Here is a 288,358-nt window from a genome sequence, read left to right on the forward strand (position 1 = left end):
CCAACCAGGAAAAATCCTTCATGTGCATACCCAGCAGCTTGGGTTTTAGTTGATTGCAGATGTAGTCATGCTGACAAGCAAAATTAGCCATCACAAGGGGGTTGTAAAACAATAACAAACAAACAAACAAACAAAAAAACCCCAAAAAACATAATCACTTTATTCAATATCATAGTTTTGGAAGTAGAGTATGTTTCCTTTAAGAAATAATAATAAAAAAAAAACTAGGAAGAAAATGCTGCTTAATGTAGTTGATGCTGTGATAATTGGTTATCAGGACAAGTGCTGTAATGAGCTCTGATACCAAGGAGTTCCAGTCTGTGCATCAATGTGTCTGCTCGGTTGTTGTTTGGTGCTGCTCTTACCCTGCTGTTCATCCTTTTCCACACTGTAAAAGATATGGTTCAGCCTTTAAAACTTTGTTAATAGGGGTAAATCCGGGATCCTCTGATTTCTTAAAAGCACTCACCCACCCAGCAACCTGGCAGTTTTACTGTGAATATTGTAGTTGTGAAGAAATTTGATAGGACACAGACAAAGCCAACAAAGAGAGGAAAAAACTTAAATTTTGGAATATTTGGTGCATTGGATCTGTCCTGGTTGAGGAGGCCCAAACCACCTATTGTCCTTTCATAATATAGAGTCTGGTGCTCATGTTTATCAGACACTGAGCCAGCACTTGGAGATTCAGTAACAATATCATAGATAATTCCTCTAGTGATGTGCAATAAAGACACTACTAGGGCATACACTATCATGGCCAGTGGCATGTGCACCCAACGTGGCTTCTTTAGCTTCAAGTTGGGGCATTGGAGCACTAAGAAGTGGATTTGGTACAGAGTCTCCATGTCTGTGGTGGCAGGGCTAGTGCTGTGGCCTCCAGCCTCACATAACTTTTGATAGTTTGTAGCATGAGTCTTAGTAATAAAAAATAGGAATCAGATATTATGGGGTAAAAGCTGAAAGACAAGCAGAACAGCCAGCCACCTCTTTGAAATCCTCAGACCAAATGGGGTATCCTGTCTCTACAAGTCCTCAGACTCAGTGCGTCTCTACAAAACCTCAGGCTGCATGCAATGAGCTCCTGTCTCCTCCCACCTTATATTCCTCTCTTCACCCAGCCATACTCCTGTCTCCACCTCCCTAGTACTGGGATTAAAGGTGTGTGATCCCAACTGCTGGGATCACCTTTGTGTGACCTCTGTTTCTCTTTTAGACAGATTCAATCTCGTGTAGCCCAGGGTGGCCTTGAACTCACAGAGATATGTCTATCTCTGTCTCCTGGGATTAGTAAAGGTGTGTGCCACCACTGCCTGGGCTCTATGACTAACTAGTGGTTTAGCCCTGCACTCTGATCTCCAGGCAAGCTTTATTGTTAGATTACAAACAAAATATCACTACATTCAGTCTGAGGATTTGTAGGGACAGGATTGCCCCCTTTGGTCTGAGGATTCAGTAGATGATAGAGGACTCTCTTGTGGCTGCTCCTTTACATCTCTGATCTTTCAGCATTTACCCCGTTATCTGACTCTGGGTTTTTATTACTAAGACCCATTAGAACTCATGCTACAATAGCTAATGATTTTTAAGTGTGTCTGTGTGCGATAACTCAGTTTTCTCTTTACTAAAAGCCAAGCCAGCATTTACTGCTCAGATTGTATACGTGGAATATAAGCTTTCCTGAACTAATGGTTGCTGAACACCAGAGAATGCTATAGAAATAACATTGGGCCTAGCCCCCCCCCCCCAGAATTTAATTGATTAGCCTAATTAATTACTTTTGAGAAAGGGTCTCACTGTTAGCTAGACAGGCCTGGAGCTCATGACCTTCCTGTTTCAGCACTCCCCCTCCCCAAAGGCTGAGTGGTTGTACTGGGTGCAAAGGGGAGGCTAATTGGTTAAGTGGTCTCAGATTGATTATTGCTGTTTTCTTGTGGGCTTATCAGTGAAGGAGAACTGACCTTCCTTCACATCGGTGCATATTTTGAAAGTTTTTCTCATCACTCACGTGTCTCTGAAATCCTTTCTCATTGTTCATATTTTAGAAAATGCATTTTCTTTTCTGGCAGTGTACTTTTCAACAGAAAGTTAGCTAATATTTCACTCAGATCTGGGCTTTAAGTTTATTCATAAATTATTTTTTAAATGTCACATTAATATTACTTGGCAAGTAATAAATGTTTAAACGTATGTGTTCTCAAACATGAAAAGGAACTTGTTTATATATCTTGTGGGGGAAATGCATAAAATAGCACTCTATACTTTTAAAATTTTTGCTTTCATTTTTATTTATGTGTGTGTGTGTATCTGTGTGGGGGACTGTGTTTGTGTGTACACTGCCCCATGCTGCCAGAATTCAGGATCCCCTAGAGCTGGAGTGACAGGCAGTTGTGAGCTGCTGGATGTGGGTGCTAGGAACCCATGTCAGGTCCTCTGTGAGAAGAAGTGTTTTTAACCACTGAGCACTCCCCAGCTGGTGAGGCTCCTAACAGCCTGTCTTTTTAGATGCATGTGTGTGCTTTGCCTTCAAGTGTTTCTCGGTGCACATGGATTGCACACTTACATTATGGTTTAAAAAAAATAGGCCTTCCTCTTTATCCTGTCACTCAGAAGTCTTTCTGCTTATACATTGTTTCCCAAGTGAATTGTTTTTCAGAGATCATAGTCATAGTCTAAAATACTTTTTCTTAAACGTGGAAACTTCACACAGATAGCCTCAGGGTTTTATTATTTTTGGGTGTGTTATATAAAAATACATGTGATGATGAAATTTACCTAAGTTTGGAACATTTCTATGACACTGCAAATAAACTTTATTCTTTAATTGCTTTATAAGAATTCAGAGTACAACATAGAATACATTCATACTTGAAAAGTTTCTTGATTGCTCTCAAGTTTGCTTGGTTTCTGTGCCTGCACAATGGATAAAGGCAGTTTCTCAAAACACATAGTCTGGTGGAAGGCCAGACACAAATAAGAGAGTAGGAAGTAGAGCTAGGCCATCTGCTGAAAGTAAAGATCAGGTTTTCTTGGTCAGGGAAGGCCTCTGTGGAGGTGACCCTCAGAGAACTGGATCACAGGAGTCATACATACATGGGTGGGGTGGGGTGTGGTGTGGCTCTAGGCAGACAAGACCTTTAGGTAGGTAGCAGCTTAATGTATGGGAGATAGATAGACAGGGAAGGAGGCAGGGGTGGTTGAATGTTAAAAAGCAAGGGCATAATATTCTTTTTGGGACAAAATGAACATTTGGATAATTTTTTTTTCTATTTTTGAGACAGGTTCTCAAACTTGCTATATAGAGCATGCTGGCCTCAAACTTGAGAGATCTGCTTGCCTCTGCCCCCAAATGCTGGTATTAAAGACGTGTCATTATGCCCAGATTACACTTTGGAAAGTTACTATTTGGGTGGGTGGGAACTATGGCTGTGGCACATAGCGTAAAGGTGACAGGACGACTTTATGGCTTTGACCTTCTACCATCATGTGAGTCCCTGGTGAAGAACTCAGGCTTCGTTCTCTGAATCATTTCTTCGGCCCTTGGATCACTCTGAATACACTGCGATGCCACTAGAGCACTGGGAGCTGAGAGATGATGAGTGGAGTAGTTGTCCCTGCCTCGAAATTGCAAGTGGTGCTGTTGTGAGCATTGTTGGGCACACCGCTATATGAATATTTCTCTAGAGTGTGTGTGGGAAGTCACTAGTGTGTAGGATTTGCACATTTAAATTTTTAATAGCTATTGATGAATTGTCCTATCAAATCTATATCTTTTCCCATCATTCACTAGGATATGAAAGTTCCTATTTTCCTAAATACAATGAAACCATATTTCAGCTTTTGCTGATCTGAGGGGACAAGTGTACCACTGCTTTATATTTTATCTTGTACTTCATATTATTTATATTCCTTAAAAGGTGTATTGTCCTGTTTTTGTTTTGTTTTATTTTGTTTTGTTTTTTCATTTTTCCCAGAATGAAGAGTTTCCCAGTGATCAGAGTCTTATTTCAACTGTACCTTCTGGAGAATTTGTACCTTGTTTCAGCTATTCTAAAGAGTCAGTTTTTGTTTGCTTTTTTCGTGATGCAGCAATAATGTGGGCCCCCAAAGGGGTCCTATAGATCGCCAAACATCACAGGCTATTGCAAATGCTATTGTTACTCTTCACAACTTGATGGTAAGCCCCTACTGCTGAAGACAGCCGTATTTTTTTTTTATTTAGAAACAATCTTATTTTACATATCAATCCCCCCATCCTCTCTTCCTCTCATCCTCCCATGGCCCCTACGGACTCCCCCTAACTCGCCCTTCACCACTCCCCTAAAGATAGGAAGGCACCCATATTTATGGTACAAACATAGAGAAATCAGGCTAGTACTTTCATCCCTACTGGCTGGCACTTAGAGTGCTGGAAGGTGCTGTGTGTGCTACCAAAGGAGAAAGATAATTGTTAGCTCCACCCAACTATGAATCCTGATTGCTGTAAGGACCTGCCTGCAAGATATACTGTGCAGTAGTGGCAAAAGATGTTATTGGAGACCTTTTTTTTAATTCAAGGCCCATTCCATGATTTGGAACCCATACTGTTAATGAGGCCAAGATAGGTCCTGTGACCGAGGGGGAAACCTGCTATTATTATTCTCCTAAAGGAACACAGCAGTAAAATTACTCCTAGTGTTATTTGCTATATGCATAGATCAGTATATTTCTCAACCATAATCGGAGAAGTTTCTCACAGTAGATGATAACTGACACATAATTAACATGAAGAACATGGAGAAAGAGACTTTGGAGTGCTCACCATAAATGGGGTGTTTATCACACTCCTTCCCTGGAGGACTAGAGATCTGTGCAGAAGAGGGGGCTTATTCTTAATAAACTGTCTATTCTTAATACACTAAGAAATTTGGTTACATATAAAAATATTAATGTGGGCAAGTGCAGGATACTCTGATGATGGTGATCAAGGTTTAAATATGGTTTACTTAAGACTTTATAGTTCACTGTGAGATATAGGACCAGAGACTACAGTTCACTGAGCCCCTGTCTCTCTATTTATAAAGTGGAAGTAATATGCAATTTTCTCTGGATTATCCCAACAATTAAATGTCAATTATACTGAATACAGGATCCCAGCAAATGTGAATTTCCATTTCCTAGCAAGGTTAGCTGTACAATTCAGCCTCTACATAATCTAAGCAGGCCTGTGGGAGCCCTTTTCAGTTTTAAATAAAAGGGGACAAGAAAATTGGTACCAACTTTAAGACAGTTGCAGAAGTGTCAGGACAGTTGCGGTGGCCAGACTAGAAGATTGATGGTCAGTTTGATAAACTTTGGAGCTTCATGCCTCTTGTTTCCCCTCTGAGAGTCTGTCTATGTATAATCTAGAACAGATCCTCTAAATTACTCATCTAAAAAGACTTCGGGGCTCCTAATTATCTTTCTTTCTTGGAAACCCAGATTTTTTTTTGTGGGCTTTTGCTGAATTATACAGATATATATATATATATATATATATATATATATATATATATATATATGATTATCTATTTAATGTATATTAAATATGTAACATTTGTATATTTCTATATTTTATTATATAATACTATATAATAGATTAACTGTAATACCAAGAATATGTATTTTATATTATATAACCCTATAATATATTAATATCTATATATCCAATAAGTATATAATATTTATAATGTACAGAACATATGCAATATATATACACTATACAAAGATTTTAAAATCTTTTTGGGTCTGAGGATATAACTCCATAGCAGAGTGTGTGCTTAGCATGCAGAAGGGGATCATTCTCCAGTGCTGGAAATTATTTGAACCAAAAATAAGAAATTTTATGAGTCTTTAATCCCTAGACTCAATTTTGAAGGTAATTATCAACAAAATAATAGCTTCTAAAGCAATGATGGCCAATGCTCTGTGATGGTATGGGTTTGGTGGCAATGTGTGAACTGGGTAATTATAAACTTTAGATTACTAGTCTAGGTAGAAAATTGTATATTTAGATTGCTTTGAAAAAATTTATCCATGTCTAGAAATGTCTTATATTTGTGAACATGGTGTTGAAAACAAGTGAATTCTGCCATAAAATGCTAAATTGTTTTTCTTACAGTGAGGCTTTTTAAAACTAGTATTTGTTCTGGAAAAATAATGACAGCAAAACTGTTTAGTCTTTGGAGAGTTCATCTCCAAGCACTGTTGAATTCCTGCTGTCTGGGGCTGGCTTCCCATGTCCAGAGCTAAGGAAAGGGAAGGAAAGGGAAGCTTAAGCATCATCAATGAGGTAGAACAGTGAGAATCCTTTCTTTTGTTCTTCAGAGTGAGGGACCACAAGGGACTTTCCCCAGGACATTCAACTTAGTTTTCATTCCTTTTATTCAATTTGTAACCCCATAGAGTTGACACTTTTACTAAAGTATACAGTCCACAGTAAGCTAACTAGTTCTGATATCTAATTATAGAACATTATAATTAACATCCAAAGAAGCCCTATGTTCATTAACAAGCACTTCCATGTTCCTTACACTAATCTCTGAAGAGCTGTGTATCCAAACTCCTTTAACTTAGCGTGATTCTTCAGGACCCATTTGAATTAATATGTATCAGTACTTCATTCCATATTGCTGAACAGTATTCCAGTGTATGGTTACATCATACATACTCTGTATGATGAGCTCACAGAGACTTGAGCTTTTGGGTCCTTCTGTTAATGATCACCCTCAGACCCTTGCATGATGGGGAACTGAATGTGGGAATTCATATGCCTGGGCAACACTGCCACTGAACTGTATCCTAGCTGTTCTAGTTTGCTGTTTTAAACCATTGACCAAAAGTGTCTTATGGTTCATTTCAACTTACTTTCCAGGTCATCAGTGAGTGAAGTCGGGGCAGGGAGGCAAGGCAGGGACTTGGAGCAGAAACCATGGAGGAACAATACTTGCTAGCTTATGCTTAGCTTGCTTTTTCTTGCATATTTATTCCTTTTCTATTGAATCCCATCCAGGATAGAACATTGCACTCAATAGTCTCCTTGGATTCCTGGAGACTATGACAGTGCCTTAGTTAGCCTTTTTTTTTTTTTTTTTTTTTTTTTTTTGGCCCTTGGCTCTTCAATTGGGACTTGTCCTTCATAAAGCTAGGCTTTGGGGGAAGGTCAGAGTGCCATTTTCATCACATCAATATGCTGCAAGGTAGTTGATGTTGGTCTTCCTTCTGGCTGAGGTTTGATTAGATTTCTCCACAAGAAAGGCTCCTCTTCCCCTCCTTCTATTGCACATTGGCAGCCCACACAGAGAGTGGCTGGGAATTAGGGTCCATCTTGAATAGCTCCAGAAGTTATTTGAAATTCTAAAAAAAAAAAAAAAAAAAAAAAAAAAAGGAGAGATTTCCTTTATTGGTTTAATCGTTTATTTTTTTATTAATGTGGACTCACATTGGGTTATAACCTAGCTGCTGTGTTTGGTGGCACAGATTGGTGACAGGGAGCTCTTTAGTTGGCTACCCCGTCATCTTTGAGAGCCACCCTAAATGTGGGTGTTTTGTTTTGACTTTGAGTGTACCCTTACACCCTTTCATTTGTAAATACCCAAATCTCCATAGAAGTTGACTTTAAGAAAACCAACAATACGCTTTCTCTCAGGTTATCAGAGATGGGGCACTACTTGCCTCTCCTCTTGGAGGTGAGAGCAGTCAGCTCAGCATCTGGGGCTTCAGATTGAATGAGACACCTGCCTGGCCCTCCCGCAGTTTAGAATCATGCAGAGTCCTTGGTCACTTTTGGATTCAAAAGCAAATCTGTTTGTTTGTCTTACCTCAAGCCTCACAAAATAGAAAGCCTTGGAGGGTAAAAACCTCCACAGAGAATAAAGCTTAACTCCAAGTCTTTCAAGGGAGCTGTTCTCCAAAGGGAATAACATCCCTTCGTGCTGTGTTTTATTAGGCTCCACCTCTCAGGGATTCCCCAGTATGTTCCATGCTGGGGGATTTTACCTTCAGTCTCTATGTAACAAACACATGCTACCATGTTGCTGCTTTAGTTGCTAAGTTAAGTACATGAAATCAATCTAAAAGCTTATGTCCTCCCTCCAAAGCCTTCAAGTGAGTCTTGGGTTGCCGTCCTGCCCTGCAGTGTGGACATTTCTCCATGGACCCCGGTGTATCTAGGATGCTGAAGCCCAGCTCATCCCCAGTTTAGTTTCAAGCTTCATTGTTGTGACAGTAAAAGTGCTTCCTGTTTCTGGATGGATGTTGGGGGTGGCGGTAGGGGTAAGGACAGGCAAGCAGACAGGCAGGCAGAACAATAAATACACTGGGGAAATTCCTTTATTTATAGGACTACTCTGGGGAAAAAGCATTTTTTTTTTTTTTTTTTTTTTTTTTTTGGTGAAGCCAATGTAGTTGGTCAAGACTATTAAGAAAAAGAAAATATCAGTTATCACTGGGGTGTAAGGATGGTTGTTGCTTTCCTACGCCTCTTCTAGGCACACCTGTTTGTGAAAGATAATACCTATCTTTGTTTCTCTGGCTAAATATTAAAAGAAGTTGGAGAATCAGGACTGTAAAGACACAAGGAAATACTCTTTTACTGGCCTTTTACAATTCACACTCAATTTCCACAGTTTAACGCTAGGGCGTTTTAATCATTAGAAAAATCGAGTTAGGGAGAACATTTGGTGACACTTGCATGGAGGCCAGGAGCCATTTCTCTTGAACATATAGCATTAAGTCGGTGAGCCATTCTGTTTGAGATACATTCCTTTACCCTCTCCTGCGCCAAAGCCAGTACTCAGAGGTCTATGGGTTTCATGTTTTCCTCCCCGATTTTTACTTGTGCAGTTTTAGAGCAAACTTAAGCAAGCCCAGACCATGCCAGAGCACGTCGGCTGGTTAAACCAAGACCAGAGCATCTTCCTTGGTAGTGGGTGGGCCGAAGTGGAAGAGCGGACCGAGGATCCTCATCATTGGACTGCGTCAGGAGGACGTGGTCCCACTCCAGAGGAACGGGAAGAAGGATATAAAGCGAGAAGTCTATCGCACAAGAAACTTAGAACACTAAGCACACCTTGCAACTTGGTGTTGAAAGAAGAAACAGAAGGAACAAGAAAGTCTAACCCAGGAGCTCTCCAGCTAACCCACCCACCCCAAACCAGGTGAGCTGCCACCACGTCCACCCCCTCCTCTCCCTCCCAGCCTCCATGAACTTGGCAAGAGCCAGGCAGCTTCTCTCCACTCCGCAGCTCAGCCCCGGAAGCTCCGACCGGGATGAGGTTGAAATCCACATGCTGGCAGAGGAGGAAGATGGAGACCAGACGGAGCACAACGAGAAGGCGGAGATGAGCCTTGAACCGCCGCTGCCGGGGCCCAGAGCAGGCACGCCTACCCGGAGGAACGCGGGGGACCGTGGCAGCCTGAGCAACTCCTCTGGGTTCGTCCACAAGTTCCGAGCGCCGCGCACAGCCGCGACCCCCGCCGCCGATGGCCCGCAGCCTGCCAAGCCCCCATACTCCTACATCGCGCTCATCACTATGGCTATCCTGCAGAGTCCGCACAAGCGCCTGACGCTCAGCGGCATCTGCGCCTTCATCAGCGGCCGCTTCCCGTACTACCGCCGCAAATTCCCCGCCTGGCAGAACAGCATCCGCCACAACCTGTCGCTTAACGACTGCTTCGTCAAGATTCCTCGCGAGCCAGGCCACCCCGGCAAAGGCAACTACTGGAGCCTGGACCCCGCCTCCCAGGACATGTTCGACAATGGCAGCTTCCTCAGGCGCAGGAAGCGCTTCAAGCGCCACCACCCGCCCTCGGGAGGCCACCTGCACTGTCCCTTCCCTCCACCGCCTGTGCCTGCCACCCTGCACGTCTCCCACCCCAGCCTCCTGCTCCGTTACTCTTCCCCGCCGCAGCCTGGCCTCCGAGTCCATCAAGCCGCTCCACCCGGGAGCCGCCCGTGCGCTCCGCTGCATCCGCATCCGCTCCGCTACCTGCTGCTTGCCGCCCCCGCCTATGCCGAAGCGCCTAGAAAAGCCGAAGATGCGGACCCGGCCACGTCCCGCGCCATCCCCGTAATGCAACCCGCACTGGGTTCCCAGCCTTGGGACGGAGCCGAGGGCTCGGGATCTCCGCCTGGACGCGGCTGTACCTCGTTCACCATCGAGAGTATCATGCAGGGGGTCAGAGGAGAAGGAACTGGGGATGCGCAGAGTCCGCCCTCCGCTTCGTGGAGCTACTGCCACCTGCTGCAGCACCCATCGCGCTTGCTGCACCCCCAGGCCCTTTCCCCGCTGCTGCAAGTGTCCGCCCGGACAATGTTGCAGCAGCAGCCTCAGCAAGAGGAGCACCACTGTGCCAGGAGCTGCGCTCCTTGTAAAGGCGCACGGTTGGGCAGGCACCTGACGGCCGGCCGTTGCGGCTTTGCTGAAGCATCAGCCTGCCACTGAGGACTGCAGGCTGACAGCTCTGGCTGCTCTTTCTAGCAGAGAAGAGACCTTGCCTGCATTTTAAACAACAGCCTCGCCCAGCCTCGGGGCTGATTCCCTCTGTCACACCTGGAGCCAAGTGGCAGGGTGGACCCTCTCCCTGTCTAGATTTGCACCACCTGCTTGTTCGAGGCTTGTGCGAGGAAAAGCAGCATGCACTCCCGCCAAACTGTTACTACTGTGTTCTGCTCTCTTGATGACAAAACGCGGGGGAATCTGGGGGCTTGAAGCGTGTCTAGTCCGCTTCAGTTGTAATTTCCACAGCTTTTCCGATTTGCATACTTCCCCGGAACCTATGAACTATGAACGTGAGTGAGACGTTTGGTTGTTAATAAGCAGAACAGCTGGCAACACAAAATCACGCCCCATTTCATCCCCTAGGGACTGCAAGTGTCCCCCAGTCACATGCAGAATGCCAACACGCTCTGATTCCCGAAATCCGTATGTAATAGAAATAAAATGTTTTCGGAACATTTATTTCTTGTATGTGTGATGTGCCCTGCTCAACCAGGGTTGTATTAAAATTAAGCCTAGTCATATAGATTGAATAAAATACTAAATCGGGATGCCATATTGCGTATTTCCTATTATGTCTCTTTATTCGCTTTCATAATTTTAGAGTTTCTTTTAGAATTTACATTATTATCTCACAATTCGTTTTTATGCTTTATATTCATTATAGATATCAGTAATTTTAAGTATGGGCTTTAAGAACTCCTAATATTTGTGGACCAAAGTTCATCTTATAAAATGGTTTTACTACTTACGAAACTTCTAGAAGGAAAAGAATTAGAGGAATTAATACAACCTCTATTCTTTCTCACCCATCACTCCTTCCTTCCTTCTTTCTTTAAAAGGGAGGTTTCCGCGGTGTAGCTCTTCGTGGCCTGTAATCAGCTATCTTCCTTTCCAGCTCCCAAAAGTCTTAGCATGTCCCATTATGCTGAGTTTATTTGTCATTTTTCTAAAGCCGGGCTATTAGGTACATTAAAATACTAGTATTGTCATGGCCTTTTCCTAAAAAAAAAAAAAATAATTTCGGAGAGGCCTTTGCAACAGTGATTCAGCTTCAGGGTGCAAGTAAAAGGAGAGTATGCCCATCGCCTACGACTGCTGGAAAAAAGAGGAATTTTAGAGGTTGTGTCAATGGTAAGCGGATTCTGCAATTCGTAACTTCGGGGAAGCCATGCTGGGTAAAGGAAATCGTCTGTGCTCCCCACCCTTTGCAACGAAGTCCACATTTCACTGCTTACACTCCATAGCCCAGAACTCCTACAGTTCCCTAAGTTCACCTTGGTAGCTTTGAGCATTCAAACAGTCAGCTCTCCTCCTCTTGGCCCCTGGCCTCTCGGTTCTCACAGTACCATCCCTTCTGTGGTCAGCGGCAATCTGAGAGTTCAGTGGCAATTAAAAACAATGCGAAGGCTCCTCTTTCCCACTCCTTCGCTGTTGCTCTTTGCTCTTTGTGCAAAGACGTCCCGAGCCTGGTCACCCTCAGCTAGTCAGTTAACACTCCCCCCACCTCCAGCTGACCCTGGAAGCGAATGATGCCTGGCTGGGCACCTGCGCACAGAACTCCTATTCCTACAGCTCTCAAACCCGGCCCAGCACGAGGAGGAGTGCCCAGAGCCTGGCGCAGGCCTGCCCCTAAATTGTAATGCGTCTCTGCTGAAATTGTAACAAGGCCACACTTTCCAAGACCATTGCTGATGAAGGGTAGGATGAAGGTCGTCCCAGGAGTTTATTGTGCAGAGTGCCCGGAGGACTGGGACAGCTCGGACCTCCTTTGAGTGCGATCTGCACCACTCACACCCAGGTGGCGGGAAGAGGGGGACGGGCTGCAGTGGCAGCGCCTGAACCTGGAGCGCCAGCAGCTGACCCCGCAGGCCAGGCGTCCCCACGATGTCAAGTCCTTGGATTACTCAGGGGCCAGTGGCTGGGATGCAGCGTGCTCAGCCTAGTCACCTGTACCGCCCCCTCCAGGGCCACGGAACACAAGCCCGCAGTTCTGCAATACACTTCACGCAGGTGAGCGTCTTTGGGCTGGGCTTTAAAAACTATGTGGCTTCTGAGACCCTGAAGGTTGGAGGGTCTCCCTGGGAACAGACTGACCGGATACGCCCAGAACAGAATCGAGTGCCGGCAGTTTCCACCAGCATCAGGGAGCTGGAGGGAACTGTCTCAGCCTCTGCCTTCTAGGAATGAACGACACACACCATTAGCTCTGGTACCCCTACTCCTGGTACACTAGGCACTGACACCATGGCTGTACCTAGAATATTCACTGTAGAACCCCACCGTTTGCAGAGGAGAACTTTCAACTAGGAGAAATTGTCTTCTAAGGACCCTCGGGCAGCAGTGTCAGGACCCATGTGGTTTCTAACCCACAAACTCTTGTAGGAAATCTTCACGCAGTACAGCCTCTTGTCCCAGTCTCCTGGAGGCCTCCAGGTCAAGACCAGGAGCCCACAGGGTCACTAGAACTGAAGTAGCTAGGAAGGAATCAGGAAAGAATTCAAGGAGTTCCTCTCTCCTGCTAGATTTTGTTCCATTCCGGTTCCTCCCAATGGTCCTAAGAACAAGGAACCCTTGAGTAGGAGAGATTTCCCCAACACCCAATCCGCATGCCCAGAGCCAGTTTGAAACTGGGCATCCGCGGACCAGCGAGTGAGAAGGTGGGATTTCTCAAGTGCCCAGTCCTTATCCCAAATGAACTACTGGACAGAATTTAGGATGCTGAAACCGCTTTCATCACCAGGCTGCAGATGTCAGCCACCAATATTCTTTTGGTTTAGATTCTGTGACAGATGATAGGCAGTCTAGGGCCGCATCAGAAACGAGGGGGAAAACACTGGCCTCAACAGTGAGATGCAATTAAAGGTATCTTCTAAAACAGGACCCGTGAGACTGCTGAGCGTTTACAGAGAATGTTCAGGAAAACTTTCCAACACTGACATTGATGGCAATCTAAAGGGAAATGCTGTTTGAATTTCCCTCCCCTCCCCCTACACCACCCTGAGATTATTTCAATGCCTTTTAAGCTTTAGTTGGCAAGCACTAACTAACTAACTAACTAACTAACTAACTAACTAACTAACTAACTAACTAACTAAAAGAATTCGTGCAGGTGACAGCTAATCGTACCAAATTGACTTCCCAACAAAAGAAAAACTTAGAGAAAAGAAAAGAGCAAGCATTTGAGACCACAGTGTGAAATTCACCTTGGTTCCCTCTGCTCGGGTCCCTGAACAAGCTGAGGGTACCTGAGTGTAAACCCCAGCCCAGCTCCTTTTCCATAGGGCACAGGCATGTGTCTACTGCAGTAACCAAGAAGGTGTTTGGACAGTTATGACTTCCTTACAGTGGAACGGTTTTTCTTCCCCAGCCAGGCAAAGGAAACAATGAGATTAAATGAAGCCTAAGAGGTATGCGTTTTCCTGTGCATAGCTGTGAGTCTATTAAACCCAGTACTTATAACCCACAGATTATAAATTATGGTGACTATTATTGATGTTTTCTTTCCTTCTCTCTTTTCTTCCTTTTCCTTTTTCTTTCATTCTTTCTTCTTTTCTTTTTTTCTTTCTTTTTCTTTTTTCTTTTGAGACGGGGTCTCACTATGTAGCTCTGGCTACAGAGCTTGATATGTAGGTCAGGTTAGCCTGGAACTCACAGAAATCCCACTGCCTTTGACTCCTGATTGCTGGGATTAAAGGTGTGTGCCTAGCAGGTGTGCCATTTTTCAAATGCTAATTAATTCCACTTAAAAAAGGAAACCATGACAATTATTTGTAACGTAATTTGTTGTAACTAACCCATTTCATCTTTACCATCTTACTGTTCTCTCCAGGTTATTTTGTGTCAAATCCAAAATTCTATCATTTCCTCCATAAAAAAGACAAGAATTTCATCAATGTAACCTAATTACTACAGTTATACCAAAACAATTCACTGACTATCAGTTTATCAAGGCAATAGTAAATATCCTCAATTGTCTGTAAAGAAAGTTTTTAAATATTTGTTAGTTTGAGCAGAGCACTGTGATGCAAGCATTAGGGAGACAGAGTGGGGAAGAACTCTGTAAGTTCCAGACCAGCCAAGGCTACAGTAGTGACACCCTGCATCACAAAATGAAAACAAATAAAAAACAAAGAGAAAAGCACAAAGTGTAACAAAAAAGCTTGCTAGTTTTCAATGGTGCTCACATCCCGTTAACTAGTTTCTGAGCTTCTTTAGATTGCCCCATCCTCTTTCACTGCTCCAGGGGACTCAGAGGCAGTCGAAGAAAGTAGCTGAGACATTTAACAGTCCAGATTTTTCTGCCCACAGATGATATTCTCGTGGCAAAATATACCCAGTGATAATGCTGTTCCTACAGACTTTACAGCAACAACACCACCAAACAAAATAAAATAAACCCAGAGTCTCACTGTATTCCCCTGTCTAACCTGGAACTCTGTGTAGATCCTGCTGGGCCTGAAATCACAGAGATGTGCTTATGACTGCTCTCTGAGTGCTGGGAGTGAAAATATGCACCAACACTCCCTGTCCTAGTCCCCTCCCCTGGTCATGCCCAACACCTGAACACCTGTCCTGAAGCCCCAATGGGCGTGGTCAATGCCACAGGTGCAGGTGGGGTGGATATCTCAATACAATTCTTAAATGTTTCTTATATTTTTAAAGATGGATTGTTATTTTGGGTGCATTTACAGGCACATAAAATTATGACTCAAACACATCATCTACAATTTAATGACCTGCCACCCAATTAAGTATTTTCCTTTATAAGAGTTGCCATGGTTATAGTGTCTCTTTTATTTGTGAGAATACAGACCTTTACTTCTTGAAATTTTTATGTTGTAGCATTTTATGTTTTATATTGTGTTGTGTTTTAGGATGCAAATGCTAAAATCTCAGTGATGTCATAATAAAGTAAGAACACAAATTCTGGGCTTGTAGAAAGATTCATTTTTAGGTAACCTCAAAAGAAACAGAATCAGGATACAAAAGAAATTAGACTGGACAGAAAAGGAATCACTTGCATCTAAGAGGCAAATTTAATAAAATCTGAAGGTAGCTAACTATTTGAGATTCTTATAAATGAGTGTACAAACTAAATCAAACTTTCTGTTTTCCTTCTTCAATGCACACTGGCTTCTGTGATTTCAGTTACCCACATTGTGTAGTTATTTGCACAAGTTTCTATACCTGCAGAGTCTCCTGGAATCAAATCATGTTTTACCTATCTCAAAAGAACCCTGGTGCTGACTAATTGAGATCTATTGTGTTTATAATACTGGCAAGTGTGTAAATGAGTGGTATAAAACTTAAATTTAGTTGGGTATAAGTAGTGTTCAAATGACCAAAATTTTTGCATAAAAAGTATCATTCACCTAGAACAAATGGGAAGGGCTAGTTTGGTAGGTCAAAAAATTGCACATTTTTTTTCAAGATGGAGTGTGGTAGTTTGAATGTAATTGGCCCCCATAAGCTCACTGGGAGTGGCACTATTAGGAGTTGTGGCTTTGTTGGAGAAGGTGTAGCCTTGCTAGAGGAAGTATGTCACTGTGGAGGCAGGCTTTGAGGTCTGGTATGCTCAAGCCACTTCCAATGACTCACTTCACTTCCTGTTGCCTTTGGGTCAAGATGTATTAACTCTCAGCTCCTCCAGCATCACATCTTCCTGCATGCCACCATGTCCTGCCACCCAATTAAGTATTTTCCTTTATAAGAGTTGCCATGGTTATAGTTCTCTTCACAGCAGTTGAAATCCTAGCTAAGACACAGGGTATCTCTGTGTAATAGCCCTGGTTTTCCTGGAACTTGCTCTGTAAACCAGGCTGGCCTTGAACTCAGATATCTGCCTGCCTCTGCCTCCTGAGTTCTGGAATTAAAGGCATGTGGGAGCACTTTAATTTTTAATAGTTCTAATTTCCTAATCATTTTATATGTACTTGGTAAGCAGCTGGTGTTTTATATAATGGTGACTGTTGTTTCGTTTTCTTATACTTTCTGATTCACTATATTTAGCAGTTAATGCCTTATTATACATCACATATATGTGCAAATAAAAATATTTGGCATTCAATAGTTTTAAAGCCTTAATCCTGAATAGAGAATAAAATTTAAATTAGGTTATTTAGAGGCTTACTGTAAGGCTATATCATTTGTTGAAGTCAAGCTTAGACTCTGATGTGTTCTTGGAAACTAATTTAGTTTCCAAGGCTAGACCCTGCAGAGGAGTTAAGTCATTGTGTGAAATCTGTATGTTTTGTGCTTTCTCTCCTGTTCTCCAATCTCTCTGTGACTTGAGGCAAGCAACTTAACCTCTCTGAGCATCAATTTCTCCAGCTATATAATGACAATAGTTTACATTTTGTGAAGTTACTGTGGGGATCACTTGTAATAACACAGGCCATGCTCAGTTTGGTGCCATGTACAAATGCTCTGGAAATGAAAGCAGTGAATTCATAATTATAATTATGATATAGGCCTCACTGTTGGTAGAGGCTTGCCTGATACCTTCACAGTCAGTCTTCACATGGTGGCTTCCTTAACTTACTGCCACAAAGGCTGGAGGACAGGGCATACTGTTTCTGTGAGAGATTCCACTGAAATGACAGACAAACCATGCACCCCATTCATTCCCAGGGTCAACAAGACCCATCAGAGACCTGGCCTCACCTTGCCCTGGAGCCTCACAGGATAGCAAACAACCACACTATGCCTACAGTTTAAATTAACACACGGGACAGCAGGGACATCCTCCCCTACTGTGAATCACTGGCTTCCGTTCTGTATAATGTCATTTTTACTGATGGGGAGAGTCACTTCCAATTTATTTTTTCCCCAGAAGAAATTGACTGAGCAACTACTTTGTGCTAGGCACTGTGCCAGGAGGAGCAAGGGATACGATGAGGAGCAAGACAAAGAAAGCCCTCACTTCTGGGGCTTGAAGTCCAGCCTGGACACAGTGTCAGAAGTCAACTGACACATGGCATGCCGGGCAAATCCACAACAGAGTCTTTTGTTTGTTTAGTTAGAATTTACGTTTTAAAGTTTTAGTTGTGTGCATCTCGGCATATAGATGTGTGCATATGTGCATAAACTCGTGGTGTTTTGAGAGCATATGTGGAAGAATTTCTTGACGGAGGAGGTGCTTATACACAGTCCTAAAGGTTGGGGAGGAGCTGCCAGGCAAAAGAGAGGATCTGTGAGCAGATGTGTGACCAGCCAGCTTACCTGTTGTGATATTACAGTTTTTGTAGGGATGTGTGAAAATTTCTCACAGACACTTAAGTAAGTTCCAGCAAGACAGCTAGCTGTGTGGTTTCACTTAAGTCTTGACCAAGAAAGCCACCTGAAAGTGCAAGGGGACCTCAAGAGAAGGGAGCTAAGGTGGCCTGTAGAAATTTCAGGGTTGTGGGTGGAGTGGTATAAGGCCAGCTGGGGTAGAAATTCATCTGCCCACTCTTGTGAGAACCACAGATTAGTCTTTACTGGAAACCAAAGAGCTTATTATAAATAGAGAAGTCACAGTTACATCTGAGGTGTGGGCTGGGGTGGCAGGGAGGGGAGGAAGAGAGAAGGGAGGAGAGGGGAATGGAAGGGAGGACAGTAGATGAGAGAAAGGAGAGATTCTGCTTTACCATGTACCAGATGCAGGAGCATGGATGCTAGAGCCATAGAGGGTAGGACCAGGGTGTCACTCACTATCCAGGGCTTACCTAGCATGCATGAAAACAAGATAGTTGGCCACCTTCTGAACTATCTCCTCTTATAAACCTAACTCTGGAAGACATTAGAACACCCTTTAGCAAGCTAGAGGAGAACGGGGAGCAGAAAAGGAAGCCCTGCACCCCAGGGCAGGTCTGGCTGCTGGATAAAGGGCAAAGTCTTGAGTATCACCCACACTGCCTTGCAAAAGAATGGGGGAAGTTTTCTTGTCTTACAGGAGTGGAGTTCTGTGTCCCTGTAGCAGCTTGTTTGTTCGCCTCAGCCTGAATCCTGACACAATGGCTAACATCAGTGGTCAACTCAAAGGCAAACCATTTGCATTCCTTCGCTGATGTTATGTAACAGCCACCCGCCTTCCCTCCCCAGCCCCCCCCCCAGACCTTAGCACAGCTGACTCCATGATAGAAGTATCACTTAGGCCACAAAACAACACGTGGACAGCACCAACTGCCAAATGAAAAAACAAAGCCCTGATCCATCAGATTCCATCATATGGGAAAGTCTCTAAATGCACTAATCTGGCTTTTGGCTTCTTTAGTTCTGCTTCTGGGTAACTAAGTATGTTAACCCTGAATATGTTTTTTTTTTTTTTTTTTTGCTTATCCTGAGAAAGGCTCTGGCCTATACTGGGGTTCCAAACACCCAGTGCAGTTGCCAGCTGGGTAATAAAGACTTTCTAGAGGTTTAAACCCACGTCTGAGCAGTCTTCACTGATAGCTACCCGGCAACATTAGGTCCCAGCTCTGGGCTTCCAGTGTGGACTGGAGATCTGTTGCTCTCTAGGAATTCCTTAGGCTTTCAGCACCAGATTGGGACTGCTGGAGCATCCAGCCTCTGGGCTGAGAAGCTATTGGGTTCTGTGGTGTTTTAGTACCTGGCATAGAGCTTGTCACATAGCAGGTGCTCCACACACACCTGTGATCTGTAACCTGAATGAATAGTTGTTTTTTTTCTTCCAGCTGTAACTATTTTACAGAAAGTATGTTTGTGATGAGTGAAAAGAAAGTTCTGGAAGAGAGAACTGGGATCAGTATAGCTCAAAGGCAACTGGACTGTGTGACAAGATGAGTTTTGAAGAGGGTGAAGCAGTGAGAAGAAAAACAGATTATGGTCCCTGCTCCTGGCTGCCCATCTTTCTGCCCTCCATGTCCTCCCCAGCATCTTTGACAAGGCAAGTCTCCCTCGCTTTCATCCTGTTTAACCCACTCTTGCCACTTAGGCACTTCCCTGCCCCCACCCTGAGGGCTAACTTGGCCTGCTGTCAATGTGCCTTCTCCTGTGTGTCCTGAGACTGGAATCACCCATTTCTGTGTGTGGTGGACCTCTGTCATACCAGTTCCTGCTACTGGTAATAACATTCTTGGTCACCTGTTGCTCTCCACTGCTCTGTTCCCATGGAGACTGGCTCCTTCCCTATGTCCTGTAGCTCCGAGTCTGCTGGGGTCTAGACCAAAGGGCACTCTTGTTGTTGTTGTTGTTGTTTTAAATTTCCCATATCCGCTGGAGGCTTCAAAACCAAAACCCCTATGCCACTATCTTTATCTCGAAACACACACACACACACACACACACACACACACACACACACACACCTGAGATACTTGGCTCTAGGTTGTCAGTAGCTACTCAAATTGCACATGCCCAAAGACCCTTCTACGAAATGGTGTCATATACATAAACTATGCTTATCATCCCACATGCTTTAAATGATCTCGGAACATCTGTCATACTGAATGCAGTATATAGTCTGTAACAATTGTTTTGTTTAGGGAATAACAACAACAGAAATCCCATGCGTTTATTACAGTGCACGCCAGCCCCCATCCGGAATAATCTACCTGGACTGAGCCAAATCCACACATTTGGATTGGTATGAAGAGCCAGCTGTGTTAATTTTTACCTTGTCCACATCAGGACACAGCCTCTTCCCTGCTTTGCTACAAGCGACCGGATGCCCTGCATTCATTGTCCTGACTTTGAGCACCGTGTGTTTCACAGAACAGCCTTTGCAGGGTTTCTGGCCAGGCCAGGCCTCTCACGGTGGCCCAGCACTGCCATACCAATCCCTTCCTCCAGTACCAAGTGCCAAACTATTCCATCTATGCCAAATCCTACACACCCTCTCCTAGCCCCGCTCGTATTTCATCAGACAGATTCCCACCCCCACCCACCCCTGCCTTCTTTTCCCCCAGAGTACTGTAGCCTCAAATGAGAACTCTCCAGCATGTCACTCGTGTTTTATTATTGTATTACTTTATTCCCGATTACTCACAGTTGCTAGCCTTTCCTCTCTCTGATGACTTGCTATTATCTCAACACAGCTAAGCAAGGACCACATTCCCCAGAATCTCTCTCCAGTTGACTCCAGGTTAAGCTTAGCCACAAAAGAAATCTGTGCAAGGATTGGAGAAAGAAACTGCAGACAGCCTCTGTGATGTCTAGATGTTGTGGGACAACACAGTGCACAGGTTGTTTTGGATGCTGCTTACAGATGTGCATTCCATGGCTGAGCCCATTGCTCCATCCAATGTCAGTCTTTGCTATTAAGCTCCAGCTGGGCATCCACGTTTGCACCTCTGTGTGGCTGGGTTCTGCTTTTCTGCATCTTTCATTGTCAGCATCTATGTAGCTGGTGATATTTACAGTCAGCATGGCTCCAGATCATTGCTTCCATCTCATCCATCTGAGATGCGAACAGGTTTTAGGTGTACTTTTCAGAAGACGTTGGGGGATTCAGAGCCAGGCTTTGGGAGTTTGGTGCACAGCTAGCAGTGGGTCTGATGGTGAGATGTGATCCCACCATAGCACCACAGCAAGAAAGAGCAGCGATGGATTGAGGACCATTGCACCTTAGAGGGAAGTGGGTGTTGTGAGAGTCAGGAAAAGTAGAGAGGTTGAGGAAGATGAGCATCCATGAGGGCTAAGTAAGGACCATTGACCTCTCCCCACTGGGCGCTGGTCAGCTATGAAGAAAGCATTGCTGAAATCCATTAAATGGGGCTGGATGGCTCAGTGGTTGAGGATGTTACTATGCTTGCGGAGAGCCTGAGTTTGGTTCCCAGCATCCACTGCTCATAGGTCACACCTGCTGTTACAGTTCCTGGGGATCCTGTGTCCTCTTCTGGCCTCTTCAGTCAACAGCAGATTGGACTGCTCTTATGCTACCACAGATGTCTTGAGAGAACTATGCCAAAATTACATGTAGCTCATTGTCCTGGCCCCCAGAGACACAGCATCAGCTAGGGTGGTTTAAAATTAGATCTTTGCCTATCACAAGCCCTCAGGAAACCATTTTACCTTTGCCAGAGTGGGATACTTCTTGTATCTAGTGGAGCACTGTTGTGTCTATTGCCCAGGTAAGGCCATGATTGGTCCAAAACATAAGACTCAATGGCTCTGATTGGTGCTAAGAGGCAATGTAATTGGCCCAGACAATTGGCTGTGAATCTGTCTATACAGCCCCTCTGTGGCTGTAAATGTGGATTGCTCATAAGTGAGGAGGTAGGAAACATTGTCCTGTCTGCCTGCCTTCCTGGTGGTAGAACTTGAGCTTTATTTTATTTTGTTTTATCTTGTGGGCTGAGCTTGGGGTGGGGAGAGGCAGGAGAGACAGCAGAGTGCTGGGGACAGAAGTCAGAAGTGGCAATGGTAGGTGTAGCAGAATGTAGCACAACCCTAAGCAATCGGGTTGTGAAAGCGGCGAGGTACTGGGCTTTTCTCAGCTGAACGGTTCTGGAGTGGTGAGCTAGGAGAAGGGAGGTGAAGGAGAGAGGTGATAAGGGAGGCTGGAGAGCTAGGGCTGAAGGATAAAATCTGTAAGCAGTCAGAGGAGAGCGCCTGTAAGCCCTGGTTACTAAACCAGAGCTTTCAAGTCCTCAGGGTTAAGGATCTCAGACGAATCACTGCCTGTGGCCTGTACTAGGATTGTAACACTAGAGGGCACCATTTCCACAGCTTCCTCTTGATAAAGCCCATGGTCCTGGCATCTTAACACAAAAGGGATGAGAGCCACCTGCATTTTAGGAGCTTCTCCTTGCCTACCCGTGAGACGACTCTCACACAGTTGATGAGAGACACTGTGTGACTCAGAAGGTCACACATAATGCTGCAGAGGTTTGTATGTACAGGAATCTTAAATCCAGAGGGAAGACTGTCGTGACCTATGGGGCGTATCCATTTCATAAATATGCCAAAACTAAGCACCAGAAACTGGATAGCTTTAAACAATGATAGTTCTGGAGGCTAGAACTCCAAGATGTTGGCAGCCCCACGCATTCTCTTAAGGCTGCAGGAAAGGACCTATCGCATGTCTCTTGGTGTTGCTTGTCAGGCTGGGCATGCTTCCATCACTCCATGCATGAATCACTCTATCTGAAAGCTTCCCCATGGCAATCTTCAGGTGTCATGGCTTCTGCTTTGATGTCACATCAAGGAGTTTTCCCTGTATGCAGGTCTGTGTCTCTTTTCTTCTTACAGCATTAGTCATAGCAGTTTAAGGGCATGTACTTACCTGGCTCTGTTTACAAATGAAGTCCCATTCTGGGCTTTCTAGGGAGGACTGGGATTTGTATGAGCAGGGGCACTGTTCAAACTGATACATGAGGTACATAACTAAGGGTAAGGGATATAGACCGAAGAATCTGCAAAGGAAGACAGGGTTAAAGGCAGTTTCTGTTTGTTTGTTTAAACATGGAAGAGGTGTGAACATACTTCGGTGCTGAATATGTTGATGAGCCCTAGGGATGGGGAAGCCAGAGAGAGTAATTGATGGTGCCAGCTCCCAAGGGACTGCGGTCTGGAGTGCAGGTGGGTGGGTCAATAGTAGACTTAGAAGTAGGGGGCAAGGGGAGGTGTGTAGTTGCAGATGTGGGTTGGGGAAGGAGGAAGCAAGTGGTATAGCTGGTTGGATCTCAGAGACCCAGTTTTAGGAATGCTGAAGTCACTCAGCAAGAAGATCAAGAGCAGTTGTCGGTGTGAGCACTGCAGCACCTGCTTGTGGAATGAGCTCTACTCTGTGGGTAGGAGCTTAGGTAAGGGTTCTGACCACGGGAACCAGGAGGGGGGCAACCTACTGGTGCTGACAGATGGCATCTTGGGGGCACCGTTTCATTAACCTGAAACTGTTCTGGGAGGCCAGAGGGAAGCCCCATATTCCCGGTCGTCTCCTTTCCCTGCCACCCCAGGACTTGGAATACAAGTACACCACCCCATCAGCATGTCACACCAGTTTTTTCCTGCATATGTGGGAGGCCAGAGGAGGATGTGAATGTCTCCTGTTGTTTTCCATCTTGAAGACAGGTTCTGTCACTGAGCTCAAAGCTTGCTGTTTCAGGTAGGCTGGCTGACCAGCAAATTTCTGGGACCCGCTTGTCTCCACTCCCCAGTGCTGGGGTTAGAGACACATGCAGCCATGTCCTAATTTTATGTGGGTGCCAGGGATTCAAACTCAGGTCCTTATGCATGAACAACAATCAGTTTTACCCACTAAGCACTCTGGAGGCAGAGACATGTAGAGCTCTTGAGTTCCAAGACCACACAGTGAGACACAGTCTCAAGCAAACCAAAACCAAACCAAAACAAGATAGGAGAAAGTTAAAAAAGGAGGAAAGAAGTATGCATGGGTGAATAAAATTGCTCCCAGAAACTATATGTTATTAAAAGAAAATCCCAGTGTTGTTCTTTTGTTACAGTTATAAGAATAAAAGCTGGAGAAGGGGTGGGTGAGTGGTCCAGGGTGAGGGTCCCAAGTGAGTGGGGTCCCAAGGTAAGGGATCACGTGGGAGAGCATAGCAGGTTCCATAGCAGGTGAGGGTGACCGAGGCAGAGGGAATAACACACTAGGCAGATAGAGCTTAAATGAGGTGTTTATTTAGAAAGGGGAATGAGGGAGAAGGGAAGAGACATAGAGGCTCCAGGAACAGAAGAGGAGGGAAGGGGGGGGGGAAGAGAAGAAGAGGGGGGTACCTGGTGGCCAACTGAAAGCAGGAGAGAGAGAGAGAGAGAGAGAGAGAGAGAGAGAGAGAGAGAGAGCACATAAATGGGCAGAGGTCTGACTCTTAAAGGGGTCCCAGTGTGTTAGGGGTGGGCTATAGGTTTGGTCAGGGAGACCCCCACAAACAATACAGTCATTTACCATTGCTAGTGATTGCTATCTTAGGGTTTCTATTGCTGGCATGAGACACTGTGACCATGGCAACTCTTATAAAGGAAAAACATTTAAGTGGTGTAGCTTACATTTTTAAAGGTTTAGTCCATTATCTTTATGGCAGGACATGGCAGCATGCAGGCAGACGTGGTTCTGGAGAAGGAACTTAGAATCCTACATCTTGATCCACAGACAATAGGAAGTAGACTGAGTCACTGGAAGTGGCTTGAGCATATATGAGACCTCAAAGCCCACCTCTACAGTGACACACTTCCTCCAACAAGGCCATACCTACATACCTATGACAAAGCTATACCTCCTGATAGTGCCACTCCCTATGAGTGGCAGTTGCTTTCAAACTACAACAATTGCCTACCAGAACTAGATAGTAAGAATCTGTTGCCGAAGAAATCACTTACTTCAGTAGCAAGACACAGAGAAATCAAGTTGCAACTCGTCTGGAAAGCTTCTACTCTTCTAACTAGCTCTCATAGTGCTGGGAAAGACGCAATGCTGAAGAGTTTTCATCACTAATGTGACTCAGCCATGGACCCTACTAACTGGCCAGGCATATGTACCTACTGATGCAATAGTGGCATATCTGTTATAAGGGTAACCAACCACTTCCATGTTGGATGTGAGGCCTGTGCCACAGGAGGAAATTATACTGTAAACCTGGTCAACAGCCCATGGCTAGGAAGGTCATAGGCTCTAGTGGGGAAGCCACTGCTATTTTTCTAAATGAACATGATGTCTTCATAAAGCCCCCTTGTAAATAAGCACATTTGTGCTCATATGTTAGTGTTGCTGTGTGCTTCTGTCAAAGATTCTTCTTTCAGTGAGCAGTGCTACTATGGGAACTTATAACTGATCAAAGACATGACAGTGACTATTGAATGCTCATTCATAAATAGATCATCTGCACCATCCTTTCTGTAGCTTGGAGAACATTGTAGAAGAAGTGGCTGGAAGAATGTAAGCACCAGAAGATGAGCAAGGAGTGATATGGGATGCTTACTTCTGGACATGCTATGGCTATTGCACTCTTGAACTCATAGAATCTGTAGGAGATGGCTGAGAATGGCCCCCATAAGGTTCATATAATTGATGGGACTGTTTGGGAAGGATTAGGAGGTGTGTTTTGTTGGAGGAGGCATGCCACTGGGGATGATAGGCTTTGAGGTTTCAAAGCCTACACCATTCCCAGTTAGCCCTCTCTCTCTCTCTCTCTGCCTAGTACTTATGGATCAGATCTGAGCTCTCAGCTACTGTACCACTGCCATGTCTGCCTGCCTACTGCCATGCTCCCTCCACTGTAATGATTATGGACTCCAGCCCTCTGGAACTGTGAACCCTAATAAACATTTTTCCTTTATAAGCTGCCTTGGTCATGGTGTCTGCACAGCAATAGAATAGTAACTAAGACAGCTTCTATGATTACCTTCATAAGATCTGCATAAGACTAGCTGCCAACACCTTGTCATGGAGGAGGGAAGGGCTCATGAGGCCCCAGCCATCCCTGAGGATTTATATGTAACTAATGATTAGTGGAAAGGAGGAAACATTTTCTTCTGTGTTGTAGCCACTGGTAGGATGCCCATGCAACTTCTCACTTGATTATTGTAAGCAACCCTAATGAAACACATTGAGTTCTTTAAAAATGACTTGAAAGTAGAACAGAGACTAGTTGAGAAGAGGATGGAACACAGGGGGTCCTGAAGAGGGACCAAAGAGAGTTACAGGAGATGAATATGACAAGATACATGATATACATATATAAAAATATAATGAGATCTAATACTATGTATATGATTAACACGTGCCAATAAAATATTTTTAAGAATGGAGAGAATGACACACCAAGAAAGGATGCTGTAGGTAAATGTTTTATAAAGAAGGACACTGAGGTTAGTTGATCCCATGCATCGAATTTTAGGAGGTTATCAGACAGGGTTTAAAGTGTGTGTGTGGGGGGGGGGCAGCCCAGGGCCTAGAGCCTTTACCACTTGGAGTTGGCTAAGGATGGAGGAAATGCTTTTCTACTTCACTGCCCTAAGACGGGGAGGGGCTGAGGGGAGAAGGGAGGAGAGGGGAAAGCAGGAGAGACTGCAGATAGAGCCCCACAGTTGTCTGAAGATCAACTAGGAAGGGAAGGGAAGTGAAGAGAAGGGAAGAGAAAGGAAGGGAAAGGAAGAGAAAAGAAGGGAAGGGAAAGGAAGGAAGGGAGAGGAAGAGAAAGGAAGGGAAGAGAAAGGAAGGGAAGGGAGAGGAAGAGAAGGGAAAGGAAGGGAAGAGAAAGGAAGGGAAGGGAAAGGAAGAGAAAGGAAGGGAAGGGAGAGGAAGAGAAGGGAAAGGAAGGGAAGGGAGAGGAAGAGAAGGGAAAGGAAGGGAAGAGAAAGGAAGGGAAGGGAGAGGAAGGGAAGGGAAGAGAAAGGAAGGGAAGGGAGAGGAAGAGAAGGGAAGAGAAAGGAAGGGAAGAGAACAGAAGGGAAGGGAGAGGAAGGGAAGGGAAGGAAGGGAAGAGAAAGGAAGAGAAGGGAAAGGAAGAGAAAGGAAGGGAAGAGAAAGGAAGGGAACGGGGGGGGGGGAGGGAAACAGCTGGAGGAGGGTGATGATGCAAGCCCCTTTGCTGTTTGGGGTAGGGAATGGGCTGATCTTAAAGAAAGGTTATGGTTGTCCCTTTTTCCTATTTCCTTTTTCTTTCTTCTTCTTCTTCTGCATTTCAAGACCTCATCTCTGAAACAGTGTTCCAGGCTTCTGAGGATTAAGTGGGAAAGCATCCCTGGTGAGAGTAGCCAGCGCCTGGCACACCTAGCGGCTGCTAATTATTCTAATGTCTTGTTACTGCAGATCTATGACGAACTCATCCTGAACCCCTAAGCCAAGGAAGGCATCATTTACATGTTGTCTCCTCCTGGTATCTTGTATTTAACATTGTATGTAAGAGTTCTTTTTACAAAAAGAATTGCCATTTAACATTTTTGAGAGATAGGCCCGGCAATGTGCTTGAAGACACATTCGTTTTATCTGTCATGTACATACGGACAGCATGCATTTCAATTAAGGATTACTAAGTGAGCCAAGCTCCTTCCTTGTGGGCTGTGCTCTGATTTATTACCCACATCTGTGCAGAAGGATTAAGAGCAGCATGCTCTCTGATTAGTGATTGAGCTATGTGTTCCCGGTTTTGTTAAGAAACCGCCTCTCGTCCGAGACGAAGATAACTCTGCATTTAAAAAAATTACTCTTCTGTGGGCCAAAATGATTTTAAGCAGCAGTATGTCATAGAAGAGACTCCCTGGGGGAATCTGACCTGGTTCTTTTGGTAAGAACTCCATGGAAAAATACAAAATCCAAAAAGAGGAGAGAAGGTGGGATGCTGAGTAAGGGAGGTGAGAAGGGGAGAGAGGCAAGGGGGAGAAGAGGAGGAGGAAGAGGCTGGGGGACAGCATCGTCTTCTTCTCAAAAGAAGATGCCCACACAGCAGAAAGGACCCAGTCACAGCCCTAAGAGGGACCCAGCACCTCATGGCAGACTAATTCCAGGCCTGAGTGCAGAAGTAGCTGATTTTAGCATGAGGGCCAGATGCTCACAGACAACTTCTGAGTTAGCAAACCACAGCAGTGAGCAGCTCAGTCCTAGAAACTTGATGCTGAGTGTAGGGGGAAGAGGGAAAGGTAACTAAGTGGGGCCAGAAACAGTGCCCACCTGAGATGGGTCCTGATCCCACTTGAGCTTTGTTTGAGCTCTACACTCCAGGTTATTTTTATAATTACTTCACCCCATGCAATCTTTCATTTTCAGCCTTCACAAACTGAGGTGTTATTATTTATTTATTTTGACCTATGCTCAGCCTAAACTCCAGATGCTTACCTCTTACTATGACGGGTGAGATCCGGGTATCAGGATCTAGAGAGTCCCCCTAGATGGTCTAGCCTGCTGCCAAGTCAGAGGTCATTCCTCTGGAGTAGGACTCGATAACCTTGTGCAAATGAATTAGTTGGATCTTGTTTAAATTAGGAAGGGCTGGAGAGCTGGCTCAGCAGTTAAACACACTGGGTATTCTTCCAGAGGACTTGGTTTCCAGCACCCACATGTTGACTCCCAACTATTTGTAACTCTAGTTCCAGAGGATCTGTCACTGTCTTCTGGCCTCTGAGGGAACTATACACATGTACACAGATATACATGCATATATAAAAATAAAGAAATAAATAAAAATTTAAAAAATGCAAAGGCAGATGGAGTGGGCCTGGATGGGGCCTAGGCAGCTGTGCTTTTTAGCAAACTTCTGGAATCAGCTACGGTGTCTGGACTTCCAGCCTCATTTGGAGACACTGACATGCTGGGAACAGGATCTCAGGGGTCAATAGGCCTGTCTCCCTAGTCAAGGTTTTTCTGGCTGCCATTTTGCTTAGTCTGCTACATTTGCTGTTTGCCCCAGCATGTATCCTGTTCAGGGATACTGAGAGGGGTGGAGTGGGCAATGCATGGCAGTTTCCTAAAGTGTGTGCACATACCCCATATGAATCTACATTTAGAAAATTTAATAGTAGCTGTGAGTTTATTGTGGTATTTAGAACAATGATACTGGCTTCCAGTATGTAGTGTTGTAGTGTCAGCTCTTTTAGAATGTGTGTGTGTGTGTGTGTGTGTGTGTTAGACTTTCCTTTGGACCACCAGCTCACTAAACAAACAAATGACACGGAGACTTATTATTAATTATGAAAACTCGGCCTTAGCTTAGGCTTGTTTCTAATGAGCTCTTACAGCTTACATTTAACCTATTTCCATTAATCTACATGTTACCATGTGACTAGTGGCTTTTACCTCTCCCCTTGCATGTCATGCTTCTCTGCATCTGGCTGGTGACTTTGCCTTTGCCTTTCTTCTTCCCCAAGATCCCTCTGTCCCCAGAAGTCCCACCTAACCTCTTCCTGCCTAGCTATTGGCCATTCAACTCTTTATTAAACCAATTACAATAGAACATCTTCACACAGTGTAAAGAAATATTCTGCAGCAGTGTGTGTTGTGTGTGATGCGTGCATGTGCCTGCCTGTGTGTGTATGACCATTTGGAGGCTGAAGGATGACATCAAGTGTCTTCCTGTAATTGCTTTCTGACTTTTTGCCTTGAGACAGGGTCTCTCTCTGAACTGGAAGCTTACAGTTTGGCCTGAGCTGGATGGCCAGAGAACCCTGGATCTGCTTGTTTCTGCCCCCACAACTACAGCAGTGCTCAACGTCTTATGTTAGTGCTGGGGATTCCCACTCAGGTTCTCACACTTGCGTATCAAATGCTCTTACCCACTGAGCCATCTCCAGGTACTTAAAACATTTCTATTTATTGTGTGTGTGTGTGTGTGTGTGTGTGTGTGTGTGTGTGTGTGTGTGTGTGCAGGTGTGCACGAGGAGGTCAGGGAACAACTTTTGCATCAGAATCTGTAATTCCATTCTCAGCTCACTGTAGTGATATATTATTTATGATTTGGTAAAGCCTGACTGAGGATTCAGAAAAATAGTCAGCCACAAGCTTTGGAAGTTAGGCACACACCTTTAATCCCAGCAGCCAGAAGCTAGGAGGTGGTGGTACACAACTCTAATCCTAGGACTCAGGATTAAGAGGTAGACAGATCTTTGTGAGTCCAAAGCTACCCAGACCTACACAAGATTGAATCGGTCTGAAAGAGAATTATAGCTCACACCTTTAATCCCAGGGCTCATGAGAGTATGTAAGTCAGTATCAGGATTGAGCAGGAGGCATTCATTCTCCAGCCACACTGAGGAGAGGTTATAGTCTGAGGCTTGGTGAGAGCTCCTGGAGACAGGATCAGCCCTTTCAGCCTGAGGGAGAAGTAAGAAGCTAGTGGCCAGCTGCTTTGCTTTTCTGACATTCAGCTTGAAGTTTGAACTCCAATATTAGTCTTTTTATTTGTTTTGTTACAGCTCACTAAGTTTATTCTCTGCCACAGGGCATCCTAGCATGTCAACCACTCAGGACTATTTTGCCAATTCCCGTTTCTTTGTTTTCCATCATGAGGTGGACAGGCCTTCTCTGCCACACGCTCCCACCATCGTAGACTGGCTTGCCACTGGGCCAAAAGCATGGGCTGAAACTTCTAGAATTGTGAGCTAAAATAAACATTCTCTCATGTTGGCTACCTTAGACATTTAGTTACAGTGGCAGAGAAGTAACTGACGTAGGCCCCCTCCAGTAGAGAACACACGAGAAGGGTGTAGGGCTACGGATGGTGCAACAAGGTTCTGAAGTCTAAGACCCGGATTTCATGACATTGTCTTTGCTTGGCCAGAACTTATGACTTTATTAGAAGATGGCACTTGGGATAATGATCATATTAGAATGAACAATAAAACCAACTTTATTTGAATGTAGCAAGAATGCCAGTTCTCTTTGATTTGAGCTGCACAAAGGGCTTCCTTCCAGGAAAAACGAAGCCAGAGTCAGTATGGGATTTCAACAAGGGACCTATTGAAGGAAAGATTTAAATTCCACCTCTCACACATCTACCAAAGGACTAGGACTTCTGTTGTTAATTGTCCAGGAACTGAAAGGTGATGGTGATTGTTTGAGCCTTCTTGCTTTGGCTGGCTTAGAGGCAGGTCTAAAGCAATGGCAGGAAGCTTAAAGGAACTGTGCCCTGAGCAAGGCTGCCATTGGCAGAGAGAGTGGAGGTGTTTAATGCTAACCACAGAGGGTCTAAAGAGGAGGTGTGAGGCCAGAGGCAGTGCTATCCCCTGTGGGAGAGATTCTTCGTGATGCTAAGGGGAAAGTTTCTTTCTGCTGTGCCCCTTGTAATCGGAAGACTTTGAAAAAAAAGCTAGTTATGAATTAAAAGAGGCAGCTCCTACTAAAGTCTGAGTTTGTTTTGAGTTTTGTGAGGAGCCTTATTAAAAAGCAGAAATGCTTCATTTCTTACTCCAGATATAAGGATCCCCTAGGTTATCATTTGAGAAATCTTGAATGGGAACAAAATTACTTTTCTCAACATAGAGTTTCTCCCCACTGTTTAGTAGAGACTGATCTAATATTTCCTCCTAATTTATGCAAGGATCTGTGTCCTTTAAAGTGATAACAAGCTAATCACACAGCCTTCCTGTCAACAGGAGTAAGGGGATGATGACACCAGCTGTTTTTTCTTTGGGGACATACAGTTCCATTGCACTTCTTGACATCTGCTTTAGGTGGCACTGTTTGACCACTTTTCTTCACTGGAGCCTCGGTGTGCATCCCAAAGAATGGTCTGATATTGACAGAATTCACTTTTTCACATAATGCTCTTTCTGCAGGGAGTACTGACGGCCGGTGCTCTTTCTGGGCTGCAAGCCTCAGACACCTCTCAGATGTAATACAAATAAAGACTTCCGAATGATGTCACGCTGCTTGTGGCATTGCTGATCTGTCTGAAGTTGGTGGGTCTGAGGATGCCCGGTGGCAGGGGCAGCCTTTAAAAGTATAAATGGATAGTAAAGGGGTAGAATGGGTGGGTTATTTGTGCACTGTGCGAAAAATGTATTACCATAAAAAGCTGAATGGCCAGTAGCTAGGCAGGAGGTGTAGTGCAGGCAGGACTTCCAAGCACAGAGAGGAAGCAGGAGGAGATAATCGAGGCACAGGGAGATGCCAACAAGACACGGAGGGAGTTGGACATACAGAATGAAAGAAAGGTTAAAGCCATGATTAGATAATTTATTAAAATTGGGTAAATTTAAGTTATAAGAGCTGGTGGTACAAGTCTAAGCTAAGGCCAAGCTTTCATAATTAATAAGTTTCTATGTACTTATTTGGGACCTGGCTGGTGGGACAGAGAATGACTCACTACAGTATGAGGAAATCACATAATGTGAACTTATCATTTACCTATAAAATAAGCCTGGCTTGGTATAGAAAAGAAGAAAAGAGAGGATTTGCCTTGAGGAGTTATCAGGAAAGATTATCATGGGCTGTTAAATGCACAATAGCCATAAACTTTCTAAATATGTGTGTTCGTATGTATATGTATGCATGTATGCATGCACACACAGTCCCATGTAGTTGTTTTTTCTTTTATAGTCAGCAAATCAATTTATTTCTTATTCTCATGATCTTCTTCCTAAAGTCACCAGCCTTGTGGAAAGGTTTCTTTCTTTCTTTTTTAAATTTATTTACTTATTATAACCATATTTGTGTGGATGATGGATTAAGATACACAGGACTAAATTTAATATAGGTTGTTATAATTTTATTCTGGGAGAAGTCACTTACACAAGAAACCAATGACCTGCAAGTTCCAGCTCCAAGGACCCACACCCATGCTGTTCTCCGTGACCCGACTGGAACCAAGAGAGCGAACTGGGGTCGGGACACCAGACCTAGTCCTATCCTTCATCACATCTGTACTTGGGCATGGCCTGTGATACAGCTGTGGGTAGGGTGGATATCTCACTACATACTTAATTCCAGAATACTAAAGGACAGTTAGACTTCAGGGCCCTGGATTTGGGTGGGTATGGTAGTTTGAATGTAATTGGTCTCCATAATCTCACAGGGGGTGGCACCATTAGGAAGTATGGCTTCCTAATGGAGTGTGCGTGGCCTTGCTGGAGGAAGTATGCCACTGTGAGGGTGGGCTTTGAGGTTTCCTATGCTCAAGATACTGCTGAGTATCTCAGTCGGCTTCCTGTTGTCTGCAAGATGTAGGACTCTCAGTGAACATTTGTCTGCATCCTGCCATGCTCCTACTATGATGATAACAGACTGAACTTCCAAAACTGTGAGTTACCCCAGTTAAATGTTTTCTTTATTAGAGTTGCCGTGGTCATGATGTCTCTTAACAGCAACAAAAACCCTACCTAAGACAGTGGGGTTGGCAACAGGAATACAGCACCTCTCAGGAGCTCATTGCTTAGGGAAGGGATGTCACTCTTGAAGCTGTGACTCCTGTCAGGCACGGTGACACATATCTGCAGTTCCGGCCCTTGGGAGGCTGGAGAAGAATTGATAGCCTAAGCCATAGTGACACCCTGTCTCAAAATAGCACAACACAACACTAAACTCAAGTGTGACTCTTTTTAATTTTGCACTGCCTATTTCAAAACAGTAGGTGACATTGGACTTGTTACTATCTTTCATAGAGAAATGAGCTGGACAATGTAACTGAAAACTTGCACCCCACCCACCCCTGGTGCCAGTGGCCACCATCCTGTGGCACTAGTGAGAGGATGTGTTGACCTGGAACCTTTGAACCATTACCTTTTCAGAATAAAAGTGCAATAGATTTTGTTTGACTGATCTGGAAGTGACCTGATCTATTCTTTTCCTCCCAGTCACATATTTGGTGAAGTGAATTAGACTTTTAAATCAGGAGATTTAGCAATTGGAGTTTGATGTTTTTTAACCCCCAGAGAAGAGGAAGATATTTGCAGCTGTTTCAAAGAATGATAGGAAAAAGTCTTGCTAAACCGGAGGATGGTGGCTCTCCCTGCATGCTTCCATTTCTCAGCAAGCAATCTGTGGGCTGCATAGAGAACCCAGTGGGCATCAGGACTCATGCTTACTGGGAGACCTGATAGTTCAAATGTTAGCCATTAGGACCTGGGTGTGGGATTTTTCTAGTTAACCTGAAGCAGCTCTGGGAAGGAAGGCCTCTGGATCCGTGCCTTCTGTCCCTGGATAGTTTTCTCTGGAACACCAGATTTTGGTAGAAGGTTTGTTAGCGGTGGACTTGGTGCAGCTGAAATCCTTTGGGAACTAATGGGAAATATGGTGGTAGGTGTGGATAGGACATGCACTTCAACCCAATTGAGAGGACTTCATAATTAGCCAAGACAAACAACATTCCTCCTATGCATTGAACATATTGCCTTCTCGTGTTAGATATCTAAGCTCCAGCACAGCCACAAGTTTTCTCCACTGGTGACAGATTTCTCTGGTTGTGTGTGTAATATCCAAACCAGTAGACAAGTCTTTGGCACAGGAACAGATACTGAATGCTGCATTGAGCTAATCACTATTCCTTTCCAAGGTAAGGCCTCACCTCTGCCTTCCCTCCAGACTGTCACTTTTTAATTTTTGCATACATATCCCACTGGCTCTCCATTTGGGCTCCAGGGAATGACACAGCATGTTTAGACAATGGCACAGTTTGGCTTGTAGTTCCTGAGTGAATTGTGTACAGGTTTTCCCTCGTCTGGATCCCTCTTGCCTCTGGGACATTCACGTGAAACAGCTGAATGCCATTATAGTAAAGGTTTTGTAGCCTGTAATTTTACTGAATCATTTGATCAGTTCTAACAGTGTGTGTGTGTGTGTGTGTGTGTGTGTACAGTTTCTTTTGTGTTTTCTATGTGTAACAAAGCCATGCCACTACTGGGGCTAGGAGAACCCCAGTTCAACTCCCAGCACCCTTATGATATTATGATAGTTTGTCATCCTCTTTAATGCTAGTCCTAGAGCATCGGATGCCCTCTTTTGGCTTCCTAGGACACTGCACAAATACGGTGCACAGACATTCATGCAAGTAAAACCCATAAGTTCTGCCGCCAGCAGAGACAATTCCATTTTTCCTATGTGGATACCTTTCCTTCCTTCCTTTCTTCCATCCATCCTTCCTTCTTTCCCCTCCCCACTTTTCTCTAATTGCTCTGGTGAAATTTCCTAGTATTCTGTTGAATAAAAATGGCAAGAGCAGGCATACTTGTCTTAATTAAATGAAGGCAAAACTCCCAGGTTTTTATCATTGAATATGATGTTTCCTATGTTTTTAATATCTTTTTTGTTGAGGTATATTTCTTTTATGCTTAATCCGTTGAGAGTTTTCAATACAGAGGGATATTAAATGCTTTTTTTACATGTGCCAAAGTGATCATATGGTTTTTATCTCTCATTTTATGAATGTGGTGTATCCAGTTTGTAGGTTTGTATATATTGAGCCGTCCTTGCATTCCAGGTTTAAATCCTACTTGATTACAGTGATTCTTTTTACATATTCTTAAACTGTATTTTTGGGTATTGGGTTAGGATTTTTTCATTTGTGACTGTCTTTAATGATGTCCTGTCATTTTCATTTGTGAGTGTCCTCATTTTACTTTGGTGTCAGGATAATGCTGACTATTTTTAGAAGTTTGAGAAAGATTACTTTAATGTTTGGTAGAATATAACCATGGAACTATCAGGTCCTGGTCTTTTCTTAGATGTGTGTGTGTGTGTGGGGGGCATTCCATTACTAAACCAATCTCCTCATATATTACTGGTCAGTTCAAACATGTTATTTCTGGAAGATTGGGTCAGAGAAAGAATAGAGGAGAACAAGAAAAGAGATACCATATTAGAGGGAGCCATTATAGGTTTAAAGAGAAATCTGGCATTAGGGAAATGTCCAGAAATCTACAAAGATGACCCCAACTAACTAAGCAATAGTGGAGAGGCTACCTTAAATGCCTTTCCCTGATAATGAGATTGATGACTACCTTATATGTTATCATAGAGCTTTCATCCAGTAGGTGATGGAAGCAGAAGCAGACACCCACATGAGCCAAACTTCTGGAATCCAGTTGCAGAGAGGGAGGAGTGATGAGCAAGGCTGGAGAAACCCACAGAAACAGCTGACTTGAACATGGGGGGGCTCATGGGCTCCAGTCTGATAGCTGGGAAACCAGCATAGGACCAACCCAGACCCCCTGAATGTGGGTGCTAGTTAGGAGGACTGGGCAGTCCATGGGACCTCTGGTAGTGGATCTGTAATATACAAATGGACTTTGGGGGCCCATTCCACACACAGGGATACTTCCTTAGCCTAGACACATGGGGGATGGCCTGGGTCCTGCTCCAAATGATATGACAGACTTTGAAGATCCCCCATGGAAGGCCTCACCCTTCCTAGGGAACATAAAGGAGATGGGGATGGGGATGGGTGGGGGGAACAGGGGAGGACAGGAGGGTGAGGGAACTGGGATTGATATGTAAAACAAGCTTGCTTCAAATTTAAATAAAAAGAAGAAATTAAAAAACAAAACAAAACATGTTATTTCTTAACAATGAAGTCTGTCTTTTTTTTAGATTAAAAATTTATGGGCATGGGTGTTTCACCTGCACATCTACATATGTGTACCACATGCATACAGTACTCCAGGAGGCCAGAAAAGGGCATGGGATCCTTTGGAACTGCTGTCACAGATGGTGGTGAGCCTCCATGTGGGTGCTAGAAATCAAATCCTGGTCCTTTGGAAGAGCCCTTAGTGCTCTTAACTGCTGAGTCATCGTTCCAGTCCCCTTGAGCGTGTGTGCGTGTGTGTGTGTGTGTGTGTGTGTGTGTGTGTGTGTCTCGCGCGCGCGCGTGCGCGCGCGCGCATGCGCATGCATGCTTCAGGTATATGTTCAATATCTAGGATAGCAAACGTAAACTAGGCTACACAGTCACCTAGAAATTAGATAGTGTTGTGACTGTTGAGTTTTCCCTGTGCCTCTTCCTGGGCCATGTTTCCTCTTCCCAGCAAGGCTCCACAATTTGGATAGGAATATTCATTATATTAAGACAACCATGGCAACCATACTCTTGATACATTCTCGGTGACTGCCATGTGTGTTCCTACATTTTTTTTTTTTTTTTTTTTTTTTTACATAAATGGTCTCACATGCCACTTCTAGAAACCAGGAAGGCATTTTCTGTTCTTTTGGAAAATGAAAGGAACCAGGGCCATGGGATAATTAGCATTAATTAGGGTTCTTTTGATTGAAAATGACAGAAAGTAATTCTGCTGGTTTAAACCAACAGATTCAGTGGAACATACATAAATGCTTCATGGCTAGAAAGGCAGCTGAGGGCTGCTCTGTGGACATGAGCAACAGGTAGCTGAGATTTCATTCTCTTGTCCTCATCACTGGCATGGAAAAACCACAATGGACCCAGCCTCTGGATGCCTGGGTCCCTGTCTTCAAATTCCTGAGACAGTGAGAAAATCCAGTTAAGCCAGGAATTCTTCCCTGAGTTATCCCCCTGTATATGGTCAGGAATGTAGGATGGTGTAGCAGGCTCACCCGTAATCAGAGTCTTTGCCAATGAACTGGGATGTTGCAGGGGAGGGGCCCGGGAGCTGGGTGCCTGAGCAGGTGACTATATGGGAATAGAGAAGAACTAGAGATGAGAAGGAAAGTTGGAATTTCTTTAAAAAAAAATAAATAAATAACAAAGGGAAAAGTGTTACTATTTGGGAGTTCCTCCCTGGCATTTCAATGCATTTGGGCTTCTGAATTTTGAGAAAAATCAACCAAGACAAAGAAAAATGACCCCTTAATGTTTGTGGGAATTAAGAAACACTCTATTTGGAGATATCCAATGACTTAGCATCCCTGACAGGTGGAGTTGAAGGTTGAGTTCCACATTAACTGGGGACCAGGATGGGTGCAGAAGTGTGACCAGGTCCTGAGGTCAGAATTTGGGTTTATCCCTGCCCACTGGGGATGGGGGGGGGGGGGAAGGAGTGACTAGCTGTGATCACAAAGCTAGCCTGACTCTTTCCCCAAGCAAACCAGATACATTTAGGCTAAACAAAGTGAAGCTGGTATCTTCTGCCTTGGGGTATAGTTCTATGGTAAGGTTTGCCTAGCAAAACTTATATGAGAGACCCTGGGTATGAACTAACTCAGACAGGGGTTGGGTGTGGTTGGGGTGGGGACGGAAGGGCATGAAACTGATTTCACAGATAGACCCTAAATACATATATACATACATACATGCACACATCAGACAAACATGTTTGAGATTTTAGATTCTTTTCTTCTTCCTCCCTTCTTGCTCCCCTGGCTTCAGGGAAGCCCGGATGTATTTGGCCTACGGTAGTTAAATATCCCGGCTGAGTCACTGTCCACTTTTGTGCACACAGGGAATGCTAAAAAACATGCTGCTGACGCACTGACTCCGAAAGCAGAGAAATGCCAAAAGTACGGGACAAGAGGAGACAGAAAAGCAAGTGGAAAACGTCACAGGGCAGTCCTCCAAGAAAGTTCCCGTTCCTTTTCTAGCCAGCCTGAACACTTTCTGGAGGGGGAATGTTAAGTATATATATTTTTTCAAGCAACACCTAAAATACCAGCTTCCATTAAACCTTAGCTTAGGGAGTTCCCAATGGAACTCACATCTTCCTTGAGTCCTTCATGAAGAGGTCACATACAACATGAATACTAAGAAATGAAAAGGTGAGCTTCATACATGTACCTTAAAACGTTGGTGTCTCTATGTTCTTACATTCCTGGCTTCATGTCTTCATCCACAACTACCCCTGAGACCTTGAAGAAGCCAGTCAGTCTCAGATGATCAGTTTCTGAGTTGATCACATACATACAGTGGTCCTACCTCTTAGGGTTGGTGGTCTTATTCAAATACCCTGCACAGTGCCTGGTTTGCTGTTCCTATTATTACAAACTATGTCGGATTACTATTGTGGTCTATCATTACTCAGTTATTATTACTAAAGTAATGGAGATCAACAGACCTTTTCCACTGCCATAAGAATGATTCTTTTTCTTTGTACCAAAGAGCCCTCGAGTGGATATCAGTTTGTTTCGCCTGATACCAAGCACAGTAACCTAAACTAGAGAATTAGTGCTAATGCTGAAAAAGCTTTTTTACTGACCCACATATGGTCTGTAAGTAAATATACACAGTATTAAAAGAAATTCAGGGGTTTAGCAAGATGGTTCAGCGGGTAGAGATGCTTGCTGCTAAGCCTGGACACCAAAGTTGATCTCAGAACACACATGGTGAAGAAGTGGCTAGATTCTAGCAAGTTGTCCTCTGGCTTCTACATGTGTGCTATGGCACACACATGCATGCACCACATGCACAATACAATAAATGAACATGTATTAAAAATCTTAAGGAGACCCAGTCTCTCACAGTTCATTTTGGGAGGTAGCCACAGATACGTGGAATATTGACGTGCTTTCATAAGAGCCCAGTACAAGAAGCCAATGGGGAAAATTAATGAAGATATGATTTCCTACTCCTGTCTGCACTTGGCCCAACATGAAAAGCCATTAGTGTTAATTAACAAAGTTGCAAAAATTATGGACTTTGGAAAGCAAATGGCTCCATTTTAATTCACTCATTCATGAAGAGATGAGGCTTTCATCCTCTCAAGGACAAAGATTGATTTCCCACCGTCCTGGATAGAAACATCAGCAGTACAGAGTTAGATGATTTTTAAAATTTCAGAAATAGTCTCATCAAATTCTACACACACAAGAGAATTCGTGTTCTAATCTAAGGGAATCTGTTCCTGCTGTGGAATTATCCTTCCGTACACTGTGAAGATGTGTTGCTCTTATTGTTAATAAAAGCTGATTGGCTGATATCTAGGCAGAATTTTCGGGACAGAACACTGGGAAGAAGAAAGGGCAGAGGCAGGGAATCCAGAAGCTGTAGAAGCAACATGGGAAGATCATAGATGAGGTAAATTTGTTTCAGGGCAGCATATAGATTAACAGAAAGGGTTAATTTAAGTTGTAAGAGCTGGCAGGAGACAAGCCTAAGCTATTGGCCGATCATTTATAATTAATAACAATAAGTCTCTTGTGTGACTCTTTGGGGAGCAGCTGGCAGGACAGAGCTAATAGGCAGTTGAGACTGAAAACTCAGCCTGCAGTTCTTCTTCCAACTGTTTTCTCACAGAGATCCTCCTGCCCCTGCCTCCTGAGTGCTGGGGTTAAAGGCATGTACCACCACGGCCAGCTTTCCCAAGGGCTTCCAAAGAACTGGAATCTCACTGGGCAGTGTTGTTCTTTTCTTTGAAGTCAGAAAGTGAGAGCTGTTTCCAAGGAAAGTAATTACTTTTTGTCACAGGACTGAGTCTTACAACTACCTGTGGGAAATTCTTAGCCATCCACAGGGAAATGCCTCGTGTATCGCAGATGCTTTCGGCAGCGGCGGGTTGCTTCTGTGGTCTTTGGTGAGAAGGGCTCAGGATTCACTGTGCTTCTTTGCTAACTCTGCCATCACCTGTCCAGCAGAAGATGTCCCCACTCCTAGACTTTCACCAGTGGGGCCTGGAGATGAAGAAACACTTTCAGAGAATTCTTGAGAATTTCTGAATTCGTCTGTTATTCTATGGTTTTTCTTTGTAATACATGTTCCTGAAAGGTAATAACTGATCAAAACAATCAACAATGAATCAACTTTCCTGTAAGAGGACTATATGAAAAGTCTCAGTATTTTGTTGTTATTGTCATTGTTGTTGTTTAAAAAGATATAATAACAAATATATAACTCACTATATTATCATCATATTGAATACATCACAAGGTATAAAATCCAATAACCTGTAAAAATATCCCCATGTAATCCAAACATAAGACAATAGAAAACATTGAAAGAGAAATGAAACACTTGTACAATGTAAGTGTTGAATGAACATTAAAGCTTGTCAGGGGCCTAGAGGAATGGCTCAGTGGTTAAGAGCACTGACTGTTCTTCCAGAGGACCCGGGTTTGATTCCCAGCACCCACATGGCAGCTCACAACTGTCTGTAACCACAGTTTCAGGGGATCTGGGACCTTTATCTAGTTTCTGCTGTCACCAGGCATGCAAGTGGTACACAGACATACATGGAGGCAAAACACCTATCACACACACACACACACACACACACACACACACACACACACACAGTTTTAAATATTTCTGCATGCTTCTTCTTAAGTTGACTTTATTTTCAGGAGTAAGACACTCTTAGCAGCCAACAGGGCATGAACACACAGCAACAGCTATCGCCTAGGAGTGAACCCCTGCCTCCTAATCCTCCTGCCTCTGTCTGTGATCACGAGCATGTAGAGCCACAGCCACGTTCTGTTTTTATCCTGGCAGCTGTACGTGCTGCCTTTCCTATAATCTGGCAAGTTCCTAACTGGAATACAGATAAGATTAATGTCTTTAACACTTCAGAAAAGAAGAAGAAAAAATGAAAAGAAAGAAAGAAAAACAGAGAACAGAATGTTATAATTGGAAGGGACCTGGAGATATAGTGTGGCACTATATAGATAGAGATATAGATGGGACACTCATCTTTGATCTGCTCATTGGTGTTTTAGAAAAGGACCTCATGGTTAAATAAAAGTTGGACATTGAAGCAGGCTCTTTTCTGCAGTTTCCCACGTCTTGGGCCCACTGCCATGCTCTGTGGACCTGTGAGGATGGGATTGATGGGATTGGGATGAAGGCTTTCATCACTCACTGGGGAAACGCAGGTCTTGCTGAGTTAGTGTGTGCTGTGTGTGAAGATGGTTGGTGCTGTCTTGACCACAAGGGGATACTGAGGAAGAAAGGGGACACCAAGGTGCTCCCGTTTCACACCAAGACTTCAGGGTGGTGCTAATCTTTTGGGACTCAGAGAAGGCTGGGAGACACCTCTATTCCAGGGAGCCTTGCATTCCTTGTGACTCACCTAGCAGTGAGGACGTGGGAGGAGGTGTCACCAGCTGTGGTCACAAAGCTGGCCTGGCTCCCTTTCCTTCCTCTCCCATGTGGGGCAGTGGGTCGTGGAAAACACATCAGTCCCATGTAGCTGAAGGTTTCTATGCTTTGACCTCTGTCTCTCCACCCACTCTAGAGTGGGCCCCATCCGTTGCTGTTAAGAAATGGGGAGAAGGTCTTTGCAGGTTTCAGTTGATAGCTCCGCTGCCTTCTCCATCACAGTTCAAGGATACTAATGAAAAGCAGAGGCAAGAGGAGAATCTGGGCTGGATGCAAGGGATGTCTTGGCCATTTCCTTGACTTCACAAAAGGTTCTTTTCCCCCTCATCCGTAAGATGGGCCAGTCATCCTACTCCCTTTGATTGGTTTTAGCCTTGGGGGTAGGGTGGAAGAGATACACAACCTTTAGGTTGTGTGTGAATTACTGCTTAACTATGTCACTAAAGTCGAACACTATACACCCCAGCACCAAGCCAACTGTTCTCCCAGAAGGTGGCTCTCCCAGAAGGAGAGCAGCGGCTGAGGCTAGCCTGTACTCTTTCATCCACCTCCCGTGTTCTGGGATTACAGCTGTGCTGCCAAGCTCAGTCTTTTTCTCCTTCTAATTCCTTCCTTCTTCACTCTTCTCTATACAAAGATCTTCCTGGTTTTGGATTTGAGGGAGATTTTATGGAGAGAAGGCAGACAACCCCTAGGTCCTGTGAAGGATTCAGGCAAAAATGCTGAGCACAGGAGCTTGCACCTCATTTTTGTTTCAGTTGGCTTTGTTCATTCATTTCTGGTGAATATTAAATGTGCTTAAATCTCCTATTGAAGGTGATTTATCCAGAGAAAAGTTCAATAGCGGGGACAGATGCCGTGTGAAGGGAGGCGGTTTCTAAACAGATGTGTGGGAAGGACAAACAAGACAAGAAAGAATAAGAAAACAGTGTGTTTGTTGCAATTACAACAATGAAAAGAAAAAAGTTCCCGTCCTGAGAGAAATGCTACCAAAATGGATGATGGGTAGGTCCTGGGGACTGAAGGGCCTGACAGAGTGTGATTCCTTACAACAAATGTTCCTGCTGAGTGTACACACACACACACACACACACACACACACACACACACAGACACACACACACACACACACAGTGCCCAGCCTCCAGTTTCACCTCTGGCAGAGCCTAACAATTCTCAGCTCTTCTTTCCAGGGTTATTTTTGGCGAGGACTGTTCTCTGATGGCAAAAGGTTTCAGCCCCCTCTCACCCCCCTCTCTGTCCTTACTAGGGAGAGAAACTTGTGTTTGAGCTAGGCTGTCTGTCAGGGTGTGAGGGGAGAGGCCAGCCAGCAGGAGAGGACCCGGGCTAGCACAGACTCCAGTCCTAGGCTGTCTTCTAGAGAGTGTGCATCAGAATCCGCTGGAAGGCTGAGTCCCTCAGCGGGACTGAAGGTGGAGTTGGGGACCCAGTAGCTGGCTTTTGGGACACTCGGAAAGTCAGGGCAGCTGGGGAAAGAAACCGAGGACAGCTGGGCGATCCTCTGGGAAGACGCTGGGCCACAGAAAACTTTTCTCTGAAGGCGGAGGGGACCCGCGGGGAGCAGCGGCAGGAGGGCGGGGAGGGGCGGGGAGGGCGCTAGGCGGAGCCGGGAGCGAGGCCAGGCGGCGGCGGGGGCCCGGGCGGGCGGCAGATCCCCGAGGCTCCCTCCCGCAGCCGCGGCAGGACCGGCCAGCGGCGCCATGGAGGGGAGCCCTATCCCGGTGCTGACGGTGCCCACGGCGCCCTACGAGGACCAGCGGCCGACCGGCGGTGGCGGGCTGCGGCGACCCACAGGACTCTTTGAGGGTCAGCGCAACTACCTGCCTAACTTCATCCAGAGTGTGCTGTCGTCCATCGACCTGCGCGACCGCCAGGGTTGTACCATGGTGGTGGGCAGCGACGGCAGGTACTTCAGCAGGACGGCCACTGAGATCGTGGTGCAGATGGCTGCGGCCAACGGGGTGAGTGATTCCCATGCCCTGTTTGCGGGTCCCGGCGCCCGGGCCACCTCCCTCAAGCTCTCGTCAGCTTCCTACACCTGCGCACTGGCGACCACTAGGCAAGCTGGAGCCGCTGGCCCGCAAGGGGGCTGTTCTCAAAGCCCTTGGTCTGGAACCTTAACTTCTTCCGCACCTGTTCCACTTTCTTCTGTGTTCCTTCCTCATCCATCTTTCGCGCCCTCCCAGTTTTGGGTTTCCCATATTCTCCCAAACCACCTCCCCACACAGACTTTTTTTCCCCCGAGTCTGCCAACATGATTTCCCACCCAGGTGTTCATCATCATCATCATTTTGCCGCCATCCTCTCCCAAGTCTTAGCTGTCAAACAACACGCATACACCAGTATTGAACCTGTGAGCTATTTCCCAAGAGCTGGCCCCTGTGAATCACTTTACCTCAGTGGTCATTTAGTGACTCCTTTGATTGGGACAGGGATGGGGTGGATGGCTTTGGGGGCATTGCAGCCCACCCTCTCAGTTCCCTAGATGCATATCTCCAAAGGGCATCACAATTCCCAACTTCTCTCCAAGGTGCTTTTGGCATTTGACAAGCCAGGCCTCTTCCTTCTCTCATCAACACATTCATTTCCTCTCCCCACTCCCAAGACCTCCGCAGTTTTCTTTTGCAACTTCGTTTCTCAGACTTTGAGGTTCTTGCCTTCTGCCCCCTCTTCCTTATTCCTCAGATAGAGCACGTTCTGGTAAATCCTCACTGCTCTCCCTAGTTTGCTTTCCCTTATCCCCCAAATCCAACTACCAAAACTTGCGACAACCCAAACTTTAGGGGTCTTTGAATTCTCTGTAGGAAACATGGTTTTAGAACACGAACAGATTCATTCCCTTGAGTGAAATCTCTTGCAGATGTACAGATGTAAACATCTTGAAAAGTGAAACTAGCTAATTACCTGGCATGTGGATTCTGGCCATCCCATACTTCTCTATGCTCTGATTTCTTCTTAGTGTTTCTCATTTAGAGATGACATGCTTCTTGTTTCCTACTGTGATTTTTTTTCTCTTCTCAGCATGTTAGGAATGGAATAGGGGGAAAAAGATGTTTTGTGAGATTTTTGTTGTTGCTTTTTTTTTTTTTTTAAATACACACAAAAAAATATTTTGGGTTTTGGGGAAATGGGGCCAGGGGTTTTAGAGTGGATTCCAGACTGGCATTTATCTTTGGCTCTTCACCTAGGATTGATGAATCTTGGCTGGAGCCTGGGGTTGGTGAGAGGTTGACAAATACTCTTTCCCTCTTGTCTGACTATTCCTGGGAATGATGGGAGGATAATGAGCCCTGAGAGAGCTATGACAGCATTCACCCTCCTCCATGCTCTAGTTTGTCAGGGGATGAGAAAAACACAGCCTGCCCAGCATTTATTGTGGGTCAGAATATTTGTTGAAGATAGCTGTTGCGCTGCATTTCAAGCACTGACTTGGACAAGTCTCCTCTTAATTTTTCTAATCTTCTGGGAAACTTATTCGAAAGTGAATAGTCAGATAGTTGGCTCTGGGAGAAACACAGTTTGGCAGGAGTAGAAAATAATAAGCAATATAGGTCTTTGTGTGATTGAATGTGGATGGGAACTCACTTCTAACCTGCATGATGTGTTAGGCTGAGGGGTGACCAACCTGGATTCCTAAAGTCTCTAAATAGATTCCTGACTAGATATACATAAACAGAATACAAAAAGAACAGAATGGGAAAACTCTGATCATCACGTGATCTGTCATTTCTCCATCTGAAAAAGTTTTGTTTGGATTGAAAAGTTAATATGGTGCTTTGAATAAGAATGACCCCTATAGGCTCATACATTTGAATGCTTAATCATCAGGAAGTGACACTATTGGAGAAGGATTAGAAGGGTGTGGCCTTGTTGGAGTAGGTGTGGTCTTATTGGAGGAAGTGTCACTGGGGATTGGCTTTAAAAGCCTATGCCAGGTCCAGTCTCTCCCTGTGGCCGGTGGATTAGGATATAGAACTCTTGCTGCTTCCCCAGCATCACATTTGCCCATACACCTCCAAGCCTCCTGCCATGCTGATAATAGACTAAGCCTCTGAAACTGTAAGCAAGCCTCCAATTCAATGCTTTCTTTATAAACGTTGCCACAGTCATGGCATCTCTTCAAGCGATAGGACATTAAATAAGACAGTTAATTTTATAAGGGAATTTTCTGAGAAAAGCTGTACTTGGTATTTGGTAATATAATCATCGAAGAAGAACAGAATTATGAAATTTCTAAATGGTGAACATATCACATATACTTTACTAGTTCATCAAGCTTCAAACTGATTTCATACTAGTAAGTGTATAATTTGGGATTTGAACATTTCTTGGATAAAATTATGGGTACGGAGTCAGAAAGGTGGCCCAGCAGCTAAAGGTTCTTGCCTCTAAAACTGATAACAGAGTTTGATTCCTGGAGTCCACGAGGCAGGAGAGAACTGACTCCTGAAAATTGTCCTCTGACTTCCACATGTGTGTTGTGATGTATGTGTACATTCATGCACACACACACACATATATATGATAAATAAGTATAACAAATTAAAAGTTATGGTTGGGATAGTGCATGCAGACACTCTGATACATCCACACCACACACCTACATACGTGTACACAAAAATTAAAAAAAAATTTAAAAATTTATGAAAATTTCCAGCTTTCAGAAAAGATAGGATTTAGCAATAGCCATAGGTCCATTATATGTTTGTGCTATTCTTTTTGGATTAAATGTTTACATTTTCCTCAAGAAAGCTAGCATTTGTATGGCTCTTCATTATGGCTCTCTTAAAAAATAAGGACCCTTCCCCACACAGTTATAACTCTACATCTGGGTTCAGTCGATTGTTTGAAAATTCTTTTATGGGTGATTTATTCACACCAAGTTCTCCTAACCAAGGAATAAACATTGCATTTGGTAATTTAGGTCAAATTTTCACCTACAAAATACTGTCTCCTGCTTGTCTGTCTGTGTGTGCATCTGTCTATGAAACTGATTTTTTGAGGAATCAGGACGGTTGCCCTGTAGACTGTTTCTTCTGGGCCTTCCAAGTGTATTTTTATTCACCATTTCACTTCTCATTCTACCCCTTGCTTTTCTTGTTGACTAGAAATTGGTTCTGAAGTCTGTCGTAGTTCATTTGCATTGCTGTAAGCAAACGCTGTGAACTGTAGCTTGTATGCAGCAGAAGCTCATTTCAAAGCACTTCTGGAGGCTGCCAGCCCAAGGTCAGGTTATTTTGGCGTCTGGTGAGGACCCAGTTTCTGGCTCACAGAATTGTGCTTTCTTACCGCGGCTTCATGCAAGCTTACCGTGGGAGGGCCTTGCTAATTCTCGAGGTCTCTTTTATTATGGGCACTAAATTCCAATCATGATGACTCCATCTTCACTTAAACTCTCCCCGAATGCCTTACCTCCAACTGTCACCTTGGGCTTAGGATTTCAATGTATGAATTTTGGGGAATATGAGCATTTAGTCCTTTTGCAAAGCTCAGTTGATTCAGTTTTAATTTATTTTTTAGTAAGAGTATTTCAGAGCCTGGTGTGCCAGTGTACACCTCTGATGCCATTACCAGGGTTGGTAGGGGGTTTATAGGAGAATTATGGGTTTGTTGTCCACTTGGGGAACAAAAAAATCATAGTTAATACAGTATATTAATTTTTCCAGACTTTAGAAATTTCTTCTGCCCCTTCTTCCCGGTCCTACAGATGGAATCACCTTTTGGTATACCCACTGAACCACTCCACTCTCTCCCTTACCCCGATCCAGCAGGACATCAAGTGTGGCAACCATCACTTTGGGAAGCTTTGAATTACCTGCACTGTGACATCAAGCTGTGTGGTCCCAGCAATAGTGACAGCAGAAGGACTGCATAGTCCTGGTGGTCACCGTTTCTGTGTTCCACTGTTCCTTCTCAGTTCTAGTCAGCTTGGGCTCCACTTTATACTATGTGAGCATCTGGTTTCTTATCGACATGTACTTAGTGGCTTAAAAGCCACAATGACCACCTCTTAACTAGTTCGTTGGAGGTTTCAAAGTAGTGTTAGCTGGGTGTGTGTGTGTGTGTGTGTGTGTGTGTGTGTGTGTGTGTGTGTGTGTGTGTGATGTATACCTCAGCATGTGAGGTCAGAGGGCATCTTTTGGGAGTTGATTCTCTCCTGCTATGCGGATCCTGGTGATGCAATTCAGGTTCTTAGGCTTGGCAGCAGATGACTTTACCTGTTCAGTCATTTCCTCAGCCTCATGCTTTGCTTTTTCCATGGGTATTGGAGACTGAACTCGGGTATCCATGTTCGCAATGCGAGCACTTGTATCATCTCTCCAGCCTTTAGGGCATTCTTTTATGAACTGGACATTGTCCTTACAACTGGGCTCCTTAGTTATTGCTCCTGAACAGGAGACACTCTGCTTCTTTCACATTGCCAGCTCTAGAGCAGGGATTTGGAAAAAACAAACAAACAAGCAAAACAAAACAAAATAAAAAACAGCCATCTCCACAACAGAACTTTATGACAACTGAATTTGTTTCACTTTTGGCTTTGGGGAATGATCCATGAATTCTTGGATTTTATGCATTCAATTTCAGTGCATTGGTGAATAAATAAGATACTTTTAGCTTTCCAGCCTCCATTTAATGCTTGGGAATGCTGGGCAAATGTTATACCTCTCACCAATAACAGAAGCTTTCACATTTTTATCGTTTCTATGTTGTTTGTATAAACTTACCTAAAATTCCCTGAGAAAAAAATTTTAATTGTTTTTAAAGACACAAACCATGCTGTCACCTAGAGTGAAAGAAAAACAGTGGCTATGTATAAAAAGTCAATAGGACTGAACTGAAAAGCAAATAGCATTTAATCTTATGAACAGTATTAGTTTGGGACTAATTGATATTTACCTGTTTCTATTTCCATCTCATTCATAACCTCTTCAATATCAACACACACACACACACACACACACACACACACACACACATACTTTAAAGAGTGTAAGAGCTAAATGCAGCATGGTTGCTATAAAAATGTCCTTGCCCCTTTTGGGTGGGTCCATGTGCAGTTATCACCAATCACATAATCTCTCTTCAGCTGGAATCTTCTCAGGTAGCTCTAACTGCCTTTAAATATTGGGCAATGTGTTTTCCTCGAGATATTTCCGGATTTTAAAAAAAAGTTTCTTTCTCTGCACCTGATCTTACTCAGCAGATCAAGAAGTGACTGAGGTCTTCCTTCTCTGCAGATGCTATTCTACAGCATAGTTCTCCAATGGTGGAAATGTTTAAGAATCAGCACGGCCCTGGGTTCTACCTATGACAGTTGAACAGGTGAAATGCTAGTGTGACCGATGAGCTATATAGTTTTAAATTTTTTCTTTCATTTTAATTAAGTAAAGTAGAGATAGAAATAGTTACGAGTAGTTAATGGGTAACCAGGCATCAGTCATTCCCTTCTCTTGAAGAACAAAAAAAAATCTGTCTGCTTAATAATTCTGGTTTTTCCATTGCTTTCTCAACTGGTTCCGCCAATGCTTTTCCTAAGCTGTGCCTCCTACATCATCAAATATTACAAACATACACTTGAAAAGTCTACACAGATTTCTGAATATGGTGAGGTATGAACTGTACTGGTAACATGGTAACCAGCAATAAGGGGAGGTAATGGGATGGAGAAACAGCCTTGGGTCAGCAGCTGGGAGGTGGGCCTTCTTTTCCTTGCTCTGCCACTCAAGCTGCACGGTAGACACATTAATTTGGCATGCCTAGAAGTCACTGTCCATATTCAAATTTGATGTGGTAATACCACTGAACTACTCTGGAAGTCCATTCAAGCCTTGTTCCGGAATGCACTTTGTAACATTTAAGCCATTGTGTCTGTAGGAAGAGTTTTCTGTACCACCAGTTAGTTCCCCAATAACCTCATAGACTTATCCATTATAAATCCCCAGCTGATAGCTTTGGCTTGTTTTTAACTAGCTCTTATAACTTAAATTAACCCATTTCTACTAGTTTATGTGATGCCCCGAGGCTCATTTACCTCACCTATGAAGTTCCCATGTTGCTGCTTCTGGCTCTGTCTCTATTCCCATAACTTCCTGACTCGGTCCCTTCTTCTTCCCATCATTGTCTCTGCCTGGAAAACCCGCCTAGTTATCAGCCAATCAGCTTTTTATTAACAACAAGAGCAACACATCTTCACAGTGTACAGAAGGATCATTCCACAGCACATGTTAGTCATTTTTCAGGGTTGAGACAAATGCCTACAGTGTTAAGGATAAAGATTTAATCTATCTCACCATTTCTGGGGTGTCAATCTGTGGTCAGTCTGCAACGAACCCATGATGAGGCAGAAGACCGTGGTGACAGGAACATGTGGCTAAGCAGAGTCATCCCCCAACATGATGGTCAGAAAAATCTAGTGATATAGGAGGGGGCCAGGGGCAAGCTATGTGTTTCCAGGGCTTGCCCACTTCCCCACTTCCCCCAAATAGTTTCTTCCTACCAATATTGCTGTTACGTTGTGACTCTGCCAGGACTTAATCCTGAGTAGGTGGAAACCCCCAGGATTCAATCACTTCTCCCAAAGACCATCAATCCATAACTCACTTTCTTAGCAACAAGACTTTGGGAAACATCTCAGCTTTAAACAAAATATATTTTAACAAAAATAAAGTATTGTTGTGGCCAGCTTAATGTAGATAATTATAGTTTAACCATAAGTATTGAACAAAGCTTGTCATGGGTCATCCCTTGACAAAAACCTACAGCTCTGTTGCACATTTTAGCCAGGAGAAAATTCGTTTGCTGGTGAGGTATGACTATCAATGATAAGCAAAGGGTATAGTGTATTCAAGAGATTACAAGCACTAGTCAGTGTCAATGAAACCTTTTGGTCGTGGAAGCTGAATTGTAGTCACCTGAAACAGGTTGAGTCAGCTGGGGATTTGAGACTGTCCCCCACACAGGTGCTCCCACAAGTTGCATGATCCCAACTGGTTGTTCCCCAAAATGAGAATGCACTTGTTTTGGCTTTTGTTACAACTATCTGGGGAGCAGATCTTGGTATGGTTCCAAAGAGAAATAACACAGATTAGAAGTTGAAGACTACAAGTTGAAAGAAAAAGGCTGTGCTGGTAGTGGATGGGTAGGCAGAGAGGAAGCAAGATCTTCTCCTGTGCTTCAGCACCTAGGACCTCTTTCCTGTGTTTGATATGAAAATCTAGGTTTGGGTGGTCTAGGATCCTGCCTGTAAGGGAAGAGTGATTGCTTCGTGTTTTCAGCTGGTGTTCATTACAGAACTGCTGGACAGAATAAGCTACATGTGAGACATTAGGAAAAGCAGGCTTGTGGTACACTCAGGAGAAACCCAAAGGGACTTGGGTTTCCATAACTTGGCCTCACTGCCCTTTCTGGATCTTCATACCTGAGTGTGGAACAAGTAAGTTTCCTGGGAGCAACAACACACTTCAGGAGCCAGTGGCTGCCTCCGTTTCCCCGTGTGACTAGTGTTTGGTTGACACTTTAAGCCTCCAGTCTTTATTCGCTCTTTTTATGGGGACATTAAAGGAATGGGAGAGTCTGAGAACAGCTGGGCCCTCCCAGCTGCTGGCTAGTTATTTTAAGCCTTTGTTAATGTGTCCAGAGACCCAGATGACATTCTGAACTAAGCTGCTTTGTTAAATCTTGTAATAAAATATAATGATGTTTATAGAAAAGGCAGACACACACCCACAACATTATGCGTAGAACTTGCCCTAAGAATAATTTTTGATGGACCTTTGTGAACTCTGGAAGTTTATTGGTTCCTTCACAGACTTGAGGATTAAGACATAGGATTCACCTTTGGAACAGTCCAAACCTAGGTACTGAATCTACCAATTTTAACTCTCATCTTAGGGTCCTGCCCATTATTAGGGAACAGCAATATAAATAAGCATTGAAACAGAACTTTAGCAAGATTTTTTGGGAATAATACACAGGAGAAAAAGGATTGGATTATCCAAGGAATATAAAAATGAAACTAGAGGGAGCTAGGGCTTCAGTGCGAGGCATGGGCCACTAGCTTTGCAGGTAGATCTGAAACACTCAAAACTGACCAGGGTACTTTCCCTGCTGTGCTAACACAGCCAAAGGGGCATTTAAATTCCTCTCCTCTCATCTGATTCCACTCTGTTAGTTATGAATAAATGCATATCTATAATACCCACAAGACTTTTAAAAGTGAAGACCCATGTTTTCTGAGTCCTTAAATATCATGTACCATGTATGGTTTTAGTGACATCAACTTTTGGAGAAATGTCTGTAATTGTATGAAGAGAAAATAATTCAGGGACACTAAAACCATCAGGGAAGAGCTTTTCTTTGGCCTGGAGTCATAGGAGTTTTTGACTTTTCTCATTCCAAGTCTTTACTGAGAACCATCTTGTACAAACATAATATTAAGTTATTACCTTTCTATTGCTTTCCTTTAATAAGATTCCTGGTTTCTAGCTAGTGCTATCTAGTTTTATATTTAGGATTTCCAAAGGTGGGGGGCAGGTAGGGAGACATGACTGAAATTAGAGTTAGAGTTTAGTTTATTCAATAATATTCAAAAAATGCTGACAGTTTTAAAACTAATGGGTCATATTCCAATACAGAACACACCCTTCCAAATAAGAAGAAAACCCAAACAATTTAATACCAAAGTTGTTGCTAACACACACACACACACACACACACACACACACACACACACACACAGAGTAATTAACCTCATTGTAACCAGATAAATCTAAATAAAAATAATGGGTATGTTAAAAAAATTAAAACTACTCAAGAGTAGATGTGGCTAAGGGAAAGTCATTGTGTTTACATTACAAATTGTTGCTAATATATATTAAATGTCACATAAAGTATGTTATGTTACAATATGTTATGTTGCATATTGTTAATAGACACAATTTTGGTTAGTCAGCTTTGTCAGTATATATCTTAACTAATAGAGTCTTTACACAACAGGCCAGGAAAGTGGGAATCTAAGAATCAGTTCTGTAGATATTTAACTACAAATGTGAAAGCTAAAAGCTTGCATTCAACAATGCTAAAAGCACATTAGAAAACAATATATATACTCTATGGTGGAGATGAGGAACATGGCTTATGGCATGGCTACACAATAATACTATTAAAACCTGAAAATGGAGGATGTGGAAATATGGTATGAGAAAGATGTGAGTGGCAGCTTGCTTGCTAACTGGAAAAGCAATCACTGGGAATGCATGATCCCCCCCCCTTTTTTTTGTATATAAAGTCAGCAAATAGGGTTGGACTTCCAACAGTTACAGTGGGCATATCTGTGTGTGTCTGTGGTGGGATGGAAGGACAATCTCTTTCCTTTCTACTTTATACACTTTTCTAATTAAAACAGGTATACATATATATATATATATTCATCGATTTAGTAATTAAAGACATTGATAGTGAGGTGCTGGGGAGTTGGGCTAGAGGATCATATAAGCTGACAGGGCCAGACTGGGCAATATAAACTGTCCTCTATCTTAATAACCAACCAACCAACCAACCAACCAACCAACCAACCAACCAACCAACCAACCAACCACACAAAAACTAACATGCCACAACAACAAATAGCATTTAAGAAACAAAGTAAAAATAGGAAAAGGAGTTTATCTCTGGTGCTGTTGCTTGCAACCTTCATGACTAGGGGAAACCACACAGACTTGGGGTTGGTTTATAAAAATGGAGAGAGCAGTGAGACTTCCCTCCACATTTTTCTAGATAGCTCAGTGGCTTAATGTAACAAATTATTAAGAATTATTTTTGTTCACACCACACTTGCTCAACTTCGTTCACAGCAACATTATTCGTAATTGCCAGATCTTAGAAACAACCTAGATGCTCCTCAATTGAGGAATGGAAAAAGAAAATGTGGTACATTTACACAATGGAGTCCTACTCAATGGTAAGAAACAATGGCACCCTAAAATTTGCAGGCAAATGGACAGAACTAGAAAAAAAAAAATCCTGAGTGAGGTAACTCAGACCCAGAAAGTCAAATATAGTATATACTCACTCATAAGTGGATGCCAGACAAAACAAAAGATACCCAGCCTACAATCCCCAACCATAGAGAAGCTAGAATCCTCTTCCAGAAACAGAAGCAGAAAACCACAACTAACCATTGGGCCAACCTTCTGGAATACAGTTGAAGTGAGGAAGGAGCAATAATAAGAACAAAAGAGTCATGGCCATGATGGGGAAACCCACAGAATCAGCTGACCCGAGCTAGTGAGAGATCACTGACTCAGGTCTGACAAATGGGGAACCTGCATAAGATCGAACTAGATTCCCGTAATATAGGTGACAATAATGTGAGTGGGACAATATATGAGGCCACTGGGTCCAAGATCTAACACTATTGCACAAACTGACTTAGTGGAGCCCATTCTATAAGGAGAGATACCTTGCTCAGCCTAGACACAGGGGTGTGGGGGTGGGGAGGTGCCTTAGCTCTGCCTCAGTGAGATGATGGGACAGATTTAGTAGACTTCCTAGGGGAGGCCTTATCCTCTCCGAGGAGCAGATGGGAGGTGGGGGAGGGGAAGCGGGAGAGCAGGAGGAGAGGAGGGAGGGAGAACTGGGATTATAATGTAAAAACAAATTAATAAAAATGTTAAAAAAAAGAAAAATAAAAGCAAAAAATTATTCTGTATACTCACATGACACAATTATTACAAAAATATCTCGCTTTGGTGAAAAGGTGGCAGAGTGTGTTTGTTAACGGTGGCCTTGTAAGCGGAGGCTCCTGTTGGTCTGGTGATCACAGTTGCTTCCTAGGGCTTCCTCTTGACTTTTGGCACGGCTCCATGCTGCTGGCAAGCTGGGTGGCAACTGCTGAAGACACACCATCCCCCACTCTTCCCAGCTGTGCCTGCACACACATGCATGCCTCTGAATGGTCCTTGAGGTGGCGGCAGTTGCTCCCACAAAGACTGACTCAAGGCAAAGGACTTCCCTGGAGCAGTCTTCCTGTTGTCTCCTGAAGGGAGCTAGCTGGGTCAGCACCATATTTTTCCATAGTTAATGTTTCTGCCCCTCAGTCTTTGGGGAGACACCAATCCCAGCTTCCAAGCTTGCCCCACCACCCTTTCCTGAAGCCAGTCCTTAATCTGCTCATTTCACGAAGCTTTTCTGACCTAACAGACTGGGCCATATAAGAGATCATTGAAAGGAACAGGCCCAGCAGAAGCTGGGAGACAGTGCGAATCTCACTAATCAGCCAGGGAGTCTGAAAAAGCACAGCTGGGGAGCTCACCTTGCTTTCAAGCACTTGGATAGGAGGTTTGTCAGGGGCTTGTGCCTGCAGCTCTGCTCAGTGTTTGGTTAGGAGGCATGCTATTTTTTGGGGGAGGATCTCTCAAATGTACAGTGACAGATGCAGACACAGAAGGCCTGCAATGGCTGTCATAAATAATAGTAAACTGTTTAATCTTCTTGAGTTGTAAATCTGATGGCAGAGGTCTTTAGTTTGCCGGTTCACTGGGACACAGAATAAAGGGTGGGACCACTTAGAAAATGGGTAGTTATTATTTCTCAGTCAAGCTGAAAATTGGTCTGAGGAGATTCACTTGAAAACATAAATAAATGAATTTTAAAGTTGATTGTGATAACTACTCAGAGAAAACATGTTACTTTAAAGATTATTAAGATCCTATGTGCAATCTTTAATGTAAAAGCTACTCCCTAAAATGTGTGTGGATATACATGTGTGCATTCCATCTATTTTACCAAGTAGCATATGCCCAGGGCCCCGTTTTCCTTACCCACCACAGAGCTGCATTTTTTCCCCTTGATTATGTTTAAGAGGAGTCCTCCTTTTTTTTTTTTTTTTCCTGTGTAAGCTGCCATGACTAAAACAATTTAAAGGAGAAAGGATTCATTGTATCTCAGAGTTCAAGGTCTGTCCATCATGGCAGGGAAGTCATGGCAGGAACTTGAAGTATCTGGTTATATTGAATTTTAAATCAGGCAATAGACAGGAATGAATGCATGCAAGGTAGTGCTCCGTGTCTCTCTCCTCTGTATAGGGGCCAGGATTCCCTGCCCAAGGAATGTCCTGATCCACAATTAAGATGGGTCTTATTGTAAACAAGACAATCTCTCCTCTCAGGTGAGCCCTCTCCAAATGATTCTAGAGTCTGTCATCTTGACAAGTAACATTATCAGAGGATAGGATCCCAAATGTCAGAAATGTTTGATGGCATCATAGAGCCAAAATAGATACCCAGACCTTCCTACTGACCTGTGTTTCTAGAACATTCAGTAGACCTGGTGATGGAATGAGAAAAGAATATAAAGTGTATGAATCTGATGGTTTTAGACAAGCGTCTCTCTCATAAGGATGGCTTTGTGAGCTGGGCTCAATGACACTGGTGACTGGAACATACAAGTAGACAGGGTCAGTGAGGCACTTAGACAGGACAATATAAGAAGATTTGGGTGATGTGGAGCTGTCATGCCCCCCATAGACTTTGGCAGCTTCTTAGTGGGAAGGTTTGGTGGCTAAAAAGACACTGTAGCTGTGGACACATTCTATGGACTTAAGTGCTTCTTAATTACTGGCAAATGATAACCAGTTTAAGTTACACCTCTAGATGGCTTCAGTCTTCAAACATGTAACTGCTTTACAAATAGAAACTTGAGGTAAGACACTATTATATTCTCCAGTCAATAGTAGTCCATTTAAATCATGGAAGATTATATATCCATGAAAGTCACACTGAGAAAATTATTCAGTGTCATGAAAAGACAGACTTCCCCGGAAAGACACGGGCCACATGTCCTCTCCTATATGAATGTCCTAGCTTTAGTCTTTAGATTGGAGGGGTTGACTTATTTATAGAAGTTGGGAAACTAAAATTGGTAAGGGAATGGGAGATAGATTGTAAGGAAGTGTTGGTATGGTATGAAGTGGGTAAAAAAAAAAATAATGGGTGGGAATTTAGTGAAGGAGGGGAAGATAGAAGAGCGGGGGGAGGGGTGGGGGGAGGGGGCTCATTAACCCTAAGGAGGTTTGACAAAACCATATGGAAACCAACTATTTTATGAGCTGTAAGCTTACACATACACACATATGAGAGAGAGAGAGAGAGAGAGAGAGAGAGAGAGAGAGAGAGAGAGGAGACAAAGTGAATAATGTCAATAATGTAGGCTAGACAACAATCTCTTTTGTCCAATGTGTAAAGACAATTGAAACAGAGACCAAGGCTGTGCCTGGGAATGTAGACAATAGTTGTTGTAGGTGGTTGGATTATAGATTTTAATTTTGTTATTATGTATATTGTAAATGTTGACAAAATAAATAGGAGAAAACTTTTTCAAGTTAGTACCTGATGACAGTGACACAGTCATTCATTGTTAAGCAATGTCACCAGCAGTGGGGTGTGCTGAAGGATTGCTGGGTGCTGGGCACCGTGACCTGAACTTTGTTATTTTGCTTCCTTGGCTCCTATCATATGATCTTTTAGATCCGTTAGATAACAAAGCTGAGATGCAGAGGGGCCAAGGATCTTGCCCAGAGCACAGAGACGGGGGAACATAGTCTCTTTTAATAGAATTGTATGTTGGTACCAGCTTGTCTTGGCTTGATGACACCTTCTGCCTTCTCCATTCAGGAAGACATAGCAGACATTGACAATTTTCTTGGACTACTGGGGGTGATTATACCTCTCAGAATCTTAGCAGTTTAGTGAGTCAGGCTCAAGGACAAGGCTCCAGAACATTCTCCAAGCCCTTAACTACCTGATTGGGAGGAGAAACATACCTTCCAGATTTTACTCCCTTTTGCAGCTAAAGGCAAGTACATTTCCTGATCTCAGTAAGATTTTCAGAATGGGCTGAACAATGCAACTTGGGTTAAACTTCTATATGCCTGTGAGCTTTCGTCGTATGTTCAGACACTAGGAATTGCATGAGAAATCTGTGCTAGCTTGTTTCAGATGCACCCATTCCTCCTTCCAGCTCCAGAGTGTATAAAATGCCTTCCAAGGGTCCAGGAAGCTGGGGATGTATCTGGTTTCCCATCTGGTTCCCATGAAAGAAAGCACATAGCTGACAATTATCCATGTGCAAATGGAGAAGTCCCTTGATGTTTGGGTAACCACATCCATGGCTTGCCTTGAGTCTATTATTTCTCTAAATTCCACTGAGCCATCCATCTCCTTACTCACGCAGCGCTCCTTAAGGGTTACCATCCCTCCTCTGACAGCTGGGACTTTAAAACCGAAGGTTTCCTGTTCATGGCAGCTTGGCTGCATGTGTGAACAACCCTAACTCTAACCTTAACCCTAACCCAACCCTAACTCTAACCCTAACCCCTAGCCCTAACCCTAACTCCTAGCCCCTAGCCCCTAACGCTAACCTCTAGTCCTAATGCTAACTCTAACCTCTAGTCCTAACCCTAACCCCTAACCTTAACCTGAACCCCTAACCCAACACCTAACCCTAACCCTTAACTCTAACCCATACATGTTCCTCTGTGTGTGTGTGTGTACAGAAACAGGTCTTTTATATATTACTAACCATAGCACTTCATAGGTGGACATGGTGGGATCTGTGTGGTCCTGGGCAACACTCTGTGAAACATGGAGGATGTTTCTGTCTACCGTTCTCTGTACTTTCCTTGATTCACTCTGGGATGTGATCCCATTAAATGTGGTTCCATTTTAGGGTCATGACTGAGGTTGTGGGAGACACTGAGGAGTGTCATACTTACCTTTCTTTTCTCTTTTAATGAATGACTTAGTTAAAACTAAAAGAGAATCAATGCAGGGCATTTTTCTTGAGAGAGTTCACACATGAGACCAATCTGCTTTTATTAGTGTTATGTTACTGGAGAACTCACCATCGAGGTCTGTATCTACTTTGGGATTTCAGCCTTAGGGTTGAAACTGTACATCTTTGCTCTCAAGGATTTTAATTGGAACTAAGTAGAAAGTAAACTCATACTAAATCTAATTTAGAGGAACAGTTGTTATCATCCTAAAAGAAAAAGAGAAAGCATGAGTAGAATAATAGGTTAGTTGTAGGCTCATGATGCAAAGAAATGCCAGTAATGAGGAGAAAGCCCGTGGAGGGGCATTTTATTCTATCAGCACTATCCATGTCCCTTGTTGAGTGAAGACAATATTGATACAAGCAGGTGAGGTTTAAGAGTTGGGGGGGGGCATGGCATCCTTAGGAGAACAGAGAGCAGCATAAGGAACTGCCACCATGTCCCTTTACTCCAGCATGTAGAGTTTCAGCTGAGGGAGAGCCAGTTGACCATCTCTCTACTTAGCTCTGAATCTGGGAAGGCATATGTCCCATTTACATACCTGCACAATCTTGCGTAATAATGTCTCTCCAGCATGGCATTGCCTTTGTCTGGCTGCCTCCTGTGCTGTGAAGTCTCAGGGAAATTAGGGTTTGTCCCACCTTCTTTCCAAGGACCCTCCAGAGGAGACTGGTTGCACAGTGCTGGGTGGGGTCACCTTTAGATCCAGCCAAAGCCGTGCAGCAGGAGGTTCAGAGTAGGGACTTCAGAATACCATAGTTTGCCCTCCTCAGGTGAACTGGGTTTTACTCAGAAACACAAGGCAGGAGTTTCTCTTCAGTGATGTGCTCAGAATCAAAGCCAGTTAGGTAAGCAGACTATGGTTCCTTTGTAAGGCAGCTGTCTTCTACTTTGGCAGAGGGTGTTGTTTTTAAGACTTTCCCAGAAAGTGAAACAATGGATTAAAGGAGAATCTTTATTTAGAAAACAAAACAATAACCAATTTTTAAGAAGTGCAACGATTGGGGAAGACATTGTTATTATAGTGGGTCATGTTGATTTTAAAAGAGTTCTTTAAAGAACCCTAAGTGAACACTTTTGGTTTTGCAGGTAAAGACATTAAGCTCATGGGTTATATGGTACATCCTTTCCACCTCTAACTTGACAGAAACTAGAAGTAACTAGGAAGTGGGACCTCAGTGGAGAAGATGGCTCCATCGAGTTTACTGCAGGTGCATCTGAGAGGGCCCACCCCTCTCTGGGGGTGCCTGCTCTAGGCAGGTGGTCCTGGGAGGTGTAACAAAGCAGGCTGAACAAGTCATGGGGAGAAAGATAGTAAGCAATGTTTCATTATGGCTTCTGCTTCAGCTCTTGCAACTGCAGAGGCATTTTCCTGATGCTAATTGGTGTAGGAGGGCTTAGTCTACTAAGGGCAGTGCCATCCCTTGGCAGGTGGGCCTGGGCCCTATAATAAAGGTAGTGGAGCAAGGGAAGGGGACAGTCAGTAAGCAGCACATCTCCAAGGCCTCTGCTTCAGACCCTGACTCCAGGTTCCTGCCTTGAGTCCCTGCCTTGACTTTACTCAATAATGGATCTACTATAAATTATAAGCTGACATAAATACCACCCACCAAGTTGCTTTTCTTCACGGGTGTTTTATCATAGCAGAACTAGGACATGGTGCAAGACTCATACATAGTTTCAAATTGGGTGCCTTCCTTTATTCAGTAAGCCTCAAATGTGCATTTATCTTAGCAATTGCTAGATGTTAAAAACGGTGGCTTTTCTGATGATGTTTGTCTTGGGCTAACTGGGAAAGGGAAGGTTAACAGAAGAGAGGACAATGTAGATTTGCAGAGGAGAAGAAGATGCAAGGATGGAGACCAGAGTAATGGGGTAGATACCAGAAACCAGGGCAGGGCTGGGGGCCCCTCTCCCGGGACCACCTGAAGATGTGCAGCCTTGCTGGCACCTTGGTTTTGTGCTTAGGTCTTGCACTACAAGAAGCCAACATGCTCTTGTTTTAGCCACTTCATTGTTGACAGTTTGTTGTGGCAGCCATAGCAAAGGGTACTGATTTTATATTAGCTTGCAGATTTTATATTAATTTGTTAAGTCTACCATAACAAATGACCCACTTAGCTTAAAACAACAGCAATTTATTTTTCTCACAGATCTGGAGCCCAGAAGTTGAAATGAAGGTGTTGGCAGGGCCATGCTCCCTGGAGACTCTCTGGAAGGATCTATTCCATGGCTCTTTTAGCTTCTGGTGGCATTTGGCATTCCTTGGCTTTCTGGGCATGTGGCCACATGGGTCAGCCACAGCCATCTTGGCCTCTGTCTTCATCTTCTGTCTGCATGTCTTCCCCTCTGTGTGTCCATGATGGAACAGGCTCAAATGAATCAGCCTGCTGTCTGGCTGACCACCCCAGGGGAATGCAGCCATATTGGAGCTTGGATTGATCTCTGATATTGGCAGATTGGACAGGCAGCAGGGGAGGAGGGCAGCCTAGCTGAACAGAAACCCATGTTTCTGAGCTCATCTATACATCTTTACCATGGTGGTCACTTGCCTTGTGTCGTCTTGGACAATGACAGGATTAGGTAGGGGAAGAGGCTAATGGGCACCCATAGAATGGGGCCCTCATACCTTGATTATTGTGTTGGCTAGTTTTGGTTAACTTGACACAATGTCAATAGAAGAATTGCCTCCATCAGATTGGCCTGTGGAGGTATCCATGGAGGCATTTCCCCATTGCTAATTGATGTAAGAGGTCCTAGCCTACTAAGGGCAATGCCATCCCTCGGCAGGTGGGCCTGGGCCCTGTAATAAAGGAAGTGGAGCAAGGGAAAGGGACAGTCAGTAAGCAGCTTCTGCTTCAGGCCCTGACTCCAGGTTCCTGCCTTGAGTGCGTGCCCTGACTTCCCCTAGTTAAGTAAACTTCCTGGGAGTTGTATGTTGAAATAAACCCTCTCCCCTTGGGTTGACTTTGGTCATGGTTTTATCCCAGCAACAGAAACCCAATTAGGACAGAAGCCCATTGCTTACTCTGCTCACTGCTAGTAATCACCACTCTCCTGTGGACCTCTACTGAATTTTTGTGGACTGCTAACTATGTTTGCCACACCTGGACAATTAAAAACTAATTGCTTTTAAACAGCCAAGTAGTAGTCCATAATTTTTTTTTTTTTTTTTTTTTTTTTTTTTTTTTTTTTGCTTTGCTTGGTCTAACTAGTTCTAGTTCTTCATTGCTGGATAAGACTGTTTTGAAAATTTCACTTTAAGTAAATGTACCACAAGACATTTCTACATGTATACACCTTTCCCAGTTTTAGTAACTTATTCATTAACTAGTTAATTTATTGTTCTAGGGATGGAATCCATGACTTCATGAGGCATGCTAGGCAAATGCTTGTTTCATAGTAGGAACTCAACATGAGTTGAATGACAGTGGGAATTTCAATGGAAGTGTATGGAAGATGCTTTGTTATGGCTCTGGATAATAATGGGATGCCTCTACCATACTCCATCCTCCTTATCTCTTGTGCTACTGTGCATTATTCCTGACTGCTTCCTCAGAGCTCCAGTCTTTCCTACTGGTTAAAAACTGAGCCTAGCCTGGTGGCTTATATGGCAGCATGCTTTGGTCAGACAGGAGATGGTCACTTCTGCCTGGAGAATCCTATGAGGTACCTGTGAGTATTGGTAGGGGTTCTGTCATTTGAAGAATTGATAGAGGCCTGAGGATCTGAGGCTGCCACATGGTCAGGCTATGGATGGGAGGTGCTGGTCCCTCCACAGAGAGGCCTCTCCATGGCGACCTGTGAAGGTCTTCAGAACATAGTGCTGCCAGACTCTTCATGAATAAGCAGTCCAGGAGAGCTGGGCAGAGAGTGTCAGCATCATTGTCAGCTTCACTGTGGAGGTTTTTGGTGGGATTGTGTTGATTGCCTTGATTGGCACTGCCCCATGGCACAGGGCCCCATGGCTAGAAGGCAAAACCCCCTGGGGGTTGTGTGGAGACTGGCTGCATCTCCCTTCCATACTTCATCCCAACTGCATGTTTTGTTCATTAGAAACAAATCACAAACTGAACATCTGTTTCTACAGTCCCTACCCAGTTTAGGAAACTATGACAGCTGTTCACCTGGTTTGTTCTTTCCTGGGGACTCAAGGATGTGCTTATCTGTCTCTTTAGTGTGTAAGATTCCTTCAAGTATCCCATTCTTCCCTGGATTCCCAGAGTGAGCACACAGGGATGGATTTTTGCCTGTAGAACTGCTTAGCTCTTGACTCAGTGGGGGTCTTTTAATTCTCATTTTCAAGTTGATTGGTATATATAAGTTACATATATATGTATATATATGTGTACATATATATACATACATACATATGTATTTAATTGTGCATTTCCACACATGTATATATTTTCACTATACGTGCCCCTTTCCATTACCCTCATAATGACTTCTTGCCACTGCTCTGGTCCAGTGCGGGGAAGAGAAGATTTCCTAACTGCTCTGCCAGTGCAGCTGCCTTGGGTGTGGCTTTTGTCGCCCATCCTCAATGTTCTGTTGCTGAAAATACAGTGTGAGTTTTATGAGACTCTCTCCTTGTCTTAAACTGCAATTCAAACCCTGCTCTTGCCCTCAGTAGCCCTGGGAGCATAGCGCACAGTTGGGGCTGAGTACTCTGAACACTTTCATCTTTTCTGCTTTCCTAAATTTTCTTTCTTTTTTGCTAAAGGCTATTGTTTTTCTTCTTGTATCCTTCTATTAGGATAGCTGATGTCCAAGTATCCCTGCCCAAGTGTCCCTGCCCCCTACCCACAATGGGACAGTCTAGCAGTGATAAAATATCCCAACAAAAGCAATGTACAATTCCAGGCTATAGTTCATCAGTGTGGGGAAGGCAAGCCAGAAACTTCAGATAGTCATGTCATACCCACAGTAGTCCAGAACAGAGAGGAATGAATGCATACATGCTTACTTGCTTCTGCTCATCTTGGTTTTTCTACTCATACACAGTTCACGATATTGCCTAGGGAATGGGGCTGCCCACAGTGGGCTGAGCCTTGTCATATCCATTAATTAAGACAGTCCCCCACAGGCATGTACACAGGTCAATTCAATGTACATAACACCCTGTTGAGACTTTCTAGGTGGTTTTAAGTTGACAAAGGTAACCATCATGGGTATCATCTGCCATTCTTGTTCATGAGTTTTAATACTAACCAATTTACAGATATTTACTACACAGTTACTGCCTGGCAGTTTGTTCTAGGTTATTTAGAAACAGTGAAATAAATAGTTCTTGGGGGTTATATACACTGGGTGAATAAATAATATGGAAAGTATTAGGTGATAAGATATGAGACAGGAAACATCAGGGTATATAGAAAACAAATCAAGGTAGGGACTGTGAGTATTGCATTTCATAGGGCCGTCATGATTTCTGTCACATTGGAGTAGAAACCCAAAGGTGTGGCCTCAACAGTGGTTATTGCAGTTAAATAAGGATCAGGATAAACAAATAGGCCGAATAGATGTTTATTCAGGGAGAAATAACTTACAACCTAGACAGATGAACACCAGCAAGTTCCACCGGATGCTCTCCTCTCCGCAACCCGCCAGCAAGAGATCGTACCCCATCTCATCCCCAGGCTCCTCCTCAGACTTCCTTCCACAGGTCACTTCCGCCCCTGGCTCCACCCCAATGGGCGTGGTCAGTGCCACAGAAGGAGACAAAGTGAATATCCCACTACAACTGGTCATATTGAACGTGCAGTTAGGAAGCAGAGAGTTATGTATGCTGCCATGGTTGGCTTTCTTCTTTTTATCTGGTCCATGACCACGGCCCATAGAATGATAACAGACATTTAAGGCAAGTCTTCTTCCTCCCTCCCTCAGTTAACCTGATCTAGATCATCCCTTGAGATGTGCCTGGAGATTTGTTTCCATGGTGATTCTAAATCTCTTCAATGCAGCAATCAAATTAAGCATCACACAGAAGCAAGAGAAGTAGGAATCAGTCTTCTTCTTTTTCTTTTGTCATTTCTAACACCTCAATCATTACAGTTTCTGAGTCAGAGCCGAACTAAGAATTTATGTGGGCTCAGCAAACGTGTAGGCCATCAAAAGTAGATATTACAAACTACCAGAGATCAGTGGTCCTTTAGTAATTTACCAGTTACTAGTGGGAAACTAGATATGAGCAATCCAAGTGGGCTTGGAGACTTTGTGTAGGGCAAACAATGCTGGAATGCCTTTTATTCAGCTCTCCTAACATAACATCTGCTCAATCCCTTTGGAGAGTGCCCCACCCACACAGCCAGAGTATTGAGCTTGGCGGAAGGTGGGATTGAAACACTTAACAGACCACCACGAGAAGTGAAGCAGAAGCTGCTGCCCTTTATTACAGAGAGTACTGGGCTTATATACACAAGCCAGGGGATGGGCTAAGCATAGGAGGAAATCATGCACCACCCATACCTGGAGTCAAGGTACCGGCACTGCATACCAAAAAGTTTTAAGAACAACCTTGTTTGATCAACCTTGAGAGCGCGGGAGTTCTACAGCTGGGTGGGGAGCTGTAAGGGACAAGTACTTAAATTTCCCAACAGAGAGGAGTTTGGTTTCCTGTTGAGTTCCATAATTGAATTTTGAACTTTTATTTTTTCTGGATGGTTTAGATTGGACGACTGATTATTGGGCAGAATGGCATCTTGTCAACACCTGCAGTCTCCTGCATTATCAGGAAGATCAAGGCAGCTGGTGGAATCATCCTCACAGCCAGCCACTGTCCTGGAGGACCAGGGGGAGAGTTTGGAGTGAAGTTTAATGTTGCAAATGGAGGTATGTAGTTCTGACTATGGCTTACCTGATTTATTGCCTCAAATATTATCATACTCTATGATGGTAAGGAGGCAAAGTGGCTCAGAAAAATTCAGTGAGGTGCCCAAGGTGATGTGATCCCAAGGAAGTAACATTTGGTCCCTCAGTTGCTCAGGGCTGATCTTCTCTGTGCTTCAGCTAAGTGGAAGACTAGACAGTTGATACGTAACCGATACAGGAGGACTCTGGGTTTTAAAGTTAAAACATACCCCGAAGGCCATTTAAAATATCTTTCTCATTTTGCGAAGAAACAAATGGAAGCTCCAGGAGACTGAGTTACTTTGGAAGATCACAAGGCTGCTTAGAGACAGACCAATGACTTTTAGCCTAAGTCTCCATCTCAGTGTAGACTTTCTCTCACTACATATGTATAGAGTTATTTCATTTGTTCATAAATTTATACATATGTACAGTCTGGAGCTTTAGTGAGCTATGAGATGAATTTCTTTAAAATAAAAAACAGAATGTATAAAAGAGAAGGGAGAGTGATAAGTGGACTCTAGGCATCCATTACCGCGCTTTTCTCATTTTGGTAAGTAATCATTTGAACCCCTGGGGTACTTTAAGGCGAAATTCAGTTGAAGACTGTACTTAAATATTTTTTTTTGTTTTTTGTTTTTGTTTTTTTTTTTTAAATAAAAGAAAGACACAATCCCACAGAATTATAGTAACATGCTGGGCTACTCTGGGAGCCTGTCTTTGTGGGGTTACCATTGGAATCCAGCCAACTTGCCCACGGTTCTTACCTGAGAGAGGGAGTGTGGATTAAGAAGAGCTAGCTAAAGACATTAAAGTAAAAGACGAAGACACAGGATAGATGTCAGGAGCGCAATTCAGTCCATCCTGGATGTGCCGAGTTTATTTTTCACCATTCTTAAACACCTTAACCAAAAAGGGGAACATGGTATCATGCATATGGAATAAACAGACTTTTCTTGCTCAGTTCTCCAAGGATTCAGTAACCACGCCTTCGATTCAATTTTCTGTTACCTGGCCTTGATGGTCAGGAGTAACCGTACCTCAGACCAGGTCTGTTGTCATTTAGATACGACATCCAAGGCCAAGATCAAACATTCTACTGTAGCCACGTCTTTGACCTTTAGGTCTTATGGCTTACTAAGGACAGTTTTGAACTCTCTGACCTTGAGCCAAGATGGAGTGGAGCCATCTTTATGGGCCCTGACAGGCTACTTGCTTTTCTTGTTGTTATTTCAAATTCCTGGATATGAAGCAACTTGAGGAAAGAGGGTTTGTTTTGGCTCACAGGCTGAGAAAATACAGTCCACTGTGGAAGGGAAGGTGTGCAGGGTGGGAAAGTAAAGTGAGGCTGCTGATATAGGATGGAGAAGTGGGGGGGGGGAGGGAGAAAAAGCTGGTTCAGTTGACCTCTTTCTATTTCCCCTTTTATTCAGTGTGAGGCCTCAGCCCATGGAGCGGTGCCACCCACACCTTCCCTCCTCAATTAAAACCTCTGTAGAAACAGCCTCAAGAGGTGTGTCTCCTAGATAACTCCAAAGCCAGTCAAGTTGACAAAGAAGATTAATCATCACAAATACCTAACAAAAATAACACTAACCCTCTAACATCACATGGAACCAAATCTCTAGTCACCTTCCCCCCCCCAGTGATTATCAAAGTGTTATCTACAGCTATTTCGTTTTAAAAAGAGAGGTGCACCTCAGAACTGTACAGTTACTTACTAAGACTATTCATTCTCTTTTAATCTAGACCATCAAGTATGTTTGCTTATGAGAACATAAGCCGAACTTTAATGAAAACCAGTTATTATTGTGAATTATTCCTGGCCCCAGGCAAAACAGCACAATAGTACATTGTGAAGAAGAATTTATTATTGTTCTTTCTGTAGCTATTTTGCACATTATTAAAAAAATAAACTATTCATAAACAATTCATGTTGAATGTGAAACACACACATACACTAGCCAATTACAAGGAAAAGCTAGAGCACGTCTATACCTGAGTAAGTAATTAAAATTAATTAATTAATTAATACTATAGGAAATCACAAAGCCCCAAAAGTAGTCACAAAAAGTGGAAGACAGTAACAAAGAGCTCATGAGTAATGCTCCAGGATGTAAATGGATTTACATCTTCAACTGAAATACGTAGAGTGGCTGAATGAATACTGAAAAGTGTTGCCTCCTTGCTGCCTATAATTGACTCTTTGAGGCTTTCCAAGCACACATGAATGGAAAGGGAAGAAGGGGCAGGAGGAGATATTTCTGGAAGATACACAGCAAAGGAAATCAAGACTGGCAACACTTAGGTAACACACAACTGCAGTCAAATAAGTATTGCAAGGTAAAAAGAAGGCCATCATATAATGATAAAGGGATCCATTCACTAAGAGGCCATAAGAAGTATTAATCTGCACGTGCTCCATGCTGAGGTTCCTGAACATGTAAAACAAATCTTAATGGATATGAAGGAAGAACTGGGCATCAGGAGAACAATAGCAAGGAACTTCAATATCCCTTTTCCAACAATGGGTAGATCAACAAGACAGGAAAATTTTCAAGAAAATCTGGGATTTGGACTGTACTTTGCACCAAATGAACCTTGCAGGTATGAATAGAATTTGCTCTCTCATAGCACCAGGGTATATGTTCTCCCCAAGGACATGTGGAACTTTGTTTAGGCAGAACACGTTAGACAATAAAATAACAAACTGAAGAATTATATGGACTATTACCTTATGATTGCTAGAATGGCTACTATGATACAGTAAGAGATGAATGTTTGAGAGGATACAGAGAAAGAGAAGCCCAGCACAGCTGGCTAGAACATAGATCGGTACAACCATTAACGAAAACAGTATGGAGGAAAAGTGGAAATTCCTATGAGCAAGCCACGCCTCTTCTGCCTCTAAATACAATGTTGGAGCACTATTTTGCAAAGAAAACTACACTTCCATTTTCTTGGTAGCATTGTCCACAATAGCTAAGATATAGAAAAAACCCAACTATCTGTTAGTAGATATTAGTGGATGAAGAATGTGATACACACACAATGGGATATTATTTCACTTTAGAAAGGGTTGCCATTTGTCACAACATGGATGGACCTGAAGGACATCCTGCCAAGTTAAATAAGTGTGAATTTGCTTACAGGTGGAACCAACTATAGGCAACTATACAGAGATGAATAATAAAACACTTGTCAATGTTGGTGAGAGCATGGGGGAGGGGAAATGGGGAAATAGAGGTCAGAGGTCACAAAGCGACAGACATGTTGGATGAACAACTCTAGGGATATAATGTACAGGATGAGTGTTGTGGATGACTGAATTGAAGTATAGTCATGATTTTGTTCAGTTTTATTTTGCTTGCTTTGCTATAAAAAACTGCTTGTATGATGATAAATAAAAAGTTGATTTGCTCTATCATAGTAACCATTTTATTCCATGTGTGTGTGTCTGTGTGTACACATGTATATGAATGTATATAGAAGCCAGAGATCTACTTTCAGTGTAATTCCTTAGTGTGTGTATATGTGGATGCAAGGAGAGACCAGAGGTCAACCTTTAGGGTCATTCCATATTTTTAGAGACAAGATGTTTTAGTGACCTGGAGCTTGCTAGAATTACTCTTTTTTATAGCAACATTCCTCTCTGAGGAACTTACCAGGGTCCCATAAGAACAACATTAATCTTATCTAATGATGGTACTTCCATTGACTTAACCACTTTTCACTAGGCCAAAGGTCCTGCAACATCAGCACCAACACAGAATACACCAATGTGAACCATTGGTGGGCATTAGTTATAGCCTAGCCAAAGCAATTTACATACCCACTTTGTAGATGACAATGCAGGAGGTTATGCTTTAATGGGAGGGTTTGGGGTGACCTTATACTTAAGTTGAATATTCTTTTACCATTCTAATGTCTAACTAACTTCAAACATGTTCACATGTCTTACCAGTGAAATGAACATTCCTAACGGCATGGGGAGACTCAGTTTCTTCCTCCTTAGAGTGAGTGTATTTTATCATGACATTTGTCTTCTAAAGTTACAGCATCTATCTCTCCTGACCGTGTACTAAACTGATGTTCCTTGAGGACAGAACTTACCTATAGACTTAGTCGGCTTGGGGAAGTAGGGGCATATTTGAAATCAAGTTGCTTTTTAAGTATGTTTTGAGGACAAGGAGACCAATAAAAATGTTGATGTTCAGTTCTCACTCAAAGTTGGTAACCTACTCAGCCCCCTCCATAAGTTATCTGTTGAATTCTTATAGATGTATGTGTATTTTAAAATTCCCTTTAATATGGCAAACCTAAAGACACAATCACAAAACAAGATTTTTCTTTTTAAAAAAGTTTTCCTGAAGGGTAAAAAGTGGTTAAGGAGGGGCTAGGAAGGTAGTCCAATGGTTAAGGACATGCATTGCCCTTCCATAGGATCCAAGTTTGATTCCCAGAACCTACATCGCATGATTCACAATTACCTGTAACTCCAGCTCCAGTAGATCCAACACCCCCAGCCTCTGTGGACACACACACACACACACACACACACACACACACACACACACCATGCATACACAATTAAAAATAATAAGAATAAGTAATTTTAAAACTTTTTTTAAATTGCAAAGTGCAAAGAAAAAAGGTTTTGTCCATTTCTCTCTCTCTGTCCCTGTACATATGTACCTATATGCGTATGTATATGTAGTTATGTGCCTACGTGAAGGCCAGATGTTGACATCAGGTAGCTTCTGCTGTCATTGTTCACCTTGTCTTTTGAGACAAGGTCTCTCTCACTGAAGTAGGAGTTCACTGATTGGCTAGACTAACTGACCAGTGAGCTCCAAGAATACTATTTTCCTACCCCTGTCCCCTAGCACTGAGGTGACAGGCATGAATTGTCATGCCTGGCTTTTTACATTATGTGAATGCTGAGGATCCAAGCTCAGGTCCTCATGGTTTTATGGCAAATCACATTACTCACTCACTGATCCATCTCCCAGGCCCTTCTGTGTGTGTTTGAGAATTTCACTAATCCTATGTAAGGTAACTGTTGATGTAACCAATGAGGCTGTCTTCTGCCTTTTCTGCTACAGTAGGGCTATTGCCATTCCTTTTTATAGACATTGCTTCTTATTCTAAGAAAGTAGCTTTGTTCAATGCAAATGTATTATGAACCATATATAGTATTTAAAATTTTTATAATAGTTGTACTAAAATGCAATGAGAATGTCTAGATAATATAATTTACTTAACATACTATATCCAAATATTTCAATATATAAACATAAAATGTTAATATAACCTGTTACATGGTTGTTTGTGCTAACTTAAACTTTTGATGTGCATTTTATAATTGTAGCAGTTTGTAATTTCAGTTTGACTACTGACATTTCAGGTGCTCAGTAGCTAAATGTGGCGGATGGTCATTGTATTGGATAGTACAGCTCTATGGAGTAGGAAATGAGATGTATCTAGATGCAATTTCTGTTCAGTAGGAAGTTATAACGTAGTCAGCAACTATGAGTCACACTCAAGACTATATAGATGTCTTTTATATTTAAGGCCATTCAGTATACTTATTTATCTAACCCCTAACATTCTCCACGAGCAAACAAAACCTAATGAAGCCTTGGGTGAAGATATATGTTTTTAAATGGAGGAGGAAACCAACTACTGATTTCATACTCAACTCACTTAAAATCTCTCTCTCTGTCACTGTAGCCAACTTGACCTTCTGAGGAAATCTATCACGTATTTTTAGTTATCCCTCATTTTACAACTAGCTATGCTGGAAAGTGTGAACTGGAAAAAAAATAATCACCTGGAAAAGCTCACATATCAATGAGACAGTAGTGAGAAGAAGAGACCATTGTTTAAGAGCAGTGGTTTAAATCTGGAAGCCCTCATTTCTGTCAAATGCACATCCTGTTTGCATGTCATAGCCCAAATAAAGCTAATTACATAACCGGGTCTTCCCAGCAGGTGCAAAACTATTTTTAGAGTATATATATCATTGCTTAGAAGTAGATTAAAACACACATGTGAGTTGTTGGTCTACACAGAGCTGATCGAATATCCTCTACAGTGAATGAATACAACCTGGTCTAATTGAACTGCGGATCTTTGCTCGTTGTGAAGAGGCCAGATGAATCCCTCCTCTCTAGTGCCCAAGGCAGGTAATGTTTCTCTGATTGATATTCTGAAGACTTTAAAATAAACACATTTTGGGTGTCACATTTTAGGTCCTGCACCAGATGTTGTCTCAGACAAAATCTACCAGATCAGCAAAACAATTGAGGAATACGCCATATGTCCTGATCTTCGAATCGACCTATCTCGACTAGGGAGACAAGAATTTGACCTGGAGAACAAGTTCAAACCATTCAGAGGTAACACATAGTTTGAAGAAATCAAAAAAATTCCATGCATGGGGCAGCTTTCCAAGGGGGGTGCATATGGTGGAGTCCAAGTATGCATGAGGTTGCAGCAGCCCTTGTTGGTGATCGGTGGTTTCTGTAGGCAAGGATTTTCATGAGAAATACTGAATTAGTCATCTGAGGAGAGGCTCAAGGTAAGGCTATAATTAAAGTATATGCAGTGCAGAAAGAAACTGGAAGAATCTCTATTTAGATCCTGGCACTTTCAGAAGCCATTATCCAAACTGCATCATTTTCAACATGGGGAAAGGTTTTGGTTGACTCCATGATGACATACATGCAGTATACTGTGGATGACCCAAAATTGCCTTTGAATAATTTCTAAGCAGTTGAGGATACGAGAAAATCTAAGTTAAGAGAGATAAAAGCCAATGGCTTGTTAAACTTCCCATAAGAGGTAGGAGTTTCTTTTCCAGGCCAGAGCCATTCGGTTCTGCTTAACTTTACACATAAAGGTTGACTACCTGCTCTATACCAAGTGCTGTGTCCAGAGATTCTACAAAGGAATTCAGTAATTACGGAGTGTGTTTAGGCAAGTGGTTCAAGAATTGAACTGCCAAGCCTGGCATAGTGGCACACATATAACAACAGAACTTGGGAGATTGAGGAAGCAGGGTGATAAATTGGAAGTCAGCCAGGACTGCGGAGAAAGACCTTGTTTAAAAAAGAAGGAGAAGAAGACGACAACCAGGATGAGTTTGACAAATATTATTGTACAGGGTTGAGTGAATAAACTTTCGAAGAACCAAGAGCACAATTTGTTATTTTATAGATTCATGTCATGAATATGCACCTTATCCATTGTAATCAATTAAAACTTACAGAAGGCATGTAGGTAGCAATAGAACTACCATATCTTATGCTAGTGCCTCTACAAGATTGGGTACAGTTTGTGTCACAATGGTGTCTTAATTTCACAAATAATTAAACTAGATTAAAATGATGAACTATGTTGGGCATGTAATTTAAAAATATTGTTATTAATTCATACAATGTACTTTGATCACATTCATATCCCCACTCCTCATAACTTCTCACAGATTCACCCTGCCAACCTGAGCACATGATTTTTAAAGACAGAGAAAGCTTAAAATAGACTGTGTGATGGTGATAACACTGGGCTACTGATACCAAGTCTTTCTTAAATAGTTTTGGGTTGATCATTTGCTCAGGTAGTGAGAATTTACTGAAAGCTGTGTGATATTCACTAGAAGCAACAGTGACCACCTTTAAAAAAATACAGTATCATTTATTTATTCCTCAGTATTTTCATACATGGAAACAATGTATCTTGATTGTATCACCTATAACCACTCCCCCACACTCCACCCTTTATCCCAACGTATCTGTCCCCTTCTTGTCCTTATGTTCTCTTCTTTTAGGTTTTGTTTTGTTAGTCTCATTTATTTTTAATCCACTAAGTCTAATTGGTGCTCCTCCATTGGAACACAGATTGCTCTTGTTTGATTGATCTTGTGTGGGTAACCATAGTTACAGTGAGCTCCTGGGACTGATTGATCTTGTTTGATTGATCTTGTGTGGGTAACCATAGTTACAGTGAGCTCCTGGGTATACTGGCAATGCCACATATGGAAGACAGTATTAACAATGCTCTTTTCCATCCTCTAGCTCTTATATTCTTTATGTCCCCTCTTCTGTGGTGTTCTCTGTACCTTGAGAGGGGAGAGGATTGATAAAGATGTCTTATTTAGGGCTGAGCACTCAATAATCACTTATTAGCACTTGGACCAGTTATGAGTTCTATATTAACACTAACTTCTCTCCTTGCAGAAGGAGCTTCTGGGGCCAGTAATAAAAGCACCACTAATCTGTGGGTATAAACATAACATAAATATTTGTTTGGTAACATTTCAATTTACCAGGGTAAGAGCAGTAGATTTCCCCCTGGACCTTGTGATCTCTTGGATTATAGGCTTTTGGCCAGGTTTATAGTACAGAAGGCCTCAAATCCAATGCAAAAGCAATTGGTTACCTCTATAACCTTCATGCCGCTATTGCACCAGTGAGAAGTTTCTACTTTTTTCCAAGACAGTGTTTCTGTGAAACAGCCCTGGCCATCCTGGAACTCACTCTGCAGACCAGGCTGGCCTGGAACACACAGAGATCTGCCTGCTTCTGCCTCCCGAGAGCTGGGATTAAATGTGTACACTACCACCTGGCTGAAAAGTGTCTACCTTTATTGATCTAGTTAGAAGTGCACACACACAAAAATGTGCTCATGTGGATTATCTAGGCAACTGCAACTGTGTTATATCTAACAAAATAAACATTTCTGAATATATATGAGTAAAAGGTCTATAAGAGGGATAAGAGCTATGAGGCATTACCATCTGGAAGAAGTCATATGTGTTTTAGTTGTTTTGGGCACATTTATGATTTTAGAGCTTCTGAGAGACTTGAGTCTTTGGGGAACTCATTGCTACACCTACACTGTTCTTCGGGTGACTTCTCTACAATGATGGTGTTAGTCTGGAAGTAGATAGAAGTTTTTCTGGTTCCCCAAAATAACTTGGAGATAATCCTTTGAGGTAATTTATGTGCTATATTCCTGCTGTTTTAAGTGACGAGCAATGCTTGAATTAACTGAAAATAAGTAGTCCCTGGTGCGTCATCTTAAGGTGTCAAGAACATGTATAAGATAATGGGAGTGGTCAATTTTCCTGAATGACTTGCTTCCTTGAACTGTCCCTGGTGAATATCAAATATTTTAGGCAAATGATTCAAGAGCTGAAGAACCAGAATGAAATTTCCAAAAATATCTTATGTTATTAAGTAAGTAAAGCGTCTAAAGCATTCGCAGCATAAAAGCAAGAATTTCAGATGTATAGTTCACAGACAGTGGTTTTTAATTATTTTTCTGAATTAATATTCTCCATATGTCAGAAGATGATTAAGCATAGCCTGTGCTCCTTAAAAAGTAATTAAATTTGAATGGATATTCATATGTCAATTTAAATGTAAGGGGAATATTTTGAGACCGGTATTTGGCCAGGTGAAGGGTAATTTATACAACCTATTAAATATTGTACCTGGATGTACTGAAAATTAGTGATTGATATCTTTAACATAGGCCTAAGTGTTTCAGCTCTGAAGTAGTATGACATTGAAAAGTAATAGATGTATAACTTTAAAAAATTTAATTATAGAGGGCTGAAAAAAAAGTCTTTCCTAGTTAAGAGCACTTACTGCTCCTCCAGAGTACAAAGTTTGATTTCCAGCAGCTCTAGGCAGCTCATAACTTCCCACAACTCCAGCTTCAGGAGATTTAATACCTCTGGCATTTGCAGGCACCTGCACTCATGTGCACATACTTAAATGTGTGTATACACTCACACACTTTCATGTTTGTGCATGCATGCATGTGCACACACACACACACACACACACACACACACACACACACACACAATTAAAGAGATAAAATAGAGGTAACTGCAAATTTAAAAAGACTGCTCTCCTAGACAAGATTTTAGTTCCCCCAACTCAAAAATTTACTTCTAGGAAAAATGCTTTCTAAGCACTGGTTATGTACAGGTAGATGTTTGAAAATGGTGCCATGTTCTGTGTGCTGGTTTTCATAAATTAAATAAAAAGGTTAGTTTGGGATTCTCAGTGACACACTGGAAAGCTTTTGTGCTTACTGGGGAGCTGCAGATGTTAGGCATTACCCTGGAGATTAGGTAGTAGGCTGGGTGTGGAAGAGGGTTTATGTGAAATCAGAATTCAACCCTACATCGCAGTTCTGTGCTTGGATCCAGTGTGTATAGTAGCATTTTTTGGGGGAAAAAAAAGGCCATAGCTGAGGTCACTCCTTTATATGTTTCCCACCAGCTGAGTCATTCTTTGGCTAACCCACAGGAAGGCTTCTGCATACGTGGGATGCTTGTTAGCATTGGTGTGTGTACAGCTGGGGGAGGCAGGTGTGAGCCGGGATGGCAGTGTATTTGTATCCTAAACTCTTCTAGTGGTTAGTTTTGCCTTGCAAGAAGAATGTAGAATATTCTTTGTACCATTATTTATCTGGAGTTGGTCACATTTTGATTGTGCTGTAATTTGAGTTTTTGTTTTCAAATGGACCCTTCCCTGCCCATATAGTGTGCGTGTTAGATGGGATTTTGATCAGAAGTTTGAATTTTTTGTGCTTCTGAAGATGATTTTTGGGTATGCTCATTGACATCCCCCACCTCTGTTTTCCCATCTTCAGTGGAAATTGTGGACCCCGTTGACATCTATCTCAACCTTCTTCGGACCATCTTTGACTTTAATGCTATCAAGAGTTTGCTGACTGGGCCTAGCCAGCTGAAGATCAGAGTTGATGCCATGCATGGAGGTGAGCTTGTGTTTTTCTAAAAGCAGTGGCTGAAAACAGTTAAGGAGATCTCTACATGTTCAGATATATAGAATGTTCTAGAAAATTTCAGGACTCTTGTTACTTTTTTTTTTTTTTTAATGTAAATGAAAACAAAAATTGAACAAGTAAATTTGGGACTGTACCATGTGAGTGTAAAGTAGATCAAGGCTACCTTATTTATTGACTTAAAAAAGTCTTGTTACTTTCTATAATTTAAACAGCTGAATAAAATTATGAAAAACATGAATGCCCAATCCCTTTTGGCAGTCAATGTCCTATTTTCTGGTGTCAACCCTTTTCAACCCCTCTAGTGATTTTTAAGTATTTATTGCCTTTTTATGAATACCACAAGTATATAATTCTTTATTAACTTTTCATTTTTAAGAATATGGGCTTTTCACTGGACTTTTATGGTCAACTCTCCACGCCTTCCAGCAGCTGCTGGCAGAGACTTATCTTTATTTTGCCTTCATTGTTTTGCCTTTTCTAGAAGGTCATATAAACTCAGTAGTCCTTTGCTTCACATTTCATTGAGCATACTATTTTTTCAAAAATGATGATGTTCATGGCATGTGTGTCAGAATCTTCTTGTTCTTTGTTACTGTTGAGTAATAGTTTTCCACTGTGCTGATGTACTACAGTTTATCTATTTGCTAGTTGATAAAATTAGCCTTCCCCATCCCAAGTATTTGGCTACTACAATTAAAGGTGCTATGAATATTCACAAACAAGTCTTTATGGAAATGTATGTTTCCATTTGTTTTGGGTAAATTTCTAGACACAGGATTGTGGAGTCTAATGGTGCACTACATAAGAACTCAGCCGTTGTCCAAAGGAGCTGTCTCTCTGAAAACACATGAGCAATGTTGAGGGCTTCAGTGTCTGCATTCCTACCGGCACTCACTAGTGTTATCCTTTCTGTTTCCACCATTGTGCCCCATCTTCTTCATCTCTTTTAAGGCATTCTCCCTGTGTGAATAGGTTCCTCTTTGCTGTTTGTTTCAGACTCATATTTAGAGTGTTCCTCAAGATCTTGGTGACCTTTAGTTTCCTGGCATGCTGAGCATCTGTTGGGACCTCTGAGTGCACTTGGGTCTCACCTTGCTGGAATTTGGTCTTAGGGTTTGTGGTTGTGTTGTTTTGTTCCCTTTTTCTTGGGCTGGTGCTATTCTCCAGGAAGAGGTCTTCTGAGTTCTTGGCCTGATCTGGCCCAGGGAAAAGACAGCTGAATTTCTGTGTTTGCGGCTTATTGCTTGGCTTGTACTGTATGTCCATCTTCAATTCAGGCACCCTGGTTAAGGATTGGAGGACAAAGTGGCCAGATGTAGGTCACTTCCCTACCCAAGGGGGCAATGTTTTAGCCATACCCTACTTGTGTATGTTGATTTGGAGAAAGATGTGATTTTCCGAAAGAAACCCGATGCTTTCTCTAGAGAAGGGGACATGGGTACTGGGTCACAAGCAAGAGATGCTCATGGTGTGAGAACAGTAATGTGTTGAGAGAAAACACAGGAAAGTGATCTAATGAACATGTCAGCTGACAGGACTGCATGGTGGCTCTATTACAGGCTCTCTTCCTTTGCTTTAATGATTTCCACTTGTGTGGTCCCTTCAAGTTCTACTCAAAATACTGCTTTCTCTGGGAAGTCTCACCTATCAGCATTGTTTTTATAAGTCATGGTGTTCCAATAGACATCTCCCTTTTTGTCTCGCCTTTTTCTCCACTTTTCTCACTATTAGATAAGAGTTCAGGAATGTCAGGAATCTCACCCCCTTTGATCTAATCCTTTCAGTTCTTAACATAGGGGTTCAACATTAGGTCTTCTGGTCCATATAACTGCGATTATTGCATCACATTCATTGTTTTGAAAGAGGCGCTTTATTTTATATGGGATTTGGATGCTTAACTTGTCAATGTTACAACAATTGTGCAAAGAGAATAAGAGAATTACTAGTGCCCGTTAGTGCTTTTGATATACTCAGTTGAAGTGCTTAATACACAAAAACCAGCACGTAATAAATTGTTATTATAGAGTTGATTTCCATAAGGCAGTATTTTAGGAAACCACAAGGAAAAGAATTTCATCTCGCTGAATGATTGACATATCTTACCTGCTTAACAGAGACCCTGATACTTGGTAGATGTTCAAAGAGTAGTAATTGATATTATTATTTTATGTTGTACCTTAAAAAAAATGACGGTATAATTTCTTTTCTTTTCTGGGCTCTTAATTGAGCTGTTTTTGTCTTTTTTCTAACCAGAAGAAAACACCTTTGGAAGAGTATTTTTCAAGTGTTTTTCTGTTCTCATCTATCATTTTTAGTTATGGGACCCTATGTGAGAAAAGTTCTGTGTGATGAACTGGGGGCTCCAGCCAACTCTGCTATCAACTGTGTCCCACTCGAAGACTTTGGAGGGCAGCACCCAGACCCAAACCTGACATATGCAACCACCCTTCTGGAAGCCATGAAAGGGGGAGAGTATGGATTTGGAGCTGCGTTTGATGCTGATGGGGTAAGTGTGAGGATTCCCCCTTTGTGTCCTGCTCCCCATGTGATGGGCGAAGTACTAGAAGCCAGGAAACCTGGAGTACACACACATGGGGCATGCCTCTGCTCTGCTGTTCAGTGCTAGATAGCACCACGAAGCAGCCACTGCTTTCCTTAGTTTCAGATCGATGTATGTTCTTGAGAAATCATTTCTTTAAGAATACAGTCAGACAATCAAATTTCATTTGTGGCTGGCTTTGTTGAAAGCAACACATAAAGGAACTGGCTATTTACCAGCTATTAACAGCTCTCCAGTCTGTGCGGGGGAGGAAGGGGTTGAGTCTGTGGAGGCCACGGATACATGAAGTAGCTGCGCACAAAACCCAACAGGTGGAACACATTGCAGCTGTATCAAGATTCTGGGCCCCTGAAAAATTTATGTCATTTCCCATGGTTCCTTTGCCCTATTCAAATCAGGCTGTTTAAATGGTAGGAAAGTGACTTGTGCTGGTATTGGGAACTGGGTATGAAGACCAGATGCCTCTCCCTGATAATTTTCACACGTTTCTTCTCATAGGACCGTTATATGATCCTTGGCCAAAATGGCTTCTTTGTGAGTCCCTCGGACTCCCTTGCCATCATTGCCGCCAACCTCTCTTGCATTCCGTATTTCCGTCAGATGGGGGTTCGAGGGTTCGGGAGGAGTATGCCAACCAGCATGGCTCTGGACAGGTAAGCAAGGATGTTACTGTGACTCACAGTAGACCTCTGATGCCAAGGTCCTTCTGTTGGTAACTGGCTCTCATTCTCCCTACTCCACTGCAAGCTGGGTGACAGCTTGGAGACTTGAGGATATAGTGTGGTGTAGCAGTGTAGCAGGAGTCAGGTGGCCTGAGCTGGAGTCTTCTTTCTTATTCGATCTCTTGCTTTTCTTATCTGTATTATGGAGATGCTGACAGTACTATCCTTACATACATTGTGGTGAGGTATGAATGAGGTCATGCTTTCTGTCCCTACAGGTACTTGCTTGTTCCAAAAGTCATATAAGTAGAATCCTCTACTACTGGCTTCTTTGTTGTTGGTTTGTTTCATTTAATATTTTTTTGTTCATCAATATGCATTCAATGGGAACATAGTAAATATCTCATAAATATGTCATCTTCCCGAATCCGAGGGTATATGTAAGTAAAAAGAAAAGAGCATGGAGTTTGAGGTCAGATTATATTATGTATAAGACTGTGCTTTTGTTTTCATCAAGTGAATAAAAACACGATGCTACATCACAGGTTGTTGTAAGACTGGAATGATGATGTGCAGAGAGCACCCAACAGGAGGTTCAGTCTGGAGGTCCTTAATAGTGGGGCCTGGGTTTGATAAAATCCAGAGCCTTGGACATGCTAGGGATGCACTCTGCCACTGAGTTTCATTGCTATTCTTGCGCCTGATGCTTTCCAACAGTGTTCAATATTACAGAAGCAGAGCAGATCCTTTGCCGTATCATCCTCCCCCCTTTTTAAATTTGTCCTTATCATTGCATATGTCAGAAGCTCATCTCTCCTTGTTATACAGTATATTATTAATATATGAGAATATCACCATTTGTTTCTCATGGATAGACATCTGGGCTGTCTGCAGCCAGTATCTATTTAAAGGTTTTGTTGTTGACACACTTCAATTAGTCCTGGGTAGATATCTAAGAATAAATGTTGATTTTTAGGATAGTTGTACATCCAAGAAGCTGACAAACTACTTTCTATCTTATGTGTTTTTCAGCAATGTGGGGGTTTGTGGTTGCTTCATATCCTCATCAATATTTGGGGGGTTGGAACACTTTAAACCGTACTATTGTGTGCTAGACAGCATTTTATCATTGTTTAAATTTTTCACCATCCAACAACTGATGATTTTGAATTATTTCTTGTGTTTATCAGCTCCTTATTACCTTCTTTCATTATACATTCATCCAAAAGGTATTTACATGAATATAAAATTGGGTTACTTTGTTTTTTGTTAATGATTTTTGAAGGTTTATTATATTTATTGGATCAGTCTTTTGTCAAACATAGTATTGTCTGTATTTTCCCTCTCTGTATCTTGCCTCTATCCTCTCTCTTTCTCTCCTCCTGTGTGTGTGTGTGTGTGTGTGTGTGTGTGTGTGTGTGCGCGCGCGCACGCATGTGCATGCGTGCATATGAAGGCCAAAAGTCAACCTCACATATCACACTGGTCTAGAAATCATTACATAGGCTAGGGATCCTCAGGTCTCTGCCTTCCTAGGGATCACCCATCTGCCACCATATCCAGCTTTCTAACATGGATTTTGGGCATTAAATTCAAGGCAAGCACTTTCCTGACTGCAATATCTCTACTTTTCATTTTCTGATTAGTGACTTTTGATGGGCAGAGATTCTAAATTTTTATGGAATCCAGTTTACGATTTTTTTTCGTATGCCCCGCTAAGTATTGTTACTATAAATGCTTTTGACTTCTATGAGAAATATTTGTTTACTCCTGTTGTGTGATACTATTCCTGGGAGACAGGAGCAAGCATCTACTCACCCCAGATAAGGAACTGAAGACAGAGCAAATTAAGGATACCACTAAAGTCCAACATGGTGGACCAAGTTTTACTGGAGTTTGGGGGAGGGGTTGCTTCCAGGAGAAGTGCCTCAAAGACAACTGCATCACCAAGAGCTCACCTCAGCATGGGTGACAGCTCATGAAAGCTGGAACTCTGGAACTCACCGCACAGCCTGCAGGCTGCTCAGTAGGTTGGAAAGTGCCCCTTCTAGCTGCTTAGGTGGCTTGAGCTCTCTCCTTGAGTACCTGGTTGATTTGGCTTGGCTGGCCTGAACTTTTCCTTAGGAGCCCAGTTTATCTGAGGGTCTCTTAACAGCCCTTACAGTTTATATATGCGTGGGGAAGAGGGACCTAGTGTATCTGCCCAGTTTCAGGGACTTCCTGAAGCCATTCAGTCGTTTACTTCCTGAATCTTAATGGGATTTCCTCTAAGATGGATGGTTCTGGAAGGAAATGGCTATGTAACACTCTTTAGAACAGAAGGATATTTCCCCTGTCGTTTTTTTTTTTTTTTTTTTTTTTTTTTTGGTGAATAATTGCAGTCATAACATTTATACTTGTGCTTTCAATTTTCAGTTGATTTTAATGTGTGGTGTGAGGTAACAGTTGAAGATCATTTTTTTCAGTTGCTCCAACTCTACTGATTGGAGGAATTTTTCTTTCCACTGAATAGTACTGATTTCTTTGTCAAAAATTGGCTCATCATACATTTATGTGGATCTCCTTGGACTCTTTATCCTATTCCATTTAACTTACTGGTTTTTTACAAAGACATTACACTGAAATCAGGAGGTGAACCACCCAGGCATTTTCGTTCTTTGTCTAGTTAGCCTTTCTCTGTTACTACAGACATTTTAGAATTGGTATGTTAGTTCATGTCAGAGCTGATCCGGACCTTGACAGAGATTCTGTTGAATTTGTGAAGCCATCTGAGGAGGATTAGATTTTACTAATAGTGGCTCTTCCAATTCATGGGTGTATTTGTAAATAGGTTTTCTTCAATTTCTCTTACATATAAACTTAGAATTTTTAGTACAGATGTCTCACAGGTTTTGTTAAATTTATTCCTGTTTCCATATTTTGAGCCCATTGTAAGTGGAGTAGTTTTTTTTTTTTTCTTTTTTAAGAATTTTATTTTTGTTTATGTGTCCACGTACGTCTGTGTGAGTGACTGCCATATGGTGCACTTGCCCAAGGAAAGGACCCTGGGCATTGTGCAGCTTATTTGATATTCCAGGACACTGCTTAAACCCAATTTTATAATTTAGACAGACTTTGCATATATCCTACTTAAACTGGCAATAGTTTTGTGAGGACATTCTGTCCATCATTCCTCTCATCATATTAACAAACTTAAGAGCCTTGTACTGGGTCCCACAGCTAACTGGAAACTGGCAGGATCTGACCCTTTGTCTTCTGAGACAGGTTACTATTGAAGCTTCTCAGGGATTGGGAGAGGCCCCGCCGACACTGTTGAAAACATTGCCCAGTTCTCCAGTGAGGTAGCCAACAGCTTTTCAAGCCATGGCCAGCAGTGGGAAGTTTCATTTTAACAACAGAAACCATTTGTCCTCTTCTCTTGTGGAAATGTCCCAGTATTTCTTGATTTCCCTTCATCCATTTTTCTTATGACAACGTCCGTTCAGTCAGAGGCCAGGGGCCTTGCCTAGAGACTTACAAAGGGCCTGTTCTGATACGTGAGTGACCGTTTAAAAGGATTATTCATGCTTGCTGGTTGGGATTCAGAATTCTGTGGGGCTCTGACCTGCTGATTTGTTTTGGGTATTTGATCTGCTGGGTCGTTCCCCTGTGGATTCTCTTGATGGACACTTTATAAGCTCTTTCTTCCTGGTGAACAAATGCAGCTTCAAAAGTCTGTTTTCTTGTGGTTTTCCAAATTACTTATTATTATTATTATTATTTTAAATGAACAGAACCCTAGGATTGTATCCATAAATACCAGGGTAGCAATTGAATGCTTGAGATATATCTAAAGGCCCACTTAATTCAGAATGGGTGGGTACCTTTGAAGCTGATGAATTATCTAAACTTTCATTATTCACAGATAAAACTGGTGTTTCCCCAAAAGAGACTTTCATTCTCTTTAATTTCTATTCTCAGAGTGTCACTAAAACAAAGGTTGCATTTATCCCCGGATAATAAAGTTTCTGCCTTTGAAAATGGCATTCTTTGGGGACTCTGTCATCTGAATGTGACTGATTTGTAGCACACATGAGCTGCGTTGTTGAAAACATTCTGGTACAGATGATTTGGGAAGCAATGCACATTCAAAGTATATTTGTGGCCCAAGGTCTGTCTCCACCCACATGGAGGTATTAAATAACCCTTGGTGTCATCATTGTTCAGTAATATTTATGAAGCTCCCATCTGTGCTTGGGGCTGTGCCGAATGCCGTACAAAGCAAGTCAAACATGCAGCCTCAAGCTCTACTCACTAGAGTGGAACTCTCCTTGGAGGCATCTAAAGGACCCAGCTATGAGAAGTATGCTTTGACTACAAACAAGGCCACAAAATCTGTATGTGTAAACAGGATAGTGACACATTAGTGACCTTCAACCTTTACTTTTGGTGCCACCTGTGTATTTAGTATTTATTCACTAGAAAATATTTTCTAAGCACTTTCTATGCCCTAGACATGGTCCCCTGCTATGGCAGAACTCACTATCTGATAGGAAATAACATGTAAAGAAGAAATATAGACACACAAATTGTAATTTAAGGTATGGGGATGTGAACTTGGGACAGTAAAACTTGGTGAGGAGGGGGCATCTTTCTTAGAAAGGGTAATTACAGAAAGACCCTCTAGGAGGTCACAGATAGGTCAGGGGCCATCAGAAACATGCAAGCTGGGCCCGACTGGGAGACTGGGATGAGAAGGCCCATATAACACATATGAAAACACTTACCCCAGAATCTGTGGTTTGCAGTGGTTTGCTGCCAATCCTCAGTCTAAAATACGGACTGTAGCTTATCTTGATCATGCTCAGCTGGTTCCTGGAATTCAGACAGTGTTAATCCTGCAAGTATGCAAGTTTCTACTGATGTATGGTGACCTTGACCCTTGCCACATCCACAGCTCTGTGCTGTTTCATCTCCTGCATCAGGCATGATGTATAATGTGAGTTAATGGCTGATCACTTAGCTCCCATAGGTTGCTTTTGCAACAGAATGATGGCAACATTTTGCCTCGGCAGATAAATGTGGTTGGGTCTCCTATACTGACACAGCAGAGAGAAAAATTGGGAAAGCCTTTATCATAGGTTGCCAGGACACTCTTCTCACCAATTAGGATTAAGGCAGGAAAGACAGATTGTCTGCCGCAAGTCTTATTTCTTTACTATTCCTGCTGTTGGGAACAACAAAAATTCTGCCTGTACCATAAACGGGTGTCACTTGTGTTAGTTGGCCTGCAGACCACTATGGCAGGAGAGACATGTTGCCCAAATGGTGGTGGGTGACACCAGATGCACACAGATACTTTTAACTTGTTTGTTTGCTGTGTTTTGAGCATGCCCCTGTGATTAGTTAGCTTGGGAGGAAGCGGTTCTTGGCTTTAGCTTGAGATTTCCAGGAAAATATTGACAGGAGTTCAAGGTAAAATTCGAATTTACTCCCTCACCCCACTGTAATACCAGTGTGAGTGGTTGCACTGAGGGTGTTGGTCTGGTTTCAGTAGCGTCGCCAGGCTGCCTTCTGTGCAAGTGTGGTAAGCAGATTCGATTTCTTATCTCTGAGAGTTTTAAATCCAAGACAGGCAACACCACTGAACCAAGACATAAGTGGTATTGATTGTGATGAATTTCTTCAGTAGGGGACATGCTAGCAGTTCCATTTTAGAAACCCAGTGCCTTAAAAAAAAAAGACTCTAGACATTCTCTGCCTGTATACTCTGCACAGGCAAGGGTGTAGGCCAGGCCCGAGCATCCTCCATTGCATCTCAGATCTGGTGTCTACCTGAGATGTGACTGTGTCATTTGGATTTACAATTCTAGAGTCCCCTGTCTGTTAGTCTGATTGCGTCAGTGGTTTCTATCCCAGCATTGAGGACAACTCTTTGGTGACTTCAGGCCTGCATTTGAGACAGCAAGATCTCTATCCAGGACGCAGACCGTATCTGTCAGGGACTTTATATAGAACAGGAGAGAAACTAGATGAACTGGGACCCAAATAGTTAAGCAGTGTTTGGCCAGCACAAAGCAGAGGCTGGCCTCAGGTCAACCTTGACCCAGCAGGTCGTTTGACCTGATTATTCTGCTTTCTGCTCTCCCTTGGCAGGTGTCTTTCACATCTTCAGGCTCCAAGCTCTGTCTCTCCAGGGCAGAGTTGATGTAGCAAATGTCTGCAGGATTTCTAAAACTCATACCCCATAGCACTCTGCTTGTGAAGCTGAGAGACAAAGAAACTAAACACATTTCCTTGAGTCTTGACCCTGGCTGGAGTTTTCACCAGGGCCTTAGCTAGTGGGAGGGGTGGACAGCCGGACAGCCTTAAGTATCTCCCCCTCCTTACGTAGAGCCAGGATACAGGTCATTCCTTCTCAGAACAAGTGATGAATAATGAATGCATTTGTTTGTCTGTTTTCTTTTTTTCCCAGTGAAAGTAGTAATTGCAGAAACTTTGGGGTATGAAGTACCTGAGTGTATAATAGGGGTATAGTCTCAGAAGGGAATTCAGGGTCCCCTTCTTTTTATCTCTTTGTGACCCTGCAAATCCTCTGTTGCGCTACTCACTGATAATATTCGTGCTTGCCTATGACTTTGTCTTTTTTTTGGGGGGGTTGGATTTTGGTTTTGTCAAGTCAGGGTTCTTCTGTGCAGTCATCCATGACCTTTACATATTCACGGTCACATAGTCCTGTCCTCTCCTATCCATGCCTCCTTGACTCCTGTTGTCCTCCCTCCCTTGTCCCTTTCTCTCCCTCCTTCCTCCATTTCTCCATTATTTCCTTTACTGTTATATTCTTTTTTCCTTACCTACCTTCATTTTTTTCCACTTCTCAAAGCAAACAAACAAAAACAAAAACAGAAACATTTTCAGCCTTTCTTGCATTCCCGGTCCACTGTTTAGTTCAGCATGTGACTTATTACACTGATCTTCACCTCTACATTCTGTCTTCAAGCAAACTTCACAATCCAAATTAATGAATGTTTCATTATGTATTTGACCAGATCTGAGATGTCTGGTCTAGCCACCTGAAGCTCAAGGACAGACAAGGGAAGTGTTCTGAAACAGCATCCTACAGATCTTTTATCTTTGAAGAGCTTCCCTAGAGGTGGGAAGAGGGAGGAGAAAGCCCTCCCTCTTGAGAAGAGTAAGCATTTAGAGCTGCTGGGATAGTAAGGCTTCTGCAGAAACTGGGGTGTGGTCATCTCTGAGCTACCCTGAAATCTGTATGCAGACCACCTGGGTTTGAACTCTGACCTTATTCTTCTGGTCATCTTTCCTAAATGAGAATGAGAAGTATATGGAGAAATACACGGACTTGCTTAGAACAGTGTTGTCCATGATAGGAGCTCGGAGCTCAGGGAAGATGGGCAGTTACTATCAGATGGTGTTTTACAGACTTCAAACTGAGGGATGGTGGGCTAGTCTCTCTCTCTCTTTTTTTTAAAGATATACTTATTTATTATGTATACGGAGTTCTGACTGCATATATGCCTGCATGTAGGAAGAGAGCACCAAATCTCATTATGGATGGCTATGAGCTATCATGTGGTTGCTGGGAATTGAACTCAGGACCTCTGGAAGAACAGTCAGTGCTCTTAACCTCTGATCCATCTCCTCAGCCCCAAGGCCTAGTCTCTTGATAGGTCTTCAACTCGATATTGTTCGTTACTTTTCTCATTGCTTTGAGCAAATATCTGACAAGAAGCAACTGAAGAGAAGGGTTTATCCTGGCTTACAGTTCAAGGGGATCATTCCATCACATCACGGAAGTCTTGGTAAAAAAGAGCAGGAGGCCAGAAGGTCACAATATATCTGTAGTCAGGAAGCAGAGTGAGAACTGAAACATGACTGGTCAACAGAACCTCAACCCTCACCCCGGTGACCCACATTCTCTGGAGGGGGGGTCTCCACCTTCTATAGGTGTCACAACCTGCCCAAATAGCTCCATCAGAAGGAGGCCAAGTGTTCAAGCACATGAAATTATGGGAAACATTTTACATGCTATAGTGGTGCATACCTCCCAGCACTTGTGAGGCAGAGGCAGGAGTATCTTTGTAAGTTCAAAACTAGCCTGATCTACAGAGTGAGTTCCAGGACAGCCAGGACTTAGCCTGTAAAGCCCAATGGCTTGACTCAGCCTCTGTACTTCCATGTTGGTTGTCAGGCTCCTTGCTGTGTGCCTTGTACATGTCACAACACAGCAAGGCTTTCGGAAGACTGCCATGTGAGCTTCCCATATCCACAGATTTCCTGCTTACCTGGTAATTAATGATTGCTGAGTTTCTTTATCTCTTCTCTGCATGTATATCAAGCTTTTAGTTAGTGACCCAGGACTAAGTCTATTGACCTTTGACCCATCTTTTAATTAACATTTTATAAAATTGTGACAAACGAGAAATCCTGTGTTCTTTGTTCCTTCTATCAGGCACTTTCATAGAAACATGTTGCACGCCACACTCCTATCTCTTTGGAAAATTTGGTTGGTGGGAGGACTTTTGTTGTTGTTTTGTTTTTCTTGTAAGACACATCTGTGTCTGCCTGTGTGCCGGCCAAAATCCATTAAATCCCTTGAACATTTATCTCTCCCATAAACTGTGATGATAGGGTTTTGACTGTATTTCACAGACATCCCACTAAAACATATGTGGACTGTGTACATATTGAAAGCATTTGCCCATTTCCTGATCTGGTCAGTAGTTCAGCCAAAAGCTACAAAAGTAAAATACGAGGAACACTGTAATGAACTATTCTGTGATAAACTTGTTCAATGGATTTCTAAACACCAGCCAACCTCAGTGTATTGCTATAATATGTTTGTTTGTTTTATAACTTTACCCCTTTCTCTGCTAAGCTACTGGTCGCATCTTCTGATGCATTGCAGACAGATGGAAGAGCAAGTATCCAACCTCTCAGATGAGATTCCTTCAAATGTATCTTACCAAAAAGTTAGGGCCAGGAGCACTAGAAACTTAAGAGCAATGAGTGATTCAGACAAGGCCTTAGAGATTTCTAGAAAGAACTCTCATCTAATGACATTCTTGGAGCTGGGGGCTGGGTTGTAGCTCTGATTGGACATGACTAAATTGGGGTCACTGCATTATTATGACAACAAAATGCCTGAGGCCTCTAATGTTATAAAGAGAAAAAGTTGATGAGAGTCATAGTTTTGGAGGTTCAAGGGCATGGCATGGCTTCAGTTCTGGTGAAGACCCTCCCAGCTACAGTCACATCATGGCAGAGGCACATGCATGAAAGTACTTCATGTTGGCAGACAGGATGCTAGAAAGACAGAGATACCGGTAGCCTATACCACTTCATGGGATACCCTAAATAGCCCAGATGCCCGCTCCTAGGCTCTACATCCCATTGGTTCTAGCATCTTGGAGTTCAACCTTTTCATCACACAGAACTTCAAGGGACACAGTTCAACAATCAAGCTACATGCACACTGTGCCAGGGGGGATAGCTACCCCTTCTTCCATTCTCAGGGCTCAAGACAATAGGAACTTCGAGTAGCATATTCATGTCTTAGCTGGGAGCAGGGGAGGTTAAAGAAGGGCCAAGAATACACGGTTTTAAGATGGCTCACAGACATGGACCAACATCTGTTCAAAGCCCAGTATTGAGGACTATGGGGGCAGAGGAATGTAGTCATTATACTGAGTACACACACACACACACACACACACACACACACACACACAGAGAGAGAGAGAGAGAGAGAGAGAGAGAGAGAGAGAGCTGAAATTGGGTGTTCTTATGAAGAAAGCAGGGGAAATGGTCAGAGGAGTCACAGAGAAGTCTCTGCTGTAGTTTTCAACAGTGCCTTCAACATACTCTATAGAAATGTGTGCTTGGTGGAGATGTAATATACCTGGGTTTTGCTCAAAAGTTCCCTTTAAAGAACTCCAGAGGATGACTCAAATCATGATGCTGGCAGACACTGATAAAGACACTGATGGGAAGAAGAGGGAGGAGGGAAATCTTCCAGAGAAAAGATGTCAGGCTGTTAAATGTAGTAACTCAGAGAGTAGTGAATAAAGAGATAAATTCCTTCTTTCAAAAGTAAGTAAGTTGCTTCACACAGGAAAGCACACCGAGAGCAAACCAGCCTGGTGGTGTCACGGCCTCAGGAGTTGAAGGCTTTCAGCCCTATGCATCAGACACTCCATCCTAGCGGGGGTGAAGGGGGGGGGGGAGAAAGTTGCATTCTGTCTATTCCAACATCTAGAAGGGGGCAGCCCCAGAGGGGCAGTTGATTCTCTGCCAGTACAACGTCTTGGTGGAACCTGCTCTGTCATGCTTAGGTGTGGTCTTTTCTAGGCGAGTTATTCCTACAATGAACCGCCTAAGGCATCCAGTCTTAGAAAGAGAAAAGGCCTATGTAACACAGTTTTGGAGATTCAAAGGCAAGACAGAGGCCCCGGCAGTGCTGGCCATTGCTCTGATACAGGAAGGGTCTTAGGAAAAGAAGGGTGACTGCTTTTCACTTACATCACCCCCAACCCCAACTGGTACATCTGCAGTGGACCCCTACATCTAAGGCTCAGGGAAATCACAGAAGAGAGAGTGGAAAGATGAAAAGAACCAGAGGATCAGGGTGATTTCTGTGAGACAGCGTTCGCTATATACTACAGGGAAGTTGTACTCAAGAAATCTCAGCCATGTGGCTACCTGCATAAGATTAGCATAAAGACAATACCAGCTGATGTGCCAATATGGACAGGGAAAATTCCTTATTGTCCCACCACCACTAGATAAGAGCTACGGGAAGTCAGTGCCTGGGAGAGAAGGAGAATCTGATTCCTTCAGGAAGAAGCTACCACATAGGTTGTCCAACCCCAAATGGTCAGGCCTTGGACATATGTACCTACAAGCAAAGCTAAATGAACTCGTAGGTTATATATACATATGTGCATTCATACACACATGTGCATATGTATGCACATGTAATAATAATTTAAAAAAGAGAACATGAAGTTTGGAGGGGGGTTGGGGAAAAGAGGGAGTAGTAGGAATGAGGAAGATGCAATACTTATGTATGAAGTTCTAAAAATATATGGAACAAACGAACAAAAAGAGTAAAAACAGAAATCACAAAAAAATACATTCCATGAAATTCTCAAAAAAATTAATAAAAATGTTAAAGAAAAATTCAAGGAAAACAAAAAACATCTCTGAAGGTTCCTTCCCCCACAGGAGGAAATGCTGACTCTGCTTTTCCCTGGGAAGTGACACCTTGTTAAAGTCCCCATTCTGCCAGTAAGAAAATCCATTTAAATCATCGGCCTACCATTAAAGAATATTCTAGAATATTGGATGCTTTCCAACAAATGCCATCACTTTTGGTGTCTCTTGCTTATTCTGACTAATTCATTTGCTCATCAACAAGTATTTCTTCCTTTCTCTGTGTGTCCTGGTTTGCTCTGTGTTGCTGTGATAAACATCCATGACCAATAGCAACTTGGGGAGGAAAGGGTTTATCTCAGCTTACAATTTCCAGGTCACACTCCATTCCTGTGAATTTAGGAACTCAGGACAGGAAACTGGAAGAAGGAGCTGGATCAGGGTCCATGGAGAAACACTGCTTACTGGCTTGCTCAGCTGCTCTTCTCAAGATAGCCCGGGCACACCTGCCAAGGGGTGCACTGCCGTTAATGGGCTGGGCCCTCCCACATCAATTATCAATCAAGAAAATGCTCAGGTGTGTCAAATTGACAAGATCAATCACGCTTGGTCCCGGGGTGTAGCAAATAGGCTCATATTTATGAGTTAGTGAGAGAGCCAGGCATTCGTGGCAACACATAGCATACAATATAAGGAATTCCTTTTATACAGGCCATTAAGAAGTGGATAAAGGGGAGAAGAGGAGGGAGAGGTGGGCATGAGGGAACAGGAAGTCTGAGGCAGGGAAAGAATACAGAACAAGAAAAGAGATACCATAATAGAGGGAACCATTATAGATTTAAGGAGAAATCTGCCACTGGGGAAATGCCCAGAGATCTACAAGGATGAACCCAACTAACAATCTAAGCAATAGTAGAAAGGCTACCTTTAATGCCCTTCACGATAATGAGATTGATGACTACTTTATATGCCAACCTGGAGCCTTCATCTAGTAGCTGATGGAAGCAGAAGCAGACACCCACAGCTAAACACTGAGCCGAACTCCTGGGTTGCAGAGAGGGAGGAGTGATGAGGAAAGGGGTCAAGACCAGGCTGGAGAAACCACAGAAACAGCTGACCTGAACAGGGGGGAGCTCATGCACCCCAGTATGATAGCTGGGAAACCAGCATAGGACCAAACCAGGCCTCCTGAATGTGGGTGTTAGTTAGAGGACTGGGCAGTTTATGGGGCCTCTAGTAATGCATCAGTATTTATCCCTAGTATAGGAATGGATGTTGGGAACCCATTTCACATAGAGGGATACTCTCTCAGCCTAGACACATAGGTGAGGGCCTAGGCCCTGCCCCAAATGATATGACAGACTTTGAAGACTCCCCATGGAAGGCCTCACCCTCCCTGGGGAGCAGAAAGGGGATGGGCTGGCGTTTGGTGGGAGTTATAGGGGAGGGGGGGGGAGTGTGAGGGAAAGGGGATTGACATGTTAAAAAAAAAAACCTTTTTTTAAATTTAAAAAAGGAGGAAGAAAAAAAAAAGTGGACAAAAGTCCTGCTGTTGGGCCAAAAGGATCTGAACCTGATGTAACAGTTCTTCCTTCTTTTACATTACAAATGCTGTTCATGGGAACCCTTAGTGAGCACTGTAAGAATGACCACATCTTTGCTTTTTATTTCCATTTGAGTAGAGTCCTCTGATTGTAGCAGTGACCCATGTGGCAAACTGGGGGATGACCTAGATCAGAAAGAGAGTGTGCATTCTGGAACAAACCACCCATTGGAGTCACAAAGTGCTACAGTGTATTGGCAAAAGCCTAGACCTGAGCTTCACAGTGGTCCAAAGTTGAGCCTGAGACCCACATTGCTAGCCATCATGTAGATGCATCATTAGCTAACCTTTCACCCTTACCTAACCTTTCACCCCTACCTAACCCTTCCTCCCACATAACCTTTCACCCCTACCTAATAATTTACCCCTAACCCACCCTTACCTAATCGTTCACCTTTCCCTAACCTTTCCCCCCTACCTAACCTTTCACCACTATCTGACCTTTCTGTACTTATTTCCTCATATGTCAAGTGGAAGTCAACTTCGTTGGGTTGTCATGAACTCAAGTGGGATTATTAATGTAGGTGCTTGCCTGCTGTGCAGGAGGCCCTGAATTTATCCCCATCACTTGGAGAGGAAAGTAGTAAAGTAATGAAGTCCATATGGAATAAAAACTCAGTGAATACTATCTGTTTTTTTTTAATCATTAATAACATCCTCTGCCTTGTTATTTTCTCCCTCAGTTAAGAATTTTGCATTATTGAGCTGTTTATTGAAGACAATCCTGTCTCTAAATCACATCATAACATTATGACAACTGGAAGCTAACCTAAATGTGATGCGTTTCATGGCTCCTGAGCTGAGAGCCATGGTGTTTACATTTCTGGTCTGGTTCCAATCACTACCATATATTACATTCCCTACCTTCTCCTTCTTCTGTTTGATACTCTGAAAGATGAAAGAGTCAAGGGTCAAACATTGCTGAATTCTCCCCCTTGGGCTTGATGGACCCACCCTTTGTCAACAGGTCAATTTCCACCAGAATTTCTAGATCTTGGGTATAAGGCTCAAACCCCAGCCCTCCTCCACCAAAACTGTTCAGTGTTTTTGAGCTACCATGCACAGCTGGCCATGCAGCCCCTCCCATGAGATTGCAGGACACTTATCTTAATAGAGTTCTTCTTTGTTGAACTATGAACCATCTTCCATTGTAAGGGGAGGATATCAGAGTGTGGAGCTTCTGGGTGTGGGGTTGGGGGACAGGATGGGGGATGCCATGATGAGATTTGCATATAGAATAGTGAAGGTGGGGAAATCCAGTGGCTTGAGGCTGTGGCCCAGACAGAGGATGCTGCTGTGCTTGGGGAAGAGAGTCACAGTCCGACAGGAAACATCTGTTTTAATCTACTCCAACATAAACAGAATCGATGTGGTAGGAACCTGTTGTTACTGCACAGGTTCCATTTCTCCAGCCAGGGCTTGGCTGAGATCAGCACTGTTTGGACAGGCAGCACCATGTGGTCTCCTTTGTCAAAATGTGAACGTAGCGAGCAGCGGTATTTGGGAATATCCTGTGGCCATTTTTCTATTTAAAGGGGCTGTTTTCTTCTAAACCTGGCCGGCTATCTTTGTTTCCATGTCTTTCCTTTTATGTTTTCTCTTTTTCCCCTTCTCAGCATATTTCCATCCTGGGTTTCAAATAAGTCTATGCTGGGTTCTGCCACCACAGGAGCGACAAAGGCTTCCTCTGGTATAGCATGTTTGTGCCCAAGAGTATCAAAACATCTGGAATCATTGTGTGAACTCACAGGCACGCTCACACAGCCACAAAACCATAGAGGATGTCAACTGCGCTTAGGGTACTTCTGCCTCCTTTTGCCCTAAGAATCACTTACTGTGCTGGGGAGACGCTCATAGGGAACAGTGGCTGCCAACAAGCCTGGAGACCTGAGTTTGAGCCATACAATGGAATGAGAAGACCAACTCCTGTCCTGCAAGTTGTCCTTTGACTTTGTGTGCCCCACCCTTACACACGTACACAGAAGAAATCAAATATAATTAAAGAAACGCAAACGAGCTGGTGAGATGGCTAAGTAGGCAGAGTTGCTTGGCCTGTAACCTCCTTACATGAGTTGATCCTAAAACTCATGTAAAGGTGAAAGGAGAAACTGAGCTCCCCAAAGTTGTTCTCTGATCCCCACCAACAGAGAGAGAGGGAGAGAGAGAGAGAGGGAGAGGGAGAGAGAGAGGTGCTGTACCCATAAATGCATATCATGTACATACAGTCACATACAATAATAATTGGGGGAAAACAGAATCACTTATCTGGAATCAACTAATGTTGTTACTTTTGGGAAAACTACTTTATTTCTCACTATTTGAAAAAGTAGTGTTGGTGCCTTATGCTTAATTTTTGACCCTAAAAAGAATTCTAAGCCTTCCTTTTGTGTGTATTTTATATGTACGTGTGTGTGTGTTCTGTATGTATGTGTATGTATATATGTGTGAGTGTATATGTATATATGCATGTATGTATATTTGTATGTATGTGTATATATGTATGCATATGTGTGTATATGTGTATATGTATGTGTGTATGTATATATGTATGCATGTGTGTATACATGTATGTGTGTGGAGGTCAGAGGTTGGTGTCAGGTGTCTTTGGTCATTCTCTATTAGAAAAATTCCATTTTCTGGGACCTAGAAATGATTGCAGAAGAAACCCATATTGTTGTTGAGATGTTAGCAATATCATTTCCAGCATGGCTGGTACGTATTGAAGGTTGTCCAAGTCCTGTGAGGGTGTAGTGCATTTGCTAAAGACCTGAGAGACAAGTTAGCCGTGCACAGGAAGATGGAGGAGTAGAAGGGCTCCTCCCATGAGTGTTCTGCCTGGTTACTGGGTAAGCAATGACTTTATACTATTTATGAGAATCTGGAAGAGTAAGAGAAAAGCAGATATTGGGTGAAGTACCTTTACTCCAAAGGAGTCCATCCTAGAAGTCATGTGTGGTTCTGATGGCATGCCTGTACCAGCATATGATGAGAGCTGCTGTATAAGCATTCCAATCCCTTTGCCCCCTGTAAGGGGGACTGTTTTGTAGTTCCCAAAGAGCCCATGTCGGGTTAAGTTCTTGTTACCTGGGGAGATAACTGGCAAGATCCTAATTTGTATTATTTTTTCTTCACGTGTTCATCTGTGTCTTCGTTGCTTTCCTCCCCATCAAAACAAGCCAAGTGTAGTTGAATCTTTGCAGGATTCAAGTCTTTCCCCAGAGATGCAAACAAAGTCCCAAGTGCTTTCCTTCTTTTTCTCATTTGCTATTGAGATGTTTTACAACCTGCCAGGTTTCACTCTACACACAGATGCAAGCTTGGCTTTTGAAAGGTAGGCAATGAAAAAGTTCATGCCTGCAGACATTCCACAATTACAATAGGTAACTTAGAAAGTGCCCAGCTCTGGGGAATTGTCTCAGGCCCCTTTGAATAGCAATCCCAAAGGGGCTTGTCTGCCTTTGATGATTATCTATAGTTTCATTATTTTATGAGATTAGCTGCTGCGGAACTCTTTTATGGAAAGAGATTTAAGAAAGTCAACTAGATATACATCTGCCACACATGGAATCTTATCTTAAAAGTGGGATTTTCCCTTCAGCTCAGAATGCTGACAGATTTTTTTTCTTCTCTAATAGGGTTCAACAGGTTGACAAGGAAGCCAGGATGAAAGACAGATGGAAGTGGGAAGACTGGCTAGATCAGGTCCCATGAGTCCCCATCCTTTGCTCAGCTCTTCTCCTACTAAAATCATCTCCTTCCAGGCAGACACAGGCCTGTCGCTCTTGGCCTGTCATCAGCATAGCCAGGAGAAACCGGCATGGTTTCTAAGCTGAGTTAGCAGAAATTCTCATGGAATGGGAATTTTCTTTCTTATCCTGGTTTGGTTCTGGGCTCTCTTGAACTTGTGACTCTGATAATGGGAAATGTTGACATCACCTTGTATGATCCACTTCATGAAATGCTGTTCTTTTCTTCCCTCCATTCAGGTCAATATCTAAGTATAGGAGATGCATTTTTAGCTTTCAGATTGGCCTGAGATGCAAAATTAGTGCTGGAAATTAGTTTGTTACACACCTAACCAAGTCAGGAAAGGCTAGGGAACTACAAATGATGCTGGGTTCTGGATCAACACCTGCCTTGTAATGAGTCCTGACCAAGTTCTCAACCTGTGGGTCACGATCCCTTTGGGGGTCAAATACCCTTCCACAGGGGTTGTCTAAGACCACCAGAAAGCACAAATGCTTTCATCATGATTCATAACAGTAGCAATGTTATAGTTATGAAGTAGCAACGAAAATCATTTAATGGTTGGGGGGGTCACTACAACATGAGGAACTGTGTTAAAGGGTCACGGTGTTAGGAAGGTTCAGAATGATGGCTGTATACACTCTTTTCCCCCTCCCAGCTGCCATCCTCTTATATTGCAACCCAAATTTCCTGGAAGTTGATGGTATAAACCAGAACTTAGGGAGGGCCAAAGAAGACCTCTTAGCTCTGCCTCATGTGGACTGTATCTGCATTGTCACTGGCTTTTGAGTGGCTTTAATTGCACCTTTTGTGGCATTGGACCTTGTGATAGTATCTGTTCTCAGCTCGGCCTCACTTCTCAGGAGACAAACAGTTGCCAAAGCCCTCCCTCAGGCCTCCAGGGAGCAGGGAACCTAACTCTCTGCCTTTGGTCTCTCTCTTCTGCTCTGTTTCAGTCTTGACAAAAGCCAGAGTTGTTTTTGAAGGCTCACCTAAGGTCTTTCTCAGGTTTACAGTGTGCTGCTTGCCTGGTTCCAGTTGAGTTTGAGCAAAGGGTCTCAAGTTTATTTGAACTACAGGGGCATACCTGCTCGCCAACCCAGCACACCCCTATTTCCCAGGGCAGGTCAGCAGTGGCGTTTTCATTTCCAGGAGGCAAACTGACCCTTTGCACTTTCTGACATCTCCTACTGTTTTGGCTTAAGTGAAGGCACCCTGTGTTGTAGAATATTTGTACACTGTGTGAAGATGTGTTGCTGTGATTGGTGTAATATAATGCTGAATGGCCAGTTGCTAGGCAGAAGAGATAGGTGGGACTTCCGGGCAAAGAGAGGAAGAGGAGATAATCGAGGCATGTGGGAGACTCCAATGGGACCAATCAGATACGGGACAGAGGAAAGATAACCAAGCCACATGATAGAATGTAGGTTAATAGAAACAGGTTAATTACGTTATAAGAAAGAGCTAGTTAGAAACAAGCCTAAGCTAGGGCCAAGTTTTCCTAATTAACAAGTCTCTGTGTCATTATTGGGAGCCGGTGGCCCAAAAGACAGTCTGACAACACCCTTGGGCTTAGACTGCCTTGTACTGCTCAGCTTTACAAACAAGTGTTATTTTTAGCCCAGACCGTATAGCTGACATCTTTGCAGTGTTGAGGGTGTGAGAGAGAAGTCCCTGGGGAATTACACTCTGTCACTGATAGCTTGTCCTCCACTGAAAAGGATGGGAGAAAGGATGGCTGTGTTCAAGAGTGAAGATCCAGGCTCTGTTTCTAAGGCAGCTTCTGCCTCTCTTGCCTTGCTCTGCCGGCTGCTTGGCAGAATGGCTCCTTGCTCTTGGCTGATCGGCCGTGTGAAGCCTCCAGGCCTACTACCCTGCATGATCTGTAGCTCTACCTCACTGGAGCTTGGTGTAGCAGGAGTAGGTCTTGCTGGTTGGCTGAGATAGCACTGTAGTTGGGTCTCTCTTTTTCCCGCAGGACTCCTGCCTTCTTGCCAAAACTATCCAGGTAGCCCATCTCCAGTTTCTAGTTTTGGGTATCAGAGCTGGAGGGAAGGAGGAGGTGTTGGGAAATTAAAGTTTGAGGGTAAAATGATACCCTGTGAGGAACGTGGCAGGATCAGGAAGCCTGTTTCACAGCGATAGTCACTTCAACAAGTGTCCTGCCCCTGTGCCAGTGTAAACACAGAAGTAAACGACCACCTTAAGTCTGTTTAGCTAAATGTGGACAGATTCGCTCCGTTCAGTCTAACACAATTGACTGCAATTCCTTAGCTTCCTGTTTGAGGTTAATTAGGAGTTAGGTATAAGCTTTGGCTTATACTCAGTAGACACTGAGTTGCCTGTGGTAGAACAGAAGGTGAAATGTCTTTAGATAGGGTACCACAAGTCTAACAATCACTTTATAGGTGTGGCAATGTGGAGTCCGTATTGCTATTGGCACATAGCAAAACACAAATAGCTGGAATGGTTAGCACCCAGCCCAGCTTGCTTCACCTTGTTTCTGCTTCCAGGCATGTAGGACTGGAGGGATAGCCTGCCCTGCGCAGGAAGATTTGCTTGTGTGGGAAGATTTGGTTAGAGCAGGCATCATGTCAGGTACACTGGGGCATTTGGAAGCTGCAGTGGAAGAAGCCCTCCTTGAGGGAGGCAGGAGCAGAGAGCAGGGTGGGGCGAGCGGCCCCACAGCTTCTCTGAAGATCAGCCAGGTAATTTGTTTTGCACAGAAGCTTTCTACAGACCTAGTGTTCCGTGCTCTTTTTATGTAACATTTATGTCTTAGCCTGGCAGTCAGTCAACTGACTGCCTTGTCTTGCTCTTTCTCTGTGTTCTCAGTCTCAGACAGAACATCTCCTATGGAAACAAAGAATGTAGGGCAGGTTCAAGTCTCTTTTATTTAAAGTGTGTGTGTGTGTGTGTGTGTGTGTGTGTATCAGTCACAATAGTGCTAAGTTTCAAACCCGGGTCAAATGGCTGAGGTGCCTATTTAACCTATCAAAGTAAACCTGGCCACCAGGTTCTCCCAGCATCCCTCAGTCCCTACCTGTTGCAGAGTATGGCTAGCATATCCTGCCCTCTACCCTGAACTCTCCAGCCCAGGTCCTCTGCTCTCTTCTGTCTGCTCAGCAGTTCTTCCTAAATCCTGCCTGCCACAGTTCCGCTCTCAGGTGGCCTGATGTTGTGATAGGGACCTGATGTTGCTGATGCCTGGTGGGATCATTCTCTTCTGTTTAGCGCTTTGTTCTTCCATCTCCATGGTAACAGATTCTCCATATTAAACTCCTTCATAGATGGATGTTAGATTAAGACACAGTGTCACCAAGTTGTGCAGGATTTAGTTTTACCCTATCTATAAATGGTGCAGCAAAAGCAAAATAATTAAAAAAATTGAAATGGTAGGAAGCAAAAAGTTAGGGGATATATATATATATATATATATATACATACATACATATATATATGCATATAAATATATAAAATCATGAACAAATAATGCAAGAATCAAGGTAATAAAATATTAAATAGAGCAAAGGTGATCATCTATTTTTGTTTAATAGCTAATCATGAAAATTTAAAATTAAACATCAAAACATGTAAAGAAATGATTATCTAATGTTTAATAATTAAATAATTATTTAATGTTTAAAAAGTCAGAACTCTGTTCAAGTTAGAAAACTCACTGCAATTCTAACTTTTGACAGGCCAAGAGAATGGTGGAGGCTGGGGGTCAGGGGGACCCCAGCAACAATAAATGACTTGGCCTGAAAAAAAAAATATTTACTAGAGTTCGTTGACTCTAGAGTGTGTCTGTAGGAGGAAGTAGGCGGTATGGTTTGGCTAGAAGCTGCCAGTTCTGAAAAAAAGTTGTTTTTATTCAGGGAGGGGAGTGTCTTTCAGGGGCTGGGCTGAAGTCAGGATCCCAGTGTCAGGACTCCCCAGCGTGGATCTCCCCGCCCCTCACCTAGTCTGTTGCAAAAGCGAAAGGGTAAACACAGTGATGAGATAAAGGAAATGAATTAGCACACCACCAGGAAAACAAGTAATGTGAGAATACCGGTCTGCAGGGACAGATCTGAATTTGAAAGGCCTGCTGTGGGTGGGAGGCACGAGGTGGGGGTGGACGGGGCAGCGTGTGGAGCTGGACAGAAAGGTTTTGTTCAGTCAAGGTTTCTATCCAGGGCAGTAGCTTTCTGTGGGACTGGGGGTGGAGTGGTAGTTATTCAGAAAGGTAATTTCTTTTCCCACGTGGAGGAAATCCTTGTGAAATAACAACAGAAAGAACATAACCACTCTTTCCTCTCTCTTCCTCCCCCCTCTTCCTCCCTTTCTCTGTCTTTCATCCTTTATGGGCTGAGCACCTTGAAAACTCTTGGCTAATCTACGAATAATGAGAGCTATCCCTTGAATGTTAGACCACATTATCCCACGTGCAGCAGCGAGGCTTACCGACGTCCACCTCCACTGCCTTCCTCTCAGTCTGTCCTTGCCATGGGAAGAGAAAGGAGTCCACAGGGCAACGACTGGGAGGCAGGACCTAGCTAGATGAGGAAGCCTGCACTGAGTTTGTAAGTCTTCTGGATCCATTTTGGGGTCACGACTACTGTCTCTTAGGAAAGTAAGATGCAGACATCCCTGTGGCCATGTCTCTTCCAATAGCAGTTTCACAACTCTCTTTCCTTCTTCTGACCTGCGCCTGCCCTGCAAACACCTCAGGTGGAGTGTCTGGCAAGTTTCCCTAGAACAAGCTAAGGATAAAACCTGAGAGGTTTACTGTAGGAGAGAGATTCCACATGCTCCTTGTCTCAGTCCATTTGGGCTGCTGTAAACACAGACTCATAAACAACAGAAATGTATTTCTTAGGCTGTGGGAGTAGCTCAGTGGGCAAAAGTGCTTGCCATACAAGTTTAGGGACCTGAGTTCAAACCCCCAGAACCCCTGTAAATGCTTTAAACGTGGCTTAAACCTCTGTAATCCCAGCATTCTTAGGGAGTAGGCAGGAGGGTGGAGACAGGAAATCCTCAGAAACCTCATGAGCAGGCTGTCCTGGTGTATGCAATGGGAGAATGACAAGGAGAGACTGTCTCTATGTAGGCCGTGTGTGAAGACCAGCCCCTGAGGCTGTTCCCTGGCGTCTGCATGTATATTCACATTCACACACATGAGCACATGGGTACATATACATACTGCCCCCCCCCCCAAACCTTCGAAAAAAGAAATAGATTTTTCACATTTCTGGAGGATGGGAGGTCTGTGTGGTCAAGGAACTGGGAGACTCAAGGGCCTACTTCCTGGTTCACATATGGCTCTGTCTTGCTGGATCCTTGCATGAAAGAACTTCAGGCTGTTTTCTGCTGCATCTTTTGTTTCTGGAGGGCCTGCATCATACAACCTTCCCATTATTGATTTGACCTCAATATGCAGATGGGGAAAGGGTCCCATGGCAGGCGAGGGACAAATAGACCATCAGGCAGAACTTACATGGGAAGGAAGTTTTATTAGGGAAGGGAAGGGAGTAGGGGAAGGGAGAGAGAGGGGAGGGAGAGAAGAAAGAGAGAGAGAGACAGAGAGACAGACAGAGATCTGTCAGAGAAATGGCAGAAAGGTTGAGTGGAGTGGGTGAAGCTTGTCTCTTTTTTTCTCTTTTTTATATTAATTTATTTTTACATTCCAATCCTGGTTCCCCTTTCCTCTTCTCCCACTACTCCTGCTTCCCTCCCTCCCTCCTCCCATCTGCTCCTCAGAGAGGGTAAGGCCTCCCCTAGGAAGTCTACTACATCTGTCCCACCTAGTTGAGGTGGGACCAACGCATCTCTCTCCACCCCCACACCCCTGTGTCCAGGCTGGGCAAGGTGTCTCTCCATATAGAATGGGCTCCACTAAGTCAGTTTGTGCATTAGAGTTAGAGCTTGTCTCTTAAAGGGACCTTTGTACCTGTATATAGAGCCAGAGTACTGCCTGCCATGCCTGCAGGGGTGGACACTCCGCCAGGTCCCTTGGCCCCCCAAGGGGTGGGGCCAAAGTGTACCTGGATGCTTTCAGGGGTTATAAGCATCCAGATCCTACCACTGCTCCTGAGCATGGTTAGTGGTTGTTTTAAAGCAGCACAGAGGACCTCCATGTACAGAGCAAGTCTAGAAAGCCATGAAAAAAGGTGGGGCATGTCTCGATACCTTCATTTTCCACAGCTTTCGAGATCTCTTATGATTTTCCAGCAGGGCATAACAGAATGCATGCTATTCCCCGTGCTTATTTGGACAAGACTCCTCCCCCAACTCATGCTAGGCACAGCCTTTGTGAGCCACTGGGGCACTTCTATGTAAGTCAGTAACAGAAAAGCTTTGGATTCTGTGCTGCTGATGTTATGTCAACTTGACACAAGCTAGCGTTTACTGAGAGAAAGGGGCCTCAACTGAGAAATTGCCCCCCCCATACGATCAGATTGCAGGCCTGTGGAGCATTTTCTTAATTAGTGATTGATATGGCAGGGCCCAGCCCATTGTGGGTGGGTTCTATAAGAAAGCAGGCTGAGCAAGCCAGCCATAAAGTATAAGTCAGGAAGCAGCTCCCCTCCATGGTCTCTGCATTAGTGACTGCAGTGATACAAGTCTTTGCACACTTAGGTATTTCTCTTTCCATGTATTACTCTTCATTTATTTTGGGGACTAGTTTCTCTGGGGTGGGGCTCTGGAGGCAGTGTGAACGAGCATTTTTTTTTTTTTTAAATCTATTCTATCTTTTTCTTCATCCAAATGTGCTTCCCTTTGAGAGCTGTCCTAGGATGTGACTGTTTCAATGCCTGTTTGAGGACAGCCAGAGAGCTGTGGAATCAACATTTGGTGGCCATATTTCCATCTTTAGGCTCTCTTAGAAACACACAGCTGTGAGGCTTTCTATGAGTGTAAGTTTCCCTGGGCAAAATTGTAGCTTAATCATCCTTGGACCCTAACCTGTCCAGGCTGACCTTCTGAGCTCAGTGACTGATGATAAAAGGGCAATAGATTCAGCAGATGGCTAGCATGTAGTAGGTTCTCTGCTGACACCCAACTTGCCAAGTTGTTCATTCGTTGAAAAGTTATTGAAGATGCCATGCTGGGCACAGCTGCTAGGAACTGACAGGGGCAAATGTGACACATGTGTGTGGCCTCATCACTCTAGCAAGTCCGCCCCCACCCCCAACCTCGAGACAGAAGATCTTGGTCTCAGTTCTATGAATGCCTTGAGAAGGGGTTTTGGATAAAGCTGACCTGACCCATGTACTGTGATTAATCACTGCCTGCCTCCCTGATGTCTCATTCTGTGGTACAGCAGATCTTGTTTCGGAGTCGAAGATGACAGATCAAACCCTTGCCATGCTGTTAGATAACCATATCCCGTGTCAAAGAATCCCAAGCTAGGTTGTGAAAGCCTAGATGGGAGGACAATTCTTTGACTCAACAAGATGGGGAGGGTTTCCAATTCCCCCCAGAGCAGAAAATCCCCATCTGGTCCTATTGAGGATCATAAAGTCACCTGCTGGGGGGCAGGGTACTGGGCAGATTCCGGCAAGATCTAGCTCTGAGCTTTCAACTTGTGTCTGAGAAAATGTTTCTAAACATCCTGTGTTCCCCACTTGGCTGTTGCTGGAAAATTTGATAGAGGGAATAGAAACTGGGCAAATAATTCTGAAAGGGGTGTAGAAAGGTTTTTGTTTTTTGGCTTCAGACTTTGGATTATCTGTGTAATTTATTGAAAGCAGGCTGAAAACAATGGCAGGTCTACCATGAAACGCCCTGTTATGCTGGCTTAGCTTGTATTCCTCCAAGGGCGAAGACTGTTAACATAGCCTTCCCATGACTATGTTGTGTGAAAACTTTTAAAACACACTCAGGTTTCTGAGACCCCACACTAAACACCTGAGCAATGACTCAAGGCTCTTTGTAAGAGTGCTGTGGCTTTCCTTTCCCAGTGTTGCTGTGAGCTCTCCAAATCTGGTTGAACAAGTAGACACTTCTTTTATTGTGCATCCTGGTACAGTCGTATGTCCAGTTCAATCAGAACAACTGCACTTGAATTTGTGAACAGATTGCAATCTGGAAATATTGATTACAGGGTTTCTTTTAATTTGACCAGAAAGACATTATCTGTCTCAGACCCTCAATCAATGATCATCCTGGGTCTAAGGACTCTTTCTGTGTTTCAGAGAATGCTAATTATCTGTAATTATTAAGCATCACTTGGGAAATGGGGCCACATGGGATGTTGTCTATCGTTTTACATGTACACATATGTTAGTTTGGGACACATTTATTTCAGTCGCTCAAAGATGGCTGGCTTCCTTATCTTAATTTTATACTAATGAGAAAATTGTTTCAAACATTTACTTTTCATCTTCTATTTCAAATGTGGCTTTATCTTTTCCTTTGCCTCTGTTGACTGTCTTTCAGGCAGGCATGCTAATGTCTGTTTCCCCTGAGCCAAGGTCACATATCGTGTTTCAGCTGCAAGCTAACAGCCTGTCAGGAGGAATACAGAAATCTGTATCTGGGGTTTGTGACTGGGCATGGAATCAGGATAGTGAGGGGGCCCTGCTAGAGGAATCTCTGCTTTGAGTGTCTCCTGTCTTAATGTTAATTCAGAGCAGCTGCAGGAGTCTGGGGTGTCTTGGAAGCTTCTGTCTCCATCCTTCACACCCTGCAATTTTATATGCACATATATTCAAGGATACTTAGGGAATTCTGTATTTATGTTTTATTGAATGTTCCCCATAACTCAGATTTCATGCACAGAATCATTCCACACATAACTGGGAATGGCTTCTTTTTGTGCTGGCTTAGAAACACAGCCACATATGAGCTTGGCATGGGGCAGAGTTAAAGCTAGTGTGATGCTGGATTGAATGCTGTTTTCGTCTGTAACTTATGAGGTAGAACAAACTCATTAATCTTTTAGTCCTTCACTTTCTTCACCTACAAAATTGAGGGGGAACATCCTAGCTTCGGTGTCTTCCAATAGGAGGTATGTCAATAGAATACCCAGTGTCTACTTCAGTAAATGCACCAAGTTAGAAGGATTGCAACAGTATTGCTATAAAGACTAGATAAAGTAGTACCTGAAAGCAGTTAGAGCAGCCCCAACACAGACTGAGCTATGAGTCATCACTAGAACCATCATTACCACAGAGACTAAAAAAAAGGATGTATTTATTTTATACCATGTGATGTGTGTTTTGCTTGCATGTATGCATGTGCAATACATACGTTTCTGGTGCCTGTGGAGGCCAGAAAAGGCTATCATATCCCGTGGGACTGGAGTTACAGATGATTGTGAGTCACCATGTGGGTTCTGGGAATAGAACTTGGGTCCTCTGGGAGAATGGCCACTGCTCTTAACCTCAGAGCCATTCAGTCCCTACTACAGAGATTTTGGGAAAAGATCGATTCCCCATTCCTGACGTGGGTCAGAGTTCAAGTTAAACCAGAGGGATGCCTAATGTGGGAGCTTAAATTTTGGGGAATGGCTTCCGAACTGTAAGCATATTCATTCCTTTGCTGCACTTCCTAGTATGTGTACATCAGTTCTAAATACCACATCTTTTATAATCAAAAGTGTCACCCAGCAGACGCTGAAAACTTCCATGTGATCAGTCCTGTCTAGTCTGGAGGTTCTTTTCTTTGAATGGAAGTTGTCTTCTGAGGTTAGAGTCATCCTCGTGATAGGCATCAGTTCTTCACACTTTTCAGGAAAGAGCCTCCGGCAACCGGCAACCAGGCCTCTTTCAAAAGCACCAGCCTCAACTTCCCCCTAACCAGAGTGAATCCTGTGTAAGGAGTAGGTTTTTCCTCCCGCCGCCGGTCTTGTCCCACTGCGGCACCAGCCCCAATTAACACACTGAGACTCTGTATTTGATATAATGCTGTTGGCCAGGTACTAGTTTCTTATCGGCTAGCTCTGTCTTAATTATTAACCCATTTCTGTTGATCTAATATTTCCACGTGCTTTCTTCTTACTGGGGAATGAGGCAGGCATCTTGTCTCCCCAGTCTCTCCATCTTGACTCCTCCTTCCTCCTTCCTCTTTCCTCCTTGTCTCCTAGTCCCTCCTATCTTGCTTTCCTATTGGCCAACAGCGCTTTATTCATTAAACAGTATGAGAAACATATTTACAGAATGACATCTCCCATCATCTCTTCTTTTTCTGTCTAAATAAAAAGAAGGGCTTTAACCTTAACATAGCAAAATATATAACACAGTTATCAAGTAAGAATCACAGTTAACAATGTTTAGTCTATTAACAGCAAGATTAAAAGAAATTATGTTATCATCTATCCTATATTTGTGAGTCTAAAGTCCTATATGTAACTTATTTTTAAGCTTAACTAAGAAAAACTATAACCATAACTATTTGTCTTCAACTCCTTCAAAGACCACAGAAAGATAATATATATATAATGTCTAGGCTGAATAGATGTTTATTCAGGGAGAAATAACTTACAACCTAGACAGATGAACACCAGCAAGTTCCACCCAAGAGTGTCCCTGGCTCCTCCTCAGACCTCCTTCCACAGGTCACTTCCACCCCTGGCTCCACCCCCAGTGGGCGTGGTCAGTGCCACAGAAGCAGACAAAGTGAATATCCCACTACACTTCTTCGAGTGGCTAATGAGGCGGTTGGTAAGAAGGGCATTGGTGGGGAAAAGTGCAGCTTGGGTTTGATCAATGCTCCATGCAGAGTGCAGTATTTTCCACACCAGAGATGAGACTGATCGAGGCCAGTGCCAGACTAAAACCTGCCCTGTGTACTCCATAGCTTGGTGCAGCCAGAGTTGCTTGCAGGTCATGCAGTATGCCTCGGGAAACATAGCTTATTTTATCACCTGTGGAGTTTTTACTGTGTTGCCCTTTGCTTTAAAAATTCCCCTGTTGACAGAGGAATGTGGCTTTTCTGACATTGCACATGACATCTGTGTGAACATGTGTATATACACTTAGGCACATGTATGGAGTTTTAATTTGTTTTCTAAACAAACAAGAATGAGGTCATATTCACTCTTTGATCTGAAGCTCGCCGTTTACCCTTTGCAGACTGTCAAGAAGGTGTGTGTCAGGACATGAAAATATAACAGCTGTTTGATTGCACTGCACTGGGATGGTATCCTGTACTCAATGATTCCTTTATTTTTGGACATGGAAGCAGCTCCCAGTGTTTTCATCCACAATAGTGCAGTGATTATTTGGGTTTCTATACATTATTTTTACACATGTACTATTTGATTTCTAAGATTGTCATTTCTGGATCAAAGAGTGCTTTTGAGTTTTAACTGCTGCTGTTATATCTGTGAATTCTAAAAACAAAAAACAAAAACACAAAAGGTGAATCCTAATCGAATTTAGTTGCCACCCCCATTGCTCTTTGGACAAGTTACTTTATTGGGATGAATTCTCAACTCCAACTTCCCCGGAATCTTACTACATACAAATGCTGCCCAGTTTCCAGACTTATTTAGGGCTGTTCCAAACAAGATTGCTGGAAGAGAGCTGATTTAAGCTCCTCCTAGTGTCGCTTTGATTAGTAAACAGATCCATTAACCTCCCTGGAAGGTTCTTTTGAGACATTCAAGCTGTGAATTTTTCTTTCAGACCCTTTCAAAGCTGAGAACCACTGCTGAGCAAAGCTCCATCTAGGCCAGATTGTGTTTATTTTGTCCGATTCAAATCAATTTGATGACTGTGTGTTTATGCATACTCTTAAGTGCTCTGCAGAGCTTGGATGGGGCATGTTTGACCTGTTGGTTGGGGAACAGATTTGGTTTTAATCAAGTTCCAAGTCAGATGGGACATCACTCACGTGGGACCCATCTTTCAGAAGAAGTCCATGTTTTGCTCACTGATCCCTGTAAAAACCAGGTCCATAAATAAAATGAAGAGTCTGGGAAAGATGCTGGATTGGTTTATTTCAGCCCTCTGCTTATTGAGGGAATCAGGGCCCAACAAAGGGGGAAGTAGAGGTCATAGGTGTTTACTTACTGTACTCAACAGGGCAAGGATGCAGACAGGCTCTGTCCTCATGCAAAAAGCCAAGATCCTAAGTGGATGCTTGAAACTGCAGAGGGTGCAGACCCCTAAATGAACTTTTTTCCCTCTATGCACATACACCTATTATAAAGTTTAGCTTGCAAATTTGGCACAGTGAGAGATTAATAATCCAACATAATAGTGGAATACAATAATGCAAGCAAACAGCATCACTCAAGCACTTGAGGGTCATTATTAAATAAGTATCAGGCACTTGCTCTGAGGTACTGCAGCAGACAGGCTGAAGCCAACAGGGCTGTACGGTAGCGATGAGTAGGTAGTGAGTACAGTGTGGATACACTAGGGAAGGGGATGGGTCACGTTCTGGATGGGGTGTAAGGGGAACAGCCCAAGACTGCATGCTACTTGAAGTGTCATACAATTGAAAACATCTGAATTGCTTCATGAATTTTCTGCATCATGTCTATGGATGGTGGCTGATCCTGGATCCCTAAAACTGTGAGGAAGAGTTCAGGGCAACTACATACTACTCAGGGGTCTATTGTGGTTAAATAAGGAACAGGATAAACAAATAGGCCGAATAGATGTTTATTCAGGGAGAAATAACTTACAACCTAGACAGATAAACACCAGCAAGTTCCACCTGATGCTCTCTCCAGCAAGAGAGCGTTCCCAGGCTCCTCCTCAGACCTCCTTGCACACTTCACTTTCGCCCCTGGCTCCACCCCCAATGGGCGTGGTCAGTGCCACAGAAGGAGACAAAGTGAATATCCCACTACAGGGGTCCCTAAGACCTGTGGGTCAGGACCCCTTTGGCAAACCTCTAGTTTCAAAAGTATTCACATTATGGTTCATAACAGTGGCAAAAGTATAGTTATGAAGTAGCAACGAAAATAATTGTATGGTTGGGAGAGTCACCACAACATGAGGAACTGTATTAAAGGGTCACAGCATTAGGAAGGTTGAGAACCTTAAGAAAACATTCCTCATTTAGCCCAGCTGTCAAAGAACACATCTGAAATCTACTTAAAGCCAACACAGGTAAGATTTGGGGTTTTGCATGAAAAATAGTTTCCTTCAGGCCCAGGACACGAGATCCAGTAAATAATCCCTATGTGCATATTCACTGAAAAGTTGTGAAGTCTGCTTTTAGAATTTGTACATCCCTGACAAGTTGACTGTACCTTTCACATGAATTCTCTTAGTACTTATAGTTAAGGTGCCAGAGTGTGGGATTGATACGGTTTTAAAAACAATCCGGAACTAATAGAAAATGGTCTCTGCAGGGTGCGGGGGCATAAGCAGCTCCTGTGAGACTTAGGCAGGAGGGTCATGAGAGCGAAGCCATCTTGGGGTCCACAGCGACTCATCTCAGAGAAGAAGAGGATGAGTCCCTTTGTCTTGGCATCCCTCTTAGTGATCTCAAGTGGGAGAGGAGGATGGTCCCCATCCCTCTGAGTCCTTTTCTGCTTCTGGCCTCTGGGTGGGCTGTCCCCTCTCCCTGAGCTGCACCTCTGGAAAGCTGCTCTGTGTCAACATGCCTGCCACCTCCTTAGAGTGGCCTCCCTTGACCACTCTCCCTGAGAGTGCCTCTAAGTGCAACTCTTTATCTCAGTCTCTTGAAGATCCTAAAGTAATTTTAATGGCTTATAATATCACTCACACACGATAGATTTATACATGTGAAGTTCTTTGTTCACATTCACAGACCTGAGCAGCCATTGCCATTATTTTAGGCATCATGATTTTGCAAAGCCATCCTGTTCTCTTTGGCTATCATTGTCCCAGGGCCCATTACTTCTCCATTCCTGGGAGCTATGTATACACTCATCTGTATCAACAAAATTCTTCACAAAAATAAGAAAATAATTTGCATTTACGTAGAGCCAGATTTTACTTAGTGACAGTAATAAGATCTGCATTGTAGACAAGTATCTGCAGGACATACCTAGCCTCCTTGTTCCCTCTTTTCTGTGACTTGCAAATTAATATCCCTCTGCACAATAAGTTAATTGAGACTCATTTTTCTACTTTTACCAATTTTCTCCTCTTGTTTCATTTCCTCTGGGTTTATACTAAAGGAAGAGGCTCTGATAAAGGGCATTGTTAGTGGACAAAAGGAAGCTGAGGAACTTCCATGAAATGATACACCTTAAAGAGAAAGGGTTTTACAACAATGCACAGAGAATTCAATGCAAGTGCAACAATCTGCAGAGTTGCTGAATTTCTTTCTAAATGTGTTATTTTCTCTCTTTTTCTTCCTTCCTTCCTTCCTTCCTTTCTTTCTTTCTTTCTTTCTTTCTTTCTTCCTTCCTTCCTTCCTTTCTTTCTTTCTTTTGGGGGGGGGGTTTGAGACAGGGTTTCTTCTCTGTAGCTTTGGAGTCTATCCTGGCATTCTCTCTGTAGACCAGGCTGGCCAAGAACTCACAGGACTCACAGGGATCTGCCTGCCTCTGCCTCCTGAGTGCTGGGATTAAAAGTATTCACCACCACTGCCTGGCCCTGAATGTGTTAGTCTTATATTTTTGGTTGTGAGCCTAGCCTTTAATGGCTGAGCTATCTCTCCAGCCCTGCCCTAGATGCGTTATTCTTGACACACATTACTTCATCACTGAATTTCTGATTTTCTAATTTTCTTAATCTATATGAGAGATCCCAGACATCTCAATGCTAGAGATGTTTTTTAAAGGAATGTAATTCAGCAATATTTGTCTGAACCCTTTAGCCTCTGAAAGAATAATTGCAAATTATTCTTCAGAATTATTCTTCAGAAAGAGTATTGCAAATAATTCTTCAGAAAAAAATTTCAACAACTTAGATGAGATGGGCCAATTCCTTGAAGACCATAAGTTGCCAACACTAACCCAAGGTGAGATTGGTAATTTGGATAGTTCTAAGACTATTAATGACTGTCTTGATTGAGAAAGAATAGGATTGAGGATGGGACTCTGTGTTAGTGTGCTGGGTTAGCATGGATGAGGGAGGGCCTGAGTTTGGTCCTCATAAAGGAAAAAACAAAACAAAAATGAAGAACAAGAAGGAGAGAAGGGAGCGAAAGGCAAGGAAGAGGAAGATCAACCCTTAGTGGAGGAGGCAAGAGAAGGGAGAGGGAAGTTGCTAGAAGAAGCATGTTTTTTGACGGCTAAAAAGCATTATGGTGATGGTGAAAGGACTACTCAACAAAATAGGACAGAGATCCAGGATAAACCTAAATAAACATGACTAGTTGATTTTTGTAATTCATAGGACAAAGCACAGTGTTTCCAGGAGAATGGAGGCTTAACACGGCTATTCAAATAGAAATTCCGTGGATAATTTGAACAGACTCTTCACTAGAGAGGCTACATGGATCTCAGATAAGTACATAGAAAGATTCAACTCTGTTAGCTTGCAGGGGACACCAGTTAAAACTATGACAGAACAATTAGAATATCAAAAAATAAAATAAAAATTAGTGCTGGCACTAAGCCAAGTCCTGATGAATCCTCACATCATTGGGACTTGTAGGCAGTGCGGCACTTGTGGGAGTGCACATAGAATGGAAAGCCACTCTGGGAAATGCACATGAAGTTAAACAGATGTTTACCATATGACCCTGTAATCCTACTCCCGTGTATATATCCCAGAGAATTAAATCGTATATCCACATAAAACCTGTATACAAATATTTATAATAGCTCGTCCATAATAGCTCTGAACTGTAAAGAGCCAAAAGCCATTTAATAGGTGGAGGAGTAAACACACCGATACGTCCATACAATGTTCCACAATAGCACTGAACTAAGGCCCAAGTTGGATGAGTCTTAAGGGACTTTGCTCAGCAAAGAGGGCCTGACTCAAATGTTACATACCGTATGAGTCCCTTTATCTTGCGTTCAGACAGACAAAACTATAAGGCGAACAGAGCAGTGCTGTGACTTCTCAAAGGCTTTTCTTGGGAGTCCCCGATTGTGGTGCCGGGTAGGTGAATCTACTAATGTCTAAAACTGATAAGCAGAGAACCCACCCAAAAGGCAACTTCACTGTGGTTAAGAAAAACAAACAATAAACTCAAACACGGGACCGGCTAAATGACTTAGTAGAGAAAGGTGCTTGCTGCCAATTCTGAAGACTACGTGTGCCATGCCATGTGCATGTGTGCACACACACACTTTCTTTCTCTTTCTAAATAATTGTAAAAATATATTAAAAAGTGCAATATATTTTAAAACCCTTGCTCAGAATGCTAGTGTGCTATCCAGGTTGTATCCTTGCTTCTCTGGGCAAATACCAAAGATGATCCTCTTTAACAGCAGAGTTTCAGGAAATTTCTTAAAAGTCGAACCTATTCTGAGGAATCACAGTCTACAGCAAGAGACCTGCAGCAAGAGACAGGCAGTTGTTTCAAAGCAAGAGCAGTAGGGAATCTGACAGTGCACCATGCTGCCAAGTTAAACAGAAAACACAAATATTTGTATAGCTTTGTAACAAAAGAGAAATATGGGTTTTGGCAGAAAGGCCTTAATGGTACTTGTGGCTTTAAAATAACCAAGGCTTGCTCCCAATATGTGGAAATCACATGCAGATGTAGGTATGTCAGAGGCACGGTGCTGTCCTGGGGAGAAAAGCCCAGAGACCAACAATCCATCTCTTTGTGAAGATGTGGCAAAGGCCGATGGCCTCTTGACATTGGCTCTTGCAGGACTGTGTGCACTGCTTAGCAGAGTTGGGTGGATCACATTGCTGTGTGGGTTCCTGATGGTTTGCTTCCAGCTACAGAGATAGAGTCTTAAGATTTTAGTTTGGAGACGATGTGTTTGGATATCAAAGGCAGAAGTACTGGAGAATTTGGGGTGACTGTGGGTATAATCGAGGGGATGGTGGTTTCCTGTGCCCCTCTCATCCAAATGCAAACCCCTAGCCATCCTCTGTACTTCCCAAAGGGAGCCATCTAACACCAAACTCCCTTTGCAGTGGATGGAATACTTAGATGTTTATGGCTATTGGGTCAGGAAGAAGAGTTCAGGTAGGGTTCTTTGGATGCAAGTAATAAGATCAGTTTTAGGTGACTTAAAAAGGAATGTGATGAAAGGATAAAAAGGCATCATCAATGGAATGAACTTAAAAAAAAAAAAAAAAGCATGACCATGGCTGGCAGCCTTCCAGACTAGGGAAGGGAGATTATCCATTGACCCCACTTCCCCCTCAATACAGCATCTTCTTGGAGTAGGTCTTGCCACATGTCTACTCTTTTTGCATGGGAAAGGAGATTGTGTTGAGTGACAGGTAGTGGTCAAGGGAAATTCTACAGAAGTGACCTAGGTATTTCATTTCTCAGTTGGGATTGGTCAGGGAGAAACCTGACTTCCAGGGAGAAATAGCTTCCAGGCATCATTGTGGGGTTTAGACATTCCTATGGAATGTTTGGATAGATATGGGTTGGGAACACAGAGGTGTGATGAGAGTATTAGGTGTCAGGGGAGGAAAAAGCATTGGCCTAGGAACTATAGGCAGATGAGCTCTCCCTGCTGGAAGCTGATAGAAGATTTCAAGGGAAGTTGCTCTTTCCCGACCTTTCTGTTTTTCTCATTAAATGATAGAAGGAGCTAAGTAAGACCTTGCTCTGCTTTGGATATGGCTTGAGCGTGTTGCCCAGAGTTTCATGTGTTGGAAGCTTGGTCCTCATTGTGACAGTACTGAGGTGGTCTAGCCTTTGAGAACTGAGGCCTGGCGAAATATAATTACCCCACTAGGTCACCAGCCTTGGAAGGGATATTTAAAGATCTTGTGGACAGCAATAGTTCTTATGGGAGTGAGTCACTGTAGGGAAAATGGCACGTCCCCTGAACCTCTCTTGTACTACATTTGCACAATAATTTGCTCATGTGGCCCTAAGTGTACATCAATCAGACCAAGTCAGAGTCATAATCAACTAAAAGTGAATGATCGCAATGGGGAAGGTAGGTTAAATGAGAACATAATTCATATTGTCAATGTAACCCTCTGAGAGAGTTACAATTTGAAGCATTCCCATGCCTTTGTATTGTATCTATACCCCCATCTTTATTAGTCCCAATTTTAGGACAGAGTTTAAATAGAAAATGTTGGTTCCTAACTTCTAACACAGCGAAGGCGTTTTAGATATAAAGAATTCTTTGTAGTGTCTTGGTCCTTTTCCCCATTTCTGTATTGCTTAAGATGAAATTATCCCTTTGTCAGATGCTTAATTGGCTCTGTCTGTAATAACATGTCTACATTCATGTGCCTGTGTTTCTGTGTAAGCCTGTATGTGTCTGTGTGTCTGCATGTCTCTGTGCATGTGTGTCTGTAAGTGCATTTCTGTGTGTGTGTTCAAGAGAGAAACAAAACATGGGTAGGAGAAAAGCTCTCTTATGAAGGCCAACGCCTAGAAACGTTTGTTCTTGCTTTACTTTTCTCTTTCCCAGTATGTGGGAGGAGTTCTGCATAGTCTTTGGCTTGATGAAACTTTGATATTCAGGAGAAGAACGGATGTGTTTATTCTTCAGAGTTAAAAGGAATCAACTGAGGAAGATGTGTTCTGTTCCACTTGGCCTTGTGAGTCCTTTGCCAGCAGGATGAACTTTCTACCTTCCCTGGTGAACCATCCCCATAGCTCCTGAGCAGCATTCCTCTGTCCCTTCTCTTCATAAGTGAGAAGGAGAGTGGCATTGTGATACTTGACCATATAAGGGGGGGAGAGAGGCCCAGCTATGATTCAGTTCTTCCCTCGTGTCAACTGTACATACACTGGAGGCCTTTTAAGGAAACATGGTGCGTGCAGGAAAATCATCCCAAGGCAGTCCATCCATTTTCTATGCTACTGCAGAATTGGTGCCTGCAGGCTCTATGTGACTCTGAAGTATAAATCACAGAGGCCTGTTGGCTCCAGGCTTTCGGAGGACAATTCAAAGATTGTGCTCTCTCCTGAATGTAATCAGCATTGTGCTTTCTACTAATGGTCCAACTCACAGTTGAATTTCTGACTTTTAATGAAAATTTTACCAGTGCCACATCCTGATCTTTACTGTGGTGCTCCCTGTCTGTTATGAATGATTATGATGTCCACAATGACACAGTCCCTCCTTCCTACCTCTTTTAGGCTTCTGATTGGTTGTATCTGTGCTATTGTGTTCACTTCTGGAGAAGGATGGAGATAAATAGAGGTAGAGATAGGTAGATGATTGACAGACAGAAAGATAGATAAGATAGATGATAAATAAGTGATAGACAGATAGATATAGATATAGGTAGGTAATAAATAGATGCTAGATAGATAAATAGATGGATAAATGGATGGATGGATGGGTGAATGGATGGATAGAATTGCTTTAAGCCATAGACAGTTCCCATAGTGGCTCCAAGATCTTAGATAAGTCATGTAACTCTCTAAGACTCAATGTTCTCAACTAAAAATAGAGTAAGTGAATGTGATAAAATGCAAAGTGTTTATCACAGAGCTGGAAACTTAATGAAAGCTTGACGAATGGTAGCTGTTGTTTTTTATTATTGGCATTACTGTCTTAGTTGGATGAGAGCTATAGATTTGGTGTCTGTGGGTAGTATTTCCTGAAACCCTGCTGTTCTGATCTAGCATCATTTTGACTAAGTAATTTTCTTTAAGTGCCAAGCACATTCATAAATAGTCTCAGGATCCCTGAAGAATGTCTTGGCAGGGCCCTGCATAGCGAACGAGGTGAGGTGGGCCAGGGCCTGGCTCTCTACCCGGGCATCCCTCAGTTTATGGAGTTGGACAAACTATCTAATCTTCTGGCACCTTAGTTTTGTAGTCTGTGGTCTGGTGATGAGAGTTTTTTAAATCCATGTATTTTGGTTGCCAGGGGTAGAAACAAATCAAATCAGAACAAGGGGAAAAAGAAATGATTTATGCAAAACTGTAGGGATTTCTCTGCAATAAACTATGTCTTATTTCATAAGATGGGGAAGATGAAAGACAAAGAGGCATTTCAGAAGGTAGAGATCCTTCTTGTAGGCAAATAAATGACCTACCCCTACCCCACCCTGCCAAGTTGCATCTAGTCCTAGACTTATTTCTGTCTTGAAATCCACCTTCTTGAGTTCTATTCTGCGGTTAACAAGAGGTCAGGTTGGTAGGACAGGCCTAAAGGACAGTGTCTTAGGGTTTCTATTGCTGTGAAGAGACATCATGATCATGACAACTCCTTACATCTTGACTCGCAGGCAACAGGAAGTGGTCCGAAATACTGGGTGTAGCTTGAGCATATATGAGATCTCAAAGCCTGCTTCCACAGTGACACACTTCCTCCAACAAGCCACACCTACTTAGAAAAGCCACATCTCCTAATAGTGCCAGGGGTCATTTTCTTTCAAAACACCCCAGTCAGAAAGATGATAGTGTATGTTTTAAGTGCCCATGTTTCCCCATTCTGGGACAAGCACACTGGTCATGATGTTGCCCTCAGAGCAACCAGTAGCAAAGTCCAGGGATCCATGCAGAAGCCTGTCCTATCATACCAGAGGCTTCCACCTGGCACCTGACAGCCCCATGGAAACTTCCTAAACAATGGCACTGCTCCGCTGAGACCCTTTCTGCTTAAATGTAATAGAGATGCACAGAGACATCTTTCATAAGTGAGTGCTATGATTGAGCTAAAGGGGTAACTGTGGCAGGGTTGTCTTGGGGGTGATTTTCCATTCTGGATGTCTTAGTTACTTGTCTATGCTAACAAAGTTTCATGGACTGGGCATCCTATAGACAATTCATTGCTTAGCTTCTTTAAAGACTGTAGAGTCTAAGATTAAGGTGCCAGCAGATTCAATGCACAATGAGGGCCTCGTTCCTGCCTCTCAGGTGGCATCTTTTTTTCCTGTATTATGTATGGAGAAGGAACAAAGCAGCTTTCTAGCCCCTTTAATGAGCAAGAGTCCCCTCCACAAGGGCTGTAGTACTGCTCTATCACCTCCCAAAGACCCCACCTCCATCACTTGAGGGTGGGATTTAACTATGAATTTTAGTTGAAGCATAATTGACTCCAAAACCCTTAGATTCCGGAGGAGTGTCCCAGAAGTGGGAGTTGAAGGGTAGTTAAGAATCAGCTGGCTGAAATGAGGGGAGTGGCATCACCAAGTCATAGAGGATCAAGGCTTGGGGACTTGACGGTCCAGTTGAAATTGTGTTTTGCCAGGGAGGACACTGTTTACATCAATTGCAAGCACAGTAAAGGTACCCTCTGCTTGGGCTCTACTATCGCAACCCTGAGGCTCCTGTGCAGCATCTCTGGGAAGCAATGGGGCCCAGTACCATGGCTGGTGAGGATAGGATGGAGCCCAGTCCTGAGCCCACACAGTCGTTTCTTACATGCCCTCCTGTCACCAAAGTGTGGACACTTCTTTGATGCCCTCCAGAGTGCACGTTCCCCGATGAAAGTCTTACTTGCATTGGTGGAATTGTGACTTCATATCACAACCATGATCCATCTTGAGAAGCTGGGACTACAGATGTCTGCCACCGCGCCTGGCTCTACTTTATTCTTATAATTGAATACTTCACATTGGTTGTTTAATATTAGTTGTTATTAGTTAATGTTGCCAGTCTCTTATTGTGTCTAATTTAGACATTAAACCATCACAGGTGTATATTTGTAAGAAAACCACAATCTCTGAAATTTCCCACAACCTCTGGACACCCAGGGACATACCCTCTAGATAAGGGAAAGGCAATGATTTCCCTCAACTCAATGTTTTATACCTTTAGTAGGAGAATCTATAAGAATAAAAACAAAAACAAAAACAAAAAACCACTGTTAGAAGCACAGACTTCTGGGACCTACCAAAGCTAAGTAATCCAGAATTATTCAGGACAGGGGTCTTGAAATTTGCATTTTAATGAGTTTCTTGGGTGACTCCAGGAAGTGTGAAGCATATGCTTCCGAGAAGCCAGGTGGTTAAGCACAAACTCCACCCCTCCACCCCCTACCCTAACAGTGTTTTCCAGCTGGCCAATGGTGAGGGACACCTTGTCTTTGCTGGTGGTCTGGGTTGGACCTGAAAGACCACCATCTGAGGCACTATACATGCAATTTGCCTTAAAGTTTAACACGGCGTTTAGATTATGTGATGCTAGCTCCCAGCCTTGTTTGGTTTGGATATACACATTTGGTTTCATGATCAGAACTGAAAGCCAACTGTCCTGTTTAATTTCTCTGGAAAAGCCATTACAAATCAATTAGTTGCTTTTGTTACTGTGTCAAAAGTACTGGGGAAAAGCAACTGCAAGAAGCAAGGGCTTCTTTTGGCTCACAGTTTGAAGGTACAGTCCTTCATGGTGGGGAAGTGTTGGCTGCAGGGGTGGGAGACATCCCATCTACAGTCAGGAAGCAGAGAGAGAGAGAGAGAGAGAGAGAGAGAGAGAGAGAGAGAGAGAGAGAGAGAGAGAGAGAGAGAGAGATGCACACTGGTGCTCAGCCCACTTTCTCCTTTTTATTCAATCTGGACCTCTAGCCCAGGGCATCATAATCCCCTCTGTTAATCCACTCTAGAAAAGCCAGAAGTGATTCTGTCATATGAGCCATCATAGGGGATGAACAATATGTTTTATTCTATTTGTTTAACTTCGTTTTGGAGGTGTGTTTGGTGTGTGTGTGTGTGTGTGTGTGTGTGTGTGTGTGTGTGTGTGTGTGTGTGTCTATGCACATGTATACCAGGCATATACATGCAGAGGCCAGAGGAAGATCACTCCCCCCTTTTCTTTGAGATAGGGTTTCTCACAAAGCCTGGAGCTGTGCTGGCAGCTCTTGAGCTGGCTGGTGTGTCCTAAGGACTTGAAGTTGGTTCTTTTTCTTGCACAGAAAACATTCATACTCATTGGAAACTCTTCCTACTCACAGGTCTGACCACCTTTTGTTTCAACTGTTTTGAACTTTTCAAGAAATTTGGTTAACATTTCAGCAGTAGACTAAAGTTCTGGGAACGCTTGCATGTGGGTCTAGTATTCCTAATGGGCATGTTTAATTGCACTGGATATTGACAAAGGCTGAGAGGATTGTAGAATGCAATACTCAGAAATAAGGTTTTAGGACATTCTGAAAACAAGTATAGTGTGTAGTATTGCAGTAGATGGGAAACAGTCTTGTCCTTCAAGCTTTATCAAGGAGATAACCCAAGGTTTTGGTGAGGGTTACACCCTTCTCTGTTACCCACACTCTGTACCTTGAATATGCCAGGGTCACTAATTTATTCCTCATTGCCATATTTAGTCTCTTGCCTTGGGCTTTTGCTATCCATAAGCCTGTAAGTGACCTAAATCCCACTAAGAGCTCTAAAATGAAGAAAACTGCAACTCTCCCATGATTAGCTGCCTAACTGAATATGAGAAAAATGCAACATGTCATTTTATTATTAAATTTAGTACTCAGGAACTCATTATAACACTTGAGAATAATTTATAGACTGCATTTTCTCATTCTGAAAGGATTCTCGAGTGTGCACAAGGGATGAGAGAGCATTGCCAATAGTTAATTAAATGAGTGACTTGGAGGTTCATCATTTCGAATGCAAAATTACAGAAATCCTTTCAAGATGCTTTTGGAGCAAAGAGTACAGATTTATGTGAAATGTGGATTTATTTTAATATGTTGACATGAAATGGGGTGGGGCCACACACACACACACACACACACACACACACACACACACACACACACACACACAATTAAAGCCATACTCACAGAGTTTATCATAATGCAATGCTATTGAACCAGCCACAGGGTTGTAGGAAAATGAAATAAATGCTTTGTCCTTAATGGTTTTTAAGATGGTGAAAGACCTTTAGGGACACCTTCAGTGATGTGAACGTCTTAGGAGAGTAGGCGCCCCTCTTTCTATTTTAAATATGTCCTTAAGGGACTGGAACACAGGTGAACCAGTGAAGAGCCTACTGAATGCAGTTGCATTGGATGTATCCTTTATAAGGTTACTACAAAAGAAAGAGGCCATCTCGTGGACAGCCTCCTATATTTGAATGCTAACTATTGTGATATTTTAGCACATGATTTTCATGTGTTCTGGTGTAAGGGTATAAGGGATAGCTGGAAATGAGGTTTAGAAGAAAGGCATGCTATTCATCTTTCACTGTAATGTGTGCCTGAAATGTGGGGAGGATCACGTTGTCTCTGTTTCTCGTACATGGTCAGTTGGCCTTCTTGCTGTGGGCCTGTGGCGGCGCAGTGTATCATGGTTGCAGTACATAGTGGAGGTGACCTGTTCACTTCATGGTAGTTGGAGAGCAAGAACGAGGGGCTTGGGGTGGGGGGAGGAAAAGGAGGCAGAGAACCCGAGGTCTCAGTACTCCCTTAAGGGTATGACCACAGTGACCTAGCTTCCTTCTCCAAGGTCCCATCTCTCAGAGCTCCATCACTTACCAGTGGGGCGTGGCCTGCAGACCAAGCCTTCAGCTCATAGGTGACTGTTTGGGCACCAGTACTGAAGCTGTAACAGAGGGGTCTGCAGGTACTGTCTACGCTCTAGCTCTGGCCTGCTGGAGTACTGCCTGCCAAGATAAAGGCTCTCAGTAACTGCCTACCCCTTCTGCATTCTCAGTCTCTCCTCTAGGTGTGGGGTCTTGACTGGCAGGGAGTGATTCATCCCTGTACATAGTTGTTCTCAAAGTCAGAGGCCCCGATATTTCTACAGGCTTTCCCACCTGCCCCTGGCTTTCTTCCACCAGCAGCCTGGCTGGCTTGCTTCCTGGCAGTAAGTTCTTGAAGTAACAGCTCTCTGCTCCTGCCCTGTTCTGGCATTTTCCCTAAGCTCCCAGTGGGCTCCACCTGGAATGAAGCCTCACCGATACAAACTGTCCCATTAGGTCCCCAGGGAAGGACAACAGGGCAGTGGATGGCCTTCTGCTTCCTCCACCAATGTCAGGAATTTTTGCTAACCTATTTTGGTTCCTGTCCCTCAGTGACAGCTAGGGCCACCTAGAAGATCTGTCTCAGCTGTAGCGAGCACAGTCACCCTGTCTAGGAGCAGCTGCTTTTCCAAACTTCTTCCTCAACCTACCCCCACCTCCCTAGGGATTTCAACTCAGGGCCAGACCACTCAGATACCAGAGAGCCATGCGTTGGCCATGGGTGTCCCCACTGGCTAGGTCAAGGGGGGGGGGACTTGCCCTTTGTTTTCTCTGCTGAGCTCAGAGTTTCTTGAAGCTCAGGATTAAAAGGGGTAGGCTCTCTGCTTCCTGGAATTCTCTTCAAACTTTTCTCCTAAGTCTCTTTGGAAAAAGCAATTGCTCACGACCTGATCCCTGGGGTGAATGAATAGAATCTGATGTGTTCTTAGTGTTCAGTGGGAGTGAAACCCTTTGAACCACACCAGTGTTATATCTGAATACAGGGTAGCTGCTTTGTTCATTTGAGCCAGTGTTTTCTAACATGTGCCGAATGCAACTGTCAACCCCAGAGGGTGCTCTCTGAGAAGTGTATGCTGTTCCTCTAAGTGGTCTAGGGAGACGAGTTTTGGTTCTTACACTGTACAGGGAGAGTGGCTTCAGCAGACTTCTGAGCCGTTTCACACCGAACTACAGTGCTGGCTTTGGTTAACTGACAGACATACTGTACATAATAGTAGTGTGATTGTTAACATTTTCAGCCAAATGTTGTGTTCTTTCAGAAAGTTATCCACTAGGCCTTGGGTTGACTCTCAGCTTCTAGTCTCATTCTGTGTATCTCTTCATGCTTATATTTTAAGGAGTTTGGGATGTAAACCATGTTTACACCTATGACTGTGTTCTGATAGCTCCTGTGACCTCTGCATTTTCCAGCCAGAGCAATTGCGCTGTAAGTCCTCCTAGATGTGGGAGGGGACCAGGTGTCCAGACATTCAGGGCAATACTCCTTTCAGTTCCTAGCTGAGCTCACAGGGCAGCACAAGAGACTGGCCAGTTTAAGCTGGAAAGTGAGGAAACAGCCAGCCAATAGTGGGAAGAACTTGTCACCAGTGGTCATTGGGGTCCTGGCAGGATGTTTCCAGGTTCTTGACTTCTTATTTAAGAAACTGAAATAAAAGCTCAAACAGATTTGCCAAGTAGCAAGAAAACTATTTAAAAAGGGAGCAATATTATATATCAGAAAGAAATACACTATTAATAACAACAGTAGGTCACATGAGGGACAGTACTGGAGGGGCCTGGGTATTGGTTGGGGCTTTTGTAGACTTCAGGAGAAGTAGAGACATAGCACAAGTTCTTCTCCTCTTTTTCCCAAGCTAAATAATTTTAATTAATTGTGTGTGTGTGTGTGTGTGTGTGTGTGTGTGTGTGTGTGTGTGTGTGTGTGTGTGTATGGGTATGGGAGGGTATGTACCTTATAGGACAACTTCTCCTTCCACTGAGTGGGACCTGGAGACAGAACTTGGTTCTTTAGGTTGATGACATGCTCCATCTGGCTGGCTTGTTCTCTATTTTGATGGTCAGGGTTAGATTGTATAAAAATGTGCATTTTTTATTTCATGATACATCTGATTTTAATCACATTCATGCTCAGTTATGTGTAAGATGGTAAATAGGTTTTTTTTTTTTTCCATAAAAGATCACTCAGAGGACAACATTAGTCTTACTGAGCATGTGTCCCAAACCAGTCTAGGCTGTACTGACCCCTTACATTCATGGATGTATTCTGAAGTTTATTTAAATAGAAACTGTCCATGAAAAAGGAGGGTTTGATAGTTGTTAAGGGAAAGAGAAGCTTATTCCACTATTCAGTGAGGAGTGTGTACAGCTCAATGTGGGTGGGGATTCTAGGTCACTAACAGGTTGCTAGGTAGAGAAGTATGGGTAAGACCCTTACATACAGTAAGAGTCTTAAGCTGCCAAGCACATTATTAAATGAGGGGTTATGCGCATAGCTCAACCCAAGTAGAGTTTTAGGTTCCTAAACTATTCCCTCTGCTTTCCTGTCTCAAGCTGGTGTCTTCCATTTTCCCCAAGTCCCTTTCTTCCCTTCCTCTGGCCTGAAGGTTGGCCCCTATATAATATCTATGGACTCCTCTTTTTTTTCAGACTTACACTGTAGATGTCTGACAGAAGAGAATGTGGTCAGGCATTTATTTCTCTCCTGACAGGTTTCCATCAACTGGCAACATGTCTTTCCAAAAGTCCTGGCTCATAGATGGTGTGACTCAAGGGCAAAAGAGTTCAGAGAAGAAATTGTATAGAGTGTTTCTTAGCATTATCGCAGACTTCTATCTTCCAGTTACTGTTTCCACTCAACAGTCCGAGCAGAGAGCCTAGGGGGATAGCACCACTACTCTCTAGTAATGGGTTTCAGATATTTGCAACTCTAAAGAATCAATTTTTAAAAAGAACTATGCAACTACAGAAAGAGATCCAACAACAAACATTATCTGGCTGACCATCCTCTGGCTCAGAGGAGCAAGCAGGACTTCCCAGTACCACCATGGACGCACAGGCACTTGGAAGATTTACCTAACACATAGCTGTGTCTCCCTGGCCAAAGGCAAGTCCAAGTGTGCTCCATGTGGCTAGCTGTAGATAATCAGCCTGGGTGTTTCCTGAGAGTTCTTGTGCCTTTCACTTGCATGGATGGAATGCAAGCCCCTTCCTACTTTAAATCAAAAGGCTTTTTGTTTTTGTTTTTGTGGGGGTTTTCCCCCCTGTGTACTTGTACTAGAAGCAAGCTGCTTCTAGTACAAGATCCCTTCTGCTGATCAGCCCAATAATCCCATGAAAGAAATGCACCATGTTTGTATCTGGTCCCTAACTGAGGCACATGTTCAGCTCTCTGTCAGAGGGTCCTGATCCTTAGACATGAAGACCAAATATCCATAAAGGCCCAAACTCTCCAATTTCTATGAGTTGATTCTCTGAGCAGGGCCATTTGCACACCATCAGGGATCTAAACCTTCAGGGAGGTCCCTCTGGGCATGAGAGACAGCTGCCATGCTAAGTTTGGAAAGTCATGGATTGAACAACACTTCCTACCCGAAACCTTCATTCCATCACATGACTCTGACCCGTGTCTTATCAGGTGACTCAAGCTGATGTTTCTCCTGAAGCCAGACCAAGTTACCAGGCAACCATCTCCACATGGGCTCTGGGAAAATAAATGTCCATCGAGGGACTGTTTGAGGCTGTGCCTACCTTTCATGGTTCCTTCTGTCCCTTGGGATTGGTTTTAGTTTTGCCAGCAAGTATCAGGAAAGGTCAGCCCGCATTAGTTCTGCTCTAATATTATTTTTTTTTAAAGATTTTATTTAATGAGTCAGCATTATGAGGAAAGCAACTGATGGAAAAGCAATGACTTTTTGTGGAAAATAGAGCTAGACATTAAAACGTACTGATGCGTGGGCAGAAGAGCCAGCAAACACTGTGCACTCAGTCACGTCCAAATGCCTTGATCTGGGTAGGAAGGACTCCTAGTCCTCTTTTAACTCCACCCCTTCCTGGCTCTGTGAACTTGGCTAAGATACTTGTACTCAGTACATTCAGCTTTTCTACCTGTGAAACAGAATGACAAGACATCCCTCCCTCAGAGAGAACCGAATGGAATGAGTTCTGGGAAGCCCTGGGTTCTAGGACCATCAGCAGTAGTGAAGAGCCCCTCTGCCTCCCTCCTCCTCCACCGGTTCCAACCTCAGACTCTCTCCTCTGATGGAGAAAACTGTTCTTCTGATGGGGCTTCCTTCAATCCTGTAACTTCAGATTCTTGTACATGTCACTTATGCTTTGTCTCTGTGAAGGTCCCATGGGGAAGAGAGAAGACACTCCAGTGGAGTAATGTTAAGAGAGCTCTGTACAGGAACTGTCTACACAGGCATGCAAGGTGAAGAGAAGTACAGTGGACAGTCCATGTCCCCTGGGCAGGTAGCGGATAGGCTATATCCTCTCACTCTAGTGCCCTGGAGTCACACCGTCTAGGAGCTGTGGTATGAATTAAATATAGTTTGCCGAGTTCCTGTTTGATGGATGGTAAGGTTGCTTCTGATTTGGCTTTATTTCACTGAAGGAGAGTCCTGGAATAGACACCTTTGACCATGCACCCAAGTTTTTCTAGAGAATTTCCCAGGGGTGGGTTTGCTGGATGGTAGAGCATGATCGATCCTATTCAAAACGCTCAGATAACTGTATATCAATTTTGTGGACAGTGTTTGGGATTCTGCTTGTCCATGAACTCCAACACTTGGTATTCACTCTCTCTCCTCTCCGTCCTCTCCCTCCTCCCTTCTCTCCACTCTCAACTCTCCCCTCTTTTCTCTCCCACATATACTGTCTCTCTCCCCGTCTCTTTCCTCTCTCTGTCTCCTTTATGTGCACGCGCGCGCGCGCGCGCACACACATACACACACACACACGTGTGCAGACACAGTCTCCCTTGCCCTCTCTCCCTTCTCTCTCTCTCCCTTCCCCTCTGTCCATCCTCTCTCCCACCCCTTTATTTTGGTGTTTCGTGGCTGTGAAATGTTATCTGACCACTGTCCTATGATTTACTGTATGCTTTCAGATTGGCCAATCAGTCTCTTTTCTGTGAACTGCATGGGTCATTTCAGAGGTTCTTACTGATTTGCAGCGTTTTATTGAGGTTGATGAATCCTTCCGTACACATCGAAAGTATCTTTTCTAAACCTACAGCTCTTTCCACATACCTTTGGCAGAAAAGGAAATGTTTGTAATTTTAATGCAACTAAATTTATCACATATCCTTTACATTTAGATAGACACATACCTGGACCCTCAAAGTTTCACTATAGTCATCCATGGAAGTCAGTTACTAATGCTATTCTGTAAGATTAGGCTTTAAATGAGTGAGGTCGGTAGGACGTGGGTTCACAGGACACGAGGGGCAGACACTGAGGTCTCTGTGGCCCTAATGAAGCTGAGTCCAATATGAAACATGAGAACCAGGTGCAGATGTTTGCTGTGGGAAACCTGAAGAGCCATGACATTTCAGTGTAGACTGCTGCCAGGGTCACTCTGTTCTGCCCTCACAGAGTGATGGCACAGCCTTATACAGATGCTAATTTTCTCTGGTCTCGGTGAGCACTGTGTACAGCCTCTTTGTGTTCATTCTACCCAGCGTCTAGGTGTCTCTTATGTTACCTTCATAGGTCTCTAGGGTACCATTTAGGAAAAGATCCTAATAGTATCCAGAAGAGGAGAAAAGCCACTTTTCTATAAACTCAGGAGGCTTTGTTGTACTGAAATGTTCTTTGTCCCAGGTTAGAGCTGTCTTGTCAGTTCTCAACACTCTTGGACTCTAGAAGCAAATAAGTTGGTTCTAAGTCTCCTGAAGGCATTAAATATGCTTTTTAATAGCTTCAATCAGAAGTCCCTATGAGTCAGAAAACAAAGCAAAATGAAACCAAATAAGATGATTTATTTTCCTCTGTTTTTAGTACACTCTTACAGAAGTGGGACAGAGGACAACTATCTTGGCCACTCCTTGCTGTGCTTGAGAACTCAGACATTAAGTCCTTTAGTTTCATCTCCTAGGCATCTTTTTGAAGTTATTATTTGAAGACAATCAGAACCACGCTGCACTGGAGCTGTCAACACGAGCTTGGTTTCCTACACAGGGGCATCGTGATCTCTTACTAGTCAAAGAGAATAAAGCCATGGTTGGTTCAGTTCTGCAGATATATTATCTTGGATCTTTGGTCAGTTTTCTGAAGCCAAGATTATTTTATTTTTTTCTTTCAAGTTAAGTCAGGATTTTCGGAAATCTGTGTGCCTTAAGCTGCCAGATGCTTGAAAATGTGACAGAGAAGGATTCTCTACTTTCACCGACAGCACAAACATAAAATGAGTATGCAGAAGTGTCAAGATGAAACATCAAAGGTTCCTAGGCTGGGAATTCTCCATTGCTTTATAGTTGGCCAACACCTACAAGTATCGAGGGACAAGCCACATTCAGTTGTCTTAATCTTTGCTTTTTAAATATTCTCAGGTGATAAACCTGACTCCTTTGGGCTAACTGAAGATCCCATACTGAGAAGAGAGATAACGTTGTAACTCAGGAGGCCTTTCTGTAGCCGTGAGAGTGTGGCCTGTCACATCTGATCCTTATAGCCTGTCTGATAAGACAAGCAGAAAGGTGTCATTTCACATGAGGGTTTTGAGGTTTAGAAAATGCTGAGATGATGTAGGCCCCAGGTCACACAATACTGCTTATATTTTGTATATGCTTGAAAAACAAAACAAAACAACAACAACAACCAAAAAAAACTTTTGCAATCATCTTGGTGTAATTGCTCAGTAGTTTGTGTGTATTTTACCTGGGAGTGTAAGTCATTCCATTAAAACAAAAATGGCTTAAGAATAGACTTAAGATTACAGTTAGAAGGCTTCAGAGATTAGCTCAGTGCTGGAATTCAAGCTTTATCACTGGAAGAGAAAAGGGGAAAAGGTCAGGGGGGACTGCTATTAGAAAACCAGGTTTGGATGAGCTCTGTCTCATTCATATTTATGATCTGGGCAGGCTTCCTTTAAAAAGGGATTTTAAAGTACAAGTTCATATAAGCCTTTTATTAGAGAACACCTGCAGACAGCACAGCCAGACATCAAAGGGCTCTGTGAGTGAACACGAACACATAAGGATGCTGAAGAGCTAACCCAAAGACTGCTACATGCCTGCTGGACATTAGCAACAGATGGGGGCTCGCCTGTTTCCTAGGAGTACGAAAATGTTGCTAATTCAAACATGCATTTAATCTTAAATACTCCAGAGGGATTTCTCAAGCAAATAAACTTTTAAAAGTAGTTAAATAATTGTGGTTTCCCCCCTACACCCGCTCTCCGACCTCCTCCCCACCCCCCAATAAGATCTTATTCTTTGAAGTCAGACTGGCTGACTCCACATTCCTGGTCTTTCTACTTCAGCCTCCTGAGCACTGTGTCTTCATGCCTAGCTCTAAAATAAACTTTTAATTGAAGTATAATGTGTGTGTAAAAAAGGCTCAGTAAACAAGTGTACATATTCTAAGCAATTTCCCCATAATACACATAACACATGCAATGAAGAACCACACTTCCTTGTCACTGTTTACCATCCATCCCCAGACGCCCTGCACCCTGATTGCTGCCACCACTGATTTCTTTTGCCTTGTTTGCACCGTGTCTAAGTGGAACGCTGCAGTATCCATTTGTCTGCCTTCTTTACTCCATGTTACCAATCCCTGCTTACCTTACATGGTTCTACGCTGTGGAGACCTACTCAGTTTTGTCATCCTATGGTATGGCACTGTTCTGTGTTGAACAAGTATACTGTAGTCAGTGTGAGTCTGCATCCCTCCATGCCTCCATGGTGAGATTCCATATCTTCTCCAGCACTGGTAACGCCATTCTTTTCCTCTAGGATTGTGGGTAGTGACACTTCCCTGTGGTTTTAGTGTGCAATTCCAGGTAGTTTTCATATGCTAATTGGCCATTGGATATCATCTTGTATAAAGTGTACCTCCTACATTTTGTATTTTGTTTCTTTGTGGACTTTTAATTTTTAAAAATGATTATAGGAATTTAAAATATGGAGAGTGCTTGAGGACTTTGTTGGATATGGGCAATACAGATATATCTCTTCCAGAGTGTGAAGGTGAAGGGTTTTATAGGAAGGTTAAGAATTCAGATACTCCCTTAGCTTAAAGACACGAGGGAGGGCATAGGCCCTATACCCCAAATGACTTGATAGATTTTGATGATCCTTCCTGGAAGACCTCACCCTCCATGGGGAGTGGATGGGAACTAGGTTGGGAGGGGTGGGGGGGAGCATGGGAGGATGGAAGGGAGAGGGAACTGGGATCAATATGTAAAATAAGAAAAAAAAAAAAAAAAGAATTCAGAACCCAGAATATGGCTTGGTGCTTAACAAAGGTGACATTTGGATATATGCAAAGGAACCCAGATCTTGTCATCTTTAAATCTGTTACAACTTTGTTGTTGTAGGGTTATACAATCAACTGGGAGTGCCAGAGAAACTTTGATCCCTTGCAGAATTTATGTTGAAAGTTAATCCCCTCCAGAGCCTAGGTGTTGAAAGAATCAAAATGGGGAGGGGGCTTTGAAGAGACAATGAGGCCAGCAGGGTTCCTTCCTTGTTACTGGAATTACAGCCCTCAAGGACGATGTTACATGGAGCAGGTAGCAAGTTACTTTCCGTATTTTGCTTTGTGAGGACATAGCAAATTCCTCACCGGGCCAAATATGGGCACTGTACTCTTGGGCATCCCTCCAGGACTATGAGAAATAACTTTCTGTTCTCTATAAATCAGTCTCAGGCATTTTGTTTTTAGCAGGACAAAATGTATCTAGGCAGACTTTCAGATGGCAGATCATTCAAGATAGGTTTGTCAAACCGATGGTTGATCTGAGTTAAATGAATGGCATAGAAGGACTAGCACTACCCAGCAGCATCAGAAGGCAGGCAGGAACATCTGATTTGGGAAATAGAGAAGATTTTAGGAGCACAGAATACCAGGAGGAGTAGGGGAAGCTGTTGCAGAGTGAGGCTAAGACATCACTTTTGAGAAGGTCTGAAAACCCTGGCTGAAGAGATAACTTACTGCAGCCTATTCTGTTAGCCACCAGCAGGGCTCATTCCCCCTGGCAGGAGGGTGCAGCCTCCACAGTCTCCCTATGCTCCCCTTCCTTGGCAGGGCTTTCCATTTGCTCCTGACTTGCTTGGGGAAAGGCTGTGTGAACTGTTTCACTTTCAGCTTTTGTATTCAGGGGTTGTGGACACCAGGGGCTTCTTGCCAACAGGAGGTCTAACCCAGAGTGTCTGCTGAGTGCTGTGCTTGGGACAAGTCCCAAGTTCAGGGTAGGGACGGGAATTCCTTTCTGACCCCAGGGCACAATCAGTTTACACTCAGGGTCCTGGAATTTAATTACCCATCTTATCTCAGCTTGCATAGCTGCAACTATGTCTCATAGTTCCACAAGTATCTGGTTCTTTACAATCCAGCCTGGTGCCCTCCTGACAGTGATGGATTGGGAAGGGTGGGACCTGGGGAAATCCTTTCCCCTCCCTTCAGTCCTGCCAACTTGGCTTTGAACCCACAAGAATATTTTGGACAAAGACCAGGTGTCCTCACGCCTGTCCCCCACCCCACCCCCTTCTCCCCGTGTTACATTCTATTTGGCACTCTTGCGAGTTTACATTTGTTACGTTAACTATGACCCACATTTTCCTGTGTGCTCCATTTGTTTCTGTGTGATTTCTTCTTCCTTCTTCGAGTTCTTGATGAAGTCAGCAGCTCTGAACATCCTCCTTTGTTCTAAGGTTTGTGGAGAGGCTGTTCCATTGTTCCTCCCAGGACATAAGTGCAATTGCTGTGGAGAAGGGGATGAGCTAGAACCTTTGAGCTGAATGAACATATAAGTAGCTAAGTATTACAAAACAGTATTGCACACATTCCTTTGGTTGGGCTTTCATTCATTCAGGCTGGTGCCTAATGAATGGCATCTATATATCCACATTAGTAAGCTTTTCATTACCATGACAAAATGCCAGAGAAAGTAATTTGAACTAAGGAAATACTGATTTTAGGTCAAAGCTTCAAGTTTTGGTTTGAGTTACCTAGAGCCATTGTTATATGCCTGAGATGCGGAAGAGTATCATGGTTTCAGGAATATATGGCAGTGGCTGCTCACCACACAAGGTGGCCAGGAAGCAGACTGATGATATGGTCCTCAAGGGCACCTACTTCCTCCAGCTAGGATTGATATCCCACAGTTGTGCTCCCTCTGAGCAGTCTACTGTAATGTGACTCCCATCAGTGCATTGAACCATTAGGTCACAACCCTATGACATCGTTATCTTTGGAAACACCCCCACAACCTACCCAAAGGCACGCTTCATTAATCTTCTAGATGTCTCTTAATCAAATTAAGTAGACAATTAAGATTAACCACCTCAATATCATAAGTTATTTGTCCATTCTCCTAGGACATGTATTTTATGTTGTCTCAGTTATTATAAATAGTGATCGATCGGTCTTGTCAAATTTCAACTTCGTTGAGTCACATCACACACTGGGGCTCCAGGAAATGGCTTTAAGAGAAATTTGCCTGTAGAGAGTTTATTCTTTTCTACCTTAAAGATGTAAGTTGCCTCTATGATCAACACTTAGTAGTCAGGTTTCTGTTCCTGTAACAAAATGCCTGTGACAGTCAATGTAAAAAGAAGAGATGTTTGTTCTGGTTTTAGAGGTTTCATTCCACTATCACTGGACCATGTTTCCTTTGTGACTACCATGATGCAGCCTACATTAGTGGGAGCACATGGTTCAGGAAACTGATTACTTCATGAGAAGTAAAAGAAAAAGGAAGGAAGGAAGGAAGAAAGAAAGGAAGGAAGAAAGGAAGAAAGAAAGAAAGAAAGCCCTTTGGAGGTCATGCTCCCAAAGATCCCAAACATTTCATAATTTTTAATAGTGCTGAGCTGAGGACCAAGTCCTAATATATGGGCATTTAGGGAACATGTCATATCCAAATTATAGGAAAGGGACAGTGAATATGACCAGACAGATAGACACCTAACTACTGAAGACACAGCAAAGGCTTCAGCCAACACACAAGGAGCCCTGGAATTGAAATAGATTCACAAAGTTGTACCAAAATGAGGACAAATGACAGATTTTTGACTAGTCTACATGGATCAGTCACTAATCAGGTTGACCGAGTGGTGGCTTTCTGACTTTGAGTGTAACATCTTTTTTAAAATTATTTATTTATGTATCTTTTTAGGTATGAGTGCTCTGTCCATACATATGTCTCTGTTTCAGAAGAGGGCATCAGATCCCATTATAGATGGCTGTGAGCCACTGTGTAGTTTCTGGGAATTGAATTTAGGACCTCTATTAGAGCAGCCACTCTTAACCACTAAGCCATCTCTTCAGCCGGAGTGAGACATCTTTTATGAAAGAAAAGTATATTTGTTAGCTGGAAGCCATCAGCATTCCTAGATATTACCAAATTTATAGGAACACTGATATTAGAATCATTCATGCATTGACTTAGTATATATTGTATTATAGAGGAAGCAGAGTTCAGAGCATTGAAGGATGCTACTTACTCTGTAACTCACAGCTTCAAAATTAGCTGTGAACAACTATTCAAGTTGTTCTGAAATGTACTTATGGACCAAATAGATCATAAGACTTCCTACTGAATTGAGAAAATAAAGGAAATTAGGCATGTGAATTGATGGTTGCCTCAAATTTCATTTTTCAGAGTGGCTAAATCAATGAAGGTCCCTGTGTATGAGACCCCTGCTGGATGGAGATTCTTCTCAAATCTGATGGATTCCGGACGATGTTCTCTATGTGGAGAAGAGAGCTTTGGCACTGGTAGGCACTGGGCTGATGTTACTGCCTGCAGGTTACTGGCTGCACTTCTTCAAATCCATTGAAGACTTGTATATCTTTCTGTGCATCAAAGGCTGGAGGAAGAATTACTTAGAGGCAAAAAAAAAAAAAAAAAAAAAAAAAAAAAAAAAAAAATCAGAGAAATCCATTAGGATGTCATGAACGCATTCACCTCTTTTGGATATCTCTAAAGCAGTTCCTTCCTTTATAAAAGAAATTCTGTTATGAGAATTGAAAAATGTTAAGTGTAGACAGTATATCATATTAATTGTACCACTCAATTTCCAGTCTCTTAGTCATCTGTTTTTGAGATAGTTTCTTTGTGTAGCCCTGGCTGTCTAAGAATTAGCTCTGTAGACCTGGCTGGCCTTGAACTCTCAGAGATCTGCCTGTTTCTGCCTCCCAGATGCTGGGATTAAAGTTGTGTGCCACCACTGCCTGACTATGGTCAGTCTTTTTTTTTTTTTTTTTTTAAATCATTATTTGATAGTAATTTTATTTTCATTTGCTAGATGAGTGCTCTGCTGCTAAATTACATCTTCAGGTCTTTTAAGTTTAGAGTTAGGGCCTCACTATGCAAACTAGCTTTGAACGTGAGATCTTGAACTCCAGAGTAGACTGTGGGGGTGCTTCACTATGTTGCATGTTGTTGTTGTTTTTTTTTAAGACAAGATCTTTCTATGTATCCGAGGCTAGTCTAGAGTTCACTATATAGCTCAGACTGGCCTCAGACTTGAACTTTCCATCTTCCTGTCCTTATCTCCTGAATGTTTGGCAGGTGCTACAATTTCCCCCTCTCTCTTTAATAAATTATCATCAACATGGCTTTCTCTGCTCTCTCCACAAAGAAAGTTACCTTTCCTGGTTGTTGTGAAGCAACCTCCTGTCCCAAAGCTCATCTTGTTATTCATAAATATTTCAGTGGGAATTTAAATATAAAGCCATGTTGGGAAAAGCAAATAACCAAGGCACCACTGTCACAGTTAAAATGTTTAAAATCACTTTTTAATAACTTAAAGATGTCACTGCACTGCTTTGCATATTTCCATGAATTCTGTTATAATTTGTATCTTTATTCTTCTATATAAAGTGCCTTCTCCAAGTCATATATCCTCTGGCTGCTTTCAATTTGATATGTCTAGGTGTGTGTGTGTGTGTGTGTGTGTGTGTGTGTGTGTGTGTGTGTGTGTGATGTTTCTGGGTCTATATTTGTTGTTAACTTTGGAAAATAGTCACAACTTTTTCAAACATTTATCTTTCATATTTCCTCTTTCTTATGAGACTCTAGTTACATTATATGTTAGATCACCCATGACCAAAGATGTTGACTTGAATTTGGTTTATTCTTGTGTGTGTGTGTGTGTGTGTGTGTGCGCGCTTAAGTTTAGATGATCCTCATTGACATATGTGTTTGGTTTCTGTCACTTTGATAAAGACCATGACAAAAAGCAATTGGGGAGAGAAGTTTATTTCATCTTACAGCTTATAGTACTTCATGAATGAAGTCAAGCAGGCACTCAAGGCAGGAAGCTGGAGGCAGGAACTACAGTAGAAGTTGAGGAATGCTGCTTACTAACTTGCTCCCCATAGCTTGCCCAACCTACTTTTTTAACAGCCTATGACCCCCTTCCCAGGAGTGATACCACCCCTTGTTGGTTGGACCCTCTTATGTCAATCATTAAATCAAGAAAATGCCCACACACTTGTTTGCAGGCAATTTGATGAAGATATTTCTCCCTCCCCCCAAAAAACTCTAGCTTGTGTCAGCACAACTTATCTTTCTATTTATCTATTCTTTCCTTAGTTTTCAATGTACTGATAAGTCTATTGAAGGAATTCTGTTGTTGTCAGATGTTTTGTTTGTAGGCAAATCTGTGGGAGCATTTTCTTAAGTAATGACTGATGCTGGAAGGCCCAGACCACTGTAGGCAGTGTTTCCCTGGGCAAGTGGTTTGCAGAACACAAGCTGAGCAGGCCATGAACACTAAGTTAGTAATCAGCTTTCCTCTACAGCCTCCATTTCATTCCTGCCTCCCTGTTCCTGCCCTGAGTGTCTGCCCTGATTCCCTCAGTGATGGATTATGACATTGGGTAATTTGTTGAATACAAAGTGGTAAGAATAATGTATCTACAAAACAGAAACTTGGAAGAACCACAATGAGGCATAGAGAATGTACTTTAGGAGATGAGGGGAAAATGCACTGGGACTAGAACATGTGTGCCAGAAGGGATAGTGTCAGAAAGCCAATGGAGGTGAAGGGCAGGGACTTGTGTTTTAGGTAGTCAATGGCTTACTTTTTCTGGAGTGGTATTTTTCAAATATGGATCATGAGATTAATATGATAATATCAGTTGCTTTAAGGAATAGGAGCTGTGGGAGGGCATTGCAGTTCAGATGTTGCTTACCAAAACTCCTGTGTATATGGAAGTAAACACATGCCCACATATGTGTGTAGTAGTTTTCCTGGTAAAATGCACTTACTGTAGATCATGGCAAAAATATCTATAAGCATCTCTGGCCAGAATCACAAAACTTTTCATAAAAGGCAAGATAGTAAATATTTCAGGCTTTACTAGCCTCAGGGGGTCTCTGTCAAAATTGCTCAGCTCTGACTATGGCACAAAGCTCTCACAGATGATGAATAAACAAACCAGTATAACTGTCCTCCAATAAAGTATTAGTTCCTGGCACAAGTGTGAGTTCAGCGTTTGCCCAAAGGCTGTCATTTGCTACCTCTGAACACGGGGCTAGGTAGAGGGGAGAGTTTGAAGAGAAAGAATGGGAAATATCACCAGAGGGGAGTTTCTGAAGCCTATTGCCTTAGATATTGGGCTCCAACAAGACATAGCTTCGACTCTCAGCTAGCTGGCGGTGGGAACGCCACATCCCACGTGTGTGTGTGGGGGGTCAGCCTGCAGGCTCCTTCAGCAAGTTCTGCTTTGAGATAGATATGCTGATTGCAACAAGAAGGCTGGACTGGATGGGGATTTAAAAAACTTTCACTTTTGGAGTTGTCTGTCATTTTCCTTTCAAGGAACATAGGAGATCCCCCCCCCCCACATCAAGGGCTTTAAAATTGTTGCATCCTTTGCCATTTTGGCAGGCTAAAAATGTTGGCCTACTTTGATGGTTGGAGCCTCTGAGCTCAATAGTGGAATGGTTCTCCCAGGGTGCTGGAGCCTGGAAGAAGTCTGTACTTTCATTAAATCTAGCGGAACTAAAAGACAGTTCTCTGTCTCTTTGGTGTGTACTGCTTCTACCATGCTTTTCAGTCCTCCTAGGAAAACAATGACTCCTTCTGCCTCTCAATCAGCTGAAAGTATTTGACCACTTTAGTGCCTACAGGAACACCGTACTAATCTAGAAAAGTGGCTTCCTTAATGCTATGTCTTAGAAAGGTTCTAAACTGGCTGTATCGGAACCACAGGGCAGATTGGTTTTGTGTGCGTGTGTGCGTGCGTGCGTGCATGCCTGTGTGTTGTGTGTGTGTGTATGTGTTTCTACCCTATACCAACTTTGAATCCCTGAGAGTGATTCAAAATGGTGCCATGGGTCTTTGCATTTTTTAAAGTAATTTATTTATTTTTATTTTATGTGCATTGGTGTTTTGTCTGCAAGCATGTCTGTGTGAGAGTGTTGGATCTCCAGGAACAGGCAGTACAGACAGTTGTGAGCTACCATATGTAGCTCTGTCCTCTGGAATAGCAGCTGGTGCTCTTAGTCACTAAGCCATCTCTCCACCCTGAGTCTTTGCATTTTAAAGAAACATGTTTAAGTAGTTCTGGTGTATATCCAGGAACAGGGATGAGATATCAGTGGTTTTGCTTTGCATCAGGGCTGGGAGAAAGAGTGTTTGAGCTTCCATACTGAGTTGAACTAAGCAGGACAAGGACAAAGGGACAGAAGGCTTGTGACTCACATCCAGGACCCTTGTTTGACACTGAAGGTCAGCTGAGTGGCTTCTATGCCCCTCATTTTCAACTTGTAGTGTTTGAATCATTATAAGAGCTATCTGTTTTAGAACATGGCTTTCAGAGTCAATGCTAATTATAGGAAGAGAAATGGAGAGGTAGACTCAGAGAAGCTTCTAGAATGTACTTCAGCTTTCCAAAGTAGAGGCCTCTGCCAGTGTCCCTGGGGCATGGAACTGTGTACCAACCAAGAATGTACAGTGTAGTGCCAAGAAAGCTTGGAAATAAGACTCAGTCTCAGCTCAAGGATGCCAAGACATTGCCCAGGGTTAGGTCCACAAGGAGCAAGCTACATCCTGAATAGAAATGTCACTGCTGGCACCTCTGGTTCACAGGGTGTGCCAAAGTAGCAGGCTGGTGGACAGAGCCATGTTCAAGTTTCTCTTGTGTGAGACGATCCAGGCAGTAGGAACCTGCATTCATTGCTCTGTCAAAGAAACTGGACAATAGAGGCCAAAGCATCTCTTGTGCTAGGATCAGGTGTCCACCCATGGCCCAGGAAAGATCTGGAAAGCTGATTTACTGGGGGTAGGGGACATTTTGTACATGCTCAGTCAAACAGAAGATTATTCATCTAAATGGCATTTGGGCTTCTTCTTCCAATTTTAAAGGAAATCTGGGCTTATTCCAAACACAAAGAGAATGTACTAATGTACTAAAATTAGGATTTTTTTTTAAAGCCAAAACTTAGGGGAATTTTTTTTTTCATTGTTGAAAACGTTCCTCCGCTTTTCATCATCATCATCAGTTTTCAGGGCATATGGATGGTGCTAGCCCAGAGTTTGGGAGGTTGGCCCATTGCAGGTAATGCTGAAGAACTACCTTCTGTTTTGGAGGTCTCTGAGCTTGACCACCAGGGTTAGTGCTGTCAACTGCATGGTAGCAAAGGCTCTCCTACCTGCCAAAGGAAACCATGCACTACAATAATATTGGTTGTTTCCAAGCAAGTATGCTACGTTGTTTCCTAGAATAACAGTCTCGTTTGATTTTTGTTTGTTTGTTTGTTAAGTGAGTCAGGGCATTCCTAAGTTATTTATACATCCATTTCTTTATGGAAATTTGGAATGACATACAGAATTCCTGACAAGAATACACTTAATCCAAATTGTCCCACCTGATTTTTTGTCCTGTGAATTCTTGAGTACAGCACCATGGCCTTGAATTAGCACTTTTCACATCTTGGATTTTAGCATAACAGAAAGAGGACTGTGGCTTGCCTTGCCACAGAGTCATCAGTACCCTTCCAGTCTTCTGAGTTCTGCTAGATTTCTCTGCTTGTCATGTGGGTACTGGAAATGTGCTGATGTTAGGGCCATGCCTGTCTTCTCCAAACCTCATTCTTTGGTATAAAGGAGGTCTCGAGCAAATGCTTACAGGACCCATAGAAGAGCAGAAAGACAGACAGAGGGAAGGAGGGAGGATTTCAACTTTGCTGTTTCTTCCTCTTATCAGTTATTGTTTTTATCATTCTTAAGTGGATGTGTTTCCTGATATCTGGAAACACAAGTACCCCAACATTTTGGAGGACTCATGGGAACAATTCAAATATACACACAAACCACACAAGGATAGCCCCAGTTGATAGAGGATGTGACAAAGAATGATAAAAACAAAATTATATGAATTATAAAACTATTGTAATTTTTTGGTTGTCTTATCATTGATAGCACAAATTCATAGCTAATAAAACATGTCTAGAAAGGTCTTCTTTTCCAAAATCCATACTAATGGTCAGATTTTAAAGTGTTGGTAGTTTGTACCATTAACTTGTGCATTTCTCACAGGGGTGATGACATTCACTTGTATGTGGCTATGCTTGACAGTGGGCTGGTCCCAGCTTTTGTTTTGATGTCCCTAAATCGTAGTGTCTTTATCACAGTCATTTTGTGATCTACTGTTTTGTGTTCTGCATTATTGACTTATTCCCCAGTGCCTTTGTGAAAGGAAATTTTATTTCCCCCAGTAGTTGTACAGTTTATAGCGCTCTCTGGCCACTCTCCTCCATTTCCACTCTCTCTACATATGAGCTACACACATCGTGACCAGGTTCGCAGCGGTGCTGTGGCACAGACATTGAGAAGGCCTAAGTCTCCCAAGTTTGTCCAATTATTTTATCTTTCTCCAAGTCAAATGAGGGAAAGCTTATGTTTGCTTTCTTCCAAGGGGTCTTAACTTCACATTTGTCTGTTTTCAATTCTGCCCAGTCAGCAGGAGGAAGAAAGAGGACAACCTATCTCCGAGTTTCAGATGGTTAAGTACAGTGATTTTTCTTCTTTGAGGCCAGCACTTCTAAACTTGGCTAGATTGCAGAAGGGGTGAGCAGTCGTGCTGACAACATTATCAGGGCCCGGAGAAAGTTTCTCTGTAGGACTGTTAGAAATGGGCTGTGTGCAATTCAATCTAGGTTAGGCAGAGTGTAGAGGCACTGTGATTGACATCCCCAAGAGCCTCCTTGTAACATTGGAAAATTGAAACTATTTTTTAGATTCTCCGAAAGCTATCACCCACGGTGTTGGAAACAAAACCCCCATTAGCGTGGGAAGGATGTCTCCATCACATGACCCCTTTCCATGAGATTTTTTTTTTTTCATGGGACAGGTTCCATTGACCACTCAGTTAATACTGCATGTTGACGATGCAAAGTGGCGAGAGTATTGTGTAAATGGAAACATAGGATTGGTGCCTTTGAGCTACATCTATACATTTTAGTGCCTCCTGGGACCTAGAGCCTAGTCTCTGGCCATTGGTCACAGGCTTAGGACTTCCAATTAGAATGAGAATTACTTTGCACAGTGTCTATCTATTAAGGGGCTTTTAAAGAAGGTGTCTTGTCCTTTGAAAGGATTTAGATGTATGTAACGAGTAAGGTTTTTCCGCCCACCGCCTGGTCTTGTCCCGCCGCCGTGCCAGCCCCAATTAACACACTGAGACTCTGTATTTGATATAATGCTGTTGGCCAGGTGCTAATTTCTTATTGGCTAGCTCTGTCTTAATTATTAACCCATTTCTATGTATTTCCACGTGGTCTGTTCTCTCCCGTCTCTCCATGCTGACTCCTCCTTACTCCTTCCTCTTTCCTCCTTGTCTCCTAGTCCCTCCTATCTTCCTTTCCTATTGGCCAACAATGCTTTATTCATTAACCAGTATGAGAAACATTTACAGAATGGCATCCCCCTCAGATGTAATCCCTGAAATTGTACTTTGAGCATCCCTAATGGGTTTTGGGGGTGGAATTATTAGTTACTTAGAGGCTTTACTGAGGAGGGAGTGCAATGACTGAGTGAAAGGTCTTTAGCCTGAAAACCACTAGGGATATTCCTTTTAGTATATGACTTTGGAAAGAATTCCTACAGAGTTCTGTTGCTCCTGTGAGCCTTGGTAACACAGGGATAATATGGGACACATACACAAAGAGATCTCTATTCTAGGGTTAGTGTGTTACTGTGAAGGAAGTGCATCCCCTGGCTGTTATGAAACTGCTAACATGCTCCATCCTCTGGCCTGGGGAGTCAATTGACTAGGAATGAATAAATAAAATAATGCTAATATATGTTACTTATGGAAGCCTCCTAAGCAATAGACACAATGCCTAGCACAGCCCCCACCCCATGCTTTGTTCTCCACCCTGAAATGAAGAAGGGACCAGAAATGACCCCTGTTTTATAGATGAAGTCACTGTGGCTTGGGGAGGCTCAAGCTCCTGGCTAAAGTCATCTTGACTAAGCAAGGATTCACTCTTGCCGGTTCTCCATCACCTGCTGCTGATGTTTCAGTGAGGCTAGCAAGTCATTTTCCAAGGCCCTTGTTATCCCTTTGCATGGAGATGGAGTCAATTCCATGCAACTTCAGGATGGTGTCTTGTAAATGACACAGCACCAGGACCTGGCAGAACTAGCTCTACTCCCGACTCTGTGGTTCTGTTGGCTCGGATGGACTGCACCTCCATCTTCTCACCTGTGGGAAGATCTTCTTAGAGAGATGGCCTGTGGAGTTTTCTCCCATTGTAATAGGTTGCTCTGGCTAGCCCCACTTTTAGGAAGGAGCCACAGGTTCATGCTGTCACTCATTTATTCACTCAGCAAACATTTCCTTCATACCTTTCAGAAGCCAGGCCAGGGATACAGTGAAGAGAAGTTTTAGATGTAAATTCTTCCCCTGAAGAGTTTGTAAGGTGGTGCTAAAAGGACCATTAGCCCAATCATGTTGTATGAAATATCATTAGTAGCACTGTCTTTTTTTCATACGGTCCATCTATTACAACTCTTACTTGTCAAGACCCATGGAGCCTACAATGCAAAGGACATGAGGGCAGTGGTTGCTGCCACATTGTCCTTTCTGAACTCAACAAGGCTTTGACCCTGTTCAGGCAGGTAAGCTTTGCTCTCCCACTGAAAAGCATCTGTGTGCTTGAGAACATTTATCTTTTAGCATAGAAAGCAGACTGGTTTAGTGAGCCTTCCTTTCTACCAGATATGAGAGAGTTGAATATAATTAGCTTGAGAAATGGACAAAACAAATTGTGTCACGATTCTTTAGCACTTTCTACAGTCTATCTGGAAGGATGTTGATCCCCTGGTTTTACTGCATTGTCCTGCTCTCTAACAAAAATAAATCCCTGCCTTGGGCAGATGACATGAAGATGGAGAGAGTTTCACAATCAAATGAGAGTTACAAGTAAGCATATAGGAGCTCCTGCGGTGTGGAGTATAAAAAAGAGAATTGCAAGTCCATTCCCCAGATCCTTGGATGGATGGCCTCAGCTTTTCTCTTGCCACATGGTCACTTCACCTGCTTTCTTCTGGGATCGCTGTCATCACTGTGCTGTCCTAGTAGTCAGGAAGTCTATAAGCATTTGGAGCCAAGCTGCCCAGATTCAAATCTTCTTTTTGTTACTTAAGAGCTGTGTGATCTCATGTGGATGAAACTTGACTCCATCCCTTGTCCGTAAGGAAGGATTGTCACATTGTAAACCTTAGGAAAAAAATGTATGAAGTAGCTGAGAATGGTACCCGGGCCTCACTGTTATCATAGAAGGGAATTTATGCCACTTAATAATTCTGCTTTCACGGTCGGTCAGTGTGATGTTTAAATAATTCTGCTCTCACAGTCAGTGTGATGTTTACACACACACACACACACACACACACACGTGTGTGTGTGTATGGGTGCATATGCTGTGCCTCATTTCAGGTTCCAGGGAATGTATGTGCAGAGGCACACGCTAAATGTTCATGTTTCCTGAAAAGTACCCAGAAAGGAAAAGTGGTCCTTTCTATTGGATGGCCAATGTTCTGTTTTGTCAAGGACTTCAAAGTTTCTTGGGAGATGGCACTTCTCACACCCAAACTGGGAAAGTTCTGGAATGAATTGGTCACTCCAAAACTGGCCAAGTCCTTACATTTCCAGATGCAAATGACAGAAAGAAGCTATAACACTGGAGTGAGGAGCGCCCACATGACAAAGTCCAGGGGTATCTTGAGCTGGAAAGTAGTAACTATTATCTTTATCCAAACATGAGCAAGAAGAGGCAGATGTGAACCCCTAGGCCGAACATAGACCTCATAGGCCAGCATGAGATTGCACTTCCTTCCCAAGGAGCCTCTCCCAGTCCTGGCTGCCTGTGACACTCACCCAGGGAGCTATGAAAGGATTCCCAATGCCTGGATGACAGGCCCTACAGGGTCCTGAATGTGGGTGTTTGTAAAAGTTTTCCAGTAACTGTAACTTGCCATCCAGGCTTGGGAACTACTAGCCTGAGCTAGAGTTCAGTTATAGTCTTGACAGCCGTGCTGTGCCAAATTCAAGTGCAGGATGCCCTGGATCTTGCAACTGTTCCAGGTGTGAGTGCAGGATGCCCTGGATTTCTTAACTGACAGATTCAGGACTCCTGAGATTTAGTTGCACTGATTTGACCTGGTAGCAATATATATGTGTGATGTTTTATTGATTTGCTCATTTCAAGAAATTCCTTCTACTTTTCCTTGATTGCTCTCTTTTATTTATTTGTTTTTTCTTGCCTGCTCTTCTCTCTGGTGAGTACAGTATGTGATTGGTGACTGTTGACCCTAAGGAACTGATGATGACGATGACAATAATGATGGTGATGATGATGACGGTGTGTGCATGTATAATGTGTGAGCATGTGTGTGGAGGTCAAAAGACAACTTCTGGACATTGGTTCTCTCCTTCCACTGTGGGTTCTTGGGATCACATTCAGGTCACCAGGCGGTAGATACTTTTACCCACTAAGACATCACATTAGGCCCAAGGAATGTGGTTTTGAAGCTTGAAAATGTTCCAGTTCTGGTTTGAGTGGAGAGGGACCAGTGATATTTCTCACAAGAAAATAGAAACCTTTTTGTGCTGCCTTTATTGTAGTCTAGGGGCAAAGAACTGTGCCCCATCCAGCCCTGTGGGCTCTGGCCCGATGGCTGTGGTGCAGGCTGGACAGATGAAGGTGAGGTGGGCTTGGGTCAGGCTGACTTGGATTGAGGAGAGAAAGCTGAATGGTTCTTCTAGACTTTTGAAACTGGGGCTAAATTCTCCTTGCTTTGTCCCAGCTGGATGGCAGGCTTTGGCTGCATGGTCAGCCAGAAGCTAGAGGACCCACATTTCAAGAACTGTACTGGTGTTACTCAGTACCCCAGAGGGGAGACCCCCACCAGCCATGAAAGACACAGACAAGCATATCACAGAGTGAAAGAAGTCCACCTCAAAAGGCTTCATACTGGCTGAATCCAACCATGCAGCATTCTAGAACACACGCGTTCCACATCTAAATATCTGTGTATCATTGACAAATCTAAAAATGAAGTTTTATCTTGAAAGTAATATGCACATGCTTATTGTAGAAATAAAACAGGAGGCAGAAAAGAAAAGCAGCCAGAGTCCTGCCATTTCAGAGCTAGGTAACCACTGTTAGTAGATCTGTTACCTCCCTGATAGGGCATTGGAGTTCACTTGCAGTAAAGATGTGTTAAAGGACTCCACCCCATCCAATGGCAACATCTAAATACTTGTAGCATCATTTGTCATCTTTCTCACTTCCTCAGTGAACTAGAAAGCACAGCTCACTTCACTTGATCATCAGCCCCTTATGATTCTTGGCAAATGTTACCCCTGTTGGCAAAGATATCCAGGCCAGCTCACAATTTACTATGTGTTATCTATAGATGACCCATGGTGGGTTTTATTCATCTAAAAGAACTCTGGTCTCCATGCCACTAAATTCTGACATCTCTCTTAAGGACTTAACAGCATCTAATGGTTCTATCTCTGGTAATGTGATCCAGCTGGAGAGCCAAGGTATGCAAAGCCCTTGTTTTAGACAAAGGGGTATTTTTTCCTCCAGCCAGTAAGTAAAAGTGACTTTTTTTCCTCAGCTATAAAAGGACAAGAGGGTTTGAGATGATTGCACTGGGCAGGGTTTCCTAGGCTTGTTATTTTGGCAGTGGGCCATATTGCTATGCCTGAGTCGTCCAAATTTCTTCCATTTCTTGTAGCAGCATGAAGAGCTCACTGGCTGGGATAAATTTCTTTATGGCGTGATGATTAATGCCCAGGGTTATCTTAACCCAGAGCCAACCACAGTGGGATATCCTACGGTGTCATTGGCAGACCATCGAATCACCGTGTGTTAAGAACTAAAGACTCTTTCCTATTAATTTAAGTTACTTCGCTGCCCTTTCTGGTTACATGTTTTTCTCCTTAAGAGAAAATATTTAACATTTAGTACTATATGCAGAATAATGATGGTAAACAGCCTGCAGTTCCAGCCTTAGTCCTTGTAGATGTTTGCCTTGTCCCATTTTCAAGGTTTTAAGAGCTCCACGTCATGAGTCTGCTATGTTGATTTGCTATGTCTATTTCATCACCTTAAAACCAAGAGTGAGCTTGTCCATTCTCACTGCCTGATTGCAATAGGAAATGGTCCACTTCCGGACCCAGTCTCATTTCCTAAGATGGTTCTATTGCTAAAGGAAGGAGAAAGAGTAGGAGTAGGAGGAAGAGGAGGAGGAGGAGGAGAAGAAGGAAGAAGAAAGTGGCTTATGTTATGACAGAATGATTTGTGTGACCTTTCAGTCAGTCACTTCTAAATAATTATGGATATTTAGTTGATTAATCCCTGAAGAAGCCACAGGGTAGAGGCTGTTAATATTCTTATAGTATAAACAAATATAGCAAACAGAAGTAGATGGTTAAGACAGGATCTGAACACACAAAATTGGTCACTAGAATGTGCCTCCCTTTGCTGCCTTTTAAAGGACATGGCCTTATTATGTTACCCAGGCTGACTTTGAACTTCTACCACTGCCTCACCTTATTGAGCAGCTAGAAATATAGGGAAGCATCACCATTGTAGTGCCTGTTTGAACTTAATTCAATTGTTACAGGATCACAAGATTGGTAATAGTATCATTGTATTACAGATGAGAAATTGAGGCTTGCAAGGGTTAGCAACTTTGTTGTTATTGTTTGTTTGTTTTTGTTTTTTGAGACAGGGTTTCTCTGTGTAGCCCTGGCCATCCTGGAACTCACTCTGTAGACCAGGCTGGCCTCAAACTCAGAGATTCATTTGCTTCTGCCTCCCGAGTGCTGAGATTAAAGGCATTCACCACCACTGCCCAACATGGGCTAGTAAATTCTCAATGATGTTTCACACCTGGCAAGTGGCAGAGGTTTGTTGGGCTCCTCATTCCAAAGCCTTCCTCGTGCTTTAGTCACACTGCAACATGTTCCTTTCAGTTCAGCGCTTTGTCACTTCAGAGAAAGCCTGTAGCTGGCCAAGAGATGTGTGTTAAGTACATCTGCAACAAAACTCCTGGGTCCACATGGCACAGTGAACTCATTCAGGTTGTATGAGATATTTGTTGTATTTCTATATAAATAGCTGCAGGATGCAGTTCCTCAGCTTTGGGATTTTGGGTTTGCTATCCTTTGGCTTTGATGCCTTCTTCTCTAGATGCCTGTGTCTCTTTCATCATCCTGATGTCTCATTGTGATCAACTTACTGGACCCGACTCTTAGAGCTGCATTAATCTCTAGGGTGGCTATGATGGTTCAGCACAAGCTGGATGGTTTGAATGGTATAAGTGGACTCTCTTCAGTTCCGGAGAACTGAGGCATCTGGAGGGGAGGTGTTGCCAGGGCCGGGCTTCCCTGTGGACTGTGATGCAGTATCAATTCTAGCTTCTTCAGTTTCAGGTGCCTCTGTGTACTTCTTAGCTCACAGCAGTGTGAGTCCAGGCTCAGGGTCGATGCACCTTGTAGCTCTATTTCTCCTTTTCTATGTCTCTGGTCATAAGTGTCAGTAGATTTAGGACCCAACTGGATAATCCAGGATGACTTTATTTCAAGATCCCTAGCTTAATTACACCTACAAAGACACCCCTCAACCCATCCACATGCATAGGTTACAAAAGAATGTGTCTTTTGTGGTAACCACAGCTTTTATTGCTGACCTCTGATGCCAGCCTCTCCTCTAATTTCTTCAAAGCATTTGTCCTTATTGGATGCTTCATATTCTTCTGTCTGCTTTGCTTGCCTGCCTCCATATACTTGAACTCAGACTTCAAGTGAAGAACTTTATTGCTCACTCCTTTTGTTTGTTTGTTTGTTTGTTTTTGGCCAGGATATAAAAAAATGCTGAGATGATTGGAGGAGTTGTCAAAGATTTATTGAGGAAAAGGATGCATATGTAATGGCATTATATCATTTTGAGTCTTCAACGCTTTCAACAATTTTTAGGACTTTATTATATTTTTGTTGTTATTTTATATTATTTGAATTTCATTTACATATTTTAAAGAAAAAACAAGTGTATTATAACATATCAACTCTGTAGAGTGGGTAAAAATATACAGCCTTTTTGATACAATTCCAAATTGCTAAATGGTCTTGTTACCTTTGTTTTTCCCCAGGTGAGACCACTCATTAGAATCTCTCTTTTTGCCTTAGGCTCTGATCACCTCCGAGAGAAAGATGGCCTCTGGGCTGTCTTGGTCTGGCTGTCCATTATTGCTGCCCGGAAGCAGAGTGTGGAGGAAATTGTTAGAGATCATTGGGCCAAATATGGCCGCCACTACTACTGCAGGTGAGGATGGGCAGGGTCTCTCTGCATGTGTCTTAAGAATTACTCTTAGAGATGTTTCCTAAAACTGATGGTTTAGAATTGAAGAAGAAAGCATCTTTTAGAAACATCTGAGACTGGAAGTCTGGGGTTGGCTGTTAGGGAGTAGTGTCAGGGGTTACTAAAGTGAAAGGACAGATTTTACTTGCCCTTGTGGCTTTCCTCCCTAATCTTTTCATTGAAACTATAAAGCAAATGGGTGGTCATGCCAAGAGGGCATCAAAATGCAGATCCTTGGTTGCTGTGGGTCTTGTAGTCAAAGCAGACACATTTCTTGTTTGTTCTATGTGGCTCTCTTAAAGGAGTGGGCAGACACAAAAACCTACACTTTGGTGTTTTTGAAGTCTTCTCCCACCCTGGGTTTAATGTCCACACTAATGGTAAGAAGGCTTCTGATGCGGCTGAGCCAGGATAATTTGCATGGCCCACATGGCTCAGCAACCCCAGAGTTTTACTAGAGGCTTACCCTGATTTAAAAAAAAAAAAAATAGAGACACAGAGAAGGGAAATATTATCTCTGCAGGAGGCAGAGGAGAGTGGTGGGCCAGAACTCAGGGTAGATGGTCTATCCCTTTCTTGTTGTTGAAGTAAGAAAGAACATTCCAAGGTTATGCCACCTAGGTGTGTCCCAAGCCATGCTTCAGGGAAAGAGTAGTAGAAAAATGGTTGACTCTGGGCAATTGTGTGTGGAAAGGGGACTTCTGGGATCCTCAGTGTTAGAGACAGAGGTTGTGACTCATTCAGTTCTTCTTATGAGTGGTTATCAGACTTGGGTGTTCAGTTGGGTTTCAAGAGCTTGAGGGGCAAAGGGCTTTTGACTTTTCCCTTATGTGGTGATGTTTCTTCTTTTAAAAAGCATCTACTTAGATAAATATCAGAGAATAAGGAGGACCTCAAGGGTGCTTATTAAACTCTAAGGGACTGCAGTGTTCTGGAAAATAGAGACAATAGCCATAATAGCTTTGATTCCTGGTTAGTTAAGAAGACTTGGAATGTGAAAATAAATAAACCAGCATATTATACATTGAGCCATAAAAAAAATTCTCAAGGCCAGTGGGATCTTGGATTTTTTTTTCAATATCTCTAACATGGGTCACACACCCCTGGTTCTTGGAAAGTTTGATTTATTTATTTGCTTAATTTACATCCAAAGATTAATTGGCACATGAATTTCCTCTGTTGTATGAAGATCTTATAAAGATTCCAACCTGACAAAAATATTTTGTGCTTGCTAGCTAGCTGGGCGATTACTCTGAGTCAGAGATATGTGCCTTATAATTTGTGGAATGACTGTTTAGGTTCCTGCCAGTGTTTTGAAGAAATGGTGTGATGATAAGTGTATTTATAACATACTTCATGTTTTGTGGCCAAGAGCTTGTAATGTTAATTGCTTCTTTCATAACAATACCATATTAGAGAATACTATGCAGTGGAGATTTAATTTCGTGCAGGACATTCAACTGTATTACAAATTTCTATCCAGAAAATTCACAGAGATTAAGAAGAAGGGAATAGAGCATAGGTACAGTGAAGGACAGAACCCCCCCCCCTCCAATCCCAGCAAATAGCAAGCCAAGGGGGAGGGATTTTTGAAATAAGTGATCTCTAGCTGACAGTTCTCTTGGCAGGGAGGAAATAATAAAACAATTTCAGTGTCACTAATCGTGAGGCTAAGGTTGCAGCTGGGCACAGTCTCCTCATTTTCTTTGTCTGGGTGAATTCCAGAAGCAATTCTCCACTCAGAGGTTACATCCCTTGAAAATGTGGTGCTGGCGGTGGCAGCTGGAGGGACCATCAGGCTATAGGGGAAGAGAGGAGAAGAGAGGGTTGGGCAGGCTATGGGAAGAGAGGGTTGGGCGCTTGTGTGAGAGGATGAACCACCAGGTCTGGTGCTTGGACATGATCTCAGCTTTATACAGCATGGTCTTTAGTAAACAAACGTTCTCAAGTTTTGAATTTTTTCCTCCAACGTTCTCCTGCCTTGTCCATCTTCCTGCCCCTTTCTGCTCATCTTGGTCTTACCATTATTTATTCATAGAATTTTTCTATTTACTTATCGATTGGTAGACTCTTACTTTGGTGCTAGGCCTTGAACTTACTTTACTTCTCTTGCCTGAGTCTCCTGAGTGCTGGGATTACAAATAAGTGCCTCCATGTCTGGCTCTTAGAAGGATCTCCTCCCCACACCCCACCCAGAGTGTCTATCTCTAATAAAAATCCCATGTCTGAACCCATTTCCCAACAGTGTCCTCAGGACTTTCCTGTTACTTTGTTTGTGAAGCCGAGGAAGGAGTACCCTGGCGTAGGAGGAAGAAAATATGTGCTAGACGTGGTGTCATTCCACGGCCCCCATTTCAGCAAGTGCCCTGATATTTGCGGACCGTCTTTAAATGTCTCCAGTTGATAAAAAGTAGGAGCAACGGTCCAGGGCTTCCATCTTGCAGCTCGCCCAGAGCCTTCTCTAGTTCTCTGTCCAGGTGTGAAGCCCTCCTGAAGCCACTAGGCCCAGAGCTCCCCCTCCTCTCCCTTTGTAAATAACCATCCTCTCCATGCTGTGCCAGCCAGATTTGGAGATGATTATCTGATGTTTGGAGAGACAATTTCTTTATGGTAGTGACTAAGGAAAAAAAAAAAAGAAAGAAAGAAAGAAAAAAGAAAAGAAAAGAAACAAACAAACCAATGAACAGATTTGTGTTTTAAAAGCTCTGATTCCTGGCATTGTGCCAACTGTGGTATGCATCATCATATTTTAAACTCCAAAACAAACAGGGCAGGGAGAATTTTTAGTCTTTTCTCTTTCCCTTTTGATCACCCCCTTCCCCCCAGCCCTGCTATTACATTTGATGCTTGTGCATAGGAAGACTTTTTGAATGGAACAATTGTGACATCTCTTTCAAGTTCTCCAGGGATTTTTATAGTATGCTTAATTTCCTTTCTTCCTTTCTCTTTGCTCTTGCCTCCCCACCCCCCAAATTGCTTCCTCATCCCAGACTAATTGCATAGAATCCACTGTGCTCCAGAAACAGCAGAGAATAGGAGAACTAAAGTCTATGCCCTTTTGGACTCACATTCTGAAGGGCAAGGGCAGATTCGAAGTAAGCAAATACAAAACAAGCAGGGGGGGATCCATAGGCCAATGCAAAAGAAAATGTAGAGGGTGTGGCAGGCAAGGGGAGAAAGGAAAGCTACTTAGATGGATGGATGCTCAAGAATCACTTTCAGGAGACCTGAAGACTGGAAGGAAAGGACAAGCCAGTGCTTTGAGTGTGCCAGGCACAAGAAATCTAAGAATGTACAAGATGGAGGGGACAAACACCAAGAAAAGAGTGGCAGGAATGGTTGAGGTATCACCAGGGACTGAAGTGGAGGCCATGGTGGCTCCTGCAAAGAGGGACAAAGTCAGTTCTGATCAAGCTAAGTAGGGCAGGGTTGGTTTCCATAGTACTTGATAGTCTGTGCTTGGGGTTTTGTTCTCAACATGACAGGAGTTTGGGGAGGGGCTTATAAGAAAGGAACAACATAATTTGAGTTTATAAGGCCCCCATGTGGAGACTGCTTTGTAGAGGCCATGAGGAGAACCCGAGGCTTCTCTTTATCTCCTTTCCCGGAAGCAGGACCATGAGGGGTCCTTCCAACGGCCAGTTCTCTGATTGGGTTTTGTTTTTCTCGTGTCCTGCCTTCCCCCAACAGGTTTGACTATGAGGGACTGGAGCCCAAGGCAACATACTACATCATGAGGGACCTGGAGGCCCTGGTTACAGACAAGTCCTTCATTGGCCAGCAGTTTGCGGTGGGGAGCCACATTTACAGCGTTGCAAAGACAGACAGCTTTGAATATGTGGACCCTGTGGATGGCACTGTAACCAAGAAACAGGTACTGTCGGGGGAATCACAGAAATAGTTGTATTAGGCAAAGTGGGTGGACAAAGTATGTAGGGCTAGAGAAATCTTTAGGGGTCGTCTTCTGTGTGCTCTTCACTTTGAACAGCAGAGTTCTCCATCTACGAAGAGGAAGCCCTCAATGACATTACCTCATCACTGGTGGAGAGTGGACCTCTCCTCCAGTGAGGACCTGGGCCTCTGGGTCTCATATTGCTTATACCGGCTAACTGATGGATGAAGACCTCAAATAGGAATAGGCCCCGTATTTCCTTCTTTAATGGTAGCAGCCTACAAGTGCTTTTATGTGGTGGCTATTTGTGGTGATAAATTCAGAGAAGTTCCTGGAGCTAACTATCCCTGTGGTTGGGATCTCCCAGTGTATGGTCCTTCATCTTCTGTTACCTTATGTCGTCAAGGAACCACAAGGGCTTAGATGAGTTCAGCGTCTTGGGAGGGAAAGAATAGTTGGAAAGTTTGCCCAGAAATCCCAAGTGGAGATTTCATGGGTGAATGTTAATCTCAGGCAAATAGCAAAGCCAACCACAGCTGCAATTATGCTCTTGTTTTTTGAGAATTGTGTGAGAAAAGTTGATGTCTCTATAATGATTTTTTCCCCTCTCAGTCTTATGTATTTATTGGTTATGGCAAGTACTGACCCCTCTGGGAACACATCACAGACATTAACATTTACAGTGTATGTAATACAACCTGAGTAATGTTAAGAGCAGTTCAGTCCATAAATCCCCAAGTTCTTATCTTTTTATATATCCTTCTAAGTGAAGACAGTAACAGAAGGCAGGCGCTGCAGGTGTTTGGGACTAGATATGTACTGCTACCCTAATTTAAGTAGCATGTCCCCTGTCATCTTTGCTTTGAAAGCCCCAGCACTGTGGGTACTACAAATCCCAGTGCATTCTTTTTTGTTCTCTTGGTACTGCCTCCAGTTGGCTTAGTTTTATAGTTATTTTTAAAATCTCCATCAATATATCAGTGCTTTGGCTTAGCAGTTAAGAACGTTTGCTATTACAGAGGGCCAGGTTCAGTTACCAGCACCCATGTGGCTGCTCACAACCATCCAAAACTCTAGTTTCAGTGCCTATGATGCCCTCTTCCGGTTTCTATGGGCACCAGACATACACGTGATGAACAGGCTTACATTTAGCCAAAACGCTCATCGATGCTCGATGCATTAAAAATGAAAACAAGCACCAGGCGATGGTGGCACACACCTTTAATCCTAGCACTTTGGAGAGAGAGGCAGGTGGATCTCCCTGAGTTTGAGGCCAGCCTGATCTACAGAGTGAGTTCCAGGAGAACTGGGGCTACACAGAGAAACCCTGTCGCTAAAGAAAGAAAGAAAGAAAGAAAACAAGCAGCCCTTCATTGTAGAAGCCCTTGAAGTCAGCTGAGAAAGACACAAGTAGTAAAGGAAAAGCCAGGATCTGAAAGACAGAATGGAATCATGTCACCTGCTGTGTGGACTTCTGGGAAATTCCTTGATTTCTTAGGTCCATACTTTCTTCTCCATCCATGCACACAACTTTTCAGAAATGGAATGAAATAAGATAGAAAAAAGTGTAAGCTTTCCTTTCTAAGACAGACAAAAGCCCGATTTTCCTTTGCTAGGGAGCAACCCACAAACTTCTGTGGCCCCTCATTTCACCAAGGATAGTTCTTGCTTGCTCTGAAATAACAGCAGTGATTCAGCCATCAGCAGCAATGGAAAACAGGTGCTCACATGACATCATTGAGTCCCTATGTCCTGAATACGTATTTTTCCAGTTTTGTTTCACTTTCTCTCCAGACCAGCCTGCCCCATGCCCAAGGCCCACTTTGCTTTTGTTGCTATAAGATTTGAGAGACTTGAAATACATATACTTTCTAAAGTATGTTTCTAGGTCTACAGCTCTAACTACCCGAGTTTCCCCCATCTTGTCTAAAGTATCCCTGTGAGGTTTCTAATCTCTGGAGAAAGATTGGGACCCTGTTTTGGGGTTACTGGTCTAGATACAACTAGATTAATGATGTTATCTAGCCATGGGAAGCCTAGCTGTTGAGCTAATTTATTTGTTGTTTGGTCCAACATTTCTCTAACTTAACTTCTTTCCTGGAGCATTAAGTATTCAGAAGGGATCATTTTTGATGCTCTTTAATCAGTTACATCAGGCCACTTCTTCAGCTGGATGCGTTTATTCCATTCCTCTTCCCTCCTAAGCACAGATGCTAGTTTTCATTTGAACTTTGGATATATTAATGTTTTCCTTTCTACACTGTTCCACCTGAGCTCAAATGTACTTATAAATGGATCAGTGTTGCCAGGACCTGCTCTTGGGAATTTCCTTGTAAAGAAGAAAAAAGACTGTTGTAACATGGAAAGTAATTGACCCAGGGACTGATACTGGGGTTCAAACTTCAAGCTGAAGTTCAGAAAAGCAAAGCAGCTGGCCACTAGCTTCTTACTTCTCCCTCAGGCTGAATGGGCTGATCCTGTCTCCATGAGCCCTCACCTCCATGAGCCTCAGACTGTAACCTCTCCTAAGTGTGGCTGGAGAATGAATGCCTCCTACTCAATCCTGATACCGACTTATATACCTCTCATGTGTCCTGGGATTAAAGGTGTGAGCTATAATTCTATTTTAGACTGATTCAATCTTGTGTAAGTCTGGGTGGCCTTGGGCTCACAGAGATGTGTGTACCTCTTAATCCTGAGTCCTAGGATTAAAAGTGTGTACTACCACCTCCTGGCTTCTGGCTGCTGAGATTAAAGGTGTGTATCATCAGTGCCTGATCTCTATAGTTTGAGGATGACTTTGCTTTTCTGAATTCTCAGTCAAGCTTGAATAAATCCTAACTGTCACTACAGACTGTCTTTTTCTCTCCTATCAGGGCCCTGTGAGTGTCAGCTTCATGGAATGGTGGCTCTGATCCCCACTGCAGCTCTTCTGCAGGCTTGGTTTGGTTTAGTGAGGGTGATGAGGGACCAGGTAATGAGCTCATGCTCTGCCACAAATCAAAAGTGGCTCTTTTGACACAGTTTGTTTTGTTGGGTTCTGTGTAGAGGGACTCAGCACAGTAGGGCTGTGCAGTCTTTGGGGTTATCAGCAGACACCAATGTTCAGCTCAAGGATAGTTGAGTCTAAGGCACACTTCAGGCAATATCATGCAAAATCAGCACACTTTCTGAGTGACAGACACTTAAAAGACACACTTGAGTTTAAATGAGCTGGTATGACTTCTAAAATACTCATGAAGAGCTTGGGCACACTCACTAAGTTAATAATTACTGAGAGTCTACAAAACACATGCTTTTGTGTTTTGTGCATTTATTCATTGTGCAGCTTTCTAAACAAATACATGTAGTGACTTTATAGTCATATAATCTACACATTATACAATTCACTCATTTAAAGTGCAGATTTCAGTGATTTTTTACATTGACAAAGTGATGCAGTCACCACCTCATTAAAGTTTAAAACATTTCATCACTCTGCAATGTGACCTTGCTCATTCTAGCTGCCCTCTCCCTTCCAACACCCCTCCAGCCTCCAGGTCCTGGCAATCAATGGCGTGCTTCTGTATCTTCGGATTTGTCTCTTTTGGGCATTGCCTCTGAATGGAATCGCATGTCGGCTTTGTGACTTGACTGTCTATTCTCACTTTGTGTACTATTTCCCTGGCCTTCCATACACAGAATACAAACACCTCATTCCTTTTTAAAACTGAATTGCACTCTATTGTATGGATGCTACATTTTGTTTCCCATGTGTCCATCGATAGGTTTCCACTTATTAGTGCAGTTTCCATTTTTGACTATTATAATGAATCTGGTGTGAGTGTTCACATGCAGTTGTACAGACAGAGGTTGCAGCACCCTTGATATACAACTGGATTGAAGTTGTTCAGCTAAACCTTAAAGGAGCTGCCATCCAGTCCACAAACTCACTTCTACCACCTTATATTGTGCCAGCAGTATGTGAGGGTCCAGCTTCCCATACCTTTGCTAAAATTTGTGACTACATCTTTTCGATTTTCAAACGCTGTTGTTTTAAAACAACATACTATACTGCGGATTCTTTTAAAATTAAGATAGAAGCAGAGCCAAGCATAGTCTTTCTCTCTGTCTCTCATGTACACACACACACACACACACACACACACACACACATACACACACACTCAATCCCCCCAACACTCAGGAAGCTGAGGGTCATGATCCTGAGATCAAGCAAGCTAAGGCCATGCCAAAAAAAAAAAAAAAAAAAAAAAAAAAAAAAAAAAAAAAAAAAAGAAAGAAAGAAAGAAAGAAATTTTATCACCATAGGGAATAACAGCAGTATCCAAAGCACAAAGACAACCCGGCCACTGTGCATGTGTATAGAAGGCAGCTCACCATCCTCTTCACATCTTCTTCCTCCTCAGTACTATGTTGTCCTCTCTGGCATCCTAATCCTCTATTGTTTGAAATCAGGCAGACACAGATATAATGGCTGTCTTTGACACAATGCAAATCTTTGCTTTTGGGTTCAAGCTCAGCTTGAGAGGCAGTGGTGATGGTACTCAGCATTTGTGGTAAGAGAGGATATTTGAGGGGATAATTCTCCAAATCTCTGGTGCAGGGGCTGCTGGCTAATCTACACTCAAGAAATGTTAGTTCTTTCTCTCTATCCTCAATTCTTAATGTGACTATCAGAGTGAGCAAAGGATACATTATTTCCCCTTCCTTCTGTCTTTTCTTCCCTATTATGTCCAGAGGTGTGTGCACCTACACACACACACACACACCCACACACACACACACACACACACACACGCATATACATGAACAAGTATGTGGTTTGAAAATAATATATGGCATGTACTAGCACTAGAAAGCATTGTGCAGTCTGTGTTCTATCCTAGCCTTAGATATTTTGCAGTGAAGTTTGAGGCCCAGTTGAGTGATCCCAGGGTAGTAGGTGTTTGTAGTTACCTCTCATTTGGTCTAAGTTCAACTTATTAGAGGAAGGAATTAGATAATGTACATGGATTTCAACAAAACCTGTTAAACAAAAGTTTTGCTCGTTGTTTCATATAAAAATTATCTGCTAGTTGTTGTTATTTGCTTGTTTGTTTATTTTGTTTATTGTAAAGACAGAGTTTTTCTGTAATAGCCCTGGAACTCATTCTGTAGACCAGGCTGACCTTGAACTCCCAGAGATCTACCTGCTTCTGCCTCCTGAGTGCTGGGATTAAAGGTGCTCTGAAGTAACCAGTGCCTCATGAGACTGCTGGGAATTCCACCGGCAACTTTGAAGTATGTGGTCAGGAAGTCGTGGTCAGGAAGTATAAGGACTGGCATAATTCTTCCATCTTTAAAAAAGTCAAAATTTTAAATTCTAATTTCTGACTTTATTTCCCTTCTAGTTGCTGTGACAAAAAGCACTGATAACAATGACTTAGGGGAGCAAGGATTCATTTGATTCACAGTTCCAGGGTGTAGCAGAGGTGTCATAGCCCAAACAGTCCTTTCTTCTGTTTTATAACACATGTATTCCATTATTCTCTCTTGTTCCCTCCCCCTTTAGATTTCTTCCTCCCCTCATAGATCTCTTTCAAATTCTCTTACACACATAAATTTTAATCTAGACTTCACATATAAAAGGAACCATGGGTACCTTGTCTAAATCTGGCTTATTTCACTTAACATAATGATCTCCAGTTCTATTCATTCTCCTGCAGATGTAATAATTTCATTTTTATTTGCAGTTGAATGAAATTTCATTTTGTATACATACAAAATTTTATTTATCCATTTATCTGTGAATGGACATCTAGGGTAGTTTCATATCTAGCCTGATATATGTAGTACAGCAATATATTTGGATGTAAAAGTATCTCTGGAGTATGATGATTTAGAATCCTTTTGGTATATACCTAGAATTGCAGAACTGACTACAAGGTAGTTCTGATTTTAGTTTTTTGGGGAAATTTCCATGCTATTTTCATAGTGGATGTTCTAGTTTACACTCTTACCAGTAATGGATGAGGTGTCTTCTTTCTCTACATTCTCACCAAAATCAATCAATAAAAAATATTTTTTGAGACCAGTTCTCACATTGTAGCTCAGGCTGTCTTGGGATTCACAATATATTCTAGGCTGGCCTTGAACTTGCCGAGTCAACTGCCTAGCTTTCTGCCCCCCTTTTTCTTTAACCATTTCTTTTTTTAGAATTTCATACTTGACTATTGTACTTATATCATTTCTCACTCTTTCCCCTCTGCAACTCCTCCCATGTCTCAGGCCTCCCCATTCCCCAAATTCCAAATTCATGACTTCCTTTTCTTTAAATATTATTGTTACACATAGTGTGTGTGTGTGTGTGTGTGTGTGTGTGTGTGTGTGTGTGTGTGATATAATAAACACGATGAGTCCACTTAGTTTTGCTCATATGTACATCATTTAGGGCTAACCACTTGGGATTGGATAACCTAACAGGGTCTGGTCCTGGGAGAAGATTGATTATCCTCTTAATAGCCATTAGTGAACTATAACTGTTCATCCAAAGATGGGACCCTGTAGGATTTCCCCATCTACTTTGGGAAGTTGGCTGGAGTTGTCATTGTACAGGTCTTGTTGAGGTGACCACATTGTGAAGATTTCATGGGTACAATTCTTTGTGACATACAGAAGACACATGTTGGTCCTTACATGTTGATCTCATAGTCTTTCCGCACCTTTTCATGGCATTTCCTGAGCCGTAGGTGTAGGGGTTGTGCTATAGAGGCATCAATTGTGATGGGTATCCCACAGTCAGTTGTTCTCTTTGTTTCAACAAGTTGTGGATTTCTGTATTGGCTACTGTCTACTGCAAAAAGAAGTACCTTTAATGTGGGGTGAAAGCTATGCTTACTTGTGGGTATAAGGCTAAGTATTTAGAATGCAGTTGGGAATTATACTGGTTTAGGAAAGTGGCAGTAGTAGGTTCTCCTCTAAAGTCCATGACCTCACGTGTCACAGTTAGTTGGCTAGGTTTACACAGCCAGGCATGAACTCCCTTGTATTGAGGGGACCTTAAATTCGATTAGGTGATCTTCCACCTTCTTGATGAATTTCTTATTTGCTCTCCCTATGGTACCCTATCTGAGAAAATAAAAATAACAAATGACTACATCACATAGTTACTGGGAAAATTAAATACTACCTGTGAATTCTTGCCATAAAAGGAACATTGGTAAATAATTAATTAAGCTTATTAAGGAACCCTGAGAACACCGGGGATATAATGGTGGTTGAACATTGTACTGCCTTGACCTCCCCCTCCCCCCCAACACTGTAACAAAGGAAACAGAAAGAACACCCTGTGATGGAGAGATCTGGGCATTTGATGAGCCACATAAAATAAGAAAAGCAAAGGAAAGGTAGACTTGTCAGGGTGTTCTGTGAAGATAGGAGCAGGCCTCTGGTGTCTGAGTCATCTCTCAGTGATTCAACTCACATACTCCCTCCCCTCCATCGCCCCTCCCCCACCAACACATAGGTCTGACTCAGAAAGGGAATGGTTCTTATGAGGCAGCTTGGTCCTCCCTTTTTGTCCTTAATTTAAGGTCAGAGTCAGGAAACAGATAACAGGGAAAAGCCATTCCACATGCATCTCTAGAGATAAAATTGAAATGCTTTCCCAACCAAATTGAAGCTAAAATCCTGTTGTGGTGATAAGTCCCTGGACAGCCCAAAGGCTGTGGAAATATCTAGGGATGTTTGTCCTGCCTGAAACCCTGCAAGGGTCATGCCAGAGGCAAGAAGGAAGCCCTGAAGCACTCCACCCCATCTTGAATTCCAAGGGCATCCTCTACCCTGAGTGGCTTTCCAGACATCATGGGATTTGCTATGACTGATTTTAAGATGCCCGGTGTTTATTCAGAACCAAGAGTCTATTGGATTTAGACATCACAATTTAATAAGGTATGGTGCCACTACTGATCTTCTGTATTGTTTTTGGGGGATCTGTCACTGTTTATTCTCAGGTAAAATCGAGTCACAAGAGTGTGACTAATGCTGCTTTCTTCAAATATGAGTGGGAAAAAAATAAGCAAATAGTTACAATGTGAGTAGGGGAGCAGTTTGATCAAATTACTGAGTAGTTTAAGATGTTTCCAGTGTATGCCCTGTAACAAGATGAGGGAAAGTTTGGCAAGCCCTGGGGGTATGAATCTTGCTTCAAGGGTGAATTTGTTGTGCAGATATCTGGGGCACCATTGGTACTGGGTCTCTCTCCCATTTACCACCAACATCCCAGGGAACTTTTTAGTATCAAGAGAGTCTCCTACCATTGCCTCATCCCATCTACCTGTAGCCTCAGTCCTATACCCTTGGTGCCTACAACTATGAGACTCTCCAGTGCTAACAGTATGAAAATTTTAGTCTTAGTCCTATAAATGAAGGGCAGTTAGGAAAAATGATAACACACCAAGAGCTGGCACATTGCCACCATGGTGGCCCCAAGTCAGAACTATAACCTATATCAAGAAAATTTGTTCTTAAATGAAAAAACTTGATAATTCAGGAACACAACTTAAGCAGCAGGGACTTTTTTTTTCTCCCTATCCATCCAAATCTTCTGTATTTCCATTTAGCAGGCTCAAAAAATCAGAAAATCCTATTGGTAGTGAATAACAGTTCAGCTGATATTTAAAGCTTGGTGTAAATAACTGTGTACCAGCTAGCTAATCAAATCCAGTTTGCTTACGTGTAACTCCAGGCTAATTCTAGGCACATTAATACTTCATGTTATGTAGGCTGCATGGAAACAGTTAGATGTTCTCCTCAGCCTGAAGAGGAAGAAATTCATTCAGAGGAACATTTGTTTCCAGCCTTGTTATTTTAACACTTAGGAACCAGGTCTGTCCTTTTTAATGTCAGTATTTAGGAACAATAAAGAACATACACTGGGAGTCTGGAGATCACACTACAGTTATGGGACATGGTGCTGGACTTTGTCCTTAGGTACCACCATCCTCTCTACCCCCCATCCAGAGATGTTTACTGAGCTACCAGCGTCTATTACATTATGCAAAGGCCACTGAATGATGTTAGCTGAGGATACTGGAGCCCCAAAGCCAAGGGCTTCTCTTTCTAGGGATAACTGATCCATTATCAGCATCACCTGCCAATTTCAGTCACATTATTATTGATGGTGAATCACCTGAGAGACTCTAACAGTGGCATCCAACCATCATTCTATCACGTGCCATTTAGTGGAGTATGGTTTGTGCATCTAGAAGCAGAATGTTGGAAGTGATTCAGTTGGAATGGTGAGCCACCAATAAAACTTATTTAAGTCTGAAAGTTGGCACTTAGACCCTTCTGTGTGGAGTAACAGAAGTGTGTAGTTACCATACTAGGTATAGTGTGGTGTTGAAAAACAATCCCTGTGATAAATATGAATTCCTGTCCTAACTTAGGAAAATATGGAGAAGGTAGTTAAAGTCATGATTTCATGCTCTTACCCATTGGAAGTGTATTTACCACACAGTTGCTGTATGCCACCCAGCCCTCAAGGTAACTTAATGTTGAACTTGTAATTATTCTAGAATTTATTGAACAGTGATATTGAGAAAGAGCTTAGTTGGGCATGCATATTGGAGGAAATAATGTTGACCAGGATTCAAGAAAGCTCTTCAGAGGGAGATAATGGTTAAGCCATGCCCAGGAGATCAAGCAGGAGCTGGCCCAGGTGAGATTACTGCATCATATTCTATGACTAAATAGGCTTCTTAGTGGGACATCTTAGAAACTATTGAAAAAATATTTTCTATTATACAGTTTCCCTGAAATTTTCCTATTTGCCCTTCAAGGATGAAACACATAGTCAGTTCTTTATAATTACCTACTTGTTACTGCTATGAGCATAGAGCGATGGGAACATGGTTTCTTATTAGTTGGGAGCCCCCTCCATTTCTACTTCTAGAGAATTCAGTTAAAATAAATGAACCTCTCCTGGAAAAGACTGGGAGGTTTAGAGCTGTCTTTTAAACTGTGAGGAACATTTAAGTGTTCTTCACCACAGGAACTTCCTACTGAAATGCTAATGTCTCTTTATGCTCAGCAAGAAACAGTGCAGAAGGCAAGGCCACATAGCTCCACAGGAACTAAGGAAGGAAGTGTTGCTGTGACTGGAGTGGAAAGCATTTCTGAATCCAGAGTCTCCCAGACCCATGGCCAGTGTGGTGTGGAGGGAACAGGGATGAGCAATAATTCTAGTCAAGAAATGGACGCATGTGTGTGATCTGTTTCTACTGGCTTGCATTGATGGTTAGGATTTTGATGAGGAAAACCCAAGCAAGCTTCTCATCGCTTAAGGTAGCATTTGCTAGCTTGGTGCTTTGAAAGAATATCTAAGGGTGGTCCCTTTGGCTTTGATTTTACCCAGATAATGCTTTTGTTTTATTTATTTTTTATTTTACATGTCCATCCCAGTTCCCTCTCCCTCCCTCCCTCTTACCCTCTCTGCCCCCTTGCATGCACCCTGACCACCCTCCCCTCCCATCCCTCCACCCCAATTTTACATGTAGGGCAATGCCATCCAGGTGGGGTCATGTAAATCTGTCAAGTTATTTGAAGTAGGGACTAGGACTTCTCTCCTGTCTCTAGGTTAAGGAGTATCCCTCCATGGGGAATGTGTCCACAAGGTCCTTTTGTGCACCAGGAATACATCCTGGTTCCACTGTCTGAGGTCCCTTAGACTGCTCAGTCCTTCTAGCTGAGACCCATTATTCAGGGGGGCCTGAGTCAGTCCCATGCTGGATTCCCAGCTATCAGTCTGGGGGCCTGTTAGCTCCTCCTTGTTCGGGTCAGCTGTCTCTATGTGTTTCTGCAACCTGGTCTTGTCCTCTCCCTCCGCATCTGGATTCTAGTTTGACTCAGTGTTTAGTTATGGGTGTTTGCTTCTGTTTCCAACACGTCTAGATGGGAGCTCCATGATGGTGGATAAGTTAGTTGTTGATCTCACTATCCGGGAAGGACATTTTTGGTAGCCTTTCCACGGTTGCTCAAATTGTTAGTTGGCGGCAGTGTTGTAGGTCTCTAGACCTTTCTTTAGGTTCAGTTTTCTCTTCAAACCAATAATGGATTCCTCTTTTATGTTTGTTCTCTCTCTCTCTCTCTCTCTCTCTCTCTCTCTCTGTCTCTGTCTCTGTCTCTCTCTCTCTTGTCTTCTATTCCTACCCTGACTCAATCTTCCTAGTTGCATGTTCTTTCTTTCATTCTTTCTAATTGTTGGCCCCACAAGGACTTGTTGGTTATTTAAAAATAAAAAAATAAAAATCCTGAATGAGAATGGTCCCCATAGGCTCATACATTTGAATGGTTTGTCTGTAGTAGTGGAACTGTTTGGGAAGGACTAGGAGGTGTGGCTATGAAGGGGGTAGGTCACTGGAGATGGACTTGGAGGTTTCATAAGTCCACATTATCCCCTGTTCCCTGTTACTAAGCAGCTCTCTTCTCTCTCTCTCTCTCTCTCTCTCTCTCTCTCTCTCTCTCTCTCTCTCTCTCTGCCTCATGCTTCTGGATCAGGTATAAGCACTTAGGTCCTGTTCCAGTTCCATGCCTTCTTGCCTGCTGCTATGATCCCTGCCATGATGGTCACATACTTTAACCCTCTGGAACCCTAAGTCCCTGATCTATATGCTCTCTTTTATAAGTTGCCTTGGTCATGGTGTTTTGTCACAGCAGTAGAAAAGTACTAAAATAAAGCCTAAATGAGAATGTGTCTCTGGGCATAAGTGTGCAGTCAAAGCACTGGACAAAGAACCCTAGCCTAATGGGAAAGGTGAAGCCAAAGTCCACAGCTAGGCAAGAAGGAGAGATGTTTTTGTGTCCCTTTCCCACCTGGGGGGGGGTGTCTCGTTTTGTAATTCATACAAAGGCCCTGTACGGACTAGCTGCTGCCTTACTCAATTATTTTTGAATTCATGTTTCCAATTAAGTCTATGACTTAAATAAAGGAAACTAGGCAACTCCGTGTTTGTTGTGTGTGTTCCATCTAAATCCCCTGCTCTATGGACTGCATGCTTTCTTCTACAAAATATGGTTCAGATATTACATGGCGATGTTTTCACCTTGACGCTTTCCAGATAAATGGCTGGGATTTCCTGTGGGAGATAACATCCACATTAGGCCTAGACTATCTTCCAAGGTTGTCCTGCCTCCAGCTCACATGCCTCATGTGGCCAACTGACTGCACATGTGACGTTGTACCAGATTTCAGGGCCATATGCTGTTTTCCCCTGGAATTCATCCTACATCAGCATTTGAGTAAGTCAGAGGCTGCCAATAGTTGTTGGTAACACACAGTTCCTCCTCCTGCCTGGCTGCAACATGTCCTATAGTCTCCAAGCTAACATCTGGAGGCTATGCATGGATTTAGCAACTAGCAGATCTCTCTGCCTTGATTTACATGTGGGTTTTAAAAAAAGAAAAAACACCCAAACAACAACCCCTCCAACATTCGTTTATCAAACATTTGTCAGACGCTTACTCTGCATAAGGCTCTGAGCCAGCTTTGAGGCACACCAAGCAGGAGAAATTGGTCAGATGTTTGCATGAGAAGTGATGCATGAGCGTGAGTTCTTTCATGTGGGGTAGCGTCCTCCCATGTCAAAAGCACCCCCCCCCTAGTCAGAAGACCTAGAGGCTCTTACTCACTGTGTTACTACACTGAGCCAGTTTTTGACAATTTCCTTTCTTCTCTATAAGCAGAAGAAATGGCCAGGAACACACCTGAAGGTCCTCAGGTCTTTAAGTGTCCAATGACTATTAACAAATGAGCATTTTATTGCTGAAGAAGCCATTTCAGCGGCAGACATGGGGAATATAATTGGAAGGACACTGAAAAAAACCAACAGTGATTTTCAACATTCTGAAAACTAATCTTAATTCTGCCTAATTTTTAAGCTCAGCAGGAAAAGGCACTTGCCAACATTTCTGATGATCTAAGTTCAATCCCCAGGACCCACATGATAGAACCAACTTCCAAAAGTTGTCCTCTGGCCTCCACTTAGGCACTATGGCTCATGCACATAGCCCCCCCCCCAACGGCAGCACAATAATCATAAATATAATACAAATAAACAAGCATGCACTATTATAGCATGAAGGTTTTATTTGGTAATCCTATTCAGAATCATTCAACTCTCTGTTATGATGACTGATACTTTACCAAGCACTTTTCAAACACAGTTTCTGATATGATGCTCGGATCCACTCGGTACCCAAGGCCGGGCTATTTTTCATCCAAGTTAGGAAACTAAGGCTTAGAGAGCTTAAATTACGTACTCAAGACCACTAGCTAGCAAGTGGCCAAGCCAAAATTCTAGCTAGTTGCAATTCCTGAACCTTCTCCAAACTGCATGTGCACAGTAAATCAAAGAGGGGCAAATCTGAGAAATTAAAAAAAAAAAAAAAAGAAAGAAAGAAAGAAAAAGAAACAGAAACAGAATGTAGCAGTGGTGTCTGGATGCTGATGGGGTATTTGTGTAGAGAGAGCTGTGTGCAGTAGGTGATATTGCAACAGATCTAGGGTGGATCCAACTTTGCTCTCAGCAATGAGGTGTGCACGACAGGCAAATGTAAGGCAGGGACTTTATACCACCCAGCTCCATAATTTATCCTATCTGCTAAGGGAGACAAGCACCCTCTTCTGTGTGGGCGTGTGCATGCATGTGTGCGTGCGTGCGTGTGTGCCTGTGTTTGTGTGTGTGTGTGTGTGTGTGTGTGTGTGTGTGTATCATAGCTGTGTGTCATTGTGACATTTTAGCTACTGCAGCTACAGAGGAGTCATCCACTTCTTCATGGCTATTCTAGGAATTCCTTAGAATATTATGCTAAAATCTAAAAACCGACATGTAACATAACCCAGGCATCTGCAGCATGAGGCAAGGGAAATCACAGAAAAGACATTATTGCAGTGGTCTTGATTGCAACATCCAATTCACCCAGAGAGTCACTAAATCCCAGTCAGTGCCCAAGGGACTCCCTATACAAATTCAATCACTGTGTCTGGGCCAAGGCCCAGTTCCCCACCCAGATAACTCCAGCATGCAGCGAAGTTTGCAGTCTGTCCACAATTGCACAGCCAGGAAGCCATGATGGTTCAACTTCCATCACTTTAGACAAACTTGCTTTGTTTTTAGCATGTTGTAGCAATAAAGGATGGGTCAATAAGTGTAGGATGCTGACTTATTTGTAATGTGCTGGTGGTTTCTATCTGTATTAACAGCTACCTTCTCAGGTGGAGCCATCAGCCTCAGTTCATCATAAAGAATGCACATTTTCCTAAAGCTAAAGGTCAAAGACCCTTCCAGGACTGCCTGGTAATGTCCCTAGCATTGCTCACTCTTGACCATGTAGTGACATTAACTAACAAGTGTTTATGGAGGGCCTGCTCTGTGGCTAGCATTGTCCTGACTCTAGCTAAAGTGCAGGTGAACAGGGTGTGTGCCTGTCTTCCTGTCAGAGTTAATGAACGATCTGAAGGCAAAACACAGTAGGGCAAACACTTTAGTGTCAAGTTGCCATAGGACCTTGTTTTATCCCTTTGCTCTGGGCCCTTGTCTGACCAAGAGGATTTATGGCATCAGAAACACATAATAAAGCTGTTAGACTATAAACAAGAAACAGAAATAAAGACTGGGGAATGTATAAGTTAGAATGCCAAGAACAGAAGAAGAAAAACTCATAGCTTCACGAGTTATGGAGATCCACTTGGACTCAACTTCAAGTTTAGTGTTAAGTGTCCTGGCAGCCATATTGAGAAGGGAAATATGGTTAGTTACAAAGTGTTTATTGTCAGAAAGCAAAAGACGACCAGTTCCTCAGGGAAGGAAAGGCTTTCAAAACATTTGGCTTGTGAGAGAATGTCTCATATCTAGTTTCATACCGTCTTTGACAATATTCCTACAGGACTGGGAAAGTGGACATTATTTATTTATTTATTTATTTATTTATTTATTTATTTTTCTTATTTTATGTGTTGATCCCAGTTCCCTCTTCCTTCCTCTCTCCCTCCCTTTTTCCCTCCCTCCCATGCCCCCTCACCCTCCCATCCCATTCTCCCCTCCCCCACTCCACAGGGAGGGTGGTGCCTTCCAGGAGGGGTCAACAAAATCTGTCAAGTCATTTGGAGTAGGGACTAGGACTTCTCTCCTGTCTCTAGGTTAAGGGAGTATCCCTCCATGGGGGGATGTGTCCCCAAAGTCCTTTCGTGCACCAGGGATGCTTCCTGGTTCCACTGTCAGAGGTCCCTTAGACTGCTCAGGCTTTCTAACTGAGACCCACAATTAGGGGATCTGAATCAGTCCAATGTTGGATTCCCAGCTATCAGTCTGGGGGGCCCATTAGCTTCTCCTTGTTCAGGTAAGCTGTCTCTATGTGTTTCTGCAGCCTGGTCTTGTCCTCCCCTCTCTGCATCTGGATTCCAGTTCAGCTCAGTGTTTACTAGTGGGTGTTTGCTTCTGCTTCCATCAGCTACTAGATGAGGGCTCTATGATGGTAGATAAGTTAGTCATCAATCTCATTTTCAGGGAAAGGCATTTATGGTAGCCTTTCCACTGTTGCTCAGATTGTTAGTTGGGGTCAGTCTTGTAGGTCTCTGGACATTTCTCTAGAGTCAGTTTTCTCTTCAAACCTATAATGGCTCCCTCTTTTATGGTATTGCTCTCTCTTTTTTCTCTCATCTATTCCTCCCCTGACTCAATCTTCCTAGTCCCACGTGCTTTCTTCTCCTCCCCTTCTCTTTCTCCTAGCTCCCTCTCCACTCACTGCCCTCCACCCTCTCTTGCTCTGAGGATCTTATTCCTTTCCCCTCCTGTGAGGGACCTTGTATGAATCTCTTAGATTCCTCCTTGTATCCTAGTTTCCCTGGCAGTGTGAACTATAGGCTGGTGATCCTTTCTCTTTGTCTAAAATCCATATATGAGTTGAGTACATACCATGTTCCTCTTTTTGTGACCGGGTTACCTCATTCAGGGTGGTTTTCTTCAAGTTCCATCCATTTGCCTGCTAATTTCAAGATTCTATTATAAGACGGTGTGGTATAACAGCTTGCACTAAGAGTGAGAATGGCAAATTAAAATTCCATTCATTAAATGGTGGTCAGAAGTCAACAGTTTTGGGTCAGATATAGTCCAGATGCATCTATAGCTAGAATTTGAACACCTGGGAAATGAATGGGTTGAATCCCCTGATGACAATCTTCATCACCATCATTTCTCCCTACTGAAATTTTGATGTGGCAGGTGGCCGCATTTTCTATGCTCTACTATAAGGCTGAAGGGTAAATATTCCAGGCTGTGCATGATGTAACTGTTTATACCCAAGGCCAGCAAACGCTTTTGTAGAGAACTGTATAATACATATTTTAGGCCTTATGCACTAGAAGATCTCTGCCACAATTATTAGTCTCTAAAACTATACTAGGAAAATAGCTATAGGCTGCCCCTAACTGAATGGACATAGTTGTGTCCCAATAAAACTTGATTTAAAACAAAACAAACAGAGGGTGTGACAAGTTTCACCAACCTTTGAAATAACCTGAACAACAACAAACGAAGGAAAAGCATATTGTCATTGTTGTTGTAGTGAAATTAAGGAATGATAAGAAGCTTGACAACTCTTGTTTAATAGTGACTTTGGCTTTACTGTTTAGTTCATAGTAATGGTGGATTCATGCTAGAAAAAAAAAACATGGTTCATGTATGGACTGCAAAGTCATTACGCTCATTGAAGAAACATGCAGATCTCAAAGAAATCAATCTAACTCTTCACATGTAGAAGTGGTACTCACCAGACATGGTATATTAGTTCTGTTGCTTGTCCCCAAGACCAAATACCTGAGAAGAAGTGACTGAAGAGGGGGATGGTTAATTTTGTATCACAATTGCTATAGATACAATTCATCCTGGAGGAGAAAGCCTGGCAGCAGGAATATAAGGCTACATTCTGGGTAATGCTGATGCTTCGATGTCTTTTCTCATTTTAACTCATTGGGGTTAAAGCCAAAAGATGGTGTTCCCCACATGCAGAGTGGGTCTTTCCTCCTCAGAGGATCATTTCTGGAAACAATCTTACAGATGCACCCTCAGAAATGTGTCTCTTAGGTAATTCTAAGTGAAGTCAACTACAGATATTAACCTTACACATAGATACAACATTGCAATGTAGAGGTAGGGTTGGTCTGAAAAGTCATGCATTCCATGCAGAGAACTGTGATGTTGATTGCCTGTAAGGGCAAACAGCCCTAATTCTCAATTAAGCTCTTACAGTTGGTGTTCTAGAAGGAGAGATGATGGTAAGTTATTCTCAGTAGGCAGATACACACCATTCACTCAGATATCATTTCTTCAAACTATCTTCTTTTCTGCTAATTACTAGTGATCTTCTACGTGTATAGCATTCAGTATAAACAGTGGAGGTGTGATTTCTTTTCTAAAGGCTTAGTTATGAACTTACTACAAATTGATGATTCAACATGACTTGAAATCCTGTATACTTTCCACTGGCCATAAACAAACCCAGGAGATTCATTGTGTGACGGGATCTGTCTCAAAGACTTGAGTCTGGGAAAGGACCAGAAAAGGTGGCTCCCAAGTTCTTTGACACTTGCAAATACAGGTGTGTTAAGTACCTCAGTCTTACAACTGCTTTAATCAACTTATAAACAAGCCATGCATAATCCTGGGAGTGATGAAGTGTGTACTGGTGTGGCCCATATTGGGACAATGAGAATGTATGCTTCAACATCATTAACAGTTTTGAAAGCATTGGTGAAAACTTAACTGTGAGCACATCTGTGGGACTTCCAGGGGCTTGTGATGGGTTTGACCATCATTTGCAGCAGGCATTTTTGGATTCTCCATGTTCACTGTTCATTTTGTGTGCTCCATTTGGGATTTGTTGACCATTCACCTCTTTGGTGAAAAAAAGGTAGCTAGCTAAGAAATGAGATTTCGATGATTGTGATGGATGACTCCAGGCTTATGAAGGACAAACATTGTGTCTTTACCTTCATATACCTAGGACATAGCCTCACACTTATTCCATGGGGCCACTTTCATATGTTAACCCAATGAGTAAAAACTAGTACTTGGTTGCCAACACAGGAGCTGATTCCATTGGTTTGTGTTTAACAACTCTAAACAAAACAAAAGCTTTGTGTTTGGGCATTGGGACAAACCTTTAAAAAGCAGAAAACCCTGCAGGTACCCTCCTGTATCAAATGTGGTCAGGTCTGGAGTGGGGTACGGAACTGGCATTCAGATTCACACAGCAGGAATGGTATGATTTTAGTAATACTGGTTCGTAGCCAGCAGGACTGGAGGCCAGGGACATTTCCATGATAAATTACTTAGGGAAAATGTCTGATATCGAGGTCATCTAAGACATCTACTTTTTTTTTTTTTGACATCTACTTTTTATGAGTGGTGACTGGTAGATAATCTGTGGCTTCCTCTTCCTTTCTCTGGTCTCTCTAATGCTTTACTGATCAGACTTGCTTTGTTAGCTGCCTCAGAATGTGTTTTCATCAGTAGTCTGAATTATGATTTTATGGTCATAAAACTATGGCCATATTTTAATTATTCCTGTCATGAATGAGGAAAAAAATACATAGAGTAGGGATGTTCTAAGCCAAAAACAAATGTAATATTTGGTAGCACTTAATTCACCTGGCCACAGCTCTGTCTTGACTCCAACCTGGTGCAAAGCATTTCTAGGTAAGAAAGAAAAGGGCATCTAAGATGATGAGTTTGTTCTCAGCAACACTCACAGTCCAGAGGAGGGGGCAGCTCTGAGCACTTCATTGTGGGGTTCTAAGCCTACCAGTATATGGGGTAGTCTGAACCTTAGAATGAGAAACAGTTACTTAGCATGTTGGTGCACACATGTAATACCAGCTCTTGTAAGGTAGGGACAGTGTCTTGAGTTCAAGGCCCACTTGGGTGACATGACAAGACTCAATATAAAAAAAGGGGGAATGGGTGGGGAGGGAAGGAACAGAATGTTTCTTATTGCAATTGATAATTTGCTTAATGCCTATTGCATTCAGATTTATAAGGGTTACCCCATGGAGTTGAGAACATTTATTAAATGCTATCCTTTCCCAGTTGTCTCCACTGTTTTTTGCACTAGACCAACAAAATCTGAGCATGTGGTCATCGTTTGGCTCTTCAACATCTGCCAACATTAGCCACAAAGCAACAGAAATAGAACCAAGAAACAAATGGGTAACCTCAAATAGCTTTGGGGTTTACCGCAATGTTGTGCTTGAGTGAGCATCCAGAGCCAACTAGAAATTGGCATGGCCGTGGTGGGCTTTGGTGTGTAGAACTGCTCTGATTTCTGCAACATGTATTGATTATCACTGCCCGTGTATTTACTTGTTCACTGAGCCATTTGGGATGTTCTTGGTCTCAGGGCCTGAGGATCATTTTCTCCGATGCATCACGGCTCATATTCCGGCTCAGTTCCTCCAGCGGTGTGCGGGCCACCATCAGACTGTATGCAGAGAGCTACGAGAGGGATCCCAGCGGTCACGACCAGGAACCACAGGTACACGAGCACAGTTCTGCTCTTGGCATTTTGTGTCTTCCCCTAAAGCTCCCATGGACCTTCAATGAAAAGACCTGTTGATAGCTTCAGTGGGAGGTGAGCTGTGTGTGACCTCACATTTAATTCACTTAGCAAAGTGCTTGAGGCAGAAGAACTCTCCAGGATCTAGGATGATTTCAGGCAAGGATTTCCCAAATAATTCACCTCTCTTCAGGGTCCTGAGGCTTAATGTGAATTCCAATAAGAAAAGGTGGATGCGGATTGTATAATAAGAGAGTCAATTTTTTCAGATCCTTTATTGTGTTCATGTAAATTACTAATCTTTAGGTGTTAGGAAAACCCTGGATTGGACCATGACATTGAGGTAACCATACAAATACCACTCTGGGCTTCCTCTCTCAGACTGAGGAAACACAAATATTTTAGCCATAGACCACTGTACTTCTACAATTACTAACACAGCAGATAGACTACAAAAGAACCCACTCCACCATTGGGTGCATCTTGCTGCATTGCTGGGTGCTCTGGTCTCCTTGGTCTCTCTTCTCATATGGTTTTGCAGGTGCTTCCCTAGGTTAAAATGTTAGCTGTGCCTCTTTCTGGAAAGGCGGAGGGGCAGAAATCCATTTCTCATTGCACAGCTGTCCAGGATTTCCAGGTCCATTCTGTCTCCCTGGAGCAATCCCTTTCTCTTTCAGTAATGTAGCTTGGTTGTGCTGGTTTCTTTGGAGAATCTCAAAGAACTTGGTCATCACTGTATTGTGGATTCTTCTACCTGCTCTCATAACTCAAAAACCCATGGAAACAATATCATTCTACACGGGGAAGTAGACGCCTGAGAGTCTTTCTTTGGGTCACCAGGGCATGAGTAGACAGTGCCCGTGATCAGCATTTAGTCCTAGTCTTTCCTCTCAGGAGCTGTCCATGCAGGCATGGGTCATCCTCTGCCAAAATAAATTGTTAGTGAGTACATTTCACCCAAGATAGTACCAAGCCATGCAAGAACTAGATGGAGACTTACTTTCTCTTTCCGAATAAAACTGTCTTCTATAGCTCATGGTGAGAGCCGAGATGAAAGGCAGGAGCTCTGCGCCGGGTGAGGAATGACATCTCTGGCCTCCCCAGCTCTGAGTCACTCTGACTTGAGACTATTTTTTTCTTAGCATTCTTTCCCCAATTTGCACAGCACAAGTGGTTAAGACACTTGCTTATTTTTATTTACCTCCCTGGCTGGACTTCACCCAGGCCATTAGGCCTTCTATACACAAATGCATCTCTGAAGTGGTCCATGAAAGCAAATGTCACTTTTGAAAAAAGGTTTTCTTGAAGCCAAAAATTCTCCACAGGCCTGCTTTTAGATGGTTGTGTGGGCAAATAAAACATGAACAGTGCTTGTTTTAGTTCCCATTACTGCATATTTTCCACCCTGTTGGTGTACTAGTTTGCCAGTCTGAATGGCAGAGGAATCCCTTCCTTAATGATCATAGTCATTTTCTTCTTCTCTAATACAAGAGTCTTTCCCTAGACCCAACTAGACGGGACTCAGTACATTCATTTTAGCTCATGATCTAGCTAAAAAGTTCTGTATTAAAATAGAATTCCTGATTAAAATAGCCTGTATCGTCAACCCACTCACTGAAGCCCTAGTGCATAATACATTGGGATCATGATATAATAGTCAACATTTAGAAGAATTCTAACCCCATAGGGAAAAATGGATGGAGGAGGGAGTTGGGAGGGAGGAGAGGAAAAGGGGGAAGGAGAGAAGGGAGGGAGGCATGGCTGGCTTACCCACATTAATCACTGTTCAGTTTCATCTAGGCCCTTCCATTGGAGATTTTAAGTCTTTTGGGAACTGTTGCTTTGTGGCACAAACGGCTTTTTCTTCTAAGAACCCAGAGAGGATGAAGTTTGGGTTAGCCATTAATAGAGATAAGGCATGCCTCTGAAGCTGCTGGGTCACTACTGACAAGCAGCTTAACATGCAAGGACTGGATTGTACTTTCTTAGATCCTAATTCAGCTTTGTTGCCTAGATTACAGAGAACACACTACTGTGCGTGTGAGCACACACACACACACACACACACACACGTTAAAGAACTCTCTAATCTATAACTCTGTTAAGTAATTGTGTATGTTTTATCCACCTCAATGCAGTAGTCATTTACATTCTAGTTATTTTGTGTGAGGACAGAGTTCCCCTTCAAATGCCGTGCTGGTGTCTGGCTATTTCACTTTGCACGTGGATTGTTTCTTTCTCAGACATTTAAAGCACACGAGGGAGGCAGCTTTAAACATTTACACTTGTTACCTTGAGGAGGAAGTGTTCAAGTTAGCCTCATGACCTAACAAGGAAACCCTATGACTTACATGGGTACTACTCTCGACCCCTACAGCTAGAGTTTTGGCTGTGTCCTTTTGTAGAGGTGATCATGCCATTTAAGTTGATGTCAAGTAACCACTTTGCTGACACAGACTGTTTTAAAATATTCTCTCCATACTTCCCTCTGAGTTGGTGGTGAATGGAGGAAAGGCATGGGCAAGGCCCCAGGAAGGCTTGTGTTTGCACAGCTTTGGATGAAGAGAGAAAACCTCCCCAACAGCAGATGCTGAAAATTCTCACCATTTTCAAATACAGTTACTTTAATTTTTATTGCCGTCAGGCCCCCAATGAGCTCTCCAGCCAGCTGGTGGAAATTTGTAAAAAGGGTCAAGCCAGGATGGATTAAATTCATTGGTAACTAGAAATGGGAGGTGGTTTCCATATTCTTTCCATCCCACTTCCCAGCAGGGTTGCTAAATTAACATTGTGTTCACTCTATTCCCCTGTCCACAGGAGCCCATGGGTGGAGCAGCCAACACACAACACACAGTCAAAGGGAAAAGGAAGGTTTTATTAAGGGCTAGGTTATCAGAGAATGAAGGTCAGCTTGGGACTAAGATGGAACCACACCCCAGCCCACTCCAGTCTTGGGAAGGAGCCATTTCTCTTGAACCTTCCTTGAAACTGATGAATTGATGGATTTTTGATAAGCTGCATCTAGCAGATATGTGTCTAAAACACCAGGGATCTTTTTATGTTTAATTCATATGTCACCCAAACCCATCTGCCATTTTGTTTTAATAGTTCTTATAATAATTTATAGTTCAAAAATAGACAATATAGAGTCATTTTGTTGTCTGTGGAGAGAATGGACTGGCCAGGGCACTTCTGAGAGTGAAGGTATCTATTAATACTTCTTTTGCGATTGGATCCTACCAACTGGCCATGTGGTTATTCTAGCAACATGCTTTCATCCTAATGTGAAACTGTGTGGCTTCTTAGATGGGGACTTCTGAGGAAGAGGGAAGTAGTGAAGAGTTAGATCAGAGAGGTTTAGCCTAGACTGCCATCAGAACTACTTGAATGTTTCTACAGAAACATCCATAGCAGGTCCCTGTTCAGAGATTCAGTGGCCCCATGTAAGACTTGTGATTTGTCGAGATGCTTCTAATGTTGATTTTTAATGTATCTGCAATGTGCCAGGCTCAGTTACAGGTATTCATATACACTGTTATTTATCCCTCACTTCACTGCTCACAGGGTAGGATTATCATTAGTTTTGCAAAAGAGAAAACTGAGATAGGGAGTTGTTCTGATCCATGGGGCAAGTTGTTTCTGGAGTGGTTTTGTTTTAAGAAAAACTTCCAACCAGATTAATGGTTAAGTCCAAAGGGCGGAGGATTTCTCACCTGAGCTAGAATTCAGTGCTGCCTCTGGAAGTTTAGTTTGGTTTTGTTATCAAGAGGGCTGCCTTCAAGGGCTGGAGGGACATCGGCTCAGCAGTGAAGAGGTTTATCATTCCGCACTTATCAGTACTTTGTGCCTCTAAGCATCATTCTGTCCCAAGAACTTAGTGAAATTCAGTTTGATTCCTTTTACCTGACCTCAGGAAATGGCTCCACTTGACTGTTACTGGTCTGTCCCAGAAGGTTCAGCTCAGGGATGACTAAGGAAGAAATATTTAGGGCCAGGTATGGGGGATGAGTAAGGAATTTCTGTAACCCTCTAACACCCAATCCCCTCCTCTCCCGTTCCCCATGCAATACTTCTATGTTTTCCCCTTCCCATAAGTTTTCCCAGCCCTTTTCAGGGCGTTTTATAGAGGCTTCATTTCTCAAATTTGATTGATAAAGCCATTGTCTTTGGCTGTTGAACTTACATTAGGGGTCAGGGAGTCATCACACGTTCAAACTATCTAACCACGTGCATGTATCCTTGTCAGACAGCACCCAACCTGAAGACACCTTGTAAGTATGAAGTTGGGTGTGGTTGCAATATAATCAGCACAGACACTTATCTCCCAGGAAGACCCAATAGAGTTAGCTCTAGGCCAGGAACCAGGAACAAAACCAAATCCGGTTTTTTCCACTTCAGACATACGAACATGGGTAAATGGTGAATATTCTCCCCCTTAAGTTTTTTTTTATTAGCAATGAGTATTGTTTTACAACGTTATTGAAAGGATAATGTTCTCAGTACATACTGGTTATGTTTTATAGCTAATAAAGAGCCTGGAATTATTAGTCAAAAGCTTGAAGAATAGAATTAGAAATGGAGGTATTTATGATGTGAGAGTTGGAAACATAGCAGACTTCAAAGTGACAGAAATAGGCATTACTTAGCCAGTCCATTTTCATGACACAATGAAAGCATGTGTGGATATGAATGTGTATGCATGTGTGCTTGTATGTCTGTGAGAGAGAAAGCATGATTTTCAAGTCATATGATAAACATATAATAAAACACCATTTTGTTATCTGGAAAGAAAATCTGCACAGGAATGTCTTAACAGCCACATGTTTGAAGAAACCCACGAGGAAATACTTCATTTTCCTTTTTGCCTCGGAATTTAGTATGTGTTGCTGTAATATGGTTCCAAGTGGGAGGGGGGGAGTGATACAGAGTGAGCAAGAGAGAAGAAACACGTGGCGAAAGAGTTGGGTTATAAACTATGGCTGAGTTCAGGAGCTGGCTCCTTTCCGTGGAAGCCATGGATGACCCAGACATCTTCAGAAATTTAAAAACAATATGAGGTGTCGAAAGATGACCAGCTGTTCACCATAGCTAATGAATATGTAATTTGAGGAAATAAACTCAAACTGAAGGAGGAGAGATTCTGTTAGGACCGTTTCCCAACAGTGATGTTTCCACTAGCCTGACTAGGGTGGCTGGTTTGTGCTTTTCCAGAAGTCTCTATAATCATGAAGATTCAAATAATAATTTTTAAATATGGGCAAGAATACAGAGGATTGAATAAGATAATGTCTCAAAGTAGTTTTTCAGCCTTAAAATGCCAATTCTTTTGAGAGATTGAGAGAACATGTTCTAGTGGGTGGGTTAGATTTCCCTCTAGTGGTGCAGAAAGAAATTGTCTTTCACAAATCTGCTACTTGGAGCAGAATTGATTTCTTATTTTTATTTTGCTGTCAATCTTTTATTTTTTTTAATTAAAAAATCAGGACAATCTTTTTTTAATTTTACATTCCAATCCCAGTTCCTCTCCCTTCCCTCCTCCTGCTCACCCCTCCCTCCACCCTCCCCCCACCCCCACTCCCCATCCATTCCTTAGAGAGGATGAGGCCTCCCATAGGGAGTCAGCAAAGCCCGACACAACACATTGAGGCAGGTCCAAAGCCCTCCTGGGCTGAGCAAGGTATCCCTCCATGCACTAGGGATGAATCCTGGTCCTACTGCTAGTGGCGCCATAAACAGTCGCCCACATTTGGAGGGTCTAGTCAGGAATCCACAAGACTCCTTAAGCATTAGTGGAGATGGTGCATGAGCTGGCCTTCCCCTGTAATCAGATTGATGACTACCTTAATTGTCATCATAGAGCCTTCATCCACTAACTGATGGAAGCAGATGCAGAGATCCGCAGCTAAGCACTGGGCTGAGCTCCCAGAGCCCAGGTGAGGAGAGGGAGGAGTGATAATATGAGCAAAGGGGCAAGACCATGGTGGGGTAACCCACAGCAACGAGCTAGTGAGAGCTCACTGACTGTGGACTGACAGCTGGGGGACCTGCATAGAGTTAATCTTTTAACAAAGAAAAAGTTATATAGGTTTTATTGTTTTTCGTAATGTCTTGCTTTTATCTCCCTCCTTCACTCCCTCCCTCCCTTCCTGTTTCTTTCCCTGTGTGTGTGTGTGTGTGTGTGTGTGTGTGTGTGTGTGTGTGTGTGTATGTATGTACGAGAATGTATGTATGTATGTATGCATGCATGCATACCCCCATGTGTGTGTGGCTGATATGGGTGGAAAGTAATGGAGATCTGAACTTCGGTTCTTGCATTTGCACCTCAAGCACTTAACCCACAGGGCCATTGCCTTGGCCCTGTTGCACAGGTTTTCTTGTATTTCTATTGGCTTAGTTGAATTATGTCCCAAGGAAAACCAAAACAAAAGCAAATCAAAAGAACCACCAGACCCACAGTCCTCCCTTTTCTGGCCTTGGTATTGAAATCTGGACCCGAACTCAGCCATCTGTGTGTTATTTCCCTGGAGCTGGGAGTTTGATGACATGTGAAAACTTCCTTCAGGCTGGGAGTTTGGATGACATTTCCCAGGGTGTCACACGCCAGTGCTGTTTAGTTTTGATGACAGTGGACCTTTTCCTCAACCACTCTTCAAGGTCCTGAGTATGTGGTGGCCCTGTCCACCACACTGTTCCCTGCCTGGAACTTGTGAGAAATAGACAACTACCTATGCTTATCTCTCATGTCAGTCCTACAGACAGTACCCCTGTCTCGTCTCCTTTAGAGCTCCATAAACAGAAGAGACTTTCCAAATCTCATGACACTTTCTCAAGTTGACAGCCCTGTCCAAAAAACCTCGTGGCCTTAAGAACAGAGCACGGAGGAGCAGACCACTGAACCTTGACCTTGGCTCCAGGTTGGGTTTAACTTACGGTTTGGAAATCCTGACGGTTAAAAATGTGCCATTCTCACTTGATACACATAGGTCAAAACAAAAACAAAACTAGCTTTTAAACAAGTGTTAGGAAGCATGGCATTTACGTTCTGTTCCTTCTGATCTCTAAAATTAAGATAAAATTTCAACTCTTACCAGGGTTATGTTGAGCCTCACTCAGCCTTGCTGTGTCCAAAGCACTTGTGTGTTAACCAGCTATTGGTTAGCCCTGAACTGTTTATGTCTACAAATCATCAAGTCTTGCTGGGCCTTGTTTACTCAGCCTCAGAAGAAAGCATGAATGAATTTCTGCCGGTCATACAAGTACAGAGGTCACTAGTCACAGCTCCTCTTGCCAGATGAATGGGTTTGACAAGCTGTGCTCAGTGCAATCTGGCTTTTCTGCCGTCATGTTTGTTCCAGTCCTGATACACAACATAACACATCAGCAGCTTTTCATTGAAAGCTGCACAAGTCTCATGGCTGGTGGTGATTTGGGATTTCTTTGAACTAGTACCTTTTGGTGTGGCTAGTAAATCATTGTCTTTACTCATAAATAGGAGTGTATCACAGCCCATGAATGCCAACAGGGAACGTGGTCAGTGGCTGAGAACTTTGACAGAAATCCCTTGGACTCAGTGTATTCAGCTGGTACCTGGAGAGGGCATGGGCAGACTTCACCACAGCCACACACCGGCATGGGAGATGGCATCCCTGTCAGAGAGGAGGTCAGCTGGATCACCTCTCCTTAGACTCTTGGCTTGTTTTAAGCTTGCCATCCTAGTGCCATATTGAGCAATCCTGTACACAACACTCAATAGGGGAATCCCTTGTCCTTGTTTTTGCCTCCCAGTAATTCTGGGATCCAAGGGGATCTTGGGATAGGGATATTTTGATGGTAGAATTCTAGGTCTTGGGAAGGAGGAAAACGCAAAGAGAGTAATAAAGTTCTGGTTTTAAACAGCTTGCAGGGAGGGGGCTCATTTCTGTGCACATCTCATGGTAGAAACTGTCACATGAGGTGTTGTTTGGTTGGCTGGGACCTGTGTACTCCAGTTTAGAAATAAAAGTTAGATGAGACGGTAAGAGTGGTTTGAAGTAATGGCTCCATTATTGTCAGATATGAATGGGCCAGCAAATCGGAAGATAACTGCCAGGGACCAAATGATGTATTACACACAGTCCTGAAGAGGAGGGTGCACACATGCCCCACTAGATCACACAGATGTGCAAGGGGCAGCTGGGAGGCAGAAGAGGCAAGGGGAAACCTTGGGCTGATGCCTCTGTTATTTCTCTGTGATAAAAGTAGGGTAGGCCAGGCAAGCAAGCTTAGGACTTATTACTTTAAATAATTCTAGGAGACTCTGTTCCAGAGCACAGAGCCTGCCCCTAACTGCCTTGTACATGGCTTTGGGAGGTGAAGGACGGGAAAATAGTGGCTTAAGTATGAACCTAGGGAAGGGTGCCACTGGTCTGCAGGTGGCAGGCAGCTGTTGGTTACCTCTGAGAATTAGCCAGCTCTGGGAGGGCAGTCTCCCCTACACCAGTGAGGCACCCAGATGTCAAAGTATCAGATTAAACAGATGGGCTGAATACAGAGATAAAATAGTAAATAAAGCCAGCCAATTCTTCGGGTAGCTAAAATTTGGGAAGATGCTCCAACAAGGGTCTGATTTTTGTTTGTTTGTTTGTTTGTATTTTATATATAGTTAGTGTCAGATTGATGATTTCTGGGTCAGAAGTCAAGCTTGAGAGCCAGGAGTGTGCTTTTCAATCCTGTTTCTTCCAGTTCCCATGAGACTGCACAGCCGAGCTTGTTTGAATATCAGTCATTTTATCACAGCATTCTAAACAAAACATCCAGGTGCCTTTTATTTTATGGGATTTTTAAATAATAATCTGTTATTATTCACCTGGCCTATGTGCAGCTTCTTGACCACTACAAAAACAAGCACAGGTCTATAGGCACAAATCATTGAGGCTGGCATTCCGATAGAACTACATTTATGAACACCAAAATTTGAACTTCAAATGTTAATATGTTGTGACATCTTTCGATAAATGAAAAGAGCATCAGTTAGTAGCATAAAAACCATCTTTAATCCATAGGTTATACCAGAACTGAGAGAAGGCCAGGTTTAGACCAAGGACTGTACCATGTGAGCCTTTGCCTTATAGCTTCTGAACATGACAGCTGCACACAGCTTCAGGGTACATTAGTGATGCACGTATCTAAATGTTTTAGTTTAAAGATTTTATTTTATAAAAGGTAGAATTACAGGGCTGGAAAGATGGCCGCATTGTTAAGAACACTGGCTGCTCTTTTAGGGGACCCATGTTTAATTCTTATCCTTTGTGTGACAATTCAGAGCCACATGTGACTCTAGTCCCAGGGGATCCTATCCCCTCTTCTGGCATCTGTGGGCACTGCATATATGTGGTCCATGGACATACATTCAGGCACATATTAATACATATAAAATAAAAATAAAATAGTTTAAAAAGCAAAATCATACTAGCACTTATGTTTATTTGTGGATCTGGATGAATTTCAGGATTTTGTAAAAATCTGCAAATTAACCTAATGAGATTGAACATCTTAGCTTTTGATTATAACCAAACATAGAGTCTAATTTTTTCAGGTGTTTTGTTTCCTACTAGACAGTTGTTTCTCCTCCTTCTCCTCCTCTTCCTCCTCCTTCTTCCTCTTCGTCCTCCTCCTCCTTTTTCCTCCTCCTCCTCCTTTTCTTCTTCTCCTCCTCACTTTAAGTAGTTGCTTCAACATGATTTGCAGATGAATAACATTGTTCCTGTGCTGGAAGAGAAGGGTTAAATGGGATGGAGAAAGAAAAGTCTGAATGTTAACTGTGCCAACAATTACAACACAGGTCCCTTCAGCATCGGCCCGAGGTACACTAGTGTGAACCAGCTTCCCTTGGAAGGTCACCAAGGACAGATGCCTTAATGGTAACTCCCAGATACACTTCCAAAAGTCAGCCTCCCAGACAAGCAATGAGTCTGTCCTTGCTTCATGGTCCTTGCTTTTAGGCACATCTTCAAGAGCTACAGTCAAAATGGCCAGTGTAGTGTTCCCAAAATGCTAACACACTCTGATCCTGGGGTTCCACAGCTGTATGTGTCACTCTGTCCCTGACTCTGTGGGTATTTGTCAATTGATGAATCAAGCTGATCACTCCCACTTGTATGAACATTGTCTAATTAGCACTAACAGGGTTCAGTAACAATTGATAAGGAATTACAAAACAAGTATATTTTTATGTTTATCAAACTTCTTGGAACCTTCACTGCTTAATGGAGCCTTGATTCATGGCATCAGGCTGCTTTAGAGTTGCAGGCTCAGGCCTACCTAGCAGATTCTGCACTGTCACAGGCTTGAGGGTGGTGCACGCGTACTTTCAAGTCAGAGAAGCCTTCTGTAGATGACCTTTGAGATCCTTATTTCTGCCTCTGCTTAGCAGATAAATCTTCTTAAGTGCCAACCCAACTACCATGTACTTACGAGGGTAATTGGCCTCTGCCATTCCTTCCTACACTTGGAAAATTACCAAGTGTTGAAGACAACCCAAGGGGGGGGGGAAATTCTGAAGGTCTGGGAAGATTTCTTCCTGCTTTTCAGGTCAATTCACAAAAAGGGAAACAAGATCAGTTTCATTTTGTGTCTCCATGGAAACCTTACCTCCGTGTCAATCCACAAGTGAGCTTGTTTTCTTTGCACGGTTGTCTTAGCTAAGCTGAGAGATCCAAAATAAGCCCTGGATGAAGTGAAGAAACTTCTCATTTGATATTTTTCCAAGACACGGAAGTCTTGCTAAATTTGTTGGTAGACAGTCTAGCACAGCTCGAATTACTCAGAAAAAGGCAATTATTTAAAACACTTTGGGTTTGTATGACATCTGAGTCTTAAAGGCACAGTATGTTAAAAGAAAAACCATGTTCCTATGACTAAGTATGCTCATAAAATGTATAGTGGCCATCCATGAACCCCTCTAATGGCTTTGCATGGAAGACTCCTTTGCTGTGGTGGGTTCCTTTCTATCCTTGGTCTGTGACATGAATGAGTGTCCTGATGAGCTGCCTGCTTCATGAGACTCAAGCAGCCTTCATAGAATACTTTCTCCTTTCTCTATACTTCGGTGGCTCAACCAGCATTAAGCTACTTAATATTCAACAAAGCTGTCCTTGGTGTTGCTATAGCAAACTGATATGCCCGTAAGGAATTCGTTGCTAACCATTGTTACCATAAGTTTCCACTTTTCACCATTGTCTTTTCAAATCTGATGGGATTCCCTCTGGCCAGCCACAGGGATCAGTGCAGGGAGCAGAAGGCAGGCTGGGCCCCTCCTGGCCTAGGCGTGCAGCAGGGTTAAGGGTTAAGTGGCTTTTGTTCAAACAACTGAGAGCTCTCGCACATTCTTGGTTTCTCCTTTAATCTCATCTTTCATTAGAAAAGATAAACTTCGTTCTGTTGATAAAGGGAGATGAAGGAAGAGGTTTGCTGACTCAATTCTAAAGGTCAGCCTGTCGGGGTAGATGAAACGTGTTCTGGGTCCTACCTACTCTTTTGGCATGTATACTTCCTTCTTCAAGAAGAATAAAAATAGTGTTCATCAGTATATAGCATGTGTGTGCTTCATAGAATAGTATGGGTTTCTGCATGCCATCTCTTTGTCCTACCACATGCCAATGCCATTAGTAGCTAAGCTATACATGAACTGTCCATGTTTTACATCTGAGAAAACTTTGGCTCTGAAAATCCAAATTACCTATGGTTTAAAATAGCACAACTGGTATTTGAACCTAGATTCTGCCCCCAATGCCCATGATCTTAACTATGATGCTGTCCTACATACCACCCAAAAATATGGGGATGCTGCCCCACCCCTGAAAAATGCCATGGAGTACCCAGAGCACCCTTCAATCTGGCATAGAATGACTGAAAACTAACCCATCCTCTAGGAGGGTTCCCAGGTCTTATTCTCAAATAGCTCAGTCCCAGACTGTCAGACAATAGGCCTTTTCTCTTCCAGTGGACCAGCCTTCTAGGCACTGGGGATGAACACACCAGCTGTGTAAAGCAGGCTGCTGAAGAGCAGCTGTACAGAGAGCCTCTCAATTCTTCCCCCAGAGAAGCAGTATTACCCATCCAGGATGGCCTCACCAAGGGTTGGCATGAAAGGGCACGGTGGTGCTAGGCCTCCAGCACCAAAGCAGTGGAGGTCCTTATCTAGGCCTTGGCAGTTCCTAGGGTGTGAGGAGAAAAGAGCTGGCATTCCCAGGGCTCCGCTCAGTGGGAACTCTTCTTGCTAACATAAACCCAGGGCCTGGGTATCTCTGTTCCCATTCCTCTCCTGTCTGTCTGCCTGTCTGTCTGTCTGTCTGTCTGTCTGTCTGTCTATGCATCCGTCCTTCCTTCTTTCTCTCTCTCTCTTTCTTTCTTTTTCTCCCTCCCTCCCTTCCTTTCTTTCTTCCTTTCTCTCCTTTGCTTACATATGTTTACCTAGCAAAATAATACATACATGTTTTCTGTCTTGGTTGACTTTGTCTCCTAACTTAAGTATCAGTAATAAATTAAAATATATGTGTTCCAGAGGAAATGATTGACCTACCCAGTAATATCCAAACACCACTTTGTGGTCTAATCACTCTTTATTTTGACCTATCCCTATATTTCTCCACTTACCTTTCACCATTTCCTCTTCCCTATTCTATGATCTCTCCAAACTAAATACCTGTCTTCTAATATTACTATGCCCAGATGTTTAGAACCTTCATAGTGTGACGTTTTGATTTATAAGGAACTTTTCTATTACTTTGTAACTTTTGAGTTGTCTACCCTTGGAAATGGAGTGTTTGACAGGCAAGTAAATATACTTTCTTTATTACAAAATTCTCAAAGAATAAATAAAAATATTATTTCTAAGAGAAGAATCAAAAACTGTCTCACTGTGCTTTATCAGGCTGCTGTGTACCCTGGGGGAGGATCAGGCACACAGGGACAGTTGTGGATTACAGATCTGTGCCCAAGTCACAGTTGGTTCAGAGCAGTCCATGCTAAGAGTTTGTGTCATTGGGAACAGTGAGGGGATCTCAGTTTCTTCCTCCCTCTACAGGTTTCTGGGCTCCATGTATAATCTGTCAGCTTTCTCTAGTGGTCTCCACGTTCATAGTGAGAATCTGTATTGGAGAAAGAGAAAAAAATTAAATCAGACTGTCCTAGATCTTTGGATTTGTAATTATTCGGGTATAATCCATACTCGATCACTCACTCACACTAGCATTATTTTATTGCCCCTGTTCCATTATTGCTTTTCATGGAAACAAACTCAGGAGCCCACCAGTACAGGCCCTGTGTGTAGACTGGGGTTTGTTTACGACAGTAGAGCAGGGCAGGAGTTTGGGGAACACCAGTCTCAAAAGGCGAGGAGGAGGCACTGGGATACAGGCAAAACCTGGAAAGGTAGTGCAATGGAACTAGGTGGCAAAACAGATGATATAATTGATGATTAATTCATATCTAGACACACCAGACTGAAATCACAGAAAAGTTAAGTCAAAAAAGAAATCGTTTTATTGACAACCAATTTTTAGCAGCAACACTGAAGATCAAAGGGATGAAATCAATCCACTTAGAGGCTAGAGTTCCCAATGTAGTAAAACTCTGCTTGTAAAATGAAAGCAAATGGGAGAGCTTTTTCAACATCTGACACAGAAGGGTAATGTACCAGCTGGCCACACATGAAGAAGTCCCGTAAGATAGTAGTGGGAGCAGGGGGACATTATCCCAGATGGATTTTGGAACGAAGTGCAACAAGGAATAAAGACCAAAGTGCGGTGCCCTGCATAGTTTGGTTCTGGAAGCCTGGCTGAAGATAGGACGACCACACAGACAGAAAAGCTGAAAATGGGTGGAGCATGCTCACTGTGATAGCTGGTACCAACTGCAGTAGCAGCCAGAACCTCAGCATGTTTGTTTTATACAGCTGAATCAAGAAGGCAGCTTTGCTGTATACAGATGAGTAAGTGGGTAGGTTTATGGTACTCAGACGGACAAGGAGGCAGGGTTAGCTAATCTGGGTAGGGAGGGCTCTGTAGTGAGCAGTCTCAGGCTGCAGTAATCTCTGAAGAGGAAGCTGTGATTGACAGTTTCTGCATATACCATCACCATTCACACTTGGACCAGAGGAGGGGCTCTGCCATCCCTCTGCATCTCACCTGGAAAGGCTTTGTCATTTCCTTGGGTCTCAGGCATTGGGGTCCTTAGCAATGGCTGTGTCCTTGTAAGATAATAAACATCCATCTAAGGTTCCCTACATTCCCCACAAAAGAGACTTTAAAAGGATGAAATATTAAAGCCATGTCAAACAAAAAAACAGAATCAGAATTTGAGGGATTTTAAACTACAAAGTGCATGTGTATGTGTACATTCACACAACTAATAACAAAAACAGCACGAGTCATTTCAGATAAGGTAGACTTTAAGGTCAAAGTCATTGCTAAAGATAAAGAGGGATTTGTCAAAATGAAAGCCAGGTTTAATTTCTCCTAGGAAATATAAATGAAAATCCCTGTGTCAAAAGACTGGAGAAAGTATAAGAAAAAAGAAGAAGAAGAAGAAAAAAAAAAAGACTAAAGAAATCCTTACTAATCCTAGGATATTCTTACCCCCACTTCAGTAATTATTAGACCAAGTAAATAATCTATTAGTGCTAATATAGATTAGTTTACACACCCAACTTAATGGACATATATAGATACTTCACCAAGTGACATAAACATAAACTTCTTTTCATGACACAGAGACTTGTGTAAAAATTAACTATGGGTAGGGGGTGAAAGGGTTCTGCCACCATCACAAAGGCAATTAAATTAGAAAACAAAGAAAAGAAATAAGCACAGAATGAGTTTGATAAAATGTGGCACTCATGTATGCTCAACATTCTTCTGAGAGGAACCAGAGAAGCCTTTGTCCTCACAGAATGGTGCTGCTGGGACCTCTGGGGTGCAGGCAGTATGTGTGGCTGGCTGTACTGTGTGAGAGCCCAGTGACAGGCTTACATACAACTCCAGCTCTTCTCGGAGCGCAAGCATTGTGCATATACCTCAAGGAGATTCAATTCAGTCAACTTCTCTGTGGTTATAACAGTTTACAGTTCTTTTTAATGTGTGTGGGTGCTCTGCCTGCATGTGTGTCTGTGTACCTCATGTGTGCAGTGCCTGCGGAGGTCAGAAGGGAATGGTGGCTTTCCCTGGAACTAAAGTTACAGCCATTCACATTTTTTAAAGGGCAGATTTCAAATGCCATACCTGAAACGGAATCCTTTTACAGCACAGGCATTCAGACAACTCTAAAAATAATAACAGCAACAGCAACAGCAAAAAAAAAAAAAAAAAAAAAAAAAAAACAAACAAACCAAACACCAGACAGTAACAACAACAAACCACACACACACACACACACACACACACACACACACACACACACACACACACACACACACGCATGCGCGCACTCGAGTGTGTGTGCGATTTTTCAGGAAAGGGAAACTTCTCTTTGGATGAGGGGTTATCTCTGATAATGATAGCCCAGTTTGGAGGCTCAGCTCAGAGCACTAGCAAGGTCTTTGACTTTCAGCATGTTAACACAATGCCTCGGTACCTCAGTTTCCTCATCTAGAGAGTGACATCATACCATCCTCTTAGAGGCCATTAAGATCAGCGTGGTATCATCCAGTAGCTGACGCAAGCAGAAGCAGAGATGTACAACTAAGTACTGAGCTGAACTCCTGGAATCCAGTTGTAGAGAGGGGAGGAGTGGTGAGCAAAGGGGTCAAGACCAGGCTGGAGAAACCTACAGCTGACCTGAACAAGTGGGAGCTCACAGACCCAGCCAGACAGCTGGGGAACCAGCATAAGATGGAAACAGGCCCCCTGAACTTAGGTGACAGTTAGGAGGCCTAGGCAACCTATGGGGCCTCTGGTGGAGCTAGTATTTATCCCTAGTGCAGGAATGGACTTTGAGAGCCCATTCCCTAATGAAGGGCTACTCTCTCAGCCTAGATACATGGGGGAAGGCCTAGACCCTTCCCCACATGATGTGACAGACTTTGATAATTCCCCCATGGAAGGCCCCACTCTCCCTGGGGAGTAGACAGGAAGTGGGATGGGGTGGAGGAGCTTGGTGGGGGACATGGGAGGATGGCAGGGAGAGGGAACTGGGATTGGTATGTAAAATAAGATTGTTTCTAATTTAGATTTAAGAAAAAGATCACCGTAGTGCATGGATTGAGTGTGGAGTCATAGTGGGTACTTGGTTTCCACTACTAAAAACTGTTGAAGAAGAAAACAAAGCTAATATTTCAGTCCCCTGCCTTGCTGGGAGCTGTTGTGTTGCCTATGAGCTAAGTGCAGCCTACTCAAGAGTTAGAAGGTACTGTGTGTGTGGAGTCCCTACTCAGAATCTACTTACATCCTTGGGTGATGCCTCCTGGCCACCTATTGACAGCCCTGATTACAGGGTAGGGTGCTGACGAGGATGCAGCTGTGTATACATCTGCCTGCCTGGTAACCTCTGTGCTAGCCTGTTTTATATTGCTGTTGTCAGCTATGGAACATGTTGACCAAGAAGACTCCTGCCATGTGACCAGTTGAGGAAAAGATCTCTTCATCCATGCTCATTAGCATTAATTCTCTAGAACAGCTCTGAAATGTGGCTTGGTGTCAGTTCAAAGGCAGACAGGGGACAGCTTTCAGATGTGGATTTTCATTGCTGGTCCATAGAGAAAAGAGTCAGCCAAATGTTCTGTATTTGAGAGTCACTTGATACTTGCATGACTTAAACCTGCCTGGGAGCGTTTGATAATGATATTACTAATGCATGAATATCTACAATTAATTGAATGTTTACTATGTGACAGGCACTTTGCTAAGTACTGCCATACATCATTCTGTTCTGTGCTTATGACTCTGTGTGGTAGGAATTATTATTAGATTCCAGTTTGGAAAGTAAGGCACAAGAGATTAAATGCCTTGTCTAGTTTGTGCTAGAAGTGGAAATGAAGCTAGCCGCCACCCCCATACAGGCATCAACCACTTAAGTTAGGGTCTGCTGTATCAGTCTGCCCTTAACTCTTTCCTCACCTAAGGAAGCACTGTGACATTGGCTGCCATCATCAGCTAGTGTTACTTGATAAACTTCCTTACAACTTAGCTGCACTGCAATGCCATATTCTGTGTGTCCATGGACACAGGTATTTGAACATGGCTCTGGGATAGCTTGCCCTAGCCACCTCTGTGATGTCAGTGTCTGGTGGGCAAACTGATGGTGATGTTCTGGAGGAATCTTTGTATTCATGTTTTAGGCATGTGTCAGATTTCTTGATATAACTACTAAGGGCTTAGTGGGATGTTTCAGGGCATCCTGGAACCCAGTCTGAGAAGTCACATACTATCATTTCTGAACTCTATAGCTGGAATGCAAAAGCTTGCTACATGTCAAGGCTGAGTAATGAAAGCCTGTCTCTTTAGTGTTTATTTTGTGTGTATGAGTGTTTTTCCTGTATACATAGATGAACAGCTCTTGAATGCTTGGTGCCTGTGGAGGTCAGAAGAGGCCATTAAATCTCCAGGAACTGGAGTTATGGTAGTTGTAAACCACCATATGGGTGCTGGGAACCAAACTCATGTCCTCTGAAAGAACAGGAAGGACCCTTAACTGTTAAGCCATCTCTCCAGCTCTAAACCCACCGTTTAGTGTGGGAAGTGCCAATGATTTTGAAGCCGTGTAAACTACTGTATTCATATCCTTTATGTAGTGTATCAGTCAACTTTGTGCCATTATGATGAAATTTCCCAGATAAGGAGACATGGTTTATTTTAGCTCATGGTTTTAGAGGGGCCCACCGCCCATCTCCCAACATCACCACCCAAGGATAGGCCTTTAGCACATGACTCCTCAGGGCAAACCCAAACCATATCTAAACCATAGCTCAGCTTGGGAGCTTTCAAGGACATGTTTACTATGCAGCTGCATTCAGGAATAGCACAATGTGTGTACGTGCCACACTACCGACACACCCACCATATCACTGCAGAGGCCAACTGGAACCATGGTGAATTCAGGGCATGGTCCTCTTGGCAGTCCCTGGGGTCAGAGATCCAGACAGCAGGCTGGTAACTCATCAGAGCAAAAACAGGACAGTAAGACCTGACTAAACAAAGTTGCTGCTTTGAACCAGGGTGCGTACCAGAGGCAGATATTCATTTGACATTTGAGAGAGCATGAGTTGATATTCTAATAAAAGATCACAGAGTACCAAGCAGCCATTTGACAGCCAGCTTGCATGCTACAGTCCCTTTTCTAGTTTTTAATGATAACACTTACGTATCTGTCCTGCATGCTTGGGACTGTCCCATTTCCTACTTACGTAGGCTCCCGTAGCCTCTCATCTCTGTGAGGAAGGTGCTGTTAGCCCCAATGAAAATTAATGTCCAATGAAGTTAAGTGACTTACCCAGATCACACAGCTCATAAAGGGTGGAGCCAGTTGATCCAGGGAGGTTTGTCTTCAGAGTCATTTCACCACTGTCCTGTTCTGCCTGTCCTAGGATGAGGAACACGATGCGAAAAGCTGGGTCCCAGACCTGGGTATGCACCAGGATCATTTCGGAAGCTTGTCAGAGCTACATATTTCAGGATTTGTAGGAACACAAATACTCCATCTCTGACTAGAACTCTCAGCAGTATCGTTGGGTAATTCTTGGCTGTTCCTTGGGTAGCAAGCTACTAGTAGACCTGTGGGGGCTTCAACTTCGTTACTAAGAAACATCTATAAGCAGCGCACCAAGCTGAACCATGTCAGTGTTGCAACCACAGGAACTCAGGTTGCAATATATGACAGAATAACCTTTACCTCAGGTTCTGCAGCCTTAGGGAGGAGAAAGAAGGCTCAGAGCATCAAACTCTATAGATGCCAGTCTTGTTTAAAGTTCTGGTCTCAGTCTTTAGATCTATTTCTGCTAAGAATTTTAGCACGAGGTAGGAGGTAATTTTCCATCAGACTAGCAAGTATATTCCACACAAAGGGAAATTTTTGAAGGGTGTTGTGGACATGCCCAGTGAATAGCAACATGAGGTCATAGTGGAGATCTCTGGGAGGGCATGCAGGCATACAGGCCTCCCTTTGAATATTCTTGGCTGCATGGGAGATGAGGTGGGTACAGGCAGAGGAGAGAGGAAAGGGGAAGTTGTGAGCAAGGGAGTCCTAAGAGGTTTAAGATGGGAATTTTGCAAGCTAGTTTGTATCTACACAGCAAGATTCCAAGGGCAGAAGCATAGCGTACTCCAGCCGCTAGCGGGACCCACAGAGCTGGCCAACCTACTCATTTAGTCCCCAAAGGTTTCAATGTGTGAAGCCAAATGGAGCTCACATTTGACTAAATAGGACAGTTGTCGCCATGATTGTCACACTTTTGTTAGGTTGTAATATAAATGCCACCAGTTATCTAAAGGCCCAACTCGAAGGCAGAAGTGAGCAGCGTGGTAGAGAAGGAGGCTGACCTCACCTGCCTATGTGGCTTTTGTGGCTAGCGCATTGATCCCAGAGACTGGCTTGGTTTTGCCTTGGTGACTCTCTTTGGAAGGATTTCCTCTACTTCAATCTGGAGGGGGATTTTCCCCTCAGAAGATTTTTTTTTTTTTAATGGAGGCCTGTTTTGTTATCTGGGGAAGATAAATTCTCTCCGACTTGAGCTCTGAATCCTGATTTATCTGTAGGCCTTGTTTACTTTGATTGAATTTGGGGACATTAAAATAAAGATAGATTATATGGCATGGAGTGGGAGGAGGTGCTAAGGATTGACAGCACATCAGGAACCCAGCAGCCATACTGGGAATGGCTGATGACAGGGCTTGAGACTTGTCCATCAGAAGATCGATTTCAGAAAGAAGCTCGGCATGGTAAGGTTGGGAGCAGCTGACTGGCACCTATGAGCCATGAATGCTAGCAAACCGTGTTAGGGAAAAACCTGGGAGGAGGGGAATATTGGTGAGGAGCTACTGTTTGAATAAAGACAGAGGGTTTGATGACTTCCAGTGGGATGGGAAGGAAGAAAGCTCCAACAAAAAGTATTCTAGCCACGGCAGTGGAGAGCATGGTATATGCGTAACACATCGAAGCCCAAATCCAAATGCCTAAAGTGCTCCCAATTTTGATTCTGAGCCTGATGTGTTAGAAATGGGAAATTTTAGATCTTGACTGATGTGATATGGTCACAGTCAAAATGAAGATGTGTTAAGAATATCATATAAACTTACCTGGGTAATGTGTGAAAAAAAGCATATATGAGAAACAAAAATGAATTTTGCCTTTAGACTTGTGTTCCACCCCAAGATGTTTCATTATTTATGCATACATTCCCAAATAACTAGAAAAGAAAAAAATCAGAACCATGATTCCAAATACTTGGAGCAAGAGCTGCCCAGTTACTACGTGTAAGGTAAAGGGGGCATACACCCTGCTCTGACTTCTGTGAGTTGGCCTAATTGCCACTGGTGACTTCATGCTGGATGTGACCAGACCAAGAGACAAACACTTAGAGAAGTTACCAGATGCATACATAGCTGTGTCTTTCCAATCACACAATCATTTGTTTTGGGTCGGGACATTTTTAGGCATTGTTTAGGATTGTGGTTCTATTTCATCCTATATAATGTCCAACTTTTATTCTTATTTAGTTAGTGCCATAGGAACCTAAATGTGACTGTGAAGCAAGCTGAAGAATTCTTTTACATTTTTTGATTCCTCACCAATATTTTATAATATCTCGTGCATATCTAATTTGATAGGTAAACTAATCATCATTCTCTATTGTCTCTAAAATACTAATTTTTTTTTTTTTTAGAAAAACCCCTCTATATGTGTACTCACATCTTACTGTTTATTTGGGTAACTGTATTGAAGTAATTTCAGTATAATTATTTGAATGACATGAAATTATTTTGTGGCTATTCATGATTGAGGTTGTGCAATTTAGTGATACGAAATAGCCCCTAAAGTAATACCTTACCAAACATGCCCTTAGATTAATGTTTCCACTGTTCTGATAATACAGCCTTTGGCTCCTAGGATGGCAGCATCTCTCACTGTATATTGGATTAAATAGGTTCACTCCACCATAGGTTCACCCCTCACATCATATCTTTCAGGGTTCTCTCTATACTCAAGGCATACCTGAAGGCCTGAGCTATCTGTGCCCTATGCATGTGCTTCTGTTTGACTGCAATTCTTGAACACCCTTCATCCTTTCATCTGCTAGGAACAGGTTAGGTTGCCAGGTACAGAATGCTGCCTCCCTCTGCACAGGCTTCATTTTCCAGAACTATGGGATCTTTATTTATTCTTTTACTTCACTGTTGCCCAATACTTCTCTATCAATATCTTTGTTTTGAATTTTATCTTTAAATGAACTCATTTTATACTTATATATAAGTTTGCATCAGTACTCCACATGGAAAAGCAATCTTACTTGGTGAATGTGAGTCGTGCAGACACATAAATTATAGTCAAATATAATTCTTAGCACTGTATAATTCTCTGGCAAGAATTGTTTTCTTTAAAGTGCTGATGGTCAGCAGTAAACACGGTTTCTTGTTTGTGGCAGTGTCTGCATTGAAGAGTGCAGACAGACCAACTTTCTCAGTGTTTTATAATTTATGTCTTAGGAGTGTGTTTGGGATATGTGCTCCACTCTTCAAAAACTGGACAAGTGATTAAAGGGAAGAAGTGATCCTTAGTCTTTTGCTGAACTGGGTTCCAAAGTTCTCTAAGCCATCCCCACCTCCCTGGGAATTCTGAAGAAGCCAGGATGGTATAGGATAGGAATATGGATCCTTTAGCATTAGTGTGGCCATCTTCTCTAAAGTGTCAGAACTGTGGGTTCTTTTGATCTGTGGTCTCAAGATGAGAAACGAGCTTTGTCCTCACACTAAATGTGGGGAGGTGTTTGGTTGGGGCTATAACTTGGAAGGGATTAGTGAATCAGAGGAAGAATGGAAGTTTCCAGCCTTCCTGAGTTCATGGTTTTGTTTTGCGGTAGTCTTATACTTGTCCCTATCATGAGTTAATTTCTCTGTGGTTGAGTGAACCTCACAGAGCAGTTTTCTGTTCCTCGTCTGTGTCCTGTCCACTCCAGTCACTGCCTGTGGGCTGTAAAAGGCAACCTGAGTCCATGTCTCTGAGGTAGAAACCCATCCTCAAGCCTGTACTGGAGCTGACTTCAAGTTGATGGTTGTCCCTTTCTTTTCCAGGCGGTGCTGAGCCCTCTCATAGCCATCGCGTTGAAAATATCCCAGATTCATGAGAGAACTGGCCGGAGGGGACCCACTGTCATCACCTGAGCACGGGGCAGCAGAGCACACAGAGAGACACTCCACCACCGTGCCTTCTTGCTTCCTGTTTGTGCCTCTTAGGACTTTGGGGGGGGGAAGCTATTTTGCTGTTGAGGGTGGGGGGTGGGGGTGAGGTGGGTAGTAAAATGAAATGAGGGTGGGAAGGGGGATAAGCACCCCTTTTGTTTTGATTTGTTCAGTTCCTTCAAATGCAGCAGGGTCTTTAGTTGTCTGTCAGATCTTCACTCTTGTTTGATATCTATATTTCATCACACCAATGAGCTCCCCCTTTGGAGATAGATAGGTGTGCTAGGAAACTATTGATCACAGCCCCTGTGGATTTCTGGTGTCCTATGAGAAAAGATTCTGAGACAGAGAGAGAGAGAGAAAGACAGAGAGAGAGAGAGAGAGAGAGAGATCCAGAATTAGACTCACTCTAACTGACTCTTAAGTTCTAAGGCCTTTGGACAGGCAGAAGACCTCTTCAACATGGAGGAGGAACTCATCTTTGCAACTTAGCACAAGGTGGAAGTTTCAGAACTCCTAGGATGCACTCCCCTCCCACCAGCCATCCAATGGTCCATGTTCCCCAGCCAGCCACTGTCTCTGCACTGCCTGTCTCACATTCTAGAGTTTTCTCTAAATCACAATGGCACGCTGCCAACAAACCATATAAAAGGGGGTTTTCCTCTCTTATTTTGCATATAGTATTAATTTAGCTACCAAGCTGGTTGCATCTTTCTGAATGTAGCCATTTCCTGTGCCGGTGAAGAAGGATTTCCTGGAAAAGACTGAAAATTAATGCTGAAAACGAGGGGGACACTTTCTTGATGTCACTAGAGCCAGAATACCACTGTGTACCCTGATCCTGTTCACAGTGGCTGGATAAAGGAGATCAGAGGGGACTGAAATATTTGTGGGGCAATTGTGGGCCCTAGGAGATGGAGAGGTGGATTGTTACAACTAGCTTTCTTTGCCTGAGAGGAACAGGGACCTGGCAGCTCCAGCAGGCACATGGACAGGGGGCAGAGTCCTCAGGCAGGCACGGGATGTGTTTGCTTATGTTTGGCTTCCTTGGGAACTGCAGGTTCACTTATCATGTCATTTGTGGGGTTGACCTAGTGCCTTTTGGCTGTTGAGCAAGGCGTGACTGCTGCCGTCAAGGTCAGTGCCCCAAGGAAACATTCCCAGAAAGGTGTTTGTTTCCATTTTCTCTTTGTGCTTCTGTCAGAAACTTGCTAGGACATTTAGTAGTCAATAAAACAAAACTTCCTTATGTTAACCTCCATACGAGATTGTGGCCTTCAGCTCATTTCTGCCTCGTGCCATTTTGCAGTTCCAATTTGGTCACCTGTACTGATAAAGCAGCCTTCCAGAACACTGGTAAGGGCTGTGGTTTGTTCTAATGACTTGGAGGGTTGGATTTTAAAAATAGGACCGAAGGAAAAATGAATTGTTCAAAATTGGTTTTGGGAATCAGCAAAAATGAAAATGGCATCTAGTCTTTCACTGTAAGAGTCTTCATTTCAGAGTAATAGGAAGGTAGCTTTGAGCTGAGATTATTTTTAAAAATTATAAAAAACATATCACAAATGGGAAACTTTTGCCTTGTGGGTTTCATTCTCACTATCTCTGGAGTAAAGTCCCTGATAACATCTGTCCATCCACTCACTGTGGACCTGCTGTCGGCATATTCTAACAGATCCTTTGGCACAGCAGCCCGAGCTGGGCAAGCAAATATTTTCGTCACAAATTCCTGGACTTAAATCATCTCTAACTTTTAAGTTCAAGTTATTCTACTTAAACATTGTATTTCCCTTTTTTACATGTGTAGTAGCCCAATTTATAGTGACCCATCAATTCATTTGCTAATTCATCCATTCAGTAAAGACTGGTTGGGTAGCTACTCCAGGCACCTTCCTCCTTTGGATGTAACAGGAAGGTAGGTAGAGTTATCCCTGCTCTTATGAACTTAGAATCTGGAAAGAGTTGGTGGTGACAAACACAAGTTATTGGGGAGGCGTAAGTATTACAGTAGAGGTAAAAGCATGGGCTACGGGAACACACCAAGAGTAACTGGCTCCAAAATGGTGGGACACTGGCAACAGGAGAGTCTTCCTAAAGAATAGGATGTTTTGGGATCCATTAGCGTTTGTGTAGCTTACCAGAGGTGAACGGAAGCAGCAAGATAGAATAGTCATTGTTAGCTGGGAATTATAAGAAGTTGACCTTGGGAGCCAGAGGTGATGTGATGGGTGGCTTCAGGCAGCCACAGGAAATAACATCAAGTGGAACCAATCTGCATGGCCATCATTTTCTCTCAGATGGGTTAACAAAGAGCAGGTTTCTCAGTGGTTCTAGGACTTGGCCTGTTTCTGAGTTCTCTCAAGTTTACACTGCTGAGAAGATTGCATGTATGAATGCTTGCATTACTCTGATGAGGCATGAAAGGCAGCAAACTACACTTCCCTATATGATGCTCCTCTTGTTAAAAATGGAGGGCCAACAACCAGCCTTTAAGAGCAAATGACCCGGGGTCAGTGAGGTAGCTGCGGGGAAGGTAAAGGTGCTCACTGTGCAAGCCTACTGAATGACTTGAGTTCAATCCCTAGTCTCCACAGAAAGGGAGGAAGGCTTGACTCCGTACAGATGTCTCTGACCTTCATATGTATCCTGGCATGCGCATCCCTCCTCACAAGATAGACAGCATTTTTTTTAAATTAAAAGTAAATGACATGAGGCATACAAGAATTTTGTGGGAATCTGTATAGTGAATCATAGAAGAAGCATTTTTCTAGTGAGGTGACTGCTAGGGCCACTCTGGTTATCTTCTAGCACTCAGGGGTTCCCGCACTGCAACATATGCCTCTGGAGAGGGGCAAGCCACCACATGTATGTATGTAGTGGTTCTTAACCAAAGTAGTGCCTCATTCATCTAGGGGATTTGGAAATGCGTGTGCATATGTGCCAGCGAAGCATTTATAGGGGGAGCCTGGGTGTTAAGTACCCTGCCTGCCAGGTGCCAGCCATTGTCCACAAACAAAACATTGCTTTGTTTCATCCAGGATTCTTGAACTTCTTCATTGTCCTTTTTAAAAAATTGGGGGAGGGCTAGGAAGATGGTTCAGGTGGTAAATTGTCTCAGAAACTAAGGTGGAGAATACCCAACATTGACCTCTGGTCTCTACCTGTAGGTGCACACATCCATGTACACATACACAGAAGGGTAGCCATGTTTAAAGAAAGACCACTTACCAGAAATGTCTGTGCCAAGTCCCAGAATGCAGCCATCACATCTGCAGGTCATGAATGCTTTCCACAAGAAACCTTAAGGTTGATAGCCATCCCTGCACTAGATTTGACCACACTAAAGCATGACAAGAATGATAGTATCATGACTAGAGATTTTTGGTGGCCAGATCCATGCATGAGCTACGGGTGATGTAGGGAACTGATAATGACAGTGAGATGACTCCATGCCCACGGCTAGTAAATCAGTGTTTGGGTCATCAACAGTTCCAAACAGCACGAGATTATCTGAGGCAGCAGAGCTTAGCAGAATGCCTGCTCAACTTCAACCAGCTGGAGGCTCCTCCCTCCCCCACAGAAATAGCCCATGCGTTTGAAGGCTCACTATTATGCCAGTCAGCTGGGTTGTCACACAACTTTAGAGAACAAAGTGGAGTAACAAATCCATGATTCTCTCCCTCTTTCCTTCAGTGCCTAGCATGTGCTGTACCATGTAGATGAGCTTGAATGATGCTTCACAGGAAACAATATACTAAGGCAAACTCTTGAGAGACAAACAGATGTGCCAGTAAAACTATCTGTGAGTTTTTGCCTAGAGGGGTCAAGACAGCCAGTACATCTCAGATATTCAAAGGCTCCTCATCATGTACCATATACTGACCTTGCCACCCTGATCTTCTAGGTGCTGGCAGTAATCATTTAAACTTGTTCATCAAAGGAACAACATGAAGCTATAAACTGGAGTCCAGGGGCCACTATAATCCACACTAGGGATGAGGACGAATGAGTAAGCTTCTGCCATGGAGACTTTCCTCTTTCCATTGTTTTATAGTTCAAATGCCCTCCCCAGTATCCATGGGACCACAACTCCTAACCCAGCATCATTTCATTTGGTCACACATCTGAGAAAGAAGGAAGATTCCAGTACTACTTCCTCAGAGTGCATTCTGTAGGGGATAATAGTGTATCATTCACTACAGCAGGACACATTTGTTTGACTTACCCAGTGGATTTTAGTCACTAAGACTAAAAAATGAAAGTTTGCTTTGCATGATACCCAGGTTCTAGACTCCTGAATCAGAGTACATGTGTCTTAGAAACATGTCAAGGAATATGTTTTAGTGTTGATTTGTTTATTCTTTTTTGTTCTCTCCTTCCCTCCCTCTCTTCTTTTCCTCTCTCCATCTCTTCCTCCCTCTCCCCTTTTCCCTCCTTTATCCCTCCCTCCACCTTCTTTCCCCCTTCCCTCCCTCTTTTCCTTCCTTCCAAGGCCAACTTTGAACTCCTGATTCTCCAGCTTCTACCTCACAAGAGCATGGGTTACAAGTATGTGTCACTATGCCCAAAAGTATTCTTTTTTTAAAAGTAGTCACCAGGCTGTTTTCTGAAGCAACAGCTGGTTTCTCTCATGTTTGGATTTGCAGGAATATGAACTCATCTTGATACTGTGGCGAATGCTACTGTGACTTAGGGTCCTCTACTGTTTCCTTCCTTCCTTCCTACCTTCCTTCTTTCCTTTCTTTCTTTCTTTTTTCTGATACAAAAAGTGACAAAAAGAAAAAATGAAAGAAAGGAAGGAAGGAAGGAAGGAAGGAAGGAAGGAAGAAAGGTCAGTCTGATGCAAAGGAGAGGTGACTAGGGTTAGCATGCTTTTTGTGAAAGCATGAGGAACTAGTTTAAATCCTCATTCATGCCAGGAACCCCAGAAAGATTCCTGGAAATTCACTTGCCAGCCTACCTGAAACAACTGCCCCCGACTACCCCATGCATGTGCACACATGCACTTGCACACATACCCCATGCATGTGCAGCACACACCCACAAAATACATTTCAAAAGACTATGAATGCAAAATTTATTGCCTTAAGGAGACTGACACAATTTATGCAAACAAAATTGAATGTTTGGTTCATCTGAGTGGTAGAAACACCATCTATTCTGTGTGCAAATCTGGGTAAAAGTCCAATAATGTTGGTCATTCAGACCAGTAGAGAAAATTGCTCCGTAGGGGGATGATGAAAAGAGATGACAAGAAAGGAATGACGAATTGCATTGTTAATAAATGGTCACCTTCCCGCAAAACAGTCATCAGTGGCCTTCCTATCTAGTCATTCACTCACTGTCAAGGACTCAGAGCAGAGATTCATAAAGGTGTGCTTCGTGGACTGGGGTTTTGTTAATTTGGCATCTTTGTGTCAATCAGGGGACTTACAATCTGTGCACTCCACACCAGCAGGGACCATGGATACCCAGTCCCATCTTGATGACTCTCTTCTTGAAAGATGTCATCCTTTCTGTGAGTTTTCAAAAGCTCTTCTGTGCCCAGCATCATGACTATCCCCTGTAGGATGCAGGAAAACTGCACTGAGGGCCCATTTCACAGGCAGGAAACAGGCTGGCATAGCCCAATAATCTTAAAGCCACCTCAGCTGCATCTTCAAAGGGTGGACAATGTAGTAGTGGCTGGGAACATTGCCTTCTGTTGGGGGTCATTTTTGACATGGAGTGAGAAATCTAAGCTGTGTCCTGGAAAGAGGAAAGATGTAGCCAGCGTAACCCCCAAGTGTTAGGCTCTTCACCTTCCTGGAGGCCACTGTTTCACTGAACACATTTCCTGAATCTTCAATGCCTCAGTTGGCACATTCATAAAACAGGAATGGTCACAGCACCCACATCTTAAAGATGGGGTGGAGCTAAATAACATGCATGGGAGGGCTAGTTTACCCATCACGCATAAGTCATGCCATGGTTGTTAGATATCGACCTGAACACTGATGCTTCACTTGGTAGAGAAAGAAAACTTGAGGTCAGGAGATGGGTATCTTCACCCACATCCAAAAGTCTCAGCCTGTGTGTCCCACCACCGTCCTCCCCCCTAAACCTATCTTCTGACTTTAAAGACTCACACAAAGAAGATAAAACCAAGGAGGGACCATTGGGGTATTTTAAGTCCAAAAGTCAAGTTCTCTATCCTGACACACACACACACACACACACACACACACACACACACACACACACACACACACACACAACCATCCTGGTGATGGAAACATGACCTTACAGTTTTTACTCTTCTTACGTTCTGAATTTGAGGAGGGAGGGAGTGCATCTTGGAAAACTGCATATATTTTTAAACTTCCCAAGATTTGTAATAAGTTGTGTATTAGCATCACCCTCGATTCCCTGGATCCTGAATTAAGTCTTCTGTCTACTTAACTTTAATCTGGAAGAACCCCTATGTGCCTTTATGAGGACCTCTTTAAGAGGTCACTCAACATTTTGTGTTTGCACCATTTGAAAGCAAATATTGCAGTCTCTTCCCTTTCATATAGGAAAAGCCATACATAATTAAAATAAAACAATACAAAACAATTCTTCTTGGTTCCTAGTGCCCCTCCAGTGATGTGTCTGAGCTATGGTGTCACTCAGGTAGCATGGTCAGTGGGGTGACCCAAGGCTGCTTCCCAGACAGTCTTCCCTTTGAGATTCTTTGGACATAGTATTTGAAGGGCCGTGGCAGTCACCTTCAATAGCAAGTGCACCTCCAGGCTTGAGTTGAGGTCATGGGGTTAGGAGGGAGGTAGAAGGCCGTCCATATGCCCTCTCTTCCATCTAAGGGTCACCTGGGTTGGGCTTTGTGGGAATTCTGTACACCAACTTCCTGCTGATGGCTATGTCCGGCTGCCCCGGAAACACGAGTCCCTTAAACCCATGGTGACCTTGCTCCAGTGCAGGGTGACAGAGCAGCTCCCCAGTGCCTGGCCAGCCTATCTCCTCAGTGGCTGGGGAGTCCCAAGTGCTGGAGAGCAGGCCCTGGAGAGCAACGCTATGGTTGGCCTGCAGCATCCTGCACCTTATCTACCCCCCAGGGCACATGCTGTGCTGGCCTGGTAGGGTGGTGGGGCTTCTGGTTGTGGCACATATTCATCCTCAAGTTCAAGGCTTGTTGCAGTATATGGAGGAGGAGGAAATCCCAGGAGTCCTCTGCCTGCAGGGAAGGCCTGGTTTTCAGCACCCAGGCTTTCTTCATAAGACGGTGGGTAAAAGTCAGGCCTGCGAGATGAAATGCCGCAAAAATGCATGTGTTATTTAGGTCTTAGTGGTGAAGACACATATGTCTGCCTCTCTCATCTCACACCGTGCGACGCTAAACTGCTAAGGAACTGAGTTTGAGGCAGATGCACTTTTCTGACATCACCAGTTTCTAAAAACGGCACACCCTTCCTGCAGAACCAATCCCCTTCCAGGCATGGCAGCTTGCCTGTTCCGGGCAGGTATTCCAAGGTATTTCTCCTTGTTTGCTCTATCAGTCCAGGTAACAGCCATTCAGTGCACTATCCTTATCAGCCCTGGGTGACACAGAGACTTTGACCATGAACCTCTCTTTAGCCAGTATTCAATCCTTGTTACCACTCACACACCTTATCTTCCACTCCATTGCTTCCAAGGCCTCAAACCTTCACAAGCAACAAAATAATGAATGGAAACCTATTACATGCAGGTCCCTGACCTGAGAGATGCCTCCACTCCCTCCAGACACATTGCCAGGTCCTGGACAGCTGGTTCCAGAGAATAATAATATAGAAGACATGCTCAGGGCTCACAAGGCATTGGCTGGTAGCTTTGTGAGGCATTCACCTGCAGCATAGCTGCTGGCCTGCCCATGGTTAATGTCATTCAGCCCAGCTGATGGGCTTGCTCATCATCTTGCCCATCTAAGTAATTACTAAATACCTCTGGCTCCTCCACCATGAATGAAGGTGCGGGTGAGTGGAAGAGGGCCAGGCTGAGCTTGCATGAGTTGTGTATTTATAGAGGCAATCTATCCAGTGCCAAAGGAAGTGTTTATGGTGAGTAACCACAACAGAACAGGGTCTGCCATTTGTAGCCACTGCTCCGCTCCAAATGTCACAAGGCCTAAGGCCAAATAGCTGAAGGAGCGGTCTACTGTACGATGCAAGGCTTGACCTTTCTCAGGAATAGCTAAGGCTGAGTCATGGGGATAGAAAGGTGAGCTCTTCCATGGGACCATTTGAGAGACTCCAGGAGACTGCTGCTGTGAATTCCATCCCCAGAGGAACATTTACTTGGATATCTCTGCTAGCTTCCCATGTCGAGTGCAAAGCTTTTGAGAGATAGAATTTTCCCAGTTTGACTCTGTGGGCTGAGCATCCCAGGATGCAGCAGGAAGGGGCAGTGAGACGGGGGTGTCAAGATGGTCATTAACTTTTGAATGCTCCAGACAAGGGAATATATATGAATGTGTTGGTAAATTTTAAATGCATTCTAAATGTACTCATTATTGTTCTCAGGAATTCACACTGTAGAGGTAGATACACACACACAAACACACACAAAACGTAAAAAACACAAAAACACCCCCGCCCCACCCCCACACATACACCTTCTGAATCACTCCTGCTATCTTAATTTTTGGTCAGATCTAAATAACTGCTTCCTGGTTGGTCTAATTAACCTTAGATATGGGCTCTGGTTGTTGTCACTGGTGTTATGGATGTCAGCAATGCATAGTCACTTGTAAGATGACTCTGATTCAATGTGCATTGGATAACTAAGACATTTTATGGATCTCCTGCTCTTGCATGAAGAGCACAAAAGGACTTGTGGATTTTTACATCCTATACCTTAAGAACAATATTCTTGGGTTAGGAATCAGAAGATCGATGCTAAATTAACTGACCACAACGTTACATGAATCCTTAGCTTTTTGTTTTGGTAAAATATATATAACTTAACATATATTACTTGTAAGGCATTAGTGGTATTTAGTGATCCTATATCGCTGCAAACCATCCCTTGGACTTTATATCACTCCATATTCCAATCCCATATTCATTAAATAATAACTCTTCATCCCAACCCCCCCCCCACACACACACACACCATGCTCCAGGCCTGGGGACCACTGTTCTATTTCCTCTCTGTGGTAGCTAAGTGGAAATAGTACAATAGTTGCCCTTTCTGACTATTGGGTATCACTTGACATACCGTTTTCAGCGTGTAACCACCTATGGAGTATATCAAATAATACTGCAGTGTATATGTGTACATGATGCCATTTGTTTTTCCATCATTGATGGACATGTTATCTTCTTGCCTTGAATGTAGCCTTCATACAAGGTAAGATCAGAACACCTAAAAGGACAGTTATCTAGAACTTCCCTTAGTCACAGAAGTTGCTGACTGACTCGATGTCTGCTTGCTCATTTATTGTGGGCAGAATTTGGTCTGGGTCTTTCTTTATAACTCAGTAACCATGTTATAGGGACTACCTAGCCCTCACCTGCCTTTTACTAAAGTCACCCCCAATACATAAGAACCTAGGAGTTGTGCCCCTTCATTTGCTGATTTGAGTTTTTACGAGGGGTGTGAGGATCTTAGCCTAAGAAAAGTCCCCCTTGACTCAATGCTTTCCCTAATAACAGTCTCGCTCTTTCACACTATGATCCCAGAGCAAATTGTCCAATGTACTTCAGGTCTAGATACAAAGCCTCGTGTAAGTGGACCTGCTGTGGAATTATACATCTCTCCACTTCCCACACTGTGGCTTATCTCAGCCCTTCTCATGCCCTCTGGCACTCAGCACATACCTGTCTATTGTGGCCAGGGGCAGGTCCTGGGAAGCAAGGTGCTGTCTGAGTACATGGTTGAACATCTCTTTGTTTTCATTTGCTTGGCGATAAGTGGCCCAGAAAATTCCACTCAGAAGGATCACAAACCCCATAGGCAGAAGCACGTAGGCCATGACCAGGTTTCTCTGAGAGTGGAATATGGAGTTGGAGATGAAGAAGCCCCCCAAGCAGATCATCAGGAAGCCAGTGAGGAGGGAGAGGGCACAGAGAATTAGACCAGTCCTGTTCTGCATCCCTGCTTGTCTAGAGCCCGTCTGACCCTGCCACTCCTGTTTCCAGGCTTGCTCAGGGAAATGCACTCATTAGCCAAGTCGCAGCCTTATACACACGGACAAATGGCCTTTGAACAATTAAGTGAAGCAGACACCGGGAAGCTATTCATTAACCACCGAAAGTTACTGTAATATCCTCCAGGGGGAACCTGGAAACATAACATTGTGTCCTCCAGGAAGGGAAGGTTGCACGTAGCCAGTATGTTCCTGGTTGGTGGGTAGGACCTCAGCTGCTCCCAGGTACTAGAGGAGAGGTCCTAAATCTTTTGATTATGAAGGCACTGGTCTCTAACCCATCTCTGTAAGGGATTCTCCACTAATGGCTACAGAAGCTTACATCTCTCCATAAACGATTGCTTTTGTGGTTTGGCAAGAAATCCTTTCCTGATTTCATTTTCTCTTTCCACTAAGGAGACGTTTCTCTGAGACTCTCGGTGTCTTTGTCTTGCCTACCTAAGTGACTCTCACCTTCTTTGCCCCAAAACTCTGATAGTGGTAGTTCCCCGCTCCGCCACGGAGCAGGCCAGGGAGCGACTGTTCTGTTGATAGAGGATTCTGAGAGAAGGAGCATGTTGGAGAAGGGACCGTATGGGGACATGGGGGAAGACTGTAAAAGAGGATGGTGTGATAACTGCTGTCTGAATTCAGCTTTGGAAGCCTTCCATTGTCAGGGTGCAGATGTTGCCATCCCACCATCGCCTCTGGCTAACACGTACTCACTGAGTATTTATTCTATACGACTTCAGCACAGACCACTCCTGCTTCATTATAAATGGTTCACCCAAGTCTCTTCCTGCTCTCAACAAAGATCCACAGGCATTGGATCTAAGAGCATTCCCCACAAGGTTGCAGCATGCTGTAGCTACCAAGTGTACCAGTCAGAAATGCCTCCTATTACATCCCCACTCTCTGTCCCCCCCCCCCCACAGCTCCACACAGCACACTCAGATTATAGGCTGGGAGAAATCTAAAACCTTCGCCCAAAGATATGTCAACTAAAATTTATGTTAGTAGATGCTGCCAAACAGTGTTCCTCACCCTCTCCCCCACACCTTTGTTCTGTGTAGTGTTGCCTTAGAAATATTTTCCAAGCTACCGCATGTACTCTGCCTGATGTTTCCTTCATCTTGATAGACGGTGATTGCAAACATCTTATTCTTGATCTGCTTATCGCCTCGCTTCCTACCTTTTCTATCAGATACATTGGCACATCCATGCCAAGAGACTTCTTCCCACAAAGGCTTCAGAGTCATTTTTGCCTGCATGCTTTCTAAGCTTCTCCATTGCCATCGCTTGTCATTTGCTTTTCCAATGGGAAGACGTTTATTTGTGCAGTGTCATAATATTTATACTTATATCCTTTTAGCCTTGTGTCCACCATTTCCTTAGCTCTGCCTTTGTGTCAGGACTAGGAGAGACAGGAAGACATTGCAGATCAAACACAATAGCAGGCACTTCCTCCTTTTACCCACTGACCCCTCCATATATTAGCTTCAATTCTAACCTTGAACTACTTCCATCTTCTGTGCTTGGAATTATCTTTGCAGTCTAGCCTTTGTCTTCCTCCTTCTGCAATCAGTTTTCAGGTTCCTATGATGGTCACTGATGACTCCTGTTTTCTATGTAAATAATCCCCTCCGTTTGAGTGTGAGCTGGACCTAGTGATTTGATTCTAGAGAGAAGAATAAGGTAGAGATGATAACTGTTTCCACGGTCAGGTTAAAAGAAGGGAATTGTCCATCCTGCTAGTAGATTATTACCTCTGAAGCATGAGGTTGCCATATTAGTAAGACTCATCTGGCAAAGAACTAAGAGCACCTTGTTTGTCAGCAGCCGTTGCCAGAACCTTCACTAATGGCCCTTAGTTCATCAGCCATGTAGAAGAGCACTGTGTCCACAAGCATACAGAGCGAGGAGCAATTCCTTTCACAACTGATTCTGGAGAAGGCTCTCAGGCAGCACTCTAAGTGACCCTGGAGAGCAGGAGCCATTCAAGTTATACTTTCCATACCCAAGTCACACAAGCGATGGGATTTTAAATATGCATTGCTTTACGTTGTTACTTTTTTGTGACTTTTTTTTAAGGTATCAAGAGAGAACTAATGCAGTTCCATTAGGATCAGAGAAGCCAGAGTAGTTAGTGCTAAGTGTTTTTCACAGGACCTGGTCCACAGCACCCTGTTAAGTCAGCTGTGTTCATCCTCTCCACCATGATCAGCATCACTGACAGTCCCCAAAGCCACAAGAAAACCCAGGGTTCCCAACTGAATTGATTTCACTAAAGGTTAGGTCCCAAGTTCCGATTGACAGTGGGGTCCTAGGGTTAATACTAAGTGTCAGATCAGGAAGGGGTGGTGCTCACAATGAGTTTGCTTTGTTTGGGTTACATAAATGTGGGAGGATTATAGATCAGGCTCAGTTCCTATGACGATAGGAACATATGAGCAAATGAGCATCTTCCTATCTGCCTTCCTCCAGTGCCAATGAAAGATATGGTTTTCCAAATACTTCTCTTCCTCTCGGGCATCCCAGACATGGCTCCTGTCATTCCCGAGCAGTGTCTGGTTGTATTGGTGGTGGTAGAAGGGGTGGTGGTGTCTTCCTATGAATTTCAGTGGAATACAGCAAAATCCAGAAAGCACCAGGGGAGGGAAGGACCAGTTCCTTCACAGAAAATGTATATAAAAGAAAAAGTAAGTTTCTGAGTCCGGGCTATTTTAGGAGTTTGAGGAGAGACGTGACATCAAGGCCCCCTTTCCTGACCCTTGTTAAACTGTCAGATTACGTTCCTAAAGCTAGCCACCAAGGTCTGTTCCCTTATTTGGCCACTCCTTATGCCTGACTAAAACTCCAAGGTCCAGCTACCAAAACACCAAAGTCCAGCAATCAAAATGTATTATTTGACTACACTGGCTAACCTGTCTAATCAGGGCTTGCAACTCACCCTAGCATAGACTTTCTTTTTTTTCTCATTAAAAACCTACTCCTGTAGAAACACCTTCTGCTGTCTTTGCCGGGCCCAGAGGCAGCCCCCCTCTCCAGGGTAACAGAATCTCATTTGTCCTGAGAATCTGGTGTCTGAATGTGTTTGTAGATATGAGCAGTGTCTGGAAGAGTCCAGGGCAAAGAAAGATATAGCCTGACCGTGACCAGCAGACTGGGCCTGGCCTCTGGAGACGCAGAATGGGGATGGGGGGACTAGAGGGGAAACAAAGAGAGTACATATCTAAACTAGCAGGCTTATAAGGATAACAGGGGCAGTTTAGGGTAGGGGGAGGTGAGAAGGGCAGGATGCTAGCTTGGACTCTGAAGTGTGTAACAGGTACTTGTGTCACCGAGGGAACCTGGAGGCCAACAAGTACTCTGATATACTAACAGGCAGCACAGGTAGCCATTTGTCCCTTTTGTCGGGGTAGGGGAAGGGGCTCCTTTTGGCAGACAGGAACAGGCTTCACAAGTTCCTGAGGAATGCTGGCTTTTATCTAACCACCAGAAATCTCCCTACAGTCCAGGCTGAACTCATGTCTGGATATCTGAACTGCCTTTTGAAATGTGGGGAATTGGCATTTCATTTGGACCCAACAACAATAATGTATTATTTGGTCATCAGCCAGAGATCCTAAGACATAAATGACTTTCAACACTGTTCCCTTGGGCATGACAGACCCATGAGCACTGTTCCGAACATTGTGTGCGGCTGAGTTCCAGGCACTGTCCTGCCTCTGGGTTCACATTAGAATACCCTGGAATTTTTTTTTTTTCTTCACACTCTGCAGCACACACAGTCGGGGCCTTAGGACATGACACAGTCTTCCACACCCAAGTTTCTGTCTCTAGGGTGTACGGGCCAGTATCTTGAAAACAGGCGGGTGGTAACAGAGAAGCAGCTTGTGGAGGCTGTGGCACAGGAAGGGCCTGATGCCAAGCACAGAGGTGCAGATTTCAGAAGGTCACCTGGACTCAGGAAGTGAGCCTCGGCAGGAGGTGGAGGAGGGGGCATGTGCGTAAGAAGAGCAATGCCACCCCGGCTGACCTCATGGGGGTGATGATTACTAAGTGGTTTCTGGATTAGCCTTTCACACTTGAGGGTTCACTGAGTACTGGTCACTTCCTCCTTCTCCTTGTTTTCTTTGCTTTTAAACTCTTTCCTCTGCCCTCCTCCCCTCTCAGGAGCCGTCTGAAACGAAGAGAGTTATTGAGATTGGCAAAGGGCAAACAGCAAGCCAAGAAATTCCCAGCATGGAAAGGAGGCAGCCATTCATTTGCCCTCTGTGGCCAGCAGGTCACCAAGACAGAGACCCCAAGTGGGTCTGGAACTAGATGGGTTCCCTGAGATGTGTGCCCACAGCACTGAATTTGCTAATCAGTATTGATTCTATTTTCAAGCGATTTTTGAAATCCCAAGTGGGCATCCCTGCTCCTGATACTGTCAAGCCTGCTCATGTTTGAATCTTGTCATGGCTGTGGACCAAACAAGAGGAGAAATTTGTTATAGAAAGAGCTTAACTTCCAACATGTTCCACATAAGCCAGAACAAATGTGATTTCTTCAGATTCCTGGAAAACTGAAAGGAACCCGCCCTCCATGGCTGCTCTAGAACACGACAAGAACCTCACACCATGGCAAAAACTCACAAGTTTATATCAAATGGTATCATGGCTGGGGACTTTTAAATATGACACATCTGGGTCCTGTTTCATGACACTTCCTTTAATATTGAGATTATGTCCTCCCCTTTTATCTCTTAGTTGTTCATACCCATTTTCTTCTTCTTGACTGACTTAAGCAACAATTTTCATGTCCCTCAAAGACATAGAGAATTAACACAGAAAACCACTTGGTCCAAGATTGTTTCATTTTCTTCTCCCTTAAAAAAAAATCTTGCAATTTATCATTAAATGCCAAACGCTATGCAAAAGACAATAGAGACTGAGATAAATACTATGCATGTCCCCACTGGACATGGCACCCTTGTTCCACTGCCCATCCATCAGTGTAAGAGGGTGACTGAATGTAATGCCTCTTGGGCTCTTCAGCGATTGAGGTAAGGGCTGGCTTGCTTGAGGTATGTGTATGATGGGGTTCTCAATGTTCCTCTTTTACCCCAACTTCAGATTTTCACCTCATGGGGAATCCTGTCATTCTGGCTTTTTCTTTCAGCAATAGGTTACTGCTTGGATTAGTTGGAGTTTCCATTGCCGTGAAGAGACACCATGACCATAGCAACTCTTATAAAGGGGATCATTTAATTGGAACTGTCTTACAGGTTCAGAGGTTTAGTCCAGTATGGTCAAGGTAGGAAGCGAGGCAGTGCACAGGCAGTCATGGTGCTGGAGAGGTTCTCATGGTGTTTTCAAGTTCTACACCCGTACTGAGAGAGGGGGAGGGAGGGAAGGAGGGAGAGAGGGAAAGAGAGAGAGACACAGAGAGAGCTTCTGGAATCTCAAAGCCTACTCTCAGTGACAGACTTCCTCCAACAAGGCCACATCTCCTAATCCTTTCAAATAAAACCATTCCCTATGAGCCTATGGGGCCCATTTTCATTGAAATCACCACACTGCCGTTTGCTGCTTGCTAGCAAAGTATAAGATCAGGGACTTCTCTGTCATCCATGTGTACTGAGGTTTGGACTGGGTTGAGTGTTGTCTTGGGGATCTACCCTCTCTCCAATGCTATCTTCAGCTGGTGTTTTGGCCAAGGAACAGTTTACTACTGGATGCAAGATTTCTTTCTCCTCCCTTCCTCCAGCCATGTGGAATTTCTTGTGTCACGGTAGTAAGAGTTTCCCCCTTTCCACCCAGCCCAGCCCAGCAGTTTACTGGAGTACCGGTAGTGGTTCAACACCCCCATGTATCAGCATGACCAAGATCGTTGGAGCAGAGCCTATAAACTTGTGTCTGCAGCACCCAGAGAGTCTGTGCTTTCATGGTCGTCCACATTTGCAACCTTACAAGCCATTAAAGGTTTCAGCTGAGGGGTTAGAGAGACGACTTAGTGGTTAGGAGCACAGGCTGCTCTTGCAGAGGACCCAGGTTTGATTCCCACCATCCACATGGCAGTTCACAGCTATCTGCAACTCTAGTTCCAGGCCTTCCTGGCCTCCACAGGTACCACACACACGATGCATAGACATGCATGGGGGCAAACCACACACATAGAAATAAGTAATATAAAAGTTGTAGCTGATTAATCTTCCTAAATAGTGTGATCCTCAGAGCCCCACTTTCTAGGCTCAGCCATAGACTATGCAGGCCTTGTGTCCCAGCTTGCCCTGAAGGCTTTTGTCTTGGACTAGAGGCCATTTGGATAGACTTTTCCAACAGCTCGCTGATAGACTCAAGGAAATGTAGTCTACCTTTTTATCACAGAGAGAAAGACTATCCCCAGCTTTCAGCATGCCAGGCAAAGAAGTATGACACTATTTCAATTGGTATAGTTTGTTTTTTTTTAATAAGTTCTTCAAATTCTTCTAGTAATTTTAAGGTTTTTGTCTTTTTAAATCAAATTTCACAATTAACAATTTCCTAGAAATATTCCATATTTTGTCTGCCAATTTTACAATTGAGCTACACACACACACACATAGTACATACACACAGTACACACACACACACACACACACACACAGAGTACACACGGTGTGGCATATAGGTATGTACACAGTATTTATTTATGCTGCTATATGTAGTATTTGCTCATAATTTTCGAGTCTCCTTAGACTCCATGGCACTTCTCAATGCTTAGCTCTGTGTTGGTGTCTCCACTCTTTATTCTCAATGAGTCTGCCTGAACCTACTTTCTATAGACATTTTCAAAGCCTGTTCATGTACTGATCTTCACCAGAAGCATCATGCAGGCCTTTCAGGGATGTTCTTTTTAAAGCAGACCTTTGTTTTATGTTTTCATTTAGTAATTTCTCCTTTTACCATCAATAATTCCTTTAGTCTGTTTTGGCCATTCTTTCTGTACCATCGGCCTGTAAATGAGGACTTCTAAAGGTTTTTATTAATTTTCTATTTCATCATTTTTGCATTCAACCTTAATAATCTCTTCAGTCGACTTTTGACGGTAGTTTTGTTATTCTTTTTCAGAGGCGCGGGGTGGGGGTGGGGCTCCCAGCAGCATCAGCTGCACCATGGATGCTTTAGGTGGAGCTCTCCTGTTGTTGCACTGGGTTTAGCAGTGATGCTGGCCCACTCCCATGGCAATCAACACCACCTCCCAACATTGCTACACATCTTCTGGGGACCAAAAATGTCCTGGTTGTGATTGCTATGAAGACAAAAGTTTCGAAGATTGAAATGAATCCATGAATAAAGAAAAAGTTTGATAATGAGAGTTTGCAGTGTCTGCAGCATTGGGGAAGCCATCTGGTTTGTTTCTAAATGTCCTTTTACCTATTCCTTTGTGCCCTCCTTTGCAAACTCTGAGATGGACATTAAGCTTCTGTAAATCTCCATTTCTCTCTATCCTCCAGAAGAGCTTGGAGGCCCACATGCTTGCTACTTAAATTTATATCAATATTCATGTCTCTATTTGCATATACATCAATTTTGTACAATAGTGTCTTCAATGATCTGGAAGTCTGAGTGTTTCTTCCACACTGGTGCACTTCTACCGCATGGCCGATTTAGCCTTCCAGTAGATGAAGGCTGTGGTGAGGAAACACCTTCTGGGACATAGGGTAGGATTGCCAGGTGTGCAGTGGATGACCCTGGTGTGGGAGCTTCCTCTCCCCAGAGTAAGAGATCTGGAAACCTTTGACATCAGAAGAAGCCCCAGATTTCTTGCCATCCCCCGTCACTTCTTTGCTCAGCTCACCTCAAGATTAGGCACAGAGTGTTGTCCTGTTTGCATGGTATCTCTGTCAGATGGCCCTTCTGAAGAACACTCCAGCTTCACTGCTTTCGAGCAGATGTTAGGGCTTTAGCATGGGAGCCGGCAGAACTTCGGAGCTATAGCATAAGAGAGATCTGGAGGATCTTGATTGTCCCAGCAGCTTACAAAATGATCTTTCAATTTATGGGCTAGATATTTACTGATCAAGACCTTCGTGTCCTAACCAATAATGCTGCGCTTGAAGCCCCTCCAGGACAAAGAAGCCTTCCTTTGGTTTTTCTTTATTGTTCTGCCAAATTTTATTTACACAAATCTTCAGAATGCCCCAACTGTGGTTGTTGTGATTTTCTTGTTGTTATTTCCATGTAATTGGAGGATGGTGGGGAGGAGGAGAGTCAGACAAGTATGCTCAGGCTGCCAATTAGATGCCCCATTTCCCCCCTGAGGACACCAGGGTATAAGTGGGCAGAGCTGAGACTGTGTCATGTTGTCTGTGTGGCTTTGGATATTGTTTGGTTCTTCTTTTTATCACCAGAACAGCATGGATTTTGAAAACATTATTTATAGTGATTATATATCTTGAGTGAAACTTAGTGATGCATACATATACATAGTCACTTTATCTCTTCCAAAGAATGAGAGTTTGGAGAAAAGAGGAAATGCCAGCTTTAGAGAACCTTGAGATCTGGGCTATTGGAGCTTTGTAAATGTTTCTCATACATTCCCATTGTGCTGGCTAGTCTTATGTTACCTTGACACACAAACTAGAGTTATCTGAAAGGAGGAAACCTCAAACTGAGAAAATTCCTCCCTAAGACCTGGCTGTAGGGCATTTTCTTGATTAGTGATTAATGGGGTAGGGTCGAGCCAATTGTATGTGGTGCCATCTCTAGGATGGTGTTCCTGGGTTCTATAAGAAAGCAAGCTGAACAAGCCATGGGGAGTAAGCCAGTAAGGATAACCCCTCCACAGCCTCTGCATCAGTTCCTGCCTCCAGGTTCCTGCCCTGTTTGAGCTTCTGCCCTGGCTTCCTTCAGTGATCAACAGTGCTATGGAAGGATAAGCTTAATAAACCCTTCCCAAGTTGCATTTTGGTGCCAATGTTTCACCACAGTAATAGAGACACTAACTCAGGGGCTGGAGAGATGGCTCAGTGTTAAAAGATACTAAGATGCCAATTCTTCCTTCCACTGAATAAGTGAGGATTTAGAAGATGCTAAAGCAGAAAATGGAGTAACTGGCTGAGAAGGGTATTTTCCTCCCATTTTGGCTGCTTCCAATGAAGCATTATCCTTAAATGAAATAGGAAAGTTGAGATTTTCTTTCTCTTCTTTTCTTTTCTTTTCTTTTCTTTCTTTCTTTCTTTTTTTAAAATTATTAATAGCCTAGAAACAAACACTCATCTTTGGGACATGATGTTTCTTTTAGAAAACATCACAGGATATATGAAGTGTTTTTGAGAGATGTGTTGCTCAGTTACAGGTGTATAAAGATGTGGAAAGATGATGCCTTGGCCTGTATTTATGCTGAGAGACATTTTCTCAGAGCCAGGAGTGTAAGCAAGGTGTGAGCATGCCTTGCCAGTGACAAAAACTCTGGCAAGATTGTGATCCTCGATGTTTAGAGACTGTCATTTAAGTGTTCAGGGATGAAAAGCTGATGAATTGTATTTGAATAAAGGTTGGAAACCATGAAGCCCAGAACTAGTTTTGTCTTATAAGCAAACTCAGGGCAGCAGAAGCAGAGGATCCCCCCACTTCCTGTCTAAAACCTTGAGGAGCAAAATGATGGCTCTTTTTTCTTTTCTTTACCTAATCCATCTGGTTATTTAATGTGACTCACTGGTGTCTTGCACAGGGGATAACAATTCATCACAAATATTTCTTTGTTTTTTTTAGATGAGAAAATGGGATTTAAACATAAATTATCATCTCTATATTTAGTGATTTTTTTTAAAAAAAGACTCTGATTGATGTGTTTTTGAAAGATGGATAAAAGAAAGACATATCTTTGTTTGTTTGTTTTTCGAGACAGGGTTTCTCTTTATTGTTTTGGAGCCTGTCCTGGAACTCGCTGTATAGACCAGGCTGGACTCAAACTCACAAAGATCCACCTGCCTCTGCCTCTGAAGTATTAAAGGCTTGTGCCACCAATGCCCAGCATATGCTGTCCTAGAGCCTCCATCCAGTAGCTGATGGAAGCAGAAGCAGACACCCACAGCTAAACACTGAGCTGAACTCCTGGAATCCAGTTACAGACAAGGAGGAGTGATGGGCAAAGGGGTCAAGACCAGGCTGGGGAAACCCACAGACACAGCTGACCTGAAAAAGGCGGACTCATAGACCCCAGTCTGATAGCTGGGAAACCAGCATAGGACCGACCTAGACCCCCTGAACATGGGTGTCAGTTAGGAGGACTGGACAGTCTATGGGGCCTCTGGTAATGGATCAGTATTTATCCCTAGTATAGGAATGGACTTTAGGAGCCCATTTCACATAGAGGGATGCTCCCTCAGCCTAGATGCATGGGGGAGAGCCTAGGCCCTGCTCCAAATGAAGATTACCCCATGGAAGGCCTCGCCCTCCCTGGGAAGCAGAAAGGGGATGTGATGGGGGTCAGAGGTACATGGGGAGGAGGGGAATGTGAAGGAACTGGGATTGACATGTAAAACAAGCTTGTTTCAAATTTAAATTAAAAAATATTATCATAAAAAAGAAATTAAAAAAAAGAAAGACAGACAGACAGAGGTGTCACACTGCTACTGAGCTATAGGCAAGAAGAACAGTGAATACCTTGGCTTTAAATAGGTTTTAGATTTCTTAGTTTCACGCGATCCATTATGAAAGATAGACCTAACTCGGTCTATCTGGGCCCTTTTACTTCTTGTTTCAGAGTCATGCAGCCCCCTGTGAGTAGGCATTTTAAGCTCTCACCAAGCCTGGAGGACTCCGGTCCTAAGAGGATCAATGACTACCTCTCACACTCGACACTCTCCATCTTCCTTCACATGTTTGATGTTGGCCATTTTGCTTAGTAAATTTACAATGGATGGTAACATTGTTCATTGCTGCTGGTGGGTTTCTAAGATACAGGATCACTGTATGTATGGAAAACATTCCTGGATTATCAGCTGGTACACAGCAGGCCTTGCTGTCAGTAAGCGTAGATGTTGAAAGTTAGTTTCTTGTTCAGCCACAGCACTCCCTCACATAGTCCTGCTGGCGTTCTGCTGTATGCTGACATTATTGTCGCTTTGGAGCTCAGCTGATTAGTGGCTACACAGTGGCAGCAATGAGAGAAAACACAAACCTCAAGGGTCCTGGACTGGTAATCAAGGTTTGGGCCCAGATGTGTCACAAGTCACTCTGTTGTAACTCATTGACAATATTTGGCAATATATCCCCAACCAACCCCAAGGAGCCAAGAAGAGTAAATTTAATAAGGTCCTAGACAACCTGTGTAGCCAGAAATGTTTGGTAAGCAGTCTAGCTCTACTCACTGGGCCTGTAAACAGGTACCAAGTGGACAGCACAGAAGATGAGATGGGAACTTTGTCTTTTGATGAGCCATACAAGCTGCCTTCCTAAATGCAAAGAAAAAGGTACACTCCATAATTCATAGTGTAGGTATCGCATTAGAGTCGGGGTTCTCAACCTGTGGGTCCCGACCCCTTTGGCAAGCCTCTGTCTCCAAAAACATGTTTAAATTAGAATTCATAACAGTAACAAGATACAGTTCTGAAGTAGCAACAAAAATAATTTCATGGTTGGGGGGTCACCACAACACGAGGAACTGTATTGAAGGGTCACAGCATTAGGAGGGTTGAGAACCACTGCATTAGAGGTAAAGGTGCTTAATGTTTAGAGGTCAGCTACAGAGTCTTACAGATGAGCTCAAACTCTTGAGGCATTTTACAACACTGAAGGGATGTTGGGGAGATGGAAACCTGCTCAAGGGAGTTTTGTGAATGGTTTGACACACTTAAGTCAAATGTGGTCATGACAGCACGACAGAGGCAGGCAAAGCAAAGGGAAGGATGCATTGCAATCTGGGGACAGACTACCGAGGTCCTGTGCCATGGAAGGAGAGAGTAACTCATGGAGATGCTTACAATTTTGCCAAAATTATGTCAAATGTAGTGTCTTCAACGAACTAAAATTTCCATCTTGACACATTTATGTTTCCTAGAAGAATATGTTCTCATGCACATTAAAGTAGAATAATAAGTCTGTCAGCAGGGATTGCTTGAAGCTTGTCAGGCAGTCAGTAAAAATGAATGAATAAAACAAATGAAGGGGCAGGGAGAAACCGAGGAAGACAGCATCAGTGCTTTTCTCTTTATCAGGTTCTGAGCACTTTATTTGCTGAGGAGAGATGCTTGGATGAAACACCGAGGAAATATCATCCAATTCTGCATGCCAGTGACTTTTTATTCCCCCTTTCTTCTGCATGTAAATTTGTTTAATGCTTCCTTGTGGGTTTGGTTCTGCAATTCTCTAACCAGGTTTGTTATTTCTTGAAAAAAAAAAAGTCTAGGTCCTTTGTGTATTTATTAAAGTCTTGAAGTCTCAAACAGTAGACAGAACTCACTAAAGAAAACCTGTTTTGTTAAGTAATCTTTACTGGGACATGGGGAAGAGGGACTCCTCACAGACCTCAGTGTAGAAGCTTTGATTAGAATCTGCAATCCCCCAGACTCAGTAATGGGCACTATAAATAAATAAATAAATAAATAAATAAATAAATAAATAAATAAAAAAAAAAAAATTAAAACATGCAACAACTGAACAAGCATTGTGAGGGAAGAAATAAAGAAGTAGGTACTGTGATTGGCATGGAAGACACTATGGACATGGCTGTCATCTAGGCTGGTGTTTCTCAGACTCAGGGCTTGTCATGTGATTCACCTGGGGAATCTTAAGAGCATGCAGACTCTGATTTAGCAGGATGAGGGCAGAGGACTTAAGGTTCTTTATCTCTAACAAGCTAAGTGATATTGGTGGTGATGATGAAGATGATAGTGATGATGACGATGATGGTGGTGGTGGTAATGGGAGTAACCCTATCTCTGTCTCAGTAGGGTGAGGATATTAACCAGTCTAAGTCAATCACGGTTGTTTTGTTCCTTCTGCCTATGATTGGTTTGGTCTTAGTCATGTGACCAATCTTGATCATTTTTTTTTTTTAAACTGAATGTTGGTAGGGGTGGATAAGGCCCTTGCTGCTTCTTTGATGCCCTTGCTGTTGTTGGAGGTTACAGATAGAGATACAATCTTCAGAGCTGCTGTGTTCACGTCACAAGTGTATAAAGACCTTCCTGGTCCTTGGGCTCTTTCCACCCACCATATTATTTAATACTTTCTGTCATACAACTATATATTATATCTCCCAAATCTTCTATCTCTACATCCACTTTTTTGGTGGGGGGTTCGAGACAGGGTTTCTCTGTGTAGATTTGGAGGTTGTCCTGGAACTTGCTAGACCAGGCTGACCTCGAACTCACAGAGATCTACCTGCCTCTGCCTCCCGAGTGTTGGGATTAAAAGTGTTCACCACCGATGCCTGGCTCTACATGTACTTTTATCTCAACCTGTACATCATCTCTATCAATCTGCACCTATCTCTATGTCTGTATCAGTTTCAATGCCAAAACTTCAACTGCCTACTCAGTATGCCCACCTGGAAAGCCCACTACAAGTACAGTCAAAGATAGGACATGGGAGGTATTCTCCACCTTAGGCCCCAAAAATAGATTGTTAAATTCTTCTTAAACACACCCACCAACCATGCTTTTTCTTTCAAGAAGTATGGCCAACCATGGGCTTAACCCTCTGCTGGCAGAGAGTAGAACAACCATGTTTAATCTAGCTGGTTAGCATCCTTACCAGTGAGGCTGAGTGGGGTTACTCATTATGGTACCATTTGGGGTTTACTACACCCTCTCTCCATTGCTATTCATAACTTGCTCCTCTTCCTGGATTTCCTACATTAGGAAAAGACATGATCAGCTTCCCAAAACCTGGGAAGTCCTTCTAGGTCCTCCTGGCTTCTTTCACACATAGCATTCTCTGTCTCTGTATTTTGTTTAATTTATCCCCGCATCCCTTTCTGATAGGTAATTTCTAAATCACTTCCTTCTCTCTATTACACACTACCATCTTGGCCCAAATCACTGATTTCACTTTTGGATGAGGACAGTCATTTCCTAGCTCACTTTCTCAATCAGAGGGATTGATTAACTTTGCCACTACTTTCCTTAAATCTAGAAGTCAAACTACACTGGACTGTCTTGGAAGGCCTTCTGGGATGATCCCTGACCACTGCTCTGGTCTGTCCCAGTCACCAATCTGGGCTGATAATGGTATTTCTCAACTCTGTGCTGCCTCATGACTAAGCCCTTAGAAATATCTTTTGCTTCAGAAACTCTGTTTGTCTCCTTTTGGCTTTTAATAAATTATTCATTTATTATGTTTTGAGACTTTTAAACACAAGCATTGTATTTATTACTATTTCCACCCTCTACCTCCTCCTGCTGCATTCTAACTCCTCTCGAATTCATGACCTCTTCTATATTTTTGTTTTACACACACACACACACACACACACACACACACACACACACACACACGTGTGCTGGTGGTTAGTGTTTTTGTTGACATGATCCAATTACAGTGCAATGGGAAGAAGAAACCTTAATTGAAGAATCACATACATCATATTGGGCTGTACTGGCAAATCTGTGGGGGCATTTCTTGATTTGTGATTGGTATATGAGAAGTCAAGGCAGGAACTCTAGAACTCTAGGTAGAATCTGGAAACAGGCACTGAAGCAGAGGCCATGGAAGGGTGCCCCTGACTGCCTTGCTCCTCGTGGTTTGCTCAGCCTGCTTTCTTACATAGCCCAGGACCACTAACTCAGGGATGGCATCCCACTGCCTTCAGTGGGATGCTTCACCCCTGCATCAATCACTAATCAAGAGAATGTCCCACAAATTTGCCTGTGGGTCAGCCTGATGGAAGCATTTTTCTCAATTAATGTTTTGCCTTTCCAGATGATTCTAGCTTGTGTCAAGTTGACAAAAACCAAACAGCACATACGTGTTTTTAAGTAAACAAAACAATATGTCTCCCTCTGGCTTTTCTAAACATCCTTGTTGTTATTTATTTCTCCCGCCCCCTCTCCTTCTGTATAGCCCTCCATCCCTCCTCCCCAGTTAAAGTCCCACTGTGCTGTGTTTACCACCTCCCGTTTCTCTGGTAGCACCCTGCTATTCCCTGCTCTAGAGCTCCTTCTCCTGACCCCTACCACCAGTCCTTCTAGACTTTCCTAGTCTCTGAAGTTACTCCATGCTACCTTGCATCTCTGAAGATTTGAAGTTGGAAACCACAGAGGAGAGAGAACATGAGGTGTTTATCTTTCTGGGTCTGGTTTACTTCCAGCTCCATCCACTTTCCTGCAAGCTTCATTCTTCTTTGCTGCAGAAAAGGATTCCATTGTGCATATGTATCGAATTTTCATTATCCCACTCTTCACTTGAAGGATGCTCCTGTTGTTTTATTCCCCAGCTATAGTGAATAGAAAGGAATGAATATGGCTGAGCAAACATCTCCGGAATAGGCTATCACAGCCTTTGAGCGTACGCCAAAGAGTATCAGGGTCAAATGGTAAATCCACTTTTAGTTTTTTGAGAATTCTCCCGGCTGATTTCCACAATGGCTGCACCAGTTTACAATCCCACCAACTGTGAATGAGGGGTCCCCTTCCCCCCCATCCTCGCCATTATCAGTTATCAGTCATTTTCTTGATCTTAGTCATTCTGACTGTGCTAAGATAAAAATCTCACAGTCACCCTATTTGCATTTCTCTAGTTGTTAAGGATGCTGAATGCTCTTTTCATTTTTTATTGTGTGTATGTGTCTGTGTGTGCACACACATGTGTGTACATGCATGGAGAATACAGGCCAATACTGGGTGACTTCCTCTGTAACTCTTCACCTTGTCTTTTGAGACAGGATCTCTTACTGAATCTGGAGTTCACTGATTGGCTAGACTGGCTGGCCAATGAGTTCCTGGAATCTTCCTGTCTCCCCCTTCCTATGGGCCCTGGGATTTTTACATGGTTGTTGGCGAACCAAACTCAGGTCTCATTTAGTCATTGTACCATCTTCCCAGCTCTTCCCTCAACTCTTCCTTGTTGAAGCCTCAGAGGCTGTCACCCCAGGAGACTTCTTTGGCTTGAATAAGATTAGATCCTTCCAGAACAATGCACAACCCAATTGAAGTTCTTAATTTGTTCTCATGTCTCTATTCCCTGTGAGATCACAAACACTTGCAAGGCAGAGGCTCTGCCTGTCTCAACCCTTTACCATGGTACTCAGAGTACCAAACCCAGGGACTGGTCCTCAGCAGCGGCATAATCACTGTGTTGTCATTAGATGTGTGTGGTGGACTGAGTAAGAATGGCCCCCAGTGGCTCATAGTTTTGAATACCTAGTCCCCAGCTGGTGGAAGGATTGGGCAGTATGGCATTGTTGGAGGAGCTGTGTCAATGGGAGCAAGCTTTGAGATTTCAAAAAGCCCATTCCATTCTCTTAGCTCTCTGCCTCATGCTTGTGGATCAAGATGCAAGCTCTCAGCTATTGCCCCAGAGCCGTGCCTCCTTGCCTGCTGCCGTGCTCCCCACCATAATGGTCATTGACTCTAACACTCTGCAACTGTGAGCTCCAAATTAGATGTTCCCTTTTATCAATTGCCTTGGTCCTAGTCTTTTGTCACAGCAATAGAAAAGTAACTAAGATGCCACGTGGTAACACATTTTTTAAAATTACTCATGAACACCTATAATTTTACTTCTTTAGATGGACACCTAATTTCCTGAAGGTGGACTGTTAACATTTGAAATATTGTAGGATGTTTGGAGCTGTTTAACAGTTCAAGTAAAGACTGTTAGGTGTGGCTGAAGTTTACATGTCATTTTCATAACCTCTCTGACTCTGCTATTCATCTCACTGTAAGATCCTGGCAAATCAGAGCCTGAGAAAGATTTGTCCCAGTCTGGTTTCTCTGTTCCTCTTCAAGGATGCCCAGAATACATCCACACTGTGATTTCCTTCCACATTCCTGCTGTCATTCATTACTGGCTTGGATAATGGAGGCCTTGTTTCTTTTGCATGATGGGTTCTAGAGAGTAATTCCCCTGACCTGGACCTCTCTTTGAAGTTGAAAATTAAAATGAGGTTTCATCAGCTGCTTTAAGTAATATAGTTAAATATTACAGCATGGTTGACCCCTGCCTCCCAACTGTTACTCTTATGACGCGACTGTCTTGTGCTAACCAGCTGCTGAATAGACAAACATGAACAAGCTGCTGAGGAGGTAGCAGGGAAAGGGGGTGTATTAGGTTTTGATAAAGAGCAATTGAGCATTCCCTAGTTAACCCTGGGACAGACTGTGGAGGGTCATGGACTGCATCCTACAAGACCAAACAGCACCATCTTTTTCTTTTCCAGTCAATGAACTAGGCACTGGAATTACAGACTTCTGCCTGCTGCAGCCAGACCTCCCTCTCCATCTAGCTTGGGAAAGTGTCAGAAATGATGAAAGCTGCAAAACCCGCCTGAGATATGGGCAGGGGCAGGAAAGGATAAAGCTCTCCTGGAGCGGTGACTCTAGTAGCATCTTTGGTCTCTGCTACTTGCCAGTCGCCTCCCTCTGAGAAAGCACAGACCATTTTCCTGTAACCCTCTGCCACTGGCAGATGCAGAGAAAAAATGCACTCAATCCCCCATGAGGCCACAGGAGACTCTGCTGGAGGGGCAGACTCAAATCTTGATGCTCATTTTTCTGCCCGTATTACATGAAAATTGATCATAATTATCATACTGTAACTCTTCCCCCCCCGCCCTCTCTCTCTCTGGGTTTTCAAGGCAGGGTTTCTCTCTGCAACAGTCCTGGCTGCCCTGGAGCTTACATTGTAGACCAGGCTGGCCTGGAACTCACTGAGATCTACCTGTCTCCATCTGCCTCTACTCCCAAGTGCAGGGATTAAAGTCATGTATCACCACCACTAGGTAGTATTGTAACTCTTATCTAGCAGGCTCTGTAAATGGCTTGTCTAAGCCTTAGAGACTACTCTCACTTAAGATAGAAAACTGAAACTCAGGACAGTGAGGTGCCACAAGACATGGTAGAGATCTTCAGGATTTGTGCCTCAGTTCCCTCTCATGATAAGAAAGTTAGTTTGAAAAGGTTTGATTTGCTATGACTATGTTAAGGAGAATATGTCATGAATACACGCTCTTATTTATTCCTTGGCTTTGTTCTGTCATCAGTGCATACTTTCATGTTAATATATCATGCACACCTCTGTAACACTTGCTTTTCCCCATTTTCTCCTTCTTGATAAGAAAGACAGCACAGAGCTCAGACTGGTAGACAAGAAACCCACACAAGAATTTAAACATGTTTTTCCACTCACTGAATCCAGTTTTGTAGTCACTTCCTATTAATGACAAGTGATACTGAGTTTCCATTTATACTAGAGATGTGAAACTTCTTTTTACAATGAACATTAAGGCTAGGGTTGTAGTTCAGTGGTAGATCACTTGCTTAGCATATGCAAGGCTGTGGGTTCAACCCAGAGTACCACAGAACCAACTGACAAACCAAACAAACAACTTTTAAAAAGCAGACTCAAATCAGAAAAAACCAAGCCAGTACCTAGTAGCCAAAAGGATACCTGGCTGTGCCAACCTGCCCAAGGAATAGCCTTGCATTACACGGTGAAGCATCTCTATGTCGTTGACTCTTCAGGATAAGAAGAGTACCCTCCCTACAAGGTTATTGTGCAGTTTGAATGTGTTAACCTAAGATAAGAGTATGAAGCGGCACCTGAGACAACCTAGAAGGTGGTGCTGTGCAAATGCATGGCATTTAGGGAAGATTACCACTTAGTTCTTATGAGCTCCCTGTGGAAAGGTATGCTGGGAAAGCAAAGACAATCCGGGGCATCTGGCATTTAAGGATAGATTTATTTGGGGAAAGCTATACTTAATTCCGTACAGTTCTACAAGATTGCAGAGTTAAGGGAATATATATATTATTAACATATATATATATATATTAACATGCACTTTAAAAAAATATTCAAACTATGTTTATTTCCTTTATAAGGAACATAAAGCCTCTGAAGTGTCCTGTATGTTTCATCAGGCACCCCATCCCACAGGAAATGAATACTAGTAGTCAACCAGCAGTAAGTGCTTCTAAACTTGTGTACTCAGTAAGGATTTTATCCTGAGAGGTATAATTATGAGGAAGCAGAACTTGGGTAGCATGTGATAAAGCACCCAAGTGTGTAGAAGTAGAAAGTAGAAGAGTGTGTCCAGGCAAGTCTCTGAAGAGCTTGAGGGGCGTATGGTGGTGTGGTCATGGAAACGTTATACTTTCAACAGCTTACTGTCCAAGTTCAGAGGCCAAGACTCTCTAGTAACGGGTGCTGATCATCAGAGGCAGAATGTAACTTGCCAGAAGGCACCATGCAAGTTACCACAGGAGCTAAGAAACCAGTAGTCCTACTCAACTGTGATGACTATGAATCACAGCCACAGCCAGCAGGGCTGGTTGATCCTAAGGGCGCAATAGTGTCGCACATACCTTAGCTATAACCAATAGCTCCCTCAGTGGACTTAAAGCCTGCTCAACAAGAAGGAAACCGTGTCTGGTAATGGAAACCTAGCCCCGAACTAGTGAAACCATAAATCTTGGAGGAGAACCTACAAACACCACTTTAAAAAACCAGGTCAATCCCTAAGTACTTCTAAATATCCATCGTTATACCTGCAGATAAACGTAATTCTCACCACTCATCAAGGAAACTTCTCTTTGCAGCAGACGGAGACTATTACAGAAAACTACAACCAATCAAAAGGCAGGGTTGTAGAAATCAATACCTATAGTGAGATATTCACTTTGTCTGCTTCTGTGGCACTGACCATGCCCATTGGGGCCAGGGGCAGAAGTGACCTGTGGAACTAGGTCTGAGGAGGAGCCCAGAATACTCTCTTGCTAGCAGGACGCGGAGAGGAAAGCATCTGGTGGAACCTGCTGCTGCTGTTCATCTATCTAGGTTGTAAGTTTTTTCTCCCTGAATAAACATCTGTTGGGCCTATTTGTTTATCCTGATCCTTATTAAACCTCCATATCTGGTGTCAGAAGTGGGATTGCATCTGGAACACAGCTCTTGCATCTAAGGCTCAGGGGAAGGAAAACTGTAAGAGCTAGAGGAACAAGTTTTCTGTGACATTGTGTCTTCTAGAAATATGAGAGAAGAAACACTCATAAATTCTCACTGACATGGGCAAGGCCAGAACAAGGATGACACTAATGTGGGAGAGAGAAAGTTCGGGAGACAAACACACTACAGACAAAAAACCTAAGGAGTGCAGAGAGTGGGGTAAGCAGTCTTCCCAGGGAAGAACACACCACTGGTTATGGAACACCAAATGGAAACATATATACATGCAGGTAACATATTAACTAAATGGGTAACAATTAAAAAAAGGAGGTGATTAATTAGATAGAAAATGCAGGTGATAACATGGGGGGGTGTTGGAATGAGGGAAGGGAGAAATGATGTGACTATGTTGTAATTTCAAAAAGTAGAAGGAGAAGAGGAAGAAAAGCAAAAATTCATTTTTTATTTTCTCAGACTTTTGGCACAGATCAAAAAGAGAAAATGTCAACTTTACAAGGGGATCTTTGTTGTTTATCTCATACACACTGAGTTTGCTATGTTAAGGAAAATCGTACTTCACTAACTTCCTTTATCTCTTACATACTACCTTACTGCGTATGCCTGGAGTTCTTACAGGTAAGTGCTTCAGTATGAAAGAGAATGACATCTCTGGATGCCATTCCCCGCCACAGGAGGCAAGCTGTGTAAGTTCAGTCTCCAGCTCTGACACCCATCAGATGTCTAACAGAGAGCATGTTGTTTAACTGCTCTCTGCTTTGTTTTCCGGTGTATAAAATGGAAAGGCAACAGCGCATCATGGCACAGGTGTGGGACTTGAAGGTGTTCAGAGAGTTCTTAGAATAGTTTGTCGCCCTCCAAGTGTTCTGTGAGGCTGTGATTCTTACATCGCCCACAAATATGCTATCCCTGTGTCATCAGCGGGCCCTAGTCTGTTCCCTGCTGTGATGTAAATCCCCTCCCACACCCCCAAATTGCCCTCATCTTCTTTGCTACAGATGTCTCCCCTCCATGGATTTCTACGGCTGAGAAGGGAGGGGAAGCTGTATATTACGACTTTTAGACCAGAAAGACAACCCAAAGTAGCCTTTCCCTCTGGCGGTGTCCTTTCCCACTGTGGGGACGGCTCTGAGCCACCCATGACCCAAAGGTATTCCAGGTGCCCAGAGCCTCCTGCCCAGCCCCTTACTCACACATAGCCGATTGCTTAAACTCTGCTTATAAGTGAACAAATCATGTCTTCCTTCCCTGGCCAGGGTAAAAGTTGCTACTGAAGTATTCACGTCTTGCCCTGATCCAAGCTCTCCTGGGAAGGCTGAGAAGGGAATGTCCCCACGCCCCTACACTGGTGGAGGGGATTTTCCTGAGTCCTTTTCAAGGATGTTGGACTAACTGATATCAAGTGTGTAGAGGGTGAAGGAATGCAAGTGTAAAGGGGAGAAGCCATAGTTTAGGATGGGGACAGTGGTAGATATGGCCATTCCCTTTCCAAATATGACTTTTAAATGTACATATTGGGGAAGTATGAATGCAGTTGGCCCCCATAAGCTCATAAGGAGAGCCACTATTAGAAGGTGTGGCCATTATTAGAATGTGTTGGAGGAAGTGTGTCACTATGAGTGTGGGCTTTGATGTCTCCTATGTTTAAGCTACACTCAGAGTGACCCAGTTCATTTCCTGTTGTCTGCAGATGAAGATGTAAAACTCGCAGCTCCTTCCCTATCACCACATCTGCCTGCATGCTTCCATGCCCCACAATGATTATAATGGAGTAAACCTCTGAACTGTAAAGCATCCAATTAAATACTTTCCTTTATAAGAGTTGTCATCGTCATGGTGTCCCTTCACAGCAATTGGATCCTAACTAGGATGTATGTTATAGGAGGAGGGGAAGTGCGAGCATAAATAGTAAAGGGTCTAAATTGGGAGAGGAGTTGTCTGGGCAGATTCTGTAGTTTGAATGAGTGCAAGGAACAAGCATTATTTGGTAAGGGAAACCCCTGCAGGTGTGGTTAATAGCCTGTCCTTCCCAGCTAGATCATGGGATTTTCCCGATGGAAGCCAATCGTGCTCCCTTGTGGTGCTTGTCTGGAGATCAGAAGATGCTAACCATAGAGGTCTGGAGGTCTGTACAGACATACAGGAAGTGAGATGGCTGAGCAGAAACAGGAAGTGAGGTAGCTGGGCAGAGAGAGGATATAAAGTGGGAAGAAACAGGAACTCACTTTCTGTCCTGCTCGGAAGCTATTGAGGTAAAGGTGGCTTTGGCTTGGTCCTTCTTCTCTCCGATCTCTCAGCATTTTCCTCTTTATCTGACTCCAGGATTTTGTTTAGACCAATTAAGAATTCCATGTACACTGCCTTTATAGTCTGGTCTTGATAAAGATAAAGGAACTTGTAGGGAAGGCCTTGCCTTTGGCTTTGGGTAAAGAAGCCAGGATGCCTTTAAAGTCTTTTCATTTTCTGTAGATCAAATGGGTCATCATGCTAAAAAGAAAAAGAAAAAAAATCCCACCATATTTAGGGTTATCTTTCCCTATATCATATACCATCTCCTAAGTTATGGGATAGCTTAATCATGACAAGACAATCTCAGTCCTACTGGGGTCTGATCTAGGGGCTGTCAGGAAGAGCAGGCATCGCAGCTCCTGACATCATCAGGTGGGTTCTTACCCCACCAGCCCTGGCTGATTGACATTTCCAAAAACCTAAGGGTTCAGTCTTGTCCAGGACCACAGTGAGCCAGGGGAGCTTGGCTTGCTGTAAGGCCCAGGTGGCAATGTGGGAGTCAGTGTTCCCTGCTCCATTGGTGACTGTTTTCAGTATCTTACTGTTTTGAAAGAATGTGACAGTCCCTCTGGGAAGCGATTCTATTTATAGCATCGTTTCTATGGGAAAGTGTTTCAAGCGACAATCAGTCTGAGATGGATGGCTAGAGGGAGCTGATAATTGTTTCTTCACATGTGGGGATTGCACTGAAGCTTTAAAAAAAAAAATCTAGTGAAAACAAATAGAGCAAGGATAAATTGGATATTGTGTCTTGCATTTTTAGAGGAGTTTCAGAAGTTGTCTTCTGAAATAAACCAAGCTTACTTTAAATGATAATACTTACCGAGCACTTGCTGTTCAGCAGCGACTGAGTTATAGGCTATATATGTGCAATCTCTTTCAGATGTCATACTCCCAAAAGAATCTGACCTCATTTATTCCACTTATTAATTTATGTCAATTATTCATTATCAGAGCTGACCTTGAACTCACGACCTTCCTTCCAAAGTTCTGAGACAGGTGTTGGCTGCCTGGTTTTCTGACCCATTTTTGATCTTTCACCCATTATGGCTTTCAGTGTGGGCAAACAAATGGAATAATCCCGGGTTCTCCTTGGCCCTGGTGGAAATCCAAATCATGTAAATATCTCCTGCAATGAGGAACCCTTGTCCCCCTGCGTCCTTCTGCCACCATCAAATGCTTCCATCACTATGACAAATCGCATGGGAGAAGTGACTTTAAAAAGACAAAGGGTTATGTTGGCTCTTGACCTCAGAAGTCCTATCTGCTTGGTTCCATTGCCTTGAACTGTGGTAAGTTGGAAAACTGTGGGAGGCCATGGTGCAGCGAGCTGCTCACATTTGATGTCTGGGGAGCCTTGGGCTTGGGTACAGGGGTTCACTCTGTCTGCTTACCTCTGCAGCTCACTAGAGAAATCAGAGGGGCTTGTGGGGCTCCACAAAGCACAGGCTCTGAGACCTGGGAATACAGTGTTTTGCTAGCATGTGCCAGCCCTTGTGTTTCCAATAGGAGTTCACAGAGCAGAACAGCATTAACAACAGTCTGGCCTGCTCTACTTCTAGTCAGTGTTACTTTTTGAATATCAGTGAAGAGAGCTATATTGACGGCTTTTGTCTTTACTACTTGTTCATGGACATTGTTCACAGACCCTGTTCTAAGTTCTTTCTAAACGTGGCTTGTTGTTGGTTGTTTTGGCTTTGTTGTGGTTGTGGTTATTTGGGGGAGGTACTGGGAATTGAACAAAGGATGGCCTTGAACTTGGGATCCTCCTGTCTTAGCCTCCCAAGTAGCTGGGATCATAGGCCTGAGCTACCAGGCCAGACTTCAGTATGTGTTAAATCATATCACTCTCTTAACAGCCCTGTGAGCTAAATGCCTTTATTATCGCCATTGTTGTAGATGAGGAAACTAAGAAAAGGCAAAGCCAGGCAGCTTATTCGGTCACCCCACTAAAACAACTGGCAATATTGGAATTTGAACAGAGGCAGTGTGGCTCAGAGTCCGGCACTGCACTCCTGGCACAAAGCTCTGATACGTGGCATACAAATAAAGAGGTCGATAATTAACTCAACTCCTAAGGATTTCATTCTTGCCGGTGCTTAGCTGGACAGCTGGTGTTTAAGACAAAAAGCTATAGTAAAGACACATCTGTAGGTCTCACTAAAGTTCCATATTTTCTACATATCTACTCAACACTCTTAAGGAGGAACACCAATGTTGGCTACCTTTGCAATCTCTGCATTTTGCCAACACACAGGACTCCAAAGAAGACATTTGATTGGCTTGAAATCAGGAGTTGTTGAGTTACCAAGAGTACCTCCAATATTACCTTTGACCTAAATACTGCCCCAGCCATCATTGCATAGAGGCCTGGGTTTTCCAGTAATTGCCATGGAAACCTAGAATTGTTCTCTGTCTTGTGCCATCTGTCTGAGTAAAGGTACAACCAAGAAAGTAAGGATCTATAATTTCTCATAGGACAGTCCCTCAGATTCACAGGAACAGCACACACACACACACACACACACACACACACACACACACACACCTCCATCTGCTTTTTCTCCAAGCTTTCTAGCAACCTCTCTGTAGTTAATAAATGAAGTTGTGTTACATTTTTGACAGGTGTTTCATTGTGTATGATGCTTGGAAACACAAATACCCAGAAAGCTAGGATTAAGCCACCTCAAATAAGTAAATAAATAAATAAATAGTGTACCAGATAAGGTCAGCATGAATGACAGTTGACTACAGTTGCTCATAGTTGGAGAAATGTTGAAAGTTGTCTTTTATTTCAGTCTGGGTACCAGAGGCAACATTTGCTTCTTTTAAATTGGATGCTGATCCTGTCTCCCTCAAAAGCCTTGGGCAAATAATTTGCCCTTGCCCGTGAGCAAAGTTAGGTTAATAATGGCTTCCATGCAGAGCCGTTAGAAGATAAAAAGATCATGGGAAGGATTTGGTTTGGGGGGAGGATAGGATTTTGTGGAACATGGTCATTCCTTTGAGGAACTAGGTCAAAGCCAGAGGGTAAAGTTTAGGAGCTGGAAGGCAGGTGCTCAGCTCACTGGTTTTCAGATGGCCTGTAGAGACCTGGATTTCTTCTGATTTCCCTTGGAAGCCACATAGGTAAGAGAAAAACAGAATGACCTACTGGATCTAGTGTCAGCGGGGATACTGCTCATTTATTGGATATTGAACTGAATGTTTTCATGAAGTCAATGGGTACATTGAGAAGGCCCTGATGTTACACAGCCATCTTATTTTAGATGTGAGGATGCAGACCACTGGACTGGGAGACACTCAGAGCTGTGGCTGGAACTCTGAAGGTTCCTGCTTCCCCAGCCCGCCATGCCCTTGGAGGTCTTTTGTGTGTATGAAGAAACTGAACACTAGCAGCCATGCCCCCCAGACTGAACCTCACCCTCCTGTCTGTTTGATCCTTCTCTAACTGTATTTCCATCTGGCTCATTGGATTTGCTGCCTCGTGCAGCTTTTCTAACCATCATCTGCTGGTCCTCAGGGAGATGGTTATTTTGGATAAATGTTTATTTCCTAAAGGTTCTCAGAGTTCTGTAGTGGGGAATGACATGTGCAGACACCTATATCAATGAGGTCTAGACCTTGTTAATCACAAAATAACTGTCCCTCATGTGGTTCCCTTCAAAGTAGATGTGAGTTTCCGCTACGGTGTGCACCATGCAACAATAATTAAAGAAACCCTGTGCCTCTCAACAGTGAGGCTGCCATGGCTCTGGGGCTGGAGGGGACCGTGGAGATCATTTACCTTCAAAAGATCCCATGGTTGCTAGTACTGAACTTAAAATTCTCAGTTCTTCCAGCATTATCTTGAGTGTTTACTAGGAACTAGGAAACTGCAATCTCTATAAGTCTCCGGGTACAGTTATTCTCCCTACTCCACAGAGATGAAAACTGAGGTTCAGAGAGGTTAAATCAGAGCCATGGTCTTGTAGAACTAGCAGGAACATCAGTTACTTTGTTCTCTTTAAAAATGGAACCCAGTGCAGCAGCCCTGGGTTAAATGACTCCCAGCCTTGCAGAGCGGTAAAGGGCCAAAGCTGGAATCACACTGTGGAATGCCCAAGGCCCATGATCTAAGCATCCATTCTAAAAGTCCTAGTTGATGTGCAGATGCTGTGAGCCTTGTAGTAGTGACGAGCCAAGAAAGGATGTAGCAGTATGTCAAGTACCAGGCAAAGTTCAGTTCCAAGGCAAGAACCCAGGGAGACTTGACTCATATGGACGTTCCTTCCTCCTTCTGAACTTCCTCACTTGTGGCTGTGAACGTTAGTTCAATGGTATAACTTTAACTTTTATTCTTAAATGATTTGAAACAAACAAATGAAAAATAATTCCATCAAGAATAAAGAAGTTCTTTGGGACACTGAGGTGCCTTACTGGCTAAAACATGTACACACACACACACACACACACACACACACACACACACACACACACCTTTCAAATTTGAAGCATGCCCACCCCAGATCCACTGAAGCATTGGGGTTGAGGCAGCAGACAGCACCCAGGCTGTATTTTGACATTTCACCAGGTGATCCTCATGCTTGCCTTTTTGTGAGCCACAATCCTGTGCAGCACACACCAGGGTGGTGAGGGAATCTACGTGACCCAGGTATTTCCCCTTTACAGAAGAGACTTTGGGAAAGATTGGGCAGTGTAGCTTAGAGTCTGTATGATTGATAATGCCATAAATGAGCCATTGCTGGATTTCACTTCACTGAGCTGACTTAGATGAAGGGATGCTGTAGGCTCAGTAAATTGTAGCACTCAATGTAATAATTAAATACTAAATGTGACTTGCGAAGTTCATTTCTGTGTTCTTAATACCTCTGAAAACAATTTTTTTAAAAAAAAAACAACTTGTTTTTTTCAAGATTGGGTTTCTCTATGTATAGCCTGGCTGTCCTGAAACTCTGTAGACCAGGCTGGCCTTGAACTTGGAGATCAAGACAGCATTTGTAGCTGCTACCACTACCCAGCCTCTGAAAATTCTTAAAGCTTACAGTTCATACTCAGGCCAGAAAACTCAGAAATATCACCATGACAGGGAAGCTTGGTACTATAATAATTGGGTGTAACAGCATATGACTATAGGTGGAAATTTTCCTGTGCTGACTGCCCACTCCCAAAATAAACACACTGAGGCTTACATTAATTGTAAATTCTCAGTCAATAGCTCAGGCTAACTCTTACATTTAAATTAACCCATATTTCTTATCTATGCTTTTCCATGTGGCTTAGCACCTTTTCTCAGTATGGCATGACCATCTTGCTTCTCTCTGTCTCTGCTTGGGACTCCACTGGCTCTGCCCTTCCCCTCCCCAGCATTCTCTCTGGGTCAAGCTGTCTTGCCCATTCTCTTCCTGCCCATGAGAGCAATACATATTTACCGTGTACAAAGCTTGTTCTGTAACATTTGACACTTTCCCAAGGACAAAAGCTTGAAGACAATCCTCCCTTTCTAGAAAGCAGCTTCATAAAGTCATTGACAAAAATCATGACGCACACAAAACTCCATTAGTCTTCACAATCACAAAATCTTATTTTTCTCTTTAAATAAACGATTCAGGGTTTTACAACCCAAGCAGTTAAGGTTCCCCAAAGAGTGGGGTGAGATGTGGGTGTGAAGTGGAGCCTGGATTTTTCTAATGACATGGTTTCTAATAATTGTTTATTTCTGCAGCCTGTGTTGGTATGAGCCATCATAAAACAGGCCATCCCTGGTAGTGTATACAGAGCAGGCATACGCTTCTAAAGAAGGAACATGGGAGATACTTGTTTGGGCTGTGAAAGTGTGGGCACATTGCCATGAAACAACCCTTTTAGGGAGGTGTCTTGGTAAAAAGGCAAGTCTAATGGCCAGAAACAGACTCTCACCACCTAGATGGCACTCTGTTAAAGTTAAAACTTTTTATTTAGATAGAACAGAGGAAATGTCCTTCTGTATGCTGTGAATATGGGTTTCTCTTATTGGTTGATAAATTGGCCAGTGGACTGACAGGATTTAGCCAGGCTAGAAATCTAAACAGGGAGAGAGAAAGGTAGTAGGCAGAGTTGAAGAGACACCATGTAGCTACCAAGGAAGTAAGGGATCAGGCATCACCGGTGAGCCAAGACCACATGGAGATACACAGATTAATAGAGATGGGTTAATAATTAGGAGGGAGCTAGCCAATAAGAAGCCTGAGACATCGGCCAAACTGTTTATAATTAATATAAGCATCTATGTGTTTATTTGGGACTAAATGGCAGCAGGATTGGGCAGGACAGAACTTCTGTCTACAGGAGTTTCCTAACTCAAGCCCTCAAGTCAATGGGAAAAGAAAGGGAAGAGATGAAAGGCAATCATTTCTTCAGGCTGCTAGGCTATAGAGAATTGAAAGTTTTCATGATTATTCTAAAACATAAAGAATTTCATAAAGGTGGGCAGTGGTGGCACACATCTTTAATCCTAGCTCTCGGGAGGCAGAAGCAGGTGAAACTCTGTGAGTTCAAGTCCAGTCTGATCTATAGAGGAAGTTCCAGGACAGAGAAACCCTGCTTCAAAAAACAATCTAAAAAAAAAAAATCCATTTCACAATATTCCAGACAACAAAGATGAGAGAGCAAAATAAAATAATAAGCCCTAAAAGTCTGAAGTTTTCCCTCTGTTGGCAAATGTGTTTTGAAACTCACTATATAAAATAATATTCTCTCTCTCTTCCTCTCTCTCTCTCTCTCTCTCTCTCTCTCTCTCTCTCTGTGTGTGTGTGTGTGTGTGTGTGTGTGTGTGTGTGTGTGTTTGGGTATACATACACATGTATTTGAAGGCCAGATATCAGCAGCAGCAGGTACCTTTTTTATTGTTGTTTTGTTTTTTTGTTTTATTTTTTAAGACACAGTTTCTCTGTGTAGTCCTGGCTGTCTCAGAGCTCATTCTGTAGATCAGTCTGGCCTTGAAATCATAGAGATCTGCCTCCTGAGTACTAGGATTAAAGACATGTGATGCTGTCATCACTTTGATGATTTTTTCTCCATTTTATAGATAGAAAACTCTTGTTTCAAAAGTGGTAAATAATTTCCCAAGATTACAGTTGAAAACTGCTAAATCTGTAGCTGTTGATCCTGACAGAGCACTTGCCTTGTAAGTACAAGGCCATGAGTTTGATCCCCAGTACAACACACACACACACACACACACACACACACACACACACACACACTCACGCACGCATGCATGCACGCACGCACATGCATGTGTAAATGTCATAAGTGCCAAATCTGTCATATCTACAATACTTCTTGTTTAGATCCAAACCCTTTTACTCTATATTTTTAGTTAATAGATAGGTCTTCCACAATTTCCAAGTGCTGTGGTTTCAATACAATTTATCCACCCAAGACTCATATGTTGGAAACTAGTTTCCTGCAAAGGTACTGAGAGTTGGATGGTGGATCTTTAAGGGGTGGGATCTAAGGAGTGGTGGTTAGCTGAAGAGAGTAACCAATGGGATTTCATGCTAGACAAGCAATGACTTACATCAAGCAGGGGCTGAGTAGTCCCCCCCCTCCCCTGCCAGAACAGGGTGCTGTAAAGGAATGAATCAGCTCCTCCCCCATCTAGGTTTCTCTCTCACCGTGCAATGCCTTCTTCCATTTTATGACACAGTAGGGAGTCCTTCCTAGGTGCTCATACCATACTATTGACATTCCAGCCACCAGAATCCCAAGTGGTGACATGTTTAGGAAGTACAGCCAAATGTTTTTAGTGGTTAACTCAGAAGGGACAAGTAGTTTGCTTAGTGATTAATTTTCTGGTAGGCAAACCATAAAGGAAGACATTTTTCATAAGCCTTCTCTGAGAGTTCAGAAAGGGTCCAAGGATTCACAGTGGGTATCAATGAAGGGTATAAAGTGACTTCTGGAGAAACCAAGTATCCACTTCAAAGGAAGCTCTCTGAAAAGCAAGTCTTTGTTTGATGAATTGCACATGTTTTGTGTGATGTGCATTTCCCACAGGATGGCCCAGTCACCCCGTCTGGAAATCACAGCTCAAAACAGCCACATGTTGAAGAAAGACAAAAATCTTCCCTTTCCATGACCTGCTTAAGAAGCCATGCAGGTCCTATGTCTGCAAGTAGAGGAGCCATCAAGAAAAGACAGTGATAACCAGGCAGTGGTGGCACATGCCTTTAATCCCAGCAGTCCAGAGGTGGAGGCAAGCAGATGTCTGTGAGTTCGAGGCCAGCCTGGTTTACAGAGGAAGTTCCAGGACAACCAAAGCTGTTACACAGAGAAACCCTGTCTTAAAACAAAACAAGCAAAAAATAAAAGACACTGTGAGGGTGGTACCCTGATAGGGGCAGGCCAGCCACAGAACTTACTTTTTTCTTTCTTCTAGATTCTATGCCCTGTAATTGGGCATAGATGAGGAGGCAAGCTCATACTACTGAGTAGATAACCACAGGAGAGAGGTATTCTGGGTACTTTCAATATCTGATTATTGAATTATCAGTTTTGCAGAGATTTCAAGCTTTAGGCCTCTGAGGTAAACTAAAGGAGATTTGGGGGCAATGGCCTGCCATTTTCAACAGTTCACATTAGGATGGTATGCTGGTTAGGTTTTGTCAACCCATATAAGTCTGAGAAGTGGGACATCCTTCACAGAACACTTCCATAAGTGTGGCCTGCAGACAAGTCTGTGGGTGCATTTTCTTGATTAATGATTGACGTGGAGGACACAGCCCATTGTGGGTAGTGCCACCACTGGGCAGTTGTGCCTTGGGATGTATAAAAAAGTGAGCTGAGCAAGACATAGCATGAGCCAGTAAGCAATGCTCCTCCATGGCCTAGACTTCAGCTTCATCCTCTGGGTTCTCGCCTTGAGTTCCTACACTGACGTTTTGGTGAATTGTAAGATGAAACGAACCCTTTCTTCTTCAAGTTGCTTTTGGTCAAGGTGTTTATCACAGCAACAGAAAAACAAACTAGGAAAGATGGGTTCTGAATTCACCCCCCCCACACCAGCATTTTAGAGGCTTCTTGAATTAACTCACCCAGTACCAAATCAACAGAGCTTCAAAATCACTTTAATTTAGATTCAAGTCCTCACTTTTGCCACAAGCAACAGGAAGAACCTTGAGTGTAGAATGCTTCCTTTGCAATCACACTTTTATAGACACAGTGGGCCAAGTTCCCTCCGAGAGAAAAATGTCAGTGTAAACAAAGATGAAGAAGTGAAGAAGCAGTTTTTTTTTTTCATTTTCCTTTCTTGTTATTTATTTAGACTATGAAACTGTGGCTTTATGGATATAGGAAGTACAGGATGTCAGGGTTGGGGGTTGGCCCCCAAGGATGCAAAGCTGAAAAGCTGACTGGGGAAAAAAATCAGAGAATAAGTAATTGTTAGTATTTCACACTTTATGTGACAGGGGACATTATTTGAGGGGGAAAAATGATCTGAGAAAAGACAGGTCTTGTTCCAAGGGAGGGCAGCAGAGAGGATGGAGGGGATAATTGAGGAGACCTGCTGTGAAAGAGGCCAGGCTCTCAGCCCTTCTGTTTCACACGGACCAGAAAGAATCCACTGGGGAAAGGAGGTCAGAGTAGTGGCCAAGCTCAAGAGAGAAGCCCCAAATTCTCAGTCAGCTCATAAAGAGGGTAGGAATGTGCTTCCAGAAACTTCTCCTCCCTCACCCCCTCCTTTCAGAAACTGAACCCAGGACCTTTTGCATGATGGCATGTGCTGTGTCGCTGAACTAAGTTATTTCCTCAGTTTCTCATGGCTTTTGATGATGTCCTGTGGTGCAGACAGCAGGTTTTAACAACCTTATCACAGCAGCTTTCAATCCTTTGAGTCTTAACTGTGGTCCTTAGTACCACCCCTGTATTTACTCTGAGTTGGTAACAAATGTGATCTTTGGCAACTTCTCCCCCTTGGAGCCCAGTTTCCTCCTATCTCAAGGGTGAACACTGCCTCATCGTTTCTGTCTTACATTACAGTTCAAGATTCCGAGAGGACTTGTCTATCACAGATCCCTTACTAAGTCAGTTCTGCACTGTCTACCCACCGGGACTGCAGATGTACTATGATGTAATAAGCAACTCACTTTCCATATTAAAATGGTAACAAGTTCTGTTTTGATTAGGTGACATTAATATAGTTTACTCTCACCATGTTTGACTCGAAGTGGGAACTTTTATAGTCTTGAGTGAAAACTGTGTTTGGGCCAGGCCTTTCATTCCTACTTGGTCAGGCTTCTTACTCTTCTGTTCTTTCCTTATATGACCTCTCTCATTCTTCTCTCTGCTCGCCCTTAACACCAGTTTTAAAACAAGATTCTCTGTAGTCATGAAGGGATGGGAGCCTGCAATGATGGTGGTCAGGTCAAATCCTCAACATTTGGGTCAGAAAGTAGATGGAATATTTAGAGAGTGGCAGTTAGAAATGGCAAACAGTAGTAGGGAAAGAAATTTATGGAACCAAGTTCTCAATGTGGTGTATAAGAACTGCATGTGCCACGTTTGGAAAAAAAAACCGTGTTTTTTAGAGTCTGGGGAAAAAGCAAGACCCACTAGTAACAGCTTTGGAATGATGCCGATGTCCAGGCCTTCCCCCAAGAAAGGCTGTGCTCATTGGCTTGAGAGAGATGGTTGTTTTCTGATTTATTTCCCAGGTGACTCAAGTGCAGAAGCTAAACCTGAGAGTCCCTCCTCAAGGATGTCAATACAATCTACTTTAGAAGCTGCCCATTGAAGGTATAAGGGTGATTGTGTCACACAGGTGAATATAACTAATTTGATGTACACACAGATGAATGTAACTAATGTGAGTCTTGCAGATGCTGAGCAACACAGCTCTTTGTCCCCCATGCTTTCCTCTCATAATGAGACACACTGGCTGACCAGTGGTAATACAGGTTGACTGAGGGGATATTAGATATTGTCAGATAATACACCTGAAATTTTAGCTCCTCCCTCCACTGAGTTCTTACCCCAGTCACAGTGTTTGTACAGAGCACTGATTAGGGGGAACTCCAGCCCACTAGGTAACAGCTACTCCCAGGAGGAGGAGGAGAGTGGTTCCTTTCTGAAGACATTAATTAGATCATGGTGCTGGGGAATGATGGATAGAGAGGAACAGGGGTCTGAGCCTGCCCTAAGGAAGTCCATCTTTGGACCTTCATGATAAACACAGTAACTTGAGTACAGCAAAGCTTCCAAGAGAGTTCTTGATTGTAGTAGCATTGCTAACAAAGAGGAACATTCCCCAAGGTCAAAGGTAGGGACTTTACACATAGGCAGAGTCAAAGGTGAAATGGACTCAAATGTTGGTGGCTTTCTACTTTGCTTTTTAATATTTCTGAATGTGTACAAAACTTCATCCTATGAAGTTACTAATATCTTCATCTCAAACTTTCAACAGGGAATTGTTCTCATTCCCTACCAGACCATTGCTATGGCCTGAATGTTAGTGCCCTTCCTAAGGCATATACTGCAATTCAACCTACAGATGTGATAGTATTGGGAAGTAGGGCTTTTATAAAGCATTTAATGTCTTTATAACCATGTCTCCAGAGTGCTGCATCCTTCTTCTCTTAGGAATAAAGGACACAGCTAAGAGGCGTTGTCTACAAACAGAGAAGCAGGTCTTCCTGGAAGACCAAATCTGTGGCTGCCTCAATCCATAACTCCCCAGCCCCAGAGGATATCAGAACTGCAGTTCTGATGTAGGCTAGCCATTTGGTGTGTTGTGATGTGGCCTGAGTGGACTAACACATCTATTGTTTCTGCTATAGACCTTCCCACATTCTCAGGCCAAAGATTCCGTCCAGCATGACTTTATCCCCTCATCCCTGTCACAACAGCACTGTCCCTAGTGCAAATCAAGGTATAATATAGGCTAATGGACTAGATTTGTCTCTGTGTGTTTTGGTTCATGGTTTATGGTAAAATTGGAAATCCCCCTTAGTGCCAGCCTATTACCATTGATGGTTAGAGCTCAGATGTACTGACAGTCTGGATTAGCTGTACATTCTCAAGTGGAAACACATGCAAGTTTGTGGTCAGGCCTTCTATTCCTGCTTCCCGTAGAGGGTGAGTCAAGGCTCTGACCACTTTCTTAATCATTTAAACCAATGTGCACCTGTCCACAGTGAAAAGGACATTGGAACCTTCCAGGTTCAAATATGGCAGGCAAAAGTGTACTGTGTTTCCTTCTGGTACATCGTGTGCTGAGACTCAGCATGCCGGAACCCATTGATTTTGTACCTCCAACTACTAGGAAGATAGTTGAGGCTCAGGACCTACTATTTTTTTTTTTTACTTATTTCTAAGGTGGTTCGAAGACACACACAAGATTTTGGTAACAAACTCTATGAACCAGGACCTTTAATATATATATATATATATATATATATATATATATATATATATATCAATCAGTCAGGTTTTACTTTAAAAAAAAATCTTCCAGAACTAACCAGGTTTCTGCATGAAATCATCCTTCTCAAGGGCACACTCTCCCATCCCAAGGGCCTGCTATTGAGCCCTAGCTCTTTTGTGTTTAGTTGTTTTTGTTTTATTTTGCTTTGTTTTTCAAGACAGGGTCCTGGCAGGCATGGAATTCATTCTGTAGATCAGGCTGGCTTCAAACTCAGAGATCTGCCTGTCTCTGCCTCTGGAGTGCTGGGATTCAAAGCATGTGTCACCACCGACCAGAGAGCCCCATATTTTAAAGTTCTACCCCATTATCCAGAACTGCCATTTTGACGACCAAGCTCCAGGCACTTGTTGAATGACATCCCCAGTCTTCTAAATCAGACAACACTGGAAATGTACATGCATCCCTCAGATACACATATTCCTACTTCTACCCACATTGGGGTCCTTCATCAGGGACTTAAGAAGAAATAGTTAAGTATCATCTGAGCATAGCCACTTCAGTACAGAAAAATTTATAGAATTTCTACCAAACATGTAGCCAAAATAGCTCAGTTGGGAGAGCATTAGACTGAAGAATTTCTTCCGAATAGTTTAACATATGTTGGCTAAAATAAACATGGATATTTGGGATAGTGGTGGATAGATAGGGTATCTCTTCTTGGCACCATCTTACTTCAAATTTGAGGGTTTCAACTCTTCCTCCCATGCTTTCTCCTGGAAGTTAATCTTTGTTGTAACGTAACTGGATTTGAACTCACCTAGAAGACACACTTCTATGCAAGGCTGTTTCAAGAGAGGTATAATCGAGAAGGGAAGACCCACCCTGAATTTGGAAAGCTCCATCCTAAGGGCTGGTGTCCCAGGCTGTACAATAGCTGATCACATTCAATCCATGGCCAGAAATCAGGCAAAAAAAATTTCATGTATTACAATGTGATCGGTGGCCCCTAGATCCTATGGCCACAGCTAGAGCTGTTACCACAAAGACTTCTCATGATAGAGTATAATTTTGAGCCGTGAGACAACCTACCTTCTTTCCTTACATTGTTTTTGTCAGATAATTTTGAGGTTTAATAAGGATCAGTAGAAACAGATAGGCTGAATAGATGTTTATTCAGGGAGAAAGAACTTACAACATAGACAGATGAACACCAGAAGATTCTTAGTTCCAAGGATGCCTCTAGATGTTCTCCTGTCCCCATGCTGCAAGCAAGAGAGCTCCTGGAGCCCCTTCCTCAGACTTAGTTCCCTCAGGTAGTGTCTGCCCCTGTCCCCACCCCCCAATGGGCGTGCTCTGTGCCACAGGTGCGGACAAAGTGAATATCTCACTACAAGATATTTCAGCACAGCACTGAGATGTATTATCAGATGAGTTACCATATAAAAATGCCTTGTTAACATCTTGTTACTGCTGCAGCTGTTCCTGGTCTTCCCAGGACATTTGCATTGGTACTGACTTCCTCCCTCATCTGTGTTACATTCACTTTTCCAACCTGCCTTGGATTTGCAGAGCCCTGCTTTCTGTTTCAAGCTATTCTATCCACTTGAAGGCTAGCTTCAAGGCTTTGCCAGTAACACATTGTTTCCTCTTTCTCAGTCTCCCCATCCTCTCCTTTCATGTCCTGACTGCTCCATCTCTTTAGAAGATCTCATTCTGGCAATAGATTCAGAACTTCTATCTTAGTGACTGAGGGTTTATCTTTCACTCCAGCATGATGGATAAGTTTATGTGCCAACTTGCCGGGGCTAAGTGTTGTATAACTTTTCCTAGGAAGATGCACAGAAGTGCCTGTCTACCCCAGATAGGAGATCCTTAGACCTAAGAAAGTATTCCATTTAAGTCCAGCTTGATTGACCAATGGGATTGTTGAGGCTGCTTACGGCACTCATTTACAAGGTCATCATTGACACCCCCATGGGTAACAACTCTGGAAGGCTGCATTACTCAAGTCCCCAATCTTTCATTTCCTATGGACTCCTATTACAGGTGTGCACATGGCACGCGTGCACGCGGGCGGACACACACACACACACACACACACACACAAGCACACATACAAACACTCACACACCACTCTAGAACATAATTCAGACCAGGCCATCTAGGAAGGGATTACTGTAGCTGGGTAGGGACAGAAAGGAGGAAGTGGCTGAGATGATGACTCCTCAACCCCATATGAGGGAATTTTGTTTTGTATTGTTCTGGGGTTTTATTGTTGTTGCTTTAGGTTGTTTCATTTTGTATGATGCAGGGTCTCATGCACCCTTGAGCTCACATTGCAGTTGAGGATAACCTTGAACTCCTGACCCCCCCATGCCTATATCTCCCAAGAGCTGTGATTTCAGGCATGCTTCACCATCCCTGGCTAGGAGGGAGTGTTGATACCTCCAGTCTCCACAGAGTCTCCTGTGGGTAAGCACAGCTACTGACTTCAGTCCAGCACTGGTCCTGTCATGCCCAGAAGACAGAGTTCCACTCCCCTTGGATAGCCAATAAAGCATTATTTCTGGGTGTGTCTGTGTAAGGATGTTTTGGGAAGAGATTAACGCTTGCATCAGCAGGCTGAGTAGAGCAGGTCCAGGCTTAGCAACCTGAGCAGCAGCATTCAAACAGCTGACGAGCAAAGAAAACTTAAACAGAGACAGAGTGAAGCTTCTCTTTCTTTTGGGATAAGGACATACATCTTCTCATGCCCCTAGACATCAGCACTCCTAAGTTCTTGGCCTTCTTCCATCAGTGACACCCAGGTCCTCAGGTCTTAGCATTAGATTAAATTATTAATATATTGGCAGCTTTCCTGTTTCACCAGCTTGCGAGCAACATATAGTAGGGCTTCTTTACTTGTGTGTGTGCATGTACACGAGCGCGTGCACATGCGTGCGTGCGTGCGTGCGTGCGTGTGTGTGTGTGTGTGTGTGTGTATTCATCTATCAGTACATCTACCTGTTGCCATCATATGAATGGTTCTTTTTCTCTGGAGAACCCTGACAAATACACCCAGTGTCCCGAATGCAGAGATTAGCTTTCTAATTGAACAATGTTTCTTTACCAAAATTTAGTTCATAAACACTATCTAATATGGATGCAACTATATGTAAATAGAAAATAAAAAATGACACTTTATGTGATACAAGAAGAGTTTATACTTGAAAGGAACCTTTCCTCATTTGCTAATTCGTTTCCTATATATCTCATGAGGACTCCGGTGGAAGATACTGTCACTCTTCCTAGATCCCTTGGTCCTGCATCCACTCTCAGCCTCTATATGCCCTGCACCTAACTCTGCCCAGCTTTGCCCTTTTCAGAGCTTTGAACGTGGCTTCTGAATAGAACTTACCCATCTAGAAAGTTGAAGAGTTAGGAATCCCCCTCAACACACACAAAAATGTGTATGTCAGACACACAGGAGAGAATGGATGGATCACTTGGTTCAAGGCACGGATTGACTGTAGGTTGTATGTTTGTCTGTCAGGGGTCATGCTGGAGATTGAATCCAGAGTCACAAGCATGCTAGGCAAGCACTCCACCACTCCCCCAGATTGTTTTGCATAGTCAGTAGAGGGCTGAGTATAGTTTTATAAAGTATTTGCTTATAAAGGTGTGGGTGGGCAGGATGCAGAGCTAGCAACTATGTACTGAAAGATCAATGAAGGCCTAGGTGTGGTGGTTCATGTTATAACAGCAACATTCAGAAGGCTGGGGCAGGAGGATTGTGAGTTTGAGGCCAACCTGGGCAACTTAGTAAGACTTTGTCTAAAAACAAATTATAACATATGTAAGTATCCAGTATTTGTGACTTGGGCATCTGCAGCCCACAGATGGTTTAATGCACAGGGAGAATGAGAAACTAAATTTTACAAGGTGTCTCCTTATCAAAATAGTGAAAATATGTCTATTGGTTGATGAGAAAAATCTCTAGTTTGAGTGTGTTGGGATTTCTTTTCTTTAATGTTCACAGTGTGCTTGATTTCATTCTGCTTGCATAGGAGTCAACGTAATAATCAGTGATTTTAATGAGTGTTCTCCCTTACAGAGCTGGCATGGAGCACATGGGCACTAAAGGGTATGCATATGCTGAGAAGGGAAGCCATGTGTTCTACGGAGAGAACCATTGAGGCACTCAGCTGGAATACGCTGAGTCTGCTGCACAAAGCAGAATGCTCACAAGCCATGTGCTGTGTTCCTAATTCCGCAGCGGGTTAGGATGCAGGCAGGATTAAGGAGGGTTTCAGAGATCAGCAACTAGGCAAGCAAGTGAGGGAGAAGGAGAAACCGAGGTAGGAATGGGACTCCAATCCTTACAGAACAGACTGCAGGCAGTTCACACACAGCCCCTTAGCTGGGTAGGAAATGAGAGAAACATATTCAGACCTTAGCTGCGTCTCTGTACTTCTTTGGTTTTATGCAAGAGGGAGGCATTTTTTATTTTATTTATGTATTTATTTACTTGTTTATTATTTTGTTCTTCTAGGTTTTTTTTTTTTTTTTTTTTTTTTGAGACAGGATTTCTCGGTGTTGTTCTGGCTGTCCTGGGACTTGAATTCACAGAGATCCACCTGCTTCTGCCTCCCGAGTGCTGTGTTTAACAGCGTGTGCCACTACAACCAGATAAACAGGTATGTTTTCCTTTTTATTTTGAGGGTTAGAAGGGAGTTTCAGGGTTTCTCACCACCAGGCAGGAGCCAGGTTTTTTTTTTTTTTACATCATTATTTTACACCCCAACTGCAGTCTCCCCTTCTCCACATAGTTCCCCTCAACCTCCTGTCTGCCCCTCCGACATCATCTACTCCTCCTTCATTTCTATTCAGAAAAGGGCAGGCCTCCCATGGATGTCAACCAAACATTACATACCAAGTTGCAGTAAGACTAGGTACATACTCTCACATTAAGGCTGGACATGGCAACCAACCCAGTATAAAGGCAAAGGTCCCAAAGGCCAGCAAAAGAGTTAGAGGCAGACCCTTGCTGCCACTGTTAGGAGTTCCACAAGAAGACCAAGCTACACAACTGTAACATATAAGCAGAGGGTCTAGATCAATCTAAATCTAGACTGATTGTTCTATAGATACTAGATACCAAACCCCAGGCTATACAGCCACATGACTGTGTGACACTATTCTCGAGTACAGCATCATCACCAGGAGTCTGTGGGTACCTGGGCTGTGGTCCCAGGTGAAAGGAGGGCACTTACCAAGGTGTACAGCAGCCTCCCTGGTTGTCGGTTCAGTCTCTGTGATCCCCTATGAGCCCTGGTTAGTTTGGGTTTGTGGATTTTTTTTTCCGGTATCCTTGACCCCTCTGGTTCCCTACAATCTTCCTCCCCTTCTTCTGAAGGATTCCCCGAGCTCCACCTAGTGTTTGGCTCTGGGTCTCTGTGTCTGCTCCCATCAGTTGCTGAAGGAAGGCTCTCTGATGATGATTGAGCTAGGAACCAATCTGAGTATAGCAGACTATCATTAGAAATCATTTCACTCCATTTTGTGGGGGCAGGCTTGTTTGGTTCTAGCCTAGGTCGCTGGGCTATCCAGCCTCTGGATTTTGACCTTCCAGGCAGCGTCAGGGGTGAGGAGCCAGTTCCTAAAAGTCTGAATTTTCGAAAAACAAAATGGTTAATCTCAGCCATTGTACTCTGTTTATAAAAGAAAGGGAAAATGGACTGTTTTTTAAAGTGCCCATCTTGCTTAGTAGAGCAGACCTATTAGTCTAGCTCTTACAGGCTCTTGTTCACAAGCTCATGGTGGGTCTGTGTGCCACAGGGAGACCCTGCCTGTCTCAAGCAACAACAAAGCAACAAAAACTAAGTTTTTCTTTGTCATTGGTGAAGGTTAGCATTTGGGGAGCACCAGAAGTGGGGAACCATGCTAACTACCTCACATGCTCACCATCCCTTCTCATGACAATCCTTTGGTGAAGCAAACAGGATTATCTTCCTTTTACAGTGAGAGAAATCATTTTACTGATGAGGTGACATCTGTTTCATGGTCAGTACGCCATAGACCCTAAGTCAGAACCAGACAGCCTGGACGTTGATATTTATCTTCTGTCTACAAAACCTACCCTATGTGGTAATGATGTTTCAGTAAAACCCATGCCTGGGGTATGAGACCCCGCCCTGAAGAAAATCTGAGATGGAAGACAGGGAGATAGATCCAGGATCTCAAAGATGGCAATTTATTGAGAAACTTACTGACAAAAACAAACAAACAAACAAACAAAAAACCCATGGCCCTGGATGATAGCAAGGCCAAGTGGATCTCATCACTTGGGGCAAAAGAGGGGTTGGAATGAAAGTGAATTCACCTTAACTGAAGTGGACCTGGCCTATCTTAATATTATATCAAAAAGCCAGGCACATTACTAGCACCAGGGTCTGGCTAAGAGATCCACATTCTGCTCTTATGGTTTGTTTGGTTGCTCGGGCTTTTTTGTTATTTGTGTTTGTTTGTTTGCTTGCTTATAGTTTTCTGGAAAACTACATAGGAAAAACTGACCAGTGTTATTTAGGCAATCACAATGGAAAGATGGTTTCTATCATGTCTATGTGAATCCATGGGAGTGATCCAGGGACCATAACATCTGCTCCTGTAGCTGTCTTTTTATCCACAGGCATTTTGTGAGAACTGAGACCATACTTCCAAAACAAGCTAATTATGAGCATGTCTAATACCACAGGATAATTAAATAAGAAAATGTATTTATTTTTAAAAGATATATAAGTTGGACATAGTGGTGTGGGTCTACAATTCCAGTATTCAAAAGATAGATGCAAAAGGACCATGGATTTGAGGCCATCCTGGAATACATAGCAGCTTCCAGACTAGTCTGCGCTATCGTGAGGTCCTGTCTCAAAAACAAAATATCCAAACAAAGATACAGAATTCAGCCATCTTGGAAGAACAAACAAAAATTGGTTTTATTCTACTTTTAGAAGTGTTTGAAGAAGAAAAATATCCTAGAACGATCACAGAGGTGATTTCAGTGTTTAGCAGTGGCTTCTGCAGGCCCAGTTAGTCTATTTTGGCTTTGTGGTCAGTCTCCAAGCTCAGAAATGCAGAAGCCTTTTCCTGCCCTCCAGAAGAGGGCTCCAAAGTCCCCGGCCAATCCGATGAAACCCAGCTCGACCACTAGAGGGAGACAGTGAGGCCCTTGTTCTTCTGCAAGATTTCTAATTTGTATTTGTTTATAAAGTCATCATTTTAAAGACTCTTTCACCTAATTGGGCTTTATAATGAGTGCATGGTGCCCGTGAAAATGTGCCCTCCAAACCCAGGAGGCACACTGCAGCTCAGTATTCCCATCCCATTAGGCTCTAGCTGACGTCTGCTTACCTCACACAAAAATTATTTTCTCCTTTTCAGTCTGTTCATAACATTTTTGAAAATTTATATGGTCTGCTAAAGTCAGCCATGCCTCAGGAATGTTTTGGACCATATAATGTATCTGCTTCTCATTTACTCTTGAGGTAGCGGCAGTTAATACAGAATGTACAGGTGGTAGAAAGGCTCACGCTGGGCCATTAGGAAGTCACCCACTCAGTCCCCATGCAAGTCATTGTATAGTCACTTAATAAAGCTGCCTATGAAGACTCCAGTGTGCTTCCCCGAGGGCTCTGGTGCTAAGCATAATGATGATTATAATGACAGAGGAATTTGTTTTTCAAATATCTTTGCACACACAGCTAAGAAGATATTCCTTGAATAGGTCCACTAGGTTTTTATATGACCTACAGAGGGGCTGGAGAAGATTAAAGATAATCCACAATATTGGATAATTAGCCTGGCAGAAGTGTTACCCAGTCCGGAAATGCTGCTACACACCTCGATAGGAGTCCTCCCTTCACTTAGAACCACAGCACAGATACCCACAGATCCCTGGCGATGACACTGTACTAGTGAATAGTTCCACACAGTCATGCGACTGTGTAACCTGGGGTCTGGTATCTAGTATATCTAGAATGGTAATCGTTGGACAATGCAACTATAGGCCACAGCTTCGTTCATAGACCTGACTAGAATAGGGATGTCTTTGTGGTTTGCTTTTGGGCCTTTGAATGGAATGCAACAGACTCTTCTGTAGTGGCCTCCCTCACCTCTATATTTCAAGCCAGACTCATAAACAGTAAGCACTCGCTTGAGTACTTGTTAGAAAACATGGAGGGAAGGACCTTTGTCTGACTTTGCCAGCAAACCTTCTCTTTCCAGCCTGCAATGTCCTTCCCATTGATCAAGGCCTATTTCAAATGCCTCTTTATCAGATGTTTTTTTCTGGTTGCCAGTGGGATGTGACCTCTCCAGGGTTTCAAGAAGGACTAATGAAGCCAAATACCCCCATTTCCCAGGCTATAAATGATGCTAGGCAATCGACTCCCCTCCCACATAGGTACAGGAAGTGTTTATAAGGTCACAGTACCTAAAGTACACAGAACCAAATCCAGTTGCCTCATGATCCATGGTAATTTAGACTGTCCTCTCTGTGGTCTGGGCCAATGGCTATTGGATTTCCATGGGGCCAGTTAGAAGACAGCTCCACTAAGGATGGAAACACTAAGGTTGATTCTAATGTTAACTTGCTACAAATCCAAATCACCTGAGTAGACAGCCTCACCTGAGGAGTCATCCTGATTACTTGACACCGGAAGACCCACCCCCAGCGTGGGCAGCACCTTCTGCTAGCAGCCCACATAAAAAAGGCATGGCAGAAGGAAAGTAATTTGCCTTTTATTCCATTGGCCATCTCTCTCCCTGCAAGTTGATTCGCTGCAGATGGCTTTGCGAACATCAGGACTTCATGAGCGGCCGCTATCCAGGAAGCTCCCAGGTTTTTGGCACCAGATTGAGACTATAAGGTACCCAGTCATGTGCACTGAGAAGCTGCTAGCTAGGTTGATGGCCTCCCTCGTGACAGACAGCTACTGTGGGACCGCTCCAATTTCAGAGGCAGCAGGTTTCAGGAACCAAACCACATAACTGGCTTCTCAGCCTCTCGATGCAGATATACAAGCGTGAGAGCAGCTATACAAGTGTGAGAAACTAACTTAAAATTACACATATATATTTCTTCCATTGGTTCTGCTTCTCTAGAAAACCCAAACTAATACAAATTGTGGTACCAAGCACAGTTCTGGAGAAACAGACTTGTTAGAACGAATTTCTCTAGTGGGCCTGGCAGTATCTGGTCCTGGCTCTCCTATTCAAACCTCTGGTAGAGAACATCAAAATGCATGGTGTAAGCTGTCTTAAAGAACTCTTCAAGATACATGCATTTGATACCTTTGGTCCTCTTTTAAGGAGAAAGGAATGTAGTGACTCTGTAAAACCTTTGAACAGCTGTGGAGGGAGAGAAGAGATAATGATCATCCTTTGACAAGGTAACAAAGCCAGAAAGTGAGCTGAATGGGTGATAAAGCTGGCCAGCTCTAGATACACATTAACAATCTAAAGGTTTCTAGGTGTGCCCTGCAAGAGAATCTTCTCTCCAGCAACAACAGAGCTGAGTTTCAGACAACCAAACCCAACCCCTCATTACATGATTAGCTGACTTACAGAACAAATGTAATCCCCTGCTTCCCAGGGTGTCAGCAGTTAGAGTAAAAGCAATGATTGGACTCCTGTGGGTTGGGACAGAGATGTGTAAAAGGGCCCCAAGTTCTCATCAAGCTGAAAATCAAGGCACAATGTGATTCTTCAGGGCGGACTTGGGGGCAGCAATAACCTCCCCCAAACTTGGTTGCCTAGGAACAGTGACCATTTACCATCACTCCCCAGTTCCCAACACCAGCTCATATATGCAGCACGCAGTGAGTTGATTGGGGGGCCATCTGCGGGGCTTCAGCATTCAACTGAGTGGTCAGCAGGGATGGAAAGTTCAAGATGGCTTCACTCCTGTCTAGTACTTAGTTCTGCCAGTGAGGAGAACTCTTGCTTCTTCACGTGACGGTTCATCTCCAACAGGGTGTGCTGGACATCTTCATATCACAGTGAGTACTTTATGTATCTATTTTATTCAGACACGCTCTGCTGTATTGTGAAGAATGCCAATTGTGAGCATCTGGCACATATCTCCCTGTGAAGAGTTTCTGGAGTCATGGCACGTGCATCCTTAATTTGCCAGGCAAGGCTTTAAGACCAACACAAAACTAATAGTCTAGGCTCTGGAACTACCACATTGTCACTTTACCGTATTCTACTGATTAAAGCAAGTCTTGAGTTCAGTCCCAGATTCAAGGACAGAGAAATAGATCAAATCACTTGATAATAAGAGTGGCAGAATTGCACTGTGAACAAAATGTACAGTGTGGCCAGTGTAATAAACACCTACCCCACACACCTGGGTTTGCTCATTTCATTTATTTATTTATTTATTTATTTATTGGATTTCTTTTGTTTTTTGAGACAGGGTTTCTCCTTGTGGCCCTGGCTGTCCTGGAACTTACTCTGTAGACCAGGCTAGCCTGAAACTCACAGAGCTCTGCCTGCCCCTGCCTCCTGAGTGCTGGGATCAAAAGTGTTCATCTATAAACAACAACGATTGTGTATCTTTATTGGGCAGGCAAGTTTTCCATATTTTTACCACTGAAATCCAGATGCTCTCATAATTGATAACACTTTGCAACAGTTGTCAGCCAGGTGGCTGTGTGCCATGGTGTCACCGCCTGTACATGTTCCAATACCACAAGAACCAGGGACGAAACTGCAGAATGGGTCTCAGGAGCATGGGGGACATTGTGGCAATGACAGAGGACTGCTTTTATACTCAGGAGTCAAATGTCTATGTGATAAGTGTCAAGAGGCAAATAGAAAACAGTAATGGTCCAGAAGGAGGTACAAAAATGGGTCATCTATAGGTGCCTGCAAAAATAAATTAAAAGTCCGGTGGCCAGGACTTTCCTCTGCTTGCAGACTCCTTTGGAGGGGGGTAACAGCAGGAGGGGTGTATGGGATGCAGGGTCTGTTCTGTGGGAAACACAGACATCAGAAAAGGTCTCTGAGAAGTCAGACTTTAAATGTGGAAGACTTTGGAACAGTCTCTGATTTATATTTTCCTATTTTATACATGCACAATCTATAGTTTAAAAAATACTCCCTAGTATAGTGCACAATTACAAATGACAAAAAAAAAGTCAGAATTTATTTCTTGCTATTTTCTACCTCAGTGATATACACTTGTGAACTTTAGGTCAAGGGTGTCAATTTATATCTGTATTTTTGAAAACTATTCTCATTTGCTCACCATTATGTTTCTGAGATTTTTCAGTGGTTAGCATATGAGGTTGCACTGTGTAAACATTCCTTGGCTCGAGTACCCTTGTGGATGGGCATCGGCCAATCCATCTGGGCCCGGACACAGCAAAAAAGAGGAGAGGTTGCAAACTTGCTCTCAGCTGGAGCTAAGACCACCCTCTGCCTCTGCCCTTGGACAGCAGGGCTCCTGGTTCAGACAGAGACTGGGACTTACACCTAGGGCCACTCACAACCACCATTTGCAAGGCTCTAGGCTCAGGCTTCACTTCCCTTATCAGTTTCCCTTGTTCTTCAGCTTGTAACAACTTATCCACCCCCATCATTGTATGAACCAGTACCTACCATCATAGACGTGTGTGTGTGTGTGTGTGTGTGCATGTATATATGTATGTTTACATGACAGGAATCACATACACACTTGTCATCTCAGAAACCCAAGAGGAATTTTATGAGAAGTATGGCGGTTGATAAGTGGTTACAAATGAGCAATGGGAACATTAGTGCCTGGGGTGTGGATGTATGAATGTTTCAGATAGGCTGGTTCTTAAGAGGAGAGATTGAGCTCACTGGAAAACAGAAGACCCCGAGTTATTTGATAGGACCCTGGGAGCTTCTTAGATAACAAGATTTGGACAAGAATGGGGTAGGGGGCAGCAAAGGAAGAAACCTAACAACCCTAATTAGACTCCTGACAGTTTTTCAAACTGAGTGGTTTTCAACAGATGACACATCAGAGTCACCTTTTGCTGGGGGAACTGAGAAACAAACGACTCAGATAAAACACATTGCAATGTTTGGAGAAAAGGTCCATGAGGAATTGTATTTACCTATATTTTTCTGACCATTGATTCAGCTGATTCCTATCAGCTGGTTGGTTCATCTGAGATGCATTATCTTGGGTGAAATTGGCTATAACAGTGCAACAAATGTGAGTGCACTCACCTGACATTCTGGAACAGGCAATCTTACAGGAAGAGTAGTTGGTGATCACCTGGAGGGAGGGCTAGGGCAGTGCAGGGGGACAGCAAAGGGACCTGGTGGGGGGGAGGGGGCTGGGGGAGACTGTGAAACTGCGCTACGCAGATGAGATAGTTACAGGACTGTATGCACTAGACAAAATTCACAGCACCGTGGCCAAACAGCATGGGTTTCATTCCATATAAATGAAACTTTAGTAAAAATACAGATAAATACAATTCCACATGGACCTTCTCTCCAAACATTGCAATGTGTTTTATCTGAGTCGAGAGATGATATTTTAAAGACTCTGGGGTGGGGAATAACCTGCTTCTATTCTAAACATGGAATAAGAGCAGATTTTCCTCTCACCCGAGGCAACCAGAGTAGGGGACAGCAGATTTCAAGACACTGACATCGGGCAACCAAGGATGGTGAGCCCTGCGATTTGGAGGTGAAAGATACCTGAGTTTGTTGTAGGGATGCTTTCATGGGTGTATATGTGCAACAAACTCCCTGTTATTTTCTTAGATGAGCAGGTTATGGCATATCAGTGGTGTCTTGATATACTTTTCCTTCTGAAGTTCTTCATATGACTGTAAGCCTATTGCCAGAGCTGGTTGTGGCATATCAACTATGTCTTTATATAAGTCGGTTTCTTTCTAAAGTTCTCCATGTGACTATAAGTCCAATGCCAGAGCTGAGAGTCACCAGCCCTCACAAGACTTTACTTGACCATAGGATCTAGTATCAGAAGGTCCTAATCATTCAACTCGGTGTAATTCAGTTGAGAATCACCATCAAGTAAAGTCCATTGCAAGTCATACAAAGATCTCATTGTAGAAAATCATTCACACTTGCAGGGACTCCTTCTTGGCAGATACTGAGCCTCTCATGTGCCACTGAGATATACCCTCAGTCTGATGCTTTTTGCTGATTTTTTAAAAATTATTTTTATTTAAATTAAAAACAATTTTATTTTACATACCAATCCTAGTTACCTCACCCTCTTGTCTTCCCATTCCCCTTCTCCCAGCCCCCATCCCACCCACCCCCATTCACTCCGCAGGGAAGGTAAGGCTTCCTATTGGGGGATCATCAAAGTCTGTCACATCATTTGGGGCAGGACCTAGGCCCTCCCCTGTGTATCTAGGCTGAGAGAGTATCCCTCCATAGGGAATGAGCACCCAATGCCCATTAGTCACTAGGGATGAATACTGGTTCCATTGCCAGTGGCCCCATAGACTGCCCAGACCCCCCCAACTGATGCCCACATTCAGGGGGCCTGGTTCAGTCCTATGATAGTTCCCCAGTTGTCAGACTAAGGTCTGTAAGCTGCCACTTACTCAGGTCAGCTGTTTCTGTGGGTTTCCCCATCATGGTATTGACCCCTTTGCTCATCACTCCTCCCTCTCTACAACTGGATTCCAGGAGTTCCGCTCCGTGTTTAGTTGTGGGTGACTGCTTCTGCTTCCATCAGCTTCTGGATGAAAACTGTAGGATGACATTTAAGGCAGTCATACATCTCATTATAGGGGAAGGGCATTTTAGGTAGACTCTCCACTTTTGCTTAGATTCTTAGTTGAGGTCATCCTTGTGGATCCCTGGAGATCCCCCTAGTGTCAGGTTTCTTGTTCAGCCCATAATAGCTCTCTGTATTCAAAAAAAAACCCAGGGTAGCCAAAACAACCCTGTACAATAAAGGAACTTCTGGAGGCATCACCATCCCTAATTTCAAGCTCTACTCTAGAGCTATAGTAATGAAAACAGCTTGGTATTGGCACAAAAACAGACAGGCAGATCAATGGAATTGAATTGAAGACCCTGATATTAACCCACACACCTACAAACACCTGATTTTTGACAAAACAGCTAAAATTATACAATGGAAAGAGGAAAGCATCTTCACCCAATGGTGTTGACACAACTGGATGATGGTGTGTAGAAGACAGCAGATCGCCATGCACAAAACAAGTCCAAATGGATCAATACAAATCCAGCCACACTGAACCTCTTAGAAGAGAAAGTGGGAGGCACCCTTGAACAAATTGGAACAGGAGACTGCTTCCTGAACATAACACCAGTAGCACAGACACTGAGATGGACAATTAATAAATGGGACCTCCTGGAACTGAGAAGCTTCTGTAAGACAAAGGATACAGTCAATGAGACAAAATGGCAGCCCATAGAATGGAAAAAGGTTTTTGTTGACTTTTTAAAATTGTGATTGATATAACACTGCAAAAACCAAGAATTGAGGCTTCCATGAAGGGTTTGTTTTGTTTTTGCTAGGAAAAAAAAAGCTAGGCAGCTTGGCTTATTTATAAAATAAATCTTAAGATTGTTCATAATTATCATAGGATTTAATCTACGGGCATAGGAAGTGAATACAAATTCAGCACCTGCTATAATAGTAAGACATGGCAAGAACTGCATGTGCTGGGTGTGGTGGCTCACCTGGGACACTGAGGCAGGAGGACTACTACGAGTTTGAGGCCAATCTGGATCATAGAGCAAGGTCTAGTCAGTCTAAAAAAATCATTAAGGAATAAAGAAAGGAACTGAACATTTAAAAAAATGGAAGTAATTTCATGATTTGTGGTGCTTAAGCAAAATGAATAATACAAGGCCAGGTACAGTGCACAGACAAAAGTCTACAGATGAGCAGCGCTGTGCAAGAGGATGCTGTCTCACCCTTTGCCAAGACGCCCAGCTTTGCTATGGCTACAAGGACTGGGTCATAAATGTAAGGAGCAGCCCTGGGTTCGACAGCCTTTCACATGCTCACCCTGCCTCAGGCTGTGCCTGCGCTTCAGCTCTTCAGAGGGACTGACACTGATGTTGCTTCAGACACGCCCACCTAAAGTCCAAAGCAGAAGTCAAACTTTCTTTATGTAAATCTCAATCTCCTCTCTCTCTCTCTCTCTCTCTCTCTCTCTCTCTCTCTCTCTCCCTCTCCCCCTCTCTCCCTTCCCTCCTCTCTACCTCCTTCCTCTTCCTTCCTCCTCTCTCCCTCCCCCATTTCCTTTTCCCTCCCTCCTCTGCCCCAACTTTATAAAAAGAAATGAATACTTCCAAAAGGGGTTTTTTGAAAATGCTTGTCTCCAGTGGATAGAATTATGGGAGATGTTTTTCTTATATTTTTGTACCCCCAACACTGTCTTAATTTTCTTCAATAGATATATAACACATTCTGAGTCCTCCAAATATATTTAAATTTTTAAATAAAAAAAAATGAGGGCTGGAGAAAGAGCTGAGCAGTTACAAACACTGGCTTTTCTTGCAGGGGATCCACATGGTGGCTCACAAGTATCTGTAACTCCAGTTCTAGGGGTTCTGACAGCCTCCTCTACCTCCTCAGGCAACACACACATACATGCAGGCAAAATACTCATACACATAAAAAAATCTAAAATAGTAAATAAAAGTCACCTAGGCCTTTCTTCTTTCTTCTTTTAAGTTGCCTGTGTATAGAACACATATAGACTTTTAAATTTATATGAATGTGGGTGTTTGCCTGCATGTATGTGTGTGTGTGTGTGTGTGTATGTATGTATGTATGTATGTATATATGTATGTATGTATGTATGAGCTCTATACACTCACAGTGCCCAAGGAAGCCAGAAGAGAGCATTGTGAGCCATCATATGGGCGCTGGCAACCGAACCTGGGCCCTCTGCAAGAACAGCCAGTATTCCCCTACCCCACCCTCCTTTTAAGTGGTTTGTTTTAAAAGACAGCTTTGCAAGATGAAAGCAAGGAGATTCACCTGAGGTTGTGCCTTGTCTGTAGAAGCCTCTAAATTCACAGTGCTTCCTCTCCCAGCAGGACCCGCCGCATTCAGAGGGCCCAGACATTGCTGCAGTGCCGCCTAGGTGGCCACCCCTTCTGCCCTGGCCCTCCTCCCAAAAGCAGAGGGTTGCCTGATACAAACCAGTCACTATGCCAGACCTCAGTACCTAGGGGCAAGAGAACAGCATAGATTTGTCTGTGGAGCAAGGTGACCCAAAGTTGCTTGGACCTGCCACAAGCGAGGGGTGGAGGAGGAAGGAAAACAGGAAGCATGAGAGAGACCCGGAAGAGCAGAGTGAGCTAACTCTACCCTGGGCCACAGGTCAGCTGCCGAGTATTTGCATACATTCTATGGCCTCTTTGGAGTACAACTCTGTCATCATGTTCTCTTGTCACCTCCCAGTGGTCCCTGGATGCCAAGGGACAAGGGAGACAGGTAGCGGAAAGGAAGATTGATCCCAAGTCCCTCAAACCTCGGCCTCACCGAACCCCAGCTGTACTGGCCCTTTGCACGGAGCGCCTAGCTCCTCTCCAGTCCTAGATCTGTCCCTCAGCAAGTAGTGCCCTTGAAACAAAGGCCACTCAAGGGGAGAGACCCCAGCTTCGGCATAGGTAACACAAGCTTCAGCTCCAGGTTGTCTCTATCATCTCTTGTGTGTGTTGAAGTTGAGCAAGAGCAGTCTTGGCCTTGGCACCCCTCCATACCTTCACCTGTAAAATGCCAAATGTACCTGGTAGAGTCCCAGATGAGCCATGCATGCAGATTGCAAACACCTGATTGAGGAAGCCCACAGAAGCATCCGCTGTCTTGCTAGGAAGCAGCAGGCACTTCACCTTCAACTCTGCAGACATTAATCAAGAGCTGCAGGCTGCCAGCCTCACTTCCTGAGGCAAGGCTTTAACAGGCACAGATCACTGGAGCTGGCTCTGGTCAGAAAACAACAACAAAGCAAAGCCGGTTCTTTAAAAAACCAGACACAGCTAACTTAGCTCCTCACAGCCTGGAGCTGGGCAAGGGAGCGTTCTGACTCCAGGGAAGAACAAACTGTGCCTGAGGGGCCTGCAGAAAAAGTTAAGGATGGATCTCCCGAATGGCACGGTACCCGCAGCAGGCTGTGTGAGCTCTGAGCTAAGAGAACATAGGAGGAAGAACACAGAGCAAGAGGAAAATCCAGTGTTTATCTTTCGCTGCCCCTAGCTGGGAAGCACAGCCCCAGAGGCCCAAATGAAGCAGGGGATGAATTGTCTTCAAGGAAAACCGCCGATCCTTCCAAATGGTCCACACAGGCATGCAGAGGGCTCTTGAGTGGAAGGACTCAAGATCTGTTCTTAATACCTTCTAAAGCTGTCCCATGTTTTCTAATGCTCTACTGATATTTGACTTCTTGTTTTGTCAATTTTAGGTATGTTTATTCTGTTGGTTTTCCTGATGTTCAAAGTGAAGATTTAGCACTTCCCGATTTTGCCTTTTCTGTCCTATCTGTATTTGACTAAAAAAAAAAAAAGCTGGTTAAATCAGTAACAGCTAAGTCATTACACCACAAATGTACATCTGGGTAAGTCCAATGGTGTGTCGGATTGAATTTCCTGTTCTAGTTCCTCCTCCTCCTTTGATTAACAACAGCCTTAGTTTTTCCTTTGCTGTGGACACTTCAAAATCTTCACAACCTCGGCAACATAATGTGCTGCCCCACTCAGCACTGCCCTCCACTTCCATCAGGTCTCATAATTTGCCTCTACCCCAGCGGCTCACGGGGATGTGCCTCACATAGAGCTGAAAGAGCCCTTCCGTGGTGTTTTCCTCTACCTTCAGCAGGATTCATCTGTTTCTTATACCCCGCGTAGTTCTTTCCCATGAATTACTCAATTCCTCTGAATGGAGTATGGCCTAAGAAGTGACACAGAGGATGGGTATGTTATGAAGCTGGATGTTCTCCACGCATGCTTAGTAGACAGTGTGGCTGGATGTAGACTTTTCTATTTAATTGATACAGAAATACAGACTTCACCCTTATTATTGTTTAGCCATTGACTCTTAGTCACTAGGTTCCAAGGTCACTTTTCAGAAACCTGGTGCCGCTCTAATTCCTGGTCCCTTTGCTTGTTTAAGCACAATGTTTCTAGGATGTGTTCTTTACCCCTTTGTGGTGGAGATGCTCTAAACATCCATTAAGTTTTTGGAGGATTCAAAGATTTATATGTAATTATCTTGGTGTTCTTTGAAGCTGGAGTGGAAATTGCTTTTTCTCTTATCAAAGAAGGAAAAGTAAGTGATCTAGCTCATGCATAGGACTTCTTGTTGCGGGTCATGTATAGTGACAACCCAAACCTCACATACATTGCTCATACTTGTTACACATTTCTCCTGAGTTATTGGCTCTGCTAATAATGGCCCCTCGGGGGCCTGGCTCTGGAGAATCTAACTCAGTCTAACCCAGGGCTTCATGCTCAGCACAGAGGAAAGGAGAAATGTGGAGAATAAGATACAGACTGGCTGTTTTTAATTGGGAATATGAATGGAAATCTAGAAACCTGGGGTGAATTTGGGTCTAAATGTGACAGAGGGCTCTGGGTCACATTTAATAGTATCTACACTCAGGAAAGAAAGTGAGGAGGAGGCCTGAAAGGAGGGAGATGAGCTTCAAAGAGAAGGATTGCTGAGATGAGGCCCAAGGAGCCGAAGCATGAACTTAGGCTTCTCATAGTCTCCATTCAAATGCTGGATTTGTGGTCTTGCTCAGGTTGCTGAAGTACCCAGGCCTCTTGGTTTTCTCATTTGCAAAGTGGGAACAGTTACCTTGAAGATTATTTTATGAGTTAAAGGTCTTTACAGCTACTTAAAATAGAAACCAACATGTTAGGAAACATCTGGGACCATGCACATGATGATGATGGGATGCATGGTTACTTCCAGAGACCTCCAATATTCTGGAGAACTTTCCAACATGTATTGCCATGTAGATTCTGGGAGAGGGGAACACGGTGACAGGCGTGGGAGTTTGTTGTTGCCAAGTAAGGCCTCCAGGGTGGTATGCAGCAGCCTGGAGTTCATGCTGGCTCTGCCAGGAACACACTGCCTGGCCACACAAATGTCCTGGCTCTGAGCAATAGCAGGTTGGTTGAGATGAAGAATAGTTCATTATCTGGACTGGGTCTCCTGGAAAGACCTCCATGGTCCTTGCTGCTATCACAGGCCATAATCCATGATGCTACTCGGGGCCATGTTGGTGTCTGTGGTCTGTGCCAGTACTGGGGGACATGTTGGTGTCCATAGTCCATGTTATCATCAGAAGCCATGTTAATGTCCTTAGTAAGTGCTGCCACCAGGGAGCATGTCAAGTTCCATGTTCTGTGCTGCCTCTGGAGGTTGTGTGGATGGCCATGGTACATGGTTGGTGCTGCCACCAGATTCCACGTGGAAGTCCATGGTCCATGCTACTGCTGACTATTATGGGCAAGGAAGCTCCTTTTTCAGTGTTATCAACGACTGCATATTCATAGTTGAGAATAAGAGATGTTAAAGAATTCTGTGAGAACATTCCCCCCCCCCTCCAAGAAACAGTCTAGACAGGAAGCCATTGAAGAGTCCTTAAAAATTGTGCTAGGGATGCTGAAGTGTAGCTCTTTAAAGTTAATGGATTCTGGCAGGGAAAGGAGGTGGGGAAGGACTCTGTGATCTTTAAGGGGCTGGCCACTGGGAGTTTCACCACGCTCCAATGAGTATATGGGAAACATAAATTGGACTTGGTGTATCTTTTTCTTTTAAGGGGGGTGAGAACTAGGGTATGAGAGTGGACCTGGAAGAAATGGGAAGAAAGTGATCAGGTGCATTGTGTGAAACTCCCAAATAATCAATAAAAATACTATGATGAAAAAAGGAGGAAGTTCTTGAATCAAAAGTTGAGGCATATGGCAAGATTGTTTAAAGTGGAGTTTGAAGGGCTGGTGAGAGGGTTCCATTTTTAAAGTGAGGATCGAAGTTTGATTCCCAGTACTCACATAGAAAGGCAAGTACACGCCTGCAGTTCCAGTGAAGGGGAGGTAGGGACAGGAGGGCCCCTGGGGCTAGTTCAATAGTCAGTGTAGCTAAATCGACACATAGCCCGGACATGTACACACACATGCAAACATAATAAATAATTTAACAATAATAAAGGGAGTTTGACTTTGAGGGAAAGAATAGTTGAAGTTTTATGGTTTTTTATTTTGTTTTTTGCTTCGTTCAATATGAAAGTTTTCTCTTAGTGTATTTGTCCTGAAACCAGGGATATGGCAAACAGTAAAGGAAGGGGGCGGTCCTGCATTCAGAAAGAATATACAAATAAGGGCTGGAGAGATCAGTAGTTAAGAGCACTGATGCTCTTTCAGAAGACTAGGCGCTCAATTGTCAGCATGCACACGACAAAGACTCAGCCTTCTGTAACTCCAGCTGTAACTCCAGCTGCAGGAGCTCTGACACCTCCTCCCCTGAGCCTCCTTGAGTAGCAGACATAGACATTCGTGCAGGCAGAACACCCACACACATTGAAATAAAATAATTTTAAAAATAAGCAAACATATCTAATATGATACATACAGATTTCTTCTTCCTTCTCCCTTCCTCTCCTCCTCCTTCCTTGTTCTCCTTTTTCTTTGCAAATGTGAACTCCATTTCCCTGTTCCTCAGGCCTGTTGCAGAATGGTGGTGCGCCCTCTGGTGGTTAATAGTTTTAAATGGTTCCACCTGCCCCAAGAGCAACTGTTAGACCTGAAAATAATGCCCACAATTTGGCTACGTTTCCTGGATATGGCAAGTCAGGGTGATTTCCAGCACTTTTTAAGGTGTTGCTGCTCCTCATGTCCACATGTGCTATGTTTAAGGACATATTCTGAATACATGACTCGCTTTGATCTATCTAGCTTGAAATGAGGCTCGTTAGAGGAGGCAGCATGAAGTGGGCAAAATAAAAGTATTTCTGGAGTGTCGCAGAAGTATCCACTGTCCTGTTGCTGAGCTAAAACACCAACCAAAAGCAACTAGTGGATAGTTAGAGAGTCAGAGTCAGGGAAGGAAGTAGCTGATGATGCTTCTTGGGTTTTGTTTTGTTTTGCTTTGCTTTGCTTTGTTTTGTTTTGGCTCTGGCAGCTGGGTACCCAGGGATAGTGAGTGTTTGTTTACTGGTTTGAGCTCTACTGGAAGCAAGGATTTATGGGAGACAGTAGGAGTCCAGTTTATGGCATGTGTGTTCTAGATGAAGAGGTAGGTCCTCCAATTGGAAAAGCCAGGCTGTGACTCTCCATCTGGGGTTCCTTATGTGGATGTGTGTCCTTCAGCTGGATCTTGAACTTGGGGATGGTGGAGAGCAGGTGCTGGCAGGACCTTCAGTCATAGCTGCCATGTACTGGCCTAAACGGTTTGTCTGGGCATGTCTTTTGATGTTAGATGAGGAATAATACATGGAAGAAACCAAACAATTCAGCATTCCCATTCCAGACAACATCTCCATTCCATGCTAATATTATCATTGATGTACACATGCAAGGGCCATCAGTGCATGCTGAGCCAGATTGTTTTTTTTTTTAATAAACAAACTATTTATTTGTTAGGTGCTTTCTCCAGAATCACTTCTCACAAGTGGACGTTTTAGAGTGGAAAAGACATGATGGCCCCACTAGTATCTTCTACAGATTATTTATCAAGGGAAAAATGCCTTTGAAGTCGAGAGCTCTCCTCACAATCGGTTAACATCCCCACTAATGGGGCACAGTGGCATAGGTTGTTCCCTGTGCGCTATACTGAGAGGGACCCAGTTTGTACAAATTAGGATCTCGGCAGACAGAAACACTGAACAGCTCCCCACCTGAAGGGAATGCCAGCAACGAGCTAGCTCACCTGCTTGAATTTAACATCTTCAAAGGCTCAGGTAGACACCGGAAGTAGACGATGAAACCTATTGCTAGAGACACTGTATGCCTTGGATGAGAACACAGAGAAATCTAGCCAGAGCGGAACTGCAAGTTCCTTATTGGTAAGTGTCCATAATGCTGGAAAGTGCTGTGTAGGCTGCTGGAAGGAGAAAGTCACCAACAGCCTTTCTCAGCTGTGGTCCTCGTAGCTACAATTCTGACCTGCCTGCCAAGGTAAACCCACTGGTTCAATAGTGGAAAGAATGTTGGGGGGTTAAGTAACCACTAATATATGTATTATATTAAAAAGGAAAGGAAAGGTGCAGCTGTCCAACCTGCACACAAGCACAGGAGTGTCTAAACACGGAAGACCTATCCATTGTTCCTTTCTTAAGGTCAGATATTGCAATATTATCTTTTCTAGTCTCTAAATCCCATCTTGATGAAATGTCAAATAGGAAACAGGCAAAGGCCTAACCCCCTGCTCTGACAGGCTCTTAGGAATGTATGGTATTTGCTGTAAATCCAAAACTTGAGATATTTAGAAAGGGATTCACTTCTTTTAAATCCAGGTACCCAAGAAGAAAGCTGCCTGCAGGCATTTCTGTCCCCTTGCCACGTCTCAGCGAGCAGCTTCCATGGCCAGCTGCTTTTCAGAGAGGAGCTAGAATCACAGCACACTCATAAGATACCATCTGCAACCTTTGCAGGTCCCAATTGCCCACATGTCAAAGGTCAGGCAGTCAGAACAGTGTTCTTGGCCCTTTTACTAATCATGAGATTTCGCATTAACCATCGCTCTCTGCAAAAAGCAAGAAGCTTCTCTGGCCAAGGCCTACAGCAGCACTATCCACAGGCATAAGCCCATGTGTTCAGGAGGTAATTTGACTGCATTTAGCAATACATTGGTAGTATATTCCCCAGGTCTGTGACCCTTCCAGTCACAGGCTTTGACCAGGTTTACAGACCCAGCAGTGTAGCCCCTCCCACAGAGCACACCTTTTAAATCCAACTCTACCTGCCATGCCATCTGGAGCTTTGCTGTCTCCAACTTCCTATGGTTGGTCCAATAGCCTCTGCCTAAACACACTGGTGGCTAAAACTCGTCAGCCAGCTGATCCGGCTCCGAAGAGTAGAAGCAACATGAGCACCTTGTCTGATCAGACCAGGCAGTGGAAGAAAATATGTTTCCTTTTTTTCTCCGGGAATCTGGTACATTTTTGATGGAAAAATGTCAAAGCAGGTCAAGGGCAGCAGCACGTGCCTGTAGTTACAGATAACCAGCTACCTTCCCTCTTTATTTTTAATGTTTGTCCATATAATTTTTATATGTATAACCCAGAAACTCACAAAGAGACTAATACCTGTATGCTTTTGTGTAGACTTATCAACAGATAAGTGAGGGGCTCACCAATGCACAGCAGTTTAGGCTAGACTGTACAGCAGCGCAAGGTCTGTTTTACACACACACACACACACACACACACACACACACACACACACACACGCACAGACAAAACAAAATTAAGTTTAATTAAGAACAGTGAGTAAAACATTGTGGGCCTTCAGCAGCAGGGCGTCTCTTGATAGCCATCATTTAGAAGTCATTGTTTACGTTTGGAGGGCTCTGTGTTTATCACCTTCTGCTATATGCCCTTTTTACATTTTTTAAAAATAAAGCTGTAAGATACACACATTAGGCATCTGTGTGTGCACAGACTTTGTTTGTGTGTACCTAGACAGTATCAAAAAGTAAATGTCAAGGGTATTCTTACAGACTAAGAAGACCAGGTAAGGGAGCTGACTAAGGAGGCATCTGTTTCTCAACTTAAAGATTTTGTTAATGTTTGAATCTTTTTTTTTTTTTTTTTCTTTTTGGAAAACACCAATACTTGTGGCCCATACCTTTAATCCCAGGTGCCTAAATTAAAAACTGCCCAGAGGCGCTCCTGTCTTCTAGCCATGTAACTGTGGGCTCCCGTTTCCTAGCCGAATCACAGTAGGCAGCTTCCTGTGAATGTACCAGCTCTTCCAGCTGTTAAATGCAAGAGACACACAGATGTTCCTGTGCGCTCAGAAGACTGAGGCAAGAAAATCTCTGAATTTGAGATAGCCTGGTCCACATAGAGAATTCCAGGCTAGTTGGAGCTATACAGTGAGACTGTGCCTCAAAACAATTGAACAAAAGACTGACGTCACATACAGTGAATTATATGAGTGGCTGCACTATGGGAAGCCTGGATAAGCCTGTTCCTGTCCACAACAAGAATCACTAACCTGTACCGGTTCCCCATGTATTTCTCCCAGCTAAATATTTCCATTCCCTTCTACTGTCTTAGTTGGCAGGGTGCAAGGCATCGTACATTAAAAATAAAAGGGAAGGGGTAGCTATCAAACCTGCACACAAGCAGAGAAGTGTCTACACACCGAAGACATACATATCCGTTGCAATGTTATCTTTTCTAGTCTCTAAATCCCATCTTGATGAAATGTCAAAATAGGAAGCAGGCGAAGGCCTCCCCCTGCTGTTGACACCCTGCCACTCTCCGCTGAGGGTTAGTGGGTCTGAGTCCAACAGAAAGCCACAGTGGCAATCAGTCACGTGTGGAATGGTCATAAGCCCACGGTTGCCTGGGTTCCTTCAGTGCCTTGCCCAGCATTTGGGGGCGCCCTCCTGAAGGTCTTTGCCAGGAATGGGCAAAGGCAGGCCAGCAGGCTGTCCACTGGGTCCTTGTCAGAACTCTGGGTGGGCTCTCACAGCATTTGACAAATCTGACCGACTAAATAAGTAATCAACTAGGGCAGGAATGACAAGGTTGTAACAGGATATCCTAACAGGGAAACCCCTCTCATGACTTGAAGATTCTGGTTCTCTATTTATAGCTAAGGTGACTGCTTCTCCTCACTCATCACACTATTTTTCCGTGTATACTTAATAATGTCCCCCTTTATCCCATTGAGATGACACAGAACATCATTATCGTTAGTAGTTGCATTTCTCATTGCTGTCACAGAGACCTTAGAGAAGAGGTAGTGTGAAGGAGGAGAGGAGGATTTCGACTCGGTTAAGAGGGGACAGTCAGTCATGGGTGGGGGGGGGCGGGAGGATGGTGCTCGGAACAGCTTGATCTGTGGCAGTGGGAATTTGTGGCTAGGCTCCTTCCAATCTTAGCAGATCAGGAAGTAGATTGCTGGCTTATAACCCTCCTGGCCATGCCAGCCAGCTCTGCCCTATATCCCAAAGGGTCTATGCCTCCTAAAGCAGCATTCCTGGCAGGGGTCTAAGAGCTTTAAACCCGGGAGCCTGTGGTGGACATTCACCACCCAAATGGAACATTGTGAACCCATTGGTAACATCTTCTTCACACAGAGATGCATTCTTACCATTCCAAAAAGAATTTACTCTAGCTTCAGCAGCATCTAAGGCACTTCCGAGCATTTTAGAACCAAAGATGCCAATTTCAGAAGGCAAGGCAGCCACTAAAGTGGCTTTTCCTCTCTGAAATCACCTGGCCACTTTTGAGACGACCCCCAGCTTCACAGCGGGGAAGCCAGGTTTTGATTCCTTGAGAAGGCAGCTGATTCTAACTGTGCCCTGAGGTTAAGAGAATTTTCAGGACATGTTTTCTCTTTTCCTTCCTGTCTATGTGCATTTTCCTGGAACCCCTCCTCTGCCTCTCCCACTCAGGAAACTTCATTCTCTGGTAACTAGGAGAACTAAAGACAAGAGCTTTCTGGCACATCAGTAATAACCGAAGAGATAATGAAGCGGTCAGAAACACTATGAAATAGCACCTCTGCCACTTGGAGCTATTTCTCTACTCTGTGCCCCCATTTCCCCATCTGTAAGATGGCGCTTGATAGTAGTGTTCCCTGGTGAAGCTAACAGCAGGTTTGAACAAGTTGATGAGTAGCATCTTGGATATTCAAATAATAAAAAGGCGACTTGACCCCGATTCTGTGGCCCCTGACTGGAGAAAACAGAGGGAATGAATATAATGCATGATGCATGAATGGATGTTTGGCAGATTTGACCACTGAATGAGCCTCTGTTAAAGAAACATAATCAACGAACAGAGTTCTGTCATCTGAGGTATCCCACCCATCACCAACGACAGGCAACCTGCCTGCCCTGTTTTCTTCATTGTCAACAGAGCCCGAAATAGACCAGCTTCATTAGCCCCAGGAGCCCAGGAGTGATTTCAGTGGCTGCTGCTCTGAATGCAGTTCAAAAGCACAGTGACCAAGGAGGAATTAATGACACTTTTGACTGCTGTCACTCTTTCATTCCCGTGGGGGCCCAAAGCGCTTCTCTGGACATGCTCCTGGAGAGCGTTGCTTATGATTTCTTTGGCCAATCTCTTTTTTGAGTTTGATTTTTCATGAAGCAGATTGAACATCTTGAGGAGCCAGAGATCTTTACTTAACTGGATCCATAAAGAAAACACAAATTAGAATTGAGCAGTCTTTAAAAAATAATCCAAGTTTTTCTCTCACTGTCTAAATCAAATCCCTGGGAATATAATGACCTTCACCCAAGACCACATGGGGCGTGCAGTCTGCTCTGCATATGGTGTTGATTCTGCCAGAGGAAAATGGACATTGGCTCTCTAATTCCTGACAGAGGACTCGGAAAAAGACATCTTTTAGCTCTGAGTGTATTTATCAGTCTTCCCAGCACTGATTGAAACCTGCCATTCAGCCTTTGTACGGCCACCAGGGACACTGAATGGGTGTTGATGCAAGGATTTCAAATACTAACCTGGAATTTCGATCAGATCCTTGAGGCTGCCAAGCAGGTGACATCAGTGTGTTATCTGAGTCATGTGGCACACAATAGACAATAGTGGTGGCTGTACAAAGACATTCAAAGTCGAATATTAAAAAAAGAAAAGTGATTCCGGCAGCGTGGAAGGGAGCTGTATTTTCGTGTCCAATTGCTCTGTATTTGAGTGGGCTGTGCAGCCTCACACATGTTAGTAAATCTCTTTAAGGCTTAACTTCATTCATCTGTAAAGTAAAGGGTATATGTAGTAACTGTCTCCAGTTGTGAAGATTTTAGAACAATGAAAAGCCATTAGCAGCCATTAGGTAATCAAATTCAATCTCCCTGCGTGAATAGCTTGCTCACTTTCTCCTCCAGATAGCAATGTTTCCTTAGGTTCTAGGTGTCTGTGTGCTGGAGCATGAAGACCAGGTAGTCAGGGAGGTCTGCCCAGACTCTACTGTGTTGCCTTTCTTTTCACACTACTCTGCATCAAAAGCTTGTCCTAGGGGACTTCCTTATGACACTCAGAAATGGTAAGACACATAGCAACATATGACCATGATGTTCCAAAGCCAATGACACATGAAGCAGAATGTCTGTCTGTCTGTCTGTCTGTCTATCCATCCATCCATCCATCCATCCATCCATCCATCCATCCATCCATCCATCTATCTGTGCATCTTTTTATTAAGACTAGCTACCAATTCCCAGGTAGAAGCATTGACATCCCTAAGCTCAGTCGTCCCATACCCTCAATATTAGAATAGCCAAGAACATCTTATTTGCCTTAAAATTTGAAGGAAAAAGAAAAAACAACAACAGCAACAACCATACTTTCAAGAAGGGAAGGATTGAAAACAAGAAAAAGAACTCCCTAAATTTTCCCTAAATTTGAGGCCATGACCATGGGGAGTAAGGAATGTCCCTTGTATTACACGGTTCTCTTCATGATTTTCCTCATATGTTCCAATAGTCTGAAATATTATTCTGTCCTTCATTCTTATGGGAGAACATAGTTTGTGTATGGAGTCCAGGAAAGAAGCAGCAGTGAGGATGCGAACTGTTCTTCTCATGCCATGACAAAATGCCTTATGGAAGCAACTCCTTCAAGCCGTCATTAGGGCCGGCATTTCTGTCACCTATCACAGTGACTGGAGCATGAGGCAGCTGCTTCTGGGTCCCACACTTTCACTGTCCATCACAGTGGGGATGGCCTGGAGGCTGGGGCATGAGGTGGCTGCTGCTGACATCGGGCTGACTGGAAGCAAAGTCAGCCTGCAAGGCTCAAAGCCCACCCCCAGTGACCCACCACCACCCGCCAGTCTACACAGCTCTAAAACAGCATCGCCACCGGGCAATCAGGGGTTCAAACACGCAGGTCTGGGGGAGGGAGGCACATTTCAGAATCAAATCAAAAAAAAAAAAAAAAAAAAAAAAAAAAAAAAGAATCCATACCAAATACTCAAATACTGCTGCCAGGCTCAGCAAATGAAATCTGAGTTCAAGACAAAGTGAATACATTGTTAAGATACAAATGTTCCTTCCACTTGGCCACTGTATGTCATTTATGGAACGTAAGCAAATCGCTTTATCTGAAACCTCAATTTCATTGCATATACAATATATTTTAGTTTGTAACCCTAAGTCTGACCCCCTAGGAGTGCATGAGACAATGCTGTTTGTTCATGGTGTCCGAAGCGTGAGGCTGTGCAGGCATCTTTATTCAGTGCCAAGCTCAGCATCCCCAGGGATGGGGATCATCTGTTCTCTGACCTTCCATCAACTATCACTTTAGCATCTTCTGAAGAGACTACAGGAAGAAGCAGAAGAAAAGCCTCTCTTCCCACATGCATGCAAAGATGCTACAAGGCATCTAGAGCTGAAATACAGTTCTATCAAATAAGATGTAGGAATAACATATCAAAAAAACCCAGAACTGTGTGCAATTTTTATTCATAAATGGAAGCTATTGGGGGGGGCAGTGTCTTCTCCTTCCATGATTTTAAATATTAAAACACAGAAACTTGGTTAGTTTGTCTCTGGAATAAGATGTTTGTCTGTGCATATATGCATAGCATTTCTAGTGTGTTGACCCAGATGCTAATATGCCAATCCAAGTGTCAGATCTTCTATCTATCCACAAAGTGTATGCAAAAGAGAGGTTCATTTGCTGGCTAAAGGATATTTGGAAATGGAAAATTCTGGAATACCATTATGCTAAGGCAGAGCACTAGTAGTGAATTTAGCCATTGGTACCCCTCAGCAGGTCTGGTCCTGAGGTTTATGGGGGGAGTGTATGAAATCCTGAGTGAATGAGTTATTGACATGGTTGTAGCCATGGCAAGGACCCCAATGCCTCAGACCATGGAAATGACAAAGTCTTTCCAGGTGAGATGCAGAGGGATGGCAAAGCCCTCCTCTGGTCCAAGTGTGAATAGTGATGATATGTGCAGAAACTGTCAATCACAGCTTCCTCTTCAGAGATGACTGCAGCCTGACACTACTCCCTACAGAGACCTCCTGCCCAGATTAGCTAAACCTGCCTTCTTGTTCATCTGGATAACATAAACCTACCCGCCTATTCATCTGTATTCAATAAACCCACCTCCTCAATTCAGATATTTGACATAAACATGTTGAGTTTCTCAGCTGCTATTGGTTGTAGTGTGTCTCCATCAAAGTCCATAGCTCACCCAATCCCAGCTTTTCTTTACATATGTCTGTGTGTCTGTCCTTTGTTTACTGCCTCATCACTGCAGATGGGTCTGTAGGGCCAAGCTGTTCAGGACTTTAGAGAGCTTTCTGAGGATTAATTCTCCACCTTTACTTTCAACTCTACCAAAGAATATCAATGTGGTGATGGTCCCATTAGGGGCTCCTAAACTCACAGTAGAGTCCCACTAAGAGCTGGAGTCTATTCCTCTCTGTAGTGAGGTAGTCCTTCTGTAGCACTGACCACGCCCATTGGGGGGTGGAGCGATGGGCGGAGGTGACCTGAGGAAGGAGGTCGGAGGGGGCGAGGAAGGCGCTCTATGGAGACAGAGGCAAGCAAATCTCTATGATTTACAAAGTAAACATAATATACAGACTAAATTCCAGGACAGATAAGAGTTACACAGTAAAACCCTATGTCAAAAAATAAAAAAATAAAAGTAAAATAAACAGAGTAATGATAAAGGCACGTAAAGATAAAAAGCTCAGAGAGAATCTGGTTACTGTATGCTATTGTGTTGTCTCTACATTGTTTGACTGCTGAAAAAATAACAACTAATAAAGGAAATGCTGCTGGATTAATTCAATTTATATATTTTAAAAATACTTTGACTCAAACATTTAAGTTCAAGGACAAGTTACTGGGGAAAAGTATTTCTATTTTTGTTTCCACAGAAATTGAAAAGCTGTGAATTCCTTCCAGACTAATGTAGTTTGAGCAAGCCAGACCCCCTAAAACAGAGTTCCTGATGATCCAACATTCAAAACAACTTAAATAAGACAGACTTACAGATTACAGCCATACAGACTACTGCCATCTTCTCAGGATCCCCCCATGACAGCGCCCCCTGTCAGCAGGAAGTAGTTTGGAAAGAACGACGCCCAAATTCCCAAACATTGTTTATAAATGTTTGTTTTCATGTAAATGGACTTGGTTATAAATGGGTAATGATCACAGCCAATTATTTTTAAAGGTAAAAAGGGAATTATGGTATTGATATGATTACTTTGTTTTGGAATGGATTTTCATTTATTGATACAATTTAATGTCAATTTTGTGAGATGTGTATTTCTCCTCTTGTTTAGGTATTGTGTTTATATAGAAATATAATGTAGTACAGATTATAGATAATTACCTATGATAGTCAAAGCTTAGAGTTAAGTTAGTTAGGTTTTTCAAGATACACAGAGATGTATTTGAGATAGATAGGAATTCTTCAAACCTTTCAAAGACCTACAGAATATGGCATTTAAAATGGTTTAGGGTTTTTGTGACAATGAGACATAATTGCTCTTGGCAATACCACCTACACCAGAAAGGAAGATGGACATCGAAGAAATGCATTATAAAGTTTGCTTCCAATATGGCAAGACTAGCCATTTGGACAAGATACTGCTCTTGTCTGGACTGTTTGACTTTATGCTGTATAAACTGGACATGCAGGACCCACAGAAAAGTGACTGCTGATTCAAGATGGACATTGCTACAGAGTTCCTGCTTCATGGAAGAGTCTGCGAGACAGTATGCAGGACACAGAGAAAAGTGACTGACAAACTGCGAATACAAGAAGACAGTTTAAAGTTTCCTGTGTTGCTAAAGAGTCTGCTAGACACACTATGGCCTATGGGCTAAAGATGGAAGATTACAAAAGAACCTTGGGTGACCAGGCAGTGAGTTGTCTCTGTCATTTCTAGAGCTTATATACTATCCTTCTGTGGTCTTTGAAGGAGTTGAAGACAGATAGTTATGGTTATAGTTTTCCTTAATATTAAAGATAAGTTACATAGACTTTAAACACACAAAGATAGGATAGATGATGGAATATTTTCTTCAAATCTTGCTAAATGTTAATGGACTAGTGTTAACTGTGATTCTTATTTGATAACTGTTATGTGATATATTTTGCTATGTTAAGGTTAAAACCCTTGTTTTTATTTAGACAGAAAAGAGGAGATGATGGGAGGTGTCATTCTGTATATGTTTCTCATACTGGTTAATAATAAAGCACTGTTGGCCAATAGGAAAGGAAGATAGGAGGGACTAGGAGACAAGGAGGAAATAGGAAGGAGTAAGGAGGAGTCAAGATGGAGAGTCTAAAGAAAGCAGTATGCCGCCGGCTCCCCGGTAAGAGAAATACATAGATCAGCAGAAATGGGTTAATAATTAAGGCAGAGCTAGCCGATAAGAAACAAGTAACCGGGCCAACAGTATTGTATCAAATACAGAGTCTCAGTGTGTTATTTGGGGCTGGCTTGGTGGCGGAACAAGAGCAGGTGGCGGGCAGAAAACCGTACACCTTACACCTCTCCTTTGCACCGAATACCTCCTGGCTTATTTGGTCATTAGGCAGGTAGGGGTGGGAGGGTGTGTGTATGATGTGCCAGCTTAAAGCCTCACCTTCAGGAAGCCTGAAATCTTCCCATTGAGTACATCATAAGAATTAGAGAGGCTGAGACCACTGAAGGATGAGAACATTTGGAAGAGAATCCTGAGGCCTAAATCGCCCCTCACAACTACCACTACCCAGTGGACAGTAGATGACCTCAGATACAGGAAGGCAGGCCTGTGTTAAATGTCTGACTTCTTTTTAAAGTACAAAGTTTGGAGTTGTTGCACAGCAACACTCTACAAATGTCCACATGTCCCAATAAATTCCTTTTCTTGGCCAGCAAGATGGCTCTGCAGGTAAGGTACTTGTTGCCAAAACTAAGGACCGGAGTTTAATGCCTGGAATCCACAAGGTGGAAAAGGAGAACAGTTTCCCACAAGCGGTCCTCTGGTTTCCACATAGACATACAAACTCGCACATAAATAAATGAACGTAATAATAAAACAAATTCCTTTTCCTGTAAGTTCTTAAGACTGCAAACAGAAACTTCCAATTCACACATTTCCTGCTCATCTCCCACTCATTTACTAGAATGTGACCACACCATGTGTCATCTTTTGTCACTATTTTACTTTACAACTGAATTTGAGCATCTTCCCCTAATAATAAATTAGACACAGTAGAGAAAGAAAATCTCCCAAAATTATCCTCGAGTCTATGCCCAAATGAGACTTCTCTATGACATCATGGCCCCTGGCCAAATGTTATCCTCAAGTTTGCCTCAATTTTGTTCTAAAACAGAAGAAGAAAAGTGAAGCTGTGTATCTCAGAAACACAGCCACAGTTTACTTAGTAGCTTGATTCAGGGTTTGGCAGGTATTTTGTTCTGGAGGAATTTGCAACCACCTAGTAGGATTTGAAAGCATTTTCTCTGTAGGAGGCAGCTGTGGAAGTCTGACCCGCTAAGATATTTTTTTTTCTTTAGAAGATAAAACTAGATATGTAATCTAGTGTCCACCCCCACACATAGCTGAGGCACATCGGAGGAGGAGTGTGGTGTTCACTTTCACGGTGGTGTAGTTCTATACACTAACCTGTTGTGTGCTGTAGTGAGCATCCTTCCCAAGGCCGTGACACCTGCTCAAACGTCTGCCCAGCATGTGAGGACAGAGTTTAATGACTTAGCTCAGGCCACTCGGGGTCAGCTACCCCTGCCTGAGGACCACAGAGCCTTGTTTAATCTCCAAGGAAGTACTTTTATTATTTTTGGTGAGGTCTGTGAAGCGGTCTGAAGGAGAGAAAGAGAAGGAGAAAGGGAAGCTAAAAAGCAATTGGTTGTCAGTGTTTGTGGCTTGTTTGCTGTGACAGAAACTGAGAAAGACACAAGAGCGTGTAGCAATTCTTCCTGAGTGCTTACAAACCCTTTGACTAAGTGTAATGCTCCACTACAAGGGAAATCAATGTAAACATTCAGTGTTTGGGGATGGGGAAGATAAACAGCGACACTGCCTCTCAATGCCCTCTGCATTCACAGAAGGGCTAGCCAGATGCTTTATTTGGGTGCTCGTGTGAAGCTCGGTGCTAATAACATTTGCCCAATAGGTGCAAGGCCTCAGATTCAATGCCCCAATAGGATCCCCTAAATCTAAATATATATTTCATGGCTTCTCTTTAATCTCCATCATAGAATAGGGTTTAAATATTTATGAATGCTTTTATTACATGTAGTATTTGTGAAATACCTATGAATACTTTACAAGTGAGGAAGATAGCTCTGCAAGTTCAGTAGCTTGGGAAGTGATGATGAGTAGACTAATGACACATACGTGGAGGTCATAAGGACACAGCTGGACTCCCACAGTGATAGTGATGAGTAATGTGACTTTAGGTAAACTGGACAATTTTCTTAGACTCTAAAAAGGGTGGGAAAGGCTAATATGTCACCTTTCTTGCAGAGAATGTATATATATATATATATATATAATATCCAGCATACAAAGCATCCTAAATCAAACCTTGCTACCTTTCTCCTCAAAGTCTGCACACAGCTAGAGAACGGCAGTCACACTGCTGACTCTGGTTAGATTATTCTACTCATAAAACGGAGACAGAAGAGGGGCACTAGGTAGGGGTTGAGCATCATTAAAGCACAATTTAGACCAGTATTAGTGTTAACGGTAAGTTCTGATTGGGAGTGTTCCTTCTGATGTCCGTTTTATTGTGAGTACGCCAAGACGCTGGGGAGCAAAGGGTGGAACAATTTGTCTTTCAAATTGGCAACTGTTAGACTCCCCCTCTTTGCTACACTTGCTGCCTTAAACGAAGCGATTGAGACCAAACACTAGCAGGCTTCCGTATGTCAACATTTGCTGCATTGACTACTCCACGAGCACTGTGAGTAAACTACACAATGATGGCAGCTGCTTGATACCACTCCTGAAGTCGCAGCCCCTCTTGCTCCTAGTTTGTACTTGACTTCTTGCTGTCACCAGTCTTGCTGAACCTCAGTTGCCTCTGCAACCATTCCAGTGTGGGCCACCTCCCCCTGGTGGCCTGGCAGAGAAGCTGCTGCGACTGGAATGAGATACTGTATGATTGTTTCAGACACTAACATTGATTGGTTGGAAAAGGTTGCGGTGATTGGTGTGAACACCTAAGAGTCTAGATTAGTTATTTTCTGTGTCACCGTGTCAAAAACACCTGACAAGAGCGATTTGAAGGGAGGGTTCTTTTGGCTCACAATTTGAGGAGACAGTGAATCATGACAAGGTAAGCTGGTCACAGTGGACCCCCAGTCAGGAAACTCTGGGTTTCATGAATGAATGAATGAATGAATGAATGAATGAATTAATGAATGAATGATCTTGGCTTGCTTGCTCCATTTTATTCAGTATGGTACCCCAAACCATGGGATGTTGCCACCTACATTTCAAGTGGGTCTTGCCCACTTGATAGGTCAATATATAGCAACTCCTTTACACACACACACACACACACACACACACACACACACACCAGAAGTTTGTCTCCTGCAACATTAGCCACTGCCAAGGACCAAGGACCCCAGTTTTATAGGCCTATATAAGGGCTGGACCATCTGTGAAGCTAGTATCTCCCTACTTGAGGCCTGCATGAGATCTGTTGCTGTAGATAGCATCACCTGCTGCTGCTCCCACCTACTTTGATGAAAGCACAATGACATAAAGGTGTCAAAGGCCAGCTCTTGAAGAGCTTCTCCTTGCCTCCAAAAATTTCTATCAGAATAGAGCAAACGGTCCCAGCATACTGACCAGGAGCAAGGCTTTCACACACCAGATTTCCAAAAGCTAAATTCAGAGAAAGCATCTGGACATGGAGGATGACAGATGAAGGACAGTGTCAATTCTGCAGCGGGACAAGCATTTCTTTCTGTCCCCAGACATATCCCATATGAATCCTTTGCCTCCCTCTTAAATACTGAAGAAAAATCTGTGCATTGAGTTACGAAACATTGCTTTTTAATAAAGAAACTCCCCAAGGCTTCTAAGATGTGGTGGGGAAGAGAAAGTTCAGTATTATATTGTTACAGCTCTGTGTGTTCTTTCCCTAGCTATTACTTTTCTCACGCCCCGCCCCTCTTCTCTTCCTTCCTACTCTTATCATTGGCCTCATTCTTCAAAGCCAGCTCATGTCTCATGAGCCTCTTCCGGTCTTTCCTTTTCCTGGGTGTAGGAGAATGTGTGTTTTTGGTGCTTAAATGTAATTTATTTCCATTTCATATGGGCATAATCTTGACCATAATGATTGTTTGTGTACTTTCTTTGTCACAGGGTTTGACCTTGTCATGAACCTATAAGATAAGGGCCATGTTTGAGTCCTTGCTGAGAATTGGGTTGACTGCACTGTGAGATACCCATCTGTAGTGAAGGCCAAACTGAGAAGTTGGCAGAAAATAAGTCTTTATCTCCACTAAGTTTTATAACAAGGAGGCGTGATGGCGGGTTAGGGGGGTGTGTGTGTGTGTGTGTGTGTGTGTGTGTGTGTGTGTGTGTGTGTGTGTGTGTGTGTAGGGGCTTGACAGCAAAATAAATGAGAGTCAACAGGCTTCATGAGCTGCTTGCTAGCCTTAAAAGGGACAATGAGAGTAAGCCTCAGGGCAGCGCCTGCCATAGACCAGGGATCTCAGAGATAAGAAAAGCAATTGTTTAAATGGCAAGATGAAAAAAACATCTCACACTCAAGAGCTCACAGAGACATGTCCAGGTAGTGGGGATGCTGTCAAATTATTATAAGGTATTTGGTGATGACTGCCCAGTTTATAGTAGACTGAGACTCTTCTGCCTATGCCCAGTCTCTATGCAGGGAAGAGGGAGGGGATCCGGCTGAAGCAAATGGAAGGAACCTGCTTTCCTACTGGGGAAGACACTCTGGTGTCAAGGCCATTATTGTATTGCCCATCCAAGTCACAAGGGCTGACAGAGCTCCAGGTAGTGAGCCTAAGAGGCTGCATTGCTCAGACTCTGGTAAGAGGGGAGTGCTGAGACCTCTGAGCCATGATGGACTGGTGTGATAGATCCCACGCCAGCATCAAGTGCCCCATGTCTGAGGTAATGTCTGGGGCAAACAGGAGGGCATAGTTGACATCAGAGTCAGAATTGTTTGCCTCAAAGCATCTTGTTAAGATAGTTTACTGGCTCATGGGAATAATCTATTTAACTTTGGCATGGGAAGAGAGGGTCAGTTCTCCTGGAAGTGCCTTTGGTCAACATATGATTTACCAACAGAGATCCAGGTGTCTTTTAGTCATGTGTCTATTGGTTTCAGGGGTGGCAGGTCCTGGTAGAAATCTCAGGTACTAAGTTATGGCTCCTGTCCCCATTACATTTGGTTCATGTGCGTATGTGTGCGCACGTGTCTGTGAGTGTGTGTGTGTGTGTGTGTGTGTGTGCGTGTGTGTGTGCGTGCATGCGTGCATGTGTGTGCGTGCATGTGTGAGAGAAATGGCAACAAGAGGCTCCACTATTCCAAATTTAACCTCCATTCAGTGTGGATGTGGTTGGAACGTGGAGTTGGCACTTGCCAAAAGGGCCTCAGATGGACTCGAGCACGTGTTCCCTGTGGTTGAGAAAGCTACAGTGCTGAGTGCTGCTTGGCTGGACTGTGACCCTGGATGTGATCATCATCTCTGCCTAGTGAAGATGATGGAGCCAACAGAAGCACAGAGGAAGCTGCAGGCGAGAGGGGACGGGCTGAACCTTGCTCAGGGTTTCACGCATGCCTACTTTGCCAGGAACTGGACCTCCATGTATCTCAGCCTTCTTATCGTGTTCCAGCGAGGTGGGTACTGTGACCTTCCTTTCACAGTGGAGGTGCCAGAGGCACAGAGAAGTTAGGTTCCTGCCTACAGTCACACAACCAGCAAGTTCAGACAGAACTGAGTGCAGGTTACCCTGATCCCAAGATCTCTGCTCTTTCTACCAAGTTGCACTATCAGCTAGTGTGGTTGTACGCATGTGAACACAGAGTACCTTCTGGAGACAGGGAAACCCCAAGGGGAACAGCAAGGGGCCTACAGCTAACCATGCTTTAGTATAGTCCCAGACCAAAACAAACAAACAAACAAACAAAAAAAGCTACCTACATGGTTAATTATTGAATTAGAGGAAGGGCTATCTCCCAAAGACAATAGCCATCAAGGCGAAGACCGAGATAGTTCCCTAATGCTTTGTTCAAAGGTCCATACCAAGCCAGGGCTAGGCAAATTTATCTTGATGGTGAAGGGAGGGTTCGCTACTTCTGGACTTCCATGTGAGAGAGCAAAACTCGTTTATGCTTAGGCTCATTGAAGTAGCATGCCTAGCTCTAGGCATTGAATTTAATTTCTAATGTATCTTTGAAACCTTGTCTGATCTCTACTGTACGCCACACACCTCATTTTCTGCCCTGTGCTCTCAATGTGGCCACTCCTGCCAGCTTACAGTGGTCCAAACACACTGTGCTGCTTTCTATATAGGGCCTCTGTGCCCTCTTACCTCTTGTAGCATTTGGATGGATGGATGGATGGATGGATGGATGGATGGATGTGGGTGGATGGATGGATGGATGGATGGATGAAAGAAGTCCTCCTGTCCTGATTCTCATACTCTATACTTGCCTCTTCATTCTCTTTGGCTTCACTTGCTAAAATTTTCAACAATCCTGCTCTAATGGGATTTGCAATATATTGCATGGTTTCAGAGCACCTTCACACAAATAGTGAGGTTTTTCTTCTCTACCACAGTTCTCTCCAGTACATAAATATCAACAAATCTTCTCCATAGAAGATATTCAGCATAAAATCAGCCAGACCCCGTGATCGCATTTAAATTTGGGACCTGAGCAGTTAATTGCAGTTTGGGAATTAATTATCCTATCATCATTATCATTTAATATATATAGGTTAATGTTAAACAAATAGCAGATAGGCTAGGGGAGATGCCTCAATACTCTGTGCTCCCTTCCAAATATTGCTTTCTGAATCCAGTGTGTCTCCTGGCCTTGTTCTTTTACCGAGTGGTTCTCAGGTTTGAGCAAGTGTAAGAACCACCTGGAGGTTTGTTGCAGCACAAATTGTTGGGACCACTGCCTGAGTGCTAGATTCAGGAAGTCTAGTTTGTGATATCACACTGCCTTAGTTAGGGTCTCTATTGCTGTGACAAAACAATATGAGCAAAACTACTCGGGGAGGAAAGGGTGTATTTGGCTTACACTTCTATATCACATCCATCACTGAGGGCAGTCAGGGCAGGAACTCTGACTGGGCTGGAACATGGAGACAGGAGTTGATAGTAGAAGTTATAGAGGAGTGATGCCTACTGTCTTGCTCCCCATGGCTTGCTCAGTTGACCTCCAGCACAGGGAAGACATCCTCAGTGAGCTGGGCCTTCCCACATCAACTATCAATCAAAAAAATGCCCCACTGACTTGCCCATGGGCCAATCTTGTGGGATCATTTCTCAACTGAGGCTTCCTCTTCCCAAATAACTCTACCTGTGACAAGTTGCCCGTAAAACTAGCCAGCACACATACATGGTAGACAACACACATTGCAAAACTTCCTTTTGGGGTATTTCTTGCATTTTTCATACATCAGAACACCTGAAAATGGCAGTGCCCTTTGCAGAATATAATGTAATAATGGCATATCTAATTTCTTCCTGGGGTGACTTTAAGTATCAATGGGGTTGGGTGGAGATGAGTGGAATTCAAGAGCTTGAATATACCTTAAGGAAATTGAAACGCTCGGGTTCAACCGAACGTTTGTTTCTGGAAACAAAGATTTTATTAGAAAATTTTGTGCACTTCTCTGTCTTGTCAAGGAAAAGAGGGTGTGCATATAATCAGCCATACTTACATGTTTTTCAGTTACCATTTTTTCTTACTAATTATCCACTTTCCTGCAGCGATGAGATCATAACTCTTGACAGTCATCTCAGTCAGGCATGATGGCACATGTCTTTAAGCCCTCAAGAGGTAGGGGCAGGGGGACCTATCTGGTCTATATAGAGAGTTTCATGTCAGCCCTGGCTACATAATGAGGCCCCACCTTTAAAAACCAATGTTTCGGAAAGACAAATTCTGTGTATTTTCCTCATAGGCAGAACTTTGATTTAAAACTCTGTGTATGTGTGCATGAATATGAGTGAGTGTTGTGTTTGCATGTGTGTGCATTTGTAGCTGTTATAACTAGAATGGGATGGTGAGAGGGAGGGAGAGGAATGAAGGGTAATGGAGCAGATGTAACAAGAAAGCATAAGTGAGGACTTACTGGAGAAAATAAAACCAGGCATCAGGGAGGGGAACAGAGTATAATGACACATACATATGAAGATGGCATGATGAAACCCACTACTTTGTTTCCTATCATAAAAAAATTAACTTAAAAACATTATGGAGAAAATTTTTTAATATTTTAATAAATGTTCTACAACTTAAGCATTTCTTGAAAATTGGAAGGAAGCTGCCATTGTTCTAGTGTGAGAACGCCAGGGTGCAGATTGCTAAAAGTGTTTTGTGGCCATGGACCCCAAGAGCCACTGTAGGAGAATGAGGTGTTGGTTGGAAGCTTGTCTGTGGGAGCAGGGAGCTGGTGTACCATGAACTGCATCAGCACTTTGAGAGTAGAAGCAGGGTTATAAAAGAAACATTTCCATCCTTTATTCAGTCCCTTAAAATGTATAGGAATTGAGCATGCAAAAAACAAAACAAAAAAAACAAAACAAAACAAAACAAACAAACAAACAAAAAAAAACCAAAACCCCAAAACCAAAACAACAACAAAACCCCACATATATTTGTATGGGGATTATCAGTGGCCCCAAATAAAGAGAATATTGACAACTAGAGTGATAATCACACAGTCCCTCCAGGAAGCTTGTTGGTTGAGGGGCTCTGACATTTAAAGTCTTGGTTTTAATGACTTTGGGTTCCTGTTAATGGGGGACTTGAAAATGAAATCTTTACATAAGGCCATGGCGCTCACCAGAGGCTCATCTTACAGCCAGCACAGGACAACAAATAAGAAACCTTGGCTTCAATCTAAGAATTGCAAGGAGAGAAAAAATTTGTAACCACAGAAATACCTTCTCAGAGGTTTCAAATTACAGACCCCATGACTCAGGCAGCCCCAGGTTGGGCAATAAAGCCTGAAATGAATTTGGTGGTTAAACTTCACACTGAATGGCAGGTACATATCCAGGGTATACATTTATTGACATGCACACAGCAGGATGAGGCATGTTTCTGATCATCTACTTATCTGTTAGAAGTTATAAAAACATCTTCAAAAGTATTAGGAGGAGGAAGAATGAAAAGTTGGGATTCATGATAACCAACTATGAAAGGATCAGGCTGAATTAATCAAATGAACAACAACAACAAAAAATGTCACAACTAATGAGGTTTTAAGCAAGAACAGTGACAGGAATCAGATAGAGCTGAAAGGTAGTGAACAAACTGGAATACAGATCCAAGGAAATTATTTAGAATGTAGTTTAGAGAAATTAAGAGACTTAAAATATTAGACTGAAGATAGTGCTAACAGGTGAGAAGTTCTAACGTGTCTAACAGGAACAACAGGATGAGAAATAAAGACCACTCAGGATACTCAGGCATGTCCTGAACACTCAGAAATGATGTCAAAATCCCTTCTTAAGTGCTACTTACATTTTTATGCAAAACAACAGCTGGCATTAAGGTAAATCAGACCTCTTGGGAAGCATGATTAATTCCAAATCTGCTCAGGAGAGACCCAGAGAGAATGTGGAATATCTTATTACATAAACAGCAAAGAACACTCCAAGACTACAAAGGTCATGTCAAGAAAACTCAGAAGCCAACCTCAATAAGTTCCCATGGATCAAAGATGGGACAATCATTGTGACAATTAAGATGCATTTACTTTACAAATGATAACTGAAGTGGACTAAAATATTTAAATCTGTAAAACTTGTGACTTGGCACTTGTTACTTTGCAAATTCTTAGTGAACCTTGGAAGATGCCTCAGTATGATGGAAGGCACAGCAACGACAACACACATTATTTTAAGACTGTGTGAACTGCTACTCAAGATAACCAGAAGCATTTCCAAGAGTATTCATATAAATTTGGGGGCAGAGAATATAGCACAGTTTTAGGGAAAATGTTTACCTAGAATATACAAAGCCTGGTTCAAACCCCAGCATTGCACAAACCTGGTGTGGTGGTATACACTTATAATCCCAGCACTTGGGAAGTGATGGTGAAAGATAGGGAGTTCAGTGTCATCCTTAGCTATGGTTTCAAGCTATCCTGGGATATCTGAGACTCTACTTTAAAAAAAAGTATTTAGCTAATAATTGGAAAGGGGAGCACAGAGTATCTCTGTTGGAGAATATTTGTTATACTGTGAAGATGTGTCTTTGTCAAGGTGCCTTCTAATTGGTTTAATAAAGTACTGAATGTTCAATAGCTAGGCAGGAAAAGGTTAGGCAGGACTTCCAGGGACAGAAAGGACTCTGGGAAGATAAAGGCAAAATGGTCAGACAGACATGCAGGCAGCAGAATGAACAGTATGGAGATGAGGAAATGAGCCACATGTAAATTTTAAAATATGGGTTAATTTAAGCTAAAAGAACTATTTAGGAACCAGCCTAAGCAAAGGCTGAGAGCTTTCATAATTAATAATAAGTCTCTGTATTGTTATTTGTGAGCTGGAGGCCCAAAGAAAAAATCCAAATACATGTCCCCATTTTATATACTGTAAGGAAATAATAGATCTAGACAATGATTCTCAATAGGTACTAATATCAATGAGAGCCACAATAAAGCATTAGGCTCTTCCTCAGAGGAACACAGCATCAGATATGAAGGAGGCTTTCCAAACACAAAACAAAATCTAACACACTGAAAGCTCTGAATTGACTACAATTCACAGGAGGCACACTGGCCTGTAAATACTTTGGATTTGCAACAAAATATAGATTACAGGAATTTCTCCAGAATGAACTAGGTTCTGAAAAGAATTGCAAAGGGAATCTATAAACTGAAAGAAACATAGGAGGTCTGTGGACTAATTGCAATGAATAAATCACTTTTGGTTCTTGATCCAAAACATATGTAACATAATCAGAAAGCTATAGACAGGATATTTAATGATATCCTGACCTAACTTTAGGCATGCTAATGGATTTGATTGTTAAATGTATGCGTATGCACACACACACACACACACACACACACACACACACACACACACACACACAGAATCCTTAAATAAAGTGACTTGGATGAGCACAGTTGGTTGTCTTGTTGGTTAGGGAAGTAAAGATTTCTAGGAAGGGTAGGATGAAGCAATGAAAATGGATGTGCCAGTAATAACTTGACAGAACACAGTAGGATGAATAGTGTGAGTCCTCCCTGCTTATGTTCAGCACCAACAATAAAGAGCTAGTTTTCACCGTGCTTGGGAGTTAGAGAAAACCTTTATTGAGAACAGATCGCTTGAAGTTGTTACAATGCACTTAGGCAAAATGACACTTCGTGGTAAGACAGGGACCACTTGACATACAACTCTATACCCTCTCCCATCACAACAGTGGAGGAAATAAGTGAGTCACTGCCAGGGAAAATGGAATGCAAGTTTCGTTTTCAGATTATGGACAAGACATTCTCTTTAGGGCCATTTTGTTTTCAATACTGTACAATATCCCAACTTTACGAGACAAGGATGATTGAATGTAATACAAAACTATCTCACAGTAGAAATATCACAAAAGACATAGGGCACTTTAAAGGAAATCAAGTAAGCACATACAAATTGCAGAAGTTATTTGATGTAAAAGGAAAGTTAAATGAAAGATACTGGGTCACCTAAAACCTCTTTAAATCATGCTGGGTTTCTGTGCTCACAGCTGAGTTCAAGGTGTTTCTCTGATTCTTTCTGAAATATTTACCACTTTTTTGTTGTTTGTTCTGTTTGTTTTTGAGACAGGGTCGCGCTATGTAGCCTTGGCTAATCTCAAACTCCCAAAGTTCCACCTGCCTCTGCCTCCTTCATGTTGGGGTTAAAAGTGTGTGCCACCATGCCCAAGTAGATCTCATCTTGTATAAAGACCCTTCCTTATGAAAACAGGAATTGCTTATTATAGCCATCAAAAAAGCACATTCTCATGATGTGCTATTGTTCAAAACTAATTTTTTAATCTTAAAAAAGTACACCTATAATTCATTTATGAGACCAAGAATAAATTATAATGGGAAGTATAATTAATTCAAAGGAAACAAAATCTGTAAAATTTAAAACCCAAAAGGAACAGCATGGCAATTTAATGCAGCTGAAAGGAACATGAAGTAACCTAAAGCGAAACAGGAGGAAGCCATAATAAGAGCACAAATGAATGGAATTAAGAACAAAAATGTTGGCGTCTGACAGAGCCAACAAAAAAAGACTTCTCTGATCTCCTTGAGACTCCAAGCGTACGAGGGATAACATCACAGATATGAAGACAAAATCAGAGTGAGTAGAGCAAGAGCCTGGCAGGTGCAGTGGTCCTCAGTGCTCTTCCTCCATCTGTGGAACGCAGAACAGCATGGTGGAGAGCAGCAGACGCCTCCCCCAAAACTTCTATGTTGCTGGGTCTGAGAGGTGGGAAAAGACCCAGTTCCCTGTGATGACTCACAGTGGTTAAGTCACTGATTGAGGATCAAAGGCTGTCCTTCAACCACAGATCACGAGCTCATTTCCACCCAGGTGGGGAGTGATAGAAGTCAGGACAAGTTAGGAAAAGCTGTTTGTAGATGTTTCATTTTTCCTTTAAATGCAATAAAGAGAATCAAGCCAGATTAAATATTTCATACTTGATAAACATTGACACATTTTGGGCAAAGTTTTAAAAATTAAAAAGGAAAGACATAGTGCACAATAAATATAAGATGAGATAGGCAATAAGCTAAGACAAAGCAGATATTAAAATAATAAGAGTAATATGAATTTTATATTAATAAATGAGTATTTAGGTTATTTTCCCAGGAAAATATAGTTTTGTTGAAGTGAGCCAAAAAGAAACAGAAACCAGCTGCACCTATAATGACTAAAGAAAATGAACTTATAATTATATTGAAAATAAAATTCAGCCAAGTGTGGTGGTGCATGCCTTTAATCCCAGCACTTAAGAGGCAGAGGAAGGTGGATCTCTAAGTTCGAGGCCAGTCTGGCCTGCTTAGTGAATTCTAGGACAACTAGGGCTACACATACACACACAAAAACCCTGTCTCAAAAAACCAAAAAAACAAGTATACAAATAAATATAAAAATCTGTCATCTTCTTCCTCTGCTCCAAAAAATAAGAAGGAAGAGGAAGGAGGAGAGGAGAAAGGCTACAACCAGGTCAAACTGATTTCACTGGCTAGTTCTGCCTAATGTAAGATGGGCCCATCAAATCTTATACCAATGCAAGTAAACAATATGAACCAGGAAGTTTTCTCTCAACCATGGGGTACATTTATTTGCTGAAAGGGAAGATTGTCCTTGACTTATCATGTTTGTTTTTGTCACTCTTTCTTTTCACTCAACTTTGAAAAGGAAAAAAATAGGCTGGAAAAAATTACTCCTGCATTTAATGGAGGAATAGTCAATATAAAATCTGGTCTGTGGGAAACATGGCAGAGGTGTGATGTCAATGCTTATAGTCCATATTGGTCGTTAAAAAGTGGAAATACTCTACCCCCTGATTGAATGGCCAAAAACCAAATGACTGACAGCATTAAAATTAAATGCTGGCAAGATAAAGTAATAAGGGGGGGGGACAAAAACAATGGCAATTCTCATTCATTGCTGTGCTATTCCGCCAACTAACCCAATAGCTCAGATTATCCATCTTGAAAAGTGTCCAGTTTTCTATTCAATGTGTGCTGCTGCAGGGTCATGTGACCCACTACATCCAATGATACTACCATATCTGACAGATACAGATTCTGCAAGGAGCATTTGCATGAGCTACAGTGAATATCTTAGGATTCTGGACTATAACTATACCATCGTCTCTAGCTATCTGTTTTCCTTTGAAAAAAGTTTTCTGGCTTTGAGCTGCACTCTAGCCCAGACAAAACCCTTGACTATAGATTACATGTTAACATAGGCTAAGTTAATAGGCCTGCTATTAACAGGGTATTATTGTCCCGTGTGTCATAAAAGTAAGCATGCCCAGTGTCTTAGTTACCTTTTTTTTTTTTTTTTTTTTTTAATCACTGTGATAAAACACTGTGACCAAGGCAACTTAGAAAGAATTTAAATGAGCTTACATTTGCAAAGGCTTAGAGTCTGTGTGGTGGGGTAAGCATGGCAATAGGTGGGGGCAGCAGCAGGTGAGGGTGTGCAAGGTTCACCTGTCCTTTCTCACATGATCTTATGGGCATCAGGACTACCAGCGCTGGCACAGAAACATAGATGCTGTGTCAACCACTGTTGCACTCGGTTAAGACTCTGTCACTTGCAGGCTTTTTATGTTTGGATCAGCACCTGTGAAAACAGATGGCTACATAGTTGACTTGAGTATCGAGCAAAATCTCGGGCTTTTTATAGCTCTTGACTATCAGGTTGGCTGCTAGGCAGTAAGGTTTGTGCTGCGATCTAGGTGTCACGTAGTCAGGTAGATATAAAACACTATGAGAGGGCATTTTAACTGAGTGAATGCTATAAACAAAGGCATGTAGATGGAGTCAGATGTGATCTATCTGAGGTGATCGTTTTTGTTAAACGTTTCCCTTTTTAATATATAATATTTTTTATTTAAATTTGAAACAAGCTTGTTTTACATGTCAATCCCAGTTCCCTCACTCTTCCTTCCTCCCTGTCTCCTCCTCACTCCCCCCCCCCATCACATCCCCTTTCTGCTCCCCAGGGAGGGTGAGGCCTTCCATGGGGTAATCTTCAAAGTCTGTCATATCATTTGGAACAGGGCCTAGGCCCTCCCCCATGTGTCTAGGCTGAGAGAGTAGCCCTCTATGTGGGATGTGCTCCCAAAGTCCATTCATATACTAAGGTTAGTAATGATCCACTACCAGAGGCCCCATAGACTGCCCAGTCCTCCTAACTAACACCACATTCAGGGCGTCTGTGTCGGTCCTATGCTGCTTTTCCAGCTATCAGACTGGGGTCCATGAGCCCCCCCCCCCCGCCGCCCCCGTGTTCAGGTCAGCAGTTTCTGTGGGTTTCCCCAGCCTGGTCTTGACCCCTTTGCCCATCACTCCTCCCTCTCTGCAACTGGATCCCAGGAGATCAGCTCAGTGTTTAACTGTGGGTGTCTGCTTCTGCTTCCATCAGCTACTGGGTGAAGGCTCTAGGATGGCATATAAGGTAGTCATCAATCTCATCAGGGAAGGACAATTAAGGTAGTATCTCTACTATTGCTTAGATTGTTACTTGGGGGTCACACTTGTAGATTTCTGAACATTTCCCTAGTGCTAGATTTCTCTTTAAACCTATAATGGCTCCCTCTATTATGGTATCTCTTTTCTTGCTCTCCTCTATTCTTTCCCTAACTTAATCCTGCTTCCTCATGCTCTCCTCTCCTATTCTCCCCTTCTCTTTCTCCTAACTCCCTCTCCACTTCCCCCATGCTCCAAATTTGCTTTGGAGATCTTGTCCCTTTCCCTTTCTCAGGGGTCCATATTTGTTTCTCATGGGGTCCCACTTGTTTCCTAGATTTTCTGGCAGTAGGATTTCTGGCAGTAAGCTGGTAATCCTTTGCTCTGTGTCTAAAATCCATATATGAGTGAGTACATACCATGATTGCCTTTTTGTGACTGGGCCACTTCACTCAGGATGGTTTCTTCTAGTTCCATCCACTTGCCTGCAAATGTCAAGATTCCATTTTTTTTTTTTTTTTTTTTTTTTGTCCTCTGAGTAGTACTCCATTGTGCAAATGTACCACATTTCCTCCATTCATTCTTCTGTTGAGGTGCATTTAGGTTGGTTCCAGGTTCTGGCTATTACAAATAATGCTGCTATGAACATAGTTGAACAGATATCCTTGTTGTATGAATTTGCATCTCTTGGGTATATGCCTAAGAGTGGAATTGCTAGATCTTGTGGTAGACTGATTCCCATTTTCCTGAGGAACTGCCATGCTGATTTCCAAAGTGACTGTACAGGTTTGCAGTCCCACCAGCCAGGGAGGAGTGTACCTCTTTCTTCACATCTTCTCTAAGTAAAAATCTTTGGTGTCAACTGTCTTTGACACCAGTATCTCAGAGTTGTTTTGATTTGCATTTCCCTGATGACTATTGATTTTGATCACTTTCTTAAGTGTCTTTCAGCCATTTCAGATTCCTCTATTGAGAATTCTCTATTTAGTTCTGTGTCCCCCTTTTTAATTGGATTATGTGGTGTTTTGGTAACTAGCTTCTTGAGTTCTTTGTAGATTTTGGAAATCAGCCCTTTGTCAGATGTGGGGTTGGTGAATAATTTTTCCCATACTGTGGGTTGCCATTATGTTTTGTTGACAGTGTACTTTGCCTTACAGAACCTTTTCAATTTCAGGAGGTCCCATTTATTAATTGTTGATCTCAGTGTCTGTGCTGGTGTTTTGTTCAGGAAGCAGTCTCCTATACCAGTTCATTCAAAGGTACCTCCCACTTTCTCTTCTAAGAAGTTCAGTGGATTTATGTTGAGGTCTTTGATCCATCTGGACTTAAGTTATGTTCATGTCAATAGATATGGTCTATCTGCAGTCTTCTACACATCAGCATCCAGTTATGCCAGAACCATTTATTGAAGATGCTTTCTTTTTTGCATTGTATAAGTTTAGCTTCTTTGTCAAAAATAAGATGTTTGTAAGTGTGTGGGTTAATATCAGGATTTTCAATTCAATTCCACGATATACCTGTCTATTTTTGTGCCAATACCAAGCTGTTTTCCAGACTACCACTCTATAATAGATCTTGAAGTCAGGGATGGTGATGTCTCACGAAGTTCCTTTATTGTACAGGGTTGTTTTGGCTATCCTGGGTCTTTTTTTTTCCATATAAAGTTGAGTATTGTTCTTAAAAGGCCTGGGAAGAATTGTGCTGGTATTTTGATAGGGATTGCATTGAATCTGTAGATTGCTTTTGGCAAGACTGCCATTTTTACTATGTTGCTCCTACCTATCCAGGAGCATGGGAGACCTTTCAATTTTCTGGTATTTTCTTTTATTTCTTTCTTTACAGACTCAAAGTTCTTATTATATAGGTCTTTCGCTTGTTTGGTTAGCATTACCCCAGATATTTTATGTTGTTTGTGGATATTGTAAAAGGTGATGTTTCTCTGATTTCTTTCTCAGCCTCTTTATTATCTGTATATATTAGGGCCACTGCTTTTTTTTTTGAGTTAATCTTGTATCCTGCCACTTTGCTGGAGGTGTTTATCAGCTGTAGGAGTTCCCTGGTAGAGTTTTTCTGGTCACTTATGTAAACTATCATATCATCTGCAAATAGGGAAAGTCTGACTTCTTCCTTTGCAGTTTGTAACCCCTTGATCTCCTTTTGTTTTCTTATTGCTCTAGCTAGAACTTGAAGTACAATATTGAAGAGATATGGAGAGAGTGGAAGCCGTGTCTTATTCCTGATTTTAGAGGAATCACATTGAGTATCTTTCCATTTAGTTTGATGTTGGATGTTTGTTTGCTGTATATTGCTTTTATTATGTTTAGGTGTTCCTATTATCCTTCATCTCTCCAAGACCTTTATCATGAAGGGGTGTTGGACTTTGTCAATGGCTTTTTCAGCATCTAGTGAGATGATCCTGTGATTATCTTTGTCAGTTTGTTTATATGTTGGTTTACATTGGTGGATTTTCATATGTTGAAGCATCCCTGCATCCCTGGGATGAAGCCTACTTGGTCATGGTGTGTTATTTCTCTGATGTGTCCTTGGATTCGATTTGCTAGTATTTTATTGAGTATTTTTGCATCAATGCTCATGAAGGATATAGGTCTGTAGTTTTCTTTCTTATTGTGTCTTTGTGTGGCTTGGGTACTAAGTTAATTGTAGCCTTGTAAAGAGAGTTTGGCAATGACCCTTCTGCTTCCATTGTGTGGAACTCTTTGAGGAGTATTGGTATTAGCTCTTTGAATTTCTGATAGAATTCTGTACTGCAGCCATCTGGCCTTAGGTTTTTCTTGGTTGGGAGAGTTTTGATGAGTACTTCTATTTCATTAGGAGTTGCTTATCTGTTCTTGATTTAATTTTGGTAAGTGTTATCTATCCAGAAAATTGTCCATTTCCATTAAATTTTCAACTTTTGTGGAGCACAGGTTTTCAAAGTGTAACCTGAAGATTATCTAGATTTCCTCAGTGTCCCTTTGTTATGTCCCCCTCTTCATTTCTGACTTTGTTAATTTGCATGTTCTCTCTCTGCCTTTTGGTTAGTTTGGTAAAGGTCTGTCTATCTTGTTGATTTTCTAGAAGAACCAACTCTTTGTTACATTGATTCTTTTTATTGTTTTCCTAGTTTCTACTTTATTGATTTCAGCCCTCAATTTGATAATTTCCTGGTGTCTGGAGGTGAGTTTGCTTCTTTTTATTCTAGAGCTTTCAGTTGTGCTGTTAAGTCTCCAATTTCTTCATGTGGCCACTTAGTGCTATGAATTTTCCTGTTAGCACTGTTTTCAAAGTGTTTCTTAAGTTTGGGTATGCTGTGTCTTTATTCTCATTGAATTCTAGGAAGTCTTTATTTTCCTTTATTTCTTCCTTGACCCTGGAATGGTGCAATTGTGCATTATTCAATTTCCATGAGTTAGTCAGGTTTCTACAATTTGTGTTGTTGAACTCTAACTTAAAGCATGGGGTTATTCCATTTTTCTTTTCTTTTCTTTTCTTTTTTTTCCTATTGAGCTATATTGCTGAGTATGTGATCAATTTTAGAGAAGGTTGCATATGGCGCTGAGAAGAAGGAATATTTTTTGTGTTTGGATGGGATGTTTTATAAATGTCTATTAAACCCAATTGTGTCATAACTTCTGTTAGTCCCTTTGTTTCTTTGTTTAGTTTCTCTTTGGTGGACCTGTCTAGTGTTGAGAGTGAGTTGTTGAAATCTCCCACTATAAGTGTGTGAGGTTTTAGTAATGTTTCTTTTACAAATGTGGGTGCCTTTGTATTTGGGGCATAGATGTTCAGAATTGAGACTTCATCTTGATGGATTTCTCCTGTGATGAATAAGAAATGATATTCTTCATCTCTTTTGATTGATTTTAGTTTGAAGTCTAATTTGTTAAGTATTAGGATTGCTACACCCGCTTGCTTCTTGGGTCCATTTGATTGGAAAAATCTTTTCCCAACCCTTAACTCTGAGGTAATGTCTGTATTTGAAGTTGAGGTGTGTTTTCTGTATGCAGCAGAAGGATGATTCTGTCTTCATATCCATTCTGTTAGCTTGTGTCTTTTTATAGGTGAGTTAAGACCATAAATATTGAGGGATATTAATGACCATTGATTGTTAACTCTTGTTTGTTTTGCATTTGGTGGTGGTGGTGATGGTATTCTCCCCCACCCCAATTTTTCTTTTGATTGTTGGTAAAGTGGAATTATCCATTGCCTATGTTTTTTGTGGGTATAGCTGACTTCCTTGGGTTGGAGTTTTCCTTCCAGAACTTTCTGTAGGGATGGATTAGTTGATATGTATTGTTTAAATCTGGTTTTGCCATGGAATATCATAGTTTCTCTATCTATAGTGATTGAAAGCTTTGCTGGGTAAGTAGTCTGGGTTGGCATCTGTGGTCTCTTGGTGT

The 288,358-nt window shown here is 43.1% G+C and overlaps 3 protein-coding genes across 3 annotated transcripts; 2 read left to right on the forward strand and 1 right to left on the reverse strand.

Annotated features, from left to right (window-relative positions):
• Positions 1-9,221: 9,221 nt before the first annotated feature.
• Foxd4 (forkhead box D4) lies at positions 9,222-10,463 on the forward strand. The gene has a single exon (XM_051199944.1). The coding sequence runs from the start codon at positions 9,222-9,224 to the stop codon at positions 10,461-10,463; it is 1,242 nt and encodes a 413-aa protein (XP_051055901.1).
• A 33,017-nt stretch (positions 10,464-43,480) lies between these two features.
• Pgm5 (phosphoglucomutase 5) lies at positions 43,481-192,473 on the forward strand. The gene is made up of 11 exons (XM_051199775.1): positions 43,481-43,824; positions 65,366-65,528; positions 71,801-71,947; positions 76,221-76,346; positions 78,692-78,882; positions 79,435-79,589; positions 132,328-132,443; positions 146,391-146,526; positions 150,253-150,436; positions 169,892-170,026; positions 192,304-192,473. The coding sequence occupies exons 1-11, from the start codon at positions 43,564-43,566 to the stop codon at positions 192,391-192,393; spliced, it is 1,704 nt and encodes a 567-aa protein (XP_051055732.1). The 5' UTR covers positions 43,481-43,563; the 3' UTR covers positions 192,394-192,473.
• Positions 192,474-199,490: 7,017 nt separating this feature from the next.
• Tmem252 (transmembrane protein 252) lies at positions 199,491-202,606 on the reverse strand. Its single transcript, XM_051199779.1, has 2 exons — positions 202,248-202,606; positions 199,491-199,689 (listed from the first exon to the last, which is right to left on the reverse strand). The coding sequence occupies exons 1-2, from the start codon at positions 202,520-202,522 to the stop codon at positions 199,491-199,493; spliced, it is 474 nt and encodes a 157-aa protein (XP_051055736.1). The 5' UTR covers positions 202,523-202,606.
• Positions 202,607-288,358: the final 85,752 nt, after the last annotated feature.

This window comes from Phodopus roborovskii, unplaced genomic scaffold, assembly GCF_943737965.1.
Source record: "Phodopus roborovskii unplaced genomic scaffold, PHOROB, whole genome shotgun sequence".
NCBI classification, from domain to species: Eukaryota; Metazoa; Chordata; class Mammalia; order Rodentia; family Cricetidae; genus Phodopus; species Phodopus roborovskii.

What these genes read in the sequence shown, in the direction of transcription:
- Foxd4 (XM_051199944.1), top strand. Translation starts at nt 9,222, where the DNA reads ATGAACTTGGCAAGAGCCAGGCAGCTTCTCTCCACTCCGCAGCTCAGC.
- Tmem252 (XM_051199779.1), bottom strand. Translation starts at nt 202,522, where the DNA reads ATGCAGAACAGGACTGGTCTAATTCTCTGTGCCCTCTCCCTCCTCACT. An exon ending in CCCCTGGCCACAATAGACAG is followed by an intron (nt 199,690 to 202,247) that starts GTATGTGCTGAG and finishes TTCATCTCGCAG; the next exon opens with GCCTGACTTTTACCCACCGT.
- Pgm5 (XM_051199775.1), top strand. Translation starts at nt 43,564, where the DNA reads ATGGAGGGGAGCCCTATCCCGGTGCTGACGGTGCCCACGGCGCCCTAC. An exon ending in GTTTAATGTTGCAAATGGAG is followed by an intron (nt 65,529 to 71,800) that starts GTATGTAGTTCT and finishes GTCACATTTTAG; the next exon opens with GTCCTGCACCAGATGTTGTC. An exon ending in CTGCGTTTGATGCTGATGGG is followed by an intron (nt 78,883 to 79,434) that starts GTAAGTGTGAGG and finishes TTCTTCTCATAG; the next exon opens with GACCGTTATATGATCCTTGG.